At 42.2% G+C, this 288,358-nt stretch overlaps 3 protein-coding genes and 1 long non-coding RNA gene across 20 annotated transcripts; 2 read left to right on the forward strand and 2 right to left on the reverse strand.

Annotated features, from left to right (window-relative positions):
- Positions 1 to 64,710: 64,710 nt before the first annotated feature.
- On the reverse strand, positions 64,711 to 125,819 carry LOC121277896 (serine/threonine-protein kinase ICK-like). 5 transcript variants are annotated; one of them, XM_041187698.1, is made up of 15 exons: positions 125,642 to 125,819; positions 111,818 to 112,001; positions 110,711 to 110,985; positions 109,583 to 109,637; positions 107,000 to 107,121; positions 100,739 to 100,818; positions 94,215 to 94,347; positions 88,782 to 88,953; positions 85,341 to 85,508; positions 81,427 to 81,744; positions 79,415 to 79,602; positions 79,179 to 79,330; positions 78,097 to 78,132; positions 68,330 to 68,440; positions 64,711 to 67,143 (listed from the first exon to the last, which is right to left on the reverse strand). In XM_041187698.1, the coding sequence occupies exons 3-15, from the start codon at positions 110,809 to 110,811 to the stop codon at positions 66,989 to 66,991; spliced, it is 1,791 nt and encodes a 596-aa protein (XP_041043632.1). In that variant the 5' UTR covers positions 110,812 to 110,985; positions 111,818 to 112,001; positions 125,642 to 125,819; the 3' UTR covers positions 64,711 to 66,988. The 5 variants fall into 5 exon arrangements, with proteins under 5 accessions (XP_041043632.1, XP_041043630.1, XP_041043628.1 ...); XM_041187696.1 differs by having other exon boundaries at positions 77,995 to 78,132; positions 111,818 to 111,986; positions 125,642 to 125,818; XM_041187694.1 differs by having other exon boundaries at positions 77,995 to 78,132; positions 125,642 to 125,818.
- A 479-nt stretch (positions 125,820 to 126,298) lies between these two features.
- fbxo9 (F-box protein 9) lies at positions 126,299 to 221,156 on the forward strand. 13 transcript variants are annotated; one of them, XR_005943026.1, is made up of 16 exons: positions 126,299 to 126,526; positions 146,156 to 146,233; positions 151,826 to 151,876; positions 154,710 to 154,817; positions 160,704 to 160,862; positions 161,809 to 161,866; positions 171,088 to 171,187; positions 180,689 to 180,819; positions 197,149 to 197,263; positions 197,870 to 197,988; positions 206,179 to 206,269; positions 212,548 to 212,643; positions 215,624 to 215,720; positions 216,557 to 216,717; positions 219,469 to 219,800; positions 220,479 to 221,156. XR_005943026.1 is itself a non-coding variant. In XM_041187870.1 (16 exons), the coding sequence occupies exons 4-16, from the start codon at positions 151,847 to 151,849 to the stop codon at positions 220,585 to 220,587; spliced, it is 1,374 nt and encodes a 457-aa protein (XP_041043804.1). In that variant the 5' UTR covers positions 126,302 to 126,526; positions 140,550 to 140,710; positions 146,156 to 146,233; positions 151,826 to 151,846; the 3' UTR covers positions 220,588 to 221,156. The 13 variants fall into 13 exon arrangements, 12 of the variants coding, with proteins under 12 accessions (XP_041043803.1, XP_041043811.1, XP_041043801.1 ...); XM_041187870.1 differs by lacking the exon at positions 219,469 to 219,800 and adding an exon at positions 140,550 to 140,710 and having other exon boundaries at positions 126,302 to 126,526; XM_041187871.1 differs by lacking the exon at positions 219,469 to 219,800 and adding an exon at positions 140,555 to 140,710 and having other exon boundaries at positions 126,302 to 126,526.
- A 3,187-nt stretch (positions 221,157 to 224,343) lies between these two features.
- Positions 224,344 to 263,736, reverse strand: LOC121277642 (chorion-specific transcription factor GCMa-like). The gene is made up of 6 exons (XM_041187234.1): positions 263,633 to 263,736; positions 262,694 to 262,899; positions 260,275 to 260,527; positions 234,507 to 234,619; positions 226,646 to 226,768; positions 224,344 to 225,366 (listed from the first exon to the last, which is right to left on the reverse strand). The coding sequence occupies exons 2-6, from the start codon at positions 262,790 to 262,792 to the stop codon at positions 224,773 to 224,775; spliced, it is 1,182 nt and encodes a 393-aa protein (XP_041043168.1). The 5' UTR covers positions 262,793 to 262,899; positions 263,633 to 263,736; the 3' UTR covers positions 224,344 to 224,772.
- Positions 236,504 to 255,921, forward strand: LOC121277643. The gene is made up of 4 exons (XR_005942957.1): positions 236,504 to 236,857; positions 239,880 to 239,971; positions 253,322 to 253,542; positions 254,132 to 255,921. It is a non-coding gene; the product is annotated as an uncharacterized LOC121277643 (long non-coding RNA).
- Positions 263,737 to 288,358: the final 24,622 nt, after the last annotated feature.

Here is a 288,358-nt window from a genome sequence, read left to right on the forward strand (position 1 = left end):
AGCAATATAGCACCAGAAGCAACGTGGCATCATGCTTTCAGTTGGCAGGAGCCAGGACTATGGTGAAGATAGGAGCTGGAGGAGAGGGTAAAAGAGGTGATAGAAAGTGACAGGTAAACAAGGTCAGTCATAGCACTGCAAAGTTGTAGTCTGGATTGCGGATACTTGGACTATCGGATTGGAGCTTACTGATACACTGAATATAAAATACAAAAATATCACTTGGCAATGTGTTGAAAATAAACTTACATAAATTTATAGATCTCGAAACTCTACAGGAGGTTGACATTTCTCCAACTATAACTTCGACAGAAGGCTGGAAATTAGGAATTTGCACACAACAAATTCCAACAAACAGCAGTGTCTTAATGGCCAGATAATCTGTTTTCGTGATGTTGTTCATGGGATAAATGTTGGCCAGTACACTAGGGAAAACTGTCCTGCTTGTCTTCGAAATAGTGCCATTGAATCTTTCGTACCCTTCAAAGATGACAGTCAAGGCCTCAATTTAATGCCTCATCCAAAAAAATGCACCTCTGACAATGCTGCATTTCCTATTGCGCTGGAGTGTCAACTAGAATTTATGCTCAAACTCTGGAATGGGCTTGAACCATAATCTTTGACTCAGAAATAAAAGTGCTACGGCATGACTGAAATGTCATTATTCAGCACAGATAAGTAGTGATTTAGAGCAGATTTATATGGTGAAGGTGTGGGCACTACCTACAATAGTATGAGATCAGACAACCTTTAGGCCCATTTGAGCAGAGCATGCTGCAGCATGTTGATGGTGCATAAATGTTACTTGGCTCCATTGCAATCACTTTGAAAGAAGTGCCCTGCAGCAACACAGTGCATTAAAATCTACCAGTCAGCCTAATTGGCTGCTGTTAAACAAAACTTATCTTTTATGCTGCCTGAAGGACAGAAAGTGACTGTTGTCGCAACAGAAGTGGCATCACCGCTTACAGAGACTGCGTTCATTAACATTTTTACTCACACTACAGGTTTTGAAACCTTAGGCTTCTAACTGCAGTGACTGTGAGGGCCAATCCCAGCTTCTGTAGTCTCTCAACTTAACTGAAGTCCTGCATCCTGCCATTCTAATAAAACTCCTCCGCACAAAACAAAGGGTGCTCTTCCAAGACAGTGAATATTGATGCTGAACTGCTGTTCCACGTGGAAATGTGGTACAGCCTATGGAAAAAGGGCTAACAAGTTATATTTTCCAGTGTCCCTGTGTCCTTAGTGTGTGTCTGCTTGTTATACCACTGAAGGAACAGATGAACAAGCTTCAGTGGAAATGTTGGGGGAAAGGTTCGTACTTGTTAAAATCTGATCATAGAAGCTTGATGCACAATTAAACGGCATTGGAGTTCTCAATTTGAAAAGTGAATATTTAACATCAAAATGAGTTTATGCAAATAGACATATTCAGTTGAACAGAATTAACTTCATAAAAGTAACAATGGGAGATACATCAACATGTTAGTCTTGTAGAGTGTACAAACATAAAAAAACAGCAACAAATAGGGTCAAAAGGGGAAAAAATGGTCAAAAGACAAAATTAATGGCTCTTTACTTAAATGCCCGCAATATTTGAAACAAAATAAATGCATCAATGGCACAAATGGAGGATAATGGATATGATCTTATAGCCATTACGGAGTCATGGTTACAAGATTAAAGCTGGGAACGAAATATTCAGGGGTATGTGACCTTTCAAAAGGGCAGGCGAGAATGGTGGTGAGGTAGCTTTGTTAGTACAAGATGGAATAAGTACGATAGCAAGAAATGATCTTGGGTCAGAAATTACAAGGGGAAGAAGACACTGGTGGGTCTACAGGCTCCGAAACAGTAGTTATGCTGTAGGACAGAGAATAAATCAGGAGATAATGAGGGCATGTAAAAAAGGCAGTACATTAATCTTGGGTGACTTTAATCTTCATGTCGATTGGGAAAATCAAATTGGCAGAGGTGGCCATGAGAAGAACTTACAGAGTATATTCGGGTCAGTTTCCTAGAACAATATGTTGTGACCCAACCAGGGATCAGGCTGTTTTAGATCTGGTAATGTGCAATGAGGCTGGTTTAATAAATGATCTCAGAGTAAAAGATCCCCTAGGAAACAGTGACCAGAACATGATAGAATTTAGCATTCAGTTTGAGAGTGAAAAACTTGGATTGGAAACAACTGTGCTAAACTTCAATAAGGGTAATTACAGAGGAATGAGGGCAGAATTGGTTGGAAGAGAGTGGGAAAGGTGTTTAGCAGAAAAGACGGTTGATGATCAACGGTAGATGTTTAAGAAAATAATTCATGACTCACAACAAAGATATATCCCAGTGACATAGAAGGGTTCTAGGAAGGGGATAAACCAACTACGGTTAACTAAGGGAATTAAAGACAGTATCAAATTGAAAGAAAAAAACATACAATGTGGCAACGGTTAACGTTAAGCCAGAGGATTGGGAAAGTTTTAAAAACCAACAAAAGATGACCAAAAAAAATAAAGAGAGAGGAAATAAGCTTTGAGGGTAAACTAACAAGTAATATAAAAATGGACAGTAAGAGCTTTTTTAAAAAAATAAAAAGGAAGAGAAAGGCCAAAGTGAACATAGGCCCTTTAGAAAATGAGGCTAGGGAAATAATAATTGGGAGCCAAGAAATGGCAGAGGAGTTGAATAAATACTTGCATCAGTCTTCACTGTAGAAGGCACTAATAACATTCCAAAAATACTAAATAATCAAGGGGGGAGGAATAAATACAATAATTATCACTGAAGAAAAAGTGCAAGGGAAACTAATGGGGCTAAAGGCCAATAAGTCCCAGGGCCCTGATGGGTTGCATCCTAGGATATTAAAGGAAGTAGCTGCAAAGAAACTGGATGTACTGGTAGTAATATTCCAAAAATCCTTAGATTCTGGACAAGTCCCAGAGGATTGGAAAACTGACAAAGTAACACCCTTACTCATAAAGGAAGGGAGACAAAAAAACAGGTAACTATAGGCCAATTAGCTTAATTAACATCTGTCATTGGGAAAATATTAGAGTCTAAAATAAAGGATGTAATAGCAGAGAATTTAGAAATTCATAATATAATCAAGCAGAGTCAGCATGGCTTCATGTAGGGGAAATCATGCCTGACAAAGTTATTGGAATTCTTTGAGGAGGTAACAAGCAGGATAGATAAAGAAGAACCAGTAGATGTAATATATTTGGATTTCCAAAAGGTGCTTGATAAGGTACCACACATAAGGCTACTTAATAAGATAAGAGCCCATGGTGTTGGGGGTAGTATATTAGCCTGGATAGAGGATTAGCTAACTAATAAAAGACAGAGAGCAGAATTTTTTGCCTGTCGGGCGGGCGGGCCTGTCCCAATCTCCGGTGGGCAGGGAGACACTCCCTGCCAGAGAAATGGGCCCCGCCGCCATTTTATGTGGGCAGGCCAAAGAAGGCCCGCCCAGCGTGCCGTCCAGTGGGAAGCAATATGTGCTTCATTTGTGTGGGCGGGGAGGATTCCCCAAAAGCGAGAGTGCACTCTTTCACGCATGCGCACGAAAGAGCACATATCTCCCTGAGGCTAAGTGCTGCCTCAGGGAAGGTCGCTTACACTTTTAAAGAGATTAAAAATAGAAAAAAAAATTCCCTAACATGTCCTCCTCATGTGACAATGTCAAATGAGATGGGACATGTTCATAAATTACAGTAAACCTTTATTAAACTTTTTAGAACCTTGCATGAAACTTGATCCCGCCAGTGGATGAGGTTTCATGTTTTTTTCTATTTGCCACCGAGGCTCCTGGCCTGCCCACCAACCTTAAGGTTGGACGGGCAGATCCTTTACTTGTTTAAATGATCCTGTCAATGGCCTCAATTGGCCATTGACAGGTCGGCGGGCCCGCAGCTGATTTTGCTGTACCCCCGCATTCCTGAAAATTTAAATGGGGCGGGATGACATTGGGGGTTCCGCCCAACATCATCCCATGTCATTTTACGCGTCGGTGAGCAAGCCCCAACCCCTGCTCGCCGACAGCAAAATTCTGCCCAGAGAGTTGAGATAAGGGGGCATTTTTAGGATGGCAACCTGTAACTAGTGGAGTGCCAAAGGGATCACTGCTGGGGCCACAATCATTTACAAAATATATTAAAGACTTGGATGAGGGAAGTGAATGTACTATTGCCAAGTTTATGGATGACACAAAAATAGATGGGAAGGCAAGTGGTGATAATGACACAAAGAGTCCACAGAGGGATATAGACAGGTTAAGTGAGTGAGCAAAAACTTGGCAGATGGAATATAATGTGGGAAAATGTGAGGTTACGCACTTTGGCAGGAAGAATAGAGGAGCTGAATATTATTTAAATGGAGAAAGATTGCATAAAGCTGCAGCACAGAGGGATTTGGGATCCTCATGCATGAATCAGAAAAAGCTAACATACAAGTTCAACAGGTAATAGGGAAGGCAAATGGAATGTTGGCCTTTATTTCAAAGGGAATAGAGTATAATAGGTAAGCCTTGCTAAAACTATACAAGGCCACAGCTAGAATACTGTGAACAGTTTTGGTCCCTGAATCTAAGGGAAGATATACTGGCATTGGAAGCAATCCAGGGAAGGTCCATTAGGTTGATCCTGGGGATGGAGGGATTTTCTTATAAGGAGAGGCTGAGTAGGTTGGGCCTGTGCTCATTGGAGTTTGGAAGAATGAGAGGTAGCTTTATTGAAACATATAAGATTCTTAAGGGGCTTGACAGAATAGATGCTGGGAAGTTGTTTCCCCTTGTGGGAGAGTCTAGAAACAGAGGGCATAATCTCAGTGTAAGGTGTCACCCATTTCTGACAGAGATGAGGAGGAATTTCTTCTCTCAGAGGGTAGTGATTCTGTGGAATTCTTTACTGCAGAGGGCTGTAGAGGTTGGATCATTTCGTATATTCAAGGCTGAAATAGACAGATTTTTAATCAGTAAGGGAATCAAGGGTTATAGGGAAAAGGCAGGAAAATGGAGTTGAGGACTATCAGGTCAGCCTGAATCTCATTGAATAGTGGAGCAGGCTCGATGGACCAAATGGGCTACTTCTGCTCCTACGTCTTATGGTCTTATAAGGTCATGCATACTAAGTGGAAGGTAACACATTAAACGGAAGGTAATCTGTTTTGCATGCTTTGGAATTACTTAATTTAATAATTATGTCATGGTTTATTATTATTTGTGAAATATTACACATTATGATTGCAAGCATTGTCTTTTGGGGCAATCTGGAAAAAAAATACCTAGCAGAATAGATCCAAAACATTAGGCAAATTGTAAAACTTCTAAACAGAAGTCAAAGAAATTGAATGCTCCCTCCCCCCACACTCCCCCACTCTTCAAACTCTCAAATGCCACACATCTGCCTTCAGCTGACCCTGGCATCTGCTAGCCTTTATAAAATTGCAGTCTAATTTATGTAGCATGTAATGGCAATACATTGTTTTTTTGCTATATTCCTTCATGGGATGTGGGCATCACTGACAAGACCAGCATTTGTTGTCCATCCCTAATTGCCTATGAAATGAGTGGTTTGCTTGGTTATTTCAGAGAGCAGTTAAGAGTAAACCACCTTACTGTGGGGCTGGAGATCAGGTAACGATGGTAGATTTCCATCCCTAAAGGACATTAGTGAACCATATGGGTTTTTACAATAATTGATGATAGTTCCATGGTCACTATTACTGAGACTAGCTTTATATTCCAGATTCATTAATTTAATTCAATTTCCACAAGCTGCCATAGTGGGATTTGAACCCATGTCCCCATAGCATTAGCCTGGGCCTCTGGGTTACTAATTCAGTGACATTACCACAACGCCACCATCTCCCCATAAACCCATGAAATGCAGAGGTGACACAGTAATAACTGGCACACTGACATATGTTAATGAGGCTCCCTCAACAAGGCAGGTTAATTATGCAAAGGACCAAATAGGGCGAAAAACCTTGTTTCAAAGGCTTCAGATGCAGCAGAAATGGTTTCCACCCGAACTTACTTACTTAAAAAAAATTGTGCATCATTCCTGCACTGAAAACCATAAGGAAATCTACCCTCATTAGCTCTTCGAAGATTACATTCTAACTGTGCCTGAGAAATTTTCAAATTATCCCTAATTAATTAAGGAAACCTCCATTAATCAAATCACCCATGCCTTACACAACTGTAAAATGTGATATAAAATTCATTTTGAACAATTAAACTATCTTGGCCAAGCAGAGGAGATTTTACATTTTTTGGTAGTGTGATGAGGAAATGGAAAACTATGCAAACGCCACTGCATGCACTATTGCATTAGAACTCGCTCTACCATGGATACATCCCCATGGCTACAGATCCAATCTCTTCTTCACAATTGTTAGCATCTCAGCCACTGAAGAAGTTAATCAAACTGGGGCAGATACTACTGCAATAATAGTAATTCCATGTAGAATTTCCTTCTCAAGCTCTGAATCATTAAAGTAGGGATGATTGTGTAATAGTTGAGGACCATCATTTTGACAATTTCACATTCTTGTTCCAACAGATCAGTCTCAGCTCTGCTCTGGAGCAGTATCCAGTAACTATTCTATCTCAGGTCCTTTAAACACCTTTTCAATACCTACCTATTTAACCATACCAAGCTCCCCAATTTCTGTTCATTATCTTAACACCTCATTGAAGTGCCTTTGGACATTTGTCTATATTAAAGGTTCTGCATTACTTAAAACCCACTGTTACACTATATCTCGTTCTTGTCCCTCTCTACCTTGAAAGCCACTGCAGCTCTGAAGCTGCATGCACTTCTTAAACTTTAGTCTGTTGCAAAAATACATTGTACAATGCAGAACAAATGAAACTATTTGAAACCACAACCTGTGAACAATGAGAAAAAAACACTTTGGCACTTCACAAAATGTTTGCTGGAGCAACATATTAACACAGCACAACTTTAGATTGACCCTGATGTCAATGTAGTTTCAATTAGTGCTGCAAATTGGGTATGTTTGCACAAATTTAGCCCTGTTATTTCAGCTCATCAAGCCATTACTATCCTGCACTAACTCCCATTGCCCCATTACCACTGGCCTTGCCCCTCCCTGTCTCTAAAACCTCCTTCAGCTCCAGAACCTCCTTTCCCCTGCACCCCAAACTCTCTATTTCTTTAGCTCTGACCTCTTGTGCAACTTCCTCTTGCCTCATTATTGGTGGCCATTACTCTTCTGTGAAGCATCTAGCTTGTTTTTTTACACATTGAAGATGCTTTTAAATGCAAATTGTTGGTTTTGTTAAAGCTGTGATGAGAAATTATTTTCATCCTATAAGTTTGTGTAGGATTTAGATAAAGCTAACAGAAATTAAATATTACAACCCCTTATTGTTTCATAATTTTAGTCCACACATAAGTAAGAGATCCTTGCTTTTAATCAAAATTAAGGTTTGGTGGGAACTATAACAAGCGGTTGATGCACTCTATCAGTTTACTGCCCAAGGGAGAATCTACCTCCAAAAGTCTTTCATGGACAAAGTCAGACTGTTCCAGATTTGTACCTTACATATTTGATAAGTTTCAAATATATCTATTTTACTATATCACAGCTAGGACAGTCATATGTCCCTAGAAAATTAATATAAAACAAAGACATGACATTGCTATTTGTAGCTATAAAGCTATTTTTGGTCAAGATATTTGTCTAAATTTGTTCCTTGAACATTTTAACCACCAAAATCGTTTATATCTTTCAAGCATGTACTTCAGTAAATAAACTCAGCAGCTATGGAACTTGAATTTAATTGCTCTCTGGAGAAATAGTCCTATTATTTCCACAGAGTCCACATGTTGTACTTTGATCTGCAGTACACACTATAAGGTTATCCAGGTTACAGGGTTACACTTATGCATGTATTTATTATTAACACAGAACAGAGAGGACTGCCTCTTCTAGACAGAAAGGAGCTAGACTCAAGCAAGCTTGTCAGCATCAGTGGAACATCTGAGTCATTAAAATTCACATCTTCATCTGGAGCGCTAGAAAAATACACAGTGGATATCAAACCAAAAGGAAGTTCTCCAAAGGTCAATCTTTGGACAAGCATAAAACAAAAAACTCAAAAGAAAAAGTTGTTCAAAGCTGTCTGAAACATTCAGAAAGGACAAATCCAGTCAAGCTTATGATACAGCCTGCTTTGCCTGAGTGAACCTGGCAGAATCCGGGGTCAGATCTATTGACTGGAAAGGCAAGACTTATCATTTGACTGTAAAATACTTCAAGGAACTGTAAATATCTGAAGGAACACAACTCAGTGTGAGGGCTGAGATGGAATTTGGTGTAATACAGAGTTGGATCTTGGTGCGAGATCGGGATGGATCTCTGTGCAAGACCGGGAGCAAGGCCAAATTGGATCTCAGCACGCAACCGAAATGGGTCTCAGGGTAAGACAGAGTTTTATCAAGCACGAGACTGAGATGGATCATGAACCTCGGCATGAGACGGAGATGGATATCAGCGCAAGACCCAGGTGGATTTCAGCATGTCACTGAGATAGATCTCAGCGTGAGACTGAGTTGAATCCCAACGTAAGACCAAATTGGATCTCGGCTTGCAACAGAGATGGATCTCGGCTTGAGACTGAAATGGATCTTGACATGGGACTAAATTGGATCTCAGTGCAAGACTAAGATAGATCTCAGTGCGAGACTGAAATGGATCTCGGTGTAAGACTAAGTTGGATCTCAGCATAAAGCCAAATTGGATCTCACTCCGAGATTGAGATGGAATCCGGCGTGAGAAGGAGAACTCAGCACGAGACCCAGATGGATCTCAGTGCAAGACCGAGATGGATCTGGGCGAGAAACAGAGATAGATATCAATGCAAGACCCAGATGGATCTCAGCATGAGGTCAAGATGGATCTCAGCACGAGACTGGGGTGGATCTCAGTGCAAGGACGAAATGAACCTCGGCACGAGACTGAAATGGATCCTGGCATGAGACCAAGATGGATCTGGGTGAGAGACCGAGATGGATCTCAGCGCAAGACCAAATTGGACCTCAGCGCAAGACCAAGATGAATCTGGGTGAGAGACAGAGATGAAATCAGTACAAGGCCCAGATGGATCTCAGCACGAGACCAAGATGTATCTGGGTGAGAAACAGAGATGGATATCAGTGCAAAACTCAGATGGATCTCAGCATGAGGCCAAGATGGATCTCAACACGAGATTGGGGTGGATCTCAGCGCAAGGCCGAGATGGACCTCAGCAGGGGATGAAGTTGGATCTCAGCATGGAGATCCGGAGACCGAGCTGGATTTCAGCATGAGACCGAGATGGACCTTGGCACAAGATCCAGATGGATCTTAGTACAAGACCGAGATCAATCTCAGCGCAAAACTGAGATCAATCTCAGCGCAAGGCTGAGGTGGATCTTGGTGTGAGACCAAGATGGGTCTCAGTGCAAGACCAAATTGGACCTCAGCGCAAGACCAAGGTGCATCCTGGCACAAGACCAAATTGGATCTTGGCATGAGATTGAGATGGGCTTCGGCGCAAGACCAAGAAGGATCTCAATGTGAGGCTGAGATGGATCTCAGTGCAAAAGCAAACACGCACCTCACCATGAGACCAAGATGGACCTTGGCATGAGACTCAGATGGATCTTGGTGCAAGGCCACAATGGATCTTGACGTGAGGCCGAAATGGACCTCAGCGTGAAATTGGAATGGAGCTTGAGTGAGACTGAGATGGATCTCGGTGTTAGACTGAGATTGATTAAGGAGAAAGGCCAAATTGGATCCCGGCGCAAAATGGAGTTGGATCTCAGCACAAGACCAAACTGTAACTCGGCACAAGATTGAGATGGATCTTAGCATGAGACTAAGATGGATCTCAACGCGAAACCAGAATGGGTCTCAGTGTGAGAGTGAAATGGGTCCTGGCATGAGACAGAGATGGATTTGTATGCAAGACCGAATTGGATCTCGGTGGGGGATGGAGTTGGATCTCAGCTTGAGACTGGGATGGATTTTGGCGTGAAACTGAGATGGATCTTGGCACAAGATCCAGGTGAATCTTAGCGCAAGACCGAGATCAATCTCAGTGCAAAACTGAGATCGATCTCAGCGCGAGGCTGAGATAGATCATAGCATGAGATTGAGATGGATCTCAGTGCAAGACCAAATTGGATCTCGACATGAGACCGAGAGGGATATTGGTACAATATCCAGGTGGATCTTAGCATGAGAGTGAGATTGATCATGGCGCGAAACCAAGATGGATCACAGTGTGAGGCCAAGATGGATCATGGCGCAATGCAAAATTGGATCTCTGAGCGAGAACGTGATGGATCTCGGCGCAAGACCAAATTGGATCTCGGTGTGAGAATGAGATGGATCTCGGCATGAGGCTGAGATGGATCATGGCGCAATGCCAAATTGGATCTTGGTGTGTGACTGAGATGGATTATGGCACGAGACCGAGGTGGATCGTAGCAGAAGACCAAATTGGATCTCGGAGTGAGACTGAAATTGATCTCGATGTTAGAACAAGATGGATCTCAGCAGGAGACCGAGATGGATCTCGGCACGTGATTGAGATCAGCCTCAGTGCGAGAATGAGATGGATCTCGACATGATAATTAGATGGATCTCAGCGCGAGAATAAGGAGGATTCTGGCGTGAGAATGAGATGGATCTCAGCACAAGAATGAGATGGATCTTGCTGCGAGACTGAGATGGATCTTGGTGTGAGAATGAGATGGATCTCGGTGTGAGTTTGAGATGGATCTCGGTGTGGGAATGAGATGGATCTCTGCGCAAGAATAAGATGTAACTCGGCGCGAGAATGAGATGGATCTCAGTGTAAAACCAAGATAGATCTCAGCGCGAGAATGAGATGGGTCTCGGTCCAAGAAGAGTTGGCGTGAAACCAAGATGGATCTCAGTGCAAGAATAAGATGCATCTCAGTGCAATAATGAAATGGATCTCGGCGTGAGAATGAGATGGATCTCTGGGTGAAAACGAGATGGATCTTGGCGCGAGAATGAGATGGATTTCGGCATGAGACTGAGACAGATCTTGGGGCGAGACTGAGATGGTTATTGATGCGAGGATGAGATGGATCTCGATGCGAGAGTGAGATGGATCTCGGCGTGAAACCGAGATGGATCTCGGCACAAGAATGAGATGGTTCTCAGCGCAAGACTGAGTTGGATCTCGGCGCAAGAATAAGATGGATCTCGGTGTGAGAAGAAATTGGATCTCGGAGTGAGATCAAAACTGAGTAGGACCTTGGTGTGATATTGAGGTGGATCTCTGTGAGAGACTGAGATTCATCTTAGCACGTGACTGAGACGGATCTCGATGTGAGACCGAGATGGACCTTGGTGCGGGACTGTGATGATCTTGGTGAAAGATCAAATTGGATCAAAATGAAAATTTTTTTTATCACACTGAATTTAAATATTTTTCTTCATGTTTTGGAATCATTTTTTACAATTGAATTTATTTTTTCAGCGGGAACTGAAACCCAATGGCCCCATATATGATATATTAAAGTAAGTAGCTGCAATGCAAATACAGTGACTTGAAATTGTCATGATTTAACTCACAGCAATATCATACTTCCTTAGTGATATTCTAGAAAAATCATGCAACTTTGTTAAGAGAGATTGGAGGAACCCCCAGAGAAATAACAGAAACAGTCTGTTTTAGACTTTGACACTTTTTTCCCCAGGGTTTCACCAGTCTTCTACCAAAGTTATAGCAGCAAATTGTGCAAACCCCCAAGGAAATAAAGACTGTGGCATTAATTGATCAGTTATTTCACTAACCTAATTCCCTCCCATAAATATTTTGCAGGTCAGTAAGAATAGTTGGGAACTTCCGCTACTTGACTATGGACCCAAAGTTACATTAGTGTCGATAGACTAATCACTATTGTAGTGCTTAAGGGTATATTTTGTTATTTATATATGTATTTGGAAGAGAGAGTCTAGACCTGGATGTAACAGTTTAATTCATTATGTACATCCCTAGAAGTTTGATTATTTTCAAGTCTGAACATGTTACAAGAGTGATCTGCTCATGAATCTAGATACACAACAATTTTCTAACAGAGTTACGTCCTCTTCAATTTTATTCAAACCTGATTTGACACACACGCTGACAATAAGGAGCAAGAAAAGCAACTACATATGTGAATGAGAGAAAAACGATATAGAATATAAGTGGTCTGCAAGTTATTCATTGACATTGATGGTGTTTGGAATATTTATACTGTCTACGTTTGATTAAAATTTCGATATGTACTTAGTTCCAATTCATCGACCGAAGAGATATCTGAAATGGTCAGTGATTGGATTTCACATAACTGTAAAGAGTTGCTCCTCCATTATGCCAAAAAAATGTTTTGACACTCTTGACAAATACAAGAAAAGTATGGTTATGACATTTCATGACATTGCAGAAAGAACACGAGCAATGATTTCATGTCCAAGTAAAGAACAACGCTCATGGGCAAAAGCACAAAACAGACACCAGCCCATTAGCAGCCCCTCTTACAGCCCCATCAGACTTCCTTTTCCATTAAAATCAAGGGAAGAATCTTCTGTTTGACATGCGGGGGCAGGCCCTGCATGCCGACAGGTAAAATGATGCACAGTGATGTCGGGCGTGCACCCTGATGTCACTGCGCGTCATTCTGATCTTCCGTTCGGTGGATGTGCAGTGGAGTCGGCTTCACACACGCCGAACTGTCAAAGTTCTGTTAAGGCCATTAATGAGCTAATTAAGCCTATTGGGAAAGCTGCCTGTCCAACCTTAAGGTTGGGGGGGCAGGCAAAGTGCCCAGGCGGCCTTCACATTTTTCCATGAAACCTCATCCACGGGTGGGATGAGGTTTCATGAAGGTTTCATTAATTAAATATAAAATTTTATGAAAATTCTTATTTTTTTTCTCCAGTTTTTTTCTCCTATTTTTCTCCAGTTTAAAAGAGATTAAGCAAAGGAAAAGTAAAAGTTCTAGTTTTGATTTAAAATACATAAATAATTGAATGTTTTTTTTACTGTATTTAACCTAAAGTAAAGGGGTTTTTTTCAACTAGAGGCATGGCAGGGCAGCTCAGCCCTGTGTTATGTACTGCCTGCAACATGTGGGATGTCCTAGATATTCCTCATGCTCTGACCAACCACATGTGCAGGAAGTGCCACCAGCTGCAGTTCTTGAGCTCTGGGTTTCGAAGCTTGAGCGGCAGCTGGAGGCACTGAAGTGCATCCACGAGGCTAAGAGTTTCATGGATAGCACGTTTTCAGACGTGGTCACCCCACAGCTTATAGAAGTGCAGACAGAGAGGGAATGGGTGACCATCAGTCAGAAGAAAGGTGTCAGGCAGGTAGTCAGGAAATCCTCAGGGTGCATCTCGCTTGAGGACCGTTTTTCTGTGTCAGAAAGTGGTGAGAGTGATGGTTCCTCTGGGGACTGCAGCCATGTTCATGGCACAGGGAGTGGCTCAGCTGCACAGGGGGAAGGAAAAAGACGGGAAGAGCAATAATGATAGGAGACTCGATAGTAAGGGGAACAGACAGGCATTTCTGTGGCTGTAGACATGACTCCATGATGATGTGTTGCCTCCCTGGAGCCAGGGTCAAGGATGTCATTTAACTGCTGCAGGGCATTCTAAAGGAGGGGGGTGCAAACAGACAGAGATCGTGGCACATATTGGTACCAATGACATAGGTAGAAAGAGAGGTGAGGCCCTGCAAGCAGGATTTAGGGAGTTAGGAAACAGATTAAAAAACAGGACCTCAAAAGTAGTAATCTCTGGATTACTTCTGGTGCCACGCACTAGTGAGTATAGAAATAGGAGGTTAGTGCAAATGGATGTGTGGCCGGAGAGATAATGCAGGTGGGAGGTCTTTAGATTTATGGGACATTGGGGCTGTTTCTGGGGGTGGTGGGGCTTGTACAAGGCGGATGGGTTGCACCTGAACCAGAATGGGACCAATATCCTTGCAGGGAGCTTTGCTAGTGCTGTTGTGGAGGGTTTAAACGAACTTGGCAAGGGGATGGGATCCTTTGAGGAGGTTCAGCAGGGAGAGATGCACAGCCAAAACTAGAAGAGAGAGAAAGTGAGCCTGGAAGACATAGAAATGATAGGCCAATTAAGGCACAAGGGAGCTTGGCAAGGTTGGATGGTATTTATTTTAATGCAAGGAGCCTGAATTATAAGGCAGAATGAGTTGAGGGCCCAAATTAACACATGGAAGTATGATGTCATTGCGGTCACAGAGACATGGTTGAGAGAGGGGCAGGATTGGCAGCTCAATATTCCAGAATACAGACTATTCAGGTGAGTCAGGGAAGGAAGTAAAAGAAGAGGAGGTATCGCAATATTGGTCAAGGAATCAATTACAGCAGTAAGAAGAGATGACATCTTGGAAGGCTCCTCAAATGAAGCCATATGAGTAGGACTGAAAAACAAAAAAGGAGCGATCACATTGCTGGGAGTGTACTGTAGGCCCCCAAAAGTCAGAGAGAAATAGAAGAACAGATGTGTAGACAATTTCAGAGAAATGTAAAAATAACAGGGTAGTAATAGTGGGGGATTTCAACATCCCCAACATTAACTGGTTTAGTCATAGTGTGATAGGTTTAGAGGGAACGGAATTCTTAAACTGCATCCAGGAGAGCTTTTTAAGCCAGTACAAAGAAGGTCTTACAGGAGACGGAGCAGCTCTGGACTTAATTTTAGGAAATGAAGCCGGGCAAGTGGTAGAGGTATTAGTGGGGGACCATTTTGTAGATAGTAATCATAACTCTGTTAGATTCAAGGTTGTTATGGAAGAGGACAAGGATGGGCTAGAAATCAGAGTTCTAAATTGGGGGAAGGCCGATTTTAATAAGACCAGATATGATTTGGCCAGAGTGGATTGGGAGCAGCTACTTTTAGGTAAATCTGCGTCAGAGCAGTAGGACTCAATCAAGAAGGGTTTAGGGAGAGTACAGGACCAACATATTCCAGTAAAGACAAAGGGTAGGACCAACAAATCCAGGGAACCCTGGATGTCAAGGGAGATACAAGTTTGGATAAAGAGAAAAAGGGAGGCTTATGGCACGGACCGTGGGCTCAAAACAGCGAAAGCCCTAGAGGAGTATAGAATGTGTATGGAGGAACTTAAAAAGGAAATTAGGAGAGCAAAGAGGGGGCATGAAAAAACATTGGCAGGTAAAATAAAGGAAAATCCAAAGTTATTTTACAAGTGCATTAAGAATAAGAGGATAACTAGGGAAAGTGTAGGGCCCATTAAGGACCATAGTGGTAATTTGTGTGTGGAGCTGGAAGATGTAGGTAGAGTTCTAAATGAATACTTCATTTCAGTGTTCACAAGTGAGATGAATGACATGGGTTTGGAAATCAGGTAGAAGGACTGTGATATAATTAAATAAATTAGCATAGAAAGAGAGAGAATTCCAAGTGGTCTGGCAGGCATAAAAGTAGATAAATCTCCAGGTCCAGATGAAATGTATCCCAGGCTGTTAAGTGAGGCAAGGGAGGAGATAGCAGGGGCACTGGCAATAATTTTCAATACCTCTCTGGCCACAGGAGAGGTGCCAGGGGACTGGAGGACAGACAATGTGGTATTGTTATTCAAGATAGGAGGAACAGATAAACCAGGGAACTACAGGCCAGTCAGTCTAACCTCAGTGGTAGGGAAACTATTGGAAGCAATTCTGAGGGACAGAATTAATCTACACTTGGAGAGGCAGGGAATAATTAGCACGACTAGTCAGCATGGTTTTGGAAGGGGAGGTCATGTCTGACCAATTTGATTGAATTTTTCAAAGAGTTGTGTAGATGAGGGCAATGCATTTGATGTAGTCTACTTGGACTTCAGCAAGGCTTTTGATAAGGTCCCGCATGGGAGACTGATAATGAAGGTAAGAGCCCATCGGATCCAAGGCAATTTGGCAAAATGGATCCAGAATTGGCTGAGTGGCAGGAAGCAGAGGGTGATGGTCAAGGGGTGTTATTATGACTGGATGCCTGTGTCCAGTGGGGTTCCACAGGGATCGGTTTTGGGTCGCTTGCTGTTTGTGGTATATATAAACGATTTAGACTTGAATGTAGGAGGGTTAATCAGTAAGTTCGCAGATGACACGAAAATTGTTGGGGTGGTAAATAGCGAGGAGGATAGCCTTAGATTACAGGAGGATATAGGCGCGCTGGTCAGATGGGTTGATCAGTGGCAAATGGAGTTTAATCCAGATAAGCGTGAGATGATGCACTTGGACAGGACAAAAAAGGCACAGGAATACACATTGAATGGTAGGACCCTGGGAAGTACCGAGGATCAGAGAGAACTTGGTGTGCATGCCCACCAATCCCTTAAGTAGGGGGATAGGTAGATAAGGTGGTTAAGAAGGCTTATGGGATACTTGCCTTTATTAGCCGAGGCATAGAATATAAGAGCAGGGAGGTTATGCTGGAACTGTACAAAACGCTGGTTAGGCCAGAGCTAGAGTATTGCGTGCAGTTCTGGAATCCGCATTATAGGAAGGATGTGATTACACTAGTCAGAGTGCAGAGGATTTTACCAGGATGTTGCCTGGGCTGGAGAGTTTTAGTTATGAGGAGAGATTGGATAGACTGGGGTTATTTTCCCTGGAGCAGAGGAGATTGAGGGGGGACATGATTGAGGTGTATAAAATTATGAGGGGCATAGATAGGGTATACAGGAAGGAACTTTTCCCCTTGTTGGAGGGATCAATAACCAGGGGGCATAGATTTAAGGTAAGGGGCAGAAGGTTTAGAGGGGATGTGAGGAAGAATTTTTTCACCCAGAGGGTGGTGGGAATCTGGAACTCACTGCCTGAAAGTTTGGTAGAGGCAGAAATGCTCATACCATTTAAGAAGCATTTGGATGTGCACTTGCAACACCATGACATACAAGGCTATGGGCCTAGTGCTGGAAAATGGGATTAGAATAGTTAGGTATTTGTTTGACCAGCGCAGACTCGATGGGCCAAGGGGCCATTTTCTGTGCAGCGTACCTCTGTGACCCTATGACTCTATAATCATGTCCCAGCTCATGTGACACTGTCACACAAGGGGGCATGTCTGAATAATTTTATTTTTTTATTTTTTCCACGTTGAAAACTTAAATTAATCTCCCTCAGGGAGATTGCTGCACTCTTTCACCTGCATGTGCAAAAGAGCGCAGGCCCCAACTCTCCCTCCGACCCCCCACCCGCACAGGTAGCGCTGAGTGCTTCCGGATGTACATCATGTTGGGTGGGCCTTAATTGGCCCACCCATATAAAATGGTGGTGCACAGCTGGTCACGGGCAGCGATCAGCTCCTTGCCCACCCACGCCCACTCAAGCCCAACTTACATGACGGGAAGAAAATTCTCCCCCAAGGGTAGATAGTCAAGTGGAGTGTACAACAGGCTTGTCTATGTCTGCCTTCCTTAAGATTAAGATCAAAGGTGAGATCCTGGAAAATATGAGCCATTTTCCATGGCCTGAATTTTACGTCCCGAGGTTGGGCGCGTGCCCGGGCCTAATGCATGTGAAATTGTGCGAGATGATGTTGAGCATGTGTACCGACGTCATCATGCACATGTGTAATATCGAGGTCAGCAGAAGTGCGTGGGAGTCAGAGCCACGCCCACCATCAATTAAAGGGACAATTAAGGCCATTAAACATCCATTGTCTATGATTTTACATTGCCCATGCCATTTCACACTCTTTGTACAGGCAAAATGGTCAGGCAGGCAACCTGTTTTTGACAAAACCTCATCCAAGGGCAGGATAAAAAGGGTCAGCAGCATTGCCACTGTGAGCAGTGCAGAGTTTAGGAGATAGTTTGCTGCTGGTTGCTTAGTGAAACTTGACAGCCTTATCCCCGTTTTGAGCTTCAGTCTTTGCATTGCTAGCCTTCATTTCAGGACTCACTGGTGTCTCCAAGGCCCCTGGAGGATTTATACCATGTGGATCCTTCCAGTAGCCAGACAGCCTTCTGTTTCTCTGGTGATGGGACTTGTCTACTCCACTGGTGGCATCTCCTCTGAGGAGGAAGAAAGGGGCAGAAGGGAGAGGAGGCGAGGTGTCCGTATTCAGCCTCCAAGGGAGTGACCTGTGGGAGGAGAGGCACAGGCACAAAGGGCGCAGGGCCAACAGGGAGTCCAAGGCGTTAGGGGCCATAGAAGATGCCACTACCATACTACCAGTATTTACAGGCAGCGATGCAGCTACCTCAATATGTCTGAGGTGCAATGCCAAAGGAGGCTCCACCTCTCCAGGGAGACTGTGACCTCCATTTGTTATATGATTGGGCCAGAGATCACCTCCGACTGTGTGGATGGACACCCCATGCCAGTGGCTCTGAAGGTCACAGTGGCACTCAACTTCTTTACCTTTCCAGGGCTCCATGGGGTATCTTTGTAGAGTGTTCCAATCAGCTGTCCACAGTTGCATCAAGCTGGTGACAGAAGCTCTGTTCAGGTGGGTAATGATATTTATTAATTTCCGGATGGACAAGGCCAGCCAACCTGAGCGAGTCAAAGGCTTCGCTGTGATTGTTGCGTTCTCCAGCATCCAGGGTGCCATCAAGGCACTAGTGGGTGAGCCAGGTGTCTTTGTGAAGAGGAAGGGAGTCCACTCCATGAACGTGCAGATAGCATATGATCACAGGATGAAGATTCTGCAAGTTGGTGCATGGTACCCTGGCAAATCCAATGCTGCATACATCGTCCGACACTCACAGGCACCAAGGCTGTTCAGTGCCACAGCTCGACTGGATGGATGGCTGCTGAGTGATAAGGACTATCCATTGAAAAGGTGGCTTATGACACCCAAGGATAGAAGCAGAGCAGAGGCATTATAGAAGTAATGTCTCCACAAGGGCAGTGACAGAGAGGATCGTAGGTCTGCTGAAGATGAGACTCAGAAGCCTGGACCGTTCAGGGGAGCACTTCAACATCTTCCAGAGTAGGTGTCACTGATAGTGGTTGCATTCTGCGCTCTGTGCAACTGGTTCTAGAAAGGGGGGACCTACTGGAGGAAGAGGATCTTGAGGCAGCACCACAGGCCACAGATGATGACTCCAGGGGTGCATCAGAAGAGGAGCACAGTGAGGAGAATGCTGAGGGCCTGGAGGCTGACCTCTGGAACCTTCAGGGAGGCAGGGACACCAGGGAGGCTTTGATTCAACACCCCTTCAGCTCGGCTGCCAAGGCTCTGCTTTCACCTCATGCCAGGGGTGCCGCCTCCTTACTGAATGTTTGAAATGACCTGTTCAATTGAACCCAAAGTCCACTCAGTGCCTGTGCAATAATGTTTACAGCCATTCATGTCCAGCATGAGATACTGGAGTACCCTGCAGCTACTAAACAAGTGAAGCATATTCAGACCATTAACACTAAAGCAAAATTTATATAATGTCGGCAATCACAGAAAATGAACATAACAATGTAAGGTGTTAACAGTCACACCAGTAAACAAATAAACAAAACATGGCAGAACAGAAGATCACCCGTGAACAGTCCCTCTTGTGCTCACTGTGCCTTAAACTTCTGCTTGCGAGTGCTACGTCTTGGTGACCCCCCATCCCCTACTGGCAGCGACATTGGAGACAGCCTGACAACTGTGCTGTCCGTTTGGCCTTGATGACCTTGGTGGTCATGCACTGGCCAGTTGGGCCTTTGCTGGCCCCGCCTGGGAGGGAGCATCCAACACCATGGCTGGGCACTCCTCAGTCATCACAGCCTCATCAGGTGCCATGGTCACTGGCAGAGGGGCGGAGGAGCTGCTGCTGTCATCCAGAGCGACCTGGGCCCACTGAGACGACAAGCAGTTCGTCTGCCAATGTGAGGTCGATCTGGACCTCCCTGCCTGCCATTGATGTACAGGCACCTAGAAGAGATACTAGGTGCCTCACACTGGCAGTTGCCTGTGTGTGGGCTTGCAGGTCCGAGTGCAAACCCAGGAACCCCTGATTCTGTTCCTGGAGCTGCCTCTCTATGAAAGTTGCCACTCTCTCAATGGAGGAGGCAGGGTGCTCAATGCTGGGGATCAATGCAGTATTCATGTTATGCATGAACTCCTCCATGACAGAGACCATGGCACTCATAGACTCAGGAATCTCTGCAAGATCCCCCCCATATATTTCACTGGGCATCCAGCATCTGCCACCTAATAGATGACTCCAGAGGCTCATCATCAGCCTCGGACTCAGCATGGTCCTGGTCTCCAGCAGTCCTCTGACTGCCAGTGCCCTGGGCACCCTCTGCCTCTGCCCTGAGCACCCTCTGCCTCTGCCTGCTCCTCATGCGAGTGTGTCTTGCCCTCGCCACTGTGCACCGACATTGTAGGGGATAATCTGAGGTGCTGGTATCTGCACTGGTGCCTGGCGCAGAGATGAGGTCCATCTAACAGGCACTTGTCCTTCGATGTCAAGGATGGCTCCTTGGGGTCCTGCAATCGTTTGTTGGATGGTAATTCTAGGGGAGGAAAATGACATGTCAGTAGTATCAGTCATCATACTGTCACTGTGCATGCTAGGCAGGCTGGTGAGACCATGGACATCTGCATCATGGTGTCATCATCTTTCAATGAACAATTGAACTCCACGTTGAAGGTCTCCATTACAGATGAGACAACACAACAACGTTTACACACTCCAACACTCTTGCTCTTATGTACTGCACTTTTACCTTCATCAGAGACCCCTGCCTCTTCATGACTGGTGAAGCGAGTTGGGCACCGGCACTCCATCTCTAAGGCATCCATCTTGTTCCTCATCAATATGAGCAGTCTGGGGGGCTTCTGCCTGTCTTTGACCTCTCGATGTTGTTATGGCTTCTTTTCTCTTGAAAGGGCAGAGGAGCATTGATTGGTCCACTCTCTACCTGCAGCCCATTGCTGCCTGGCCAACCCCACCTGAGGATCGCCTGGCAGGACAGACACATCCAAGTTGTGGCCCTCAACCCGCAAAGCAATCAGGCCAAGCAACTAGAGCTCACCACCTTGGCTGGTGCCAATATCAGTGACAGTTGGCACTCAGTCTCTTACACCCCTGAGCACCACGGGGGTTGGCCAGCCATTAACACTTCTCCACACAGAACCATGCCAACTCGGTACTCACCCTTGCTGAGCACAGCAGATCATTGAACATTTAGCGGCACTGTACCTATGTGCGCCACACATCATCATGACTGTTGACCCGGGCTGCCACTTCTGCCCATGCTTTCTTGGTCAGGTCCAGTGGCCTTCTCTTGCCATTGCTGGGGAGAAGGATGTCCTGCCTGGCACTGACCTCCTCTATGAGGATTCCCATGCACTCATCCTAGAACCAGGGGGCGGGGGGGACCGAGACTTGCCCACCAGACTTGCCCTCCTGCTTGGCATGCCCAGAAGGCGCAGATGCCATTGCTGTTTAAACAAAACATTTCCTCAAACTATCCAAAGCTCAAAAGTGTCCCCTGGCAGCCTTCAGGGAGCTGCCTCTGCTGCTTTTAAATCCACCTCCAGTCCCCATTGGACCCGGTGTCTGACAGGCTCCTGCCCCCTTCCAGCCCTGCAGACCATTAAAAAGACACATTTCACAATGGGAGGCACTTAATTGGCCACCCAGCATGAAATCGTGTTGAAAGCGCATTCTCACCCAGGAGTGGATTCTACATCCACTCCCGGGCCCGCCGACTTGATGCACATGCCAAGCGTGAAATTCAGGTCCGTATCTTGGGAGCCTCCTCTCCACAAATGCAGACATTGGCACCGAAATTCATCATCCCTTCCAATGTGTCAGCTTAGCCTTTGGCCAACTGAGGAAAAGAGTATTTGAGAACCAAGATCTCAAGCCCAAGACTAAGGTCATTGTTGTGCAGCAGTCATCCCCAAGCTCCCCAAGCTTCAGAGACTTGGATAACCTACAGCAGACACCTCAAGGCACTGGAGATGTGTCACCAGCGAGGTTTTCACAAGATCCTCCAAATCCAGTGGTAAGAAAGGTGGCCCAATAGAGCGTCCTCTCCCAAGCCAAGCAATTAGGTCAATATCAGTTAATCGCTCAATATCAGCTGTGCTGGGCAGGACATGTTCTTAGGTCTGACACCAGACTGCCAAAGCAACTGCTCTACTTGGAACGCAGTCATGGTTGGAGACTCCAGGAGGACAGCGGAAACGTGTTAGGGATGTCCTCAAAGCATCCCCATACCTGCCAACTCATAGGTGTCCCTGGCCTCATTTGGGAAGCCACCAAACACACCGGGAGCCTTTGTCGGGGAATGTGCAGGTGTGAAATTGAGGCATTGCAGGGAGCACACAAAAGGTGGTGAATTGGGGAGGCAATGGTGTAGTGGCATTGTTGCTGGACTAGTAATCCAGAGACCCAGCGTAATGCTCTGGGGACCTGGGTTCAAATCCTGTCATGGCAGATAGTGGAATTTGAATTCAATAAAATAAATCTGAAATCAAAAGTCTGATGATGACCATGAAACCATTGCTGATTGTCATAAAAACCCATCTGGTTTTACTAATGCTCTTTAGGGAAGGAAATCTGCCATCGTTACCTGGTCTGGCTTACATGTGACTCCAGACCCAAAGCAATGTGGCTGACTTTTAACTGCCCTCTGAACAAGGGCATTTAGGCTTGGGCAGTGCTGGACCAGCTGGTGATGCCTACATCCCATGAATGAATTTAAAAAAACTTCCAAACAACATATCTACCAACAAGCACTACCTGTTCTGCATATTGCAGAGTCTGCATTGGACTTATCAGCCATCTCAGAACCTATCAAGCCGGAGTGAAAACAAATAATCCTCGATCCCAAGGGACTGCCTAAGAAGAACACAGCAGGCCGCTGATCTGTTATCACTTCATTTGAGCTACTGTGACAGGCCTATCTATTAAACAACCCTCTTCATTACATTTACAAAATGTAGCAGAGCCAGTGAATCAGTATTTTATGGCAATGAAGAGTGAAGCACAAGTGAATTGCACGATGAAGATTATGAGTTCCAAACTCAAATGATCAAAGATTGCATTTCATGGTTGTGTTGCTGTGTATTGGAGACAGCACCTGTCCTAAAAGAAGCATTGGAGTTGCTATGGTTAAGTAAGCTACTGACAAGCGAAGCAGAAGGTGCAGAAAATGAGCGGAAAATCAGTCAAGTTAAATATTGAATGGAAAACAAAACAAGATGACACAATAGCTTAAGGCAAGGAATCTTTGTTCTATTATGTTTCCATGAGCATGAGCAACTGGCAAACAGCCAATTCTATCCTTTGGGAAAATGAATTATTTCTCATGTTCCTGTTGCTTGCAAACAACCCGAGTGGCAAAGAGGCAGATCCGAGATGAAAGGATTGTAGTTCAGAATCAAGAAATATCGGTATCATTGTGAAAAAGCAAACTGGAGAAATGGTGAACTGTGTCAAGTAGAGACGTAACAACTATATTATAGTTTGAAGATGTAACAATGAAAATAATGATGCATTTTGGTTGAGCGAGAAACCTGGCTTGTACCAAAATGGACGCAAATTCAGCAGAGGGACAGCTCTGTGCACCAGTCCAATCCATCCTGGTCAGCTACAAATGCCAAGTGGGCACTTCGCTGCAGCACATTGCTTGGGAAAGTTGGTATATTGGCTCACTCTCACACAGAGCCAACCAGAAGTTGGGGTGTAGGCAACCAGACCATTCCACAAATGAGCACAAATGAAACATATATTGCATCTTTATTTAGTTGGGAGATCATGTTAGTAGAGAAAGTGCTGGTGAAAAACTATAAACAAGGAAAGCTGCCCTCCCCATACAAACCACAAACAAACCCTGCCATTAAAGGTCATAGAATCACATGAAATAGGCCTTATTACTAGAAAATTTATTCTAAAGTGGCACAAGGATAATGGAAATGAATTTGAGCCAGTTGAAAATGAGAAGCCAATGTGTATAGCCCCAACAGAATAGAAAGAATCTTTCAAGTCACCAGAATCTACTGGCGAATGGAAAACATGCCACACATCATAAGGATTATTGATTCATTAAATTAGGAAATTGGACTATACAATATAATGCTTTGATGCTTGACATTGTGACTGGTAGAGAAAGGGAGATGTTCTGCCTTAGAAATCTCATTTCCACTCAAATTAGTGATCAGAAAATCTCAGAGTTCAGGATGCAAAATTTCCTCATGTGCATTCCTGGCATAAGGCAAAGGAGCAAATCTCTGCAATGATTCCCAAGTCAATGGGATAAATATTTTGTCTTCAACATTCCTGGCACAAAAGTAAGTGTATTAGGAACACATAGTGGGATTTTAGACATACTTGCTCATGCTTTGCCATTATTGATTTTACTCTACTGTGTTTGGCATTTAAGTGCCTGGCAATGGAAGACAAATTGAATTTGTTCATTAACCAGGGAACAAGCAGAAAGCGTTTACTTTGCCTTTGTACAAAGACCATGGGGGAACAATATTATACATAACTTAAAACTTTGAACATTGTGTCTATGCTGAGAGTTCAAACAGTTTCCACTTCATAGAATGCAGAACATTCAGGGTAAGGATCTGTTCGAATCTTTTTTATAGGTGGCATTAAACTGATGTTTAGAGAGTGGAAATTTTCCTCATTATTCCAACTAGAAATTCCAGCAAGTATAAATACAGGATGTTTGGCTTATGAACAAAGTAAGTAGCATGAAGTCCAGATTGACAGAGTGCTGCTGGACAGAGTAATTGCTTAACTCGAGGAATTTGGTGACTGAGGGGATTGGGCACAGTGAGAGAAGAGATGCTGTTCTGGACTTGTACAGAACAAGGAGTGCTTTGACAGAGGAAGCAAGAGCCAGCAATACCTGAAAGCTGAAGTCCAGAGGGATTAATTATGCAAATAGATAGTGGATTCATTGCTGAGTTTTAAGGCTTTTTTCTCTAAACTGGAGCTGTAGTTTAAACTAGGACCAGTAAGTATAAGTACTCTATTAAATTAAATTTCTGTATTAATAAACTACTTGATATAACTACCAAAACTCATTAAATAAAGACTTTAATTAAATAAAGTAAGGCTATTCTAAGATAGAGCAGAGCACCTTGTGTATTGAGAATGCAGGCTGTGAGAGTTTTTGGACAGTGAGATTGTCTTGAGCAAATACATCTGCAGGTGATGTCACCATCTCAAATTTCTCCTGCTCAGAGTCAATGAGTTGGGATGTGAGTTAGACAGATTCGGACACATGAAGGGAGGGGGAGGAGTTTCTGTACAAGTTTATCCAGAATATAGTCACACCCCACGGGAAAACACAGGTTCAGGAACAGGAGGGGTTTGAGTGATAAGGAGCCAAGCAGTGGGGATTTAGGAGAGGTAGAGAGGGAGGTCCAGGAGACACTGGTCCTGTCCAAAAGGTTCAAATTACAGGCTACCTGTGAGAACGGCCGGGGGGGGGGGGGGTGGGGGGGGGGGAAGACTTCAGGGACAACATCATAACACAGACCAAAGCACTGTGACTCAGAAAACAGTCCACGGGAGGGTGGGGGACAGGTGGGTGAGGAAGAATAGAACAGAAATGTGGTAGTAATAGGGAACTCTATGATTGGGGTGGGGTGGGGGTGTAGTGGTAGATAACTTCCTCTACAGCCAAGAATGGGAAGGCTGAAGGGTTTTATAGCTCTGAAGAAGAGTCGTACAAACTCAAAACGTTGACTCTGTTTTTCTCTCCACAAATGCTGTTAGACCTGCTGAGTTTTTCCAGCACTTTCTGTTTTTATTTGAGGCTGAAGGGTGTGTTGCCTACCTGGTGCCAGGGTAAGGGATATCTCATGGCGACTGGCAATGAACTTGGAAAAGGAGGGGGTGACTCCAGTTGTTTTGGTCCATGTTGGAAGAAAACATCAGTAGGAACAGGAAAGAGGTCCTGCTGAAAGAGCATCAGGAGTAAGATTCTAAATTAAAAAGCAGGACTTTTGAGAGTAATAATCCCTGGGCTATTACCCGAGCCACGTGCATATTGGCATAGAAGTAGCAGAACAGGAGAATAACACATGGCGAAAAAGTGAGAAAGAGAGTTTCCTTCTCATGGGACATTAGCACCAGTTCTGGGACAGGAAGGAACTGTCTCAACAGGATGGACTCCACCTGAAATGGGAAGGGTAAATCGGGAGGTGGCAAAGGCTTTAAATTAGTAAGAGTGGGGGAGGAAGGTACAAGAAATATAAGCAGCTTAACTGTAAACAGAAAAGGGAAGAATGGGCAAATAATTGGCTAATGAATTTCAATGCAGATAAATATGAGGTGGTATATTTTGATAGGAAAAATAGGAAGGTCAATTATTCCTCAGAAGGTGCAGAAAGAGGAACAAAGGGATCTCAGAGTACAAATACGCCAATCACTAAAAGTTGTGCTCTCCCCACCCCCACTAGAGCTATACCTTGAGTGCCCTACCATCCATTCTTAATTAGCACATTCGTTTAGATAATATCACCAACTTTAACACCTATGTGTTCTTTTGTTCTATTGTTGGTGACATCTTTTGATGATCTGCTTCTATCACTGCTTGTTTGTCCCTACAACCACACCAACCCCCTCCACTTCTCTCTCTCTCTCTCCGCCCCCTACCCCCCCCTCCCCCCCACCCCCCGCCCCACACACCTTAAACCAGCTTATATTTCAACTCTTTCTTGGACTCGAACTCAAGTTCTGTCGAAGGTCATGAGGAATCGAAACGTCAAATCTTTTCTTCTCCGCCGTTGCTGCCAGACCTGCTGAGTTTTTCCAGGTAATTCTGTTTTTGTTTTGGATTTCCAACATCCGCAGTTTTTTTGTTTTTATCTCTGTGTTTAATTGACTGCCACTCCTCTTCAAGAAATGCCTACCTCCTTGAAGAAGTTCTGTTCTTCTCTGCGACAAGATTTCCGTACCTCTCTTTTGCCTCGCTCACCTTCATTGCTTTCCATTTCCCTCCTGGTGTTTGACAAGGTGTTTACTAAAAACTGCTTTCACAGCCATATCTCCTTTCTCAGTGACTGTCTCCGTCTCCGACTTACCCCACGTGGATTTCAACTGAAATTCCACCCCTCGTGTTTCGAACCCACCCAGGATTACAGGTATCTCCGGGACATAAAACGTTTCTCAGACTGCTGTTCCTGTCACATTCTGAAATCCACACTCAGTGCCAAGCGCCGCTATATGAACACACTCAACCTCTCCCTCCAGCAGCACCGCCGTACCCTTTTTCAAAGCTGCGCGTGTCCCCAGTTTCATTTTATTCTTCGTCTCATCCGACGCCTCAACAAGAAACTTTTTCTCTTTCTCTCAAGTGCTAAGGAACACAAGCTCCAACAACTCATCGACACCAACACCCATCTAGGACCCTGCACCCCTGCCTGTCCCTCCGTCCCCACCCCATCTTCCAATCCCAGCCCCAGCCGTGTATTCACTATACCCCCTGACCTTCCCCTCTCCGATGCTGAACGTTCAGTGCTCAGCAAAGGACTTAGTTTCATACCCTTACGCCCTCACCTCAATGAATTTCGGGCTCGGCATGATGCTGAACTCTTCTTCCGCCGTCTTCGTCTCCGGGCTCACTTCTTTGGGCAGGAGTCCTCTCCCCATTCAACGGATCCTTTCACCCACCTCCAATATTCTCCCTCCACCTGGACCCCTCCCTCTGGATTCTTACCTTCTCTTGATCTTTTCATTGAGAACTGTCGGCGCGACATTAGTCGACTCAATTTCGCTGCTCCTCTCACCCATTCTAACCTGTCTCGCTCTGAACTTAATGCACTCCATTCTCTCAGGTCCAACCCCAACATTGTCATCAAACCCACTGACAAGGGTGGTGCTGTTGTTGTCTGGCGCACTGACCTCTACCTCGTGGAGGCTGAGCGTCAACTCTCAGACACTTCCTCCTACCTCTCCCTGGACCATGACCCCACCACTGAACATCAAGCCATTGTTTCCAGGACTGTCACTGACCTCATCTCCTCTGGGGATCTTCCTCCCACAGCTTCCAACCTGATAGTCGCCCAACCTCGGATGGCCCGCTTCTATCTCCTACCCAAAATCCACAAACAGAACTGCCCCGGTAGACCAATCGTCTCAGCTTGCTCCTGCCCCACAGAACTTATTTCTCATTATCTTGACTCCCTTCTCTCTCCCCTTGTCCAGTCCCTTCCCACCTACATCCGTGATTCCTCTGACACCTTACGTCACATCAACAATTTCCAGTTCCCTGGCCCCAACCGCTTCCTCTTCACCATGGACGCCCAATCCCTCTACACCTCCATCCCCCACCAGGATGGTCTGAGGGCCCTTAGCTTCTTCCTCGAACAGAGGCCCGAACAATCCCCATCAACCACTACTCTCCTCCGTCTGGCTGAACTTGTTCTCACACTGAACAATTTCTCCTTCAACTCCTCTCACTTCCTCCAAATAAAAGGTGTGGCTATGGGTACCCGCATGGGCCCCAGCTATGTCTGTCTCTTTATGGGGTATGTGGAACATTCCTTGTTCCAGTCCTACTCCGGCCCCCTTCCACAACTCTTTCTCTGGTACATCGATGATTACTTGGGTGCTGCTTCATGCTCTCGTCGGGACTTGGAAAAATTTATTAATTTTGCTTCCAATCTCCACCCCTCCATCATTTTCACGTGGTCCATCTCTGACACTTCCCTTCCCTTCCTTCTCCTCTCTGTCTCAATCTCTGGTGATAGACTGTCCACCAATATCCATTACAAACCCACCGACTCCCACAGCTACCTCGACTACAGCTCCTCACACCCCGCTTCCTGTAAGAACTCCATCACATTCTCTCAGTTCCTTCGCCTCCGTCGCATCTGTTCCGATGATGCTACCATCAAAAACAATTCCTCTGACATGTCCTACTTCTTCCCTAACCGAGGTTTTCCACCCACGGTCGTTGACAGGGCACTCAACCGTGTCCGGCCCATCTCCCACGCATCCGCCCTCACGCCTTCTCCTCCCTCCCAGAAACATGATAGGGTCCCCCTTGTCCTCACTTATCACCCCACCAGCCTCCGCATTCAAAGGATCATCCTCCGCCATTTCCGCCAATTCCAGCATGATGCCACCACCAAACACATCTTCCCTTCACCCCCCCCTATCGGCATTCCGTAGGGATCACTCCCTCCGGGACACCCTGGTCCACTCCTCCATCACCCCCTACTCCTCAACCCCCTCCAATGGCACCACCCCATGCCCACGCAAAAGATGCAACACCTGCCCCTTCACTTCCTCTCCTCACCGTCCAAGGGCCCAAACAATCCTTTCAAGTGAAGCAGCATTTCACTTGCATTTCCCCCAACTTAGTCTACTGCATTCGTTGCTCCTAATGCAGTCTCCTCTACATTGGAGAGACCAAACGTAAACTGGGCGACTGCTTTGCAGAACACCTGCGGTCTGTCTGCAAGAATGACCCAAACCTCCCTGTCGCTTGCAATTTTAACACTCCACCCTGCTCTCTTGCCCACATGTCTGTCCTTGGCTTGCTGCATTGTTCCAGTGAAGCCCAACGCAAACTGGAGGAACAACACCTCATCTTCCGACTAGGCACTTTACAGCCTTCCAGACTGAATATTGAATTCAACAACTTTAGGGTCTTGAGCTCCCTCCCCCATCCCCACCCCTTTTCTGCTTCCCCCATCCTTTTGTTTTTTTCCAATAAATTATATAGATTTTTCTTTTCCCACCTATTTCCATTATTTTTAAATATCTTAAAATCTTTTATGCTCTCCCCACCCCCACTAGAGCTATACCTTGAGTGCCCTACCATCCATTCTTAATTAGCACATTCGTTTAGATAATATCACCAACTTTAACACCTATGTGTTCTTTTGTTCTATTGTTGGTGACATCTTTTGATGACCTGCTTCTATCACTGCTTGTTTGTCCCTACAACCACACCAACCCCCTCCATTTCTCTCTCTCTCTCTCTCCGCCCCACCCCCCACCCCCCCCCCCCCCCCCCCCCCCCCCCCCCCCCCCCCCCCCCCCCCCACCCCAAACACACCTTAAACCAGCTTATGTTTCAACTCTTTCTTGGACTCGAACTCAAGTTCTGTCGAAGGGTCATGAGGACTCGAAACGTCAACTCTTTTCTTCTCCGCCGTTGCTGCCAGACCTGCTGAGTTTTTCCAGGTAATTCTGTTTTTGTTTTGGATTTCCAGCTTCCGCAGTTTTCTTGTTTTTAACTAAAAGTTGTGCCATAGGTTAGCAAGGCCATAAAAAGAGCAAACTAAGCAATGTGCTTTATTTCTAGAAAGATGGAATTGAAAAGTCAGGAAGTTATGCTAAACCTATGTCAAACCTTGATTTCACCATAGAGAACAGCATGCAGTTCTGGTCACTATATTATAAAAATGATATGGAGACACTGGAGAGGGTGCAGAGAAGATTTAGAAGGATGATACCAGATGTGTGGGTATACATATCAGGAAAGGACTGACAGGCTGGATCTCTTCTCTTTTGATAAAAGACACCTAAGGGTTGACGTAATAGAGGTCTTTAAAATTATGAAAGGTTTTGATAGAGTAGATACAGAGAGAATGCTTCCTCTTGTAGCCATCAACATAAGCCATCAACATAAGATAGTCACCAAGAAATCCAATAAGAAATTCAGAAGAAACTTCTGAGTGGTGACAATGTGGAATTCATGGCCAGAGGGAGCGGTTGAAGCGAATAGTATAAATGCACTTAAAGGGAAACTAGACAAGCATGATAGAGAAGGGAACAGAGAGTTGCAATTTAGATGAGAAAAAATGCGAGGAAGCACAAGTGGAACAAGAACACTCACATTTACTCGTTAGGCCACAAGGCCTCTTTCTGTGCCTGTAAACAACATATCTTTTTATTTCTGTTGGACTGTGGATTAAAATTACAATGGCTGCCGTTTTAAAGACATGTCTACTAGAACAGTGTGAGGGATATATGCAATGTTGCTGTCCTGGAACAGACTGTGCCATGAAAGACAGGATGGTGCCAAGAAGGAATCCAGTCTAATGGGGAACTGCCTGGCAGCAACATTTTAATCGGCTCCTAACCAGGGTTTGTGTGAGAGCAGTGCAGCAGAGAAAAGCTCCTAGCCTGAAAAGAGAAAAGACCCAAAACTGCTTTCTCCTGTGTGCGTAAGATTCCAGTAATTCTATAATAATAGCTATCTGTTTTGTTTCCTCATATCTCTATAACCTGCTCTCTCTCTGAAAAGCACCTGTCAAGAAGAAAAGGAGAAAATCACTGTTAGAGACATTGAAAAGCAAGTGCTCAACCAGTGAACTAAAGACTGAAAGTGCTGGGAAGACCACCTTGTGTCATCAACAAAGAACTGAAAGCAATTTGGAAGATAGCAATGAAAATCAACCCATCGAATCCTGCACTTTGGGATTGGTGCTACTGAATTACTTTATCCAACACTTAAAATCCATGTTTTTGTGTGTCTTATGTGTTTTGTATGTGTGTGTATAGGGGTTTAAGAAGGGATAGAGTTTACGTTATAGAGTTAGACATTAGCAGTTCATATTTCTTTCTTTTGTCACTGGTTAAAGACAATTTGTTCAATAAACAGTTATTTATTTGTTAAGTTTACAAACCGGGTGCTCGTATTCTGTTAACTTAAATTAAACAATTAGGTGGGTTGGTCAAACTTTTCACACTTGTCGTGGCTCGGGGAGCAGTGGGGCTTGATATTGCAGTGCACTATCCCCAGTGAGCTGTGACAGTGCCATATCTCCTATTTAATCCATTACTATCTAAACATTTACTCCTGAATTTCCAAGGAGGTTCTTCCAATCTGCCATGGAAATTCAATCCCTTAAACAATCCAGGTAAATTCTGAACTAGGCCTATAAATAGACAACGGGGAATTGCAACGTGCGGGTCCACCACACCAATTCACACACAGCAGAGACACGTAACCTTGAACTGAAATGGAAATAAGGGACACCCACTGAAATTAGACATTCCTATCCACCATACAATGTTGCCCATTCATCTGCCCCTATTGCCCACCCATCTCACCATCAACCCCTGGTCCTGCTTCATTCCCATTTCTGTATTAGTTAAAAGGTGGATATATGGACACTAATTGGACAGACTGGAATGAGGGTTGACTATATGAAGAGAAGCCAGCAGCAACAGGATTAAAAGCCCAGTCTGTGCAGAGGAGAGACAATGGATGCTTTGCTCAAAAATGTGACCTGAACAACTTTATTTGGATTCTTTGAAAATTTTGAGAGAAGAATGCTGTCATCCTGCTCCAACAGAGTACCAATCTCGCTAAGTCTGATGCTGAGGGAAGCCAATGTGTCATTAATTTCTAAAGCCTCCTCTTCTGCTGGGTAAAGTTCCAAGGTCTGCAGGCATCTGCATCTGGTTATCACATCTCCCTGGTATTCTGTGCAAGTTCTTCTTCGCCCGCAAGTGTGGTATACAAACAGGAGCAGCTGAAAGGTATGTCTGTATCCAATGGATGCAGTGTATTTTGTGGGAGTGGCAATGTAGGCAGATATAGCACAACTAGTACTAACATGCATTTGAGGAATGTTTTCATTTCAGAACATGTGCTTGAGAACCAGGGAAGCTAAACAAGGTGGTATCACATTGGCTGAGGATAGGGTGACTGGCAGTGGCAGGGAGAGGAACAGGGAGGTAAGGATGCGTGGGGAGTGATGATGTAAACAGAACAATAGATATTGCTGAAACTTAAGTGAGTGAGTGGAGTCATGTGAATAGAGCTTAATTGGCCAGTCAGAGTTAAGGAGGATGCACTTGTTGCTGCATCTGGACTGACCTGGTCAGATATTACCAGGTCCATGACCTCATGCTAACAGCAGATGACAAAGATACCAAGTTTGCATGAGAACAAGCACAAATAGTTTTCTTTGCATTTGTACAAATGTCATGAAAGGACAATATTAAACGTAACTTAAAACTTTGAACAGTATTTTTATACTGAGGGTTGAGAGAGTTTCTGCTTCATAGAATGCAAAATATTGATATCGCAGGCTTGTTTCTCTCTCCAAGAAAGTTTGTCACTTAACTTCAACACTATAGCAAAACTGATCACTTTAATCATTTAAATTTCGACACTTGTAGAATGTAGAAGCCTATGCCTGAAGATGACAAGAACTCCTCAGAGGAGCTCATTCTGCTGAGGGTTCACTGTCACAACGCATATGTATTCCAAGTACCAGCATATGTACTTTGATGGTTCTTTTTAGAGAGTTAGGTTGGGGGGTCACCTGGCAGATCACTGGTGAGCACAAATGGGGAGCGGCGGTAGGGACAATGGAGACATGTCAGAGAACACCGGAGGATGGAGATGAAGAACTGGAGTGGTGGGAGAGTAGAGTTGTAGCAACAGTAAAGGAAAAGGAGAATGAGAGAGGGTCAGTTTCAATTCTATGAGGAACCAGCAGTCATACCAGGCACGCTCTCTGCAATGTCACTGAGAATGAAAGAGTCCTGCTCAAACATTTATGGAATGATGTCGCAGGCACATGCGAGGATAGAAGGATAGGAGTTAAGCTAGGTAGTTGAGTGTTCCAGGTCCCTTAAGTTTGCAAAATGGCATCTGCAGCATGTGCGCACCCTTCTTACACTAAGGGCAGAATTTTTCACTGAGCAGGCGGGTGCGCACCCGAACCGCTCGAGCATAAAATAGTGCATGATGATGATATTTGGTCGGCAGGTGCACGCTAAACTCAGAAGCTTGCCCACTGACAATTAAGCCCATTAACGGCGCAATTAACAGAGAGTTTTCGTTGCCCGACCAACATTGCAATTGGCGGGCAGGTGAATTGGCCAGGCAGCCTTTTCATTTTTCATGAAGTCTCATCCACAGAGGGGATGAGGTTTCCTTGATAAAGTAAAATTAAAATAAATTTCTGTGGACAACATTTTCATTACCTACATTTTCAGGTGACTGATTATGAAGCTTGGGTACTTTTTTCCAGTTTCTGTTACATTTATTTTAGGTTGTTCAGGTCTTCAACTCCCTGAGGAAGTTCTCTGCCTTCAGAATGCTTTCTGTGACCCCTTGCCCACACCCATGCTGACTTCAGCGCTCGCCCTCCTCCCACCCCAGCCTGGCAGCGCTGAGCATTTCAGCGCATGCTTCACACTGGCCAGCCGACATGAATTCGCGGTCAGGAGCCGTTCGCGGCTGGTGGTCCGTTCCCTGGCCGATCCCAGACCTGCTGATAAATTCCTGCCCTAAGTGTACTGGACGCTATGTTAGTAAAGGGGTTAGTGCACCCACCTAATGTCTGATAGAAGTATGCAGAACTGACAGGTCATGGCACCAATCAGTGTGCAAAGCTGATTTGTGGCTATGCTGCTATTTTGGAGCTCAATGTTCCAGCCTATGCTCTCTCTTCATCCACTACAGCTGATCATGCGCTTAATGGCGTGAAGGACCCCCAACCCTCACCAACTTCTACTAGCACTTTTTAAAGAGTTTATCAACAGGTTAGTTGCTGGATTATTTCTTCTGCTGCATTTCCATGTTAAAGTTTCAGGGAGGGTGCAGGCTGCTGTTGGAGTACTTTTTTTATTGGTGACTTAAAGGCCTGTATGCAAATCAGTGGTTGCTAGACAGAGCTTTGAGCAATGGGCAGAGATCATGCAGTACCAGACAGTCTGCTAGAAGGGGGAGTAGACCGGGGGGAAGTAATGCTCATTAGAGAGGGTCAGTAGGGAGTAGATCTGTTGGAGAACTGAATGCTTCTGAATGTTTGGAGGGCTTTAGACTAACTCAGCAGGGGTGTGGGAACCAAGAAAAAATATTAGAGAGGAATATCAGGGTGTACAAAAAACTAGGAGGGACAGATAGCATTAATATAGAAAATAGTAAGCTAATAGGTAAAGTCAGGGTAAGGGACAAAGTAACACAATCTAAATCAAGGTTACTGTGCATGTATGTGAATGCACGGAGTGTAGTAAATAAGATTGGGGAGTTACAGGTACAGGTTGCCATGTGGAATTATGATGTTGTGGCAATAACAGAGACCTGGCTCAAGGAAAGGCAGGACTGGTTGTTAAATATTCCTGGGTACAAGGTGTTCAGAAGAGATAGGAAAGGGTGAGGGGTGGCAGTATTAGTTAAGAAGAGCATTGTAGTGCTGGAGAAAGAGGATGTCCCAGAGGGTTCAAGGACAGAGTCAATTTGGATAGAGCTAAGGAACAAAAAAGATGTAATGACATTGCTCGGTATAGCCTGTAGATCGCCAACTAGTGAGAAGGATGTAGAGGAACAAATCTACAGGGAAATTACAGAGAGATGCAGACATTATAGAGTAGTTACAATGGGGGGCTTTAATTACCCGAATATAGATTGGGACAGTGGTAGTGTAAAGGGCGGAGAGGGACAGAGGTTCCTAGATTGTGTCCAGGAGAATTTTCTCCAGCAGTATGTGACCAATCCAGCAAGAAAAGACACACGGTTGGACTGGGTTCTTGGAAATGAGGTGGGCCAGGTAGATCAAGTGTCAGTGGGGGAACATTTAGGAGACAGTGATCGTTGTAATGTACATTTTAGGATGATGATAGAAAAGAACGATAGGCAATCCAGAGTAAAAATAATTAAGTGGACAAGAGACAACTTCGATGAGCAAGAACAGAGCTGGGCCAGATAAACTGGAATGAAAGATTGGCAGGAAAGACTGTAGCTAAACAATGGGCTACCTTCAAAAATATAATTAGTTCGGGCACAGTCAAGGTATATTCCATCGAAAGGGAAATGTAGGGCGAAGAAATCCAGAGCTCCCTGGGTGACAAAGGAGATTGAACCTAAGGTAAAGAAGAAAAAGTCATAAAGTCATAGAGTAATAGATGTCTACCAGCACAGAAGAAGGCCCTTCGGCCCATCGAGTCTGTGCCAGTCAAACAAGTACCTAACTATTCTAATCCCATTTTCCAGCACTAAGCCCATAGCCTTGTATGTCATGGCATTGCAAGTGCACACCCAAATGCTCCTTAAATGTTATAAGGGTTTCTGCCTCTACCACCCTTTCAGGCAGTGAGTTCCAGATTCCCACCACCTTCTGCGTGAAAAGATTCTACCTCACATCCCCTCTAAACCTCCTGCCCCTTACCTTAAATCTATGCCACCTGGTTATTGATCCCTCCACCAAGGGGCTCTGTTTCTTTCTGACTATCCTATCTATGCCCCTCATAATGTTATACACCTCAATCATGTCCCCCCTCAATCTCCTCTGCTCCAAGGAAAATAACCCCAATCTATCTAATCTCTCTTCATAACTAAAACTTTCCAGCCCAGGCAACATCCTGGTAAATCTCCTCTGCACTCTGTCTACAGTGGAATCACATCCATTTTATAATGCGGATTCCAGAACTGCGCGTAATAATCTAGCTGTGGCCTAACCAGCATTTTATACAGTTCCAGCAAACCAGCTTATATTTCACCCTTCTCCTTATATTCACTCAGATCTGTGGAAGGGTCATGAGGAATTGAAACGTCAACTCTTTTCTTCTCCACCGATGCTGCCAGACCTGCTGAGTTTTTCCAGGTAATCCTGTTTTTGTTTTGGATTTCCAGCATCCGCAGTTTTTTGTTTTTATCTCTGTGTTTAATTTACTGCCACTCCTCTTCAAGAAATGCCTACCTTGAAGAAGTTTTGCTCCTCTCTGCAACAAGATTTCCGTATCTCTCTTTTGCCTTCTTCACCTTCATTGCTTTCCATTTCTCTCCTGGTGTTTGACAAGGTGTTTACTAAAACCTGCTTTTACAGCCATATCTCCTTTCTCAGTGACTGTCTCCGTCTCCGACTTACCCTACGTGGATTTCAACTGAAATTCCATCCCTCTTGTTTCGAACCCACCCGGGATTACAGGTATCTCCGGGACATAAAACATTTCTCGGACTGCTGTTCCCGTCACATTCTGAGATCCACACTTAGTGCCATGCGCCACCATATGAACACAGTGGACCTATCCCTCCAGCAGCACCGCCGCACCCTTTTTCAAAGCTGCGCGTGCCCCCAGTTTCATTTTATTCTTCGTCCCATCCGACGCCTCAACAAGGAACTTTTTCTCTTTCTCTCAAGTGCTAAGGAACGCAAGCTCCAACAATTCATCGACACCAACACCCATCTAGGACCTCCACCCCTGCCTGTCCCTCCGTCCCCACCCCATCTTCCAATCCCAGCCCTGGCCGTGTATTCACTATACCCCCTGACCTTCCCCTTTCCGATGCTGAACATTCAGTGCTCAGCAAAGGACTTGGTTTCATATCCTTACGCCGTCATCTCATTGAATTTCGGGCTCGGCACGATGCTGAACTCTTCTTCCACCGTCTTGGTCTCCATGCTCACTTCTTTGGGCAGGAGTCCTCTCCCCATTCAACGGATCCTTTTACCCATCTCCAATATTCTCCCTCAACCTGGACCCCTCCCTCTGGCTTCTTACCTTCTCTTGATCTTTTCATTGAGAACTGTTAGCGTGACATTAGTCGTCTCAATTTCCCTGCTCCTCTCACCCATTCCAATCTGTCTCTCTCTGAAATTACTGCACTCCGTTCTCTCAGGTCCAACCCCAACATTGTCATCAAACCCGCTGACAAGGGTGGTGCTGTTGTTGTCTGGCGCACTGACCTCTACCTCGCGGAGGCTGAGCGTCAACTCGCAGACACTTCCTCCTACCTCTCCCTGGACCATGACCCCACCACTGAACATCAAGCCATTGTTTCCAGGACTGTCACTGACCTCATCTCCTCTGGGGATCTTCCTCCCACAGCTTCCAACCTGATAGTCGCCCAACCTCGGACGGCCCGCTTCTACCTCCTACCCAAAATCCACAAACAGAACTGCCCCGGTAGACTGATTGTGTCAGCCTGCTCCTGCCCCACAGAACTCATTTCTCATTATCTTGACTCCCTTCTCTCTCCCCTTGTCCAGTCCCTTCCCACCTACATCCGTGATTCCTCTGACACCTTACGTCACATCAACAATTTCCAGTTCACTGGCCCCAACCGCTTCCTCTTCACCATGGACGTTCAATCCCTCTACACCTCCATCCCCCACCAGGATGGTCTGAGGGCCCTTAGCTTCTTCCTCGAACAGAGGCCCGAATAACCCCATCCACCACTACTCTCCTCCATCTGGCTGAACTTGTTCTCACACTGAACAATTTCTCATTTAACTCCTCTCACTTCCTCCAAATAAAAGGTGTGGCTATGGGTACCCACACGGGCCCCAGCTTTGCCTGTCTCTTTATGGGGTATGTGGAACATTCCTTGTATCAGTCCTACTCCGGCCTCTTCCACAACTCTTTCTCTGGTACATCGATGATTACTGCTTCATGCTCTCGTCGGGACTTGGAAAAATTTATTAATTTTGCTTCCAATCTCCACCCCTCCATCATTTTCACATGGTCCATCTCTGACACTTCCCTTCCCTTCCTTGACCTCTCTGTCTCAATCTCTGGTGATAGGCTGTCCACCAACATCCATTACAAGCCTACCAACTCCCACAGCTACCTCGACTACAGCTCCTCACACCCCGCTTCCTGTAAGGACTCCATCCTATACTCTCAGTTCCTTCGCCTCCATCGCATCTGTTCTGATGACGCTACCTTCAAAAACAGTTCCTCTGACATGTCCTCCTTCTTCCTTAACCGAGGTTTTCCACCCACGGTCGTTGACAGGGCCCTCAACTGTGTCCGGCCCATCTCCCGCGCATCTGCCCTCATGCCTTCTCCTCCCTCCCAGAAACATGATAGGTTCCCCCTTGTCCTCACCTATCACCCCACCAGCCTCCGCATTCAAAGGATTATCCTCCGCCATTTCCGCCAACTCTAGCATGATGCCACCACCAAACATATCTTCCCTTCACTCCCCCGGTGGCATTCCGTAGGGATCGTTCCCTCCGGGACACCCTGGTTCACTCCTCCATCAACCCCTACTCCTCAACCCCCACCTATGGCACCTCCCCATGCCCATGTAAAAGATGCAACACCTGCCCCTTCACTTCCTCTCTCCTCACCGTCCAAGGGCCCAAACACTCCTTTCAAGTGAAGCAGCATTTCACTTGCATTTCCCCCAACTTAGTCTACTGCATTTGTTGCTCCCAATGCGGTTTCCTCTACATTGAAGAGACCAAACGTAAACTGGGCGACCGCTTTGCAGAACACCTGCGGTCTGTCCGCAAGAATGACCCAAACATCCCTGTCGCTTGCCATTTTAACACTCCACCCTGCTCTCTTGCCCACATGTCTGTCCTTGGCTTTCTGCATGGTTCCAGTGAAGCCCAACGCAAACTGGAGGAACACCTCATCTTCCGACTAGGCACTTTACAGCCTTCCGGACTGAATATTGAATTCAACAACTTTAGATCTTGAACTCCCTCCTCCATCCCCACTCTCTTTCTGTTTCTTCCCCCTTCCTTTTTTTTCCCAATAATTTATATAGATTTTTCTTTTCCCACCTATTTCCATTATTTTTAAATCTTTCATGCCCTGCTAGTCTTTCCACCCCACCCCAACTCGAGCTGTAACTTGATTGCCCTACCATCCATTCTTAATTAGCACATTCATTTAGATAATATCACCACCTTCAACACATCTGTATTCTTTTGTTCTTTTGTCTGTGACATCTTTCGATTATCTGCTCCTATCACTGCTAGCTTGTCCCTAAAACCACACCATCACCCCGCCCCCCCACCCCACACACCCCCCACCCCCCCATCTTAAACCAGCTTATATTTCACCCCTCTCCTTATATTCACTCAGTTCTGTGGAAGGGTCATGAGGACTCAAAACATCAACTCTTTCCTTCTCCGCCGATGCTGCCAGACCTGCTGAGTTTTTCCAGGTAATTCTGTTTTTGTTTTGGATTTCCAGCATCCGCAGTTTTTTGTTTTTATCTCTGTGTTTAATTTACTGCCACTCCTCTTCAAGAAATGCCTACCTTGAAGAAGTTTTGCTCCTCTCCGCGACAAGATTTCCGTATCTCTCTTTTGCCTTCTTCACCTTCATTGCTTTCCATTTCTCTCCTGGTGTTTGACAAGGTGTTTACTAAAACCTGCTTTTACAGCCATATCTCCTTTCTCAGTGACTGTCTCCATCTCCGACTTACCCCACGTGGATTCCAACTGAAATTCCATCCTCTTGTTTCTAGCAAAACCTCCCTGTTCTTATATTCTATGCCTCAGCTAATAAAGGCAAGTATCCCATATGCCTTCTTAAACACCTTATCTAGCTGTCTCGCTACCTTAAGGGACTGGGGGACATCCACAACAAAGTCCTCCTGATCCTTGGTGCTTCCCAGAGTCCAACCATTCATCGTGTATTTGCATGCCTTGTTTGTCCTGCCCAAGTGCATCACCTCACACTTATCCAGATTAAGTTCCATTCACCACTGATCAGCCCATCTGACCAGCCCATTTATATCCTCCTGTAATCTAAGGCTATCCTCCTCACTATTTACCACCCCAACAATTTTCGTGTCATCTGCAAACTTACTGATCAACCCTCCTATATTCAAGTCTAAATCGTTTATATATACCACAAACAGCAAGCGACCCAATACCAATCCCTGTGGAACCCCACTGGACTCAGGCATCCAGTCACAAAAACACCCCTCAGCCATCACCCTCTGCTTCCTGCCACTCAGCCAATTCTGGATCCAATTTGCCAAATTGCCTTGGATCCCATGGGCTCTTACCTTCGCTATCAGTCTCCCATGCGGGACCTTATCAAAAGCTTCACTGAAGTCCAAGGAGACTACATCAAATGCATTGCCCTCATCTACACACCTGGTCACCTCTTCAAAAAATTCAATCAAATTGGTCAGACCACCCCTTAACAAAGCCATGCTGACTGGCCTTGATTAATCCCTGCCTCTCCAAGTGTAGATTAATTCTGTCCCTCAGCATTGCTTCCAATAGTTTCCCTACCACTGAAGTTAGATTGACTGGCATGTAGTTCCCTGGTTTATCCCTTCCTCCCTTCTTGAATAACGGTATCAATTTGGCTGTCCTCCAGTCCTCTGGCACTTCTTCGGTGGCTAGAGAGGTGCTGAAAATTATTGCCAGTGCCCCTGCTATCTCCTCCCTTGCCTCACTCAACAGCCTGGAATACATTTCATCTGGGCCTGAAGATTTATCTACTTTTAAGCCTGACAGACCACTTAGAACCTCCTCCCTCTCTATGCTAATTTATTTAATTATACCACAGTCCTGCCTGAGTTCCATACCCACGTCATCCCTCTTGTGAACACCAACACAAAGTATTCATTTAGAACTCTACCTGCATCTTCTGGCTCCACACGCAAATTACCACTATGGTCCTTAATGGGCCCTACTCTTTCCCTAGTTATCCTCTTACTCTTAAAGTACTTGTGAAGTAAATATGTATTTTCCTTTATTTTACCAGCCAATGTTTTTTCATGCCCCCCTTTTGCTCTCCTAATTTCCTTTTTAAGTTCCCCCCTACACATTCTATACTCCTCTAGGGCTTCCACTGTTTTGAGCTCTTGGTATCTACCATAAGCCTCCCTTTTTCTTTTTATCCAATCCTGTATATCATTCAACATCCAGGGTTCCCTGGATTTGTTGGTCCCACACTTTATCTTTACTGGAATATGTTGGCCTTGTACTCTCCTTATTTCCTTCTTGAATGAGTCCCACTGCTCTGACGCAGATTTACCTAAATGTAGCTGCTCCCAGTCCACTCTGGGCAAATCGTATCTGATCTTATTAAAATCACCTTCCCCCAATTTAGAACTCTGATTTCTGGCCCATCCTTGTCCTTTTCCATGACAACCTTGAATCTAATGGAGTTATGATCACTATCTGCAAAATGCTCCCCCACTGATACCTCTACCACTTGCCCAGGTTCATTCCCTAAAATTAAATCCAGAACCGCCCCCTTTCTTGTAGGACCTTCTATGTACTGGCTTAAAAAGCTCTGCTGGATGTATTTTAAGAATTCTGCTCCCTCTAAACCTATCACACTATGACTAACCCAGTTAATGTTGGGGAAGTTGAAATTCCCCATTATTACCACCCTATTACTTTTACACTTCTCTGAAATGTGCCTACACACCTGCTGTTCTATTTCTCTCTGACTGTTTGGGGACGTATAGTATACCTCCAGCAATATGATTGCTCCTTTTTTGTTTTTATGTTCTATCCAAATGGCTTCACTTGAGGAGCCTTCTAAAATGTCATCCCCATTACTACTGTAATTGACTCCATGATCAATATTGCAATACACTCTCCTCTGTTACCTCCTTCCCTGTCTTGCCTGAATACCCTATATCCTGGAATATTGAGCGGCCAGTCCTGCCTCTCTCTCAATCATGCCTCTGTGACAGCAATGATATCATAGTTCCATGTGTTAATTCGTGCCCTCAATTCATCTGCTTTATATGTCAGACTCCTTGCATTAAAATAAATACCATCCAATCTTGCCAAACTCCCTTGTGCCTTAACTGGCCTATAACTTCTATGCCTTCCAGGCTCACTTGCTCTCTCTTCCGATTTTGGCTGTGCATTCCCCCTGCTAAACTCCTCTCAGGATCCCACCCCCCTGCCAAGTTAGTTTAAACCCTCCCCAACAGCACTAACAAACCTCCCCGTAAGGATGTTGATCCCATTCCAGTTCAGGTGCTTCCCGTCTGCCTTGTACAGGCTCCACCGCCCCCAGAAATGGTCTCAATGTCCCACACATCTAAAGCCCTCCCTCCAGCACCATCTTTCCAACCATGTATTCATCTGGACTAACCTCCTTCTATACCCTTCTTCTATACTCCTTCTATACTCACTCGTGCATGACACCAAAAGTAATCCAGAGATTACTACTTTTGAGGTCTTGTTTTTTAATCTGCTTCCTAGCTCCTTAAATTCTGCTTGCAGGACCTCATCCCTCTTTCTACCTATGTCATTGATACCAATAACTACCATGATCTCTGTATGTTTGCACTCCCCATTTAGAATGCCCTGCAGCTGTTCAGTGACACCCTTGGCCCTGGCACCAAGAAGGCATCATGTTATCCTGGAGTCACGTCGATGGCCACAGAAACGCCTGTCTGTTCCCCTTACTGTCAAGTCTCCTACCACCATTGCTGTTCCCCTCTTTTTCCTACCCCCCTGTGCAGCTGAGCTACTCACAGTGCCATGAACATGGCTGCACTCCCCAGAGGAGCCGTCATTCTCACCACTTTCCAACACAGAAAAACGGTTCTCAAGTGAGTTGCATACTGGGGATTTCCTGACTACCTGCTTGACACCTTTCTTCTGACTGATGTTCACCCATTCCCTCTCTGCCTGCACTTCCGTAAACTGTGGGGTGACCAAATCTAAAAGCATGCTATCCACAAAGCTCTCGGCCTCGCGGATGCACCTCAGTGCCTCCAGCTGCCGCTTAAGCTCTGAAACCCGGAGCTCAAGTAGCTGCAGCTGGTGGCACTTACTGCACACGTGGTCGGTCAGAGCGCAAGGAGCATCTAGGACTTCCCACATGTTGCAGGCAGTACATAACACAAGACTGAGCTGCCCTGTCATGCCTCTAGTTGAAAAAAACACTTATTTTAAGTTTAATACAGTAAAAAAAAATTAAATTATTCATGTACTTTAAATAAAATCTAGAACTCTTACTTTTCCTTTGCTTGAATCTATTTTAAACTGGAGAAAAACTGGAGAAAAAACTGGAGAAAAACAATTAGCTTTCACCTTTGTGCTGACATCACTTTTTGAAGCTTCCCTGTGCTCACGCTAGTTCTGATCTCTCCGCCACTCTCTCGCACTGTCTTGTGATGTCATTCTTGTTATTTTCAACAAGAACTGACTTCAGGACTTCCCAGTGTGCTTATGGCAGGTGTCAGGTAGAAAATACAATTGAGACCCAAGAGGAATACAGAGGTTTCAGAAGGGAGGTGAAAAAGCACATTAGAGAAGCGAAGAGGGATTATGAGAATAGACTGACAGCCAACATAAAGGGGAATTCCAAAGTCTTCCATTGGCATATAAATAGTAAAAGGGTGGTAAAAGGAGGAATAAGGCTGATTAGGGACCTAAAAGGGAATTTACACATGGGAGAAGGGCCCTGGCTGAGTCAGTAAATGAATACTTTGCATCCGTCTTAACCAAAGAGGTAAATGCTACCCAAGCCATGTTGACAGATGAGGAAACTCTCTCAGTAGAAGGGTTCAAAATTGATAAGAAGGAAATGTTGAATAGACTGTTGGTACTTAAAGTTGACAAAGCACTGGGGCCAGATGAGATGCATCCAAGTATATTGAAAGAAGCGAGAATAGAAATTTCAGGGGCATTGGCCATAATCTTCCAGTCTTCCCTAGACTCAGGAGTGGTGCCAGAGAACTGGAGAATTGCAAATATTACGTCCTTGTTCAAAAAAAGGATAAGGTTGTAAGGATAAGCCCAGCGATTACAGACCAGTCAGTTTGACTTCATTGGTGGGCAAGATTCTAGAAACAATTATTTGGGATAGAATTAGTAGCCACATGGAAAAATATGGATTGATAAGGAAGAACTAGCATGGATTTCTAAAAGGGACTTCGAAAAGGAACTTGCTGGAGTTTTTTGAAGAGGTAACAGAAAAGGTCGATAAGGGTGATACTGTTGATAAGGTGTACATGGACTTTCAAAAAGCATTTGATACAATGCCACAGAACAGACTTGTGAGAAGTTATTGCCCATGGAATAAAAGGGGCAGTAGCAACATGGATAAAAAAATTCGCTGAAAAATAGGAAGCAGAGAATATGGTCAATGGATGTTTTTCAGGCTGGAGGAAGATTTGTAGTGGAGTTCCCCAGGGGCCAGTATTAGGACCCTTGCTTTTCCTGATATATATTAATAATCTAGATCTTGGTGTGTAGGGGACAATTTCAAAGTTTGCAGATGATACAAAGATTGGGAGCATTATGAAATGTGGGGAAGACGGTGTGGAACTTCAAGTGGACATAGACAAGTTGGTGGAGGGGGCAGATACGTGGCAGGTGAAGTTCAATGCGGAGAAGTGTGAGGTGATGCATTTTGGTAGGAAGAACATGGAGAGAGACAATATAAAATAAGGAATGGAATTTTGAAGGGGTTGCAGGAGCAGAAAGACTTGGGTGTATATGTGCATTGAAGGTGGCAGGACAGGTGGAAAGCAGTTAATAAAGCATATAATATCCAGGGCTTTATTAATAGGGGCATAGAGTACGAGAGCAAGGAGGTTATGCTGAATTTATATAAGACCTTCATTAGACCTCAGCTGGAATATTGTGTACAGTTCTGGGTGCCACATTATAGGAAGGATGTGAACACATTGGAGAGAGTGTAGAAGAGGTTTACTAGTATAGTTCCAGGGATGAGAAAGTTCAGCTATGAGGATAGATTGGAGAGGTTGTGGCTGTTCTCCTTGGAGAGGAGAAGACTTAGAGGAGATTTGGATGAGATGTTCAAAATCATGAGGGGGCTGGACAGAGTAGATAGGAAGAAGCTGTTTCTGCTCGTCAACGGATCCAGAACGAGAGGGCATGGATATAAAGTGTTTAAAGAAAATGTGACGTGAGAAAAAACTTGTTCAGGTCTGGAATGCACTGCCTCGATGTGTGCAGGAGGCAGGCTCAATCGAGGCATTCAAGAGGATATTAGATGATTATTTGAATAGAAACAATGCACGGGGGACGGGGAAAAGGCAGGGCAATGACACCAGGTCATAATGCTCTTTTGGAGAGCCAGAGCAGACACGATGAGCCAAATGGCCTCCTTCTGTGCCGTTAAGATTCTGTGATTCTGCCTCGATGCCCTGGACACTAGCAACCAGAGTCATGAGGCTAGCAGTCTGAGCTTCCACTACAGCACTGAGATGTTGGTTGGACACTACTTGTGTTACTCTTGATGCTCCAATGGAAACTAAGATAGCAGGTATCAGCTACTGCTTCATAGTTGACCGCATGTGTTTTGATGGAGGCGGCCACCCACTCCATTTCTGAAAAGATGGGCTCCATGCAAATCCCTGTGCCAAGTTCTCCTTGACATTGAACGCATACTTTCTGCCAGGCTTTGCAGTGGACCAAGCATTTGGGTGTCTACACTCATCAGCATATTCTGTTGCCCAGCCCAATGAATTCCTCACTGAATCCTTTTGCAACAGAGTTTGTGGCCTCGTCCTCTGGTGAGCTGACCACTGCCCTAAAGTTTTTCCCACCTTTGGCTGCAGCGCCCTGGCAGCTGATGCCTCACCATGTGAAGATCCCACCTCTATACCTTCCTCTAAATTAGGTGCAATGACAGTGTCTGAACTGATGGCTGTGACTGAGTATCGAATGAAGATGTTCATTCATCTCACTGTCTTCTTGCTCTGCCTTCACTTCCTGGGCAGGTTGCAGCTCTTGGGTATCTGCATGGAGAAAGGGTCAACAGTAAAGTTGTGGTGAAGGGAGAGGAGGAAGTAATTTTTTTTAATTCATTCACAGGATGTAGGCTTCACTGGCTGGGCCTGCATTTGTTGCCCATCCCTAGTTGCCCTTGAACTGCCTTCTTGAACCACTGCAATCCAAGTGGTGTAGGTACACCCACAATGCTGTTAGGAAGGAAATTCCAGGATTTTGACCCAGTGACAGTGAAGGATGGTGAGTGGCTTGGAAGGAAACACCCAGATGGTGGTGTTTCCATCTATCTGCTGCCCTTGTTCTTCTAGATGGTAGTGGTCGTGGGTTTGGAAGGTGCTGTCTAAGAAGCCTTGGTGAATTCCTTGGTGAATAGTGTGTCTTACAGCACCTGCAGCTTCCCTGTGGGAAGACACTGTGGGATAGCGGAGGAATAAGATGAGGGAAAGAAGATTCAGTATCAGGGTTCACTCATCTTCAATAGCTTCATTCCCGTTGATGACCATGGCTTCAGCAATGGCCCTTCCTGTAATGACCAGCACCATCTACTCCTTGGTTAGAACACGCAGTCATGCCTCCCCACCTCCAGTTAGTTCCTGCCACCTCCATTTGTGTGCCACCTTCTCCTGCAAGAGAGGGAAAAATGTGTCAGTGGGTGTGGTGTGATGTGTTTTGGTGGTGTGACTGCCATATTTGAATAGCTCCCAGTCTGTGCAAGCTTTGAGATATAGGTGTGAGGCTTACAACAATGTTAAATAAGTGAGGGTGAGGTGAGGCTATGAATGTTAATTATAGTTTCTGATTGACAGGGTGTGATGAATTCAGCAGTGGCTGATACTAGTGGTGTAGTTGGTGGTATAAAGCATTTGAAGATGCACTCGCTGGCCTTGACCACTCATGTGAGATCATTAAACTTCAACCAGCGCTGCATCTTGATCCTTGGGTCTATATTCCTCACATTGACTTCTGTAGTGGCTATCTGTTCCCACTGCCTTCGCTACCACATCCACCTCCACACACCCCCACCCTGCTCCCCGAACACCCACTACACCACCTTCTCCAGTGAGGTTACAGGACAACTCTCCCCCTTTCTGTTATCTCTTCCAAGATCCCAGTGCAGCACCTGAAAACCAAGGAGCTGCTCTCTCCCAATGGTCAGTCATTGATTTCCCTTTCTCAGTCAGATTCACTTGCACAGCCACTCCCAGCACCTGCTGTCATATTGGGAAGAGATAAAGCCACCAATATTTATGGGAAGGGTACAGAGCAGGCTGAAAACCTGATGAGGTCAGAACATGGAGGTCCTGATGGATTGCTATATGTGTGCAGTCAATGTCACCTGCAGCTGTAGAAAGCCAGCAGGGATGTGAGTCCCAGTGCACACTCATTTTTACTACTGGCATCACAGAGGATTAAATACCTCCCAACCCTGGAAAAGCATCAGTCCATCACCTCCCTTATCCATTTATGTGCAGCGGATGGTGACACACTCACCATGTCTCCAGTAGTACCCTGGAAGGGGTCAAAGTCGAAGAGATCGTGGGCAGTGGATAGTTTCACAGCCATTGCTCACCACCTGACCCAGCAGGAAGCAGGTTTCCTTCCAGGAGGCTGCAGTTGTCAGGAATTACCTGATTTCAAGATATCCACCTTCAGAAATGCTTCTCTTCCAACAGATCAAGGAGGCTGAGCCTCTGAACCAAACACTATTAGTTATGGGCCCCCTGCAAGCTTAAACCCTCTGTTGTCCCCTCTCTGCTGGCCACCTGCGGCTCTCTCCATGGCATGGCCTGGCTGCTGCTGATCCTCATTCTCTTCCTCTTCCTCAGTCCAATCAAAAGCAGCCATGGCGCCACTCACCATGAGCTAATCTCCCTGGACAACTCAACCTCTCTAGATCATTCTCTCACGCGAAATAGTCTCACTAAACTGTATCCCACAAGCAATTGAGGAAGGACCTGTGAGCATTAAACTTTTACTCACATCAGGCCTACTGATCTTTGACCTTCACAATAAAGTGATGAGCAATCTCACCTTCGTTTCACTAGCATCTTTCCAGACCCTTGGGAAACCTGGGCTGCAGCAGCTAAATTTAATTTGGTGCATGATTAGGACCCCCAACTTAAACACATGAACAAATCTTCTGCATCTCCACAATGGAACACTCAGCCACCCTGATTATTGCTGCAGCCAATATGGCAGTCGGCGTATATGCGGCGGGTTAGGGGTCAAGTTGCATGAATTTCACACTTTAACTCCCTTTGACCCTTTCCTACCTGAGGTGTGAGGTTAATATCATGGTCATTGTTTCACAGTTGTTTCCTTGCATGCAAACATCAGCATGGGAGTTGTGGCGCAATGGTAGTGTATCTGGCTCTAAATCAGAAAGTTGTGCGCTCAAATGACATCAAGCTCACTGAGTGTATATCTGGAAAAAGTTCATTGTGTAGGTATTTTCACGATATGGTGAATTTCAATAGATTTAAACATCAACATGGGCATTCTCTGGAAAGTTCAGCCACAGAGAGGATAAAGTTGCTAATTCTCATGAAGAAGACCTAAGCTGAATAAAATTAAATTATAGGTGAATAGTTCAATGTTATTCATTCTGCTTTACAGAATCTTTAGATTAGAATTGAAGATTCTAAAATTCAGGCTGCACTTTCTTGGTAATAACTGAATGAAGTTATTATACTTGGCACATGCTCAGATCCATCCTTTAGGCAAACAGTTGTTCAATTGCAGTAGAGAGTTTTTGAAAAATCTTTTTCTATATGCGTTCATGGGATGTGGGTGTCACTGGATAAGCCAGCATTTATTGTCCATCCCTAATTGCCCTTGAGAAGGTGGTAGTGAGCTGCCTTCTTGAAGCACTGCAATCCATATGGTGTAGGTACACCCACAGTGCTGTTAGGAATGGAGTTTTAGGATTTTGACCCAACAACAGTGAAGGGACAATGATATATTTCCAAGTCAGGATGGCGAGTGACTCGGAGGGGAACTTGCAGGTGGTGGTGTTCCCATGAGTCTGCTGCCCTTGTCCTTCTAGGTGTTAGTGGTCACGGGTTTGAAAGGTGCTGTTAAAGGAGCCTTGGTGATTTGCTGTAGTGCATTATATTGATGGTAGACACTGCTGCCACTGTGCATTGATGGTGGAGGGACTGAATGTTTAAGGTAGTGGATGGGGTGCCAGTCAAACAGGCTGTTTTGTCCTGGATGGTGTCGAGCTGCTTGAGCATTGTTGGCACTGCACTCATCCAGGCAAGTGGAGTGAATCCTATCACACTCCTGACTTGTGCCTTGTAGATGGTGGACAGACTTTCGGGAGTCAGGAGGTGAGTTACTCGTCGCACGATTCCTAGCTTCTGACCTCCTCTTGTGGCTATAGTATTTATATGGCTAGTCCAGTTCAGGTCCTGGTTAATGGTACCTCCCCGGATGTTGATAGTGGGTAATTCAGCAATGGTAATGCCATTGAATATCAAGGGGAGATGATTAGATTCTCTTTTGTTGGAGATGGTCATTGCCTGGCACTTGTGTGGCATGAATTTACTTGCCACTTATCAGCCCAAGTCTAAACAATGTCCAGGTTTTGCTACATATGGAGATGGATTGCTCCAGTATCTGAGGAGTTGCAAATGGTGCTGAACATTGTGCAATCATCAGTGAACATCCCCACTTCTGACTTTATGATGGAAGAAAGGTTGTTGATGAAGCAGCTGAGGAAATCCCACTGCAATGCCCCGGGACTGAGGTGATTTTATCTCCAACAACCACAACCATCTTCCTTTGTGCTAGGTATGATTCTAACCAGTGGAGAGTTTTTGCCCGATTCCCATTGACTTCAGTTTCACCAGGGCTCCTTAATGTCACACTTGGTCAACTTCTGCCTTGATGTCATTTTCACCTCTCCTCTTGAGATTAGCTCTCTTGTCTGTGATTGAGCCAAGGATGTAATAAGGTTAGGAGCTGAGTGGCCCTGGTGGGACCTGAACTGAGCAGCAGTAAGCTGGTTATTGCTAAGTGCCATTCAATAGCACTGCTGACAAAACCTTCCGTCACTTTGCTGATCATCAAGAGTAGACCAATGGAGAGGTAATTATTCAGGTTGTATCTGTCCTGCTTTTTGTGAACAGGTGTCATGACCATGGATCCTATCCCTGAATAACTGATGGACATATTGAACTTTTAAGTAAGACATGTTTTTTTAAAAATGGGCTGAGACTCGAAGGTAACCACTTACTGGAAAATTCCTACATGGATTACTAGTTAAGAGAGAATGGAATGTCGCACCTAAAAGGTGTGACATGGCCTAGTTCAGCCAGAGGCACTTCAAAGGAAAATATGTAATGCAAACAGAACTGTAATCTCCTGTGGTTACAGAGATAATGGGAAATGATTACCATCTCAGCCAAAGCCAACTCCTGTTGAGTTATATCCCAGACTGTGAACATGAACTGAGTTGAAAAGAAAACAGATCTGGGCAAAAGACATGTTTCTTTTTCTCTTCCAGGAATGCACAGGAAAGGGGTATAAAAAAAGTCAACTACAACCCTACTTCTCTGTGCTCATCTGGTCACAGAATCTCAGAATCACAAAATTGTTACAGTGTAGAAGGAAGTCATTCAGCCCATCATATCTGCACCGGCTCTCTGAGCATTTTAACATAGCACCAATCTCCTGCCTTTTCCTCGTAACCCTGCATATTGTTTCTATTTAGATAATCATCCAATGCCCCCTTGATTGCTTCAATTGAACCTTCTTCCACCATACTTCCAGGCAGTGCATTCCAAACCCTAACTACTCGCTGGGTGAAAAAGATTTTTCTCACCCCATATTTGCTTCTTTTGCAAAACACTTTAAAACTGTGCCCTCTGGTTCTCGATCCAATTATGAACAGGAACAATTTCTCCCTATCTACTCTGTCCAGGCCCCTCATTATTTTGAAAACTTCTATCAAGTCTCCTCTTAGCCTTCTCCTCTCCAAGGAAAACAGTCCCAACTTCTCCAATCTTTCCTCATAACTGAAGTATCTCATCCCTGGGATGATTCTCGTAAACCTCTTCTGCACTCTCTCTAATGTGTTCACATCCTTTCTATAGTGTGGCTTCCAGAAATGTACACAATACTCCAACTGAGGTCTAACCAGTGTCTTATATAAGTTCATCATAACCTCCCTGCTCTTGTACTCTATGCCCTTATTAATGAAGACTAGAATACTGTATGTTTTCGAAACAACTCTCTCTACCTGCCCTGCCACCTTTAATGACTTATGTACATATACACCCAGATCTTTCTACTCCTGCACACCCCTTAGAATAGCATCCTTTATTTTATACTGTCTCTCCATGTTCTTTGTACCAAAGTGTATCACCTCACACTTCTCTGCATTGAACTTCATCTGCCACCTATCTTCCCACTCCACCAATGTTGCCGAAGTTCTTTTGAAGTTCTGCACTGTCCTCTTCACGGTTTACAATTCTCCCAAGTTTTGTGTTATCTGCGAACTTTAAAATTGTCCCCTGTATACCAAGATCTAGGTAATTTATATGTATCAGGAAGAGCAAGAATCCCAATGCTGACCCCTGGGAAACTCCATTACAAATCTTCTTCCAGCCCAAAACATACCCATTAACCATTACTCTCTGTTTCCTATACCTCAGCCAATTTTGTATCCATGTTGCTACTGCCACTTTTATTCCAAGACCTATAACTTTCCTCACAAGTCTGTTGTGTGACATTGTATCAGACACCTTTTAGAAGTCCATATATACCACATCAACAGCCTTGCCCTCATCAACCATCTCTGATACCTCTTCAAAAAACTCCAGCAAATTAGTTAGACAAGATTTTCCTTCAACAAATCCATGCTGACTCTTCCAAATCAATCCACATTTTTCCATGTGACTATTAATTCTATACTGAATAATTGTCTCTAGAAGTTTCCCCACCACTGAAGTTAAATTGACTGGTCTGTAGTTGCAGGTAATGTTTGCAATTCTCCAGTCCTCCAGCATCTTCCCCGAATCCAGGGAACATTGAAAGATTATTGTCAGTATCTCTCTAACTTCCAACCTCACTTCCTTCAATATTCTTGGATAAATCTCATCCGGTCCTGGTGCCTTATCAACTTTAAGTACCAACTGCTTATCCAAGACCTCCTTCTTATCGATTTTAAACCCTTCTAGTGACTGAGTTTCATCCTCTGGCACCATGGCCTGGGCAGCATCTACCTCGTAGGTAAAGACAGATGCAAAGTATTGGTTTAACACCTCAGCCATGCCTTACCCCATGTGTAAATCCCTTTTTTAGTCCCTAATCGGCCCTACTCCTCCTTCTACTGCCTTTTTACCACTGAACTACTGATGTGCTTATAGAATACTTTGTGATTTCCTTTTGTTAGCTGCCAGTCATTTTTCATAATCCCTCTTTGCTTCTTGTATTTGCTTTTTCAAATCCCTTCTGAGCCTTCTATATTCAGCTTGGTTTTCAATTGGATTTGCTACCTGACACCTGTTGTAAACACAATTTTTCTTCTTTAGCTTAATTTCTATCTCCTTTGTCATCCAGGGAGCTCTTATTTGTTTGTCCTACCTTCCCTTTTGAGGGAACATACCCAAACCATCTCCTATTTGAAGGTAGCCCATTGTTCAGCTACTGTTTTTCCCACCAACCTTTGGTTCCAGTCTATCTAGCCCAGCTCTGTTCTTGTCCCATTGAAGTTCACTCCCCACCAGTTGATTATTCCTACTCTGGTTTGACCAATATCCTTTTCCACCATACCCCTAAGCCTTATGATATAATGATCCCTGTCCCCTAAAAGTTCCCCTACTGTCACTTGATCTACTTGGCCCATCTCATTCCCAAGAACCAGGTCTAGCAGTGTCTCCTTTCTTGTTGGACTGGACACATACTGCTGTAGGAAATTCTCCTGAATGCAATCTAGGAACTCTTGACCCTCTCTGCCCCTTACACTACCACTGTCCAAGTCTATATATGGGTAATTAAAGTCCCCCATTATAACTACTCTACAATGTTTACACCTCTCTTTAATTTCCTTGCAGATTTGTTCCTCTATGGCCTTCCCACTAGCTGGTGGTCTATATGTTTCTTTCGAACAATGTAATTGCACCCTTTTTATTCCTTAGCTCTAGCCAAATCGATTCTGTCATTGAATCCTCTGACACATCCTCTTTCTCCAGTACTGCAACGCTCTCCTTAACCAAAAATGCCACCCCTCCTCCTTTTTTCCTTTTCCTGTCTTTTCTGAACATTTTGTAACCAGGGATATTTAGCACCCAGATCTGCCTTTCCTTAAGCCAGGTCTCCGTTATCGCCACAACATTATAATCTCACAAGGCAATCTGTGCCTGTAACTCCCCAGTTTTATTTATACTCTATGCATTCACATACTTGCAGTGTAATCCTGATTTAGACTTTATTACTTGCCTCTCCCATCATTGAGGATGGGAATACTTGTGTAGCCTCCTCCTCCAGTGAGTTGTTTAATTGTCCACCACCATTCATGACTGGATGTGGCAGGACTGCAGAGATTAGATCTGATCAAATGGGTCATGCGATCAGTTGGTTCTGCCTATCGTATGCTGCTTCCATCATTTGGCATGCAGGTAGTCCTGTGTTGTCAGTTTACCAGGTTGACACCTCATTCTTAGGTGTGCCTGGTGCTGCTTCTGGCATGCCCTCCTGCACTCTTCATTGAACCAGGGTTGATACCCTGCTTGATGGTAATGGTAGAGTGAGGGATATGCTGGGACATGAGTTTACAAATTGTGGTTGAGTACAATTCTGCTGCTGCTGATGGGCCCCAGCACCTCATGGATGCCCAATTTTAAGTTGCTAGATCTGTTCAAAATCTATTCCATTTAGCACAGTGGTCGTACCACACAACATGATGGAGGGTATCCTAAATGTGAAAGTGGGACTTCACTTCCACAAGGACTTTGCAGCAGTCACTCCTACCAATACTGTCATGGACAGATGCATCTATGATTGGCAGCTTGGTGAGCTTGAGGTCAAGTAGATTTTTCCCTCTTATTGATTCCCTCACCCCCCACCACGGACCCAGTCTGGCAGCTATGTCCTTTAGGACTCAGCCAACTCGGTCAGTAGTGGTGCTACTGAGCCATTCTTGATGATGGACATTGAAGTCCCCCCACCAGGAGCATATTCTGTGCCCTTGCCACCCTCAGCACTTTCTCCAAGTGGTGTTCAACATGGAGGAGCACTGATTCATCAGCTGAGGAGGCGAGGGGTTGTGGGTACGTGGTAATCAGCAGGAGGTTTCCTTGCCTGTGTTTAACCTGATGCCATGAGACTTCATGGAGTCTGAAGTCAATGTTGAGGACTCCTAGGGCAACTCCTTCCCGGCTGTATACCATTGTGCTGCCACCTTTGTTGGGTCTGTCCTGCCCACAGGACAGGACATACCCAGGTATGGTGATGCTGGTGTCTGGAACATTATCTGTAAGATATGATTCCAGGAGGATGACTATGTCAGGCTGTGGCTTGACTAGTCTGTGGAACAGCTCTCCCAATTTTGGCAGAAACCCACAGATCCTAAGGAGGACTTTTCAGGGTCAACAGCTTGCCTTTGCCGGTGACTACGTCGATTCCAGGTGGTCTGTTTGGTTTTATTGCTTTTACACTTTGTAGCAGTTTGATACACTGTGCAATTTCAGAGGGCACTTAAGAACCATTCACCTCCCCACAGGAAAGAAAATGTATTCCAGTGCATTGGTTTCTCACTTGACGTATTGTTTCTCATGTGACGTAGTGAATTAGTACATCAACCCAAAACATAGAGCTTAGCTGCTGTTCCAATTGTTAAATGTCAGGGAATTATTATTCTAGTTTTGTCATGGTCACTCCTCACCCTTCAAAGACCAATGCAGCCTCATTTTCTGTTCAAAAATTCCTGATGTCCTTTTCTATGAGCAGATTTAATAATCTTCTGTTAACTTATTACAATCTTGTCAAATTTTCTCGACTTGAACCATGTGCTAATTGTTATGCAATGATTTATATGCGTTTAGAATAAGGGGTCCATCATTTAAGATGGAAAATCTTTTATTGATGTTTTGTTTGCACTTCAGCCCCATGCTCCTGATCTATGGGCACCCGGTGCGGAAGGGGGTCGGGAAGGAGGAGGCCCTCCTCATGAACCTGCTCCTGGGCCTGGCCAAGTTGGCCATTAACAGGTCCAGGCAGCGGGCGATCGACGGGGGAGTCCCGCCCGATTGTTTGTCCCTCTTCCGCGGCTACGTTCGCTGCCGGATGTCCCTGGAGAGGGAGCACGCAGTGTCTGCTGACACTCTCGAGGCCTTCCGTGCTCGGTGGGCACCGCGGGGACTGGGGTGTTTTGTTGACCCCTTTAATCACATTTTGATTTAAAGTTTGTAAGGTTCCTTTAAACTTTGTCCTTGGTTTTACAGCTGACCTGAATTAGGGGCTGTGCCTGATTTATCCCAATTTTGTTGATTTGGTTTTCAGTTAAAAGATTATCATTTAAGACGGAGGTGCTTCTCTCGGAGGGTTGTTAGCCTTTGAATTATCTTCCACAAAGAGCAGTAGAATCCGAGACATTGAATATTTTCAAGGCTGAGTTATACAGATTTTTTGATCGACAAGAGAGTCCGGGCAGGTGAGCGGGCACATGGAATGTCTGACTGCCGGGCGGGTGGGAGGACGAACTGCCTGACTGCTTGAATGCCAGCTGGGTGGCAGACTGTCTGCCTGGCTGCTGGAGGGACAGACTGTCTCACTGCCCAGCTACCCGGCAGGCGGACTGTCTCACTGCCCGTCTACCCGGCAGGAGGACTGTCTCACTGCCCGGCTACCCTGCAGGGGGACTGTCTCACTGCCTGGCTGCCCAACTGCTGGACAGGCAGACTGTCTGATTGCTGGGCAGACTGCCTGACTGACTGGTGGGCAGCAGGCCAACAGGGTGCATTGGCAGGCGGCTGGCCAAAGGTGCAGTGGCAGGTGGCAGACTAACGGGCTATCTTGGTTCAGGCTGCAATGTTGACATTGCCAAGCTGTTAGGATGGCACCTTGTGCACCCCCTTAACTTTGCAATTGTTTAGAAAGGACCAGAATATGACCCTCAGCAGAATGTAAACTAAAAGTCTGACCTGGAGCAGGATAACAAACGGGAGGTTGTAACCACCTTGACAGTTTGTGTACCTGCCCTGTGTCCATTGGTCAGAATGGTTAAATAGATGATTGACACTGGATAAGCCACCAGCCCCCCAAATAAAGGGTATATAGATTGGTGTCATACTGGTGGTGCTGAGGTGGCAGTGCTCATTGTGCAGCTGCATTCTTCAGATGGAAGATGGACCAGAGGAGGAGGAGGAAGATCGAGAGAGCAAGGGAAGAGTTTCCTAACACTTCGACTAGAGAGTGGAAGCCTGTTATCACAAGCTGTTATGGGTCATATACTTTCTCTGTTTAATTAGTTAATGCATTATATCTAAATCAACTTAAGGAACAATCTTAAGATTACTGGTGACTAGTTGACTGCTTAGTTAGCCATCTGTGGGCCTGATACTGACCAACGGGGCTGGTGGGCTGGGCGACTAACCACCTAAAGTGTTTATTTAGAGATTAAAGAGACTAGCACTCCATGCACCACTGATGAATAGTGACAGTGTATACCACTTACAAGATGCACTGCAGCAACTCACCAAGGTTCCTTCAACAGCACCCTTCCAAACCCATGGCCTCCACCATGTTGAATGACAAGGACAACAGATGCATGGGAACCTACAAGTTCTCTTCCAAGCCACACACCATCCTGACTTGGAAATATATCATTCGCTGTTCATTCAATGTAGCTGGGCAAAATCCTGGAATTCTCTCCCAAACAGCACTATACCACATGGTAGTGCAGTGGTTCAAGATGGCTCACCACCACCTTCTCAAGGCTAATCAGGGATAGGCAATAAATGCTGGCCAAGTTAGTGTTGCTAGTTGATTGGTTTTAATCATTTAATTCCTGCGTTAAATCCATCTTTGAAAATGTATTAACATAACCCCCAAATATCCATAAGTCTTAGACAAATACTACCCGCAACAAGTATTTTAACTTCTAATGCAGAACATCTTGATTTGTTTGACAAATAGTCATACCTTTGAAATTTATGTTCTCAATAAATCACTGAATGAGTTGGGTTTACGTAAATTTTTGGCCCTGAAACGCGTATTCAAGGTCACTTGGACATTTGTTCTTCAGTAAATCACTGAGTCCCATTCTGTAGCTTGCAATTAGTTGATGTAGTCAGGGCCTACTATACATCTTATGTGAAAACATGTTTATATGAAGTGCAAGCCTTTTGGCTCTGACAGGAATGATCAATATTAACATGTTTCCTAGAGGCTGTGCCTTAAAATGAATATCAGGCTATACTTACTAGTTCTGGAGAGGCATTGGATTTCCAGGCAGCACCAATGGACCAAATAAATACACTAAAAAAAACTGAAGTGCAATTTTGAATTTTTAAGTATGTTGTAACTAATTATCTATGAATTGCATATATTTTAGGATTTAGAAGTACAAATACATAAACTCTTGGTAGGAATATAAACTGAAAATGATTCTAATCGTTAAGAAGGGAATCTCTTCCTCCTCAATGTTCTGTGCTAGTTTCAAAATCAAGGCTCAGAGGTTTAAAAAAAAAGTAATTTCCATGATCTGGCACTCTCAGTGTGGAGCTATGCTCATAGGGAGTGTGGGGGTGTGCATCAAGGCACCGTCCCACACACATCAGACAGAATTTAATACCCCTCCTTCACCTTGCAAGTTTGCTGGCCTCCTGCCTTTGCCCCATTAAGTCCAGGACAGAAAAGAAATTAATGCCCAGTTAAGGGCCTCATTCCATCTTCATATTTAACCAACAGCAGGCAGGGTTGTTGCCACACGGGGAAACCAGAATGTTTAACCCTGTCATGTTTGCTCATGGACTTCCAGGGGCGAGGCTTCTTTATTATTGAAGATATGTGTTATGCATTAGGCACTCTACACTCACTTCCAGACTCAACATTAAGTTTAACAAGTTCAAGCCGTAATCTCTGTCCTCATTTTGTTTCCTTTGCTTTCCACATTTCAGATTTACCCTTCTTGTTCTCTTCTTTTTGCTTTCAGACAGCAGCTGCTCTTCATTCTGCCATCCATACCACTGGCACCTCTCTAGTTGTGTTACTTTTTCTTTTCTAATGTAAACACTTAACAGTAGCAAGCAACATGACTTTTCTTAGTCAAACCAAGCAAGTCATTCTCTCACTGAGAACAAAGGACTGTTAACACTCCTTAAAATCACCACCCATCTTAGTTTTACATAAATCAAACCCCAGAAGAGATTGTTATATTTTACATAATTTACTTGCCTCTGATTTTACTCTCTTGCTCGCAAAATGATTCCCTGAAGCGTGAGAGACATTTTGTAAATACGGAAAGTGCATCACTTCACTATTAAACAGAATTTGTTTCTGGAAAACAGCACAAATTTATAGTCATTTTTGTCATTATGGATTGGAAGGATTTTATAGCCCACTATATGTGCTTCCATTTTATATGACAAAAGGTTAATTGTTTAATATTAAACTCTGGAAACATTCGGTAAATCAAATTATAGTCATACAAGGATTTTCTGTGAACAGTAATCTTTTTATAATTGTTTTTAATATCTTTTTATTATTTTAAGTTATAGAAAATGCAATAACTTGAGAAAGATGAACATTTTAACTGTATACTCTGGCTCAATAAGTTTTATTCAAGTTCATCCAAATACTGTTGGAGTCAGTGACGATCTCAAATACCCAGTGCACTAACTCTCAGTTGCAGATAATCAATACTCAGAGAAACAACAAAGAAATCATTTCACTAATTTAGGTGTTCCTAACAATTGGGAAGCTAGAAATTTCCATGGGCTTGCTCTACAACTGAAATGTGTGGTGGGTCAGTCTGGCTATGTCAAAACTTTGGAACACTATCCTTCGTCTGCAAATCGGTGCTCAGCGCCTGCGGTTGAGAGAACACCCAGCACCCATTGGTGGCCAATGATATTGCAAGCAACAAGAGAATCTGGATAGGAACACTGCATCGATCCAGTTGAAGGGGGGCAGCACCAAAGGCTAAGGATTCATTAGGAGGAAGCAATGATGGTGAACAAGTGGTGCCTGACATATTTCTCATTCAGCTGAAATGTTGGGCTAATAAGGGTGAGCAACAACACACTAATAAGGGAGGTGGTAGTGGCTGTCAATGACAGTTCCCTGGCTCCCAGGATGATATTGCAATGAAGCTCTGGTCTGTGCTGTTCGCAAACTTCATATTTACTAAATAGAATGTTTTTTGGTTAAGGTAACAGGGTTATTTTAGGTGATGCCTCAATGGCCATATGAATCCCATCTACTATCCATTGTGCCCTGGGGAAATAAACAATACATGGAAAATTATATTGCCTTCACACGTTGCTGTCAGAGGGGCAACACAACAATAATATACTGGATTGGCTTGCTGAAAAATCCATCATTGGCCTACGAATACTGATATGCACAGAAAACTAGCTTGCATAAAGCAAGTCTGTGCTGCACCCTGAAAAGAGCATACAATGAACAGAAGGCAACAATGGTTACTTTCACAATGACTGTAATTATGGTCCAAATGGTGGAGTTGGATTGGAGCTCTGCCTATAGCAGGGACATAATTATTCTAATGCTTCTTTGGATAAGTATGACCTCATGCCACAGATTGTTGGCTCCAGTCATGGCAGGGATACTGGAATCTGAATGCTCATAACACTGGGTGCCCAAGGCAAGTTATCATCCTTTTCTAATTTTTTTTCTAATCACTGTCTATTCTTTTTTTCCCTCAATGAGGTGATGGTGTAGTGGTATTGTCACTGGACCAGAGACCCAGGGTAATTCTCTGGGGACCTGGGTTTGAATCCCACGACGACAGATAGTGAAACTTTTTATTCAATAAAAAAAAATCTGGAATTAAAAGTCTAATGATGACCATGAAACTATTGCCAATTATCATAAAAACCCACCTAGTTCGCTAATGTCCTTTAGGAAAGGAAATTTTCCATCCTTACCTTGTCTGGCCTACATGATTCCAGACCCACAGCAATGTGGTTGACTCTTATACGCCCTCTGAACAAGGACTATTACGGATGGCCTAGCCTGAATGAAGAAAATAGGGTATAAAGGAATACTGATTATGCAACCCAATAGAACTGGGTGCAAGTAACGTTGAAGAGCCCTGAAGCACTGTAGATGATTTTTTAAAAAATGGACCTAAATATGAGTAAGTAGGTTCTCCACTTTGTGGTTCTGCTTAATCTCTTTTCTAGCTCCATAAAATCTGCCTGGAAGCCCTCAGCTCTCTTTCCACCTATGTTGTTGGTATTGATATGAACCTTGATAGCTGGTATTCACCCTCCCCACCCACTCAAGAGCATTCTGCAGACACTCAGTTCCATCTTTGATGCTGTCATCAGGGAGGCAACATACCATCCTAGATTCATACCTACAGCCATAGAAATGCCTGTCTGTACTCCTAACCATAGAATTTCCCATCCTCCTCCGGTGCTCTACCCGTTAAGCCATCCTGCACATGTGGTTGTCCAAGACCAAGAAATGCCTTGGAGTTCATACATAGCACAGGATGTAAATTAACAAATCCTCTTTTGGTTTATTTGCTTGAAATTAAATCTTTATGTGTGCTTGACTAATTTGTAAAATAAATACAGTATTTATATATCTTTTCAATTCCCAGCACTGTACTTTCAGAATAAAAATTCCAATATCTTGGCAGATCTGGAGGCTATCCTTCAGTATAGCATAACCAAAGCTTCCTGGATTCTCGTACCCTGCTATGCTCTCCATAACCTCACTATTAAAAGCAGCAGCTATAATCAAGCAGTTGGAGCAGGCACCAATTAATGCTGAAGTCATATTGCTGGCTCAGATTCCACTGGTTTGAGCTTTCAATGTAACTAATTAGCTTAAACAATTAATACTGACATTGCACTTTTTAAACAGTTGTGATATCTGCATTGTCCACACGAGGGCAGCTGTGGGCACAAACGACAGCTCATCAGATACCAGGTGGAAGGCACCACCTGTAAAAGAATCTCAGAATTTTAATGGCACAGAAGGCGGCCATTTGGCCCATCATGTCTGTACCAGCTCTCCAAGTGAGCATTATTGACCTAGTGCCATCGTCCTGCCTTACCCCTGTACCCTTGCACATCGTTTCTATTCAAATAATCATCTAATGCCCTCTTGAATGCCTTGATTGAACCTGCCTCCACCATACTTCTAGGCAATTTCATTTCAGGCAATTATCCTTCATTAGGACCAGAAAACATTACAGATGGACAGCTTGTAAGAAGGAACAGAGTGAGGTAAGAGGAAGGGGAAAAACACATGTACACAAGAAATATAAATCTCCTTTGTTGACATCTCTCGGGCTGATCTCCAGCGTTTGCCGCTCCAACTTTGACAGCACTGAGGTTAGCTGATCCTGCTGATGTGTATTGCACTAATACTAACCACATGCTCAACTGCAAGCAGTCCATTATTGAATGTTATTTACGCTTCCTCGACAGAAAGGGCAGGATAACAAATACACAGCTATTACATTAGCCTGGCCACCTAGAAGCAGCAAAGAGAGGCCTGGGGTTCTGGATTTATAGTACACTAACATTACCACTATGCCAGTGCCCTGGGGAAATGAAGAGCTGTACTCAACCTTGCTGTTTCCAACACTACATCCAGGTCCTGGTCTTCTAGCAGACTGGCAAATCGGGTGGGAGCCTCAAATTCTAAAGAGGCACGAAGTTAAAATACACTGAGTTTTCCAGGGCAATGCGGGTGGATTGCTCGATGGGAAACCACATACATATCACATGTATTAAAGTGGCAACGTGACACATACAGGTAACCAAATCCATTTGTGGTGTCCTACCTTCATACTAATATAAAAGCCCCAGGCGAGTGTTCCCCCTCTCCCTGAGGCTGGAATATTTCCACTTGGCATATCCAGTGACACTTGTGCATGCAATTTTCAAGACAAGCTAAGTGGCTCCACAGACAGAACACCAAAGCATATGTTGCCACTGGTAAAGTTGTTGCAAATGCTGAATGTGCTCATCCTACATTTCATGAGCATCAACAAAACTGTGTCATAGGGGAGGAGATATTCATGACATGTAGGGGCTGCAGAAAGAAAGGACAAGAGGTGTGATAAGGGAGACAAATAGGCAGAAAGGAAATAGGCAGATGAGCACATCTAGAAAAATTAGCACATTATACAGGTTGCAAAAACATCAAAAGCGGCCTCAGTATGTGTTTCCCCCATTGTTGAACATGATATATCCACAAAACTGGGGTATCCTGGTCTTTCACTGACAATCAAATTTGTTTGCAATCATGCACAGCCTATGCTGGACAGGTTAAGCAACATCCTTTAATGAAAAGGCAAAGGCCAGAAAGTAAAAATCATAATCATAGTCATTATGACACAAAGGGAGGCCATTCAGCCCATTGATACCATGCCAGCTCTCTTTAATCATTCCAATCAGCCTTAGTCCCCAACTGTACCCCCATTCCTCTACACATTTATTTCTCTCCAGTGCTTGTTCAATTTCCTTTGGACATCATCCATCAGCTGTGCTTTCACCACCCCCATGGGTAGCAAATTCCAACTCTCTACCAATCACTTCATAAGTTCTTCCTCACATTCTCCCTGCTTTTCTTGCACAAAACCTTAAATCTGTGTCCCTTAGTCCTTGTACCATTAGCCAATTGGAACAGCTTTTTTTGTCTAGCTTATCTAAATCTGTCATGATCTTGTACATCTCTATCAAATCTCCCCTCAATCTCCTTTGCTCCAAGGAGAATAATCCCAACTTCTACAGCTTAATTTTGTAGTTAAAATCCCCCATCCCTGGAACCATTCTGGTAAATCTCATCTGTACCCTTTCAAAGAACCTCATATCCTTCCTAAAGTGTGGTATCCAGGACGTAATGCAATTCTCAAATTGTGACCTAACCAGAGTTTTTACAGGTCCAGCATTACCTCTCCACTTTTGTGCTCAATACCCCTATTTATGAAGTCCAAAATCCCATATACTTTGCTGGCTGGTCTATTAATATGTCCTACCCCAGTACACTTCTTAAAACTCTGCCATTTAGTCTATATTACCTCTCCCAATTCCTTCATTCAAAGTGCAACAGCTCACACTTCTCTGTATTAGATTCTGCCACTTGTCAGTCCATTCCGCTAGCCAACCTACTCATGTCCTGCTACAGCCAAGTGGTATCACCTCCAAATTTACAATCACTGGCAAATTTTGAAACTTTACTTTGCATTCCAATGTCCAAGCCAAAAAAAGTAGTGGTCCTAGCACTGAACCTTGGGGAACACCACAGCCTACCATTCTCCAGTATGAAAAACATCCATTTATCATAACTCACTGTTTTCTGTCCTTAAGCCAATTTTTTTTATCCAAGCTGACACTGACGGTCCTATTGCATGAGCCTCAATTTGGTTAACAAGTCTTTGTGGTGCTTTATCAAATGCTTTCTTAAAATCCATATAGCCAATATCTATTGCTTTCCCTTCAACCTTTTCTGTTACTTCAAAAAAAAAATTCCACTAAATTCATCAAGCACAAACTGCCTTTTGCAATCATAAGCTCTATATCGCTCGTCAGCCAAGGAACCCTACCTTTGGTTCCCTTGCTCTTCTCCATTGTTAGTCTAAACCTTATGATACAATGATCACTTTTACCCAAGTATTACCCCACAGACACCTGGTCCACTTGTTTCATTTCACTCCCCAGCACCAGATCCAGCAATGCTTCCTTCCTAGTTGACAGAACATACTGCTCAAGGAAGTTCTCCTGGACTCATTCAATAAATTCCTCCCCCCTCCTTAGCCTTTACTCTAACATTACCCCAATTGATATTTGGGTAATCAAAGCCTCCCAGCATCACCATTCAGTTCTTGCATATGTGATTTCCCAGTAGATTTACTCTAACTCTCTCTCACTACTTGGGAGGTTAGTAGAATATCCACAGTAGCATGATCATCCTCTTTTTGCTTCTCAACTCTAACTAAATGCGTTCTTCCTTTGCGCCCTCATGGACAGCCCCACCTTCCATACTACAATGTCTTTCCTAATTAGTACTGCTAATCCACCTCCCTTTCTTCCTTCCCTATCTTTTCTGAACACTTTATATCCTCAATTCTAACAGATGTTTAGGTCTCAGAGAAGAAAACTGGAGATGAGCAGTTAAATCTAAATTTTAATGTTGTGCAAATATGGTATGTGGGTAGATCGAAGGAACAATTTTATTATAAGAGAAAATCTTTGAAATTAGCAGTACAGTATTATAGAAAATTTGATTAATTTTGAACTATATTAAAGCTATAAAAATTGACAATATTGAGCACAATTAAAACTCATTTAACATATATGCAATTTCCTGCATTGCTTTAATGCATTTTGATTGCACTACTATAGCACAATTCATCAGATGTTACAGGTTAAAATGGATTTGAAAAGATTGATGGAACACATATGAGTATGCTTCAGAAGCATCACTTTTTTCTTAAATTAGTGGAAGGACTTCCCAAAAACTGCAAAAAAAAAAGAGGATTCCAAACACAGACAAACAGATAACTGGAAGTTAAACAAAAATTGTGTAATGGAAGAGCTCGGGAAAAATGCAGTCTCAAAACTCTCCACAAATAAAATGCAGTGGAGGCCATCCAATAATACTTTATTTGAACACTGGAACTGATGTTACACTACAGGCCAGAAAACACAAGCTCTAGTCCCAATGTTGACTGGCCTTTGCACTTAATTTTTACCCAAATCTATGGAAAGGCCATTTTTTTTCCAGCATTAAATAGGCAGAAGATGCAAGTTATTTAAGTGGAAAAGGGGAAGTAAAGAAATTGTGGCTAGTCACAACATTGAAAATGGTCATCTTTAAGTCAAGTGTGAGCACATTCCAGGAGCCTCCAAGGAAGAAAATGTGAACAAAATATATTGGAGTTTTATAGAAAGTGCAACTAAAATCTTAAGAGTGCAGTTTATGAGTTTGTCTGTCTTGCTAGGTAAATACAAACAGAATACTGATGCACTTGCTGTTTGCTTCGGTCCTTTAGTTGCACAACCTAAAAAAATTTAGTCCAGACAGTATGTCTGCATATCCATTATTGCTCAACACAAACATGGCATTGCCTTTGAACATCATATGTACCACAGATCGTGGCATGCAAGAAAACCTGAAATATAAGACAATCCCATTTTTTCAGCACTAAAATGCATGCGAAGGCCTAAACTTGGCCTAAAAGTAGAACCCAATTTTTCCACTAATAAATGTTTAGGGCTATAATTGCATTAGGAGCTAGCTTCAATTTTTCAGTTCAGAAATACATGTTTAGGGTTATACTCGCCTTATAAGGCAGCATATGGGAGCAAGCAGGTGGCACAGGCCACATTGCCAAGAAGATACATGGAAGTTTTATTCATGCTCACACAGATCAGACTGCACGTGACGACTGAAAATTACAAATGGAACCACCTGTTCAAATTTATACTCAGCATCTTTGTTGACCCCTGTTTTTGGAAGTATTTTTGAAGTTTCAATGGCCGACTTGTACATCACAATCCAAGGCTAATACTTCTTAAAGTAATTCTCTATAATGTATGCTCAATGCTAGGTGAAAATTACTTGGGGAAGGAACGAACAGCAATGGAAAGTGGTATAGAACACTGGAATGCCAATATGCTTGTGTCATTTAGTGGCAGATACACATTTGTGGTCAGAAGTTTCCAAGTGACAGATTTGCTGTATCTCTTGTAGCACAAGAGAAAGACGCCACTGGGCAATTTCTTTATAGCCAGTTTATAAGGAGTATCGAAAGGATCCTGGGAGCCGAACTACAGTCTATTCCCAAGTGAGTGATGTGATAAAACACAAAGGAAATGAATATTTTTCTCTGCTCATTCCTTAAATGAAGGCTACTTAATGAGTCTGCTACAAAAATAAGTATTCTTCACACTTGGTAATAAATTTTCATCCCTGCCCAGAAAAAAAATTTACAAAAATAAATGCCTCCCTACTCAAATGCCATAGGCAAATTTCAATGACTCACTTTTAGTGCGCCTACATGTCAGAGTATATTCTTTAAATGCTAGTTTTCATATGCAAAAAGATCTGCACAGGTCTACTTGTCCTTTAACAAAATACTTAATACATTATTTACACACACACACATATAAAAAACCCTGATAACTTGTTATATACATTGCACAATATATACAGAAGTAGAAAAAAGTGTAAAAAAATTAAATTACTACTAACTGGCAAATTTTCAGAAAAGCTCTTGCAAAAATATTTTTCTCCAGAGGTGAGGAAAAGCACCAACTGTTAATGAAAACTAAGCTAACCAACCCCAACAGCAACTTTCAATCAGAAAAATTGCGATATTCAAATTATATTAAGAAACCAATACCACTGAGCTGCAGCTGAATGTTATTTACATCTATTTTTTTTATCTGTGTCCTCCATATTTGGAAGACCAGTCAATTCGCCCATGTATTGGATGGACTGCAGGCGGACGGGGCATTAACCCACTGATGCTCTTGCTTGAAGAATTATATGGCTGACATCCCAACTGTGATCGGCTGGATTTCCAAGTTGCATAATCTGTAGAAGAATAATGTGCAAATAGCTATTCTGTTAATTTTCTTCCCCAACAGTTCCCTTATGATACCTTTAATGAACTAATCAGCCTCAGATGTAATGCTGTATCTCCAACTCTATAGAACAGGTACCTAAATTATGCATAATTTTGCTACTGCCAATGAACTATTTTATCTTGAGATGCATTAAGATAAAAGCAAAAAACTTCCAATTAGTCAGAACTTAATGTTGCATTTCTATTTAATTTAAAGGCAGCAAGTGAAAGCCATGAGTCACCAAAGTCATCAGTTCAATGCCTGATCTAGGTAAGTTAGCTGATCTCAGCCAAAGTTCTTTTGACAGCACCTTCCAAGCCCGTGACCTCTATCACCCAGAAGGACAAGGGCAGCAGATGCATGGGAACACCACCACTGGCAAGTTCCCTTCCAAGTCGCACACCATCCTGACTTGGAACTATATAGTCGTTCCTTTACTGTCACTGGGTCAAAATCTTGAAACTCCCTTCCAAGCAGCACTGTGGGTGCACCTACAACACGAACTACAGCGGCTCAAAGCAGCAACTCACCACTACGTTCTCCAGGGCAATTAGGGATGGGCAACAAATGCTGGCCTTGCCAGCAATGCCCACATCCTGCAAAAGAATTTTTAAAAAATGCAGGCCATACTGCAATGAGAAAGCAAGAGCATCCCTACTCCTAATTGCTATCTGGTAACTCCTGCTAAAAGCACATGCAGATATCAGGCAAGAACAGGATCAGATAAAAGCAAAAAACTGCAGATGCTGAAAATCCAAAACAAAAATAAAAATACATGGAAAACTCAGCAGGTCTGGCAGCATCTGCAGACAGGAACACAGTTAATGTTTTGAGTCCGTATGACTCTTCAACAGAACTAAGTAAAAATAGAAAAGAAATGAAATATAAGCTGGTTTAAGGTGTGGGTGGGGGGGGGGGGGGGGGGGGGGGGACTCAGGTTTGGCTTTGGTACTAGTATCAAATAACTTGGTGACCCAGTGTCATGTGACACATGAAATCACTTGGATGAAGTATGGGAGAAGCTACCAGCAACTGTAAAACAATATCCCAAAGAGGGGATGGAGAAAGTGTGTAGAATATTCTTTGCAACGTTTTCTACGAAGGTTAACTGAAAAGGTGCATGTAATCCAATTGAGCAAGTCTTTTATACTCACTAGAATCAGTTTCCACTACTGGTGCCAACTGTACTCTTTGGCCAGCAGATCCAACTTCTTTCTTAAGAAACGATGTGTATCCCCCAGAGGTATCAGTGCCAGTTGCATAAACTGAAAAAAGATCATAAAATGTTATAATTCATTAAGACAGAAAAAAATTTCATTTTTTACTTTAGTGTCAAGAAAACAAGAAATTGTAATATTTCCCTTCTGGTAATAACCCTGACATATTTTCTTCAGGGTGTTAGGGTTGTAGATATAGTAATTGGGTTAAGAGCTGGAGTGACTGCCAGAGAAGTGAGGTAAAGATAGACTTGTAAAAATAAACTTAGTAGTCGGGCAAATTGTTTCCTGATTTCAGAAACGCTCCTCATACCATACAAATTGCAAAAAACGTTTTGGCAGCTGCTTCAAGTTTCCCTCTGGGATTTGAGCAGCTCAGCATTTACCATCTGCCATATTATAACAGTAGAAACAAGCAGCCTAATTTTCCACCATAGTTTTTTTTAAAACACTAACCCTATAAGTAAGTACTTTTCAGTGTTGTGTGCACTGAAGTGAATGACATTGATTTGGGATCACTGTTGGAATTGAGCGCCTGAGATGAAAGTCTACTCTTAATTCACACAATAGAAAGTTATAGCATAGGAGGCAGCTATTTGGCCCATGGCTGGCTGTTTGAAACAGCAGCTGCGCTTAATCCAATACTTCTTGCTTTTTGTCTGTAATCCTGAAGTTCCTTACCCTCAAGTAACTGTACAATTCTTAAAATTACTTACGGAATTAGCTTCCATGATTTTTTCAAGTAAAGCATTCCAGATCCCAACAACTGAATGAAAAAACTCTTTCATCTTCCCTCGCGATCTTTTGCTGGTGATCTTAAATTTTGCCTCATTTGCCATAGAGAAGAACCACCTTTTCCTCTATCAAATTGTATCCTCTTGCAAACCTCTACTAGCTCACATCTTAACTTTCTCTCCTAGTTTTTCCAACCTCTCATAAATGAAGTTCCTCAAACCTGGTAGCATCCTGTATCCTTCTTGTGGCCTTCTGTACATCTTTGCTGAATTGTGATGCCAGAATTGCCCAAAGTTTATTTTATAGAATTCTGACCATGATGCCTGCTTCCACATTCTGTGCCTCTATTTATAAACCCAAATAACCAACATGCTTTTTAACCACCTTTTAAACTTGTCCTACTATCTTTAAGGATGTATGTACACAGACACCAAGTTCTCTCTGCACAAATACACCTTTCAGAACTATGCAATTTATACTACATTATCTTCCCATGAGTGTCTTTGTAAAGTTCAGCACTTTACACTTTGCTGCATTGAACTACACATGCCATGCTTCTGCCCATTTCACCATCCTATTTATGCCATACTGAAATCTACAACTTATCAAATGCCTTGTGAAAATCCATACATACATCTAATGCACTATCCTGATCAACCTGTTACCTCAAAGAATTCAGTCAAGTTAGTCAGACACAATTTGCTGTGCAATGCAATTTTTTTTGAAGCATTAAATGTGCATTTTATTGTGTTATTTTAGTTCATTCGAATGATTGAATAATCTTAGTGCAAAAAAAAGCTTTGAATATGTACACTTGACATTATACCAGTAAAGCTCCATCTTGTCTGGCTCAATATCATAAGAACACCGTTACAGTACAGATAATTTCCCAAATTTACCAAAATCAGCCATTCTTATGACTTAAGCGTGGCAGCCAATTATGGGCCTTTTTATGTTAGACCATAAGACATAGGAGCAGAAATTAGGCCGTTCGGCCCATCGAGTCTGCTCTGCCATTCAATCATTGCTGATAAGTTTCTCAACCCCCTTCTCCTGCCTTCTCCCCGTAACCTTTGATCCCCTTACCAATCAAGAACCTATCTATCTCGGTCTTAAATACACTCAATGACCTGGCCTCCACAGCCTTCTGTGGCAATGAATTCCATAGATTCACCACTCTCTGGCTAAAGAAGTTTCTCCTCATTTCTGTTCTAAAAGGTCTTCCCTTTACTCTGAAGCTGTGCCCTCAGGTCCTAGTCACTCCAACTAATGGAAACATCTTCCCCACGTCCTCTCTATCCAGGCCTTCCAGTATTCTGTAAGTTTCAATCAGATCCCCCCCTCATCCTTCTAAAGTCCATCGAGTATAGACCCAGAGTCCTCAAACGTTCCTCATTCAAACGTTCATTCCTGGGACCATTCTCGTGAACCTCCTCTGGACCCTCTCCAGGGCCAGCACACCCTCCCTGAGATACGGGGCCCAAAATTGCTCACGATATTCTAAATGTGGTCTGACCAGAGCCTTATAAAGCCTCAGCAGCACATCCCTGCTTTTATATTCTAGTCCTCTCGAAATAAATGCCAACATTGCATTTGCCTTCCTAACTCCTGACTCAACCTGCAAGTTAACCTTAAGAGAATCCTGGACTAGGACTTTCAAGTCCCTTTGCACTCCAGATTTCCGAATTCTCTCCCCATTTAGAAAATAGTCTATGCCTCTACTCTTCCTACCAAAGCGCATGACCTCACACTTGCCCACATTGTATTCCATCTGCCACTTCTTTGCCCATTCTCCTAAGCTGTCCAAATCCTTCTGCAGCCTCCCTGCCTCCTCAACACTACCTGTCCCTCCACCTATCTTTGTATCATCTGCAAACAGGATGCCCTCAGTTCTTTCATCTAGATCATTAATGTATAAAGTGAAAAGTTGTGGTCCCAACACTGACCCCTGCAGAACTCCACTAGTCACTGGCCGCCATCCTGAGGAGGACCCCCTTATCCCTACTCTCTGCCTCCTGTCAAACAGCCAATCTTCTATCCATGCTAGTACCTTGCCTCTAACACCATGGGCTCTTATCTTACTGAGTAGCCTCCTGTGCGGCATCTTGTCAAAGGCCTTCTGGAAGTTCAATAGATAACATCCATTTGCTCTCCTTTGTCTAACCTACTCGTTATCTCCTCAAAGAATTCTAACAGATTTGTCAGGCATGACCTCCCCTTGATGAAACCATGCTGACTTTGTGAGTTCCATTACCAGGAACTGGAATGAGATGGACACATCACACTCATTCACATGGCATGCCATATGTAAGTGTCCTGTCATTTTGAATTTAAATCAGCGACAGGTCATGGGACATTGCAATAATCCACTTTCATGCCTTTAAGATTCTAGGTTTTAATAAAATTTAGTAAAGCATGTTTGTTTATCAACTCAGGAGTATGGAGATATTTTGAGATCAACGGTGGGATACAGCCTCCTGAGAGAAGGCTAAAGAGGATATGTTAAAACATTTACCACACCAAATTCCAAGGCCTGATGGATCCAATTTATATACAATCTAAAAATACTTCAGCCACTCACATGGTGGGTTGGGGGGAGGTTTGGAAGAAAGAGAAGGGGAAAGAGATGGGCAAGAAGGTAATGCTCCTATCCAATGCTATCCTCTGTTTCCTAATCAAGAACCACACTATGTTGTATATTTACCCCGCAAGATGAAGGTATATAGCAACCAGAATAGAAGGCATTCAAGTCATTACTGTACCAGTAGACTTGCAATCTGAATTACTGCATTATTTTCATTACCTGCTCCAAAAAACAGAAAGCACAAAGTGTTTTTGCGCATACACAAGCCTTCTATCGGTACAAGTATGGATGTCCAATTACAAGCAAAAGTTTTAGAAGCAATAATTCTGAGCTTGTTCACTTGTAGAAGATTACTAAATCCTGCCACAAAACAATAATCCTCCACCAAGGCTCAACACACCCGTAACTTTTTGGAGATGGAAAATGGGTTGAAAACAAAGCTCAAATTCAAGTGTTTTGAAAAGCAACATCTGTACTATTAAAAATCTTGAGTGGTTTCATGATTCTAATTGAATTGCACCTGTGGATATGATGTAATGAGTTATATGACCAGTTCATTACAACAGGGGTTAAATCCACATGCCCTGTGGGTGGCAATGTGGCTTTGGAGCATCAGGAGGTGAGTAACTCATTGCAGAGTGCGCAGCATCTGAATTGCTCTAGCAGCCACAATATTTATCAACCTGGACCAGTTTAATTTCTGGTCACTGATGAGACAGATTGATGGCAATGCTATTCAGTGTCAATGCAAGGTGATTGGAGATAGTAATTTTCACTTGCCACTTTATCAGCCCAAGCCTGAATGCTGCCCAGGTCTTGCTGCATGCAGGCATTGGCTTCTTTATTGTCTGAGGATTGCAAATGGAATTGAACGCTGCAATCATCTGTGAACAGCCCCAATTCTGACCTGGTGGAGGGAAGGTCATTCGTGAAGCAGCTGAAGATAATTTGGCCAAGGACACTATCCTGACGAGCTCTTGCAGCAATGCCCTGGAGCTGAGATGATTGGCCTGAATCTTCTTTTATACATTGGATTGGTCATTCTTAGCATTAGATAAAACTGTCAATAATTAAAGTAATTTCCATTATATCTTTCAATTAAGCAGTTGCTGCCATCTGTGTGCAAAGGTTAAGTTGGTAAATTATAGTGAAAGTAGTGACTGCTGTGCTTCCAATCTTATTTACACTTCTTTGAGCAATGAAGCCAGAATTTAATCAATCATGGCAGATGCATCATCAGCAGTGACAAACCAGATTGTCCAAGTCCATCTTAAACTTTTTGATGTCAAGTTTAGCAGCACCCAAAAATGTCAAAACCATGCGCCTCACAGCTTATTGCTCAGTTCAACATTTTGCTCAACAAATCTCTCTCAAAATTTGACTAATGCAAGTGATGAAAATTCATCCAGTGCAAGTTAAAATGCAAGAGAATATTCAGGTCAGTTTTCAGCTGAGATTGAAGTGTACCAGACAGATCCAATAAACTATAACAGACTTGATGATTCATCTGCAAAATCTAAAATTTTCTAGAGAACAAGCTTTTTGATAAGTTCTGAACTATCTATATCATCATAAACAAATTTTCGAAGTGGCTAAAGCTATTATTTCAGAGGACTAGAGAAAATGTTTCTGAACTATTTGCTGCTGATTGAGTTGATATCAGTAAAGAAATTTCATGCACTTTTTCTCCAAAATGTTTGGAAATTATCTTACAAGTTCAGTATGCATATGCTCAAAATGTTTCTACAAATTAACCACCCTATCGTCAACGAACTTCTAAGTGCACAATGGATGAAACTGAATTTCCCACTTCGTGAAATTTTCATCTAATTTTCACCCAAACTTCACCCTTTAAACTGGAGGCTCCACTGGCACATTAGTCAGCTTTCCAAAAAAACTATTCACAGAAACAGTTACTGTTCCTCATTTTCATGTGACAAACCCAGCTATCTTCAGAAGTTATGACAGACCCACCACTGCTTGCCATCCAAAACACGGTCAGATGCTGCTTTCCTTTTGCCATGATGCGCCGTGCTGGAGCTGCTCATTATCAGCTAGGTTTGTTCTACTGATTAGGAGCAGCTATTTTGATTGATTGAGCTGTCCACAATAACAGCTTCACTTTTCATACAATGGTTTTACTCCTGCGACACATCATTTTAGCAGATAACCAATAAGCAGTAACCAAGGAACTTGTGCATGCAGAACAATCAAAAGCGCTTGCCCACTCTGCCACCATTTTGTCAAAGGCAAATTAAAATATATTTGCATACATCGTGGGAATGAATATTGAAATGACATATCCAATAGTAAATAAAAACTAATGCATACCAAACAAAAATGCAATTCATTACAAGTGGCTAGCAGCCAATTCTACCTTACCCCAGCTATTCCTACTCCAATTTTCCTCATCCTCCTTTTTCCTATTCTCCCACATTAGTTCAATTATTATTTCCCATGCTTGACCTGAGGATTTCAAACAGTGTAAAACAATGAGAAAGTCACTACCTGGTTTTAAAAAGCCATTAAGACTCAAAATCAGTACCCTTTGAATCTAAAATACAAAAGACAACATAAAGGACACAAGTTTTCCTGTAACTATGACAACAGATATCCTTCCAAGAGGGAAAGAAATACAATTCCACAGGATGTCAGTTCCTTTGAGACCCCTCACTGAGTTTCTGATTTTCTGTGCCAGACAAATACAGAGTGGATGCAATAATCGTTCTATGGAGAAGGACAGCCTCTCATCCAGGTTCCAATGATCAGCTCAAAAGTGGTACTGTCAGGCAGTAGTAAGGCAACTATGGATAGGGCAATTGCCCAGAAGTGTTGGAAACGTCAAGGCATAGGTTGTTTGGTTTACTCACAATGATAGTTATCTGGGCATGTCTTAAAATTATATTAGTAATTTAGCTAATTGGGATGATTGATGGTCTCTTAAATAGCATGTCCTTGGAAAAGTGTGTTACTTTGTATAGGGAAAATTTGAGAAAGGTGCTTACTCCAATTTTAGCAACTGGAAAGATTAACCAGCCCCATCAAAACTAAATCCTAATTGAAAATATCTATACAATATGACTAAGACATTGTCAGGAAGATGTAATCTTTTTCACAATGTTATTGGAATTTATCATAAAATAGAGTAATAGTGGGGTCTATGTCCAAGAATGTGTGAGCACGCTCAAATTGAATTACAGGCAGCTGGTCTGAGTGCTTTAATGTATCACATGGGCAATTTTGAAATGCTAAATATGTAAACATAGTGGAAGCTTTAGAGCATTGAGTGTAAGGGAACGCTTGCATTTTTAAATGAACCAGACTAGCTTGAATTCAAAAGAAATGTTTCACCTAGCCAAGTTAAGAAACAACGTTTTTATTTTTCCCCAAAGATTACTGGTAAAATTGGTACTATGATAGATTTTTATTATTAGTAAAGGTAAAGTCCAAAGGCATAGTGAAACAATAGGAATTTACATTCAACTGGGAAATATGTAAAAAGGAGAGAAGGAAGAAGACATTCCAAGATCTAACAAGTGTGAAAAGCCACCAGCCTCTAAGCCTCAAACTGCTGTCTGCAGGAACTGAAGTTAAGAAAACTCACTTTGAATTGGACTATTCAGGGTACTGTTGCACTTCAAAAACAGAATTACCTGGAAAAACTCAGCAGGTCTGGCAGCATCGGCGGAGAAGAAAAGAGTTGACGTTTTGAGTCCTCATGACCCTTCAACAGAATTAGGTGAATCCAAGGAAGGGGTGAAATATAAGCTGATTTAAGGTGTGTGTGTGTGTGTGTGTGTGTGTGTGTGTGGGGGGGGGGTGCGGGGGGGGGGTGGGTTTGGGTCGGGGGAGAGAAGTGGAAGGGGGTGGTGTGGTTGTAGGGACAAACAAGCAGTGATAGAAGCAGATCATCAAAAGATGTCACAGACAACAGAACAAAAGAACACATAGGTGTTGAAGTTGGTGATATTATCTAAACGAATGTGCTAATTAAGAATGGATGGTAGGGTACTCAAGGTATAGCTCTAGTGGGGGTGGGGGAGCATAAAAGATTTAAAAATATTTAAAAATAATGGAAATAGGTGGGAAAAGAAAAATCTGTATAATTTCTTGGAAAAAACAAAAGGAAGGGGGAAGAAACAGAAAGGGAGTGGGGATGGAGGAGGGAGCTCAAGACCTAAAGTTGTTGAATTCAATATTTAGTCCGGAAGGCTGTAAAGTGCCTAGTCAGAAGATGAGGTGTTGTTCCACCAGTTTGCGTTGGGCTTCACTGGAACAATGCAGCAAGCCAAGGACAGACATGTGGGCAAGAGAGCAGGTTGGAGTGTTAAAATGTAAGGACTCCATCCCATTCTCTCAGTTCCTTCGCCTCCTTCGCATCTGTTCCGATGATGCTACCTTCAAAAACAGTTCCTCTGACATGTCCTCCTTCTTCCTTAACCGAGGTTTTCCACCCACGGTCGTTGGCAGGGCCCTAAACCGTGTCCGGCCCATCTCCCGCGCATCCACCCTCACGCCTTCTCCTCCCTCCCAGAAACATGATAGGGTCCCCCTTGTCCTCACTTATCACCCCACCAGCCTCCGCATTCAAAGGATTATCCTCCGCCATTTCCGCCAACTCCAGCATGATGCCACCACCAAACACATCTTCCCTTCACCCCCCCTGTCGGCATTCCATAGGGATCGTTCCCTCCGGGACACCCTAGTCCACTCCTCCATCACACCCTACTCCTCAACCCCCTTCTATGGCACCATCCCATGCCCACACAAAAGATGTAACACCTGCCCCTTCAATTCCTTTCTCCTCACCGTCCAAGGGCCCAAACACTCCTTTCAAGTGAAGCAGCATTTCACTTGCATTTCCCCCAACTTAGTCTACTGCATTCGTTGCTCCCAATGTGGTCTCCTCTACATTGAAGAGACCAAACGTAAACTGGGCGACCGCTTTGCAGAACACCTGTGGTCTGTCCACAAGAATGACCCAAACCTCCCTGTCGCTTGCCATTTTAACACTCCACCCTGCTCTCTTGCCCACATGTCTGTCCTTGGCTTGCTGCATTGTTCCAGTGAAGCCCAACGCAAACTGGAGGAACAACACCTCATCTTCCGACTAGGCACTTTATAGCCTTCCGGACTGAATATTGAATTCAACAACTTTAGGTCTTGAGCTCCCTCCTCCATCCCCACTCTCTTTCTGTTCCTTCCCCCTTCCTTTTGTTTTTTCCAATAAATTATATAGATTTTTCTTTTCCCACCTATTTCCATTATTTTTAAATACTTTTAAATCTTTTATGCTCCCCCCACCCCCACTAGAGCTATACCTTGAGTACCCTACCATCCATTCTTAATTAGCACATTCATTTAGATAATATCACCAACTTCAACACCTATGTGTTCTTTTGTTCTGTTGTCTGTGACATCTTTTGATGATCTGCTTCTATCACTGCTTGTTTGTCCCTACAACCACACCACCCCCCTCCACTTCTCTCCCCCACCCAAACAGCACCCCCCGCCCCCCCACACACACACCTTAAATCAGCTTATATTTCACCCCTTCCTTGGATTCATCTAGTTTTGTTGAAGGGTCATGAGGACGCAAAACGTCAACTCTTTTCTCTGCCGATGCTGCCAGACCTGCTGAGTTTTTCCAGGTAATTCTGTTTCTGTTTTGGATTTCCAGCATCCGCAGTTTTTTTGTTTTTATCTCTATTGTTGCACTTCACTGGGTCTTTTAAAATGTGTCTCTCTCACTACTGCCTCAACAGAGGTGTAACTAGGAGTTAGGTTAACTAGGAGAGCCAGGAGTTAACATAGTAATTTGTAAATCTATGTATATGCTTAAAATTATGTTTTTTATTAATAAAGTTTAATTTACTTTTGTAAGAAACCTATAAGACTCTGGTCTTATTACTACTGAATTCAAAGCCCACATCTCAAAATAGATACAAATTGCAAATAGTTGTGGCAGCTGCTTCAAGTTTCCTTCTGGGGTTTGAGCAGCTTGGCACTTACCATCCACCTGCCATAACATGCACCATCTCACCTTAACTTACAAAAACCTTAATTCTCCCAATGCTTATGCACCACAAAGTGCAATAACATAACCCAAAGCTACTAGGAATCAGTCTCCAATCTTCATGCCACTTTATAAAGCTTACCGTCCAAATGAAGTATTTATGCTGTGCGCAACTGTATTTTATGAAATTGCAAAATGGTTCAATGCATAAAAATTAATTTTACCAAAAAGCATTATCCATAATCAAACAAAATGTAACTACAGTACCTGCATTGGTACAGCTAATGGGAAGAGTTCCTCCAACCACTCCTAAAGGTTTACTGGAAAGATTAGAATTGGCCCAGGGACTATGTGCACTGAAATCTTTACCTGCATTGGCAAGTGGGGTGCTCTTGGCATTTATTCCTGTGGAATCAAAAATACTTTGACTGTTACAATTATTAAAAGTAGATACAAGAATTGTATTTCTAAAACTGCTGGGCAAAGTGGGTTTAAAAAAGCAAAAAGGTGAAATAAGTTTGTTTTAAATCTATTTTGAGGATTTTTTTTTTAAAAAAGCCCTTCAGCTCTATCTAGTTGACTTCTTACAATTCAAGTTTTACTTTTTCCACGCTGTGTTCTCCTTCTTTCAACAATAGCTTTAATGTTCCACGGAAAATGTGCACTATTAGTTTCTGTTAATCAAGTATCAATACCACCTTAAAGATGAACTTGTAATGATTAAACTCCACCAACATATATATTATGCATCTGCCACATTCAACACTTTTGCCAGTGTTGACCAATATACAGGAGCCCTTCTACCATCCACCACTCAACATCCACCACATTCCCCTCACCCCACCCCACCAAAAAGACATGGAATATCTTCATCCCCTATGATATACGGTAAATTACCTCATCATTTATGCTGTTAACAATGGATAATAATTGAAATCAGAATTCAATTTTTAGCTCATTGTAGTGAATTCTGTATTCCCAATTTGCTCCAAGTTCCAAAAACCACATCTCTGTGGGAGGCTTCATCCTATGTTCTAATCCTGCAGAATCACTTAAATTGACACTTCTTTCTATTTTTGTTTAGCAACCCAGGCTCATAACAAAGGACAGGATACCACTGAGGTTAAAAGGAATATCAAAAAGATAGTCAGAAAATAGTGATTAAATGATGCGAAGCTTGGGGTTTAAGCCGGGAGACAGTAGCAAAAAGGGTAAATTGTGAATTAGGATACTAATAGTAAACAGAAACCAGGGAGTAGGTGCAGATAGTGAGACACAAACACAAATGATTAACTCTGTTAGGTGTCAAGTAACATACAAGCAACAACTACAGTAGGTGCAAGTTAACTCAGTCTAATTTTGCCGCAAGTGCAAAACTTACATTCTACTTTACTCTCAACAGTTAATTGCTCTTTCCCTATTTTAATAAACTTATATTTTTTGTTACGAACCTGGTAGATACCTGGATTGTTTCAGATAGTGAAACTTGGCTGAAGAAGCTCTAGATGCAGTTGTATCTGCTTGAGGCATTATAATGGCTGTAGGCATATTGTTGCCATTTGATTTACTATTTGAAGAAGAGAAATCTAAAAGGCTTCCCATTCTGTAACACAAGTGCAAATTGTTTACAAGTTCAAAAATAAAAAGCACAAAATGGCACATTTAGCCATAATAATTGTCTGCTTACTTAAACTGTGATTCTTGACTTTGTCTTTTTTGATCATTTAAATTTGTGTTTTTAGTTGAAGAACTAAATCCCAAATCTCCTGAATCATTCCAGCTGTTGAAATCTTTCAAAACAGCATGACTCCATCGTTGAGCACTGCCTTTTGTCCTGGTGCTGCTGCATACATTTTCCTCTGTCCTGATCACTTTCTGAGAACAAACAAAAAAAATTGCATCAGGTATTAAAACAAATGCTGAAAGTCAAATTGTAATATTCAACATCTTTCACTGGAATCCTCAACAACTCAATTATATAGAACTCTTAACATAGCAAATTATACTGAGGAACTTCAGAGATATGATCAATTAAAATAAAAATGGAAGTCAAAGATGACAGAACACAGGACTAAAAGCCTGGTCAGAGCTGAGATTTGAGGAGGGGGGCACTTAGGAAGGAAATTTCAGAGCATGGTACAGTACCTTATATAGCTGAGCAAGCAGCAGCTGTACTGGGGCAAAAGGAACATGCAATGCGTAAGAGGCCAAAATTGAACATTTTAAATTGAAGTCATTCTGAGGTCAGGAGTCAAAGTTAATTAGCCAGGGCATGAATATACAGAACAAGGAAGATTGGAGGAGAGCACCGAATAATTGAATCTGGGAATAAAGTTTCATCAGGAAACATACTGAGGATGGGATGAAGGCAGGCATCATTACAGATACAGATGTAGGCAGTTTTTGTGATGGAGGATATGCGGCTGGACACAGAGGTCAGAGCTGTATAGAATTCCAAGGCTGTTAACAATCTAGTACAACCTGAGACACTGAGCAGAAAGGGGAATGTAATGTAACATGCGTATGAAAATTGTGGAGCAGGTTAAAAACTATGGCTTTCGGGGAAATAGGGGCTCATCCAAAAAGGAGGAAGCATGCATTCTCAGTCAGAGATAATGGAGCATCAAAACAGATGGTAGAGAGTTAGAGCTGGGCGCTGTCAGCATACATATAGAAGCTGACACAGTGGCTGGATGATATTAGCAAGGGATAGCAGACAGTTGAGGAACAAAGGGACCAAAGGTAGATCCTTGGGGTACTGCAATGATAATGGTATTGAGATGGGAAGGGAAGCCATCACTGGAAATTCTCTGGTTATGGTTGAACAGGCAAGAGTGGAACCAAACAACAGCTGTCCAATTGAGCCGGATAAAGATGATAGCCACTGGAGCAAGTGATGTGGCTGAGCATGTCAAAGATAGGACAAGGAGGAAAAATGCATTCTCAGTCAGAGAAACATAATTTGAGGCTTAATTAGAGCTGCAATGTTTACAAATTCAGAATGTATTGCTCTCAAAGCTGCAAAGAGGGCTTGCTTATTTAACTCTGGTCTCTTAATTTATGCTATAATAAAGCACATAGGTAGCTTATTTAACAAGCGCAGTATCCTGCAGATATCTATCTAAAAGGATGATATTAAAGAACAACCCAACAGCAAGGCTGAAAAAATATTGAGCAGTTTCACTGTGACCAAAGAAATAACCTCATTTTACTCCTGTAAAAAGATTGATTCTTAAATAAAATTGAAAATTTGATTACATTTTCATTCTAATTGGTTGTCAAATCCAAGGCCAATATATATTTTATTTCTAATTATCACCACACCATATGCTGAACAATTCAATTGTGGCAATAATAAATGTGCAAAATTCCCAACTGCCAAAAATAATCTGCAGTTATAAGTGGCAATTCCACAATCCCATGTTCCCAATGAGGAACAGCACTTGCAGTTAATGCAGATTAACGGAATTACCTTAGAATGAAGACATCAAGTATCATACTTTGGATCAGGAGTCTCATATATTGTATACAAGTACAATACAAGAGTGATAAAATCACATTGTTAAAAGCTAATTCTAAAATAATGGATGATTTTATCAGCTTAGCCTCTTGCACACAAATGGATAAAGATAAATTTATGATGCTAACCAGTATGTTCACTATCACACAATATTGTTATTCTTAAATACACAATCTTACTTGACACATTTTTGTACTTAGTGAAGGTAGAATATTTTGATGGGGTTTCTCTTGTTCACTTTGGTTTCCTCTTTCAAGTGAACCAGGTGCTAGATCTGTTTGCCGCGCACACATTTGGTGTTGAGAAGGTGTAATTTGTTGAAATGGTCTTGAAGGTGGATGAGGATAATGCAGAGGTGGGGGCTGAAGCGGAGGTACAGGCTTCATCGGATGAACTGGATGTTTACATTGCATTTCTCTTTGCTGCTTTCCTTGTTCTTGCACTTGCTGAGGAGTTCCCAGAACTTGGCCAACATGAAAATAGGGATACCGCAGTGCCTACAAATACAAAGGATTGCAGAAGATCATTCTGAAGCATTCTGAATACTTCCCCTAGATGACTCAATGGGTGAAATATGCACTATATCACATAAAGCAGAATGGTAGCATATTAAATATCTAGTATATACTGAGTTAACTGATCTGAGCAGAGTGTGACATTCAAGTGTGCCCAAGAGGTTCACTGTTCCTAGGTAAGCTATGCTCCATTCTCAATTTGGGACAGATCAGATGAAGAAAGGATTTGGCTATGATGGACCCCCTTCTTGAACAGCCTAGTGATGCCCAGTTTCTAAGCTTGCAAAGAATGGGGCACAGTGAAGTTTAGAAGAGATGTACCTTTCTATGGAACTATGACCAGTACATCTCTCTCAGAACTTCATTCAGACTAGTCAAGCTCCTGCAACATTTCACATGGGGAGCTGGGTAAGTTAAGTTGTCTTATTTCAATACTCCTAAATAACAGTGAAATAAATTCTTAAATCAGATGAGAAAACCCCCTACTAAAAGATGTAGGCAACAAAAAGAAACCAAGCAACAGAGACTTTATTTATGTGAAATGCCTGTTTTTTGGTGGCTATAAAATCTTAACATGAAAACTAAAGCAGGAAAATGCATTAAATGCATTGCCATTTATCATTTTCCCCAAACCAGTATGAGCATTTCACACCATCCACACTGAGCAGCATCAGTAATCAACTCAAATCATATGCAAAAATGCAGAGTAAAAAAAATATATATTATACATACTCGCCCACTATTAAGCCAGCCGCAGTGAAAACATTGATTTTTAAAGTGGGACACAGACAACAATTAGATTGGATTGGTGGTATAAATATTTGGTATGTCAGTATAACAGGCTCCACCAATTAATCTTCTAGCAAGGGTGTAAAATATTTATTTTTAGCATCAGAACAATGGAAGGGCAACAGATTTTGAGTGACTAGAAGTTGTAATGGGCATATGCTCTCATTTGTCCATAGTGCACAGTGGAGGCGACTGGGACAAGGAGGCACCCTATTAACTGCCATCAGAGGAAAGACAATAAAATTGACCTACAGACTCAATGTTTCTGTTTTTTTTTATAAAGGGTAGCATGTTCCAATAGTTTTCTCCTGTGAAAACAAATGCAGAATAAAATGGAGCAACAAAAATAAAAGTTACCTCAAATGATTATCATGACGCTGATTCATACATTTTGGTAGGGAGGAGGAAAGGAGGAAACAGAACTTAAAGAGGGAGAAGCAGCCATTCAAAAAGGCAGACTGAATTTCTGGTAATGTATCTAGGGGCATAGAAACAAAAGCAAAGATGAGATTTGGAGCTTGAACACTGCCTCAATTAGGCTAGTTTGAGTCATGCAGGTGGCTTTGTGCATGTGTTGTGGGAACACTGTAAAGCAATAGGAAAATGGTGAGGCTTAGATTCAGTAGAATGTTACCAGAGTTACAAGCTTCCAGTTATGAGTGACCTGAGTAGATCAGACTTTGTCCATTAGAGTTGAAAAGATTAAGGAGAAATCAGATGAGGTCTTCAAGAACATGGGAGGGTTAAAGGTAAACAGCAATGTTTCGCTTTAATTAATTAGCACTATGGTAATGCAAAAATACATACTTATGAAAGTTGACCAGAAAGCAAACTATCACTTGGTAATACAGGACTTGAGTATTGCTGAAAAGAGACATGCTGTTGAAGCTTTAACTCTCGCATTTATCCCGATGAATGCCAAATTTCAAAATTTCATCCTACATGAGAAAAGTGATGCTGATTGGTCTAGATGTTGCCATGGTGAATGCACCAGGTAGCTACATCCCAACAACAGGTGGAACATAGCAAAAAGCGCACCCCTTCGACTGTTCGCAATATGCAGAGGATTGACTGCACTCAACCAACCCGTGCTTGAAAAACTCAGAACATAATGTCTAACAGTAGATATGATTCAGTGACTGGGCAGCACTTGCTAAACATTCCTGAATGTGTAAAGAATTGTACTAACAGCCAATTTACGATTATCTGTCCAGCTCATAATTTAGGTCACTTAAGCTACACATAATCACATGCAGGGGCCTGTTCTCTGCAGGCTAAAGGAATATGTCCAGTCATTACACCTTTTCTGAAAGGCAAAAGCATGGGGGTCAATAGCACCCTGGTGCATTCACCATGGCAATGCTTCAACCAATCTGAACACGCTTCCCAACCAATCAGCACCCCTTTTCTCATGGAGTACAAATTGTTGTTCCCTTTAAAATCTGGCATTCTTGCTTCCGCCCTGATGATGCAAGAGGCAAAGCTTTGACAGCATATCTGTTTTTTCAACAATACTCAAGAAAGCAATTAGGGTAGGTTAGAAAAAAATCCTTTATGCAAAACATTATTATTCTCTGCCACAAACTGTTGATGAGTAGTCTATAAGTTCCTTAATTATGGCAGGAACTTACTTGCAAAAGGGAAATATTAAAGACTAAAAAGGAGCAAACAGGACAGAATAGGGTTAAACTACAGAGCTTAAGAAAAACGTAATATGAGCTGTAAATTTTCATTTTTTTTCTACCTGGCCACGAAGCCCAGAATTACATTGCACAGACCTAACTGGATACATGTCAGTGTTTATGCAACAGATGAACCCTCCTGTCCGACTTCATCTAACCCCAGCAGCAAAACTCATTACTCCTTGTTCCGCACACTTACCAGTCTCTGTAAGGAAGTTTCTCCTGAATTGCTATTGGATTTATTAGCGACTATCCATATTTATAGCCCCTAGTTTCACTCAGGCCCATGCGGAAACATTATTTCTATCTACTTTATCAAGGCCCTTCATAATTTTAAAGACCTCCATTAGGTCCATCAACATTCTCTACACAAGGAAAAGAGCTCCAGCCTGCTCAGCCTTTCATAATACATACATCCTCTCAGTTCTTGTAAATCTTTTCTGAACCTGCTCTAGTGCCTCTGTGCCCTTTTAATAATATGAAAGCCAAAACTGTACACAATTCTCCAAGTGTGGTAGAAACAAGGTTTGAGACAAGCTTATCTTAACTTCTGTGTTTTTTTAATTCTATGTCTCTAGAAATGAACCACAGTGCTTTTTTTTTTAAAAAAAAGATGCCCTATTACCCAGTGCCGCTACCTTAAGTGATTTGTATGTCTATACCATTAGACATCTTGGCTCCTCTGCTTGATTTAGTCTCATTTTCCAAGCAGTATTGGCCTCTATAATTTTGGTAGAAAAATGTGACATCTTATGGGTCTACACTGAAGTTCATCTAACAATCACTGAAGAAAATCTGCTAAGGGGATCATATGTATATTTCAGAAGTTGTTTGATTTTTCTTCCATTAATTTACTAGCATACAAATCTTCACACCCAGCCAGAACTGATGAAGACCTACTACAATTTTACCATGAACTGGACAAATTAGAAGCTCTTTGAAGGAGTCAGCACAATGAACTGAAAGACCTCCTTCAGTGCTGCAAGGTTCTATGATTTTACCCTTCCGACAAAGCAACTGTAGGTTATAACAATTTAATACTAGCACTAGTAGTGTACATTAAAACTGATCACTTGTGCTCCCTCTAGTTATTGCTTAAAAACTCACCTGGCTTGGAGTAGGTCGCTTCTTTGGGTCCCACTGGAGCATATCCCTCATGAGTTGAATAGCTTCACTACTTGCATTGGGAATCAGAGTCTTGAGATTATTGGGGACACACTGAGGCCAACGGAAGTTCATGGCTGCTGCAAGCTGATAGCCTTCTGACCAATTATTCTAAGAGATGGCAATTATAAAGTTGTCTGATACAAGTAAAAGTAGGATAATTCACACATTGTTAGAGCAAAAAAAAGTTATATGGACAACCAAAGTTGTCATTTATTTCTTGAATCTAGTTTTCTGAATTCAGAAAAATAAGAGTACTTTAAAAATGTAATTTGAATCTAGTGCATAGAAATTTGGACTGTTCTGGGCAAAGCATTATCTAAGATGAGCATTTTCTGGGAGGCTTTTGATAGCTGAAGGGATTGGGGATGCGAAGATGAACAGCCTTAAGCACTGAGATGCAGAGGACAGAGGCATTAGTGACCGAACAATTATTCACTGATGGTAAAACAGTGGACCCATACAAGAGCAAAATACTGTGGATCAGAAATAATTATAGATAAATCTGAAATCCAAAAACAAAAACAGAAAATGCTGGAAATAAGTATTCCAACACCTGTGGAGAGAGAAAGTTAAACGTTTCTGGTCAATAACCTTTCATCAGACCAGGTGTGTAGATGAGGATGGTGCAGTTGATGTAGTTTATATGGATTTCAGCAAAGCCTTTGACTAGGTCCCACATGGGAGACTTATAAAGAAGACAAACGCACATGGGATACAGGGCAATTTGATAAGGTGGATTCAAAATTGGCTTAGTTGTAGGAGACAGAGGGTGATGACGAAAGGATGCTTTAGTGACTAGAAGCCTGTGTCCAGTGGTGTACCACAGGGATCTGTGCTGGGTCCCCTATTATTCGTCATTTATATAAACGACATATATGACTATGTGGGGGGTAGGATTAGTAAGTTTGTGGATGACACAAAAATTGGCCAGGTGGTTAACAGTGAGGTCGAGTGTCTTGGTCTGCAGGGAGATATAGATAGGATGATCAAATGGGCAGATAAGTGGCAGGTGGAATTTAACCATGAAAAGTGTGAGGTGATATACTTTGGAAGGAGTAATTTGACAAGGAAGTATTCAATGAACAGCATGGCACTAGGAAGTTCTGAGGAACAAAGGGACCTTGGCATGTGTGTCCATAGATCTCTGAAGGCGGAGGGGCATTTTAGTGGGGTGGTGAAAAAGGCATATGGGACACTTGCCTTTATCAATCGAGGCATAGATTACAAAAGTAGGGAGATCATGTTGGAGTTGTATAGAACCTTGGTGAGGCCACAGCTGGAGTACTGTGTGCAGTTCTGGTCACCACATTATAGGAAGGATGTGATTGCACTGGAGGGGGTGCAGAGGAGATTCACCAGGATGTTGCCTGGGATGAAACATTAAAGTTATGAAGAGTGGTTGGATAGACTTGGGTTGTTTTCGTTGGAGCAGAGAAGACTGAGGGGTAACCTGATTGAGGTGTACAAGATTATGAGGGGCATGGGCAGGGTGGATAGGGAGCAGCTGTTCCCCTTAGTTGAAGGGTCAGTCACGAGGGGACATAAGTTCAAGGTGAGGGGCAGGAGGTTTAGGGGGGGATGTGAGGAAAAACTTTTTTACCCAGAGGGTGGTGACAGTCTGGAATGCGCTGCCTGGGAGGGTGGTGGAGGCGAGTTGCCTCACATCCTTTAAAAAGTACCTGGATGAGCACTTGGCATGTCATAGCATTCAAGGCTATGGGCCATGTGCTGGTAAATGGGATTAGGTAGGTAGATCAGGTAATTCTCATGTGTCAGTGAAGACTCGAAGGGCCAAAGGGCCTCTTCTGCACTGAGAGATTCTGTGAAATGTTATAGATAAAATAGGTTTTAAGCAAGTCCAGAGACAGGGGTGTGGAGATTGCGGGGGTTGGTGGAAAGAAAAATAGGGAAAGTCTGTGATCAGGTGGATGGGAAGAAAAATTAAATGACAAAAGAGCTGGTTGTGCAAAACAAAAGGAAATGGTAATGGGCCAAGCAAAGAAACAAAATGTTGTGTCTAGGGAAGGAGTGAATAGCAGAATGAACAGCTGTGGTTCAAAAACAGGAAAAAACAAAACCAGCAAAAGGAGGAAACAGAAGGGGGCAGGCAACACCCTTTTACCACTTCCCTTCTCAGCATCCAAGGCCCCAAAAACTCCTTCCAGATGACATTATTTTCAATTTAATATACTGCAATCACTGGAGTTGCTGCTGTCTCCTCTACGCTGGAGACACCAAACCCAGACTTGTGACTGCTTTGCAGAACACTTGCATTCAGTCCACAAGCATGAACCCAAGCTTCCAGTTGCCTGTCACTTTAATTCTCCACCTTGTTCCCACTCAGTATTCGGCCTCCCTTGATGTCCCACTGAAGCTCAACATAAGCTCAAGGTACAGCACAGCATCTTTGAATTAAGCATTTTACATTCTAGATTTAGCATGGAGTTCAACAAATTCAGATCATAACCTCTGCTCCCATTTTGTTTCTTTTTACTTTGTTGTTTTGGTTTGTTTTCAGTTTGTCATTTAATCGCCTTCGCCTTGCACCCAAACACAGACCTTCCCCTTTATTCTTTTTCCCACCCTTCCCTTTTACTGACTCTGTGCTGCCTTAAAACCAATTGCATCATTTGAGAACATGCAACTGCATTTGCTGAGGTAAGATGGGGTGAAGTTAAGGACAGATATGAAAGTGAGCAACTTCTTAAAGCTGAATAGGTGAGGCAAAAAGGAGCAAATGGGGTAAAATATGATGAGAGTAGGAGCCTCTGTGTGGGCAACGATACAGGCTGTGGGCTTCTGAATAAGCCTGATAACTAAAGCAGAGGAGAAATCCTACACTTAGGAAATAAGAGAGTGGGTTAGAGTTTTGGCTATGGTGAGGGGACACTGGAGTGAGTCCAGGAGGTGTGACTGAGGTGGAAGAGCAAGTAGTCTTGGTAATGGAATCGTTGTGAGGGCAGACGCTTAGTTAAGGGTTGAGCAGCATGCTAATTTAGTTAGCCCTCCAGTCCAGAAAAGCATAATTGTTGCAGAACAACACTTAGAATACATATAAAAAAGCTGTTTGCAATAAACGCAGACTCACTGTTTTCCTTTTCTTTATTGCACAAAATAAAAGATGTTAGAACTAAGTAAAAATCACAAATAATACCAAAAAACTGCAAGACTGTTTTCTCATTAAAAATGCAATGGAATTCCACACCTCTCCAAGTCTTCCCTCACCCCCAATATACAAGCTTCATATCAGCTGAGTACTATTTATGAGTCTTCTATCGTGCCCTTTACATCAATGGTGATGGTCTGTGCTATGGGTATCAACAATCACCCTACACTTTTCAATTTTAAAGTAACTTCAAGCACTTTGATAAGGTCTCATACCTTTTTAGGTGTCCCTAAGACTTGGCAAATTTTGAAAATCTCATCTATTTCACTAGAGCCAGGAAAAAGAGGTCTTAATGTGTAGAGTTCTGCCATAATACAACCAACAGCCCACATGTCAATAGGAGAGCTATAATTTGTTGATCGCAGAAGAACTTCAGGTGCTCTGTACCTGTAAACAAAAAAGGATAAAAATTTGTGCACGATGATATGAACGTTGCAATGATCAATACAATTTGCCCCTTCTTCAAAGGAAATCAAATTCACTGGACTTTTTGGCTTCACCTGACAGTCCATACTAACTCCACCTACTGGTTAAACTGAGGCAATTATTCATGCACTTTTCTGAACTTCCTGATATTATTCTTTTCAGTTAGCTTCAGAGAAGCATTTAGACGCTATCAGATTCAAGATGCACAATATAAACAGCAACTCCAATGCGAAGAAACCTTTTAAAACGTAGAAAACTTGCCAGCATTCTTAAAGTTGTTTCAAAAAAAAATACATAAGTCCTTCCAACTGGGGATTCAGCCTGGAGGATCTTTATCTTTCTCGCTTGTGACTTTAATGCAAGTCTCCATAGTTTAAAAGCTAAATAAAAGCAGGAAGTCAAGCAAGGTTACATCATTTACTTTTTGATACTATTTCAGCAACTCTCCAATTTCCTCTTTCTCAGATCAATAAAAATGTAAGTTTCAGACTAGAAAGTCCAACATAATTATTGTAGCCCAGCAAGAATGAATTTGCATATATATAGCACCTTTCTCATCCTCAGGTCATGCCAAAAGACTTCACCGCCACGAAATTTATTTCTCAAACACAATTAGTGTTTTGCAGAGAAAAGATCTCCAGTGAATTCCATTATTTTTTTTTCTCTCCATGGTGAGAGCATGGCAACTATTTTAACTTTTTTCTTCCCACAATTATTCACGTAACTGGAGGCAGAGCAGAGTAATCATAAAATTGAAGAACAAAATGGTTACAGGGCAGGAGGCTGCAATTCAGAGGTTGTGTTCATGCTGGCTCTCCAGAAGAGAGACTATTGAACTCTTCTCCCCACTCACATACCTTTTACCCCAAGCCCTGCAATTTTCTTTTTGCTTCAGATAATTATCCAATTCTCTTTTGATGGCAATGATTGAATCTGCCTTCACCAGACTCTCAGGCAGACCATTCCAGATCCTAACCACACTGTATTAAAAAAATGTTTTTCCTCCTGGTACTGTTGTTCCTTTGGGCTAACCACCTTTAATCAATGTCCTCTGGTTCTCAATCCTTTCACCAACAGAAACAATTTCTCCCTATCTACTCAAACCAAATCCCTCATGATTTTTTGCCCCAGCTCCTCTAATTGATCCATATAGCTGAAGTTCCTCATCCCTGAAATCATTCTCGCGTAGCTTTTCTGCACCTTCTCTGTCTTCACATTGTGCCTAAATGCAGTGCCCAGAATTGGACACAAATTCCAGCTGAGACTGAACCAGTACTTTATACAAGTTCAAGTTCATGACTTATCTACCTTTCTACTCTTTACCCAGACTTACAAAGCACTAGATCTCATATGCATTTCTCAACCTGTCCTTCCAGCCTCAATGGTTTGTGCCCACATAGCCTCAAGTCCCTCTGCTCCTACACCCCCTTTAGGATTGTACCTTTTATTTTATATTGCCTCTCCTTGTCCTTCCTGCCAAAATGAATTATTTCACATTTTGGGGGCAGGTGAGAGGTTACAATCCGATCAGCAAGATCTTATTGAATGGCAGAGCAGGCTCGAGGGGCCAAGTGGCTGGCTCCTAATTCGTATGTTGGTATGTATGTTGTCCAGGCATTATCGCCACTGTAGAGGAGTGTGCTGAGGACATAGGCTTGGTAGATTTGCAGTTTGGTGTTCTCAGTTAGGTTGCAGCTGTTCCATGCTCTCTTACTCAGCCTGGATATAACCTCTACTGCTTTTGCAACAATTGTGCTGATTTCGGCATCAAGTGACAGATTGCTGATTGTACAGTCTAGATATGTGAAGCTAACAAATAATATCCAGCATCACATTGTCAATGCTGATTGATGGCAGTATGGCAACATCCTGGACGATGACATTTGTCTTTCTGATGTGTTATGATCCCAGCTGATATTACTACTAGACAAGTCAAATCCCAGAGTGAAGCCTGGCTTGATAGATCCTAACTTTTTTAAAGAAAACATGGAAAGCTACTGAACAAATTCATAGGAGTCTGCTGATGGACTTTTAATACAAAGAATAAAATATTAAAACAAGTAACAAACAAAATTACTCCAAGCAAAAAGGTTGAAACTCTCTCAGTACAAACACAAGAGGATGCTTCAATCTCCCAATATTCCTTTACCCAGCAATATCTTTACAGACATCAGCAAGTGGAAGTTACCACCAGCTTGACCCAAAGGCACATTTGCTTGGGACTGGTACAGGTGTAGTTTTCTTCCAGTGAATTCTTGAACATTCACTTGCTGTTTCTCACACAAATCTCGCCTCGCCCCAGGACACCAAAAATAACCACACTTTAAACTCACTGTTTCAGAAGCAACATTGCTAAACTGATCACATTACAACTACTATCCCACTAGTCTTGTACTTTTCTCAGAGCTGAAAATACCCATCTGTGTCTCTATCTCTTGACCACTGTTGCTAAGCAACAGTTCAGTTTTTTCCTAGTTCATTTTTTTCCCCAAGAAACACTAAACTTCTCACCCCTTTTTAACCCATACCCCAAAGCCTGACCTTTCAGCCACAGGTCCATCCAGACTTTAAGGCACCAAGGCTCATAAAAAACCCAAATGAAATTGGAACCACTCTACCTTCCTTTTCAACTTATAAATTATACATCGCTCAACACAGATGCTGATCGCCTTTACAGATATATGAGAGTCTGCTGATTTGCTGCTCAGGCAATCTTCAGTATGCCTGAGTTGCCCTAGACAAACTGCAGGTCTTAGCTAAATACATCCATCCCAAATCCCAGTGTGGTTGCAGAATTAGAATGTCTACAATTGACATGATCTTCTCAGTCCAGCAGCTTCAAGAGGAATGATGTGAACAAAGGAGGTCAATATATATTGCCTTTAACGATCTCACCCAAGGCATTCAACAATGTGAGCAGAAGTGGTCTTTTTAAGCTGCTGGTGAAAATTGATTGCCTCCCGAAGCTGCTCAATGCAATCTCCTCTTTCTATGACAAGATGATGGGTAAAGTCAGCTATGAGAAGGCAACATAGGATCTGAAATCCACAGTGGGGTCAAACAGGGTTGTGTTCTGGCACCAATGCTCTTAGGCGCATTATTCTCTTTACTGCTGTTGTATGCCTCAGGTCATCTACAGAATGTGTCTACTTGCATACCAGAACTGACGGAGAACCGGTCAGCCTTGTTCGCCTGAGATCCAAGACAGGTGTGCACCAAGCCCTCACCATGCTCTACACTGATAATGCTGCACTAACATTCCATACTGAGGAACTAGTTTCTACGCTAGTACTATCTATCCCTCCCAATTCTTTGTGCACTCTGATTTTCCTTGTTAATATTTCCCAGTTCCAACAAGTTAGTTTAAATCCTCCCCAATAGGTTTCGACTATGTTCAGGGAAAACCCAGCCCTCCCAGAACCAGTCTTACTATTGCAGGCATCTGTAACCCTCTATCCTGCATCAATTCTCAGCCACCTTCAATAATTTGTGCACATATACTGCAAGGCCCCTCTGCTCCTGCAGCCCATATCCTTTATTTTATATTGCCTCTCATTTTGGCTAGAAGGACAGGAAGTCACATCACACTTCTCTAAATTAAATTTTGTTTGCCACTTGCCCGCTCAGTCCATTAGCTTGAGCATGCTCTCTTGGAAGTCCATCATAATCCTCTTCAGTTCATAATATTTCCAAGTTTTGTCTCATCTGAAAACTTTAAAATTGTCCCCCATACAAAGTTTAATACATATCAAGAATAGTCCTAGTACAAAACACTGGAGAACCCCACTTTATACCTTCCTCCAATCTGAAAAAAACATTCACAGCTACCTCTCCATTTCCTGTCACTCAGTTTTGTATCCATTTTGCCACTGTCTCTTTTAATAGATAGGTTTCAAATGTGCTGACAAGTCTATTGTGTGGCACTTCAAACTTCTTTTGGAAGTCCACATACACCATTCCAATTGCATTACCCTCATGTACCTCATTGCCCCAAAAAAACTTTAGCTATAAACACTATTTTAGTTCTCAAAAGGATTGTAACATGGTTGCCTGTATTAACAGGATGAGAATGGCCAATTCTTCCTGGAGTAGATGTTTTGTAAGTCACCATGACTACAGATGCATATACCATAAATAACGTGCCAGTTTTCCTTTGGACCATGCATCATCGTTCCCAGGCAAAATTTCACAAGAAGTTTCAAACCTTGCATTCAAGATCATGAGAAATCAATGTGAAATTATAGAATCTGTTCCAATAAGTTTGCCAAATAAAATATAAAATATTCATGGATTAACATGGTAATTATCTGTTATCCTTTCTGGTTTGCCAAATTTTACCACTAAAAACTTAGCCAATTATGGTCGTTGCTGAAAGTGTCAAAGATCAAGTAAATCTGAAGTATTTGGACTTCCGACATACAGCTTTTAGCAACATTACAGGTGTTTTGCTGACAAATAAAGAGACAAGCTGTTGAAACTTTTCATCTTGCACTCATCAGGACAGATGCAAGACTGCCAAATTTCAAAGGGAATAATTTCTACTGCATGAGAAAGGGAATGCTGATTGGTTGGCAAGTTAGTTCCGAATGGTTGAGACATTACTATGGTGAATGCACCAGGGAGCTATTGACTCCCATGCTTTTGTTTATTCAAAAAAAGTGCAATGTAAACTCACCCCACAAATACATGCTTTATTTAATGGTACCTTATAACTGGGCACAAGGGGTCAAAAATCAGGCAATAAGGGCTGTGTTGTGAAGATGCATGGGAGTTTAAGACATGCTCACTTTGCGTCAGATGCTGATGACATTTCAAGGTGGTGACCATCAGCTGTTTGCTTTTATACTTGGTATGTAAGTCGACCTCAATTTTTGGAGGGGTTCTGAGGCTTCAATGGTCAACTTATATACCAACATCTACGGTATGGTTGAAGCAAAGGAAACACTGAAAATTTAGCACTAACTTAACTTCTGTGCTTAAACACTATCAGCTACCTTTGGAAAGACGATCAGTTTATAAGACATCCATATCCATAAAAGTAAAATTACAAAAAGCTAACTGTTGGATGTCACATCCAGCTGTGAAATACAATTTTTATTCGCTAGTTATGCAGACTTTCACAGCTGCCCTTGACATGCATTCAACTAGTGTAAAGCCACTTGGCAATTGTCAAACTGAATTAGAAATTGTTAAGTGCTTGTTATTAGAAAAGACATTCTTACCATCTTGTAGACACATAATCAGTGTAGGGTGGACGAGATCGAATTTCACGAGCTAGACCAAAATCAGCTATTTTTACAAGTTCCGGTCCCATACAAAGCAGATTTTCTGGTTTCATGTCACGATGAAAAAATCCTGGAATACAACACACACATAAATAAAAACAGAATCAAAGGATAAAATTATTTCCTGCAGCAATAAAAGGGTTTGCCCCTAACAGAGTCATTTTTCTCCTACTGCAACAACGCATCCATTTCCTAAGATTGTTTTTTTTTTTGTTCATTCATGGTTGTGAATATCTCTGGCAAGGTCAGGATTTATTGCTCATCCATAATTGCCCTTGAAGACGGGAGTGAGCCACCTTCTTGAACCTCTGCAGGCTATGTGGTGAAGATACTCCCACAGCTCTGTTCAGTATTTTGGGCCGGGGGGGGGGGGGGGGGGGGGGGGGGGGTGCCAGGATTTTGACCCAGTGACAAAGGGGCAGCAATACACTTCCAAGTCAGGATGGCCAGTTCCGTTGAAGGGTCATGAGGACTCGAAACGTCAACTCTTCTTCTCTGCCGATGCTGCCAGACCTGCTGAGTTTTTCCAGGTAATTCTGTTTTTGTTTTGGTCCTTGATGATGTCAAGCTTAAGTGTTGTTGGAGCTGTGCTCATCTGGGAAAGTGGAGAGTATTCCATCTCCATTCCTGTGTCTTGTCAATGGTGGAAAGGCTGCAGGCAGTCAGCAGGCGAGTCACTCATCACAAAATGCCCAGCCTTTGAACGGCAGAGTATTTATGCTGCTTGATTTCGTGACCTTGTGTATATCAGTACAAATAAAATATAAAGAGAAAACGGAAACCCATCAATCAGGCAACTTTCAAAAATCTAAATCGACAAGTTTATAGAAGAAATTCTTAAGTTCAACAAACAAATTTTGTAGCATACAAGAATTTGGACAATGGCACCTTTCTCCTACATTGGCTATAACTTCACTTACAACTCTACTTCAATGTATGGCAGCTCTCTGCAGGCTTGACAAACTAGAAATACAGAAGTGCAATGCATTTAATTTAAAAATCACTTTAAGCATAGAAACCAGGCAGACATTTCAGCAAGAAGTGTCAGCTTTTGGATGAGATATCAAATTAAGGACCATTCTGCCCCTCAGATGTGCATTAAAAAATCCCACAGCACTATTTTGAAGAGCAACAGAGGAGCTCCCCAGGCGGCTAATATTTATCCCTCAACTATCACTAAAACAGTTCCCACAAAATGCAGTGCATTTCCTGCATTACAATAGCAATCGAACATCCCAAAGTGAATGTGTAGAAGTTTTAAATGGCACCATCTAAAATTCTCTAGATTCAGGGAAGGTTCCATCAGATTGGAAAATAGCAAATGTAGCTCCTTTATTCAAAAAGGGTGAGAGACAGAAAGCAGGAAACTACAGGCCAGTTAGCTTATCATCTGTTATAGGGAAAATGTTAGAAGCTATTATTAAAGATGCTACAGCTCGGAACTTAAAAAAAATCAAGGCAATCAGGCAGAGTCAACATGGTTGTGTGAAAGGAAAATCATGTTTAACCAATTTACTGGAGTTCTTTGAAGGATTCACATGTGCTGTGGATCAAGGGGAACCAGTGGACATACTGTGCTTAGATTTCCAAAAGGCATTTGATAAGGTGCCACATCAAAGAATATTGCAGAAAATAAAAGCTCATGGTATAGTGGGTAACATATTGGCACGGATAGAAAATTGGCTAGCGAACAGGAAACAGTAGGCACAAACAGGTCTTTTTCTGGTTGGCAGGATGAGACGAGTGGTGTGCCACAGGGATCAGTGCTGGGGCCTCAACTTTTTACAATTTATATAAATGACTTGGCTGAAGGGACCGAAGGAAAGGTTGCTAGGTATGCCGACAGCACAAAGGAAAGTAAATTGTGAAGAGGCCGTAAGGAGGCTACCAAGTGAAATAGACAGGTTAAGTGAGTGGGCAAAGATCTGGCAAATAATGCATAATGCAGGCAAACGTGACATTGTTCACTTTGGCAGGAAGAATGAAAAAAGCTCATTTTCTGAATGGTGAGAGACTGCAGAGATCTGAGATTCAGGGGGATCTGGGTGTCCTAGTGCATGAATCACAAAAGGAGACTATGCAGGTAGAGCAAGTAATTAGGAAAGCTAATAGAATGTTATCATTCATTGTGAGGGGAATTGATTACAAAAGTAGGGAGGTTATGATTCAGTTGTACAGGACACTGGTGAGACCACATCTGGAGTATTGTGTACAGTACTGGTCTCCTTATTTAAGGAAAGATGTAAATGCATTAGCAGTTCAGAGAAGGTTTACTAGACTGCTACCAGGAATGGACAGGTTGTCTTATGAGGACAAGATGGACAGTCTAGGCTTGTATCCACTGGAATTTAGAAGAGTAAGAGACAACTTAATTGAAACCTTTAAGGTCCTGAGGGGCCTTGACAGGGTGGATGCGGAGAGGATAATTTCTCTTGTGGGTGAATCTAGAACTAGGGTCACTGTTTAAAACTAAAGGGTTGCTCATTTAAGGCAGAGATGAGGAGAAATTGTTTCTGAGTGTTGAGTCTTTGGAACTCTCTTCCTCAAAAGGTGATGGAAGCAGAGTCTTTAAATATTTTTAAAGTAGAGCTAGATCGATTCTTGATTAACAAGAGGACGACAGGTTATCGGAGGTAGGCAGGAATATGGGGCTGAGGTTACAATCAGATCAGACATGATCTTACTGAATGGCAGGAATAGGCTAAAGGGGCCTACTGCTGCTCCTAATTTGCATGTTTGTATGTATCATCACAAGTTCTTTCTCTCTTTCAAAAGAAAAGCCACACTAGGGAAGTCTCAAGATATCTGCTGGGATCTTTTATATTTATTGTTGTCGCCACTTTTCTCCTTCCTCAGCGAAACTGGTGTACAATGTGCTCAGATAAAGGAGGCATCAATCTCCTAAAGCCCAAACAATCCATTCTCTTTAGAAGGGTTGAATATGAAAACCTGCCAAGGAGGTTAGGATAACACCAGCTTAATCAGTTTGCCCACAAACACCATACCCATGTTAATTCCATTCACATCCTGACCATGATCTTAGTCTGTACCAGACAGTTCCCAAGTTTGGATTTGATCCTGTGTTGGCCATCCAATTCACATCCTCTCCACTGTGAAGTCTGCTCACCTCCATCTTTGTAACATCATCTGCCTCCAGCCACCCTCATCCATGTCTTGAGCACCTATTCTCTTCCACCCAGCATCCGTCCAACATCTTTCCCATAAACCCCAGTTCATCAAAAACCCATTTCTTGCACCCAGACCACACATTTATCACCTATGTTTACTCATTTTTAAATCTCCTCAAAGCCTCATCCATGCTTATTTCTGTTACCTCCTCCAGTCCTGCAACTTCCCTACTCTGTTCATCAGACAATGCGTTTTTGCATGCTTCCCTCCCTTCAACTCAGTACACGTGGCTTTGTCAAAGCCCTATGTTCTGGAATTCCATGCCTCTTTCCTTTCTTAAAACCTAGCTTGGGCAAAGCCTTTCGTCACTCCACCCAATACTTAAGTTGTTGACAATACACCTATTTGCCAATAACACCTCTACAGTTCTTTGTGACAATCTTTTCTACATTAAAAAAGGTACAATTTAAACATTGCTAGGATTCATTTTGTACTTAAAAGTGAATGGCTACACAATCCTTTACCTTTCAACACTAAGTGCCCAGATCACCTCAAAAATAAGGTGTATAATAATAAAAAAATAAGAACATAGACAAAAGAAAAATGGCGTTTTGGGATACATCTTAGTTCCTGCCTTGCGTCTAAAGTGTAGACTCATTCAAGAATGGCAGTAGTTCTTTAGTACCCTGCTCAGGTAATTATTCCTGTGTAAACCTAGTCAGTGAGTGTCAGCAGGTTTTTTGATATGCATCATGACCAAATCTTAGCATGTTCTTAGCAAAGCTTTGAGTATTCAATTTCTATTAGGGAATAGCAAAACAGTCAGGAACCTTTCCCCTCTCCACTTCCAAGGCAGAGGTCAACTAGTTCAGCACAAACCATCCTGGCATACATGCCTTAACTTTTATACCAGTTAATAGTTAATTTACAAACAAAGTTAATTATAGGACAGCTCTAAGTCAGCTTCTGTGCAATTAAACTATTATTCAAGCTGCAATGAGGTCAACTGGTTAATGTGTTTTTCATGGTTTTGCTTGAAGGAGAAGTTGGGAGAATTTAATATGGTTGTCTTTTTTCCAGTCGTAGAATCATAGAATGGTTACAGTACAGGAGGAGGCCATTCAGCTCGCTGTGTCTATGGTGGCTCTCCGATGGAGCAATTCACTTGGTGGTACTCCCCTAAAGCCTTGTAAATTTTTATTTTTCAAACAATGATCTCTTTTGATAGCCTCAACTGGCCCAGCCTCCACCACATATTCAGGCAGTGCATTCCAGATCCTAACCACTTGTTGCGTGAAAGTGTTTTTCCTCATGTCACTATTGCCTCTCCGCTAGTTACCTTAAACCTGTGCCCTCTGGTTCTCTATTCTTCCACGAGTGGGAACAATTTCTCCCCATCTACTCTGTCCAGACTCCCCATAATTTTGAGTACCTCTATCAAATCTCCACACAACCTTCTCTTCTCCAAGGGGATACAGTCCCAACTCCAATCTATCTACATAACTGAAGCTCCTCATCCCTGGAGCTATTTACCTGAATCTTTTCTGCACACTCTCCAAGGTAGTCATATCCTTCCTAAAGTGTGACACCCAGAAACAGATGCAATACTACATTTGAGTCCAAGTAATTGTTCTCTACAAGTTTAACATAACTTCCTTGCTTTTGTACTTTATGTCGCTATTAATAAAGCCGAAGATGCTGTATGCTTTATTAACCACATTCACAATCTACCCTGCCACCAATGATTTATGCACATTTACACTGAGGTCCCTCTGCTCCTGCATCCCTTTTAGAATTGCATCCCTTATTTCATTGTCTCTCTCTGCATTCCTATTAAAATAAATCACTTCAAACTTTTTTTGCATTAAATTTCATCTGCCGCTTGACCACCCTTTCTACCAACCCATGTCCTTCTGAAATATCCTCCTAATGGTTCAAGATATCTCCAAGTTTCCTATCATCTGCAAATTTTGAAATTGTGCCCTGGATACCAACATCTAGGTTGTTAATATATACATCACAACAGGCAAGGGTCCTAACACCCATCCCTAGGAAACTCCACTATAAACCTTCCTCCAGTCCAAAAAAACCATCATCAATACTCTGTTTCCTGTCACTCAGCCAATTTCTGTTGCGACTGTCCTTTTTATTCTATGAACTCGAATTTGCCCATGTCTGCTGTGCGACACTGTATCAAATGCCTTTTGGAAATCCATACACACCACATAAACAGCATTACCCTCACTAATCCTCCATTACCTCACCAAAAAACTCCAGCAAGTTAGTTAAACACAATTTTCCTTAATTAACCAGCGCTTGCCCAAGTGACTATTAATTTTGCCTTGAATTATAGTTTCTAAAAAGCTTCCCCACCAAAGGATAAACTGATTGTTCTGTAGTAGCCTTTTTTGAACAAGAGTGTAACATTTGCAATTCTCCAGTCCTCTGGCACCATCCGAGTTAAAGGAAGATTGGAAAATTATGGCCAGTACCTCCACAATTTCCACTCTTACTTCCTCCAGTACCCCTTGGGTGTATCTCATCTGGTCCTGTTACCTTATCAACTGCAAGTACAGGCTGCTTATCCAATACCACCTCCTTATCAATTTTAAATGCTTTAAGTATCTGAGCTACCTCCCCTTCCACCATGACCTGGGCAGAATCTTCTTCCTTGGTAAAGACAGATTCAAAATATTCATTTAATACCTCAGCCATTCCCCCTGCCTCCATGCATATGTGATGGGATCTTTAACGTCCACTTACATCATTGGAACAGGCAGAGGGGGCCAAATCCTCATATTGTGCCATACAGTGCTATCAGTTTAGATGGCATACACAAGTCATGGTAGGGTTTGAACCACTAACAACTAAAGAAAGCCGAATATTATGAATGATATGAATATCTAATTAATATTGAATGATTAGCATGTTTTACAGCAGGTAGAAAAGAATTGTAAATATCTTAAAATGTCAACTGCTCGTATTGCTTTCAATGATGTGACGTAACCTTCAACAGCCTCACCACACAACTTTATTTTTTGTTTCAAGTGCAAAATAGTAAAAACATGCACACATGTAGGTTGGAAGAACAATGTATCAGCAGAGCTCAAAGCAGATACAGGAAGAAATGGCTCAAGATCAAAGAGTGGGACCAACAAGAGGAAGCAGGTAATTTTATTTTTCCCCAAATCAGATCCAACAAACTGGGCTTCAGTGTTTCAATTTTTAAGATACAGTTTTTTTTACATTAAACATATGTTTTGTTTTTAAGGTCTAACTATATTCTTGAACTGCTTGCACACCTTTCTCCTCAAGTAGTATTGAACACCTACCATGCTTGTGGATAAAAGCTAATCCTTGAAGTATCTGGTACATGATATTCCTAATGGACGATTCAGGAAACAGTCGGTTTCTGTAAATAAGAATCAGTTATTAATTTCAACATGTACAGGATTATCATTTGATGGCAATGTGCTTTCAAGTGTTCCTCTATCGACAGATTTTATTGGCTAGGAACAGGGTAAACCCGTTAATCCAACAGTACTGGGATATCTCTGAATTCAGTATGAATGTATGGATGCAGTTTTAAACATGTTGCATATTCAAGAGATGCAAGCTAATGGTAGTATTTTAAAAGATAAATTCACTGCAACAAGGTTAACGTATGTTACAATAATTAAATACTGTTTATAACGTTTTCAAGGCTGTTTCTAATGTTTGTAGTTTTCAGTAAAGCCTTTGACAAGGTCCCACATGGGAGACTTAGAAAGAAGGCAAACGCACATGGGATACAGGGCAATTTGATAAGGTGGATTCAAAATTGGCTTAGTTGTAGGAGACAGAGGGTGATGATAGAAGGATGCTTTAGTGACTAGAAGCCAGTGTCCAGTGGTGTACGACAAGGATCTGTGCTGGGTCCCCTATTATTCGTCATTTATATAACCAACATAGATGACTATGTGGGGTGTGGGGTTAGTAAGTTTGCGGATGACACAAAGATTGGCCAGGTGGTTAACACTGAGGTTGAGTGTCTTGGGCTACAGGAAGATATAGACGGGATGGTCAAATGGGCGGATAAGTGGCAGATGGAATTTAACCCTGAAAAGTGTGAGGTCATACACTTTGGAAGGAGTAATTTGACAAGGAAGTATTCAATGAACGGCATGGCACTAGGAAGTTCTGAGGGACAAAGGGACCTTGGCATGTGTGTCCATAGATCTCTGAAGGCGGAGGGGCATGTTAGTGGGGTGGTGAAAAAGGCACATGGGACACTTGCCTTTATCAATCGAGGCATAGATTACAAAAGTAGGGAGATCATGTTGGTGTCGTATACAACCTTGGTGAGGCCACAGCTGGAGTACTGCGTGTAGTTCTGGTCGCCACATTATAGGAAGGATGTGATTGCACTGGAGGGGGTGCAGAGGAGATTCACCAGGATGTTGCCTGGGATGAAACATTTAAGTTATGAAGAGAGATTGGATAGACTTGGGCTTGGGTTGTTTTCGTTGGAACAGAGAAGACTGAGGGGCGACCTGATCGAGGTGTACAAGATTATGAGGGGCATGGACAGGGTGGATAGGGAGCAGCTGCTCCCCTTAGTTGAAGGGTCAGTCACGAGGGGATATAAGGTGAGGGGCGGGGGGGGGGGGGCGGGGATGAGGGGAAAACCTTTTTTACCCAGAGGGTTGAGACAGTCTGGAATGCGCTGCCTGGGAGGGTGTTGGAGGCAGGTTGCCTCACATCCTTTAAAAAGTACCTGGATAAGCACTTGGCACATCATAGCATTCAAGGCTATGGCCAAGTGCTGGTAAATGGGATCAGATAGGTAGGTCAGGTATTTCTCACGTTGTCAATGCAGACTCGATGGGCCTAAGGGCTTCTGCCGCACTGGGCGATTCTGTGAATACTGCACACTAATTGCCTTTGCAAATATTCAAATTTTCACCCAGATCCATGATACAATTCTCACCTCAGTAGTTTTGCCATATACTTCAACAAAATTAAAATGGTTTTATTGGAAAAGGTGCTAAAACTACTGAATTTCAGCCAAGTCTTTTAAGGCTTGTGCCGTTTCCAGTTGGAGGCCGTCCAGTGGAATAATTTTTAAAAGCATGGCAACCAGAATTTCGGTTGATTTAGTCATTTAGGAATATTCAAGCTCAACATTAAATTCCAAACCATCAAAAATGGCCCAGAAAAAGTTGTCATATCACAATTTTTCCACAAATCTTTTAGAACAACTCCTCTTCCAACATCAATTTTCTTCTCATTTCTCCTGAGCGCACTTAGACCAGTTGGGATCTAGATCCACAAACACTCCCAGCTCTTTGTCTTACCCAATCAACCATTATCACATCTGAGTCTAAACAATAGCATCAAAATGTTATTTTGATCAGAGTGCAGTTATTATTTCAAACTTGCTTGGTGTCCATACGTGTACTTTCCAGCACTCCAACTCGAAAGCGATCAATACAATACTAGTTCCCCAATCACACCCTGGGTGAGATCTTCCAGATCACCACAAGCCAGGCATAGGACCTAGAACTATTTGATCTGAAAGTTCCACTTGAATAATATACTCACCAACAGTTAACTTTTTGGAATTTTACACCAGATATTTCCTCGAGTTTATCATTGAAAATTCCTGTATTAGACGTAATAAAGCATGTCCTGAATATGTCCTCAATCACCTGATATCTAGGTGAATGTAGAGTGACCCAGAGGTCTAAGAACCACTGCTATTTTTCCCAACTTGATGGAATATATCACGCATAGTTACGTGATACTCTTGTCTTTTGTCGGTCTTGAAACAGACCTCTATTGAACTGTGGATCAAGCTATAAATTATAAGACACATTTACTAAAAAATTTAGCAAAAGATTTTCTGCTTTGGACACAATCAGGAAATTACACCCAAAATTTCACCTGTTAGGACACAGTTCAAGTTTCTGATAAAATTCATTTTCATAATGACAAACAAAATCTTCAATGATACAGGGCAATCGGAAAGCATACTTCAGTGTAATTGTTTCTTTTATTCTCATTCCATTAAAATGTACTTCATATATTTAATAATGGTAACTTTGTGCAGTTTATTTATAGTTTTCAAATGGGTTTATCACAAAGATAAACATTTTAACAGGAGCATCCAATCCTCCACTGAAAATGACCTTTAAAAATTATACTGAACCATTTAATAGTTTCAATGGTGTACATGAGTCACCTTAGTAAATTATCGTTGACATGAAAACTTATAAATTTGCCTACTAGTGCCTGCATTTAAGAAAATAAGTACAATTTGAAGAATATTCCTGAACCTGCGCATTCATTGGAATCTTACAATTTAGGCAGAACACAAGACGCAAAATGATCTGGGAAATTGAATCTTAACTCATACTAGATTCAGACAGGCTGCACTCTTTGGTTAAAAGATTACAAAGATTAATTCAAAATTTCTTCTAAAGGATTTTCAGAAGAAAACTGAAAGTTTATTTCTTAATCTCACTTGGGGGGAAAATTCAGCAAAACTCCATAAATACAATTGCTGTAAACGAACTGCTAGCAGGCCCAGACACAGTTTGCAAATGAATGAATTGACTTTACACACTGATCAATTCCAAATTTATCCAGACATGTATCAGAGTTTCTTGAAAACAATAGTGCTGAGGCTCTGCACTTGTTATTAAACTACCTTTTACTCCACATGAACAATCTAAGAAACACATTAATAACTATTAGTAGCCAATGGCCATAAAGTGAACTCTACAGCTTACTCAATCATTAACTACACCTAATTTTAACTTTGTCCATTGACTAGCAAGATAGAATCTAACAGAAAATCCATTACAGCTAAAAATGCTTCATTGGTCATTTTTTTTACTAAAGGTTTTTTTGATTGTGAAAAAAATTCTTTAAAACGTGCATACAGTGCCTTTGCTTCTAAGAAAATGACTTCATTTTTTCTCAACAACTGAACCAATAGAGCTCCATAAATTTGAACTTTTTGGAAGTTTTAATGGCCAACCACGTGTTTCGCAGACACTTACAAATCAAAGTAAATTAGTCCAGCTTTGATCAAAACTTTTAGTAGGGTAAGGGCTGTGTGCATATAAAAAGGGAGTCCAGTTCTGGATTCCATAATTCTTTTAAAACAGATCAAATTATAAACTATATTCTACTCCAACTTCACTACACCCAAGACATCAAAAGGCAGTCAAAAAAGAAAGCGATCTTTCCTAGTTTTAAAAAAAAACAAATTACAAAGACACTACTGTGCAACATTAGTGGTTGCATTTTTTCCTAATGATACAATAAACAATGCCTACTATGGCAGAAGTATTACGTAACTTGTCAGGAATTGCAGGACTCAAAATTCATGTATCAGAGCAGCTGACTGGTCAGTATTCTGTGAATACTAAGAAATTAAAATCGCATTTCTTGTCTTGTGTGAATGCGTGTAGACCAGGTTCAAATACATTAAGAGAAGCTCGTGTGGGAATAAGCACAGGGGTCACTGGCTTGTTATCGAAGGTACTAATCTTGATCTAGCATAACAATATGAATTGAGCTTTGTGATGGCTTAGTACTAAACTTGTTAAAAAATTTACGGCTAATTCTGAATCAATTTTTGTTCCCATCAAGAAAAAATATAACATTGCTGAGGATTGGAATACTGATCCTTATTGATAATGTCCCAAGCATGGTTTCCTGGATTGCAGTTAAGAGAAGCAGCTCGGGCTACTTTTGCCATATGTCAGACTGGGGTGAGGGCCCTTTGTGTTACCCTAACTGATACCAGTTAACTTAGCACAGACTTGGAAATCCAAATTAGAAACTCTGAAACAGTTACTTACTGGATGAGTTCAAGTGTTCATGAGCTATTGTTCACTAGGAGTAGGGTTGAGGCTTCTCGAACTCATTTCACATAGCAGGCTTACAGCAAACCATTTTCATTTGTTCTCCTGCAATGGTTTCTCAATCCATTATCACACAGTTACCTCTGGGGTCCCCCAAGGGTTTATCCTTGGGCCCCTTCTGTTTCTCATCTCAGCCTGACGCTCAGCAACATCAACTGAAAGTGCAACATCAGATTCCACATCTATGCTGACAACACCCAGCCCTACCTCACCACCAACTCTCTTCAACTCCTCCACTGCCTCTGATTTGTCACGCTGTTTGTTTGACATACAGTATTGAATGAGAAGCTTCCTTCAATCCCTGCCACAAATTCCATTCCTTTGCCATTGACTCCAAGGCACTTCCTTGGCCACTGTCTTGATACTGAACCAGAATGCTCGCAATCCCCATCCTATCTGACCACAAGCCAAGTTTCTCACTCCATATCCCCTCAATCATCAAGACCACAAACTTCCATTTTGAAAATTTTGCAGTCTCCAACCTGCCTCAGCCCCATAGCTGCAGAAACCCTCATCCATGTCTTTTTTACTTCAAGGCTCATCTAATCTAATTATCTCTTGGCCAGCCTTCCACCCTACATAAACTTCGGTTCATCCAGAACTCTGCTAACCATAACCTAAATTGTACAATCCAGTTCATCCATTACCCTTGTTTGCTAATCTACACTGGCTTACAGTAATGCCTCAATTTTAAAATTCTCATCCTTATTTTCAAATCCTTCCATGGCCTTGCCTCACCCCTCTTCAGCTTTGAAACCTCATCCAGTCTAACAACTGACATTTGTGCCCAATTCAGCATCCCCAATTTCCATTAAGCAACAGGTGACAGTTGTATTTTCAACCATCTAGGCCCTAAGCTCTTGAACTCTCTTTGTAAGCTTCTCAAACATACGAATTAGGAGCAGGAGTAGAGCATTCAGGCCCTTGAGCCATTTGATAAGATCATGGTTGGTCTGAATGTTTGGCCTCAACTCTACTTTCCTGTCTACCCCCTGTTACCTTTCACATCCTTGTCAATCAAGAATCTATCCAACTCAGCCTCAAAAATATTCAATGCCCCTATCTCTATTGCTCTCAAATAGTCTCTCTTCTCTCAAAGAAGTGCCTTAAAACGCACCTCTTCTGCCAAGCTTTTGACCACCTGCCTTTATATCACCTTATATGGCTGAGTGTCAAATTTTGTTCAAAACACTCATGAAATGCCTTGGGAGGTTTTCCTGCATTAATGGCACTATATAAATGCCACTTGTTACTGTGGTTGAGTGACTTTGAAACTCATGTCTTAGAGGCACAAGGTACACTGACATAATATGTTGTGCATGCCCTCAAAACTTTCTGTAAAGAGCTTTGTACTAATTGTGTTATTCAGCTTAAACTAGCAGTTACTTCTGATGTAGTAGTATGTTGCATTTTTTCACCATTTAAAAACAATGTTTATAATTAAGGGAGTGCTGCACAATGAAATGAATTAAATGTTTTATCAGAGAAACAAATTTAGTTTTGCTGTTTTTTTTCAGTAAACTTCTTTAATAGGAAATATTAACATTTCCTGCTCTCAAGGTATGTGAAGTTTCAGATAACTAGCATTTTCAAGAATATAACTCCCCCATTCATAGTTTTTACAACTTTATTTAATGCGCATTATGACCAAATTTGGTAATAAAGAGATAGTATTACCTGTCTTTCATCAGCTGGTAGAGATTTTCCTTCATATATTCAAACACAAAATAGAGATGATCATTTTCCCTTACAACTTCTTTCAGCTTGATTACGTTCGCATGGTTTAATTTCTTCAGTGACTAAAATGATAAGATTTAAGCTAAATTAATGTTTAAATTCCACTCAAGATGTGATGACAATCTAACATAACATAAATGGAAAAGCAAAGAGAAAGGTGAGTAGTTGAAGATTTAAGCAAGGCTGAAATCATGGAGGCTCTGCTGATCTTAACATCAGGGCCCTAATTTACATAATCTTGTGCAAACTGCAACGCAACAAAATGGCCAAATTGAGTGCCTGGTTAAACAGCATGAGTGGAAATTATCGGCAGGAGACAGTAGCCAAGGATCCATGGAGGTAGTCCATTCAATCAACAGGGGAAGGCGAAAAGGCTCTGATCATGATTGAGAGGAAGGGGAAAAGTGAGCAATAATTGAACTGCAATCAAGAGAAGAAGCAGTATCTTTCAGGGCAAATATCAGGGCTGGAAAGTTCATGGGCTTCCTGGTGAGGCCTTTGGGAACATTCCTGCTCCTAGCGGGCCACGAGCCTCTTAAAAACAGGCCAAGTAGCAAAACTTACCTGGGGCTCTTCTGGCCAACTTGCACCTAATGCCACAGTTCAACTGCCAGGTTTCACACCAAGCAGGCCTCCCTGACTCAAAATGTTAATAGTGTCGTACCAATGGTATCACCGAGTTGCAACTTTTGAAGGTTAAATGGGCCCCATTTAACTCTGCTTTCGCAGAGGCCAGAGATCTTGATTTGGGACTTTAAAAACTTAAATAGCCAGAAAATCTGGATTTCATTTTTAAACCTTAAAAATCTTTTCACAGCTCAACACGCCTAAGCAAAATTTGAATGAAAGATTGCGCATAGTGCTCCTGAACTTTTCCTTGGATATTTCAAACTTGGGATGAAGGGACAGAACAGAGGTATTAAGTAACAATCTGTTCTATTGTGAAGTTGTCCAATTAAGTTTTATTTTCCCACAATTAAATTACAGGTGCACAATGCAGCTACGGTGGGTTGTACCAAAATTGACTAGCATGTGTTGCAATGGAAGTGTTGGGAAGAAGAAAGAACTGCCATTGCCAAGGTGTACTGTTATATGTTCAAACCAGTACCAATGTAAAACCATCATTCATGCTTATATCATGGAAATCAAATTTCAGTCAATCGTCAGCTGAATCCAAAATTCGAAAAACAAGCTCGGTATAAAGCTATTAAAATTTGACTTCTGACTAACAGCACTGGTCCCCAATTTATCATCTTTCAGTGCTACCCAAATTTATTAATTGTCTTTAAATTCCTCCCTTTGTCTTGCCCCTCTTAACCCAAATCCTTGATGATCTGTGTTCACATTATCTAAGTATATCCTCTGCTCCGCGCTACTTTTCCATTTCCTGCTCCCTCTACTAATGGCTGTTGCACTTTAGTTAACATAACCACATCGCTGAAATTCCCTGGTCTAACCACTCCATCTGTTCACCTCTCTGCTGGTTTAAAAAAAGGCCTTGATCTATAACCATTATTAACTGATCCTAATCCATCACTTCTCTTTTTCCTTCACGCTTAGCATCCTTAGCTTATTGCCTATAATCTCAGAGTGCTCATAAGCAAATCTTTCTAAATGAAGAAATGTGAGTTGTTTTGCCACTTCTGTGCAAGGAATGAGAATTCTAGAAGTTTCTGTACTGTAGGATGCCTAAACTACATGCTACAATCTGGATCCAGGGCTCTCCAATCCAGTTACAAGGAATGCTGATGTTCCTCCCCAGAAGTCTTTGTGGCTCCCTGTATTTGAATACCACAGCTAGATTTTATTTTCTGCCATTCCAGTGTCCCTGCGCATGGTCAGAGGTGGGGGGGCATGGGAGAGTTTCTCACTATGTCAGGAATTTCCAAGCAGAATGCGAAGCCATGTTCATAGGTGGTAGTCACTGGCAGTACTGAAGAAGAGTAAACCATTAAGAGAGTGTTTAGGCAGGAGAAGAATACAGCATTAAACTGAAGGGGAGGAGTATAAGAACAGCACTTTGAACTGAAGCTGGGAGGGAGGGACAATGGCCTAATAACATAAAACGCTGTCAACACTCAGCAGGTCAGGCAACTTCTGCGAAGAAAGAAACAAAATCAACGTTTCAGGTCCTTGAGCTAAATGAAGGAAGGTTATAGACCTGAAGCATTAACTCTTTTTCTCCACATATGCTACTTGACCTGCTGAGCGCTTCCAGCATTTTGGTTTTATTTTAGATTTCCAGCATCCCCGGTATTTTACTTTTGGAAAATGTTATAACATTGATCAGAAGAGAAGGGGAGAAAGCCTCAGAAGGAATCGAAAAGGGTTAAAAAAAACTTTTGGTCATCTTAAACAGATCTTTAACATTAGCAGTAGTATTAATACAGCTCTAAGTGAAGCCAATGGGTTCCCTGATAAACAACTAAACTGATCAAAAAAGGCAAAGTGTTTGAGTGCAAAAGTCTCAAACAAAAACCAAGCCTGCAGGTAAAACAAGCATTGGTAAAGAAAGTGGAATACCTTGACTTCTCTGAGATTCATGCATTCGTCCCAAGAATAAAACTTTCTCTTCATTCTATTAAATAAAAAAAGTAAATTGAACAAATGGCAACCATGTTGTACATTTCTCTTAAAAACATATTTGCTTACTTTAATAGGAAGCATTGTTGACATTTATACCAGTAAAAAGGAGGCCCAGTACATAATAGCCTTGTGATTGTTATTAAAAAAAAAAGAACCTGTAATATATAAAGCAAAAATATCTCAACACTTTTCTTGAAGACAGACAAAAATAAATCCCCAAAATCTGGCCTTGGGTTGCTTGAGCGAATGAACTTCCTGGGTTCTCCCACTAGCTGTGCATTCTTGGAGAAACTGCTGCCAGGCAAGTCTAGCCTCAGTTATTTTCACTAAGATCTAATGGATTTGGTAATAGTTAATTGACTGCCAATTGTTTTTTTTTAAATTTCAAACCAATTAGAGGTAGGGCAATGGTCATACTCTTATCAGGGCAGTGTTTTCTACAGTAGAAGGCTAAGGGAACTGGAACCGCATGTTCCAGTTCATTTCTTCAGTCACTGTGCTTGACTGAAAAACAGTAGTGTTTTAGTGTAGTGGGTGGGTATTAGGGAAAGGCTAATTGGAAGAGAGAGAATAACACAACCTGATTTCGGCATGTCATTTTATTTTGAAATTGCCTTTTAATTCAACAATATTAGAAAGCGGCAAGATGGTATCATGCATTGATCGCAAGTTACTATTTGATGACTTAAATAATTTTGATTGTACAGACAAGGGGATGTGTGCAAGTCTGGGCCACAATTGAATAACTCTTATTGGTTGGCTGAAGAACGGTTTAGTTAAGGAGCTAAGAATGTAACTGAACACAATTACAGCATCAATGCAAAACAGCTTTGCTGTAACACTACAGTTATGTGGTGAATAGACTCAGGACCTAACCTTTAAGGAGGAAGTCTCATTCTACTTTATTCTGAAGTCAGACATAGCATACACTAATGTGAACAGGAAACCAGTTTACATGGAAACAGTTTACAGTGCAGCATAATCAATATTCAAAGAGAGGCATGCTCTTCAAAACTAAGTAAGTTAATGACATAAATATTTAAATAATTTTTGTAAATCACTTACTTTTTAATGGCAACTAGCTCTCCAGAATCTATACTTCTTCCCATGAGAACGGAGCCATATGTTCCATCCCCAAGTTGTTTCATAGTGGTGTAACGATTCATGCCAATGCAGAGACTCTACACTTGCAGCAGAGTTTGAAATGTACCCAAAGTTTCTCGCTCAGTGGCAAGAAATTATTTAGACAGAATCTTCTGTTGGTGCAGCAACATATGATGTAGCCATTCGCATCTAGGTCTATACCAGTTACGACAGGCATATTTTGGAGATGATGTTACCTGTACGTGGTTTGAAAAAAAAAAGTTAGAGACAGAGGAGATTTAAACAAAAACTTTCCAGTAGCTATCGCAAACTATACTGAAAATAACGCTGGCTTGCCAGGGGCACTATCCTTTGAACACAACATTAAACCATGATCTTGTCTGCCTATTCAAGCAGGCTTTTAAGATTCTCTGCGCCTAGAAAGTCAAGTGCGCTGGCCAACATTATACCTTCCAGCAATTTCAACTAATTTATCATACATGAAGTGCTTTCATATTTTTGAAACACATGACAAAGACATGACAATTTATGTAGCCACGCTTTTAAAAATTAATTTTAATAGTTAAAAACGAGTGACATTGTTAATTATGAACCTCAACTTTCTGCAGCAAGCATAATGAACAATTACTGTACAATTCCAGCAATTCTTAACAATAAAGGGAAGCTATGGGCAGGATGTCATTTGTGTGAGTGGGCAAATCAACCCAGAACTTCTGGAATTTGCACCTCGTACCTCAACTCTTCTTCCCTGAACGTGCTGCCCTGTTTGTTCATTAACAAAGGCACGTTTTATGAACTTGTCATTATTTTTCCTCCAAGATTTGGCCTATTATTACACCAAAGCTTCGAGTCACCACTCCTAGCCTCTCTTCCTGCCTTGAGGTCCATTTCTTTTCACCCATGCATGAAGCACTTTGGGACATTTCCTAACATTAAAAGATGCTTATATATGATAGTTTATGGATGCCAGCCCTATACGTGGTGTGTGGAGTGGTGCCCCTCAAGCTATGTAACCAATTGCCTGCCTGTCTCTCCCTCTAATAGATAGAGATGCCTTTGGCTATTTACCTATTCAGGGCATCGACATTCACCTCTTCCGCTCCTTCCAATGTTTAAATTTTTATTCATGACCAAGACCAGTGTTGAATTTTGCAGTCATCCATTTCTCTTGTCACATTTTCCAAGTTGAAAACTTCATCTTCAATAGGAGAGCTCTCCCTCTTTACCTCAATGAATTCTGGCAGGAAGGCAACTATTATCATGTTAAATATTACGAACGAAATGCAAGTGGCATTCTCACAAAAATTGTTTAACGAATTATCTATCCAGTCGGAGCTAGTCAATCACCTGCAATGGCCCTGTTCCACTCAATTAGGAATCCACCCTAAGGCCTTGGCCTGCTCCTATTTCTCATCTAAATGCTGCTGCTCTGCAGCATCATCCGTAAACAATTCAGGTTCCATGCATATACTGGCAACACCAAGCTGTAATTCACAATTATAAAAACAAAAAAAACTGTGGATGCTGGAAATCCAAAACAAAAACAGAATTACCTGGAAAAACTCAGCAGGTCTGGCAGCATCAGCGGAGAAGAAAAGAGTTGACGTTTCGAGTCCTCATGACCCTTCGACAGAACTTGAGTTCGAGTCCAGGAAAGAGCTGAAATATAAGCTGGTTTAAGGTGTGTGTGTGGGGGGCGGGGGGCGGAGAGATAGAGAGACAGAGAGGTGGGGGGGGAGTGTGGTTGTAGGGACAAACAAGCAGTGATAGAAGCAGATCATCAAAAGATGGCAACGACAATAGTACAATAGAACACATAGGTGTTAAAGTTAAAGTTGGTGATATTATCTAAACGAATGTGCTAATTAAGAATGGATGGTAGGGCACTCAAGGTATAGTTCTAGTGGGTTTTTTTTTAATTTTTTTTTATAATGGAAATAGGTGGGAAAAGGAAAATCTTTATAATTTATTGGAAAAAAAAGGAAGGGGGAAACAGAAAGGGGGGGTGGGGATGGGGGAGGGAGCTCACGACCTAAAGTTGTTGAATTCAATGTTCAGTCCGGAAGGCTGTAAAGTCCCTAGTCGGAAGATGAGGTGTTGTTCCTCCAGTTTGCGTTGGGCTTCACTGGAACAATGCAGCAAGCCAAGGACAGACATGTGGGCAAGAGAGCAGGGTGGAGTGTTAAAATGGCAAGCGACAGGGAGGTTTGGGTCATTCTTGCGGACAGACCGCAGGTGTTCTGCAAAGCGGTCGCCCAGTTTACGTTTGGTCTCTCCAATGTAGAGGAGACCACATTGGGAGCAACGAATGCAGTAGACTAAGTTGGGGGAAAGGCAAGTGAAATGCTGCTTCACTTGAAAGGAGTGTTTGGGTCCTTGGACGGTGAGGAGAGAGGAAGTGAAGGGGCAGGTGTTGCATCTTTTGTGTGGGCATGGGGTTGTGCCATAGGAGGGGGTTGAGGAGTAGGGGGTGATGGAGGAGTGGACCAGGGTGTTCCGGAGGGAGCGATCCCTACCGGACTGAACATTGAATTCAACAACTTAGGTTGTGAGCTCCCTCCCCCATCCCCACCCCCCCTTTCTGTTTCCCCTTTCCTTTTTTTTCCAATAAATTATAAAGATTTTCCTTTTCCCACCTATTTCCATTATAAAAAAAAAATTTTAAAAAATTAAAAAACCCCACTAGAGCTATACCTTGAGTGCCCTACCATCCATTCTTAATTAGCACATTCGTTTAGATAATATCACCAACTTTAAATTTAACACCTATGTGTTCTATTGTACTATTGTCGTTGACATCTTTTGATGATCTGCTTCTATCACTGCTTGTTTGTCCCTACAACCACACCCCCCCCCACCTCTCTGTCTCTCTGACCCCCACACACACACCTTAAACCAGCTTATATTTCAGCTCTTTCCTGGACTCGAACTCAAGTTCTGTCGAAGGGTCATGAGGACTCGAAACGTCAACTCTTTTCTTCTCCGCCGATGCTGCCAGACCTGCTGAGTTTTTCCAGGTAATTCTGTTTTTGTTTTGTAATTCACAATTGTCTGATTTGTCCCACTACTCATCAGACATCCAGTATTGGATAAGCAGAAATTTTCTCCAGCTAAATATTGGGAAGACCAAAGCCATGGCCTTCAGTCCTCACCATTAACTCTGTCCTCTAACCAACTCCAACCCTCTCCCTGGCAACTGCCTGAGACAGAATCTTGGTGTCACATCAGACACCAAAATGAGCTTCCAACTACATATCCGTTCCATGACCAAGGCTGCCTACTTCCACCTTCCAAACATCATTGTTCCGCTGCTGAGCCCCTCATCCAGGCATCTGTCACTGCTAGATTTGACTTGCTCTCCTGATTGGCTTCCCATCTTCCACCCAACAAACACTTCCAAAATACTGCTGCCCATATCTTAATGCACCATCATTCATGTGTTTGCTGACCAACACTGGCACCAAGCCTGGCAATGTCTCAATTTTATGACTCCCAGCCTTGTTTTCAAGGCCTTCTAGCCCTACAAGCCTTTGAGATCTCGGCCTTCCTCCAATTTAGGCTTGTGCACCTTGGGACATTTGCTATGTTGATTTTTTTTTTCTTATTCATTCACGGGATGTGGACTTCGCTGGCTGGGCCAGTATTTACTGCTCATCCCTAATTGCCCTTGAGAACATTTAAATATATGCATGTTATTAATTTGTGAATAATAGCCCAGGTTTCATGGTCAATGAGGGAATGGCACTCGCCACTCACTATACTCACAGCTGGCCACAGGCTTTTTAAAAAGGCTTTTCAATGGCGATCTGGTGTTGTTATCAGGTGTCTGATCCAGAACACTTCCCCCTACAGGGAATGTGGTTTCAGATCAGGGCAAGCTACAGTACGGCTTTTCAAACAATCAGGTTAAAGAACCTCCACTGAGGTAGTATTAAACCAGGAAGCATAGATTAGAATATTTAATTCATTGTAATGTTTAAGCACAGAAATTAAGATCTCCAATAATTAAATTTTGAAGTACATAACGTCACATCCGTAAAATTTAATTTTCAATGCCAGAGAGGTTGCTTGGCTATAATCAAGCCTGATTACACTTAGTTGCTTGGTAGTACAGAACTGAAAAGTATATCGCTGAAAATACCTTTTCAATTGTTGTCTAATCACAGAATCGCATCTAGTGTGATTAACAGTTTTAATTTTATAAATATTTAAATAAATTAAATTTTGATAGCTTTCAGTCCTGGACGTGCCCAGTCTACCTCAGATTACCCTGGAAGGGAAAGGTATCCCAAAAGATTTGAGCAACAGGTGAAGCCAGCCGTTTCACGCTGCTACTACACATTAGCAACATGAGTGGTATTCTCCAATAGCAGGATGCTGCTGTCAAGCCGAAACGACTTTCTGCCTACAACGTGAATATGAGTAATGTGGTATATGACTTTCAGTGCCGGTAAGATGCCAGGTATATAGGCTGCACATCCCAATGACTGATTGATTGTATGAAACAGATGTCCCTTTGGCTATTTGCAACATGTAAAGTACTGACTGTATTCAACCAGCCCATGCTTGCAAAACTCAGAATAGGGTCCAACATTAGATGTGATTCTGCAATTCAACGCCACTTACTAAACAATCAGGATTGTTTAAGAATTATGCTAACAATCAACTTAAGGTTATCGGTCAGGCTCAAAGTGTGGCTCACTTATATGTGCCAGATGCTGCATATATTTACACTGAGGACTCTGTCTTTCACAAACAAAGAATATATCCAAGCATTGCACCCTTTACAACTAAATAAAATCTTGGGGGACAGCCATTTCCTGGTTCATTCCTCACGGCAATGCCTTGACCAGAGTTGACCTGCCTGGTTTGAATTTAAACAAAAGCTTAGCAGTTAGTGTTCCCTGGTGCATTCTCCATTGCAACAACTTTAGCAGAATCTACTTGTCAACCAATCAGCACCATCTTCTCATGCAGTATTGTGTTCCATTTGAAATTTGGTATTCTTGCGATTCTGCCCTGATGGGTGCAAGACAAAAAGCTCTGACAGCCTCTTTTTTTCAGCAATACTCATCACACTGTTGAAAATTCACTCACACCTGAATCCACCCACCCTAACTTTTTCTGGCGTGGTTAGCGTGTAACCAATCACTAAGTACAACTTCATGATCTTCTATGGATTTCAATGCAGAGTTTAGTCGATGAGGTATCAGTGCAGCCGAGCTTTTGGAGGAACAGGGCAAATCAAACAGCAATTTCTGGATTTCCACATTTACCTACATATGTACTCATGCTAAATTGGTGACAGATTTACTCCATCATAGCACTCTTAGCTTCACCTTAATACAAAACGCCTCACCATTATTCTTAACACAATATACAAGCAATGCACAAAAATGCCAGAGGCCCTTCTCCCTGTGTTCCTCTGCCACTTTCTCTACTATACGCCTTTCCTACTGTTTCAAGAGACTTTGCTTGATTTCAAAACTCAACTTAGTTTCTTTAAAAAAAACTGCTTAATCTGCTTGCCTCTCCCCATCTCTTGCACACAAAGGATGTAAGTAGATGAGATAACTAGTCGCCATCAAAATTTTTGAAAACTGATTAGCATGAGAAAGTTCTATCCTCATTATGCCAAAAGCACATCAGATAGGAATATGATCATTTTACAGAGTTCCATGTTACTGTGGAAAACTAAACATACAAGTTCAGCCAGGACATCTCCTGAATCCCTGTCAAAGCAAACATTTGGATCAACTTGGAGTTCTGGCAATTGGGATTGGGAAGCAAATGCCGCTCCCAAGATTTACGTGCTAGTAACAATATTTCCCTTTTCCATATCACCCACTGCATGGCCAGGAAAGAATTTGTTTTTATGTAGTGTCTTTCACAACTTCTTTAAACAACTTTAAAATCAATTAAGTTTATTGCTGTAGCTATTAATGTTGAAAAACAACCAGGTGCTGGATTATATGTTTTAGTGATGTTAACTGAGAAATAAATATTTCCCACACAATAGTGCACAATATCTTTTACATTGAGAGAGACTGCAGAAGGTATTTTCGTTTAATGTCTCATTCAGTGTAGCACTCACTGAGCACTGTACTGAATATTAGTCTAAACTGTGTGATTAAGCCTATGGAGTGGGCTTTGAATCAATGACTATCTGACTCAGAAGTGAGAGTGCAACCAATATAACTACTGGAAGTGTGAATACTCGCACCACGCAAAATAAGAAACTATTTTTTTAAAAATAACTTCTTCAGCTAGGTTTCTGCAAAAGTATGCAAGAAAGAAAATGTCCAAATACCAACCAGCTGCAAAGTAGAATGACTGAAGGCACAACTGGGCATCAACCTCCCTACCAGCTGGCTTTAAAACTTATGAAACAAAGTTGTTTTCGGAACTACGAAATACTGTCAGATTCATATTCTAAGCAAAGTATGATTTCACATTAGTTTTTCATGCTTCCACGTGCTGCTATCCTCAGTTGGTGCAAATAACAGCTTTGAAGCATTCAGTAATGAACCACAGCTTTTGGGAGAAAGTATAGTGCACAAGGAAAATTGAAGCAAGGCACGAATGAGGCCCATATCATTTTACTCCACATATAAAAGAAGCATACAAATAAGAGTAGGTCATTTGGCACCTTGAGTTGGTATGCCATTCAATTGGATCATGGCTGATTTGTATCTTAACTCTATCCTTGGTTATGTAACTCAAATAGGTTCAAAAATCTCAGTTAAGATTTTCAAAAACCTCTAACTACTAACAAAATAAACCCCGCTATCCTCCTTTTGAGTATTCTCCAACCTTGATCCAACTTAGGGTTATTGTCGTTGCTTGGGCCATTCTCTCCTATACGAGCATAGCTAGATCATGCTTAGCAAGGGTTTCTTTCATGCCCTTCAACAGTTACCTTGGAGTTTGCCAAATATCTACCCTCAACATTTTGCACATCTATGCGCTACTCCTCGTGTTAAAATCTAGCGTCAACTTTCACAGCTCTACCTCGCCACCACTCCTTTCAACACAGGCTACTTTTAATATCCCATTTCAGACAAGTCACAATTTTCCCCAGTTAAGTAATCAGAATGTCAGATACTCGGTCATCAATCCTCATCACAAACTCCATCTTTCTTTACAGCCACAACCTCAGACTGAACCAGATACATTGCAATCTCAGCATCCTATTTAACCCAAGCTGAGTTTCTAGTCAAATTGTCTCCACTACAAGGGCAGCATCCTTCCATCTTCACAATATCACTCATCTCCACCACTGTTTCAGTTCATCTGCTGCTGAAATCCTCATCCATGCCTTTGTCACTTTGACTTGACTACTCCAATGATCCCATGACCAGCTTCCCATCATCTATACACTTCACTTTATCCAAAACACTTTCACATATCCTAACATTCACCAAGTATTGCTCAGCCATCACCATGGTATGTATGGGCACTCATTGCCTCAGAGCTCTAGAACATCTCAGCCTTGCACTTAAAGCCCTCCATGGCTTATTCGCTCTCTTTTAGCCCCTACAAAACCTGTGCCCTTTGAAATTATCCATGGCTCTGACTCCAGCTTTTGTATCCTCTCCTTTTACCACACCATTGGTGGCAGTGCCTTCAGCACCCAGGTTCCACATGCTAAAATTATTTCACAGCCCTCTGCCTCCTTACCCTCCTTCAAGATTTTCTTCACTCTTCAAAGCCAGCCCTCTTGAATGTCTCCTGTTTTGGCTCAGCATCTATTTTTGATGATTATCTCTGTGAAACATATTTTTCTACATTAAAAGCACTACTTGGCATCCGTCCATCTCAGGAGACAATAGACTGCCCCCAGACTGAATGTCACTTCTGTACTGAAGATCGTCCACTGTGGCTGAAGAGGTGAATTAGTGAGTGGCAGCCCCTTCCACAGATGAATGGCATTGGTCTGGAGTTAACTCATGTCTTTTTTTCCATGCAGTGGGCTCTTTTCTACCATCTGGTCATTTTTGCCCTCTGCTTTTCCCACGCCCTTCCTGACTGCTTGGCTCCAGGCACTCCAGTCAGCAGCGACAACTTTTCATGCATCGACTCTGATCCTGGTCAACATGAAGTCTGGCTTGCAGGCATCTTTGTATCGCAGACATGGGTGACCTGTTGGTCTCGTGCTCATAGCAAGCTCACCACAGAGAATGGCTGGGATTTTCAAGTCATGCCCATGGCGGGTGGGCGGAAGATTTGACAGAACATGCAAAGGTCCGTTGACTTTGGGTGGAAATTTCCGCTCTCATGGCAGGCAGGACCAGAAACTCCCAGCTCATGACTTTGGGGGCTCAGCTATCATTCATTCAGCTTACATGACCCAGCCAATAGAGTCACCGCTGACTCAACAGGGCAAACACGCTGGGGGATCGCTGCAAGCTGGTGTACTTCCATATTCAGCACTCTTTCGTGCCAGAAGGTGCCTAATATTCATCTGAGGCAGAGGTGGAAACTGTTCAGCCATTTTTCTTGGCTTGCATAAGTTGCCCATGCCTCACTACTGAAAAGGAGGGTGCCAAGAACACAAGTCTTGCATACAAGCAGCTTTGTATTTTCGGTTAGTTTGCTGTTGGACTGCATTCAATTTCTCAAGTTTGACTTGACAGCTGCGGACTTGGCAATCCTGATGCCGATTTTGGCACCAAGGGACAGGTTACTGGTAACTGTTGATCCAAGGTATGTGAAGCTGTTGACGACCTTCAGGATGGGATTGTTAATGTTCATGGAAAGTGGAGTGTCTACATCCTGGCCCATAACTTGGTCTTCCTGATGCTGATTCAGTCTAGACACCTTAAAGGCCTGGGGGAACCAATCTACAAGCTGTTGCAAGTGAACATCCGTGTGGGATATCAACATGGCGCAATCTGCAAACAGCAACTCGTGAATTTGGACTTTGGTCTTGGCACACAGTCTAAGTTGAACAACCTGCCATTGGCTCTGGCATGCAGGTAGACACCCTCATTTGAGTCACTTAAAGATTACAATAGCAGCACGGAGAAAAATATGCCAAAGAAAGTTGGCACCAAGACACAGCCCTGCTTTACCCCACTCCTGATTTTGAAAGTCTCCAATGATGCTGCATTCCAACTGATGAGACCATGCATATACAGGTGCAAGTTTTGCCCTGGTGTCTATGATTTTCACCACTTGTGGCAGTGAGCTCATCATATCAACTGAAGAAAACAACAGGGGTGCAGCACATGCCTCAATGTGTATATGTACAAAAATGACAAGAGAAACAGTGGTATTGCGCTACCATGTTTCTTCATTCTACCACAGAAGAGGTAAAGTTCTGCCATGTCATTACCTGTGCTTTCACTTACATTGTACTGCCTTTATTGCACTTGGAAAAATTCTGTTGAGCTTCTATCACCAGACTTCCAATATTAAATGAATTTTAGCCAACTGCCAGGCATTTACTATCCCAAGTAAATTTGTAATTTCTGCAATGTAAAAGTATTGCCTTGCACTGTAGCTCCACTGTTCTTCTATTGTGTCACAGAACACAAAATATCCTATTTACATAAGCCATTCAGCTTTGGTCAAGATGACCTAAACCTAATCCTCTAAGGTATAATCAGTTAGCTTAGTCCTTGTGACAGGAGGTATTAACCTACTAGCACTATTTTCTTAAATTTCTTGACATTATACATTACACTAACACGACCAACTGTTGCACTCTAAAACTGCATTGAAGCCTGGAGTTATCGTACAATGTACAATTTGGGTAAGGAACTATTATTTATACATAGCATTTTGAAAATGCCTGTTGCAAATCCTCAGCATATTTGTGCAGTTACTTTACATACAATAAAAGAAAAATTACAGACTGGAGTGTTTTACGTCCAGCAAGATTTACTAGGCAAATCCCCTATTGAACAATTTGTATCATCATGCTTTAGTGTGACTAGAACATTAGACTGCATTCTCTACTTTATTTCAAATGCTCAAATCCTTACCCAAGTCCTCAACACCTTGAAGCTTGACTTCTTATACAATCTTCTTGCTGGATTCCACCCTCTGTAAAGTCCCATTCATCCAGAACTCTACTATCCACATCTTATCTCATCATATCCTGTTCATCTATTACCCACAAAAATAAATTTTGTATAGAAAGTTGTAAAAAGTGCTCATTTCTGTAGGAAATGGTTGTGCTATACAAACATGTATAAATGGTTTTGAAAAGAAAATGGTCACCTGTACATTCCAGCAGCCTTCATTCACCTATTCTAACATCAGTAGTAAAATTACAATTCCAGAACACAGATATAGCTAGAAGTAGTTGCATGTTAAATAATGTGTAAACTACAGAATTGTTCAGATTACATTACTAAATGTAAATTTCACTACTTGAAGGAAGGCAACTGTATAGTTTCCACAGCATTGTTTGAAAGTTGAAAAGTGTTGGCACATCACTTCTGCATATTATAGATAATAAGTGTTTAAAATAAAACTGCGGTAACTGCAATGGTGATCTTTGATGCTTGCTACCACACATGAAACACAACTCACTAGGCAAGATAACAAGCAAAATATTTTGTATATTTTTGGTGCTCTTAAAGCCCTTCTGCAGGTAATTATCGGAGCTACAACTGGCACTTCCCAACCGTAACAATAAGCACACAAGTGTTGGGAATTTTCGGTTGTTGGCAGTGAAGTTGGCACAACTTACATACACATTTGGCATAAAATGTACACATCACCTTTAGATTTGGATATCATCCAAATTCAATTCAATAGAAAGCTATTCAGCCATTCCAGACAATCTATATGGAAAAACATACAGTCTCTCTCCCGTTCAAACAAAGCATTCAATTCTTCCCAAAATGAATGACTCCAGAACTCTTATCCCACCTGAAGATCTACTTCATGTGTTCATCACTTTTTTGTGTGAAGAATCCTAACACCAACCCCAATATGTATTTTGCTCATTTGAACACAAGACTCTTGAGATTCTGGATTTGCAGTTCTGTGTGTCGTTTTATACTTAAACAAAGTCACTTTAACTTGCACCTTTCAAGACTAAAAGTGCCCATGTTTTTCTAGCTGATCTTCACATATGAATCAGCTTTGTGGCTGTTCTTCAAACTCACTTCCGACTAAACATGCGTGTGTCCTGGTGCCAAAATGCGGGACATTGTACTCAATTTCTTCCAAATTACTCGAACTAACAGCAAGGCTATTGGTGCTCACCGTTATCTATATGCAAATGCTACAGCAATGATGAGGGCAGATGCGCAACTAAACAAAATTTTAAAAGCTATCAGAGATGTGCAATTCACCATTAACTTTGTGAAAATAGCATTTCGCCCTCTGGTTTCCCATTCAATTACATTGAGCAGCAAAGTTCCTGCCCTTGGACTGTAAATTATGAAGCAAAGTCACCACAGAAAGTTCGGTCAAATCATTGAGTCTAATGTACCAATGTAATGTGGTAAATGTTAATTACTGCCAGTCAACTTCTCTGGCATTCAAGATTAACTACAAGGGCAGAATTTTTTCTTCAGGTTGCCTGCATCACTTGGAACAAGCGCAGGCTAATGTGGCATGGAGACTGTGGTGCACAATTTTGGGGTTATCCAATCTTGTCCCTTGCATTCTGCTGTGTACTGTGGAGGCCCAGTTAACAAATAGAGATTGGCTTCCTGTGCATACTTCAGAAAATCAGTGCCCTTGATCTGACAGAATATTTACACAGTGATAGATGTATGAGTCTAATATCCTATTGGTTCCCAGAATCTTATCTCCTTTCCACAATGAAGCTGTTAGAGCAGAATTCAGTGTCTGCTTCCAATTGCATTCCTGCATGGTGAAAGCAACTTCAGTACACTAAGTGCAGATATCTCCCAGGGATTTGTTTATTTTGAATCCTTTAAGCTTACCTATGACATCACTAAGATGGAGGTCCAAGGCATTAATTCTACTTGGATTATCCCCAATTATGGTTGGTGTTACTAGTGTACATCCTACTGAATAACTTGGAGAAACTGATTCAAGTATACTAATTATTTTATGCTCATTTTTGATCCTATTGCCAACCTTCAGGATTCTCACCTCTAACATTTTACTGTACTGAAATGTATTGGCGTAGTGTTTGCCATCTGTAATTATCCTCATTTCCAATTTCTTTACTTAAACTATAAATGTAAATCATTACTGAAGGTTTTGGAAAGTTATTTTATGTCTAAAATGTGTATGAATGACTCCAACCTTGAACCACTGGATATTTCCACTGATCCTGGCATACTTCAGAATGTCCTAACAGAGCTTTGTAGTTGGAGAGGATTCTTTACCAAGACAATGTAATAATTACTGACAGCAGGGAGCTAAACAAAAATATTTACTTAACTTGCTAAAATACGGTATACTATTAGAAAACAAGTGGCTAAGTGCGATTGGAGATTCTGTTCATTCACCAAAAACTTTAAATACACTTCCCTTTGAAATCACAATTCCCTTTGAAATCTGTACCAAATAATTGTAATACCTTTGAAATCTGTACCAAATAACTGTAATACAATAGTGAAACTGCACTGATGCAAGGATTTCAAAAAAGCATTATGGCGGCCATGTGAATTTTTTGCACACTGCACTTGGGCTAAAGCATAGTAAATGCACATCATGTCTTTCCAAATTCGCACAGAGTCTAGAAAAAGTATTGAGCTAGTAAAGCTAGCATGTCATACTGTTGTCAATTGAGCTACTCTCAGTGGGTAAAGCCCAACAAAATTAATAACACCACACAAAGATGTAAGCGAGCAATCAAGTTTGTTGGCTTCAGGAATGTTTTCTTTAGCATGGGTACAAGTACGCTAAGTGTGCATGGTGGCAACTTTGTGACTTGTTTTTGAAATTAAACCCTATAACAATTTACATAATACATCATTTTCAAAATCATCTTTATAAGTAATGGAAACACTGGAATATCTCCATTACCATCATAAAGGTAATATGTTCAATATTTCACACTGTATCTATTCAGGCACAGTGAATTCACTTGTTTTCTGATTTATTCAAATAGGCTATTTAAACAATTTAGAAGCTGGCACTGAAAGCTGGCACTGAATTTAACTTACGGGTTCTGTAATGGATAAACTGTACTAACATACAAGAGCATTCAAATAACTGGCTGCTAGGCAACCTTTGGTTTGTTTGAATACTCATGTTTACATTAAGAATCACTGACATAAAATGCCAAACAATGCCAATACATTTTATTTAACAGACTCCATTACTCTTGCATTAAGAACGTAGGCAAGTGAATGAAGCATCGACTTGTCTCCAAGCACAATTACAGTTTTCACACCTGCATTCATTAGCAAATAGTTATTTTTTGAAAAGCATCAGATGACTCAATAGGGATCAATAAATGACGTACACTATTTGAACTCCTGAACCATTGGCTTAAACAACCGGCATAGAAGTAATACAAAATGTTACATACCTCCACAAGAACACATTAAGTATGAAATCTCAATTCATATGCATCTCATGACAATGTTCTGATTTTTCTAGGTCTCCTATACCACTCCACAAACAATTATATCCATAAATTTATTCAACTTGAAGCAAATTCAAATACAAAACCCAGGTGTTTTACTATTCAAAAATACACAGGAGAAACACTCACTGCTGCACAAGAGAATAGGTTGATTTTCAACAACTTGCTTCACATGCAGAAAGACATGTCAAAATATGATGGCATGTGAAAGAAAGATTTCAGCAGATTTTAAAAGTAGTGATGGAGGACAAGGCAGGAAGATGGAGGGTTACAAAGAACGAACAACAAAAATCCAGTTTTGGAGAAGCAGAGAGTCACTACCAGAAAATAAAGAGATCAAGTTAAGATGGGATGAAGCAATTGAGGGATTTTAAAGTGAGAATAAGAGGCTGGCAGTGCTGAAGAGGGCAAGAGGATGGGAATGGAGGACAATATAGATGAGGATAAGGTATGTCGCTTCGAATGAGCTGATAATTGTGGAGGATGAAGGTCTCATTTGTCTTCAGGTGGATGTAAAAGAGAGATCCTATGGCTCTGTTTTAAGAGCAGGGGATTTATCAGTGTCAACATTCATCTTCCAATCCAACTAAATTGGACGTTGCATTGTTGTGTGCGGGACCCGGACGGCCATATTTTGCTACATTACAATGGGGACTACACCTCGAATATGTCTGAATGACGGTAAAGCGCTTTGGGACATCCTGAAGTCATAAATGCAAGTCATTTGAGGTCAGAGAATGGCTGTGACAAGTACCAGAGAAGTCGAGACTTTTGACTCAATGCTTTCCACAACGTAGAAACACACTGCAGGTCAAGAGACATACATCCTAAGGGGTCACCACTTCTTTCACATACCAACATCGTATTTCTTGCAGCTTCTATGTGGATTTCAGATTTCTAATCTCACCCACCCCCACTACCACCACCCCCACCGCCCCCCCCCACCCCCACCTTCCCTAGTTTTGATGGAGTTCAACCCAAATAGGAGCTCGAGACAGTAACAGGGGAAAAGGCGAAAAAATATTACACCCAAATCAGGGATCAAAAAAAATGCTAAATTCGGAGGTATTTTCTCTCACTCAGGCTGTCAAACAGGATCACAACTAGCAGAAGCTCAGCCAGGAATGGAAGCGCCCTGGGTTAACAACTGCAAATTAAAGAAAAATACTTGACAACAGTTCAAAACACTTTCAGAAGTTCCTGACGCGCTGACTTGCCGATTAATTTTCTTTTCCCAGTAAGTTTACGAAAGGTCGCGGAAGTGCAAGTTTGTTCACATGAAGAATGATTTTAAACACACACAACCCGGCAGTAGTTAATGATGGAAAAACAGACAACGAAATTTTAAAAAAGAACCTTACTACTTGCGGGGAGCCCAGGGCCACTTAACTGAAGCAGCGTTTTTTTTAAAAGAAAAAAGTGAGAAAAAATATCTTCAAACGGTAAAGGAAATAAACACATCACAAGCCAAGACCTCCTCCCAGCAGTTCGCCCCGGTCCAACATGGCGGCAGCACAGATGTGTCTTTTCCCGGGAGACGGAGCTCCTCCCCCACCATTAACACACCCTCTCTCTCTCTCTCTCTCCAAAACAACGCCCCCTCGACCAGCAGGGCGCATGCGTGACGCACATTGAATGGGGCTGTGCATGTATTTGATTGGCAGAGGGTGGTGTGGGTAGCGAGATGCGCCCGGGGGCGGGCCGTTTCAGCAGTAAAAACAAAAAACTGCGGATGCTAGAAATCCAGAACAAAAACAGAAATACTTGAAAAAACTCAACAAGTCTGGCAGCATCGGCGGAGAAGAGCAAAGTTGACTTTTCGAGTCCTCATGACATGCTCTTCTCTGCTGAATTTCCAAGTATTTCTGTTTCCGTTTAAGCAGTGTTTGACGGGAGACGCGCATGCACAATACACATCTGACATGAACTGCCCGGCCCGGGGGGGGGGCGGGTACTGCACATGCGGCCGCCCGCGAGACCCCTTTGAATGCGCGCGCAACGGTCTTGGCCTCAGCCCCCGTCCTTCCTCCGGCTTTCCGTAGTGGAGCTGTTTTTTTTGTGTGTTGGTGGGTGAGGGTGACTCACCGATTTCACTCCCTTCCGAGCTCTCGAAATGGCGGCCGTGTGGAGAGCGCGTATTTTCTTGGACTGTGTCGTTCGCTTCTCCGACCGAGAACTGCAATAATCTCCGATCGGTCGTCTTGCCTTGTTTACGCGCTGGAAGCCCGCAGGCACTTTAAAGCATGGTAAACGTTGTTGAAGTGGCGGCGGCGCTGCTTTCTTTGATGTGCTTTGGGTGACAGACGACTCTGCGGAGTCCGGGTTTGCTAACTGGGGGAGGCACGATGATTTCCACCACCCTCCCCCAGCCCCCTGCTCCCAGCTGTTCATCACTGGGCTGCAAAAAAAAGAGGGCTGCAGCAGCGCACCATTTCTGGTGCGGGGTTATTTTTTTTTTAAATTTGGCGACCGAGCATCCAATAAACAAGGGGGAAAGGTTTAAACAAGCATACCTTCAGCCCGAATGGCCTCCTCCTGTGCTGCATCCACTCTAATGATTCTTTATTTTAATTTGATAATCCTGCGGATTCGTCTCTCCCCTTAAACTCTAATGTGTATTCTGGATTTTTTTAAAAGACAAAATAGCGAAGTAAAGGGCAGTTCGAGTGTTTCTGGCCTGTTTCAAGTGATGTGCATTAGTTGCAGTGCCTGTCCCGCTGTTTAACGTGTGCCTACAGGATTGGCAGGTGTGGCCCAAGTTGCGAAACGGGCGCTGGGCGATGCAGGAGAACGGGGGTCTGAAAGATCTCGGGTTTACAGGGCCCTTCCTGCAGATCCTCGTCCTTGAGTTCACCTCTCGATTTTAGGGCTGTCCAGAAACCAGTTTGCGGTTTACATGCCGATTGGGTAAAAGTGAGGAGAAAACTAGAGAATATGTTAAGGGTGTTGATACCTGTCAGTGAGGTTTATACTATTTAGATATTGTAGATCGAAAGTGAATTATTCCCAATGGAGACATTGACCAGCAACTGAATTACTGCTTCCATAAGCTATGATGTCAGTCATAGTTATTCAGCACAGGAACAGGCCCTTCGGCCCATCGTGTCCACGCCGGCCATCAAGGACCTATCTATTCTAATCCCATTTTCCAGCACTTGGCCCGTAGCCCTGTAACTCTTTCGAGTACAAACACATTTCTATCTGTTCCTATTCAGATGAAGTTACATTGTTTCATAGTTTGTCATTGTGAGATTTGAACTCTTGATCTTGGGGTTACAAACCCAGTACCATAACCACTTGGCTATTTAGGCTGGCGTTTCAGGTGCTTATCTAAATACTTCTGTGCATATGGAAATAGTGAAAACTAGACTTCATTCTTTTAAAATAAATTTTTATTTAACTTTTAAATTGTTTAAATTTATTTTATGTTGTAGAAACCTAATCACAACCCAGCCAAAACACTTGGTTACAAAACAAAGCAGCAGTCTGAAAATCAGATATATTTTCTATATAATTTTAAAGACTCCTTTTTACTAAAAAGTAAAGGGGCTTTGCTATAATTGTGCATAGAGGAAAATTATAAGCACCGCTTTTTTGACAAAACAGTTTATTTCTAAAGGTCTGGCTCGCCCAAAGGTGTTTTATTTGGTCATGTGGTATGACCATGTGATAGGCACAGATTTTATCAAGTAGTGTACGTTGTGTGGTGACTTGCAACATGCCAGAAAACCTGGTGATGTATTTGATCACTATCCAAATCTTGTAAGTACTAAATAGTCACCTGAAATCAACTACTGTGACTTCAGCACACCCAACAAAACCAATAATATTTTTAACAACCCCACTATGTGGAGAGTATCTTGCTCCTCAAAACACACTTGAGATATCTCAGACCTCTGTTTAACTAGGTGCTACAAATGTTCCTAGAATGCTGCTCCTTGATTCTTTTTCCAGTCCCAGTGAAACAGAGAAGCAATTAAAATTGTCCTGGAATCAGGATGTGATTAACCTGATGATTGGGCTAATATGATGAAGTTACATTTTTATTGTATCATTTAACTATACGGATCTGTAGATCGAGAGAGATCAATTATGGTCTTGTTCATCAGTAGTTGAATTGCTTTGTTGCTGACTCTGGAAAGGCAGCCACTGTTGATGAAGGAGCCTTTTGGCTGACTCTCATTTGTGGCTGTGACAGTGCAGACATTGTCTAAGTAAGGTGGTCCAGTGAAGAACTCTAGGGGAGATAACTGATCACTACACAAATCACTAAAAGTTAGTGCACAGGTTCATAATACGATCAAAAAGACCATTGGAATATTGACCTTTATTGTAAGGGAGGCATAATTCAAAAGTGAGGAACTGACTTTAGTTGTGCAGAGCCTTGGTCAGACCCATCTGGAGTACTGCATTCAGATTTGAGCACTGAATCTAAGGAATGGTATATTGGCCCTGGAAGAGCCACAAAGTAAATTTGTTTGAATGACTCCAAGGCTTAAAGGGCTCAATTAAAATTGCTTGAGTTTATAAGGTTAATGAATGATCTAACTGAGGTATTTAAAGTTATTAAGAGTTCCATTGGACAGATAGAGAAAAACTATTTCCACTGATGAGGGAATCTAGAAAAGAGGACATAATCTTAATATTAGGGCTGGGCTATTTAGGAGTGAAGTCAGGAAGCACCACATACAAAGGGTAGTGGACAACCAGAAATTGCTCTCCAAAAGGCTGAGTCAATTTGGAATTTTCTGACAGATCGATTAGTTTTCTTTTGTTTGTTTAGGATACCGAGGAATATGAAACAAAAGCGAGTAAATGGAGCTACAGGTTAGCCATAACAAAACTGAATGTACAATCAGGCTTGAGTAGCTAAATGACCGCCTACTGTTCTTGTGTAATAAACCTGCTCTTGAATCGAAACTCAGCTCCCTGAAGAGGTGACTTAGGGTTGTTCTAATTAGTAATCAAAACAGTGATTTCATCATAAAGCTCTTGTGCCTTACTTCTCTATTATTTGTGCCGCTTTCAGAAGAGGACACTTTTAATATGTATTTTTACTTGATAAGTGGCAGAAATGCAGTGTCTCCTTATTAAGGCATATCCTTCCTATAATATACTGTGCAAATCATATGACAGTTGGATCTCTTGTATTTCAATAGTGCAGCATATTAAGAAGTAAAGTTTTAGTCTATACGTAAACTGTAAGGTATTCCATAGCAAAGCAAATACTTGAACAAATACTGCTGAGTTTTTCCAGGTAATTCTGTTTTTGTTTAAGATACTATACTTGTTTGTGTTGTGTGGTAAATGCAGACCCAGTAGAACACACACAAGGCAATGAGAAAAAACATAATGTCCAGAAGTTAGCATGTGATTAAGCTGTTTACAACCAAACAATTTCAGTACAAAAGAACAAGTTTCATGAGAACTGAATTTTCAAGTTACAAAAATGTTTGTTGTTGCTTATGATCCCTAAGCTTTTAAAATTCAGTTTCAGTGGTGTTTATTTTAACAAGTTATTGCATTAGTTCAATGACGCAACACTTTGGATCATTGATGGCCAATTATAAAAATGACGTTCAATTCCTGGGGTTCCCCACATGACGCATCCCTAGTCTTTACAACCCATCTGGGGAAGTCAGAAAGAAAATAATTTGCTGAGTTGAGATATTTTGTTAGAACTTTATCGAATGTTGGTTGCTTAAAATGAAGGTAGCTTTGATAGGAGCAATGCCACCTGTTTTACTCCTTGCTCAGGTTATGGTTTAGGGCAAATCTAATGAGATAGGTGAAGAATAACAATGTTTCTAAGCTATTCAACAGATTTGGGGAGGGCTTTATTTTCAACAAACTGGAATTTAATAACACTGCAGTGTTTGTTGTGAATTAATCTTTTTGTCAATTGTTTTTCTCTTATGTTTGAGTAGTGAAGGAGGTGATGGCATAATGTTATTGTCACTGGACTAGTAATCCAGAGATCCAGGATATGCTCTGGGGACACGGGTTCGAATCCCGCCACGGCAGATGGTGGAATTTGAATTCAGTCATTTGAATTTGAATGAAATCATTGACTATGAACTCATCTGGTTCACTAATGTCCTTTAGGGAAGGAAATCTGCTGTACTTACCTGGCCTGGCCTACATGTGACAGCAATATGGTTGCCCTCTGAACAAGGACAATTAGGGATGGGAAATAAATGCTGCTCACAATGAATAAAAATAAATCATTGGAATGTTTAAGAAAGAAGGAACTTGCAATAATATAGCATCTTTCATAATGAAATTATTTCATAGACAATTGTTGTTAAGAAATGCGGAAACCAAATTGCACACATCAGATACCACAATTTATATTTTAGTGATCTTGTTTGAGGTATAGAGAAATCTTCTCCTCTTCACATTGTACCATGATATCCTTTACATCCACCAGAAAGGACGGATTGAACTTCAGTTTAATGTCACATCAGAGAGACAGTTCATCTGACGATGTGTTTTGACTTTAATTAACAATTTTAGCTGATTAATACCAGAGACTGATTAAACTTGTTTGGTATCTTACTAGAGTGTTGGTTTAAGACAAGGTTAAGTAATGGATTACGAAAGTGGAACAATCAGCTGTTCTGTCCTGCCTTTTCCTGTGGCAGTTAAACGAATGTGAAAATTGAAAGAATACAGGTTTGTAGTGAGAGATTAGACTCGAGCAGCAAGAGATCAATGAACTAAAAGTGACCAGCAGGGTTTGGAATTTAGCCTCAGCAGAACTAATCAGGGCAAGTACTTTTTTTTTATTTAATCTGTGATAATTTGACTCAAGTTGCTTCATTAATGGGGGTTACTTGGTGTCTTACCAATGGTCTGATTTTGATTAAATAATTATATAATGGTGTGATTAGCTGTTGTATGGATTTTTTTTCCTATTAATTTGCCTAATGTAAAAAGAAATGTTAGAAATTGCTTTTTAAAAATAGTGCAGAAACATTGAAAATTTGTTTGAGTAAATTACTAAAATTGTAAAAGTAGCCCCTTTTAATAATTTTAGGAAAGGAAATAATATCAGATATGGCTTCAGCATGTTCAAATGACAGTCCTGTGCTCTGATCACAGCTTTTCTTTTGATCTCTGTATGGTGTAGATTGCTGGAAATTTATAAATAACTTGTTTACATCATTGATCTCAGTAAGCCTTACAATAAGTTCCTGATGAGGGTGTGTCTCTACCATCTGTTCCTCTTCCAATGTTTATACCCTATACAAGTCTATAAAATATAGGTGTACACTTGTAGGTTTTTGGCTATGTAGCAACATAATTCAAGAGATACAGCATGAATGATCGGCTCCTTGTAATTTCTTTTATTCTGCCAGTTCAAACATTGTTATTTTCTGAGCACCTTACTAAATAAACAGGTAAATGTAATTTGGAATTGATTTCTTTCATACAGTTTACTGTGTTTTGCTCTTCATCCAGGTTATTTTCTCCCTCGCAGCAGAGGTGAGAAGGGTGAGAATGAGCCTTCTGCCCTCATTACTCCAGGCCCTGCCATCCTGGCTCCAAGTTTCTTTCTTACTATTGTTATGATCCTTGGCCAGACCCCAAGATGTGGGGGGAGATCCGGTTAGGGACCAACAACATTTTTTTTTTAAGTAAGTGAAGGTTGAGATTTAAGACACCTGCTTTTGGAATAAAGCAACAAGATTCCATGTGCTTTGAACAAACAGAAATAAACTTTACCGTATGAGTTCAGAACGATAAAACAATTTACAAGTTATATCTTATGCTCTAACATTCAGGGTAAGTATGAAGTGCATGTGAATTAACAGACGCGCTGTAGTTGAACACTCCACACTGCAGGGTAAATGACAGACGCAACCAAGATAGAGTCGATGGATTTCTCAAGAACCCACCCAGATATCAGTGAACACCAAGTCAAACAGTCTCATTGAAGCTCTGTCTCAGGGATTCCCAGCTTCACCTTTGAAAATCTTTCTTCTGAATTCTGTCCAAAGGTTGCTCCCACTCAGATGGTTTTAACAATGGCCCACCTCAGGGTTTCAGTCTCGCCTTCTGAGGCTCCTTCTCCCTGGATTCCTGAGTACATTCAAAACACTAGCTTACAAGCACACTTCCAGATCTATGGCCGTGACAGGCAGATCAGCACTGTTCCAAAGGGTTACCTTTGCCCCAACGAACCCCTTTCCTTAAAGTCTACTTCTCATAGCTCTTTCTTTAAGTTGGAGCCTGTTTCTGAGGCACTTGTTGGCTGGCAGACATCCTAAAACTGACTGCCTTAAGAAGACTGCTTACCGACACTTGAACTGATCAGGGGACCTATCAAAGCACTCCCAGAGGGTCCCACCCTTGCTACCAGACAGGCGCCAATGTAATAAGTATTGGAACATCCTGTAGCTTAAATGCTACAGTCTCCACAGATGGCTAATTTAGCACCCAGGGGCACACAGATCAATGGATTTCATGACACTATATGTGTTGCAAAGCCTTCCAAACACTTAAGTACAGCCATGGCCACAGATCGAGCATGATGTCAACAGAAAGGTCAAACTAGGCCTAAGGCATGCTCAAGGGAGAGAGGCAGTTTTTTGTTACCTGTGAGTAATGCCTTGGGAGATTATCTAATTTTTTTTTGGGATGCTCTGGAGACAATGAACTCTTCAATTTATTTACTCTGATAATTGCTCTCACATTGATCATATTTACTCAGCAATGGACTGTTGTTAATATCATTTTGGAAAGGTCTGCTTCTGTAAATTCGTAAATTGATTGCCTTTAACCAGGTTTCCCCGTTTTTTGTAAAAATTTCCACCGGCTTGCGTATAACTAGCAGTTAATTTGAAAAAAAATTGTAGTTACGTATAATTTCCATCTTAAAATTGATGGAGCACTCTGTTCTTTGGTCCCAGTGAAAGCATGTGGATCTGTTTTTGAAATAAGAAACAACCTCTAAGTACAACAGAGCTGAAGAAGAGTCATACAGACTCTCTTCGCAGATGCTGCTAAACCTGAGTTTTTCTAGCATTTTCTGTTTTTATGTCAGATTTCCAGCATCTGTAGTACTTTGCTTTTATTCTGTAAGTAAGTGGCTATTAAGGAAGGAGTTGATATGTTAGACAACTGCAAATGGCACAAACGAGCAGCAGGAAATGAGAATGATGTTAGAAGCAAAAAACTGCAGATGCTGAAAATCCAAAACAAAAACAAAAATACCTGGAAAAACTCAGCAAGTCTGGCAGCATCTGCGGAGAGGAGCACAGTTAATGTTTTGAGTCAGAATGACCCTTCAACAGAACTAAGTTAAAATAGGAGAGAGGTGAAATATAAGCTAATTTAAGGGGGTTGGGACAAGTAAAGCTGGATTGAGGGTCAGTGATAGGTGGAGATAACCAAAAGATGTCACAGACAAAAAGACAAAGAGGTGTTGAAGGTGGTGATATTATCTAAGGAATGTGCTACTTAAGGGTAGAAAGCAGGACAAGCAAGGTACAGATATCCCTAGTGGGGGTGGGGTGGGATGAAGGAATCAAAAAAAGCCAAAAGGTAGAGATAAAACAATGGATGGAAATACATTTAAAAATAATGGAAGTAAGTGGGAAAAGAAAAATCTATATGAATTGTTGGGGGGAAAAGGGGGGGTGGGAATTGGAAAGGGTGGGGATGGAGGAGAGAGTTAATGATCTAAAATTGTTGAACACAATATTCAGTCCGGAAGGCTGTAAAGTGCCTAGTCGGAAGATGAGGTGCTGTTGCTCCAGTTTGCGTTGAGCTTCACTGGAACAATGCAGCAAGCCAAGGACGGACATGTGGGCATGAGAGCAGTGTGGAGTGTTGAAATGGCAAGCGACAGGGAGGTCTGGGTAATGCTTGCAGACAGACCGCAGGTGTTCTGCAAAGTGCTCACCCAGACTGCGTTTAGTCTCCAATGTAGAGGAAACCGCATTGGGAGCAACAAATGCAGTAGACTAAATTGAGGGAAGTGCAGGTGAAATGCTGCTTCATTTGAGAGGAGTGTTTGGGCCCTTGGACGGTGAGGAGAGGGGAAGTAAAGGGGCAGGTATTGCACCTTCTGCGGTTGCATGGGAAGGTTCCATGGGAGAGAGTTGAGGTGTAGGGGGTGATGGAGGAGTGGAACAGGGTGTCCCGGAGGGAACGATCCCTTTGCAATGCTGCTGTGGGGGGGTGAAGGGAAGATGTGTTTGGTAGTGGCATCATGCTGGGGTTGGCAGAAATGGCGGAGGATGATCCTTTGAATGCGGAGGCTGATGGGGTGATAAGTGAGTTTTTTCAGGTATTTTTGTTTTTGTGATGAGAATGATGTATCTGGTTACTTTGACTTCAGGTTGGTTTTTTTTTGCTATTTTAGATTTTCTATTTAATCAAGGGAAACTACTACATTTCTTGAGATGGAGATGACTTTAAGTCTTCTGAAATTGAATAATATACGTGAAATTCATATTTTCTAGTTTGAATGCCAGACTGAAGAATATATTAAAAATAAACTACATTTATCAGCTCGGAAGAAAAATCAACAAAACAAAGTTTTGAAACTAAAATCATTGGGAACTTTCTTTGGGAATTTTAATATTTCTTGTGTCAAGTTACAAAGTTGCAAGGGTGGTGTACTATAAGGGCCTGGCAAGTCTAGGGTTAATGTGGGGTGGGACTGAGTTTAGGAGTGCCCACACATTGATGTACAAGAGCACATGACCCACACCTAGGGGTCAGTGTGGTGTTGAACAGAGCCGCGTGTAGACCTAAGCATGGAGACAGCTCCGAGATTGTACCTTTTGCTTGATGTTTGTAAATAGTTCTAGTAGTTAATCTACTTCAGACTATGAAGGCTTCATTAAAACCCACCGAGATGTAACCAACACCCCACAACAGGTGGTGTAATCAGATATTGAAGGGTTCACATCTTCACCGAAGAATTTGGGATGAAATTCATAATGATCCCCAGAGGCTATGGTTTTTGATTAGGTTCTGGAAAATAGACAAACATTACCGTTTTTGCCCAGTGCAGATAGATAAATACCAAACTTGCATGCTTACATATGTAATATGGCGAGCAGCTCTTTACTCCAATGGTCTAATTATTAAGAATATGGATATTTGTAATGAAGACCAAAACTTGAGATAAGATGGAACTTATGCGCATATTTCATTATTTGCCTTACATGTCTGGAACAATACTTGGTGTTACCATAAAATGCCTATTTAAATCAGGACCTTTATTCAGAACCACCTCCCAAACTTTACTAACCTTTAAGCAAAATACTGCAAATATTGGAAATTTGAAATAAAAACACACAACTCAGCAGGTCTCATAGCACCTCTGGAGAGGAAAACAGTTAATGTTTCAAGACCATGACCTTTATTCAGAGCTAGTAAAGGTTATTGACCTGAAACATCTCTCTTTACAGATGCTGGCTGAGCATTTCCAGCATTTTCTGTTCTTCCTTTAATAATCCTCCTTCACCATGTATATGAATCCTGCTTATTTTTGGGTTCTTTGGTAAATAAAATAAATGAAGCTGTTCTCGTCATTTGGAATATAATATATAAAAGTCGTCTTTCTCCGCATCATTCCTTTTCAAATTTCCCACTATTTGCTAGTCATCAGTTGTAATCAAGTTTGGTTCACGGTCACTTGCTAATTGCAGTTGCAAGTCAAACTTTCATCAAAAAATTGTGTTTCCTTTTCATGGTATTTCAGTTTACATGCAAACAAATATTAAACTAACCAAAACTGCTTCTAATAGTGGCTTCATGGGGTTTTTCATCTCCATTTCTTTTTGTTGATACACAGGAGTGCATGAGCTAGTGAGGGCTCACAATCAAGAGATCCTGGAATGCTCTATGAATTGATAGTTTTGCTGTCAGTATTAGCTACTGATGCATGCTAAATCTTTAGCCTGAAAATTGATTACCCTCATCTGCAAGCGGTAGTTCTGGGCACCCCTATGAATGCCAGACTGAGTTATCTTGCTTGGGTGCAGTCCTTCAATTGGAAAACATTGATACGAGTGTTTTAAACATAAAAAATTGCTACCATGTACTTACTATGTAAGTCCAATCATTTTCTTATAATTATTGCAATTTTTAATAATATTTACATAAACCATATTTTCAATAAATAATGCTCATCTTCATGGACTAAATTATGCAAAAGTAGTGAAGGGGTCGAGCAAAGGTAACAAAAGAAAGGTATCCTCCAAGGGCTATGTTTTCTCAAGCAGAAAAGGCAGTCTATGGCACCTCATTCACTTTCACACCATACTATCCATTGCATTCCCCTTCCCCCACTCAAGGCAAAAAAAAAGGAAAGGCACCCTACTGCCTACCATGCTCGTGGTTCCATCGATAGCCCTATGCCTTCCCCATTGAAGTATCTGTTCTATCTCTGTTGTTCTCCCCCTCACCATTCTGCTGTCACTCATGTTGCTCATAATCTCGTTTTACTCCCCCACCCAGCATCCAACTCATTTCCTGCAACAAGACTTTGTTTACTTTCAAAATTTGACTTAAAAAAGCAAAAGTGGCATGTGGACCTAGAAGTGATGTAGGAGGCACAATTTCTTCAGATGACACAACTTGGAAATGTCAATAACGGTGAGAAGATGGTCGCAGACTTGAGGAGAGCATAGACAAATTGGTGAAACGCGCAGACACATTTCATGCAGATGAAATTTCATGCACAAGATTAAGAAATAATACATTTTGCAGGAAGAATAAGGAGAGACAATATAAACAAAACAAGTGAAGAGAACACTCAGACAGGCGCTTACCTCTGCCATGCTTTGTTAACTCAATGTTATTACAATAATGCAGCTCTTCCTTGACGCTTTTCCCTTCCTGGTTTATGCTCTAACTACAAAGCTGAAAATTGAGAGGCTAGTCCATCTCACTGAGGAGGCTTCAGGCCAATCCACATCCAATAACCTGCTCTGAAAACTCTGCTCACATTTTGACAGCTGTGACAAATTCCAGAAGCTAAAACAATATACAACATTTCTAAATCAACCAACAACACCTTGAATAAAACTACCCACAGCATTCTTTTTAAAAAAACTCAGTTCGCCCTATCTCCCAATGTTAACAGATCCTTTAAAATTTACAGGATCCGGATCCACACCTTCACCAAAAACTAGTCTGTTCATCCTTGGGCATACCCTACCCATGTACCAAGTTTCATTGAAATCCATCCATTAGCTCTTGAAATATATTGGGCCGTAACCTCCAACTAGCATCAAAAGGTGCTGGTCCGCAGAAATTCGAAGAAATAAACACCCACTTAACTGATCTTGAAAATTACGTTGACACTTCCGTTCACCAGAGCTGCATGGAAGACGCCTCGCAGGCCCCAATAGACTCCAGATCCAGCATATTCAAGGTAGCCATGGGCCCTTTTGTACAGCACTGGCTGCCATAAAGCAGATAAGTTTAATGGGCCAGGGAAATTGACATGCCAGGGGAAGCCAAGTGTCTGAAGTTTGTGATTTAAATCGCATTTTTGGATGGTTCCCAGCACAGCGCAATTGTCCAGAAGAAGTATATACTTCTGGCCAACTGCCATGCAAACCCTTACCTGGGAACTTGTCAGAGAGATTCCCCAGTGCATCTTTGGGGCACCCCCCCCTCCAAATCCAACGCTGGGGAGCGCGGAAGTTACGGGCCATTGCTTATAGGGCAACAGACTACAGGGATGAAAACATTACCTCCATCCACAAGTCATGGTGAAAATGATACCATTTTAAAAGCAGTGCAGGAATGGAAAAACCTTGGGTTTCACCTACATAAACCCTTGAAGGTGGCAGGGCAAATTGATAAAGCTGCTAAAAAGCATACAGATCCTTAGTGTTCTAACTAGAGGCATAGAATACAAAAGCAACAAAGTTATGTTAAACCTTTAGAAATCATTAGCCAGCTGGAATATTATGTCCAGTTCTGGGCACCACGGTTTAGGAAGGACGTGAAGACCTTGCAGGGAGTGCGGATGAGATTTACTGGTATTATACCATTGGTGAGGGATTTTGGTTATGTAAATAGGTTTGAGAAACAGGTTTTGGAGTGCTTAGAGAAGAGAAGGTTAGAGGAGATTTAATACAGTTGATCAAAATTGAGGGATTTCAATAGAGTAAATAAGGAAAATCTGTTTCCATTGGCAAGCGTGTCAGTAACCAGAGGACACCGTGTGAAGGTGGATGTTATTTTTAAAATATTTTTGTGAATATATAGGCATCCTGTAAAGAAGGCGCTATGTGTTTGTCCATGCTTAATTAAACTTGGGGAAGCCTGTGGGAACTGAGAGATAAAAGGGTAAACAAGCTAGATGCATGCATTTGTAATGAGAGGCTATGGTGAAATTAGAATTGCAAGTAAATAGGTTGGGTAAAATTTGTATTATGCAATAAGTAGGAACTTTACTTTTCAGCTGTTGAATTTCAAAGGGGAGTTTAGGAGTGACAAGGGACTTTTACAAAGTTTTCATAAGTAAGTATGGAAGGTTATTAAATTTTATTTGACCCGAAAGTGGAGGAAATAAGAAAACATGAAAGATTTTTATATTTTGGAAATGTTAAGCTCAAAGAAGTGCTGAGAACAATGGGCCTGAGATGAAAGGGGGAAAGGATATTTAAGGAAAGAAGTTTGGCTGAGTTGTGGTGGCTGTGTGCAGGAGATATCCTGAGACCAGATCTGTGCTGGGAGAAGGTATGAAAGTTATGAATTCCAAGCAGCCATTGAGTTTTCAAGCCAAGGAAGTCTTTGTTTTCAGAAACAGATTGCTTTCTGAACCTTTCTTTTGGATTTCCACAGCAGGGTAGAAGATAGAAGCCGTGCGGTATACCTTCACTAAAGCGATAGCAGTTTTTGCCTTGTGTAATCTTACTGGATTTTTATGGTTAAAATCTATAAGGGAGCTGTTACCAAGTGGGTTTTTATTTGGGAATGTTTTGTAAGACTATTTCAAATGTATATCTTTAACCTTATGTGCTTATGTTTTTTCTTAAATCTTTTAACATTTTAAAATATTAAAGGAGTTTTATGCATCTGGGGTCAGTAGCTTTTTCTAATTTTCAAAATACAAAATAAAGGTTATAATCAGTGAGACAGGTTTCCCTCTGGGATCTGGCTTGTTCGGCAAATAACATCAGCTGTGGTCATAACAACAGATTTAAGATAATTGACATAATAACCAGAGGGGGGAGGGGAGGGGAGGGGGGTGGTGGCGGTGGGGGAGAGATGAAAAAAATAATGCAGCAAGTAATGATCTGGAGGAATGTGCTGCCTGAAAAGGAAATACTGCATAAACAGATTTAATAAGAACTTTCTTCATCTTCCTACCACCCTACTGCCTATGATATTCTTGGTTCCATCAATAGCCCTACATCTTCCCTATTGAAATACCTGCTCTATCTCTGTTGTCCTTCCCCCTTCCCATTCCTCCTCCACTCACATCACCCATAATCTTCTTCCCCCTCCTCCCCTACGTCACCCTGTCGGCTGACTCATTTTCCGTAAGATGATTTTTGTTTACTCCCAAATTTCAACTTTATGTTTTTCAGGGAGGAAATTTTGGGATTGCGTTGTGTTTTTGAAATGTGATATCACACCAGTCTCTTTTTTTAGGCCAAAACTTTTGAAATGTTTTCTGAAGTCATACATGTCATTTTCAGGATGCAAAAGTAGTTAAGGTGTTGGGAAAAAGGAGTCATGAAAGGTAGCCTCCAAGGGCCATGGTTACCCCACCGGAAAAGGTAGCCTATGACAATTCATGGCACTTCATTCACTTTCAAAAGCAAATTGTATCTGAACTTAAAAAGGAAAAAAATTACAGCGATATGGGGAAAATGTTGGGCACCGGGACTAATTGGATGAATAGCTCTTTTAAAGAGCTGGCACAATGGCCAAATTTTCCAAAACAACCAAATAAATGTTGTTAGAGCACTTCTTCAGTTTCTATCATTTGGTTAGCTTAACTACCACTTATGCATCCTAACAAAGACATACGGCATATGCACAGACTACCTTATTATCATCGTACCAGACAGAAATATCAAAGCTTCTTTTATGTTTTTTCATAGAAGGAATTTTGGGACTGAGTCGTGTTTTTGAAATGTGATATCACACCAGTCTCTTTTTGAAACTTTAATTTTCAAAATGTTTACTGATGTCATATAAATCAGCTTTTGACATTTAACTGCTCACTTTTGATTTCAAGCTGATACATTGAGGGTCAATTCTCATCTCATTCATTCTTAGAACAGTAGGAGATGTGACCTTAAACCAACACCTCAAAGAAGGAAGAGGACAGGAGCTGGTTTCAGATCTCATGGTGAATCCTTAACTGGTGGAAGTCAGTGTCACAACCCCTCCCTGCCCAAGGGCAGAATGAAAAACATGACAGGAGGGCAGCCAGCAAGGTTTGAAAACAAGATACCTAAATGAAGACCTTAGACCAAGACCTAAAATGTAGATCGGTTTTTGCAATTAGATGTAGTCCAAAAGAAAGATACTATTGGAATCAAGTTAGGCCAAGAAAGGGCTGGATGAGTGTTTTATTATTTGTCTCCCTATTGTTCAAACAGATAATTAGGGTTGAGCTAAATATATGACTGAGTGGTTACAGCACAGAAGGAGGCCATTGTGTGATGTGAGCAACTTGGACACGTTCCCAAATGTAAGATCCCCATCATTTATGGGAGTGACCCGCATTGCAAAACCCAAGAGAATATTTCTTACACCCAGGCTTTTAGAAGAGGCTTTTGACATTTTCAAGTGAAAACTTTAACAGTGAACTCAAAACTAATCAGTGGACATAATATTTCAGTGAGCGAGTAGTCAGCCTATGGAACAGGCTCCCAAGGGGCATGATGGAATTTATTCAAATACAAATGAAATTGATTTAAGGATGTCAATGGTCATGAGAGATGACCTTGGCTCAAAAGACCAAGATGTAAAATCAGTTTGGGTAGAGATAAGAAATAGTTAAGGTAGGAGGTCATTTGTGGAAGTAGTTTACAGGAGCAGGCTATTGTGGACCTGGTAATGAGTAATGTGACAGGATTAATCAATAACCTCGTAGTAAAAGAGTCTAGACGACAGCAATCATAACATGATAGAATTTCATGTCCCGTTTGAAGGGAAGTAGTGTAAGTCTAAGACTAGTGTTTTAAATCTGAATAAAGGTAATTATAAAACTAAAGTAAATTGGAAACTAGGTTAATAGGTAGGAAAGTAGAGATGCAGTGGCAGGTTTCTGAGGAGATATTTAATAACTCAGCAAGGGTTTATCCCAGTGAGAAAGAAAGGTTCTCTGAGAAGGATGCATCATCCGTAGCTGAATAAGGTGTTAAGAATAGTATCAAACTGAAGGAAACACTGTACAAATCTGCAAAGATTACTGTTAGGTCACAAGATTGGTCAAATTTTAAGAACCAGCAAAGAATGACTTAGAAAAAAAGAGGGCAAAAGAAGAGTATGAGAGAAAGCTAGCTAGTAATATAAAAGGTAGATAGAGTCAAGAAAAGAGTAACTAAAGCTAAAGTTGGTCCTTTAGGGAGAGAGTCTGTGGAATTGATAATGCAAAACAAAGAAATTCAGAGGTGTTAAACAGATACTTTGTGCATGTCTTCACCATAGAAGACTTAGAAAACTTCCCAAAGATACTTGAAAATCAAGAGGCAAGATGAAGGGAGAAGCTTAAAACAGTCACCATCACTAGGGAAGAGGTGCTGGGAAAACTTCTCGACTTCAAGGCCTGGACCAGATGGCCTGCATCCTTGAGTGTTAAAAGAAATAGCAGCAGAGATAGTAGATGCATTAGTTACAATCTTCCAAAATTCCTTAGATTCTGGAAGGGTCCAGGTGGATTGGAAAATAGCTAATGTAACATCTTAATTCAAGAAAGGAGAGAGACAGAAAGCAGGAAACTACAGGCTAGTTAGTCTAACATCTGCTTTGGGAAATTGCTAGAATCTATTATTAAGGAAGTAGTAGCAGGATACTTGGAAAGTCATACTTTGATCAGGCAACGTGGATTTGTGAAAGGGAAATTGTGTTTGACGAATATATCAGAGTTTTTTGAGGAAGTAACAAGCAAGGTGGATAAAAGGAAACCTGTAGATTTGGTGTACTTGGATTTCCAGAAGACATTTGACAAGATGCCACATTCATGGGGAGGTGATGGCATAGTGGTATTGTCACTGGACTAGTAATTCAGAGACCCAGGGTAATGCTCTAGGGACCCAGATTCGAACCCCAGATGGTGGAATTTGAATTCAATAAAAATCTGCAATTAAAAGTCTAATGATCACCATGAAACCATTGTCAATTGTTGTAAAAACCCATTTGGTTCACTAATGTCCTTTAGGGAAGGAAATCTGCTGGTCTCCAGACCCACAGCAATGTGGTTGACTCTTAAATGTCTCTGAACAAGGGCAATTCAGGATGGGCAATAAATGCTGGCCCAGTTAGTGACGCCATCCCATGAAGATTACATTGTGTAGGGGGTAACATATTAAATAAGTAGAGTGTCACAGAGATCAGTGCTGGGGCCTCAACTATTTACAATCTACATCAATGATTTGGATGAAGCAACTGAATGTATGGGAGCTAAATTTGCTGATGACACCAAGATAGTTAGGAAAGTAAGTGGGCAAGAAGAGGTAAAGAGTTTGCAAAGGGATATAGACAGATTAGGTTAGTGGGCAAAAATTTGGCAGGTGGAGTAAAATGTAGGAAAATGTGAACTTCGCCACTTTGTAGGCTGAGTAGAAAAGCAGTGTAGTGTTTAAATGGAGAAAAGGATTGCGGCACTCAGTGATACAGAGGGATCTGGGTGTCCTGGTACATCAATCACAAAAAGTTAGTATGCAGGTACAGCAAGTGACTAGGAAGGCAAATTGAATGTTGGCATTTAATGCAAAGGGATTGGAATATAAAAGGGAAGTTTTACTGCAGCTGCACATGGCCTCGTGAGACCACATCTGAAAAACTGTGTACAGTTTTGGTATCCTTATTTGAAAATAGAAACAAGAGAGAATTTTCTCCGCAGCAAGTGGGGGGGGTGTGGTGTTGGGCGAGAGGAGACACGGGTGGGCACACAGCTGATCGCCATCCGCAATCAGCTGTATGCCGCAATTTTACATGGGCGGGCCAATTAAGGCCCACCCGGCATGACACGCACCAGGAAGCGCTGAGCACTCTATGTGGGCAGGGGAAATAGGCTGAGTCGGGGCATGTGCTCAAAAGAGTTCAGAAATCTCCCTGAGCCACAGAGCTACCTCAGAGCGATGAGTTTGAGTTTCCAAAATTTTAATAAAGAAAAAAAAATTTAGGGCATGTCCCCTCATGTGAAAGTTTCACATGAGCTGGGACATGCCTATGAATTTTAATGAAAATCTTTATTTCACTTATAAATCATTCATGAAACCTCATCCTTCCCGTGGAGCCCAGTCGTGTCAGCCTGTTTCTGACCCATGGAACTCATTTCTTGCTATCTTGACTCCATTCTCCCCTTGTCCGGTCTTTTCCAACCTACATCCATAATTCCTCTGATGCCCTACATCATATCAACAATTTCCAGTTCCCTGGCCCCAACCGCCTCCTCTTCACCATGGACATTAAAATCCCTCTACACCTCTATCCCCCGCCGGGATGGCCCGAGGGCTCTCTGTTTCTTCCTTGAACAGATGCCCGGACAATCCCCATCCACCACCACCCTCCTCCGTCTGGCTGAACTTGTTCTCTCACTGAACAATTTCTCCTTAAACTCGTCTCACTTCCTCCAAATAAAAGGTGTGGCCATGGGTACCCACATGGGCCCCAGTTATGGCTGTCTCTTTACGGGGTATGTGGAACATTCCTTGTTCCAGTCCTACTCAGGCCCCCTCCCACAACTCTTTTTCTGGTACATCGCTGACTGCGTCGGTGCGGCTTCATGTTCTCGTCTGGACCTGGAATAATTTATTAACTTTGCTTCCAATTTCCACCCCTCCATCATTTTCACATGGTCCATCACTGACACTTCCCTTCCCTCCCCTAACCTCTCTCTCTCAATTTCCGGTGATGGACTATCCACCAATATGCGCTACAAGCCCACCAACTCCCACAGCTACCTCGACTACAGCTCCTCACACCCTGCTTCCTGTAAAGACTCCATCCCATTCTCTCAGTTCCTTCGCCTCCATCACATCTGTTCCGATGAAGCCATTTTCCAAAACAGTTCTTCTGACATGTCTTCCTTAACCGAGGTATTCCACCCACGGTGGTTGACAGTGCCTTCAACCATGTCTGGCCCATCTCCTGCGCATCCGCCCTCACATCTTCCTTTCCCTCCCAGAACCATAATAGGGTTCCCCTTGTCCTCACTTATCACTCCACAAGCCTCCGCATTCAAAGGATCATCCTCCGCCATTTCCACCAACTCCAGCACGATGCTACCACCAAACATATCTTCCCTTCAACCCCCGTCGGCATTCCATAGGGACCGTTCCCTCCGGACCACCCTGGTCCACTCCTCCATTACCCCCTACATCTCAACCTCCTCCCACAGCACCTACCCATGCAACCACAGAAGGTGTAACACCTGCCCCTTTACTTCCCCACTCCTCACTGTCCAAGGGCCCAAACACTTCTTTCAAGTGAAGCAGCATTTCACTTGCACTTCCCACAATTTAGTCTACTGCAATCGTTGCTCCCAATGCTGTCTCCTCTACATTGGAGAGACTGGGTGACTGCTTTGCGGAACACCTTCGATCTGTCTGCAAGCATGACCCAGACCTTTCTGTCGCTTGCCATTTCAACACACCACCCTGCTCTCATGCCCACATGTCCGTCCTTGGCCTGCTGCAGTGTTCCAGTGAAGCTCAACGCACACTGGAGGAACAGCACCTCATCTTCCGGCTAGGCACTTTACAGCCTTCTGGACTCAACGTTGAGTTCAACAACTTCAGATCATGAACTCTCTTCTCCATCCCCATTTCCTTTCCGATTTTCCCCCCCCCCCCCACCTTTTTTTCCAATAATTTATATAGATTTTTCTTTTCCCACCTACTTCCATTATTTTTAAATGTATTTCCATCCATTGTTTTATCTCTACCTTTTAGCCTTTTTTGATTCCTTCACCCCACCCCACCCCCACTAGGGCTATCTGTACCTTGCTTGTCCTGCTTTCTACCCTTAATTAGCACATTCCTCAGATAATATCACCACCTTTAGCACCTCTTTGTCCTTTTGTCTGTGACATCTTTTGGTTATCTCCACCTGTCACTGGCCCTCTATCCAGCTCTACTTGTCCCACCCCCCATTAAACTAACTTATATTTCACATCTCTTCTATTTTTACGTAGTTCTGTTAAAGGGTCATTTGGACTCGAAATGTTAACTGTGCTCCTCTCCGCAGATGCTGCCAGACCTGCTGAGTTTTTCCAGGTATTTTTGTTTTTGTTTTGGATTTCCAGCATCTGCAGTTTTTTGCTTTTATCTTATGGTTTTATGGACACTTTCTGTCCTGCAGAATCTCAACAAAGAAGTAATTCTTCACTCCTTTGTTTGGACAGTGAGTGTTTGCAAGCTTTTCAATCAAGCACTAAAGCTGAGTTGGCTAGCCACCAATTCCACCCCATTTCCTGGCCGCTGTCTGAGCCTGAACCATACTGTTCGCAATCTTGGTGTCCTGTTTGGCCCTAAGCTGTGCTTTTGACCCTATTTTCTCTCCATCACCCAAGATTGCTTACTTCTACTTCTATAACATCACCCATTTCAGTCTCTACTTCAGGTTATCTGCTGCTGAAAACCTTCAGAATTTTGATACCTCTAGGCTTGCTACATATAACTAATAAGAACAATTTGTTCTTATATTAACAGGTAGACAGTGAAAAAGATAACTATACTGGTGTCATTGATGCTGAAGAAAGTGAACGACCTGAAGAAGCAAACCTTCAGGTAGTAATTTTACTTTATTTTTAAAATCAGTAAAACCAGTTTTCCTATTGCTGCAGTCTGCCAGAGCTGTAGCGCACACATGCATTTACCAAGGAATTCTATTTAACAATCTGTAACAATCCATCATTTTGTTGGACTTTGATTATTAACAGTTTATGCAGTGATATTATAAATAAATCTGTATGTAATACAAAGAAAGACATGTATTTCTATAGAGCTTTTCACAACTTCAGGATGCTCCAAAGTGCTTCACAGCCATTGAAGTGCCTTTGATGTGTAGTCTTTGCCATATTGTAGGAAACACAGCAGCCAGTTTGCAAACAGCAATTTGACAAAGTCCACATATTTGTTTTCGTGATGTTGTTTGAGGGATACATATTGACCAGGGCATTGAGGAAATCCTTCCAGCTCTTTTTGAGGATAGTGCCACGAGGTTTATTATGTCCAAGTGAGCACCTGGCCTCAGTTTCACATCTCAGCTGGCACTTCTAACAGTGCAGCGCTCATTCATACTGTATTAAAATGTCAGCCTAGTTGTTGTGCTCAAGAATAAGGAGTTGGAAACTGAAGTGTTAACATTGAACCACAACTGATTCACCATGTACCGTAATAAATTACTGTAGGTGCAATCTTTTGATTGGCTATAACACCAGTATTCGCCTCTTTGAAAGAATTAGGCCAGGATTTCCCAGTCGGTGAGCAGGGGTGGGGCCCGCTCGCTGACGCGGGATGATGTCGGGCGGAACTCCCAACAGCACCCTGCCTCATTTCAATTTTCAGGTCAGCGGGGGCTCAGCAGAATCAGCTGTGCGCCCGTCGACCTGACACTGGCCAATTGAGGCCATTGAAAAAGTAGTTAAAGTGATTAATGGACCTGCCCGTCCAACCTTAAGGTTGGCGGGCAGGCCAGGAGCTCTGGCGGGCTTAAGACAAAGCATAAAACCTCATCCATGGGCATGATGAGGTTTCATGTAGGTTTTAAAATTTTTAATAAAAGTGTCAATGAAAGTGATGGACATATCCCAACTGTGTGACAGTGTCACAAGAAGGGACATGCGAGGGGAATTTATCTGTTCTGTTTTAAAAAAAAGTTTCACACAGGAGCCGATCTCCCTGAGGCAGCACTCAGCCTCAGGGAGATGAGTGCACTCTTTTGCACACATGCGCGAAAGAGCACACTCCCAGCTCAGGGAATCCCTCCCACCCCACCCCCCCCACCGCTCACACAGGGAGCACATAGCGCTCCCTTGTGGACGCCACGCTGGGTGGACCTTAATTGGCCCGCCCACGTAAATTGGGGGCGTCGATCGGATGGGCGCCTCCATGCACCTGCTCCTAAACTACCCACCCCCACTTTGGGAGGAAAGTTCTGCCCATAGGCTAATACTGATGTTAAGGTAATGTTCAAAAAATCATCAATTTGTGCGAATCGTTCTGTGACCTTGAGTAGTGTTTTACATTTATACAAAAGTTTACATTTCAGTTGTTACAACTGTCTATCTGGTTGCATGAATCTCAACATGATTGGTCGAGCCGCTGCCATGGAGCATGCACCAGTAAGCTATTGTCCCCGTGCTTTAGTTTAATTCAAAAATTCAAGTCCCTACAAGTGACTATATGTAGCTTCCAGCAAACGTAAGTGAGCTACATTGCGAGCCTAACTGATAATCTTAAATGGTTGTTCGTGTAATTCTTAGAACACTGCAGATTGTTCAGCAACTACAGCTTGTTGAGTAGTGTTATTTTTCACTAACGGGGCTGTTGCCAGAAAGATGTTCTGCCCACCACACAAATCAGTACTGTATATAAATTTCACTGCTGGTGCGAAGCCAGGTACGTGGGCCGTACATCCCAAAAAATTGGCAGATTGCTTCAAACAGCATGCTCCTTTGGTTGTTCGCAATAGGCAGAATACTGACTGTAGTGAACCATCCTGTCGTTGCAAAATTGAGAGCATGATATCTAACGTTAAATGTGACTCCGTGACTGGGCAGCACTTGCTGAACAAGCCCAAGTATTTCATACTCTTGGTACATTCTCCATGGTAACGCCTCAACCAATCAGAGCTGACTTGCCAATCAATCAGCATCCTTTTTTCAAGCCATATTAATTTTTGCTCCCTTTCAAATTCGGCATTCTTTCATCTGCCCTGATGAGCACATGACAAACAGCATGTCTCTATTTTTCAGCAATCCTCAAGATCTGTTTTACCAAGCAATTAATTCAAAACAATTTCCTTGAGATGTCTAACCTCTTGCATAAAAAAACTAATGACGAGTAAATTGCAGATGACACAAAGATTGGCCAAGTAGTGGATAGTGTAGAGGATAGCCATAATCTCCAAAACGATATAGATGGGTTGGTGGAGTGGGCGGTAAAGTGGCAGATGGATTTTAACATAGAGAAGCATGAGGTCATACATTTAGGGAGGTCAAACAGTTACAGGGATTACACAATAAATGGGAATATACTAAGTGGGGTAGATGAAGTGAGAGATCTTGGCGTACAAGTACACAGGTCCCTGAAGGCAGCAGTTCAAGTAGACAAGGTTGTAAAGAAGGCAAATGGAATGCCTTCCTTCATTGGCAGAGGTATAGAATATAAAAGTAAGGATATAATGTTGGAATTGTATAAAACACTGGTAAGGCCACAACGGGAGTATTGTGTGCAGTTCTGGTTGTCACATTACAGGAAGGACGTAATAGCTTTGGAGAGAGTGCAGAGGAGGTTTACAAGAATATTGCCAGGGTTAGAAAAGTGTAGCTACGAGGAGAGATTGGATAGGTTGGGGTTATTTTCCTTAGAACAAAGAAGGCTGAGAGGTGACTTGATTGAGGTGTACAAAATTATGAGAGGAATAGATAGAGCAAACAGGATAAAATTGTTTCCCTTGGTGGGCAATACTAGAACCATGGGACATAGATTCAAGATAGTTGGCAGAAGGTGTAGGGGGGACATAAGGAAGAACTTTTTTACGCAGAGGGTAGTGGGCGTCTGGAATTCGCTGCCCAAGTTGGTGGTAGAGCCAGAAACTCTAAAGTATTTTAAAAAGTACCTGGATCTGCACCTTAAGTGCTGTAAGCTGCAGGGTTATGGGCCGGATGCAGGAAGGTGGGACTAAAAAGGGCACCTGGGTGTCCTTGGGCTGGCATGGACAAGATGGGCCAAATGACCTCCTTCTGTGCTGTAACTTTTCTATGGTTCTAATTACCATTCCTTATTTTCATTGATACCAGTTTTTAAGGGGCTCCTGACCACACTTTTTTCCCAAATGTATGTATAATTTTTGTGTTGGTTCTGATATCATTTGCTTTTTGTATCTCTCACTACCTGTTTTATCGTCCTTTGCTGTTTTTTTTATTTGTTTCCCATTTGCCAGAAGCTGTGCTACTTTTTGTATGCTTTTACTTTTAGTTTTATGTTGTTTCTTTCCTCTTTAGTTGTCCATGGCTGTTAGTTTTTTTGGCATCCAAGAGCTCATCTTCCACAATATAATAGCAAATTTGGTTTGCAGTTTATACAAAAATTAAAGTTAATTAAAGCCCAAATTTTGGAAGACTCTGTTCTTCCCCCATGCCTTCAGACACGTTGCCCCAAATTCCACATTTTCCTAATTGATGTCTACCTCTTCCTGTTATTTCTGCCATGAGGAACTTCATGTAACTTCAAGTTTTGTTAAGATGTCTTGTAATCAGTCAATAGCATATTTTTACATACAGAAATCCTATATTTCAGAATTATTTAAATGTTTTAATTATTATACATTATTTGTTTACTTAATCCCTGTGCTGTGCACCCTATTCAACCAATTTCCTTCAAGATGCTTTGTAACTGGATGGCATTGGCAATCTAAGAGCCAAGACCAATTTTCCATGTATGCTTGTCTGTCATCTCCTTTCCGTCCTTAGTAAATAGTTCAAAATAAATACTTCATCTCTGCTTAACACACTGACCAATTTATTACATAACAAATCTCCAATAAAGTCAAAGTACCACTATACTTTTCTCACCATTTTCAGCTCACTCATCTGGTGAATGAAGTCATTGTAGGACTTTTGACTGAGAATTTACATTACTCACTGAGTTAAAAGTTAATTTTGGTTTTCTAATTAATTCTTTATATTGACATTGTGATTTCTTCTTTAATTGTTGGTCGCCTATACGTTACACAAGTTCTGCGTCTACAGACTAAAGGGAGAGAAATGTTCCAGGGCATATGAATGTATTAGGCCTGCCTGTAGGGCAGAAAGCAGTTTGCCCCAAGTCTCAACTTCAGATAAGATTCAGATTAAGATTCAGCCCCATTGATCTTTTCTTTCTAGAGTACCAAATTTATCTTTCTTCCTTACATTATGATAGCCAACATTTTCTTTTTAAACAAGTCAATATTTTGGCGATACCCATCCTTCCTAATAACTTTTACCAGCTGTTGACCTGTCTTTGTGAAAAAATGCTTCCTTCTGTCTTTCCTAAATTTTTCTTCACAGTTCTAAGTTTCTGCCCTCTTGCCACTCCTCACTCCACGCCCTGATTTTTTTATTTTATCTTATTTATCTTGTTTTTTTATAAGCCAATTTGAAATAAAATTGGGCTCACTTGTGGGAATGCCATTTGTTTGTAAAGTGGCTCAGCCAGAAAGAAAGCTATTCATCAGTACTGTCAGATGATGTCTTGCATTTTTCAACATCAAAAATGTTCCAAGATCCTTCTCAGGAACAAGAGGAACATGAATGTCAAGCCAAAGAACCAAGCCAAAGGGTAGCTAAAGATTTGGACTAAGAGGTATGTTTGAGGAGGAACAGGTGGTGAAGTAGCTGAAGGTTAAGGGAAGGAATTCCAGTGAGTAGAATCAGGAGAGCTGCAGGCACGACCACCATTTTCTGAGAGTGTGGAGCTAAAGAAGCTCACATGTTTGGGGTGGTGGAGGGTGAAGCAATGATGGGCTTAAACACAGGATGAAGGATTTAAAACTTGAAACCCAAGGAAGTTAGCAGCTCTGTTAATATTACAGTTCAATGTGAATCAAGAGGATGGCTTCACTGATCAGAATCTTTGCTGAGAACATTTTAAGTTGAATTAGCAGACAAATCAAATTAAGAGGTGTGAATTAACAACAAATTTTCATTTAGCCTTTTTTGCTTGATTTCGATTCAAATCAAGGGACAGCTAGAATGAAGCAATTTTTAATTCATCGTAATTTTAACCATTAGTGGATATTTTTGTATTTCATTGACTATCTTTTCAGGAATGATTTTAAAATATTATAAATGTTTATTCAGAGTAGTAGGATTCAATTAATAGTGCACTGCGAATTGTTAGTTTTTTTAAAACTTTTAAATTGAGAACATTTCACAATTAACTACAATTGTGAAAGTATCACCACTATCTTATTGCCTTAGTGGCTGACTGGTCAACTTATTCTCCTTTGCCCCTCAAAGTGGCTCTTGTAGCCTATATATTGTTGCTATCCCTTGCCTGACACAACTGAAATAAGACTTAGTTGGATGAATATGTGTGATGTTGTATTGCAGAATCTCTTTGACCAATCAGATGAGTTAATTGTAATATAATTATTTGTTGCTGTTACTGTAGGAACTAGCACCATTCTTAGCTATGTCACATCATGCTAATAAAGAAAGGAAGGTAAGGATCCCAAACTCAGGTTTCACTGTTCTTAAAGGTAAAACTTTTCTCTTTTTGGTACTGGTATTATTAGGAAATATGTTTCTTAACAATTCTGTGCTCATTATTATACGTTAGTTAAAGTTAAATGCAATATTTTGAATGGCAACATTAACATATTTAAAATAGATGGCACAATTAAAAGGCCTATTAAGACCATTAAAAAGTTAATTTAAAAATAAATTTCAAATTTTTTTTTAAAGTTACAGTTGGCGGGCAGGTGAAAAGGCACTTTTTTGGAAACCTCATCCACAGGCAGGATGAGGATTCCAAAAGCAAATAAAAATCAAATAAAAACTTTATTCTTTCATGAATAACATGTCCTTGCTCGTGTGAGAGTGTCACATGAAGGGACATGTTCCATAACATTTATAAAATCTTTAATTTTTTTTTAAAATCAGTTCTCTGAAGCAGATCTCTGCGTCAGGGAGACTACGTTGCACTCACGCACGAAGGTCACGCTCACCTGGTTCGCACACCTCCCCCTGCCCACACAGGCAGCGCTGAGCACTGCCGCTTACGTTTCACGCTGGGCGGACCTTAATTGGCGCACCAGAATGAAATTGCCCAATGAGCCCGCATGCCAAGGGCAAAATTTTACCCCTGGAGTAATTTCCAGACTCTGTATGTTCAGTCCTTGTTGTGATATCCCTTTGAGAATATGCAAATGGTGTACACGTGTCATCACTGAAGCAAGTGATGTAAAACACTATTTGACTATCGGGCTGTGGTGTGTTGAACCCCTAGGTTAGATGTGTTTGTTGAGCTCCCCTGTAATTTGTATATATTAGTACTACTTCAAATAAAAGAACCTATGTTATTGTTCACCAATCCTGTGTGTGTAATTGGTGAATTTGCATGAAGAAAACAAGTGACACAATAGTCCTCACATTGAGAAGTTTCAGATGCCTAAAGGGAGGCTACTGATTGAAGTGTGTTTAGGAGTGGCTGGAGAGAAACTGGAGTAATAGGAGTTCTGAAAGACAGTGTAACTAAAACATACATTCAGTCAGATAAAAGCAAAATACTGCGGATGCTGGAAATCGGAAATAAAAACAAAAATTGCTGGAAAAACTAAAGTTCTGATGAGTAAAAGATGCTCTTTGGTCTGCCTGTAACTTGTTGGTCTTCCAGAGCAAAGAGTTGTCCCCGACCAAGTGTTGCAGACTGGCACATTCCAAGGTCCAGGACTACGTGCTGAGGGACACACTAAAGCTTGGGGCAGCCGCCGCAAAGGCGCATTGGGGAAGGGTCGCTGCCTAAGACCTTTCTGCCGTAATGCACTGAGGGGCTGGGAACTGTAAAGAGCCCCTCGGGATGTACAGCTCAAAATGAATGTCTACCAGTGATTGTAATATTCATTGTTTGTACTGATACAACTTGTGATTCATGTTGTAAAAGTTGAACCTGATTGTATTTTTGTGATGGCGATTTTGAAATGGTTTGAAATGTTGTTGAAGATTTATGAATAAAGTATATTTTTGCAAACAAAAAGTTCTGATGAAGAGTCACACGGACTCAAAACATTAACTCTGCCTTCCTCTCCACAGATGCTGTCAGAACTGCTGAGTTTTTCCAGCAATTTTTGTTTTTGTTACATATGTTCAGTCTGTCTTTTGGCATATTGGATGCATCTTAAAGATGAAATTTTCTAATCAAATGTCTATTCTCATGATCAGTAGAAAGCGAGGGGAAGGTGTCATAACTGCAATTAAATAGATATTTCACAACTTCAGGTTGTACCAGCCAATGATTTACAGCTAAAGATTTGTTTTGAAGTGTTGTCACAGTTGTTATGTGAAGAAATACAGCAGCCAATCAGTGTGCAACTAAGTCCCACAAATGGCAATGAGCTGAATGACTAGTTAATCTATTTTTAGTAGCAGTGGTTAAGATATGAATGTAGGCCAGGACATCAAGCGAACTCCCTGTCTTCAAAAAATGTGCTATGCAATCCTTTATGTCCATCTGAGGAAGCAGATAGGCAATGGTTTCATGTCTCCTCTGAAATCTGGCAACTGTAATTCTGAAGCATCCCATGAGTACTGCACTGTAGTGTCAGTCTGCATTGTGCAGTCACTTTATGCAATGGGGCTTGAGCTCATGACCTTCTGATTCAGGTGAACATACAGTCAGATGGGTTGTAACTGTAGTCAAATTTGAGATATTCATATTGCCTAAATCGACAAATTGGCACAGATCATGGATTGACATCAGACAAAGAATTAAAAAGCGTCTATTATGACAAATATAAATATTTTCTGCTACTGATGCCTGCAGTAAGAAAGAAGCTATAGGGTGTTTTCTGGATAGAGGTGCTGCTTGGTGTTGTGAGGGGGAATGAAAGAACATGATTCAGATTTCAGGCAATTATTTCAGCACAAGGCATGTCAACACTGTTGGGCTAGACTCAAATTTCTTAGTCAATTTTTCCATACATTCATGTACATTAAGAATGTCAATGAGTAATCCAGGGTGCAATCAAATGCTAGTTTGTGAGCTAATCCATTTCTCCTATGGCTAAATAACTTAACTACAATTGACCACAAACATCCAAGCTACGTGTAATTAGCTGAAAACTATGCAGCCATTGTTGTCAAAAGCTCAGATGTTCATTGTAGTGCTGTATGCAAATTTGTTTAGAAAATTATTCATTTTGCTACACGATGCTTGATGGACAGAAAAAGACATTTAATCCTACCTATCTGCTGGAAGGAACCGGTCAGGGTGGTTATAATTGCTTTTGTGTACATACAACTCAGTTCCTGAACCATTTGTATGTATCTCCATTTAGTGTTGGGAATTTTATAATCAGGATAGACATCCATCACAAGCAAGCGAAGACTTCGAGTACAGTTTGATGAATAAAGAAATAAAGGCAAAGTTGAAACTGAAGAAAGAGGTATGCACTTAATACACAAACAACAAAGGAGGGGATGACAAAAGGGAATTCAAAAAGATTAGGAAAGAAGTTCAAAAATAATTGAAAGGCAGGAGCAGAGGGACTTGGGTGTTTGTGCGTAAACCATTAGAGGTGGCAGGGCAGATTGAGAGAGCAGTTAATAAAGCATACAGTATCATTTTTATGACCCAGCAGTTGGTAAAGATGAGTTATTTAAAAATCCCAGAGAGACACTTTTTAAATAACTGTCATAGCCTATATATTTAATTTTGTATCTTTGAGATGCAGCTTTAAATTAAGGAATCAGACCACAGTTCTTGAGAGGTTTTATATCAATATACATTAGACATTTATTAATTTACACATGTTTAGTAAATACCCATGGCTACAAATTACTACTATCATAACTTTCAACAAATTCCCAAACTAATCTCCATTAAGGCAACAGCAACCCGTAGACTTTGAGCAGACACCAGGCAAAGCATTTTCACCTTACAAATTCAAAATGAGGTTCCTTTCACTTTGGTTCCTGTGGAGACAGTTGTAGGCTTACAGCTGCTTTGATCTCACATTGCCTGTGCCCTGCACAAACAAACTACTATGGGTTATATCCAGCACATCTCATTGAATGTAAATTCTCATTGTATCACCAGCCCCTTTGAACTCCACCTCTTCTAATAATAAAACCCATTTCATAGTACCAGTTTTATTAGTAATGTAAACATATTGCTTGGTCTCTGCTAGCTAGGTGCCAGATTTCACTCGGCTTCTTGAATGCTCTATTCAACAAAATGCAAATGCACTCCACCTCTCTTACATCTCAAAACTAGTACACATTAAAGCACCCAGACTAGCTGGTTTTAATCCAATTAAGACACACCCACAGACTAAACCTATTTTTAAAAGAAAAAATAATTTCCAATAATATTAATAGCTTCATGACAATCCTAAGTTTTATTAATAGGGGCATAGAGTACAAGAGCAAGAAGGTTATGTTGAATTAGAATAAGACGCTAGTTAGACCCCAACTGCAGTATTGCTTACAATTCTGCGTGCCACATTTCAGGAATGATGTGAAGGCATTGGAGAGAGAGTGCAGATTTACCAGAATGGCTCCAGGAATAAGGAACTTGATTTATGAAGTAAGATTGGAGAAGTTGGGACTCTTTTCCTTGGAGCGAAGAAGGCTGAGTGGAGATTTGACAGAGGTATTCAAAATCATGAGGACAGAGTAGATAGGGAGAAACTGTTCTCGATTGTGAAAGGATCGAGAATGAGAAGGGGCAGATTTCAAGTAATTGACAAAAGAAGCAAAAGCAATATGAGAAAAAACTTTCACACAATGAGTGGTAAGGGTCTGAAATGCACTGCCTGAGAGTGTGGTGAAGGCAGGTTCAATCAAGGCATTCAAGAGGTAATTAGATCATTATTTGAAAAGAAACAATCTACAAGGTTATGGGGAGAAGGCAGGAGACTGGTACTAGGTGAATTGCTCATTTGGAGAGCTGGAGCAGACATGATAGTTTAAATGGCCTCCTACGCTGTAACTGTTCTGTGATTCTATTCTACGAGTGCGTGTGTGCACACAACTCAAGAAAAATCAGGATTGTAACAGCCATTAAGGTATACACATGATAAGCTTAGGTAATGACAGCAAATGGCAGAAATATTAAATAATTACTTTGCCTTGAGATTTACTATGGAGACTGTCACAGGGGATGTGACATTAATGAAAGAGATTTTAAAAGATATGGACATTTAATATAGAAAGTAGGGAGATAATTGCTAAACTAATTGAGTTTAGGATCTGAAACCTGATCCAAATGGATTGCATCCTCGCATGTTAAAAGAAGTTGGAGAAGAGACAGCAGAGGCACTATTACATGTATATAAAAATTCAATACAAAAGGGAATAGTGCCTGAGGACTAGCAAAAAGCTAATTTGATTGCTTTATTTAGAAGGGGAAGATAAATCCTGTCCAGGGGTCTATAGTTCAGTTAGCTTCACGTCGGTGATAGGAAAGGTAATGGAATCTTCACCCATAGGTATAATTAAAACACCCAGAAACTGAAATTACAATAAAGAATAGTAATCACAGATTTCAAAAGCAAAAATCATGGTCGACCAACCTCACTGAATTCTTTGAAGAAAGAACAGAAAGAGGAGATAAGCTTAATACAGTAGGTGTAATATAATTGGATTTCTAAAAGACCTTTGATAAGACATGGACTCATGACTAAGGTTATACCTTTGAAGTCAGAGGAGACGTAACAGAATGGATAGCAAGCTGGCTGTAAAGCAGAAAACAGGGTATGGTTTAAAGGTAATTCCTCAGGCAGGCAAAAGGTGTTGATCCAGAGGGATCCTTGTGGGACTACTGTTCTCCACTTAAGCAAACAATTTTAACCGTGAATTGGAAGTGCAATTAAAAAAGTTTGCAGATGACACTAAATTGGGAAATGTTTTTTATACAGAGGAGGGCTGCAACAAAATATAGTAAGACAAGAATAAACTTGCAGAATGGACGTAAGTGAACTTCAATATTGATATGTGAAAGGCGGTATTTTGGCAGGAAGAATAAGGAGGTCACATATTATTTGGAAAAGAAGTGCCTCAGTGGTATAGAGGAGAAGAGGGACCTGGGGTACAGGTACACAAATCACTAAAAGTAGCAATTTAGCAATTCAGGTGACTGAGAAATTTTTTTTTAAAGCAAACAATGCACGAGTTCATTTCTAGAGGGATTGAGTTTGAAAACAGAAGTTATATTAAACTAGTAGAAAACCATAGTTAGACAACACTTGGAGTACTACAAAAATCCTGGTCTCCATATTACAAAAAGGATGCAGAGGCACTGGAGAAAGCGCAAAAAAATTTACTAGAATAATAACATAACTGAGACTGTACCCACAAGAAAGATTGAACAGGCTGAGGGTAATTTCTCTAGAAAAGAGAAAATTGAGGGATAATCTCATACAAGCCTCTATGATAGGGTGGACATAGAAAACATATCAGATGCTGGTTGCTTGTTAGAGGCCATGCCCAGTATGTACAGTCAAAAAGTCACTCTTAGATTTGTTTGAGGAGTAGGCCTTCGAGTACCTCATTAAGCTACCTTGTGTGATGTCAGAAGGTTTCTTTTCATTGCCTGTTCCATCAAGTGCCGATCTCTCTGGTTCTTGATCTAACCCATGCAGAATGTTAATTTCTAAACTGGTGCTTAGGTGGGATGGAGAATGTTGCAGTGTATCTTGAACAGCATAGTCTTTCAAGGTGGCTTGCTTTGGCAGGAGCTTCTTGCTGCTAAGAGAAACCTAGAAAAGTGAGAAAAGGAACACGAGTTAAAATGGTAGATAGAAACTAGACATTTTCAGATGATAATCTTGTGAATGCAGCTAGAAGTTGTGAAGCCTGCTGCCTATTTTCTAAGCTGAATAAATGGCTCTAAGTCATATGCAGGCACCTGCTGGGATAAAGCATCACTCTCTCCTCCTCTTATTCATAACTCTGGGCCAGTGATCTCCAACACTTCTTGCATTGCTTTGGTGGGGGCAATTATGTCGCATCCTCCTACCCCAGTTTGATCCTCTCCCTAGTATTATGCATTATCTTGTCCTGCAGAAAGAAAATGAAGAAGAACATACTTTTTTCACGGACCCAATTTTTTTCTTCCCTGGCTTGCTCGCAACAGTATTCAGGAGATTAATCTTAATTCTTGAATGCTCAACGACAATCCTGAATGGTTGACAAACCATAAGGCAAGATAATAAGTTGACACAGCTTCTCAAAAGCTCTGGTGGGAACTTTCCGTTGTGAAAGCTGCAATTTTCCCTGTTCAAGAACAGTAGTTTCTGACAGCTAGTTTGTGGCATCTTCCAAACACCATGTGACTATCATGTACCAAATAAAACTTGGTGGATGGCCTCTCACCTTAATTAGTTTGTCTTCTCCTCTTATTCTCTCCTGAATTTTTAAATTTGTCTGAGCACTTATTTACAGCATAAGAAATTTTAGTTAGTCACACAAAAATATTGTCAGAATATCTTTTGAACAATCTATGGGAACCCAATGGCCAGATCGTTTAACCCAGGTGTTATGCTCTCAATATAAAATAGCATTACCATGTCCTGCACATCATGGTACCTTTAACATTGAAATTGCTATTGATTCACAGGAGTAAAATATACTAATGAGTTTTCCATGAAATGCAATCCCATGTACTTTTATGGTTTGTGCTGATAATTGCAAAAAAGGACAAAGCAGAATTCACACTATTATCAAAAACATCTGTTGGAGTGAGATATTGGAAAAGAAAGGAAAGAACTTATATTTTTACAGTGCCTTTCACAACTTTAAAATCCCAAAATGTTTTACAGTCAATGAAGTACTTTTGAAGTGTAGTCAATGTTGTAATGTAAAGAAATTTAGATACTAATTTGCATCTAGCACATTTCTATGCACAGCATATGATTAGAATATCTGTTCTAGTGATGTCAGTTAAGTAGCCAGGAGATTTCATCTCTTCGTCTTCAAGTAATGTCATAGGATATTTTACATCTATCTGAAAAGGAAGACAGGGCCTCAGCTTAACATCTTAACCAAAAAACAACACCTCCAATGTTACAGCACTCATTCAGTACTGCTCGTTATGGGGGCTGTAACTTCAAGTCCATGGGCTTACATATTTCAGTCTTGGAGATGACCCCCACTCTTATTTCACCAACAGTTATGTAAGATTTAATCAGGGATCATAGATATCCAAAAGGATCAAGGAGTCATGGCGATTTTATTGAAGAGTGATAGTTCAAAATACAACACATCAGGATAGATACATGACCGGTAACAGGTGAGAAAGTTTAATGGTCCCAGATCAGGCGAATGGATGATGAGGCAAAATATTTGACCTTTAGTTGTTTAGTAGTACAGAATTCGAGTATTGCTGAAAAAAAGAGACAAAATATATTTTTTTTAGCAATACTCAAGTTTGATCTTTGTTTGATCTGTGGTGAAGTTCAGGCTTACTTCATAGCTGAGGTGTTAGGTGAAAGCTAGCATGAGTCCACCTCAAGGTTGAGCTTACAAAGTTTTAATCCAGAACTGGCCTGGACCCACCTTCAGAAGACCGCTCTCCCTCATCTGCTTGAATTTCCTCTTATTGACTGCCCTTTTATGTATCTTATGTTAGGGGCCAGTAGATACCTTGTGCCAATCATTTGTTTAATTACTTTTACCCATTCAGTTGTCCACAGAAAAGTACTTGAGACAGACCTCTCCTACCCTAGTCTCTAGCCCCATGAGATCATCCCTTTGCTTATCTCTTGAAGAAACATCCTTTTATCTTCTTTCAGACAATTTGTTTTGATATGTGGATCATGAGGCTCCCTCTTAGCAGGCCTAACTATGCCTACATAATAGTCTGTTTCTATGTTATGTCCTTGGTAAGATAATAGGCCCTTGAATAAAAAGTGTCATCCATCATGACTGTTCTGTTAGCTCTGGCAGACTGCTGTGGTATTTTTCTGTAGAGACTTATTTATAAAACACCATTTTTTCTCACAATTTCTTAAATATTATTTCTCACAATTGGACACATTATTTATGACATAAGGAGGGTATATTATCTAGTTAACACAGAAGCATTGTGAAAACTCCCAACTTAACTCTTTTTTAAGGTAGTAGAGGTGATGGGATGCTGATTGTTCATGTTGCCTCTTAATTTTTTTTTGTTTTCCTTTAGATTGTCTGGGTTGCGGCATTACTCACACAAATAGAACACAATGGTTGATCATTTCTGGTACTTTTTAAGTTTGGGAGTGCAGTTTTAGTTATGTCGCGGGTGAACCACATTTAAACATTCATATGGAAGTGTCATTTTTATTTTCAAGGAGGAACTCGATGTGTTTCGAGCTCAATGGATGTCTGAACTGAATCCAATTGGAAGCTCCATTGGATCAGATATGGAGCCTGGTGAAGTCTCTAGCAAGAAACCGTTTTTCAAATCTTCAGGAATCAAAGGGAAACAGGAGCTTGCTCGTGAAGAAAAGGTATTTTTTGTAATGCTTATGATGCTTTATGAATTATATTATGCCTAATTACTTGAGACTGGAAACTTTAACTTCTAAGAATATATGAAACGTCAAAGATGAGAAAAGATGATTTAACCATTCCCCTTGTGCATTGTGCCACTTGAATGACATATTATGGATGACATATATATCTTTATCTTTGGGAGAAATGGGCAGGGCTGAATGGCAGCAATTTGATCAAAGACTTCAGAGAGGAGAGGACATTCAGAAATTGGATACTTAAAGTGGGTGGGAAAATAAAGATGGACATTTTAAGGCGATTGTAATGAAGGACACTTTGAAAGAACCAGTGCCTGTATAAAGGAAATCGTTGTTAATGTCGGCAGAGCCTTATGCCTGTATGCATGTTGGTCAGATAGATAATCAAGTGCTTAGGAGTTAGCTGTGTTTGGGAGTTCAGTGTTGATAGAGTCAAGTGACCAGGAGAGGAATCTGAAAGAAGTGGTGAGCTTTCAGAAATCAGATGGGGAACTAAAGAAGAACTGTACAATCCAGAATTTGGAGCTTGGGGAGTGGTCAGAAGTGGGAGGTGATGATGGCAGAGGCATCTGCACAGCTGATTTCAGTGTTAGAGATGAAAACATCATGAGCGCTTTGCATTTAATATTGCAGGCGATCAATGGAAGTGGCAGACAACATTTAAAACTGGTTACTTCTCAGACATCATAAAATGCATTTTTCATTCTGAGCTCGTTCTTGGATGAAGCACTAGCATTAATGATAATCTGCTTCAACAGTTGCCATTTCTAAATATCTGTTGCTTGAAAACCAGGAAATGAACTGGACGTGAAATGCAAGGGGAATTTGGGTTGTCACAGCTGCTATTTCTTGCCAAGTAACATTGTAAAGCTTTTAAACCCCATTCGCAAGTATAATAGCTGACAACTATATATTTATTTTACAGGCCAAAGAACTGTTCCTGAAAGCTGTTGAACAAGAACAGAATGGAGCAGTTTATGAAGGTATTGTATATTTGTGGGAGCTGTGTTTTAAATCATAAAGGGATCACTACGTTTTGTGTTCTTCAGGTTATGAAGAACCAAAAAGTTCAGATTGCTGCATAGATTTGAAAGAATATTTGCAAACTATTTCTAGGCAATATTTTGATCTTTACCTGTATTGGTACCTGGAAGAAAGACAACCCCTTTGCATGTTCATACAAACAAGAATTAACACTTCAGCTTTAAGACTCAAGTTTGAATCCAGCTAAAACTTGATAGGATAAGAGTCTATTCCATTTGTCACCTGTAATATTCCTTTCCAATGTAATGAGTTTGGACAGTCTCATTTCAGTTCCTAAAGGACATGGGCTCACAATGCAAGCCTGCCCTCACTTAACACAATGAGAAAATCTTACTGAGTCATAGAGTAAAATATAATTAAGAATAGGAGTATGCCAATCAGCCCTTGAGGCAGTTTCATCATTCCATTAGATAATTATTGATCTCTATATTAACTCCATCTACCTACCTTGGATCTGTACCCCTTAATACCCTTCCCTTTTAGTCATTCTCTGCTGTTCTTTATATTCTGACCAATCATCTGACCTGCCACTCATCTTTGCATAAGTATATGCTTTTTCCTTAAGTTTGGTACTTACCTTAATTACTTTAGTTAACCAAGGATGGTGGGTCCTCCCCTTAGAATATTTCCTTATAGTAGGAATATACTTATTCTGAAATATCCCCTTAAATATCTCCCTTTGTCTTCCCTTGATCTATGCTCAAGCCTAGTACCCTAGCTCACTTCAGCTAGCTCAGCTCTCATGTGCACATAGTGGCCCTTATTTAAGTTTAAAATACTAGTCTTAGACACACTCTTCTCTTTCAAACTGAACGTAAAATTCAATCATATTGTGGTTGCTGCTACCTAGGGGTACCTCTACTCTGAGGTCATTCATTAATCCTGTCACATTACACAATACCAAGTCTAATATAACCTGCCGTCTGATTGGCTCCAGAATGTGACACTTTAAGAAACTATCTCAAAAACATTCCACGAGCTCCTCATTCAGGCTACCACTGACGGATTTTTCAGTTTATATGTGGATTAAAATCACCCATGTTTATTGCTGTCCTTTTATCACAAGCATCCAATATTTCTTCTTGTACACTTTGTCCTGCATTGTGATTACTGTTAGGGGGTCTGTAGACCACTCCCATTAGTGACTTCTTTCCCCTACTATTCCTCATCTCCACCCAAACTCATTCTATACCCTGATCTCCTGAACCAAGGTCATCTCTAACTATTGCACCAATGCCATCTTTGATTAACAGTGCTATCCTTCTATATCTACTTAGCTTCCTGTTCTTCGTGAATGTCATATACCCCTCTCACCCAGTAGAAAGGAAGGTGGCTGTGGTTGTTGGAGGTCAATCATCTCAGTTCCAGGACATCACTGTGGGGGTTCTTCAAGTTAGTGTCCTAGGCCCAACCATCTTCAGCTGCTTGATCAATGACCTTCCTTCCATCATAAGTCAGGAATGTTTGCTGACATTTATGATGCCTCAGATACTGAAGCAGTTCATGTCCAAATGCAGCAAGGCCTGGACAACATGCAGGCTTGGGCTGACAAGTGGCAAGTAACATTTGCACCACACATGCCAGGCAATGACCATCTCCAATAAGAGAGAATCTAACTATCGCCCCTTGACATTCAATGGCATTACCATTTCTGAATCCCCCAATATCAACATCCTGGGGGTTACCATGACCAGAAACTCAACTGGACTAGCCATATAAATACTGTAGCTGCAAGAGCAGGTCAGAGGCTAGGAATCCTGCGACAAGTAACTCCCATCCTGACTCCCCAAAGCCTGTCTACCATCAACAAGGCTCGTCAGGAGTGTGATGGAATACTCTCCACTTGCCTGGATGAGTGCAGCTCCAACAACACTCAAGCAGCTTGAAACCATCCAGGACATTGCAGCCCGCTTGATTGGCATCCCTTCCACAAACATTCACTCCCTCCATCACCAATGAACAGTGGAAGCAGTGTGTACCATCTACAAGATGCACTGCAGAAACTCACCAAGGCTCCTTAGGCAGTAACTTCCAAACCCATGACCACTACCTTGAGCTTGATCCTTCAGTGTCTTAGATAGTGATCAGAAATAAGAACTGTAACTGGTTGCTACCCCTCTAGAAGGAAAAGAGTATCAGATAGATGGGAACAGCACCAGCTGGAAGACAAGTGACTTGAGACTTTTTAATCATCTCTAATTCAGTACCACACTATATGACGCATAGATCCACTGAATCATTGGAGCCCTCTCTGCCAGGTATCCTCCTATTTACGTTTTCTTAAAATCTAACATGAGTGGAACATAACTCTGTTAAGTTAATTCTTGACTTTTTGGGAACTTTCTCTTCCAATTTTCTCCCTGACTTCTGAAGGCAGATTCATGCTGGCATATGCTGCCACAGGCACAGTACATAAAGGAGATTATTTGGCCACCCCATGTGGGGAATATAGTTGAATGAGATTCTCTTCTCATCTGTCTGTCATCTATGTAAGAAATTTTTACAGATATCTTATTAAAATTTCAAATTGGTGGTCATTCCCCATGTTACATACTCTTCTGTTCTACTCTGCTCCTGTGCATTCACTCTTAAGTATTTAATTGAAGAGAGACGCAGATGCAATTTTTAAAAATTAGTTTTTATCCATGGGATGTGAGCTTCGCTGTCTAGGCCAGCATTTATAGTCCATCCCTAATTGCCCTCGAGAAGGTGGTGGTGAACTGCCTTCTTGAACTGCAGCAGTCCCTGTGGTGTAGGTACACCCGCAGTGTTGTTAAGGACGGAGTACCAGGATATTGACAAAGCGACAGTGAACGAACAGCAATATATTTCCAAGTGAGGATGATGAGTGGCTTTGGGGAGAACTTGCTGGTAGTGGTTTTCCCTGCTGCCCTTGGCCTTCTAGATAGTAGCAGTCGTGGGTTTGGAAGGTGCTATCTTAGATGAATTTCTGCAGTGCATCTTGTAGATGGCACACATTGCTGCCAATGTGTGTCAGTGGTGGAGGGAGTGAATGGCACCCAATCCATAAACAATCAAGTGGGCCACTTTGTCCTGGATGGTGTCAAACTGCTTGAGAGTTGTGGGAGCTGCACTCATCCAAGCAAGTGAAGAGTATTCCATCACGTTCCTGACCTGTGTGTAGATGGTGGACAGGCTTTGGGGAGTCAGGAGGTGAATTACTGGCCGCAAATAACTACAAGATGTTGGCAATACAAACTTTATCTAGCTTTACGAAAGCCAAATACTGCAGATACTGGAAATCTGAAATAAAAGCAAAGAATGTTGAAATACTCAGCAGATCAAGCAGCATCTGTGGAGAGAGAAACATTGACATTTCGGTTCAGTGACCTTTCGTCAGTTCTGATGAAAGGTCATAGACCTGAAACGTTAACCCAATGCTCCATCGACAGATGCTGCCGAACGTGCTGAGAATTTACAGCATTTTCTTTTTTTATTTCCTCCTCAGGTTTTCTCAGTCCTAAAACAAAACACAAGAAAGGCAGTATTGGTTTTATTTAGCCAGTAATTCCTGATAGTGCCACACAACATGATGGAAGGTATCCCCAATGTGAAGCCGAGACTTCGTCTCCACAACGACTGTGCAGTGGTCGCTTCTACCAGGACTGTCATGGACAGATGCATCTGCGGCAGTTAGGTTGGTGAGGATGAGGTCAAGTATGTTTTTCCCTTTTGTTGATTCCCTCGCCACCTGCCACAGATCCAGTGTAGCAGCAATGTCCTGTAGGACATGGCCAGCTCGATCAGGAGAGGTGCTACCGAGCCACTCTTGGTGGTAGACATGGAAATCCCCCACCCAGAGCACGTTCTGCACCCTTGCCACCCTCAGTACTTCCTCCAAGTGGTGTTCAACTTGGAGGAGCACTGATTCAGTGGCGGTATGTGCTGATCAGCAGGAGGTTTCTTGCCCATGTTTGACCTGATGCCATGAGACTTCATGGGGTCCGGAGTCGATGTTGAGGACTCCCAGGGCAACTCCCTCCCGACTGTATATCACTGTGTTGCCACCTCTGCTTGACCTGTCCTGCCGTTGGGATAGGACATACCTAGGGATGGTGATGGTGGTGTCTGGGACATTATCTGTAAGGTATGATTCCGTGAGGATGACTATGTCAGGCTGTTGCTTGACTAGTCTGTGAGATAGCTCCCCCAATTTTGACTGGCCCCCAGATGTTAGTAAGGAGAACGTTGATAGGGCTGAGATTGCCGTTGTCGTTTCCGGTGCCTGGGACAACGCCGGGTGGTCTGTCCGGTCTCATTCCTAGGATGTTGATAGTGGGGGTTTTATTGATGGTAATGCCATTGAACATGGAAGATGACATTTATGGTTGGATTCTCTCTTGTTAGAGTTGGTCATTGCCTGGCACTTGTGTGGTGTGAATGTTACTTGCTATTTGTCAGCCCAGGCCTAGGTATTGTCCAGGTCTTGCTGCATTTGGACATGGACTGCATCAGTATCTGAGCAGTCGTGAATGGTGCTGAACATTGTGCAATCATCAGCGAACATCCCCGCTTCTGACCTTATGATGGAAGGAAGGTCATTGATGAAGCAGCTGAAGATGGTTGAGCTGCGGATGCTACCCTGAGGAACTCTTGCAGTGATGTCCTGGAGCTGAGATGACTGACCTGCAACAACCACAACCATCTTCCTTTGTGCTAGGTATGACTCCAACCAGCGGAGAGTTTCCACCTGATTCCCATTGACTCCAGTTTTGCTAGGGCTCCTTGATGCCACACTCGGTCTAATGCTGCCTTGATGTCAAGGGCAGTCACTCTCAACTCACCCCGAGAATTCAGCTCTTTTGTCCATGTTTGAACCAAGGCTATCATGAGGTCAGGAACTTAGTGGCCCTGGCGGAACCCAAATTGGGCGTAGTGAGTAGGTTATTGCTAAGCAAGTGCTGTTTGACAGCATTCTTGATGACCCCTTCCATTATTTTACTGATGATTGAGAGTAGACCAATGGAGCGATAATTGGCCAGGTTGGATTTGTCCTGCTTTTTGTGTGCAGGACATACCTGGGCAATTTTCCACATCACCAGATAGAATGCCAGTGTTGCAGCTGTATTGGAACAGCTTGGCTAGGAGCGTGATAAGCTCTGGAGCACAAGCCTTCAGTACTATTGCCAGAATGTTGTCAAGGCCCATAGCCTTTGCAGTATGCAGTGCCTTCAACCGTTTCTTGATATCACGTGGAGTGAATCGAATTGGCTGAAGACTGGCATCTGTGATGCTGGGGACCTCCGGAGCAGGCGGAGATGGATCATCCACTCGGCATTCCTGGCTGAAGATTGTAGCAAATGCTTCAGCCTTATCTTTTGCACTGATGTGTTGGGCTCCTACATCATTGAGGATGAGGATATTTGTGGAGCTGCCTCCTCCTCTAGTGAGTTGTTTAATTGTCCACCGCCTTTCATGACTGGATGTGGCAGGACTGCAGCGCTTAGATCTGACCCATTGGTTGTGGGATTGCTTAGCTGCTTGCTGCTAATGCTGTTCGGTACATAAGTAGTCCTGTGTTATAGCTGCACCAGGATGACACCTCACTTTTAGGGATGCTTGGTGCTGCTCCTGGCATGCCCTCCTGCACTCTTCATTGAACCAGGGTTGATCCCCTGGCTTGATGGTAATGTTAGAGTGGGGGATATGCCGGGCCATGAGGTTACAGATGTCTTCAAGTACAATTCTGCTGCTACTGATGGTGCACAGTGTCTCATGGATGCCCAGTCTTGAGTCGCTAGATCTGTTCAAAATCTATCCCATTTAGCACAGTGGCAGTGCCACACAATGCAGTGGAGGGTATCCTCAATGTGGAGGCAGGACTTCGCCTCCACAACGACTGTGCGGTCCTGGACAGACGCATCTGTGGCAGGCAGGTTGGTGAGGATGAGGTCAATTATGTTTTTCCCTCTTGTTGGTTCGCTCACCACCTGCTGCAGATCCAGCCTGGCAGCTATGTCATTTAGGATTCGGCCAGCTCGGTCAGCAGTGGCGCTATCGAACCACTCTTGTTGATGGACGTTGAAGTCCCCACCCAGAGTACATTCTGCACCCTTGCCACCCTCAGTGCTTCCTCCAAGTGGTGTTCAACATGGCGGAGTACTGATTCATCAGCTTGTAATCAGCAGGAGGTTTCCTTGCCCATGTTTGACCTGATGCCATGAGACTTCATGGGGTCCAGAGTCAATGTTGAGGACTCCCAGGGCAACTATCTCCCGACTGTGTACCATTGTGTCGCCACCTCCACCTCTGCTGGGCCTGTCCTGCCGGCAGGTGTCTGGGACATTACCCAGATATTGATAAGGAGGAATTTGCAGTGTTGACAGGGCTGAGATTGCCATTGTCGTTTCTGCTCCCTAGGTCAATGCCAGATAGTCCATCTGGTTTCGTTCCTTTTTTGCGACTATTTTAGCAGTTTGTTACAACTGAGTTTCAGAGGACATTTAGTCAATCACATTGCTGTGTAGGCCAAACAAGGTAAGAACGACAGATTTCCTTCCCATATAGGGCATTAGTGAACCAGAAGGGTTTTTACAACAATCGATAATAGTTTCATGGTCATTATTAGACTTTTAATTCCAGATTTTTATTGAATTCAGATTCCACTACCTGCCTTGGCAGGACTCGAACCCCAGCCCCCAGAGCATTACACTGGGTCTCTGGATTACTAGTCCGGCGACAATACCTCTACGTCGCTGCCTCCCCATTCCTTCAATAATTTTTCAGGCTGGGAAGCATCTAATAACTAATGTGAGCAAACAAGTCAATCTAAATTTTTGAATTGCATTGTAGTCAGTCAGAGGAGTCTTTGATTCCAAGATACATTCTTTAGAGTGTTCTGTATTGATTTTTGAGAGAAAATTCAGAAGATGATACAGTTGCGTTTGTACACTGCATTTTATATATCTAGTGAATGCCTTAAAGTGCTTCCCCTACAACAACCTACTTTTGAAGTGTGATGATTGTTGTTAAACAGGCAAATGTGAAAGCTATTTGTGCACATCACTGGAGACTCAACCTAGATTATTTGTGTCAAATGTAGGAGTAGCACTGGAGCTTATATCCACTTCTAACTCAAGCAAAAATGGCACCAATTTAACTATAGTGATATTTGTCCCATGTCTCAAATTACATGAAATGTGTTGGTCATTTATCTTCAGACTAGTGACTGGGATAAACATTTCAAGATTCATGACATCAGAGGCAATTTGACCCACCTTAATTGATCCTAACATTGCCCATTGTAGATTCCATGCTTCCTGGAAATCTATTCTACCCATTGATCACTGTGAAGAAGTATTTCCTGATATTGTTTTTAAAGTTACCTTTCACTAGTTTGAATCTGTCATGTTGTTTTCCTACTGGAGTTTAATTTACCGTAATATTCTGGTTGGACTTCTTCCATGCAATCTTATACACCTCTAAGTACATATCTTGGATGCCTACTTCAATTGTTAAAAAGTGCAAGTTTCTCCAGTCCTTATTCGTAACACATGCCCTTGATTCAAAGCATTAACCTCACGAGTCTTTGCAATATCTCTGGTATGTAAAGATATTTGATTTCTTAGTGATCAGAACTGGGTCCAGTATTCGAGCAAAAATTTGATAAAAGTCCTTTTAACTTTTATTCTTGCATTTCAGCTATTTGTATAACATCCAGTTGATATTGTTGATTGCTGCTCTGCTTTGTTTACCCATGTTTAATGTTGAGTTGACTAAGACTCCTAGCTCCCTTTCAGTTTCATCTTCAGGGCATCCATTATATCAATGATTCTTCCTTCCTTGTCTGCATTAAGCTTAATGTGACATTCCCCTGCCCACTTAGTCATGCTGCCCAAAATCTTTCAGTTAATTTTCAAGCTGTCTCTTCAGATTTCACTGCCCCGCCTATTTTGGCGTCATCAGAAAAGTTGACCACTTCACTGAGTTTCTAAATCTAGATCATATATGTAAATTAGAAACAATGTTAAGCTGTAGTACCAAACCCTGAGGCTTACAGTTCCCTCCACACAACTGTCCCTATCATAACTCCTCTAACAAGCCACTATTGTTTTCTGCTCTGTAGCTAATTTCTCAATCATCTTCAGGATTTACCCTGAATTCCCAGATTTTTGAGTTTAATGAATGTGGAACTTTGTCAAAAGCCTTTTGGAAGTCAAGGTGCAGCACGTCATAGGGCTTTTCGCAGTATACTTGGGGTGCCAGTTCCTCAGGACAACAGGGCACTTGATCAGATATTATCTACCAGTGCTGAGTCCACGTTGATTTGTTAGTACTCTGTTTAATGTCAATGTTGATACCGGTATACCAAGAAACATTGTTTCAGCTAATGTTTTCACAGAAAGGATTATATCACTTTTCAGATTTTGAGAACATTTTGTTTTTTTTTAACCTATTGCTTTTTTAAAAAAATGTTTAATTGTTGCTTTTCAAAATGGTTATGCTTTTGATGGAGCAGGCACTTATTGAAGCAGTGGAAATTACTTCACACCAATTTGTATAAGATCATACACTAAAGGTAAAAGATCACTGCAGCACAACAAAATCAACTGTACAAAGCAATTTCAATTTCAGTCATTTTTAAAGTAAAGGTAATTCCGCTGGTCACCACGAAACTGACTTTTACATACTAGAAAATTGATGCAGAAATACATTACATTTGAGTTAAGTCAGCAGTCAAGAAAACTGCTCAGTAATTATTGGAGAGAAAATAAGTTGATCACTAAGAGACCCTAATATTTTCTGATTCAATAAGTTGATAGCATGGTGTATCAGATATTGTGGATGGCTGGAGTATAATGTAGTATAAAAAATACCCCTTTCACTTGCAAAATAATACTTAAATGATAAAAATTTATGGCAGTTGCCTTATTTTATTTAAATTGAGTGTAATTTTTAGCTGCTCATGCAACCAGTTTTTTTTAAATGTATGCATCCTTTAGTATATCCCCATAATAACTGTTGTCCATCAATATTAGGGAAGGGGTAGAATTTGTCATTCAGCGACTTCTTCTGATTCTGTTAGCTGTGATGTTTGCTGCAAAGAAGAAAATTATGACTGGTTTGCATTGTATCAATATCAATTTACTGGATATTATGATTATGATCTAGATGCTGATTTTATCCCTTTTGATTTCAGCCATCAAATACTATCGGAGGGCCATGCAACTTGTACCTGACATTGAATTCAGGATCACCTATGTCCATTCCCCGGAAAGTGATGGAAATGGCAAAGCTTAGTACGTGAAAAATTACTGCTCAGTCTTTATTCTTCTGATTCAGGAAGAAAAATAGAGATTCTTTTCTTTAGTAACTAAATTTGACTACTTGGACATATGATGAAAGAATTTGGTTCAAAGAAATGCATGTAACATTTGCTTTGTGGGATAAATTTGCTGTGCATTAAATTCATCACTGAATGAAAATTTACCAGGTATTCAAAAAGGCTAGAGAAAAATAAAGCCAGAGAATAAATTAGTACTGCAAGGAGTTAGTATGCACTTACTTTTCATGAGATGAATAGTGTTTAAAGGCATTACATTCTAAATTCTCTTGCAGTACTTATTTTACAATTACCATATCAACTTACATACAGCCTACACTTACATGAAAACAATTTAAGTTGAATACTGTCAGCACCCCCACCGTAACGTGGGGGTTGAAGTTTGGGTGGCTTACATGCAGCTTGCGATGACACAGCAACATTTTATAAATTACTGAACAGTGCAGTATTTCTGTCTGTCATTTAATAACCTATGATGGGGAAGTTCAACATTCACTTAACTTACAAATTAGTTCCTTGGATTTTTTTTTTGCTTCTTTGTAAAAAAAACACTATAGTAAACTAAATGGATATTTGGTCAGCTTTTGTTACTTAAGGAGCTTCAACCAACTCTTGCTGAGAGGCTTAGATGACACTAAGTTAGGAGGCACCATAAGTTGCGTAGATGAGAGCAGGAAGATACAAAGGGTCATAAACGGATGAAAACTGTGACAGCTGGCGTTCAATATGGGGAAGTGCAAGTTAATCCACATTGGATCAAAGAAAGACAAATCGGAATTTTCTTTGATTCCTGGAGCCTAAAAACTGGAGCAGAATAGGGATTTGTGTTTATCGGTTTACAAATCACTAAAAGCTAGTGCACAGCTGTACAATGTAATCAAAGGGGAGGATCTTCTGGCCGGCGAGCGGGGACGGGGCCCGCTCGCCGACGCAGGATGACATCAAGCGAAGCTCCTGACGTCACCCCACGTCATTTCCATTTTCAGGTCAGCGGGAGCACAGCCGAGTCAGCTGTGTGCCCGCTGACCTGTCAATGGCCTATTAAGGCCATTAATAAACCAATTTAGGTAATTGACAGGGCTGCCTGTACAGCTTTAAGGTGGTGGGCAGGCCAGGAGCCCTGGCAGGCTTCAGAAAAAGTATGAAAGCTCATCCTCAGGCGGGATAAGGTTTCATGAGGGTTTTTAACTGTTTAATAAAGGTTTGAGTAAAAGTGATGGACATGTCCCAACTCATGTGACAGTGTTACATGAGGGGAAATGTCAGGGAAATTTTTTAAATATTTGTCTTAAAAGTTTTAATTCGGAGCTGATCTGCCTGAGGCAGCACTTAGCCTTAGGGAGATCAATGCACTCTTCCGCACATATGCATGAAAGAGCGTACTCCCGGCTGAGGGAATCCCACCCGCCCATGCAGGGAGCGCATTGTGCTTCCTGGCGGATGTCACACTGGGCGGACCTTAATTGGCCCACCCATGTAAAATGGCGGCGCAACCCCCAATTGGGGGCGCCGATCGGAGGCGAGCCTGCCCACACCCATTCCTGCACCTCTTCTCTCCCACCCCCACCCCCCCCCACAATGGAGGCAAATTTTTCCCAAAAAGTCTAATGGGATATTGGTCTTTATCTCAAGCGTTGAAACACAAAAGAGCTGAAGCTAAGATCCATTCGCGCAAAGCCTTGGTCAGACTCCACCTGGAGTATCAAGTTCAGATCTTGGCACTTCCTCAGGAAGCATACATTGGCCTTGGTTGGGGGTAGGGGTTGCAGCACAATTTTATCAAAATTACACTGGGGCTCAATAGGTTAAATCATATGGGCAGATTACATAACCCTTGGCTGTAATTATGGTGCATAGAAAGATATGTGGTTTTTTAAATGATCCAATGGAGTTGGTGCAGGGTAACTATTTCTTTCATGAGGAAATTCAGAACAAGGGGATGAAATCTTGTGGGTGAGTCCAGAACTAGGGGGCACTGTTTTAAAATTAGGGGTCGCCCTTTTAGGACAGAGAAGAGAATTTTTTTTCTCTCAGAAGGTTGTGCGACTTTGGAATTCTCTGCCTTAGAAGTGGAGAAGGTGGGGTCATTGAATATTTTTAAGGCAGAGGTAGATAGGTTCTTGTTAGGTAAGGAAATCGAAGGGTTAGATGGGAATGTGGAACTCGAACCACAAGAAGATCAGCCATGATCTTGTTGAATGACGGAGTAGGCTCAAGGGGCCAAATGGTCTACTCTGTTCCTAATTCTTATATTCTTATGTTCTTATTTTTTGAAGATATTACTGATATAGTGGAGAGAAAATACAGTCAAAGCATACTTGAATTTTGCAAAAGGTTTTTGGCAAGTTTCAAGATTAATGGCCCTGGAAAAAATCAGAAATGGGAAACAAAGTTTGGTATTGGGTTAAATACAGGAAACAGAAGATAGGCATAAGCTGGAACATCTTGGGTTGAAAATTGATTGGGCGTAAGGTACTATGGGAGTAAATCTTGTAACCGTTTTTTTAAAAATATATTTTATTTCTTTAGGGGAGGCTAAGGGAGAGTTGATAATCCTAAGGAAAATCTTCCAAATTTGCAATTGATATAATAAGTGAAGGCAACACATAATAAGGAATAAAAATATAAAGTGCTCGAAATACTCAAGCAGCGTCTATGGAAAAAGAAGCACAGCATCAATGTCTCATGGTGATGGCTTTTCATCAGATCATCAGTCTGAAACATTAACTTTCTTTCTCTTTTGATGGATACTGCCTGACTTAACTGCTTTTATTTCAGATTTCCAGTATCTGCAGTTTTTTTTCTTCTGTATGAACACATAATGAGGAACAGTGCAAGCAGATTCAGAATAACTTGGTCAAGTGGTGGGAGTTTAAACTTAATGTGGATAAGTAAACATAACATAAATACCAATAGGAGTAGGCTATTTGACCCCTCAAGCCTTCGCTGCCGCCAATCAATTAGATCTGATATGGCTTTAACTCCATTTTCCTGATGGAGGAGCTCTCCTATGTAAAGTAATACGTACAGGAACAAGGAACCAAGAGAACATGTATGCCAAACAAACTATACAGTGTGCTGATCAGAAAAGAAAGGAGTTACAAATCTGCATTGGTAGTAGTGTTCAGCTGCGGCAAAAAATTAAAGAGAGATTGCATTAACAGAAGAATAAATTAGGAAATTGAAAGCGAGAGGCTGGGTGTAACTTTTTCACCAAATAATAAATAAATAAAAAGTTAGGTAAGTTAATCTCCGAAGAATTGTTGGATCTAATGACCTTTTCATGGCCCTAAAATGTATTATGAATTTTTTTTAAAGCACGTTGACTCGATCTTGTGGCCATTTTGTAGAGTACTTTAATTTCCTGTATGGTGTGTACTGTTTAAGGACATCCTAAAAACATTGTGTTGGAAATGATCCACTGTGTGCTCCCTATATCTGAAGTATAAAATCACCTATCCAAGACCTATTGTGTAGGCCTCTGTCAAACTGAAACCTAAGGTTATTTTCAATTGCAGATAGAGTACCTCAAATCTGACAACCTCAGGACCAAACCCATGCCAAAGTTTGGAACTTGCCTGTTTTCGGTGGGGGGGGGGGGGGGGCGGAAAATCAGAACCCCTTAGTGGGATGAATAGGTGACACAATATAAACTCTTCTGTCTGGGTCGGGTGGGGACAAGGATCACAAAGTCACTTGAAGTGCAGAAAAAAATGTCCAGTTTTTGGACACTGCTAGATTTTCGGTAGCCGGATTTGAGGTACTCTACCTGTACAGTGATGACCTCTCCCAGGAAAGTGAAATCGCTCCACATAGAAGTCACTAATAGATTCAGTATACTGATCCTTATTCTCCTTCTGTCAACATTCCGAACTTCTCTACTTTCAAAAACTTTACTATCATAATAGTAAAGAGCGCACTGTGTAACTGATGATGGCAAACAACTCATAATGTGGTTTTGAGATTAGGCTTGATGTCAACAATAACATTATTTTTATTCTATCACAAGGTCAAATATAAAAAAGCAATGATGGAAGTCTTATGAAAATAAAAAATGCTAGCAATAACATAGGTTGTTTACAGGCTCTTATCCCATCAGCGATCTTTTTGTAATTGTTAGCATATCAGTGTTTTTGAAATATTCTTGATGCCACCGACACTGCTTGTTTTGCTTAGTCTTAGAAAGTAGCTCCTTTGTCTTGCTGTCATAGTTCCTACAAAGAACTAATGTCAAAAGTTAACTCATCGTTTGACTTTTGGGCTACTGACGGAGCTGCTGTATGCTTTTGGCATTGTTTGGCATTGTCTTCTATCATGATCTGTTTGCGGAGTTGATGCCTAGCTGTCAAGCTGGTTGCTTCTGAAAAAAACTTGTATTTATGCAGCATCTTTTATGACCTCAGTGTATCTGAAAGTTTTACAGCCAATGAAGGACTTTCAGAGTATTGTCCTGGTGTAAAAATGCAGCAGCAATTTTTATACAGCAAGCTCCCTGAAACAGCAATGTGACAATGAACAATTAATTTGTTTATATCAGGATGCTAATTTAGGGATAAATATTGGCCAAGACACTAGGGATAAAACCCTACTCAACATTGTTGTGGGATCTTTTGCATCTACATGAGAGGGCAGAGGGGGCATTTAACATCTCATCTAGCAGATGCCACCTTCACTGGTACTGTACTCAGTATTGCACTTGAGTGTCAGCTTTGATTTTTGCGCTTGGGTCCTAGAGTGGGACTTGAACCCAGAGCCTTCTGACTCAGAGGTGAAAAAGCTGCCAACTGAGCCACAGCTGACATATTTGCAGTCACTCAATTGTCCATTTGAAGCATAGTAAAAATTAATGTATATAAATCCTATTTCCATTTTATATTTAAAAACGGAAATATCTCAACATCAAATGGCATTGCATCCATAGGTGATGCTATGGTTTTCACCTTCTGCCTCCTTTATGATGTTACATGCCTGTCAATCAACTGAACTGAAATATGTTGAAAACTGCAGTAATTAATGTTGGTCAATAGGTGGGGATGTAACAGTACATTTTCTGCAGAAGGGTGAATATCTTGCCTTGCATATCCTATTTCCCTCTCCAACCTCCCTACCTTCTTTCCTTTCTCCATGGCCTCTCCTTCGCTGCCTGTTCTTCCCCCCTACCCCAAGAATCCCAGCTTCTCATTTCCTCCTGTCCCTCCTCGATTCTCCTCCTAGCCTTCAACCTCACTTACCCCCATCACCCTCTGCCATTTTTCTTTCCCTCCCCCACCCTGCTGCCTCTTAGCTCCCTGCACTGTCCCTGGCCTCTATTACTCCAGCACCCCCACCACCACCAGTCTCTGTTCCCTTTATCCCTTATCTGCAGCCTTTACAGTCTTTGTCCAATGATTTGCTTCTCTGTAACCCTCTTTGACTTGCATGCTGTAGCCTTCACCCACATACCAAGTCACAGGAGATTGACTAGTTAAATGGTAAAATCCATGTACAGGGTGAACCTGATAAGATTGTGTTGTTGGGACAAGATTAAATTATGATCTAAAGTCTTCTGTGATCTTATCAGCACTTACCTCTTACTGTACATAGGATGTTGTAGGATGAAACAACGCTTTGAAATTTTTGATGCTTCAAAAAGTTGTGATATTATCTAGGGTAATTTGTGTCTGATTTCAACAGTAAATACACATTTGGTACAAACACAATGTCATTCATTCCTATCCATTCTAATTTAGCGGACCTTGATATATTTATACCTGCTTTTTTGGAATTCTAGTTAGAGGCATCCTTTTTTGGTTTTGTATTTCCTCGCCCAATTGCATAATGTGTCGTATAATATTTTAAGGAGAGTAGATTTATGGGGAGCTGCTACTTATGATCCATTTTGGAGCACATCAGCCCCAAAATATTAGAGACAGGTTTTTTTTATTTGTTCATGGGATGTGGGCGTTGCTGGCAGGGCAGCATTTATTGTCTATTCCTTATTACTCTGGAGTCACATGATATTAGTGAACCAGATGGTTTTTACAACAATCATCAGATTTGGAATTCCAGACCTTTATTGAATTCAAACTTCACCATCTGCCATAGTAGGATTGGAACCCGGGTACCCGGAGCATCTGGAATTCTAGTCAATGACAATATCACTGGACAATACCACCAGAAAATGCCAGAGGACTGGCGGAATAGGGGGAGTGGCGGATGGGGGCGCAAACCAAGGCGTGATATTGGTTGATGAGAACTATACTGCCACTGCATCAACCTGGTTGGGGCAAGTGGTAGAAGATTTAGCCAGGTGGGGAGGCTTCACTTAGGGGGGAAAGGTGTCATCACCTCTCAGCTAAGTTTTGTTAAGGTGATGGAGTCAATGCAGTCATCCAAAATAAGCTTCCAGGTGGCAAGGGCCTTGTTCACAAGTGAAAGAACATTCAGGAGGGAGATGAACATTCGGTGGGTGGTGGGGGGGGGCGCGGATTTCCTCAGCCGGGAGTGCGTGCAAAAGAGCGCACAGATCCCCCTGAGGCTAAGTGCTGCCTCAGGGAGATCAGCTTCGATTTAAAACTTTTAATAAACATGTTTAAAAATTTCCCTGCCATGTCCATAAGTTTTATTGAAACCTTTTTTAAAAATTTAAACACCCTCATGAAACCTCATCCCGCCTGTGGATGAGGTTTCATGTTTTTCCCGAAGCCCAGCAAGGCTCCCGGCATGCCCGCCAATCTTAAGGTTGGACGGGCAGGTCCATTAACAACCTTAATTAGTTTTTCAATGGCATCAATAGCTGTTGATAGGTTAGATGACTCGGCTGCGCCCCTGCCGACCTGAAAATGGAAATGACGCAGAGTAACGTCAGAAGTTCCACCCAACATCATCACTCGTCATTTTACGTGTCGGCAAGTGGGCCCTGCCCCTGCTCGCCAACCGGAAGATCCTGCCCCGTGTGCCAAGGTTCTGCCCATGCCCCTTTGTTACATTCTGCTCTGACCCTTTTGACTCACTGCACCTCCTAATTTGGTGTCGTCTTCAAACTTGGAAATGGACACTCTTCTTTCATCCAAGCCATTGATATATGTAGTAATGTGCTAAGGCCCCAGTACCAAATACAACCCATATCACCAGATAGGTATTTTGAACCCCATAGAATAATCTTGAATGTTTTGAAACACAAAATATTTTATCATTCAAGGTAGAGGCAAATGTAAGAGTAATTCTCTCTCCAAATCCTGCTCCACTGTAGTACACTTTTTCTCTCTCAATGGTACCTAGCAGGAGTTACCTTGTCTGATCATATCTGTTCTTTTTCCTATTTTTGTTGGATTTCACCTTAACAATGCATTGGGTCCAATAACTCTGCAAACTTAGTGTTGGTGTAAGTCTGAACACTACACCAGCAATAAATTGTCAGCATAAATCAAAGGTGAGTGCCTGATCTGATTCTAAAGCAAAGCTGGGTGAGATTCCCTGGCAAAGTGGCCTCATGCTGTTTGGTTGCACACAATAAATCCAGCACAAATCCATTTGTGTCAAGCCTACTTTTCAAAGTGCTCAGCAAGTGCTTTAGATCTCTTGAACACTTGTAAACTTTAAAGCAAAGGAAAAATATTTCAGGTTTTCAGAATCCACATTAAAAGCAAAATTTTGTCAACATTTACATGTAAGGCAACGTCGAGGAGCGAGAAAGAGTTAACATTTCAGGACCATGGGGTTTCATAAGAACTTGCCTGACTTTAATTTATAGGTTTAAAGAGCAGGATTCTGCATCCCACCCCACCTTTTTTTAATTCCTTCTCATGATATGGGGGTCTCTGACATTTATTGTTCATGCCTAGTTGTCCTGAAGTTGTAGTGGTAGACCTTCTTGAAGTGAATTGATGCAACTGAATGGTTTACAAAGCTATTTCACAAGGGTCAACCACATTGGTGTGGGATAAACAGACCAGACCAGGTAGGGAAGGCTGGTTTCCTTCCCTAAAGGGTATCCCCTCACTAGTCATTTAAATGTCTAACATTGGGAAATGGCTCTGCTGATTTAGACATGTGAACAGGAGTTAAAGTTCCAGCCAGGCAGGAGCCATGCAGTGTAAACAAAGTCTGATTGGCTGGTAGCTGAACTGCAGATACTAGTCTCACACAAACTAGTAATGGTAAATATTACAAATACCAAAGAGATGTATATGGAATCATACTTGTCCAGTAATAATTCTAAGGACAGGGGAGGAGAGAGACCTGTGTCTTTAGATATTCAACGACGTCTACAATAAAAAAGAAAATTAATGTGTAAAATGTTAAGGAGTGATTTTTTTGCTACTGCATCTGATTTTATGCCAAATATATATAGCTCTGAAACTGCAAAGTATGTGTTTTAATATTCCTATACTTAGCTGATATTTTAATGTTGCAAATTGTACATTTGGAATTTTAATGTTTTAATGCTCTTGAATTACAATGCTTTTCCAGAATGAAAATCAGTTCTCCTTTGTGTGTAAAATCAGTGTTTTTTTTATAATTAACATACAAAAGAAGCGAAAATATATTACTCTTTATATTTAAATAAAGAGAAAAATTATAATACAGATATTCAGATCCCTCTTGTTATCTGAATCTTTACAGCTTAAAGCTAAGGTGCCCTACAGTTGCATATTAACTAATTCTTTTGATGACATTTAAAGCTAAAGAAGCTGACTTCTATCTTCTCTTTTAGGAAGTTTAACAACTTTGCTTATCTTTACTGTGGATTTTTAACATTAATGATCCACATTTTTAGTAGTCATTGGTATGTACATTTCACCATACCCCTAAAGGCATAATTGACTCTAGCCCAGCGGCCCAGCAGCAAGTGAAAACTACTGTAGTTGATTGGCAAAAGGTTGGGTGAGGGCATAGCAGTTTTTTTTTATTGCCTTTCAGTGTCATGAGGGGAAATTCCCCCTTTTTTTTGTGTTTTGGTCTGGTGAATAATTGCAGGACACTAACTGAAGTTTCGCTTACAATAAGCAATTAAGCTGTTGTTGTCTGGTACCTGTAAGACATATTTTTGAATTTGTTTTTAAATAGTTTAGCGCAAAGTTAGAGGCCTCTGAAGGCTTAACCTGAAATTGATGCAATCCAATTCCGGAGATTTATGGGAACCTTCAAAGTTAAATAATCTTTCAAGCAGATGAAAGCTATTTTGGAAAAAATTGTTCAACTTCCCATCCATCCCAACATATTCTCAATTAGACTACTGTACCTTTATATAGTGTGTGTCTTGAATGTTCATAATGAGAAATGGTAATGGAAAGTAATACCAGCAGCAATAATTGTAGTTGGATTTATGCCGGTTATTGATATATGGGAATTTACAATTCGGTAGCTTTCTGTGCAGTAAAATTGTATGCATCATTAAATTTTTTCATAGTACAAATGAATTTGCATTATAATTATTTACAGATAGTAATTCCTGTGTTGCTTACTTCTTTTGCAGCAAAGAAGATATGGGGAAAACCAAGGAAATAACTGATCTGTTGCCATACTTTCAACAGCAGCTCACCTTACAGGACTCTTTACACAAAATATGTCAACCTGAGTTTGGGGTGAATCAGACGCACATATCAGGTACACTGTTCATTGGGATTGCGATGAAACAACACTGCAAGCGCATCTCTCGTGAATTAGTATTAGAAAATTGTAATATTTTTACAGTATAACTTGATTCCATCACAGGGGTATCGAAGCCACATTTGTTACTCAGAAGTGGTATGTTTGAAGTATTACATAATTTTAAATTTGTATACCACAGAATCAGAATCACAGTGCAGATGAGGCCCTTCGGCCCATCGAGTCTGCACCGACATGTGAGAAACACCTGACCTACTTACCTAATCCCATTTACCAGCACTTGGCCCATAGCCTTGAATGTTATGACGTGCCAAGTGCTTATCCAGGTACTTTTTAAAGGATGTGAGGCAACCTGCCTCCACCATCCTCCCAGGCAGTGCATTCCAGACTGTCACCACCCTCTGGGTAAAAAAGTTGTTCCTCACATCTCCCCTAAACCTTCTGCTCATCACCTTGAATTTACTCCCTCTTGTGACTGACCCTTCAACTAGGGGAACAGCTGCTCCCTATCCACCCTGTCCATGCCCTTCATAATCTTGAACACCTCAATCAGGTCACCCCTCAGTCTTCTCTGCACCAATGAAAACAACCCAACTCTATCCAACCTCTCTTCATAACTTAAATGTTTCATCCCAGGCAACATCCTGTTGAATCTCCTCTGCACCCCCTCCAGTGCAATCACATCCTTCCTATAATGTGGCGACCAGAACTGCACACACTACTCCAGCTGTGGCCTCACCAAGGTGCTATATAACTCCAACATGACCTCCCTACTTTTGTAATCTATGCCTCGATTGATAAAGGCAAGTGCCCCATATGCCTTTTTCACTACCCACCAACATACCCCTCCGCCTTCAGAGATCTATGGACACACACGCCAAGGTCCCTTTGTTCCTCAGAACTTCCTAGTGTCATGCCGTTCATTGAATACTTCCTTGTCAAATTACTCCTTCCAAAGTGTATGTCCTCACACTTTTCAGGGTTAAATTCCATCTGCCACTTATCTGCCCATTTGACCATCCCATCTATATCTCCCTGTAGCCCAAGACACTCAACCTCACTGTTAACCACCCAGCCAATCTTTGTGTCATCCGTAAACTTACTAATCCTACCCCCCACATTGTCATCTATGTCATTTATATAAATGACAAATAATAGGGGACCGAGCGCAGATCCCTGTGGTACGTCACTGGACACTGGCTTCCAGTCACTAAAGCATCCTTCTGTCATCACTCTCTGCCTCCTACAACTAAGCCAATTTTGAATCCACCTTATCAAATTACCCTGTATCCCATGTGCGTTTGCCTTCTTTATAAGACTCCCATGTGGGACCTTGTCAAGGGCTTTGCCGAAATCCATATAAACTACATCAACTGCACCATCCTCATCTACACACCTGGTCACCTCCTCAAAAAATTCAATCAGATTTGTTAGGCATGACCTCTCTCTGACATGCTGACTATCCCTGATCAAACCTTGTCTCTCCAAGTGGAGATAGATCCTCTCCTTCAGAATTTTCTCCAATAGTTTCCCTACCACTGATGTGAGACTCATTAGCCTGTAGTTCCCTGGCTTATCTCTACAATCCTTCTTAAATAGCGGAACCACATTAGCTGTTCTCCAGTCCCCTGGCACCTCCCCCATGGCCAGAGAGGAATTAAAAATTTGGGTCAGAGCCCCTGCAATCTCCTCCCTTGCCTCCCTCAGCAGTCTGGGACACAAATCATCCAGACCTGGAGATTTGTCCACCTTTAAGCCTGCCAACACCTCTAATACCTTGTCACTCCCAATATCAATTTGCTTAAGAACCTCGCAGTCTCTCTCCCCGAGTGCGATACCTTCATCCTCATTCTCTTGGGTGAAGACAGACGTGAAGCATTCATTCAACACTCTAGCGATGTCCTCTGGCTCCACCCATAGATTGCCCCCTTGGTCCCTTATGGGCCCTACTTTTTCCCTGGTTATTCTCATCCCATTGATATACTTATAGAATAGCTTGGGATTGTCCCTAATTTTACCAGCCAGAGCTTTCTCATATCCCCTCTTTGCTTTCCTAATTGTTTTCTTGCTTTCTTAAGCTCCACCCTGCACTGTCTATACTCCACTAATGACTCTGCTGACTTGCCTTCCTTGTACCTGCTAAAAGCCTCTCTTTTCCTTCTCATCGTAACCTGAATATCTCTGGTCATCCATGGTTCTCTGGGCTTGTTACTCCTTCCTATCACCCTAGAGGGAACATGTTGAGCCTGTACCCTCCCCATTTCCTTTTTGAACACCCCCCACTGTTCCTCTGTAGATTTCCCCACAAGTAACTGTTCCCAGTCTACCTTGGCCAGATCCTGCCTTATTTTACTAAAATCCACTCTCCCCCAATCCAAAACATTTTTTTGCAACTTGTCGATTTCTTTCTCCATAACAAACTTAAACTGTACCATGTTGTGGTCGCTGTCACTAAAATGCTCGCCCACCTCAGCCACCTGTCCGGCTTCATTCCCCAGAATTAGGTCCAGCAATGCACCGTCCCTTGTTGGACTCTCTACCTATTGACCTAAAAAGTTCTCCTGTACACATTTCAAGAAATCCACTCCATCTAAGCCCTTAGCACTATGCCTATCCCAATTAATTTTGGGAAAGTTGAAATCACCTAATATAATTACCCTATTGTTATTGTTTTTACACACCTCCACAAGTTGTGCACATATTTGCTTCTCAATTTCCCACTGACTATCTGGGGGTCTATAATAAACACCTAATAATGTGGTTTCCCCTTTTTTATTCCTAAGCTCTACCCACAAAGCTTCATTCAATGCCCCCTCCAAGATATCATCTCTTCTTACTGCAGTAACGGACTCCTTAACTAATACTGCAACGCCTTCTCCTCTTTTACCCCCTCCCCTGTCTTGGCTGAAGATTCTATATCCTGAAATGTTAAGCTGCCAATCCTGCCCTTCCCTCAACCATGTCTCAGTGATGGCTACTATATCACAATTCCACATGTCAATCCTCACCCTTAATGCATCCGTTTTACCTGTAATACTCCTGGCATTAAAGTAGATGTCATCCACCCTTGCCTTACTCCCTTGAAGCCTATTGCAGCTGTATTCCCTCTGACTTGATTGTTTTACTGTATTATGACGTGTCCCTATTCTGCTAACATTCTGTGTCCCCTCCCCCTGCCAAATTGGTTTAAACTCCTCCCAACAACACTAGCAAACCCGCCCGCAAGGATGTTAGTCCCCCTCTGGTTCAGATGTAGACTGTCCCGCTTGTACAAGTCCCACCTTCCCCAGAAACGGTCCCAGTGATCCAGGAATCTAAAACCCTTCCTCCTGCACCAACCCTTAAGCCACGTATTCATCTGTGCTATGCTCCTATTCTGAGCTCGCTAGCACGTGGCACTGGGAGTAATCCAGAGATTACAACCCGAGAGATCTTGCTTTTTAGTCTACTGCCTAACTCCCTGAATTCTTGATGCAAGACCTCATCCCTCTTTCTACCTACATCATCTGTACCATGACCTCTGCCTTATCACCCTCCTCCTTCAGGATGCCCTGCAGCCGTTCAGTGACATCCCAGACTCTGGTACCAAGGAGGCAACATAACATCCTGGAGTCACGTTGACGGCCACAGTAGCGCCTATTTGTTGCCTTGACAATAGAATCCCCTATTACTATTGCTCTTCCTCCCTTCCTCCTCTCCTGTCCAGACAGGCTGCTTATGGTGCCAGAGGTTTGGCTCTGTCCGCACTCCCTGGAGGAACCAGCGTCCTAATCAGCCTCCAAAATGGAATACCAATTTGCGAGCAGGACCCCAGGGGACTTCTGAACTACCTGCCTGTTTCTCTTGGACTGCCTGGTGATCACCCATTCCCTTCCTTCCTCAAGTCCCTTCATCTGCAGTGTGACCACCTCCTACGGTATACATTAGAATTTGCTTAAATATATTTCTGAAGCATATTTTGTGTATCAAAAGTGTTCTGCGTTTTTAGTCACTTATGGCAGAAAATATATTTAACAATAGAAAAGTCCCCAGAGGATAATTTTTTCTTGCAGCATCAAATAATTCTGAGAGCATAATCATTTCATGTTGAACCTTCAGTCTGACTGATCTGTACCATGTTTTTTTTCTGAACTTAGAAGTAATGTAATATTTGTCCTAGCATACAAGCTAATTAATGGCTACTTGATTTCCTTGCACAGCATTTTTGAATTCTGGCTTGTCTGTACATTGAACAGCAACGTTCCTTTTTTATCCATTTATTATTTCAAAAATGCTGTAACAACTATTGCAGAAATTAATGCAAGTAAAGATTATAGGATGGACTTATAGTTAATTATACATTTGATTATTTTACAAGTTAATACATGTAAGTGGGAGTTGTTTTCTTTTTCATTGAAGGATCTGTGCATGAACCAGGCAAGTCGATGAATTAAAACTCTTGTTTACTATCTATAGAATTACTTTAGGCAGTTTCAACCCAGCTTGCAATGGATGTGGGTTCACTATACAAAACCTCTTGGAAACCTTAAAATTGATGTCAAGTGTTGAAGAAGTTATTCCAGTGCAATCATGTCAGGTCTTCTGAGGATTGGCAATGAGCACGTTGTTGAGATGCCATAAAAGGACAATTGATCAGCATCTGACCATGCAATACCTCACCTGTTAGTGTTTTGGTGCTTTGTTTGATAACTGCAACATTTTCTGATAAATCGAGGCTTTTTTAAATGGTTCAAGCAGATTTCCATTTAAGTTGCATTTTTGTAACATTTCGGTGTTTGGAGCTTCACTGACACCTCTCCCTCTTGTAATTTAACACTAGCACATATTATGTCATGGTAATGCAAATACAGACATTGCGTATCTTGTATTGTTAAAGAAATGCTTAAATTAAGTTTTCATATGGCCATCTAGTATATGTTTCACAAAATAACTTTTCAAACTCTACCAGTGGAAAATGTTAGATAATGCAGATTTAAGCTCAGGTTCTTGCCATGAAAGTGCAAGAAATGCTGAGGTGACTTCACTCACTCCTTGTTTTTTTCAAAGATAACTGATGGTACGTAAATTCTGTCACTTTAGGCTTGGTCTGTCATTCTTCATTTTTAAATTTCCACACCCATGACTGACACCAGTACCTTAATATCCATGGGGAAAGTCATGAACGAGGCAGTCAACCTTTGTGATGACAATCTTACGTCTATGATGTCTTTCACACGATTCTGCAACAATCATGTTATATGTAAGCTGGACTATTCAATAGGTGTGTGCATCAAAACCAGTTAAACGTTCATCAGTCCTGCTCTCTGCTACATGTTTAGCTTTAGCAAAGTTTGGCAATTTTGTTTGTTTGATAATAAGTAATCACTTTGTCCATGTTATTGATCATTTTTAAAAATTTGTAACTTTAAAATGCCACATTTGTCTAGGTTTTTAGTCCACAATAGATATGACTGTCTTCAATCCTTATGAGAGGCTTTAGAAACAAAGATACTATTACAAGATCTCTAGCTAAACCTGCTTCATCAGTGATCTCTTGTGTAGTCTGATCGAGCACATTAGACAAAACCTCTGCTTTAGATCTGTGCTGGTGTTCCCAGGAACAAATGTTTTTTTCTTCTGAGCTGCAGCCATCCCCCTGAACTAACAGTGATGATAGCTCTCTTGGCATGTCAAAAGGCTTGCGTTTCGAATTACAGAGTTGACTCTGATCCCTTTTAAAGTTTGGTCCTGAGCAAGTCACTACATCATTGGACAGACAAGATCGTCGTATTCTGGTGTGTAAACAGCCAAGGCAGGAATCAGCTTGATTGCACGTAAACTTTTCATCAACAGGATGGAAATTCTGAAACACATATGTGATGATGGTCAGTTCATCTGAGTTGAACCACAGTATGCCCTCAAGAGTGAATGGACCGTTCATAGGCAGTCCAGGACATTTTTGTGAGACTCATCAATAGATCTTTTCACATCACCGATCACTGTGTCAGCTGAATTTCATTGCTAGCAGTCTCTAATTTGAGTCAGAAGGTGTGATTCCAAGTCCTACTCTAGGAATCGAGGACATATTCCGACACATCTCGGTTGTATTATGGTGAGGCAACATCATAGCCTTTGTCTACCAGTTGAGATGTTAGACCACGACCATGCCTGCTTGCGCAGTAGATATTCAAAGTCCTAAAGTTGTGCACAAAGAAGTTCCCCCAACAAATAACACTAATTAAATTCACTGGTCAACTAACCATTGATGGGACCTTTCTATCTGCAAAACAGCATCAATATTCACCAATAGAGGAACAGTCACAACATTTCCAAACTTACAATGAATTGTGAAGCATTTGTGAATACTTCTGAGATGTGTCAAAGCACTATAAATGAAAACTCGCTCTTCCTTTCTTAGCTCTTCCTTCTGATGAAGGATTTTGGATAAATCTTACTTTGAAAGGAGATCTTCCTTGTTGCACTCCTTCCCTGCCTTTGGTCTCCATAATACACAGAAAATCAGAGCAAAGCAGACAGTGGTGATTCCAGTAGCACCATACTGGACTTGGAAACGATGGTTCTCTGCCATGCTGAAGTTGAACACTGCCTGCCTGATATTACTGCCACTCGGGAGAGAACTCCCCCCCACAACTACTTGGTTAGGTTATATATTCAGAAATCAGATAGCTACTTGAAGTTTTTAGAGTAAGATCTTCCTTTGATTGTTATAGACATCCCACACGTCTCTGCAGCCAAAAGTTGCCATAGTGCTTATTGGAGTATATCGCTGACTGCTACCAATTTCTGACAGGAAGTAACTCAAGTTAAAGGTCCATAAATTTAATTCATCATTACTTCATAATTATTCTTCAGACAAATATCCATCAAAACTAGCCTTATGCTTTCAAGATGTATTACCATTTTTGCTTTGCTATTGTGGATGATGCAAACTTTAATAGGTCCATCTTAGCCACTGAACTTTTTGCTCCTCTACATGGAGAGCCACATGCCAATGGCAGGTGGTAAGAGCGGAAGAGTTTCCTGGTGGAAAGAACTTTGGAGCCTCAATCATCATTATCCATATCTCCAAACTACAACATGCATGTAAAAGTGCAAGCTGCCACAGCAACATGGGCTCCCTGATGTGTAACACGCCACCACCACCACCACATGGGGATCACGTCTTTCTCTGGATGTCACTACCTACTTAGTCTGCAACAATGCATGGAGAATACATAGGGCTGAATTTTCTGGCTGGCACGGTGCAGAGCGGGCACAGGTGGACATGGACCTGCCCATGACCGGGTCAGCACTGCCATTTTACGGGGGCAACTTAAGGCCCGCCCAGCATATTTCACAACTCCTGTGAATAGCAAGAGTGGGCGGCACGCTCAGCCCGCCAGGTCCAATGGAGACCCTGAATAAAGGAAGGCCTGGCAGCCTTGGAAAGGCTGCTTGCAATGGCTGGGCAAAGGGTTCTGCAGAGGGGCAATGGAGGTGACGCAAGTCCAGAGGGTAGGCCATCAGGGCAGGCCAAGCCAGAGGGTAGGGCAGGGGCGCCAGTGTGCCCCTCATTTTTCCGATGACTGCCTTGCTGCCCTCCTCGAGGAGCTGCAGCACGATGGGAGGTGCTGGCTCCTCAGGATGGGAGGAGGAGGCCCCCGCAACGTGATGCAACGCACCTGGATCCAGTGTCACAAGCACTTCAACGACTTGTTGGGCTCTGGAAGGGTGAGGACAATGTTGGCATTGGTCACTTAACCCAGCAGGTCAGCTTTCCCCGCTGCTGCACAACCCACCCACCACCACCACCACCCCCCCCCCCCCCCCCCCCCCCCCCCCCCAGCCGCCCCGCCCAAGTCTGAGTGTAGTGACTGCATTGAATCATTGACAGCTTGTGTCCTTTGCTGGGTGGGCCAGCAAATATTACCCATGCCAAGGTCAGCCTGAGAGAGTGGTGAAGAGATGGGCCCTGTGCCTGCAGCATGTGGTACACTGAGACCCACATGACTGTTTTGGGGGCAACCTGGAGGAGCTGCACCTAGGTGCTGTGCTTGAACTGCAGAACACGTCCAAGACAGGGTGACATGCTGGGAGGGGAGCTTCAAGGTCAGGGTGACAAGCTGGGAGGGGAGCTTCAAGATGGCGTGGCAACGAACCATCTGCCCTCTGCGCTCCACGTGCTTGCACCTCCTTGCTATGGAAGGATATACCGTGTGGTGCCTAATGTGATGTAGGCAGCATGTGGCCAAGGGGGAGGTGGGGGTGGGGGGAACAGGCCTAGCACCTTTGTGTGAGTGTTTGGCAGCAGCTGGGTGAGGAGGCACTGGAGCCCTGATATGTCCCATTCTGGTTGGGGTGGGCAGTGCGTGAAGAGATTCCATGTACAATTTGCACAAACCAATGCTCGTCTCTCATTTTCAAGAGAAGAATGTTCATAATGCTCCAGAGCGTGTGAGAACTGGCAGTGGCTAGGCACAGTTAGCCATTCTCAGCTGGTTTGAGCAGGGGGCCCTGGATTTGAAGACGCCATGCGCCCAAGCCCACTGGGGTCAGTGAGGCTGGGGTACCATGGCCAGGTATGTATGGCTAGCAGTGAGGTCAGCATTGTTCTCCCAACAGCCAAAGCAGTGCTGAATGTTAAGTGATTTAGTTTTGCAACATGGCTTGACCATTGCTTATGGAAAGATGAGCGCGTAATGATCTGGGGGACAGGGGGTGCACTTTGTCATTGTCCCAATGTTAACTGATCCAATGTTCTTGTTCTTCCTTTCAGCATTAGTGGAGCAGGGCCAGGAGGAGGAGCAGCAGAGGCCCCCTCTTACACCTGAGGACCCTGAAGTCTCACCAGCGTCACACCATCTGTGCCAGGCAGGCACCAGCGCAGATACCTGTACCCCGGTGGGAGTTAGAACATCGGCTAGTGTCCCGGGGCACAGCGGTGAGGGCACTTCACAGTCGTTGGAGGAGCTGGCAGAGACAGTGTGTCCATGGCGCCAGCAGTCGGAGGACTGCAGGGGACCAGGCACATGCTCAGTCGGTGCCTGATAATGTGCCTCTGGAGTCGCACGTGACACAGCAGGGGCAGGAAATGCAGCTGGGTGTGCAGGAGCATCTGGGGAAGATACATGAGGCTACACTTGGCTTGGTCTCCATGGTGGAGGAGCCTACATGGACGTTCGCCAAAGCAATGAGCCACATGTCCGAGTGCCATGCGCCCTCCATGGAGACAGTGGCAACTCTCATGGAGAGGCTCCTCCAGGAGATCCATCAGGGATGTGCTCTCACCAGCAAGCCCTCACATTGGCATTGACCTCAGCTGGTCAGTGCCAGTGTGGGAGATGGTCTGGGCACCGTTTCCCAGCTTGGTGCCCGTCCATCCACGGTGAGCAGGGAGGTCCGAACCAACCTCACATCGGCGCAGCAGCTGCCTGTCATCTCTGCGGGCATCTCCCAGGGCACTCCAGATGAGGGCAGCAGCTCCTCTGCCCCCTCCCAGTGACCGTAGCATCCAGTGAGGCTGCGACGACTGGGGAGATGCCAGTTGTGGAACTGGCAGATCCCTCCCAGGCGGGGCCAGCACAGCCTCCACGGGCCAGAGGATGACCGCCAAGGCCATCAGGACAGCAGAGTCAGCAGGCTGTCTCAGATGCCACTCCCAGTGATGGGGCAGGACCAAGGCGTAGCACCCGGAAACATAAACATAAGGCACCTTAGGCACACCATGGGTTTATCACTGGTGCTTTTGTGTTGGCCTGAGATGAGGTCTTTATGATTTGCTTTGAATTGGAACACCATTGTAATTTTTTTGGCTTAAGTTTCTTTACTTGTGATATTAAATTCAGACATGTGACCATGGCTGAGGGTGCCTCTTTTCTTCTGCACATGCATGGTTTCCAAAAATGTTATGAGTGCTTTGTGGATGTTCAGCTTTATTAACAAGGCCCTTAGTTACTGTTCCTAACTTGGCAGATTTGGCACTTGGGTATTGATCATGGAGCCTCCTGCCCAGGCTTGTCCTGGAGATTCATCTATGGTATGCTAGCTGAAGGATCACTGGATTAAAGCCTCCCTGGTGTCCCTGTCTCCCTGCAGTATGCCCTGTCAGCGTCTACTTCCTCAGCATTTCCCTGTGCATGCTCATCCTCGGACTCACTGCTGGGCTCGTTGTGTGCAGATGCAGCCACTGCGCCGACGTCTTCATTGTCCATTGCATTCCCCCTTTCCAGCGCAAAATTGTGGAGAGCGTAACATACAACCACTATCAGCAACACACGATCTGGGGGGTACTGGAGTGCGCCACCTGAGCAGTCCAGGCATCTGAAGCACATTTTGAGAAAACCAATGGTTCTCTCCACCACAGCCCTTGTGGAGGTGTGGCTCCTATTGTACTGCTGCTCAGCCTCTGTTCTTGGATGGCAGAGAGGCGTCATGAGCCACCTTTTGAGTGGATAGCCCTTGTCACCCAGCAGCTATTCATCAAGCCAGGCTGGAGCACTGAAGAGCCCCGGCACCTGGGAGTGTCTGAGGATGTAGGCATCATGGGAGCTGCCTGAGAACCTTGCACAGACTTGTAGAATCAGCGTCCTGTGATCACACACTATCTGCACGTTCATGGAGTAGAAGCCCTTCCTGTTGACGAAGGCACCGGGCTCACCTGCTGGCCCTTGATGTCCACATGTGTGCAGTCTATTGCACCCTGGACACGGGGGAAGAGAGCAATGGCCGTGAAGCCTCTGGCTCGCTGTGCCTGGCTTGCCAGGTCCCAACGAAAGTGGATGAAGGTCAATGCATGCCTAAACAGAGCGTCTGTAACCTGCTTGACACAAGTGTGGACAGCTGTTTGGGAGACACCGCAAAGATCACCCACCGACCCCTGAAAGGAGCCAGAGGCGTAGAAGGTGAGGGCAGCTGTGACTTTCAGAGCCACTGGCATGGGGTGTCCACCCACACAGTTAGCGGAGATCTCAGGCCCTAACATCTGACAGATATGGTTGACTGTCTCCCTTGAGAGACAGAGCCTCCTTTGACACTGCACTTAAGACATATTGAGGTTGCTGCTTCACCACCTGTATACCCTGGCAGCAGGATAGTGGCATCTTCTGTGGCCCCTTCTACCTTGGACTGCCTCTTGGCCCTGCATCTCTTGTGTCTGCGCCTGTCCTCCCAAAGGTGGCTCCCCTGGAGGCTGAATGTGCACTCCTGCCCTCCTCCCCCTTCTAGCCTTCTCTTCCTCCTCAGAGGAGGTGCCTCCAGTGGAAAGTTCCGCTTCCATTCCTAGGCTAAGGGAAGGCTTCCTGAAACTTGCAGGCCCAAAAAAGATTCTTCACTTTTGAGTGCTGACCTGAAGGTTAAGAGTCCAGACAAAGCAGCTGGTATGCATTTTGAAGTATTGCAGATCACACAGTCAAGTTTCAATAACTTTGAAAAATCAATACTTGAGAGAACACACCCACAACCCCAGTGAACCCTCATATCCCACCCGTGGATGAGGTTCATACAAATGTGTCCTACCTGCCAGCCCATTGTGCCTGTGCACCGACCCGAAGATTGCGCAGGCACCAAAAAATCGGCGTCGATTGGTGAGTTGAGTTAAGTGGCCCGTTAATTAATGGCGGACGCACAGCGGATATCATCGAGCACCCACCCAAAGAAATATCGCGATGGTGCAGGGTGACGTCGGAAGCTCGCCTGACATCACCATGCGTAATTTTACGTGTGGACATGCGGGGCCCGTCCCCACACGCCAACAGGAAAACCCTGCCCATAGAATTGCAACAAAAGATAATTATTACCTTCGTCCTTCCAAGTGAAAAATATATGTCACTCAGTGTTTCCATTCATCCATCCCCACTAAGGATCCTTTCCATTTCACGAAGGACATATTTTTCTGAGTCCAATCTGATGCTTATTTTTTTTTTAATATTCATTCATGGGATGCAGGTATCGCTGATTAGGCCAGCATTTATTGCCCATCCCTAATTGCCCTTGAGAAGGTGGTGGTGAGCTGCCGCCTTGAACCACTGCAGTCCCTGTGGTGTTGGTATACCCAGTGTTGTTAGGGAGGGAGTTCCAGGATTTTGACCCAGTGACAGTGAAGGAATGACAAAATATTTCCAAATCAGGATGGTGAGTGACTTGGAGGGGAACTTCCAGCTGGTGGTGTTCCCATGTATCTGCTGCTCTTGCCCTTCTAGATGGTAGTGGTCATGGGTTTGGAAGGTGCCGTCTAAGGAGGCTTGGTGAGTTCCTGTATTGCGTCTTGTAAATGAAACACACTGCTGCCATTGTGTGCCAGTGGTGAAGGGAGTGAATGTTTGTGGATGGGATATTAATCAAACAGGCTGCTTTGGCCTGGATGGTGTCAAGCTTCTTGAGTGTTGTTGGAGCTGCACTCATCCAGGCAAGTGGAGAGTTTTCCAATTCACTCCTGGACTTGTGTCTTGTAGTTGGTGGACAGGCTTTGGGGAGTTAGGCGGTGAGTTATATGTTGGGAGAGGACAAAAGATTTGTGCAATATTCCCAGTGTCATAGCATTAAAAGTTGTAAAGGGTTCTGGGGGTAGGGTGCAGGGGATGGGGAGGGTGATCTCTTCCTTGATTCTCCCCAGTGAACAATGCTGGTGCCAGCTTGCTGTAATAGATACCTTTTAATTTAACGAATAAAGTCTACTTCAAAGATAGATCTTCCTTTTATAGCTCAGTAATTCATAATGAAGCTAAATAGTTTTAGTGTAAAAATGAAGCATTTAAGAACTGGCTTTCACTATAAAATTTGCATATTTCCCCTAAGCTGGTCTTAACCTTTCTTGTCCTTAATATGTTGCAACATCATTGTTTAGTGTTTTTGACATAATTCAAACATAACTTTCCAGATAGAAACCTGATATATTTAGAGTAATAAGAGATTTAGAGGTACCAACTGCTTGCATTAATATGATAACATCATTGTTTATTTTATCAACATTGAACTAGGAATTATTTCAAAAGCTAGACTAACCTGAATTTCATGACGACATTTAGATCTTTGACAAGATTAATTTGACAGGTTCAATCAAGCATGTGGTGTGACTGACTATATAGACTAACAGCTGGTGCCATCTTCTGCTATAGTTTTGGCTAGATTACATTTTTGAGAAAGCACAGAGTATGAGCAAATTACTTAACTAAAAGAGGCAGTGTAGTTCCCTTATTACATTTTGTAAGAGCATGTTCAAACCACAGGAAATGTACTTCTGGAATCCTTTAGCATAGGTTTTGATTTGGCTCTTGACTCCAAAGAGAAGCCGCATCTTGTTTCTGTTTCGCCATGTCATCAGTACACAGAGGGTTCTTACGGGATCCGTGTCAGAATTAAAAAATTGTGCACTGACTGGGGCAAGGAGGTTTTACAACTTGTAGATATTGCTGCCATGAATAACGTTATGTTGGTGTATTGAGCAATTAATGAGTAGTGCACGTTTTCTTCTCATTTCCTCTGATTTTTAAGAAATGTGCTTGGATATGGTTGAAGGTAAGAAAGACTTTTGGCCCATCAGATGTGGAGTTATAGAACCCTTCCTGCCTCTTCCTAGCAACGAGTCGTATTTTGAATGTGCCTTCACTTTATTACTTTGCCTGGCATAAGAACACAAGAAATAGGATCAAGAGTAGATTATATGGCCCATTGAACCTGCCCCACCTTTAGTTACGATAATGGCTGATCTTGGGCTTCAACTCCATTTTCCCATCCACTCCCCATATCCCTTAAATTCCCTGACAGACCAAAACTCTGTTTATCCCAGCCTTAAATATATTCAACAATGGAGCATCAACAACCCTCTGTGGTAGGGAATTCCAGAGATTCGCAACCCTTTGAGTAAAGTAATTTCTCCTTATCTCAGTCCTAAATGATCGGCCCCTTATCCTGACATTGTGCCTCCATGTTTTAGGCTCCGCCACCAGTGGAAAAACCTTCTCAGCATCTATCCTATCCAAACCCCTTCAGAATTTTAGAACAAAAACAAAAATACCTGGAAAAATTCAGCATGTCTGACAGCATCTGCAGAGAGGAACACAGATAACGTTTTGAGTCTGAATGACTCTTCATCAGAATTAAGGAAAAATAGAAAAGAGGTGAAATATAAGCCATAAGGTTGGTGGGGGGGGGGTTAGGACAGGTAGAGCTGGATAGAGGGCCGGTGATAGGTGGAGATTGCCAAAAGATGTCATAGACAAAAGAACAAAGAGGTGTTGATGGTGGTGATATTATCTAAGGAATGTGCTAAAGGGAACATTAAGGGTAGAAAGCAGGACGAGCAAGGTACAGATAGCCCCAGTGGGGGTGGGGTGGGGGGAATCGAAATAGGCTAAAAGGTAGAGATAAAACAATGGATGGAAATAAATTTAAAAATAATGGAAATAGGTGGGAAAAGAAAAATATATAAAAATTATTGGAAAAGGGGGGCTCGGAAAGGGGGTGGGGATGGAGGAGAGAGTTCATGACCTAAAGTTGTTGAACTCAGTATTCAGTCCGGAAGGCTGTAAAGTGCCTAGTTGGAAGATGAGGTGCTGTTCCTCCAGTTTGTGTTGAGCTTCACTGGAACATTGCACCAGACCAAGGACGGACATGTGGGCATGAGAGCAGGGTGGTGTGTTGAAATGGCAAGCGACAGGGAGGTCTGGGTCATGCTTGCAGAAAGACCAAATGTGTTCCGCAAAGCGGTCACCCAGTCTGCGTTTGGTCTCTCCAATGTAGAGGAAACCGCATTGGGAGCAGCGGATGCAGTAGACATTTTGTAGGTTTAATTGAGATCGCCTCTCATTCTTCTAAACTCCAGAGAATATAAGCCTAATTTACTTAGCCCCACATCAAGGGACAACTCCCTCATCCCAGGGACCAATTTAGTGGACCTTCATGCACTGCCTCCAATGAAAGTATACCTTCTTAAATGTAGAGACCAAAACTGCACACAGTATTCCAGATGTGGCCTCGCCAAAACCCTGTACAATGCAGCAAGATTTCTTTACTCTTGTTCTCCAGTACCCTTGCAGTAAAGGCCAATATGCCATTTGCCTTCCGAATTGCTTGCTGCACCTGCATGCTAACTTTCTGCTTTCTTTGTACAAGCACACCCAAATCTCTTTGACCATCAATGCTTACAAGTTTCACACCTTTTTAAAAAAAAAATTCTGCTTTTCTATTCATGCAACCAAAGTGAATAACTTCACACTTCCCTAGATCATATTCCATCTGCCATCTTGTTGCCCACTCCCTTAACCTGTCTAGATCTCTTTGCAGCCCCTCTTTGTCCTCCCCACAGCTTACCTTCCCACCTAGCTTGGTATCATTAGCAAACTTTGATGCATTAGTGTCTCACAGATAATTTCAAATTTTACAACCTTTAAATAAAAAGAAACCTATTTTAAATGTGTTACTCACTGAAATGTCTTCTATTTCTACAAGCTTAATTTATTCATGTGATATTCTATGTTTACTTTATCCACAATATTTGATATTTCGTACACCCTGATTTTACATGTTTATATACCGCTACTGTAGACTGTAGAGCTTAAAACTTCCCAATTCTTTCTGCACAGCTGGAATCAAGCTTGCTGCTCATCACTGCATGCTTGTCAGTGTATATCCCTTTTACGATTCTTTCATTGTCACTGGGCAATAAATCTGGAATTTCCTATCTAATTTCATCATATGGACCACTGCAAAACTGCAGCATTTCAAGAAGGCCTTCTTGGGTAGGCAATCAATGTGGTCTTGCCAATGTTGCCCACATCATAAATAAAGTACTTGAAGTGTTGCATGAGCAGTGAATCATAATGCCTTAGAATAACATCTATTTTCTTGAAATTTAATGTTCTAATTATGCATTGTATTAGCTTGATATTCGCTTCATCACATTGCCTCGACAGTGAAATAAATAAATCTACTCTTACTACATGGCCTCTTTACTGTGCCCTTGTGCTCATTATATTTCATTCTGTATTAATGTCTCACATATTTTTCAACTATTCATTATTTACTTTTGTCTACATTTTCTTACTGGTTGTTAATTGCATTCTAATGAAATAGGACCACCATCTTAAATCATTGGTGTAAAGCAATAAAGCAACCTTGAAATAAAGATCCAGTTATTACAGCAGTTTGTAGAGTATTTTGCTCACTATCCATTCCCACATTTCAAAATAGCAGACTTAATGCATTCTATATTTAATCCTGCCTTTGGAATAAGGAAATATGTAGTCTTGGTCCATTTTTTCAAATTGATTAGTTATAATCTAAGCCGAAAATAGTGACTACATTGGGTATGTTTCCTTCTCATTTTTAATATATTGGTTTATTGTTTTACAGAGCTCCCTTTTGAAGTCCTCATGTATATTTTTCGATGGGTTGTGTCAAGTGATTTGGACTTACGATCTTTAGAACAATTGTCCATGGTCTGCCGTGCATTTTACATTTGTGCAAGGTATCATTTATGAATGAGTAACACACATCAAAGGTTCATTCTTTCTCCATTCAATCAGAAAAGTGATAATATTTCAAATTTTTCTTGTACAATTCTTCAAGGAAATTAATAGGTAAGCTTGGTATCTAATCATGCTGTATGATGTGGCAACCATGCAGATTACAAAGGTTTTGGGTTAAATTCTTGATCTGTGTTGAGTTGGCTAATCTCACCCAAGTTGCACGGGTGTCACTGCATTTAGTATCAGCTACCGTGGGCTAAGTTCCCTTTCGTAATCTTTATCTATGTTTTCAGATCAGATATTTTCAAATTGCCTAGCGTAAGTATGTGATACTGCTCATGAGGGTTGGTTGGAGCAGCACAGGTACCGGTTGTATAGTGGGAAGGGGAATTAAATTGGAGATCTAAATAGTTACCGTGGTTACAGGCATTTCAGATGCTTGATAAACTGCCAAATTAGATTGACAGAAGTACAAGTAAATCAAATGGAAAATGTGTTTGGAGCCTTTGCTACTGAGGGAAGTAGTGAGTGGACAAATGTGTGCGTATTTAGTGACTCAGCATTTTTTTCTCATCAGTTTCATTTTACTCATTTCTCTTTGTCAGAGATCCTGAAATCTGGCGCTTGGCCTGCCTGAAGGTATGGGGTAGAGCATGCAGTAGCTTGGTCCTCTACACTTCCTGGAGACAGATGTTTCTAGAAAGACCTCGTGTCCGTTTCGATGGTGAGTTGATAATGAGCAACCTAAATTTTAACATTGTGTTGTGTAAATTATATAACCAAACTACCTGTGGAAGAATCTTTCACTTGCTTTGGTGGTACTGATTTATTTGGTATTGTGTCTGACCATGTAACTGTGAAATTTGCAACAGTTGAGCTTTTTGAAACCCATTCAGTTACTTATAAAATATGGCACATGGAACATCTCAAGATTATTTGCAAATTTTGTTAACATGTTAATTTTTGTAGAATTTTTGGTACGTATTTGCTCTAGATTGTCATAGAATCATTGCTAGTGCCATACATTTCACAAAGGACGATATTAAAATTAATTTCCATAAGAGTGTATGTAGAAATATATTGTCATTTAGAGGAATCATGAAAAGTTTTCTAACAGTATATTTCACTAGCTTCACCTTCCTTTTTTCTATATTCTGATTTTTTTTGGCGTTCAAAGTTACTGTTTCTCGACTACATATTTACTGCATCCAGTTCATGATCTCAAAAATCCGTTTGGTATATAATTATATGAAACTTATCAAAAGTACTACAAACACTATTATGAAATAATTTGCATGGTTTCAAGAATTTAGTTTGCATTAATAACCTAAAATATTGCAACCCCAGTTTGTTTTAAAATTGTAAATATTGAAAATATAAAATTTCTGCTGTTCATTCCTCACACATTCTCCAATGATCAACAATGATATTAAATCACCAAACCTTGCTTCACTCCTCCCACTACCAACGCACAGTGGCAGCCATGTGTACCATCTACAAATGCACTTCAGCAATTCACCAAGGCTCCTTCGACTGCACCTTCCAAACACGTGGCCTGTATCACCTAGAAGGACAAGGACATCAGCTGCATGGGAACACCACAACCGTCAACTTCCCCTCCAAGCCACATACCATCCTGACTTGGAACTATATCATCATTGCTTCACTGTTGCGAGGTCAAAATCCTGGAACTCCCTTCCTAACATCATTGTGGGTGTGTATATGTCATAGGCAGATTTGTTGTCTCTTGCAGACTGGCTCATTCTCCCCACAACTGACTCTCAGTCATTGCTTTCATTTTCGCCGAAAAGCAAAGTGGAGCCCAGTAAGTGGGAGATAAAATATGATAACATCGAGTTAATGATTTTGTCAAAGACCTTGGTATAGATTGCTAACCTGTTCCTTTGTCAGTCTGTGGTGGAGGGAAACCAAAAGTAAGGGAAGAGAAAAAAATAAGTGTGTTACGAAAAACATTCCAGAATGTGAAGTACAATCCCATTAATAGTTTCCACGTTCTAATTTCAGAAATGTCAGTGCCAACTTGTGACATGTACAACAATAGGAAGCTCCAGGTGTGCTGTATGCCTGACATCTCTTTTCAATGTGTCAAAAATGGTGTTACATACCTTAATGTAAACGTTCCAGTGTTTAACAAAGGTATAACTGAAAGAATCCACAAATACAATACCCACATCAGAAAATATAGAATGTTAATTCTGATCTGTACTGAATTTACTAAAAATGTGAATGTCAGGTTTGAAAAAGAATTTTTATAAATCAGGTCTTTCATTTTATTTAAATGTTCAAAAAGATGTCTTTCCTCTTTCTCCCCTCCCACTCAATTCCCTTAAAGGTGTTGACACCCTGTGGTCTGATCGGTCGTCATGGAGGGGCGCAACAGCCGAGCCACATGATATAATGTTCTGATGTACAATTCCAGCTACAGTTGTTGAATAAAATTTGGGGGCTCCCATCCCGACTGATTTTTCCATTCCTAATCCAAGGTCACTGAGGGAAACTTCAGTTCCTGTACCACCTCTCCACTGAATTGGCTAATTCAGCGCGGATTGAATCTGGATTTTATAGACATCTACCTGAGCTATCTGCAACCTTAATCAGCTGAACCATAGGAGAAGCTGAGTTATCCTTATTCACTTTAATTCAAATTGGCATGAATGCTGTTTGATGTAGAAAAGATCTGATTAGGTGAAGCATAAATAACTATATAGGGTATGGGAAGCTGAAGTCTTCTCATGGCATGATGCAGTGCACCTGTAAAGGTGCTGATTAAAAGACAAATGTTTTTTGTTTTGATTTTTTTGAAATTTATTCATTCATGGAATGTGTATGCACTGGCAAGACCAGCATATACTTCCTATCCCTTGAGAAGGTGGTGGTGAGCCACCTTCTCAAACTGCTCCAGACCATGTGGTGAGAGTACACCCACAGCGTTGTTAGAAATGCCATGATTTTGACCTAGCAACAATGAAGGAATGACAATATATTTCCAAGTCAGGATGTTTTATTTCGAGGTACTGGCAGTGTCTCTATGCATCAGCTGCCCTTGTCCTTCTATGTGATAGAGGCCATGGGTGTGGTGTTATGATATGGGAGGTGATATTTGCCAGCCTGACCAAATCCACAAGGGAAATTTGGCCATGCTATCACAATGCTTTAGCGGTTTGTATTTATTACGAGAAGGTTTGTGCCTTGAACTCAGAAGTTATGAGTCCACTAACACCTTTAGAGATTTTAAAAATTAAATTAAGACATTTATTAACAAAAGAAAGGAATGAAACACACACAAAATTATAGTTACACTGTTACTTAATATTGTAACAAATCCCAAAATTCCTAATTAACTTGACACCCAACTACACACCCCCTTTAAGGCAACATCCAAAATAGATTTTAAATGTAGAGGCAATCCAACAAGGTTACCACAGCACCCACTTAACAGTGGAGTTCCAAAGACTTTTTAACACAACTTTGGTTACTGGAACAGCAGACTTTTGCAACGCAACTCGAGGCTGTTTCCTCAAGGGCAGAATCTTCTGGCCTCCCCCCCGCCCCCCAACACCGATGCATAAAATGATGCGTGGTTACATTGAGCGTGCATCCCGGAGTCGGCTGCTTGCCCATGAAACTGTCAAGGATTTATTAATGAAATAAAAAATTTTATCAAAATTCATAAACATGTCCCAGCTCATGTGACACTGTCACATGAGGGGACATGTCTGGATAATTTTATTTTCTCTTTTTTCAATGCTTCATAATTAAATTAATTTCTCTGAGGCAGCTCCATGCCTCAGAGTGATTCCTGCCCTCTTTCGTGCGTATGTGCGAAAGAGCGCAGGCCCTGACTCTCCCCCCCCACTCACACAGGTAATGCTGAGCACTTCTGGGTGTGCATTACACTGGGTGGGCCTATTAAGGCCCGCCCGTGCAAAATGGTGGCGCGCATGCCCGCACCCACTCTCAGCCGGCCTGCCCGACGGGGAGAAAATCTCCCCCAAGTCTGTTTCACAAGGTGTATCTTTTAGCTCTTATACGGCCACCCTGATACAAACTTCCATCCTTCCTTAAATATATTCCTTCCTCTTTAATCTGTAGATCCCATTGTTTCCATATGCCTTTGGAATTTACTTTTCCTATAACATAAAAATCTTTCATGTTGTCAATGTGGCCTTTTCCTTTTGGAGAAAAATAAACGTAATAGCCTTGCCCTCTTTATCCTGTCAGTTGTAAAACTTTGTCATGTTTCTTTGAAAACCAGGCACCTCCCACTTATCTTAAAATACAAATTTCATTCACATCCTTTCTACTAATTTTACCTTAGTTCACTCATTAGCATTTCAAATACCCATTTTACACCTAACTCTTTTTTTGATAATTTCGACCTTGCAGTCTATCCAACTCTAATTCAATTAAATCAGCCACACAGACAGAACCATCCACACACACACTCACAAACATAAGCCTATTTTACATACCCAACAATAATAATATGACAAATCTGGTAGTTTCGTGACAGTAGGAGTTGCTGTCATTGAAGTCTGGGTGAGTTGCTGCAGTGCACCTTATAGATAATATACACTGCAGTCACATTGCACTGGTGGTGGAGGGAGTAAATATTTAAGCAATTGGATGCAGTGCCAATCAAGCAGTCTGCTTCTTCCTCGCTGTTGTTGAACCTAATGATTGTTGTTGGATTTGCATTCACCAAATAGGCAAGTGGAGAGTATTCCATTCAACACTCCTGACTTCTGTCTTCCAGATGGTGGAAAGGATTTGGGGAGTCAGAAGATCAGTCACTCACCAGAGAATTGCTGGTCTCTGACTTGTTTTTATTGCCACAATATTTGAGTGGCTCATCCTGTGGGGGATTCAGATGGTAATGCAGTTGAATGTCAAGGGTGGGTGGTTAGAACCTCTTATTAGAGATGGTCAGTGCCTGGCAGTTGTGTGAGGTGAATGTTACTTGCCACTTATGCCCAAGCCTAGATGTTGTCCAGGTCTTGCTGCATATGCGCACCGATTGCTTCATAACCTGAGTTGCATACGTGACTGAATGCTGCAGTCATCAGTGAACATCATCACTCTGATCTTGTGGTGGAGGGTATATTGAAGAAGATGGTTGGGCCTAAGACACTGACCTGAGGAACTCCTGCTGAGATGATTGGCCTTCAACAACAACAACCATCTTTCTTAGACATGGTTGTGCCCCCAGTCATTGGAGAGTTTTTCTCCTGATTCCATTGACTTCAGTTTTACTAGGACTCTTTGATGCCGCACACTCAGTCAAATGCTGCCTTGATGCCAAGGTCAGTCACTCTAACTTCACATATGAAATCAGCTCTTCTGACCATGTTTGAACCAAGGCTGTAATGAGGTCTGGAACCGAGTGGTCCTTATTTTTAATTCATGGGATGCGGGCATTGCTAGCAAGTCCAGCATTTATTATCCATCCTTATTTACACAGCTGAGTGGTTTGCTAGGCCATTTTAGAGGACAGCCAAGACTCATCATGTTATTGTGAGTCTGTCGTCACATATAGGGCTAGGCTAGGCTAGGTAAGGATGGGAGCTTTCCTTTCCTAAAGGACCTTATTATACCAGATGGGTTTTTAATGACAATTTAGTAGTTTCATTGTCACCGTTGCTGATACTATTTAATTAATTCAGTGCAGTCAAATTCTCCATCTGCTGTGATGTAATTTGAACTCTCGTCATCTGATTATTAGTCCAGGCCTCTGTAATACTAGTCCTGTAGCAAAATCATCGTGGTACTGTACCCCTAAAGTCCTGGTGGAACCCAAACAGCCATTAGTGTGTTGAGCAGGTTATTGGTGAGGAGCTTGATAGCACCATTGACAACACCTCCCATCACTTTTCGGATAATTGATAGTAGGTTTACGGAGCTGTAATTGGCTAGATTGGATTTGCCCTGCATTTCATGAACAGGACACGCCATGTACAATTTTTAATTTTGTTGGGTAGATGCCAGTGTTGCAGCTGTACTGGAACTAGAGGCTAGAGACACAGCTAGTTCTGTAGCACTAGAGCCCGAATATTGTTGGTGTCCATTGTCTTTGCTGTATCCAGATAGCGTTCCTATTATGTGGAGTGAATTGGCTGAAGACTGGCATCTGTAATGGTAGAGATCTCAGGATGGAGGCCAAGATGGGTCATCCACTTGGCACTTCAGGCTGAAAATGGTTGTGAACCCTTCAGTCTTGTCTTTTATACTCATGCTGGGCTCAGCAATTACTGCATTACCATCACTGAAACTCCCACTGGATCAGCCATTCAAGTACTGTGGCAATGAGAGCAAGTCAGAGGCTGGGAATTCTGCGGTGAGTGATTCACCTTCTGACTCCTTTCCACCTTTTCCAAAGCCTTTCCACCATCTACAAGGCACAGGTGCTAAATGGAATAATCTCTTTTTGCCTAGAAGAATGTGGCTGCAACAGTACTCAAGAAGTTCAACAACATCCAGGATGAAATATTTTACAAAGTTACTCTACAATTTTCTCCAGGACAATAAATTGAGACATTTAAGGTTGTTGGCATGGCTGTTCACACATTGGGAACTGCATATTGTTTGTAATTTAGGATAATATGATCATCCCTAAGGTTTGGCTGAGATGGGGAATCACATAGCCTGCCTACCTAGAAGGTAGAACTAGAGCCATTTGTGGGCTGCTTTAATAGGGTTGTTAGTCTGTAGTCCCATTCTGATCTTGGGAGGTTGTCATTTAGAATGGCAGAGAAGAACTCCAGACCACTGAAATTCCAAATGGAGTTTGTATATTATCCACCCTATTATACTAATGTTTCACCCACCCACTCTGCCAGAGTGGAAGAATACATCTTGTAGTGAAAGTTGCATTCACCTGTGCATTGCAGGAGGGATTCACTCTTCAGGAATTTTGCCTAGCAGAACCATGGCCCTTGGTCTACAGAGGTTGAATGCATTGTGCTCTGCCCATGAGAAAAATCTCTATTGTGATGTTTCCTTCTGGCCATCATTCCTATCAAATCTATTGTTATGAATTCAAGGTTTTATAAGAGGATTATTTTGGGACTATCTATTTAATTCAATGTAAAATAGGGTAGTGAAGAAAGTCATATAATCTGTTATGAGTTATGAAGGTGGCAGGGAGACAAGTCAAGAGTTATTGAAAGCAAGGTGAAAATGTTCACACCTGAAACAAAGGCAAAAGCAGAAGAGTAGCTGGGGCTAACTGTGGACAGACTTTCTGTCTCTCAGATTTTGAACAGAAAGAGTGAGATGGAGGGAGGTTGCACAGAGAGACAAAGAGATGCAGCTCGCATGGTCAGCAGAGAGGAGGGTGAATGTCTTTCTGTAGACTAGCAGGCAGAATGCTGGAGGGAAGGCAATATCTGATTAAAGAGACACATCCTGTGGATTTGTGAGGAATCTGGAAGATCTGTCCTAGCACGGCCAAAGGGGAAAGAGCTGTTGAGTGGGCCTTACTGCTGGCATTCGGTTCAGGGCTTTTCTGGAAACTGGGAGAAGCACCTTTTGGCGGTCACTCAGGTCTACGACTTGATGAAGCTGACGGAAGCAAACAGTGGGAGCTGGGAGTGATGTTGGATTGGTTCCTGTAAAAACTGCAGTCCTACAGATAACAGGTAGTGAAGTATATCTGTGCATGGGGCTTTCAGTTATGTTAGAAGTTCAAGGGGGGATATATTTTCTGTGGTTTTGAGTGCTAATTGCCCAACTGAGTAGTATTTAGCAAATGTTGCTTTTAGTTTGTTATAAGTCTTAAAATTTGAAATCTTGTGCAATTCCTTTAAGGCGGTCACTGTGAGTTCAAATATCTTTTTAAAAATCATTGGTCTCAGTGGGGATTGTAACACAGAAGTATTTGTAGCGCACTATATGCCAGTACATTCTCTTGAGCTGGTCCTCATGCTTTCTGCTGTAGGTGCCAGTCGTGAGCTTCTATTCTCGTACCATTATTCTTTTCATTATCTGGCACTTCAGCCCCTTGTACCAAGCTGTTCTTAAGCTTCCTGGGCCTTTTTCTGAATGGAAGACATATATCATGCAAAGTATGTTAAAAAAAAAATCTGCAGACGTGTCTGGGTTTGAAAGTATAGTTCGGAAACAAAGGTGGGGCAGGAAAGTGGAGTTGAGGTAGAATGTCGCCCGTGATCACCTTGAACAGTGGAGCCATCTCGAGGAGTTGCATGGCCCACTCCTACTTCTATTTCTTATGTTTGAGGAGGAACTTCTGTTCAATATTTTATAACTGTTTAATTTTTACTGAGCATTGCCACAGTTCAACTTGTTATGTGTAGATAGATACCTTTTACTTCCCTACCATTAGTTTTTGCACTGCACATTGCACCTTTTGCTTTCTTTTCAGTGCTGTTTTTCAGTGTTTCTTCCAGCAGTTAAAGATAGTGTTGTTGTCCTGGTTACTGTATCAAAGCTTTTTCCAATTTTTTTCAATGGTCCGTAAGCTTGTGGTTTTCTTGCCTTTTGTACAATCCTTTGTCCTGTACTCAGGATTATAATAACAATTTAGCAATTGCAGGTTTGACTGGAGAAATTTTATGTAGAAAATTGCTTAGGAGTTTTGTCATCCACTAATTGTGAAGGGTTAGGATCAAAATAACTAGGGAATTTGTAAGTTTTAATGATGATCTCATTCTTTGTTTCAAAAAAATGCAATTCTAATTGGAAGAAAAAATTCAGTTAAATTCATTTAAAGCAAACTATTTTCACTTGGCTAATTTCAAAGTAAATTCCTAAAGCATGTAAAAAAAAGTAGATATTTTAAAATTAAAAAATCAGAGTAATGGCAATAATTCAAATGTTTTGAGATTTATGATGGACTGATACTTGATACCTGCTAACAATGTTGATATTTTTGTAGGTGTTTATATCAACAAGACAACCTATATACGTCAAGGAGAGGAGTCTCTGGATGGTTTTTACAGGGCATGGCATCAGGTGGAATATTACAGGTACATTATCTCTCTTTTAAAAGTAAAGATCATTAGCAGAAAATGACATACATAGGTAATCAAAACCCTAAATATACAGGTGTTTTATTATCATGGACATGTTCCCTCCTGGGTTGGTTTGATTGAAGTCAATCTCATAACAGTAGCAAAGTTTATAACGTACTAGTTAAATATAACTAGTAGAGTTGAGCAAATAAGATAAAGGTGATACTTTTAAATGAAAAATTTCCATTTAGGTGTTTCATGGGTTTTTAATCAGTTGGCGAGAACTTCAATTTTTAAAATTATATTCCTACATCTACATAAAGACCTAACATTTAAAGTTAGCGTAGTTCAGCTATCAACATCAGTGGGTCCAGTCAGCTAGTGGCTCCATTGACCTAGCAAGCCTTTGCATCCTAAATGCTCACCTCAAGATTTTGACCATTTTGTGCCCACCATGAACTGATGTTTACTTTTGGCATTCTCCCAATTATAATATTCGCCTTTTAACTGATACTTTTTCTGATATAATTGTTTAATAAAAACAGAAAATGCTGGAAATGGTCCAGTTTTTATTTCAAATTTCCATCATCCAGTGTATTTTGCTTTAGTATCAGAAAAGTAATTTGGGTCATCAAAAGTACTTCACCAAAATATTAGGTAATTATGAGTGCAAAGGGACTTGGGAGTCCTAGTCCAGGTTTCTCTTAAGGTTAACTTGCAGGTTGAGTCTGTAGTTAGGAAGGCAAATGCAATGTTAACATTTATTTCAAGAGGACTAGAACATAAAAGCAGGGATGTGCTGCTGAGGCTTTATAAGGCTCTAGTCAGACCACATTTAGAATATTGTGAGCAATTTTGGGCCCCGTATCTCAGGAAGGATGTGCTGGCCCTGAAGAGGGTCCAGAAGAGGTTCACGAGAACGATCCCAGGAATGAAAGGCTTAACATATGAGGAACGTGTGAGGACTCTGGGTCTATACTCGATGGAGTTTAGAAGGATGAGGGGGGATCTGATTGAAACTTACAGAATACTGAAAGGCCTGGATAGAGTGGACGTGGGGGAAATGTTTCTATTCGTAGGAGAGATTAGGACCCGAGGTAACAGCCTCAAAGTAAGGGGAAGACCTTTTAGAACAGAGATGAGGAGAAACTTCTTTAGCCAGAGAGTGGTAAATTTATGGAATTCATTGCCACAGAAGGCTGTGGAGGCCAGGTCATTGAGTGTATTTAAGACCGAAAATAGGTTCTTGATTGGTAAGGGGATCAAAGGTTACGGGGAGAAGGCGGGAGATTGGGGTTGAGAAACTTATCAGCCATTATTGAATGGCGGAGCAGACTCAATGGGCCGAATGGCCTAATTTCTGCTCCTATGTCTTATGGTCTTAAATACTAATTTCTGAGAACCACATAATAGATTTTCTCAAAGTAGCTAAATTTCTACTGGCATTTTTGGTAGAATCTTTATTTTCCGCAACAGAACCTCTCTGTGGTTCAGTGGGTACATGCAACACTTAGTGTCGTACTGAAACCTGCAAGCAAGAAAGGATTTCTAGTTAAATCTGCAATTGAACTGAATTATCTGGGAGAGGCAATGTAGAACCCTATAATTCATATTATCATTTGTTTTATGTCCTTCACCTAGGAAGGAGAAAGTTAGCCAAGACTCCTAATTCTGATTACCAGACATTGATCCTTGCAAGCAAGTCTGTTTTATTTAGATATTGGGCAAGGACTGACTCTGGTTTGGTTCTAGTGACCTATGATCAAGCAACAATCAAGCACCTTTAACATAGTAAAACATGTCAAGGTGCTTCATAGGAGCATTGCCAAACAAAATTGATACCGAACCATGTGAGATATTAGGACAAAGGTCACAGAAATAGGTTTTAAGCAGTGCCTTTAAGGAGGTGAGATGGGCAGAAAGGTTGAGGGAGGAATTCTAGAACTTTGGGTATAGACAGCTGAAGGCACAATTGCCAATGATGAAGTAATAAGGGATTCATTGAAGGCTCAAATTGAAGGAGCACCCAATGCTTGAAGGTTTGTGGGGCTGGAAGAGGTTGCAGAAATGGAGAGGATCAAGGCCATGGAGGAAATTGAAGACAAGAATGAGAAGTTTAAAATTAAGGTGTTGGTGGGCTGGGAGACAAGGTAGGTCAGTGAACACGAAGGTTATGGGGGAACTGGACTTGTTGCGAGTTAAGAAACTGGCAGCAGCGTTTTTAATTAATGCAAGTTTACGGAGGGCGGGAGATCAGCCAAGAGAGCATTGGAGCATTTGAGTCTAGAGATAACTAAGGCATGAATGAAGGTTTTAGCAGCAGATGAGCTGAGGCAAGGGCAGAGTCAGGTGATGATACAGAGGTGTAAGTAGGTGTGTTGTGCTGGAGAGGATATGGGGTCAGAAACTGAGATCATGGCCAGGTAGTTTAAATCTGGGGGCAGGGGATTGGGAGATTCATGATATGATCATTTGGATCTGATGGCCCTTTGTGATTATAATTTTTTTAAGGAGATATACTGAAATGTCACAATTAGGTGCCAATACTTAACTCAATGATAGCACTCTCATCTCTTGATCAAGAAGGTTGTGTAAGAGACTTAATCACAGATAGCACTTCAGTATAGCACTGAGGGACTGATGCACTGTCAGATGTGTCATCTTTCAGATTGAGTTAAGCCACATTTCCTCTGCCCTTTCAGGTGGATGTAAAATCATTCCATGACACAACTTGAAGAATAGGGAGCACTCCTGGCATCCTGTTCTTCAACAAACACCTTTTCTTGAAAAGACCTGAACTGTTTTGTTTGTGGGATCATTCTGTATACAGATTTGCTGCTGTAGAGTGCTTTGAGATGTCCCATGATTGGGAAAGGTGCTATATAAATGTAAGTTTTTCTTTACACGAATGGTAATGAATGTAACTTCATATATAAGAATAGTTAGAAGCCTACAGGTATAGTGGTATTGGAAGATATTTGAATTATTTAGGATATGGTGAATGATGTGGCTGGCTCAAGAGGAGAAAAATTTAAGTGATTTGCACAACATTTTGTTTTTCTTTTACTAAATGTTCATTGATGTACATAAAAACCAAACTTGCAATATTCACTAAGCTTAGCTAGGAACCTGTATGCATAACCAAATGTGTAGTGTACATCAATCTATATAACAGTTCAATTTCGTTTTTTTGTTACCCAAATGTAATTTTCTTCTTTCTAATTAACTTCTCTATTTCTTTGTTATTTAACAAATTATATTGAATTTTTTTTTAGTCCTTTCAAAAATACCTTTTAAATCACTTTGGGAAGAAACAAAATCCATTTGCATTTCAATCAAAAATATTTAGTTCCAAGTTATATCTGCATAGCATTTCTCCAAGAATTACGCCAAGGATGCCTGAAAATAACATTTAGAACATGAATCATACACAGTCGTTTGGTAGTATAGAACTTGAGTATTGTTGAAAAAAGCTTTTCGTCTTGCACTCATCAGGACACTTGGCAAGAATGCCAATATAAGGGGAAAACAAAAATTTATACTGTATGTGAAGAGAGTGCTGATTGATTGGCAAGTGGCGTTGCCATGGAGAATGCACCAGTGATGGTGACTGACAGTTAAGTGCCGAGCATTGTTTGAAATTTAAACCAGGCAGCTTGACCCTGATTGGTCAAGGCATTGCCCTGGGCTATGGGTCAGTGAATAGCAATCACTTATTTTGTTTAGCTGAAACGGGCACAATGTGTGTATGTGTTCTTTCTGTCTGCAAAGAACAGGGCGCTATGTATTAATATATCTATATTCCAGTACACAGCTGTTTCACGCTGCTACTATGTAGTAGCGGCACGAGTGGTATTCGCCACTAGTAAGATGCTGCCATCAAGCCAAAAAACGTTCTGCCTATCACACAAATGAATAATGTGGTATATGAATTTCAGTGCCAGTGTGATGTTAGGTATGTAGGCCGTATGTCCCAAAGACTGGCAGATTGTATCAAATAGCATGTCCCAGCTGCTGTTCGCAACGGGCAGGGTACAGACCATACCCAATCAATTCAATTCAAAACACAGTGTCCAACATTAGATGTGAATTCACGCTTGGACAACACTTGCTAAATAATCCTCAGTGTGCTAAGAATTGTGCTGACAGCCAATTTAAGATTATTGGTCAGGCTTGCAGTGTGCTGCATTTGCGTGTACTAGAAGCTACATATATTAATACACAGGGCAACTTGTTCTTTGCAGACAGAAAGAACATGTATACACATTATGCCTCTTCCAGCTAAACAAAATAAGTGACAGCCATTCGCTGACTCATTCCTCAGGGCAATGCCTTGACCAATCAGGGTCAAGCTGGTGCATTCTCCCTGGCAACGCCACTTGCCAACCAACAGCACTCTCTTCACGTACAGTATAAATTGTTGTTTTCCCCTTATATTGGTATTCTTGCCAAGTGTCCTGATGAATGCAAGACGACAAGCTTAGGCATGTCTCTTTTTCCAACAATAAATCACACAATAAAATTCAATAGTTCCCCCCCAAAAAATGACTATTTATCCCATCGTCCACAATTGCTCCAAAAACTGCACCCTGCTGATACCATTTTGAAAGTTACGATTGAACCTGTTTCCATCACCTTTTCAGGCAGTGTATTCCACAAAGTAACAATTTGCAGTATAAAATATTTCTCATCTCCCACCTAATTCTTTTGTCGATTATCTTAACTCTGAGTTCACTGGTTATTGATCTTTCTTTCAATGGAAACGGTTCTTCCTATCTACTCTTAACAAAACTCTTTGTAATTTTGAACTGTTCTATTAAATCTCCCCATATCCTTCCCTGCTGTAAAATGAACTATCTAAGCTTCTTCACTCTCCATGTAAGTGAAGTCCCTTACCCTGGACCATTATAGTAAATTTCTGCACCCTGTTCAAGGCATTTGCATCTATTTAGTTTATTTTGCCTCACTTCATCCTTCTGACCAAAATGCATCACTGGTCAGTTCCAAATTGAATGAATTGTGTGAATCTGGGGGAAGGAAGAAAAAAGCATTTATATAGCACCAATCATATGCTTCGGATTTTCCAAAGCATTTCACAGTCAAATACTTACTTTTGAAGTGTAATCAGTGTTGCTTCATGGGTGGGGAAAAAATAGTTATAAGAATGTATTGAGGTATGAAAGACAAATGAGATATTAGAATAGAAAATGAAAATAGTGGCACTGATAGGGATGTCTTTATACATAGTTTATAGATTTTGTTGGGGGGGTGATAAAAGTAGTGGGAGTCATTTTATATTTTCTTATTTGTGAAACCAGCATTTATTGCGCATCCCTAATTGTTCATAAGGCAGTGGTGAGCTGATTTCTTGAACTGTTGCAGTCCATGTGGTATATACTCCTGCTGTGATGTTAGATAAGAATTTCCAGCGGAATAATAAAATAAAAGAAAGAAGGCAGAACAGTTGTGCTTTAAACTTCAACTTGAATTTAATTAGCTTTCGTTATCGTAGCACTGATTGGTTGATTTTTTTCTTCCATGTGTGAGGTGAAAATTTGTGAAATTAGCCAAGACAGAGTCATTTCACTGGATCTGCTAGAGGTTGCAAGTGTGGCAGGTTTTAAATGCATTTATGTCTCATTTTTGACAATAACTGGTTTCAGGTTTTCAATTCCTTTACGACTTTAGTACCAGTTTACAACTGAGAATTACAGAAACAGCAATTTAGTTGGAGGGAGCCGTGAGAGAAGAAAATATTGAGTAAAGTATTAAAATTACTTGAAACAGTATCTTACAGAGAAAATTATTTAAGGACAGTAGTTTTATTCGTTTTTACTGCTTTTTGTTTTGACTGGTTTTCTCCAACACAATCCCATTATTTACCTCTTTTGCTCTTGTGACTCAAAGAATCTTTGAATAGATTTTGGATTCATGAATTTTCAGTTTGTAGTTCAGTGTGTTCACAGTCATGTTTTCAAATTTATTTGAACAAATGTCTCAATATTTTTGCATAGGCATTTTTGATGAGTTTTGCTTATGTTATATTGGTGTTTTGATCCATGTGTTAAATTTCATATCTAATGCCACATGACATTGTTATTGTTGTGAGGCTAATGAAGGATCCCATTTAAAACTTCTTCCTATTATGAAAATGGAAGTTGTAATGGAAAATTCAAAGAAATTGTTTTTCAATTAAAGAATGGACCTAACTTTGGTTTACAATGTACCCATGCCTGTCAGGAGTGCAGGAGTTACAGTTATTGATCCTTGTTTGATATTTTTCATGTTACCAGATATCTGCGATTCTTCCCAGACAGTCAGGTAATAATGCTGACCACGCCAGAGGATCCTCAATCCATAGTCCCCCGCTTATCCGTCAGGTCTCCAAGGTAATAATCAAGTGCTTTCAGAAGTTCAGCGATCAACCATGCCATGTGATTCTAAAATGATGCTAATATTTGCAGTCTGCACTGTAAGACAACAGATGTTCATGTTGCATTGTTGGTTCTGTGCATGCTTCAGAGGGAATTTTAAACTCAAAAAGCAAGAAGGTTTTTGTCTGTTAGGGGGATTAAAGTGTTATAAGCCTGCATCCTGGCCCCAACCCCTCCCCTCCAGTCCACCCACTTTCATTTTTAACAAGGACAGGCGACCAAGCCACTTCAAGGAAACAGGCTGACGTTTTAAATATTGGAATGCGGCTGCGTGCCTCATTTGTATTCACCATTTGAAAGTTCATGGTGGATGGCTGGGGTTCACAGTCCTCTGTAAACCCACAAGCTAAACTGAGGAGTGGGGATGCTGGATTAGCAGGTAAGTGCTTTTCCACTTACCTGCTGGATCCAGCGTGCCTTCCTGGACAACCCCTTGATCAGACAATGTCCCATTTCTCCACCCCGCAGCCCCTCCTCCAAGTCCACCAACCTCCTCCCCACCCCACTAAACTAGTTGGGGTGTAGGCTGCAGGACAAGATAGGCCTTCTCCAGACTTGTCCCTGCCTAACTGCAAGCCAAGGCTCTCAATCTTCTTGGTCTCTGCACTCCATTAGCCTCCATCACACCCTCATCCCCGCTCTAGGTGGGACATTCACCCCTATGTATCAGATCTATCAAATATCCCATGGTATTGCTCATGGTGAATAAAAAGCTGCATTATTATAAGAACAGGGGTGTTATGTTGTGTAATACATGATGTCAGACCAAATATCTGTTTTGTCAAATCAAGGATAATAGGAAAAGTGTGAGACTTGTAGGAGGTACGTGCTATTTATAACATTTTTATGTACTACTCAATTTTCTATGGGTTGTACGCAGGCTGGCAAAACCTAATCCAGAGCTCAGCTGAAGCAGGATTAGCGGGTGGAGGAAGGCAATGAAAGAGGGTGTGGTGAGGAGAGGAGAAAGATGGGAAGAAGGAGAATAAGAGTGGAGGCATGATCTGATTAGGAGGGAGGGCAAAATAAGGAGAGGAAAGGAAGAGGTTATACCATACAGGATGTGAAATGAGACAGCGGTTGGAGTGGCAGGTTGGCCATGGAAGTTCTGACAACTATGAAAAGGATTTAACTGTAAAAAGAACACCTTCGGGGCAAGGTTGGTTACTGGATCTAGAGACAGACTTCAGGAAAAATATAAAGGATAAAGTCTGGGCAGGGTAAGGTGGTGCTTAACCAAGAATAGCATCAATGAGGGCTGAAACTAGATTATCTATGAAAAAGAGTCATACTAAGAAATATTCTACAGGGTTACCAATTTGATTATATGTTCAAGTGGGTAGAATCAGATTGCTGTCACCAAAATACTGTCGGGGAGAGGGTGGAGAGGCATACAGACCCAAAATCTCAAGAATGGGCGGGGTGAGATTTGTGCTACTACCAAGAGGCTTAATGGCCGATTCCTTTTCTTATGTACATGAACTTTCAAAAGTCATTTGATAAAGTACCGCATATAGACTAGTTAGTAAAATTGAGGCCTGTAGGATTACAGTGGCTCTGTGGATTCAAATTTAACAAAGGGACAGATAGGAGAGCGTATTAGTGAGCAGTTGTTTTAAAGGTTGAAAGGAAGTATTACAGTGGTGTTCCCCAAGGGTTGATCTAACGACCACTGCTCTTTTTGATATATATTAATGACCTTGGGATACAAGGAATAATGTCCAAGTATACAGTTCATACAAAACTTGGAAATCTGAGGAGGATCTTAGCTGAGGAAAACAGGTTGGCGAAATGAGCAGACACATATCAGATACAATTTAATGCAGAGAGACGTGAAGTGGCTGATTTTGGCAGGACGAATGCTGAGAGACATTATGAACTAAATTATACAATTTTAAAGATGCAGAGACAGAGAGATCTTGTGTAAACGTATGCAAGCCCTTGAAAGTGACAGGACAAGTTAAGATGGCTGTTAAATAAGAATATGGGATTCTTGGCTTTATTAATAAATGCAGAAGATACAAAATCAAGGAGGTTCTGCCAGTGCTTTCTAAATCGTGGGTTCAGCTCCAGCGAGAACATATGTCTAATTCTGAGCACCACAATTCAGGAAGGATGTGAAATCCTTGGAGAGGATGCAGAGGAGATTTATTAGAATGGCACCAGGAATGCAGGACTTCAGTTATGTGGAGAACTGGATAAGTTGGGACTGTTGTCCTTCGAGCAGAGAAGGTTATGGGTATACTTAATAGAAGTGTTCAAAATAATGAAGGATTTTAATGGAGTAAATAATGTGAAATTTTCGTTGGCAGAAGGGTCAGTAACTCAAACACATAGATTTAGGGTAATTGGCAGAAGAACCAAAAGCAACATAAGGAAGCATTTTTTTTCTCTCACAGTGAGCTGTGATTATCTGGAAAGCACTATCTAAGAGGATGGTGGAGGCAGATTCAATAAAACTTCAAAGTAGTAATTGATAAATGCTTGTAGGGGAAACATTTGTAGGACTGAGGGAAAAGGGCAGGGGAATGAAATTGTTTGATCACTCAAAGAGCTGGCACAGTCAGGATGTGTCAAATAGCTGCCTTCTGTGCCACATCTATTAAGTGAAGGAATTCTGGGCGAACTCCAGAAGTATAATAACCTGACTCTTCCTTTTGTGCATTTCGAACATGTTATATTTTAATTTTCTTTCTATTTTACTGATGGAGTATGATACAAATTAGTTTTAGAAATTTGAAACTAAAGTATTTGCGGCCCATCAAGATGTTTGACCAATAGTTGGAAAGTAGACAGACCAATTAACTGAACAAAAGTGGTTTTTAAAGCCAAGTCACATGCATTAGTTTCATTTGTGCTAATATGATTTGTGAATTAGTCTCATGGAAGTTTTGGGGGTAGCTCATTCCTGAGCATTCTTTCTACTTCACCTTAGAATGGATGCTGTCCTCTTTGGTCATTATCGGCTCTCGCAAGAAACAGATAACCAAACCAAAGTATTTGCTGTCCTGGCTAAGAAGAAGAAGGAGGAGGTAGGTAGTGGATGACTGAGTGACTGGAGTTGTATCATTCTACACATAAGAAACAGAAAATGGTCTTTAGAAATCAATGGATGTGGCATAAATTTTCGTTTTTTTCAAAAAGTAATTACATTACTTCACGATTTGAGAAACAATAATTAAGAAATATTCAAAGAAAAGGAGAAATTAACTGTTTGTTTAGAAATTTTAAGACATAGTTAACACAATAGATCAGTGGCACTCATTAAAGAGCAAGAAGGCCTCAAATTCAGTCCCTTTCTGTGTTATTGGAGCTAGTAACTGATGGAACAGCCGGACTGCCTTTATTCTCATTGTCAGGTTAGGAAAGTCAACGTTGATATTCCAGATCTTGAACTTTCTGTGCCGAGAAGTGTCTTCGATGGTTATATGATGATAATAGGGAATCAAACCATTGGATGGAATTCCTTCAGGCTGAGTAGCCTGACTATGACTGCTAGTTGGGTATTATTTCTGAAAATGATAGTAGCTAGAAAAGTAGAGAGGTTAAGATTAGGAATTTCCTCTGAGCATTTCATGATCTGCTGCTGTTAATTCCTCAGTGACCAAGCTGAAGCAGCTTCAAGAAAACTTCCAGCCCAGGAAGAGACGAAAATAACTTGTGTGTTATATTGTATTCCTTTAACTTTTTCATCATTGCAAATGTTAATAGTCTTTTTTTAACATTTACCTTGTTATAATTATTGTAAACATAGTTTCAGGAATTCTTGTAGTTAAAGAATGGCAAATATAAATCAGCATTTCTGTCCTTGTTTGAAGGAAATGTTAATTTTTTTTAAATGTGATTTGTTCTCTCCTTTGTGAAACAGAAGGTTGCAGAGTATCAGAAATACAGATATCATCGGCGCACTCTTGCTTCTGCTCCTGAGACAGAGCATAGTTTTCACGTGGGATTACAACTATGTTCCAGTGGTCGACAGCGATTTAACAAACTCGTTTGGCTTCACCACTCATGCCTGATTACCTATAAGTGAGTATTAGTGTGCTGCTGCAATAATTGATATAATTTTATAATAATCCTTAAAGTGGATATTTTCAGCAGTTTGCCTCTGAGAAGCTATCACTTGAAAGCACTGAATCTTCCTGGGGTGTGATTCCATGCAGTCTGCTGCCTACCAGTAAGTGTCTGTTCCTCATGATTGCATCAAGACAGTTAGTAAGCCATTCGCCAGAGACTGGGGAGATAAAGGCATGTTTCAGTACTTAGCTGACATCCAGTAATGGACACTTCATAGCAGAAGTCACTGGACAAAGACAGTATGAGAATCCAGCATTGTAAAATGCTTAGTTTTCCAGAAGATGGCCTATATCCTAAATAAAACTCACTTAACTTTACGTTAAATAGTTTGTAATGTCTTCCACCCACAACTAGAGTGAACCAACTTTGCCCAGAATTAAAATGCCTGTTGAAAAAGCCCCCATGATACCAGAAGGTGACTGCCACATGATGGGACTGTTGCCATGCGGTGTAGAAGGACTAGCTCTTCCATAACATCAGTAGTTTGAATTTTGGAGCAAGAAGAGAAGCTAGCACGTTCAAAAATCCATGTGTATGAACTCTCCTCCCCCCACCACCACCACCACCCTGGTCCCTCTGTTCCTGCACACTCTTTAGATTTGTGCCGTTGAGTCTTTATTCCCTTTCCCTATCCCTTCTGCTAAGATGCATTACTTCATACTTCTGTTTATTAAATTCCATCTGCCACTTGCCTGCCCATTTTGCTAATCCAACTATGGCCTGTTGCAGCCAGTGGCATCATCCTCACTTTTTGCTACATCTCCAAGTTTAGTATCATCTTCAAATTTTATTCTATTTTAATATCCAAGCCATTTATAAAAGCAATGGTCCTAGCACTGAATCTTAGAGAACACCACTGAACTTGAGCCAGTTGTTTTATCCAAGCTAACACTGACCCTTCTGTTCCACGAGCTTCAATTTTGTACTTTTATGTAGCACTGTGTCACTTTCTTAAAATCCATATAGACAACATCAATTGCATTCCCTTCATCTAGTCTCTCTGTTACTTCATCAAAAACTTCAATTAGATTGGGCAAACATAATCTGCCTTTTATAAATCAGTGCTGGCTCTCCTTAACCAACTCAAACTTCTCCAAGTACCAATTGATTGCTTTTTGCCTGATTGTTGTTTCTAAAACCTTACCCACCCTGATGTTAAACTGACTCATCTAGAAAGTTGTCCTGCATGTACTTTCCACTTTGACCACAGGCATTACTTATGTTCCAGATCACCATGAAATTCTTTAAATCAACAAACATTGTTGCCCTGTTTTTGTTATATATCTCCCTTAAGTAACTGGAGATTATCCCCTCTTCTTTTGACTCCACTGTTTGATGGTTTAATGTACACCAAGGGAGGCACCATTTCTCTCCTTATTTCTTAAATGGATCCATTTGGATTCTTAATACACCCCCCTGCACATGATTAAGTTAGATAGAATCCAGTAACACCACCACCATACACTTTTTTTTCCCTCACCTTTTCTCTCTCGTGCTGTCTCCCTCTTGAAAATGTTGTGGCCAAGAATGCTAAATTCCTAGTCTTGTTCAAATTTCAGCCATTTCTCTATTATAGCTACTACTTATTAATGATTTCAACTCTCCAACTATGTTTTGAATGTTTGTGCATTCATATAAATACCACTCAATCTGACTTTAGCTTTTGCTTAGAGCATTGACCCCATTCTGATTTCTAGTTTCTCATTTAAGTTTTTGATATAACTTGTCCTCCTGCAACAAGTTTTCTTTTATCTCACTAGCTCATGTACGCTCCCTTTTACTTCTATCTGCTAAGCCTTTCATTTCTGTTGCAATAGCTTAATTAATCTTACTCCCTACCAGCAGTTTCATACCTAGACTTCCCCCAAGATTCTGCCATACTATGTTTAAACCTATCCCCCACTGCTTTTATTTAATCTCTGAAAAAGGAGTTTGATGCTCTTTCAATTCAGGTAAATGGTATACCATTCCATTGGTATAGCTTTCTCCTGTACCAGAAATTGCTCCAATGCAACATTTACAATCCTTAAGGTTTGACAGCACAGCAGGTCCGTTATTTTACAGAATCGGCCCGTAATTTAGCCGATTGTCACACATCCCATACTGTTTCTCCCTCCGTCACCATTTGCCCCATATTTCTGAGGTAGTGACAGGGAACTGCTGGGGAGTCTCCTCTTGTAGTTGCCCTTGTACCTTTGGTGCTTGTGCATGCCGTGGCATCAGCCCACTTGCCACGACTCAGGATTGGAGCCAAGGAGCCTGGGAGAGGAGCAGAGGACCCACTGAAAACTGAGTTAAGGAGAGGGGGTCCGGCAGCCCAAAGCAGGGGTGGGGGGGACAGGTGTTGTCACTCAGTCCCAAGTTTCGTGCAGGAGGGACATTCAGCCCCGAGCCTTGGGCAGTTGGGGGTCAATTAGGCCCGAGTCTAAGGCGGGAGGTAGGCTGTAAGTAAAAGTATATGTGGAATGTTGCAAAGAACCTAATCCCTGCCACTCTACACTCTGTGGTTTCCCCCACGCCAACTCCCTCCCTTCTCCCACCACCACTCCCCACCCCCCTCCAGGCAGCCCCTATCGTCGAAGTTTTCTCTTTTCCTTTTTTTATTTCCTCAGAGTTGGTTTCCCTGCAGTGCAATGTTAAATTTGTGGTTGACAGAAGTTATCAGCATGCATGTAGAAGCTGACTTTGCAAATGACACTACAGGAAAAAGCTGGATGAAGGATGGGGCGCACGAGAATCAATCATTCGGGAACTCCAGTGACTGTTTGGAGCAGGAAGAGAAGCCATTTCTGAATGTGAGCTGGATGCATGGGGCCAGTTAAAAGAGGAGCCATTGAAGACCAGTTTCATGGAGTTGTGAAACAAAGGGGGATGGCATAGGTGGCTTTGTCAAACACAGCAAATATGTCAGGAATTGGAAATGCCACATTTTCACACTCAGGGATACCATTTACGACTTTGATCAAAGGACTTTGGGTGTGAGCAGGGCTTTCGTGTCAGAAGTGCAGCGCACTACAAGTTGAGTCAATGCAAAGGTGATCAGTTTTGCTTGAACACTAAACTTGTACATCTTACAAATACAAGCTGAGTGTCAGTCTTGCTCCTCTTCATTCTGGTGTCAGGTCAGGTCCTTAATCCAGGTTCAGGCTGTCTTTGCTCTGTAACTGCAGATTACACCCAGAGATTGAAACGTACAAGTATGTTTACAAATTCTGATGCAGGAGTGTACAGATTGTAGATTAATTTTCAAGAAAGCTGGCTCGAGATTTTATGCAATACAGTATGGACTTCAAAAGATTTTGGATGCCCTTGTTGGAATGTACCTAGCCTATACCTGAAGCATCCCCTCCTTAAAGAACAACTTTTGTTCTATGATAATTTTTTCTGTCAGCCTTTGACTCCATTTTACCCTGGCTAGATCCCCTTTCATCGTGTTGAAGTTAGCTAGTCCTCTACCAATTTAGAAGTTTTACTTTGATTGTTCCTTGCTCTTCTCCATTATTAATCTAAATCTTATGATACCATGCTAACTCTTGGTTTAAATACAGGAATTAATGTTTTATGAAAGAAGTTCCATTGAAATATTTCAAAGTTTTAATAGTTACTAATATTTACTAACCTAACACTTGTATTCATACTTATCTTTCAGGATAATGAGGATAATAATAACATAATTTGCAAAGTATGTCTAATTTTTAAATTTCATTTTTTAGGTCAACTGGTGAGACTGCTGTTACCACATTTGACATCGATAAAATGTACACACCTTTGTTCTTTGCTCGTGTGAAGAGCTTTACAGCATTTGCTGAAACCCCTCTTTAATTTGATCCAATCTGTCAGTTTAGGGTTTAGATTCATGGCAGAGCACTTTTATCTTCTACCTTTTGCATGAGTGGAATGGCATTAACTCTACAAGAGGAAGCTGCTTTCTGAGTTTGTATAGGATATTGCTGAATCAGTGCATTATTTTTAAAGTGCTGGGAGTATTGCAAAAATAAGATCTTGAAATCTCAATCAAAGTTTCAATGTGTTGTGTCATAGATCGATTTCTTTAAGTGATATGCATAAAGAAATTTCAAACATCGTAATTAGGCTTGGGATTTAAATATAAATCTTGAGGCTGTTATCATTGGTGGCATTATTTCAATTTTACTGGCAATATCTTGGAGAATTTTTACACCTGGTCACAGAAATGTAACTGTCCATGAACTGTCTCATTTTTACTACAAATGGAATTATTCATGTTATCTGAGACTCTGCAGGAAAGCAGTCATTGTCTCTTCATGTCTTCTGACTTCAAAGCTTTAATGGATTTAGAGATTTTTTTTATTATTTACTTAAACTGAAATTATGTTTGGATAACAAGAAAATAAATGTTTTCTTCCAATTGACTTTGCTGTTTCTTTATTGAATGTTTTCTCTACACTACTAGGCTTGTGGCATTTTAAACATCGTGCAAAAAGCTGGACAATCAGCATCTCCGTGTTTTCTTTTATTTGCTGAATCCCCACACATTTAAAAGCTTGGATAGGCTAAGTCAATCTAATGAGACAATTCAAATGACAACAAGCACCCCCTAAGAATTTTATATTATGGTTGACTACATGATTCCCATTTACGCACTCAAAATATCACAAATGCCTCTTTGTGGGGTAAGGGTTTATGGGATTTATTCCCATTTAAAATTTAATTTTTATTCTGTTTTACTTTTATAGCAATACAAGTTTTGATTAAAGATTTTTTCAATAATACTGGTGCAGACTTCTATTATCAACTGCAGTTCTGTGCCTTTCCTTAAATTATTATTCAAGTGTTGTCACTTGGGGAGGCAGTGGCATAACAGTATTGTCACTAGACTAGTATTCCAGGGACCTGGGTTCAAATTCCACTTCAGTAAATGGTGAAAATCTGGAATTAATAATGACCACAACCACTTGGCATGTCATAATATTCAAGGCTATGGGCCAAATGCTGGTAAATGGGATCAGGTAGGTAGGTCCGGTGTTTCTCATGTGTTGGTGCAGACTCGATGGGCCGAAGGGCCTCTTCTGTTCTGTAATTCTGAATCTGTGATTCTGACCAGGAAAAACCCATCTGGTTCACTAATGCCCTTTAGGTAAGGAAATCTGGCGCCCTAACCTGTTCTGGCCTACATGTGACTCCAGACCCACAACAATGTGGTTGACTCTTAAGTGCCCCCTGAACAAGGGCAATAAATGCTGGCCTAGCCGGCGAAGCCCACATCCCATGGATGAATAAAAAAAACTGGTGTAAACCAGGCCAAAACTTCAGTGAACTCAATTAATGGCGGACATGAAATGCTCCTCTATTACCTTTTACTTGACCTCTCCAACAGAGCTACTGTCTCATCCCTTCATGTCCTGAAAGGAAGTGTCTGAAGCAGAGTTTCATGCACAATCCTGAAAGCCTAGATATCACATGTCTGAAAAGCTCATAAAGCTTTTGTGATAAAACAAATAAGGAACTGCATTCAGAAGGGATGCTACTCTTATAGACATTCACTTTGACAAAATCTTATCCACCAAAATTGAGGCACCTGGGTATCATGAAAACCTTTTCTCCCCATTATAATATAGGAGCAGCATCAGCCTTTCAAGGTCTAGGGCCTGAATTTTGTAGGTCCATTGGAGATGGGCTGGGAGGCAGGGGGCCTGGCCTGGCAATATGGTGGGGGAAGGCTTCAGGAGGGGAGCTTGAAATCTCCCTGCTGCCATATCACCAGCAGTGAGAACCTTAGCATTGTGGCCCACAGCCAGGTGGCTAATTGAGCCACTTAAACTGCTTGATTAAAGGTCACTTCCCAACCCACTGGCATTTTCCCACATCGGGAAATTCCACTGCTACTTGGGTGGGTGGGTGGGGGAGATGCCAGGTAAACCCTGGTGGCCTCCCAGTGGGTTTCTGGGAAGGAGGCCTCTTCTAAGGGTGCTCCATGGCCCCCAAACAGATCCCTGTGGCAGTGGCCCCCAAGCTCAAGGTGGCACAGGTACCCAATGAGCCACCTCATTGCCAGGTCCTGAGTGACCCCAGCTGTTCAAAAAAAACCCACCTGCTCTTTGAGGGTGCCCCGGCTTTGAGGCGCTCTCACCCTGGTGATGCAACCTCAGTAATGGCCGCTGCTCGTGGATGGTGATGCTGAGCTGCCAGCCCTCAGTTAAATGCTGCCCCAGAGTCCTGCCGTGCTCCCCCACCCCGCACCCTCGGAGCGGGGTCACACTCCTGCTTTCACCCCTGACCGCGGGACTTCACCTCCAATAGCAAAATTCAGTCCTGGGCTACCAGCACTGACCAGCTCACCTTAAAAGATGAGTTCTGACCACTTCTGCAATTTAATGTTTTTCAGAGGAAGATTTCAAATTAATGCCAAATTGTCACATTTTCCCTGTAAGTATATGTTCCCAAAAATTTAGATTGACATTGCCAATACTTTTGGCCTTTTGAGGTTGACTGAACAGAAATATTCATCTGATCAGTTTGAATCCAGAACAGTATGCCATTCACTGCTCTCCAGAATTAATGATACTGCACTTCTGATGAATAATGAGGCATTAGCTTAATAAATGGTGAAAACTGCAACAGAAGAACTTGTTATTGCTATTGTTATGCCATTTAATGAGCATCCAAAAACAGCTCTTTAGGACATACAGATTTGATTAAATGCAAACAAACCACCTTCATTTATTTAGAACAAGTGGTAATGTGTTGCAACAAATTAAATATAAGAGCAAGCTAATATGAACCCTGGTCCTAACTAAAATTGAGCTCATCAAGATCTTCAGGATATATTCTTAAATTGTTTTACTTGATTGTATTCAAATAGCAATACAACATGTAGCTTTATCCATGTAGATAATTTTAATGGCATCACAACTGTATGAACACAATCTTCAGGCTGATGCTGACATTTGATAACATTTTTGTAATATACATTGTTAATTTCAAAATGAAGCATTGTAATAAAACGACACAAAGCAAAGTACTTGTAATCAAAAAAGAGGCACAGAGGCAAATATTTTTTAAAAGATGATAAATGTCCCTCTTATTAGGGTGGAAAGTTTAGAAGAATGTGCTGTCTGTTTTTGCAGTCTGTGGTGATCAAAAATGATCCCTGTATGACACACGACATAGGTCAAATGTAATAAGAGCACTTGAGACCCTAGTAAAGAAATCCCCAAAGGGACATCCTTTCATATGTAGTTTGAGAATACAGTTTTCCTAATGTAATTGTTTCTGAACATTCAGAAAGGGATCGTTATGTACTCTTGAATCTTTGTTTTCTTTCACTATCAACCATGCAAAGGCTTGGTCTAGTGCTTTACTTCTGCACAAGATAACCTGCTAGTATATTATAATTAATCCTAAGGTAATCCTAAGGTAAAAGCAGGAAACTTTTTACAACCATTAATTCATTGCACCATACATCCTATGTCAGTGACAAATGTGTCAGCCACTTATTTTCACATGTGGATGAATGTCATCTGAATTTATGTACATTAATGAACTGAAGGAGTGTTACATTTTATAGAAATTTGATCATAACACGGTTGTCAACGTTAATGTGTTTCTGTGCTGCAGAATGTCATACAGGGTACCAGCAAGAATCATGATCTTAATCGTTGTTGATACACTGCAAACATGCTACCATATTCCTCAAACTTCTGAGTTACTATTTTTGATGATTTTTCATGTAAAGCTGATGCAATTTCACCCAATATTTACCATAAAATCTAGAGCAGAAATTTCAGCATGATTTGAACCAATATATGATCTTGTGTTTTTCTTTTGTTTTTCATTAATGTTTAAGTGCATTTAATGTTTGAGTTGATGTTAAAAACTTCCAGTAGGAATGTTAAGTATCTTTCAGTTCATAGATGTTTTAGTTAAGAATCAACAGGTTAAAAAGAAGTCTTATTATTGGTAGAATTGGTATGTTTCTGCCCTCCACATTTTCTATAGCAGTTAATGGTGATTGTACCTGGAGAGACCCTAAAGTGGATAAATAGCAGCAGGAACATAGGTGCTGTTCTGATTTTGCAGGAACATAGCATCGTATAGATAATCACTATATTCATCCAGATTGGGCTTAGAGGTCTGGTACATGGTTTTGTTCATGTTGTTTATTGCAGTTTGTGCATTCTGTGTTGGGTCTCTGAGGTTCTTGGGACTGGCATTTTCATTGCAAGGATCTGAAGAACCTTGAGAGTATCTAATAAAAGAGTTGCTGTAAGCATTCTTTCCCAATGTAATTTTATTCCAGTTGGGATACTCTCCACACTCAAAATTTGTACTGCAGTTTGTTCCTGGGCCACCATAATTCCCAGGATTATGGCACCCTGCACTAAATTGTGTACATCTACCATAGAATCTGCTGATATCCATTTCGCAATGCGGATCATAAAGGTAGGTGGGCTTTCCGAAGTCATGCCCATTCGGATATGATAAACATGGACTAGCAGAGATGTTCTCAACTGCCACACAATCTTCGAGATTTCCATTTACATAGAGATTGGACAAAATACTTTTTGGATTAGAGGTAAATGTTGGCAGAGATCCTTCATTTTCAATTGCCCCTGTTAACAGCTAAACAAACAAAATATATATAAGTAATAATTTGGCATACAATTTATAACAATGACAATTACATTTATATAGCATTTTTTGCATAAAAGAATTTAGTAGACTGATTCGATGAGCGAAAGATATCAGCAGAGGAGATGGAAAAACCTTGCTTAAAAAGGTAGATTTTAAGACGGGCCTTAAAGAAGGAGAATAGGCAGAGAGGATTCAGGAGGAATTTCCAGAGCATGTGTTCTGGAAGCCGAAGTGGCAGGGGAATGGGCAGGGGGTGCATAAAATGTCAGAGTCCAAAGTATGGAGACTTTGGTGAGAATGTTGTTATGCTGGAGAAGGTTACTAAGAACGAGAGAGAGAGAGAGGCCATGAAGGGATTCCAGCATGAGGTTTGAGGTATTGCGAAACTAGAAACTGATAGGAACTGGGAAATGAGCAAGTGGGGGCTTGCTGTGTGATAGAATATAGACTGCAAAGTTTTGGTTGAGTTAAAATTTATGAAGGATAGGATGAGAGGCTATCCAGAAATCATTGTGATGGAAAGGGCATAGGGCAGTCCAAATAGTGTGCATAAGATCAACCAACACATATTTGCTTGATTCCATAACTTGTGTAACATTAAGATCTCAATATTGCTTTGCCTGGTTTTTGATGTCTTAGAAATTAACCACCTCTTTTCACCCATTTTCCCTGTCAATTGTATTTTCGAAGTAATGCAATAGATCTACTAAAACCTTAACTAATTATATGCCATGCAATATATTCAATCTTAAGGGGAAAAGCTCAGTAGTAGTTGCCCAGAATATAAAATAGGTATCACATCTTAAATCCTAGCTGCTCATTCAAGTTAAACCTTTGATGTGCAATTTTAGTGTTGTTCAAGCATCGCTGGTTCAGTGTTCCTTTATTAGCTGTAAAATGAATGCCCTGTGCTATTTTATAAGCCTTTGATATAGGTTGCATTTTAATGTGATAAATGTTGCTGTGATAATGTTTAGGATTGGATTAGTGCTTTTCTTCCTGTCCATTGAATGTTCTGACTGACTTAGTTGTTAAACATTTTGGCAGGCTACCAAGTTGATGGCAAGAGACTGCTCATTGAAAGCAAGCCATTTTAAACCACTGCCTCAAGTGAGATATTGACTCGATGACAGCATCTTCACTTGTGAAACAAAGCTGGCTATATTTATCTTGCCCATTGTTGGCATCAAGATATCCTAATTATACTGTTTCCAAATTGGTTTCCCCACCACTTGTGCTGAACAGTTAACAGCAATGCACACGGTACCTGCAGTTCCCTTTTGTCTTTATAACAACAATTTTCAGCATATGGTCTTTTTTTGTTGATTGATCTCCTTGCTTCAGCTTCTGTCTTTGTTTCTGGCCTGGGGTGATCATGTACACCTTTTGCCTGCCAAGAAATGAAATTGAGTGCATAAAATATGTAATGGCATTTTAGATGTTATTCCAATGAATTTATTTTCAAGTGCCAGGCACTTCCAGATGAAAAATCTGCTGGGCTATATTACATACAACTGTTTTGGCTTGATGATCAGTTCTATATTATCACTTGATGAAGTTCAAATGATTATGTCATGATTATTAACTTTTTAATGTGAATACTGTCAGGCATAAACTAGATTTGGGTCCCAATATTCCCCATGACAAATTACAAAATATATACCCAAAGTTGAATAAAACCATGAAGACCCTACCTGCCCCAGAATTCTTGGAGTTTTCAACCTATCACTGGATGGTTTCTGCAATTAAACTAACTGAAGAATAAAAAAACTTTTATTGGCAGGGATCTGGTTTCAAAAGTTGCCCAAAAATAGGCATCTTATCAATTTCATTAACTTTCAGCTTTCTCAAAATTGAAAGTAGAAGCACAGAAACAGAACTCAATGGACCATTGACTTATGATGTCTCTCAGCAAGTTACTCTGAAGGACCAATGACCTAAATACTAATGCTAGAATAAGGACTACAATGTATTTTGGAAATGTATGGAGAGAGAAAACCTGAGTTAAAGGGATCACCTTGAATTGGCATTTAACCTTAGCAACTTACATTTTCCATGTGGAACTGAAAGCATCTTTAAAACTAGGTCAATTGTCTAAATATGAGGAATTAATGGATATCTTTTACTTCCATTTTTTGAGCTATGTTCTAGGATATCCCAATGTTCTGATGATTATGAAATCCTAGGAATGTAACCTATAGTTTAAAGGGTTAACAAAGTGGATATGCTAATATATGTCATAGATGATGATGTATCACAAACATCAGTCAGCCAAGTGTTAGACTCGGGAGAGAGAGATTGGAGCACCATGCTCAGGAGCAAAATGTCTGCTCTATTTAGATATAGTAGTAATAAACAAGTGTTAAGCAAAGTACCAGAGTCTGACTACATTCTGTGCAGTAACCAAGAACCACGCCTAGGAACCAGCAGTGGAGATATCAATGTAAAAAATAAATTGGTGCTATCAATGGAATGGCAGTGTGAAGAAAAACTTGAGAGCAGCTCATACTTATAACCTGATAGAAGGAGGAGGCAAACTGGAGAGAGGTAACAATGACCGTATCCAGTAAGCATTCCCTGTCCTTATCCCACCCATTTGACTGCCTCAAAAGCCCACAGAGAGGCCAGAAATGGGGGCTGTGGAAACACCATTTCCTTCAGTATCAAACAACATTGGGCCTTCACGCAAAAAAAGCAAAATCAAGTCAGTTCCTTTCTTTATGCTATAGGTTCAGTAGCAGACGATGTTCTCCTGAGGCAGAGAGTAGAAGAGTCCAGCATGGACTTTGACACTGTTTTCAAAGCCTTTGACACATATCGTAGCCTGAAGTGAAACTTAATAATAGAGCAAGCACATTTTAACCAAAGATCCCAGTAACCTGGGGAATCAATTGAATTACTTCTGACGACCTATATCGCCTAGCTGTTACTTGAGAACACAGAGTGCTGAAGGAAAAGCTAATCCACAATCGTATAGTCATGGACGTCCAAGATGAAAAACTCTGACTTACTGCAGACCAAAAAATGACCTTACTTTAGATCATGTAGTCCGGTATGCAAGACAGGCCAGGCTATAATTTGGTGCAACTCTGAAGCTTCTTGTGACTCCATTGACTAGGTAAGCCCACGGGCAGTGGCCCCATTCACATGAAAGCCTGCCAAGCTATGAAAAAGGACAAGAAACTCCATGGAAGCAGCCATTTGAGATGCTTATGTTAAGGTGCAAAGAATCAACACCAATGCCAAGACTGCCCAACAGGGGGCATGGAATACTTCCAGCGCAGGATAACTGGACATTTCAAGTGATTCTGCAAATCCAACAACTTTAATCGAGGTAGATGACCAGTAAGTATTTATGAAACATTCTGCATCTAAAAAATTGGAAATCAAGACAATGACAAAATTACAGTTTCTAAGGGAAGTTAATGGCCTTAATCCAGCAAATTAAAGGCTTCGATGTCACCTTAAAATGGATACTGAAGCTGGCAATAATCTAGACTGGCTTCAGACAATACCTCTTCACCCATCAGATATCAAATTGCAAGGCCCAGATGGCACAAGCCTTCCAATCAAAGGCAAGAGAATTCCTCCTCTCGTTACAAGGGGCAACAGATTGTTGATTCTCTCTACATTGTCCACAATCAACGTTATTGAGTGGAGATATTGGTGTACTTCTAGGAATTCTGAAAAAATCCCCAGATGATGTCCAGCATTTGAGCAATCTTCAACCTTTTTTTCAGAACCAGTGGAACTGCAGCCTTCTTGAATAAGGAGGCTTATTCAATCAGCAGTGAGACATCAACAACTACACCCCAGGTGGAGAATGCAGATATGAATTTCTCAGTTCTTTGTGAAGTTAGGCCAGTGGTGGTGATACAGAAGGTACTGGTGACTGTCTGCATGAGGACCTGCTGGACCTAAGTTGGATCTTTGCAGAAAAAAGTGATGAAGAAGAAGCCATTGCAGTCTGTTGAGGATGAAGTCCTAGAGGTTGGTCAGTCTTTCCAATTGATACATGAAGTCTTTGATGCCTTTTTTGAGAAGCCAGCTGTGTTTCTAACAGCTGAGCAGCATTCAGATCTTTATTCTACTGAACTTACCAATGTAATACCTAATCTATCACTGGTTGTCCATTAAGTGTCTTCCAGGGAGAATGTCTTGTCTGATTCCATGTTAGAGTTCATGGGGGATGCTTCCAGAAGTAAAAGTCAATTGAAGCCCATACATCAGTCCCAGCTAAAAATCACCCTCCCTCTAGTGCTATATATCAGCACAAGCTGTGGCCGAACCTTTAGCCCTTCTAAAGCTTTACAATCCTGTACAACAAACTTGTCTCTGAGTTATTCATCTACAGAAAATTTGTCTTCATTTTGTTGTTAAAATTTGTTCCATTGCAGGAGATGGTGCTGTCCTGTCTCTATATCCTCAGTAATTTTTCCTATTGCCCAGGTGGTGCAGGCTCACACAGAGAAAGATTTGGCTGTCTTACAGTGCCTACTGAAAATGGATAGTCCTTCTGGAAATCACCTCTCCCTCTATTCCTGAAAGGCTTTCTAGAATCTTGTTGTTTTCTTTCTCCCTTTGTCCTAGAGATTCATTGGAATCTCAAATCTTCAATAGCTTTTCCAGCTTCGATGCAGCAGTGAATAATACAGCTGTGAGAGTCTTCACTGGAGTTGAAGATCATCCATCTTCTGAAGGTGCTCTGTGTTCTTCAAGGGAACGGGAATCCTGACTTCTCTTCTAAGTCCCAGGGCATCCAAAGGTTGATGCCTTTCACTGTCTCTTGGATCCATCTTTCATTACAAATGACTCACTATCCTTGCAGTTCAGTAGTCCTGAAACCTACACTCTGCTTACCAGCCATGCTGTTAAATTGCTGCGCCATTCTGCTGATGATGATGTCCTCCAAGACAAAGAAAAAACCCACATGTCTCCAAGGCGTCTTCCCTAAGGGCTGAGAATACTGTGGGAGACTGAATCCCACAGGACTGTGACTTGGGGAGGAGGAAGAGTAAGTGTTGGATTTGGGTAGAATCTGTAGTTGTAAAAAGGGAGTTACAGAAATGCAGTGCAAATAGTTAGACATGGAATTGTCCCAAATTTGCACTAAGTGCAGAATCAGGTGTGAAAAGTGATGTTTAATCGGTCGCAATGGCAGGTTTTGCACCATATCATCCGCTTCCCACCTCATTCATTATGCAGCCACAGGAAACATGCCATCTTGCTGGTGGGCAGCCTCTGAATTGCTCATCTTGCCATTATCTCGCCGTTTACCTCACTCCAGGTGCCATATCTAAAGTGCAGCCACAAACACACTGCTCAATGCTTGCAGCCCAGGACTGCTCCAGTGAAGACATGGCCCTGAAAGCCAAGAAGAATTCAATGACCCATGCTTTTTGGAGGCCCACTGTGATGTCCTCCGCCCCCGCTCTGGGCGCAATAGGTCCACCAATCTTACCTCTGCAGCATGGGAAGTAGTGGCAGTGGTGATCAGTGCCAACACTGCACAGAAAAGGTTGACCATCCAGTGCAGAAAGAGGATGAATGATTTCACCTGAGCCGCCATTGTAAAGCAACCATCTCAGCACTCTAAACTCTCATACTCACAAGGCCATCACACTTTCACAGGCATCTCACTCCTGCCAGCTCAAGGGACATCACCACTCTCTCACACCCTCACATCTTGATCTGGCCTCATCTCCTCTGGAGACTGCTTCCTCAGTGCTCACCATCTTGAGGCCACTAACACAGGTCAACATGTGCCCCCACACACACCTTGGGACACCTCCTTCCCCAGTACAGCCCTTCCCTATTGAAAAGCCATTCCCATTTTATGGCTGATCGGGTAGGTAGAGATCTGCCCATGAGCCCCCCTAAAAGTGATGTACTGCCTGCAAAGCCTGGCACTGATGACTGCGAGTACTGCCCGAAGCAAGACAGGCAAACATATCTCGAAGTCCCAAGCAAAGTGTAGCTCAACAGGTGCAAGCCGCTTATGTGCATTTGTGAAACACATATGCATGGGTGCCTGGTTGATCCACGGAATGATACTGGCAAGCAGGGCTTGTAATAAAATGATAAAGTAATGAAATTACGTTCCCAATGTGCAGCGGTGGGAAACGTGGCCCGCCATTGACGGGCAGAGCAGATGATCAAAAACTGGTTCAATGACAGCGTAAAACTGATTTTTGGCTTTCTCGCCATATTATCTTCTCACGCCCGCCATGACACCCACCGCCAATGGGAGCAAAAAATTCTGGCCTATAGTTTCACATTGTTGTCAAAAAGTAGATAGTATACTTTGGGGGGAGGTGGAATATAAAGGCTTAACAGAATAGATATGCTAATGTAAGACATAGATGATGTATCACTGACATTAGTCAGTCATGTGTTAGATTCTTGAGAAAGTGGGAGGTTGGAACACCATGCCCAGGAGCAACATTCCTACACTAACCTGTTTAGATGTAGAACTAATAAATAAGTGTTAAGCATGTACCAAAGTGTGACTGCAGTCTCTCCAGTAGCCAAAAACCATGCCTAGTCCACAGATCAGAGGGACCATCCAAAACATAAACTTTTATTCCTGACCAGCCAGGATGTCCTGAAAGATTTCAAGGACCTTTGTTGTGCAAAGGCTGAAATGACACCAAATTTGGCCTACACCATTGAAGACCCCCCAGCCTGTCTGTTTCTCCCAACCAACAAACGTTGTGTATTACACCGGATTAATTGGCAAACCATGACCAATGCTACAGTTTGTCAAACTTGACTTAACAGGTTACATCAGTCATACTGCATAAATCAGGTATGTACAGATAAGTCCACTATAACCATCTAAGGCTATATTAGCAACTCTATCACAAACAGTAGAAATTAAGTAACTGAAAGGTGAAATCAAATTCTTATTAAAAGGACTTTATCTCCTCACATCTCAGAAAATTTTAAAGAACTTAATTTATAATTAATCACTGTGACTTAGTGTTCAGTGACTTACATATGCAAATATGGCAATCCATTTTGAACATAGCAAGATCTTACGAACAGTAGAAAGATGGCCAATTGATTATTTTGATAGAGTTGATTAAGAGAAGAAAGTTGTCCAGGCCATTGGGAAACATACCTACTTATTGAGTTTGTGCCCTTGACTCTTTACCATCCAATTGTAACAGGCAAATGATGCCTCGGTTTAATGTCACATCCAAAGGATGACGCCTCCAAGATTGCAAAACTTTCTCAGAACAATCCTGGATTATGTACTCAAATCCCAGAGTGAGGCTCAAGTCTACTACTTTCTGTCTAATGGCCTACACTGACTAAATATGTTGCATCCTGTCATGAATAAAATTTTAAACCATGGCTGGGAATTTTTGCAAGTGTTCCTGCTCCATCCTTGTAACTTCAGAAGTGTGGAGAAAACCTCTTTCACATGTGCAAACTATGACAGCAGCTCTGAGGGAACTAAGCTATTTACTTATTTGGCAATTTTGTAATCGATATTTAGGGTTTATTCACACTGAATTTATTTTGACTTATGCTATAAATTTATTCGTACAGTCCTCACCTCTTAGTGTCCATGCTTATCACAAACAGCTGCCTCCATCTGGTCTAGAGCTATGGTGCTGTTTACAATATTAAGGGCACCAGCTATTTCAGACAGTTCAATACATTCCTCACAACAGCCTTTACGGGTTTAAAAAACTTTGCTGATTTCAGGTAAAGGTGGGGCTTTGAGCTTCAGCTGTTTGCCCATTACCTTAGTGATGAGATCCTTAGAATGACGACTGATTTGTTGACAACTGCTATTGAATAGTGAATAGCTCAGCAAGGCTGCAAACATAGCTCTCTTTTTTAGAAAAGTAAGGATGTGAATTATTTTTCACTACAGAAAAATGTCCCTATATCCAGATGTGGATGTGCTGTTGGTTCTATTCAATCAAGCCATGCTGTTTCATTGCTACAACCTACTATGGTTTTACCATTCACCTTATATAGTGGACAGAGCGGTGGGAACTTTAAGAACACTTGTGCTTCAAGTGACTTGTTCCTTTAAGGTGACCTAGTTTATGCTAAATACCTAGATTATAATGGTGAGCAAAAGTTGCAAATTAGTAAATTTTATAAAAATTTTGTCTCCAAGTGAGGAGAAACCAGTAGGAAAAAATTGGCTTTCTCAACTTTGTTATGGTCTTCGCACTTTGATCTGTACATGCCAGCTTGCAGGATTTGTGTTTATATTGCTGTATATGAAGTAATCAACACTGAAATTTACAACTATGTTCTAGATGGTAATTTTCTCAATGACTGGTGATAAACAAAGGAAATCAGGCACTGATTTAAAACTTGCTGGAGGTATACAAACTTGTTAGTGGATCTTTCTATTGTTTATTCTCATAAACTAAACTAAAACAATCACAGGGTGCCAGTGCATTTAGCCAGCAGTGCGATAAAATGTAATGCCCTAATGGGATATTTTAAAAAGAGTTGGCCTAGAAAGTAAATTAGACTCTTTTATGAATGGTGATAAATGTAGAATATGCCTTTTTAAAATCAAGGGTAAATGTCATTTTATGGAAACAAAATTGAAAGAACATTCCTGCTTTGCAAAAATACTTCTTTAAAACATTTTTTAAACTTTTTTTTAGAAAGTTCTTTATTTTTCATGCTGCCTTTGCACTGAAAATTATTCACCCCCCTCTCTCCCAACTTTCCCCCACCCACACAACTGGTTTAATGATTGCAAATTGTACCTGTGGAAACATTTTTTTTATTGAATTGAAAGAGTGTTTTAAAAAAACAGATTAATGCTGTCCGTAAAATGTCTGGCATTCACTTCAGTATTTTTAACCATTTTGACTTTAAACAAAATTATTAAAAACCATATTCAAATGAACAACCTCACTCCCAACAGCCCCTCCTCCCACCCCAACCCCATGCCCACCACCGTGTTCAGTTGTTGTTATCTTCTTTGCCTGTAATTACACATGCCATTGAAATCCTTCCTATTGCTTTCTAACCAAAATTTCAAAAAAGCAACAATTCAAATTTCCCTTCAGGAAAGATGTGTATATTGTAGCACCTGATGATGCATGCAGGTCAACGTGTTTTAAAAAGGAAGAAAAACCAACCTGAAAAAATATGCATTTTCCTTCATGCCTCCAAAAGTTGGTAACAGGATATCCCCCATGACCTCGGCAAGGCATGAGATTCAAGGGTGCACCACAGTTTGGACAACATTTCTCTGTAATGGAAAAGAGGTGCTTGAAAACTTTTTTCTTTTGCTTTACTTACAGCACATTATATAATTATCCACAATATGACATTCCAATAAAATGAAAAAATGTTACATTTATATAGTGTCATTCACGCACCTGGGTCATCCTAAAGTGCTTTACAGCCAAGTTAAGCCAAGTAGTCACGGTTGTAATGTAGAAAATGCAGCAGCCAATTTCCGACCAATAAGGTCCCACTTGGAAACACTAAACTGAAGGCAGAGCTCAAAGGGCATGCCATCAGTTCAATATAACAAAGGAAGCATGTTTTCGCTTCAACCAGCAACACCCCACCCCACCAGGCCTCCCTACTCAGTCCAATGATTGATCCACACTACAGCCAGGAAAGGAAGTTTCCACTGCAGCTGATGGAAAAAGGTAAAAAAATAGTCATTTGAAATGTTGACAGGCAGCGGCATAAGCCACAGCTCTGCTGCTGACAGGAAGATCAGAGCCGCCCACTAGTGAGTTTTCAATTTTGTCTGGGCCACTATGAGACCTGTGAAGCAAGAGACACATCTACTGACAGAGGGAATGAAAATGAGAGACTCTGGCAGAGAACAAGGGATAAGGCATCATCCACCTAAGCTTGAAGTGGGGAAAAGCACAAATTCTGGGATGGGAGAGATTTTTAAAAATATACAAAATACACAGAGAACTAAATGCATCTGGTGAAGCCTTTCAAGCCTCAAACCGCTTGCATGTTTTCCAACAAGAATGTGTACAGTTGGGAAAAGAATCACAGGCCTGTATTTACACAGCACTTATCACAACCAATGGATGTCTCAAAGTGCTTTACAACCAATGAAATACTTTTAAAGTGTAATCATTGGAGTAAGTGCAGCAGCCAATTTGAACAAAGCAAACTCCCACAAACAGCAACGTGATACAAAAACAGAAAATGCTGGAAAGACTCAGCAGGTCTGACAGCATCTACGGAGAGAAAGACAGAGTTAACGTTCCGAGTCCATATGATTCTTTTTCAGAGCAATGTGATAATGACCAGATTATCTGGGTCTTTTGTAATATTGATTGAGGGATAAATATTGGCCAAGATAACTCCCCTGCTGTTCTTCAAAATAGCGCCATAGGATCTTTTACATCCACCCGAGCAGGCAGATGGGACCTCGGTTTAATGTCCCACTTAATGTCCAAAAAATGGCACCTCCAATAGTGCAGCACTCCGTTCAGTACAGCACTGGAGTATACCAGGCTATCGCCTAATTATTCCATCTTATACATAAAAATGAGCAAGACCATATAAAGCTTTCCTGGGAACTGAATCGATTGCCAGTTTGTTGTCAGTGATTGAGATATAACATAATTGAGCATATTCCAATCTGTTGTAGAGCACCTCCCAAAGGGTAAAAGAGAAATTGAACTGTCATGGGGCTGCAGGTAAATCTTTCTTGATTGATTAGATCATACAACATGGAAATTGCAAGCATAGTTTCTTGATAATTAATGCGAACTCCTGAAAACCTGTTCATGCTTTTTGCTTTTCCTTTTATTTATTCATGTCAGTATGTGAGGATATTGGCTCATGCCAACTTTAGTGTTTGAGTATGGATTTTAATTTTTCCAGTTATGCTGTGTGTCCAGCAAATGGAAACAATGCAGGAGCACATTTTATGATGAGTTGTGCAGCTCATCATCCCATTCTTGAATTCCTGTTCCAACTATTCACCAAGTGAGAACTCAAATCTACACTTGTCAGCCATGCAGCGATTGACTTAATAACTATCCTAGGGGTGTTACAACAACGCCTGGTGATGAAAGATTAGAACTGGGTCAGTCCCCCGTGAATATATAGAGAAAGTATTCGTTCTATGTCAGGCAAGTAGAAGATCTCTCTGTGGATTTCCCATTAATATGATTTGGATGCCCCTAAAGGGGTGACAGGTTTGAAAAAAAAAACCACTTCAGATACTTGGTTGACAGACTTAATGTCTGCTTACTTCAAGTAGCCTTTTGAAAGGCTGATGGAAAATTTCTCTGATATGATCTACATATTTTCAAACGGCTATGACCATGACCCCTTGTGGCTTATTGCATGATTTTATGAACTTGAAAATTTGGAAGTATGTGGCAATAGAGCTACGCTGCCACTGAATACAAAAATGAAGAACCCCTTCCGTTCAATTTTCTGGACTCAATATCATTCATTCTATCTTTAAAGTGGTATCTTGAAGAGAGCGTAGCATGAGGTATGAGGTTTTTTTAAAATCTGCTTAACATTGACATTAATTTATTTTGGGTTTTTTGTGAGTTTTGTTTACTGGGGGTGCTAATGGTGTCAAGGGTACAGGTAAGGAAGTGTTGCTGCCCACAATATGTGAGGGAGCCAGCACTTACCGCTCATGCTGAATCACTCTTCTATCTCCAACAGTTTCAATTCATATCAGTTTAAGGCCATTCTCAGCGAAAATGAGAGTAACTGCCCTTGACATCAAGGCAGCATTTGACCAAGTGTGGCATCAGGAGGCCCAAGTAAAATTGAATTTAATGGGGATCAGGGGGAAATCTCTCCTCTGGCTTGAGTCATACCTAGCAAAGAAAAATGGTTGTGGTTGTTGGTGGTTAATCATCTCAGCTCCAGGACATCACTACAGGAGTTCCTCATTGTAGTGTCCCAGGCCCAACCACTTGCAGCTGCTTCATCAAATGACCTTCGCTCCATCATAAGGTTAGAACTATGGGTGTTTGCTGATGGTTATATAGTGTTCAGTGCCATTCCCAACTCCTCAGATACTGCCACATGCAGCAAGACCTGAACAATGGGCTGATAAGTGGCAAGTAACATTTGTGACACAAAAGTGCCAGTTAAGACATCCCCAGCAAGAGAGAATCTAACCCCTTTTCCTTGACATTCAACAACATTACAGTTGCTGAATCCTCCACCATCAATATCTTGGGGATCGTCATTAAAAGTTAAATGAACTGAACCAGCCCCATAAATACTGTGGCTACTAAAGCAAGTCAGAGGTTGGAAATTCTGCAATGAGTAACTTACCTCCTGATTCCCCAGAGAGTTTTCACCATCTACAAGGAACAAGTCAGGAGTTTGGTGAAATACTCTCCACTTGTGTGAATGAGTGCAGCTCCAATAACACTGAAGAAGCACAAAACCATCCACGAAAAGCTATCACTGTGGTTGCAATGTGCACCATCCACAAGGTGCACTGCAGCAACTCACCAAGGCTTTTTCAAAAGCACCCTCCAAATCCCAACCTCTACTGGCTGAAAGGAGAAAATGCAACAGACACCTGGGAACACCACAACTGCAAGTTCCCCACCATGTTGCACAACTTTCTGTCTTGAAAATGTATTTTTGTTCCATCATCATTGGTGGGTCGACATCCTACAACTTCCTACCTAACAGCGGTGTGGGCGTACCTACATCATGTAGCCTGAAGCAGTTTATGAAGGTGGCTCACCACCACCATCTCAAGGCCAATTGCAGGTGGGCAATAAATGCTTGCATTGCCATTAACACTCACATCCTATGAATGAACAAAACAATTTGTTCAAGTCGATTTCTATTGATGTAATGAATACTCAGCGTAAATAAGTACTCAGTGAAAATAAAAAACATCAAAAAAGTAAAAAGGACAAATTGGAACAGGAATGAGAATGAAACATGTTTAAAATTGCACAATAAATCCTGGCATATGAAAAAAATCCTCCACCATTATTTCAGGCAACTGAGGAGATTTTCTGAAGCCCACAAGACCATGTGGGTTGACTGAATTAGGCGAGATGGAAATTTTGATTTTGCGATGGCGGGTTGAGATACAGAAATTAAGTCAGTAGCTTGTTTGCAGCATGTCAGGCCTCAAGCTGTCCTGTGGCGGGTTCGCACTTTTAATACCATGCATACCATGCATAGTATGCATACCATGAATACTCATTAGTGTAAAACATTTTAAAATTAAATCCGACCTTCAAGGTAAAGTCAGGCCGCACGAGAATCTCGTAGCACTCAGTTCATGTTTGTTTAAAGGTGGCGTGCACCAGGTGGCTTTGTACAATTGTGTCTGAGGTCAACAATTTTCCTTGTTGAACTGTGTGGCACATGGGAAGGGAGCAGGAGGAGAATGGCAGCTCCCACTGAGGCTCAGGACCAGAAGGGCGAGCCATGGCTGGGGGAGGGTGGGGCGATGTGGGGTTGGGGGTTGAAAAGCTGGGGTTTGGGTGCATGGAGAAGTCAAAGAGAGATTCAAGGGAGGACGGAGTATGGAGCCTGGGACATGATGCTGTGAAATGGGAAGAGCCTGGTATCCTGGGTGTGGTGCAGGGCTGGTGGAGACAGTCAGTCATGGTAAGAAAATGAGAGGCCTAAAGGGTGATGTCATACTGAGCAAATGTGGGTCCATCTCAGTGATTTGGCTGTCAGAGTCCTTACAGGACTTTGCGTTCACCTGCAACATTTCAATAATCCCTGCTGAGGGTGATCTCGCACTGTGTCCTTTACAATTCACTGAAGCGAGGGCCAGCTGAGCCTACAAGTTCAGCCATGTCCCACATGTGGTGAATATAACACTGGACACTAATGAGCATTCAATAAAGAGTGAAAAAAAAGACAACATCGTTTCTTCCAAAATAAAGGATATGTACCCAAGTCCCCTGTGACCATCAACTTGTGCCAACGATGAGATGTGCCAGTACATTTAGCTCTCTGACTAAGTTAGTTTCAACAAATAAGATGGTGTAAACATGAATAAAATAAAACCAATGTAATGTGAAATATTTACAAGTGAAATTTAAATTTGAAAAGACTGTGCCACCTTTGTGCTCTCAATAAATCTTATTTTAATGGCAATGGACTTGGGCAAGAAAGCTTTGGCCATGATTCAGAGCCTCCCTGTTTGACCTGGAGACTCTTTTGTAGCCCACCTGTAGCAGGAGCACTGTCAGCTGATGGCAAGGTTCCACCAATGAATCGCATGTGCCTCCTGTGCACACCGCCAGCTCTTTAAATTTTAATTGTAATTGCGTGGGAGCCAGATAAGGCAAAAACAGTTTGCCAGTGTAAAATCCTGCCCAATATTTACACCAAAAATTCCACGCAATGTCTGCCTAGCAAGATAACCTTAGCTGAATATATTGTAAGACATTTCACTGATGTACTGGGGTATATTGTAAAACGCTTCATTGATGTACTAGAATACATTGGAAGACTTTGCTGTTTGGCCTGACTGAGATCTGCTTTCTTTTCCAATTATACAGTGACTTGGGAGCTTGGCTTTCTTTTCCATTGCTGGTGGATGGGCCACCGTCAAAGGAATAAGACTTTGAATAATAAGTGAACTGAAATGCAGGTAAAGATTCATAAACAGCACAGCCGTATGTCAGTGCTACACCAACCCTTCCTTGTATTGCATTTATTCATTTTTTGGCTGTGGGTTTCAAATGTGCCTCTGTGCTTATTTCAGAACCTTTAATTCAGTCTCTTTTGTCTGTGAAATTTCTGCCATTCTATTCTTGTGCATTTTAAATGCCTAGATGTGTTTTATAGGGCAGGATTTTCTGGGCGCGGGTGGGCATGGCGACAATCTGCTCTGCGCCGCCATTTTACGCAGGCAGACCAATTAAGGCCCACCCAGCGTGAATCGCGGCCCCCAAAGACAGTGGGGGTGGGTGGACGGCGATGGGTCTGCAATGACCACTGGATCCGTTGGCGACCCGGCAGCCTGTTTTAAAAAGCCCCTGCAGTCTTTCAAAGGCTGTGAATCATGGCTAGTGGAAGGGTTCCCCAGAGCGCTGCTGGTGAGCAGGCCAGGCAGGAGGGTAGGGCAGGGATGCACTGTGCCCCTCGTTTTTCAGATGATTGGCTTGCTGCCCTCCTCTAGGAGGTGGCAGCACGGCGGGAGGTGCTTGTACACCAAGTCTGGAGGAGGAGGCCCCCCCACATGACCAAAAGTGCCTGGGAGGAGGCAGCAGAGATCGTGAGCTCTCGTGACATGGTGCAACACACCTGGATCCAGTGTCACAAGCGCTTCAATGACCTCTTGCGCTCGGGAAGGGTGAGTACCATGTTGGCATTGGTCACTTAACCCAGCAGGTAGGCTTTCCCCCCTTGCCGCACACCCCCCCCACCCCCCCACCCCGCAACCAACTCTAAGTGCAGTTACTGCACTGAATCATTGACGGCCTGTGTCGTCCGCTGGGTGGGCCAGCAGATATTGCCCATGCCTAGGTCACCCTGAGAGGGTGGTGATGAGATGGGTTCTGCACCCGCAGTATGTGGTACACTGAGACACACATTACTGTTTTGGTGGAGCTACACCTAGGTGCAGTGCTGGAACTCCAGGACATGTCAAAGTCAGGGTGCTGACATGCTGGGAGGGGAGCTTCCAGGTGGCGGGGCACCAATCCATCTGCTGTCCTTTGCGCTCCACCAGCTTGCGCCTCCTTGCTATGGAAGGTTAGGCCATGTGGTGCCAAATGTGACGTAGGCAGCATTTGGTCAAGGGGGTGGGGGGAAACAGGCCTGGCATCTTTGTGAGAGTGTTCGGCAGCTGCAGGGTGAGGAGGCACTGGAGCCCTGCAATGTCCCACTCTGGTTGGGGTGGGACGGCAGCGAAGAGAATCCAGGTACAAGTTGCACTAATCAATGCTCTTCTCTCCTTTTCAGGAGAAGAATGCACATAATGCTGCTGAGCGGGTGAGGACTGGCGGAGGTGACGATGCTTATCTGGTTCAAGCTGGAGGACCTAGATCTGGAGAGGCACCATGCGCCCAGTGAGGCTGGGGTGCCACGGGCAGGTATGTTAGCCCAGCACTGAGGTCACCATTAGAGTCCCAGCAGCCATGGCACTGCTGAATGTTCAGTGATTGAAGTTTGCAACATGGCTTGACCATTGCTTATGGAAGGATGAGCGCATAATGATCCAGGGGACCGGGATGCACATTGACATTGTCTCCATGTTAACTAATCAAATTTTTTTGTTCTTTCTTTCAGTATCAGTGGACAGGGCTGGGAGGAGAAGCAGCAGAGGCCCCCCGTCACACCTGACGGCCCTGAAATCTCGGACTCACCAGCGTCACAACATCTCTGCCAGGCAGGCACCAGTACAGATACTAGCACCTCGGTGAAAATTAGATCATCGGCTAGTGTCCCAGGGCACAGCGGTGAGGGCACTTCACAGTTGCTGGAGGAACTGGTGGAGACAGAGAGTGCCCATGGCAACAGCAGTCGGAGAACTACAGGGGACCGGGTGCATGCTCAGTCGGTAGCTGATGATGTGCCTCTGGAATCATTCGTGATGCAGCAAATGCAGGAAGTGCGGCCAGGTGTACGGGGACATCTGGTGGAGATACATGAGGCTATGCTTGGCTTGGTCTCTGTGGTGGAAGAGTCCACGCGGACTATCACCAATGCAATGAGCCTCATGGCCGAGCGCCATGCTTCCTCCATGGAGACAGTGGTGACTCTCATGGAGAGGCTCCACCAGGAGAACAATCAAGGCTTCCTGGGGGTGTGCTCTGACCAGCAAGGGCACTCCGGATAAGGGCAGCTGCTCCTCTGCCCCTCTGCCAGTGACCATTGCATTCAATGAGGCTGCGACAACTGGGGAGATGCCAGCTGTGGAACTGGCAGCTCCCCCCACCCCCCCACCCAGGCAGGGCCAGCACAGGCTCCACAGGCCAGAGGATGGCCACCAAGGTCATCAAGGCCAACAGGACAGCACAGTGAGCAAGTGTCTCAAATGCCGGTGCCAGCGACGGGGAAGCACCTAGACCTAGCATCCGAAAGCATGAACATAAGGCACCTTAGGTACACCACAGGTTTATCACTGGTGCTTTTGTGTTGGCTCGAGATGAAGTCTTTGAGTTGGTGTGATGTTGAGCACCTTTGTCATTCTGTTCTTTTAAGTTCCTTTTGTTATACCATTAAATTCAGACATATCACCATGGCTGAGGATGCCTCTTTTCTTCTGCAGGTGGATGTTATGAGTGACTTGTGTCACATTGAGCTTTATTGACAAGGCCCTTAGTTAATGTTCCTATCCAGGCAGATTTAGCACTCAGGTATCGAGTATGGAGCCTGCAGCACAGGTTTGTCCTGGAGGTCCATCTGTGGTGTGCTAGCTGAAGGTTCATTGGGTTAAAGCCCCCCGAGTGCCCCTGCCTCCCTGGAGTATGTCCGGCTCAGCGTCTACCCCCTCAGCTTTTCCCTGTGCATGCTCATCCTCGGACTCACTGCTGGACTCATCGTGTGCAACCGCAGCCACTGCGTCTACATCTTCATCGTCCAATGCGTCCCCCCTTTCCAGTGTCAGATTGTGGAGAGCGTAGCATGAAAGCACTACCACTGAGACACAATCTGGGGGGTACTGGGGTGCGCCCCCTGAATGGTCCAGGCATCAGAAGCACATCTTGAGAAGACCAATGGTTCTTTCCACCACAGCCCTTGTGGAGGCATGGCTTCTATTGTACTGTTGCTCAGCTTCTGTTCTTGGATGGCGGAGAGGCATCATGAGCCACCTTCTGAAGGGATAGCCCTTGTCACCCAGCAGCCGTCCATCCAGCCGAGCCAAAGCACTGAAGACCCCAGCACCTGGGAGTGCCTGAGTATGGAGGCATCCTGGGAGCTGCCTTGCACAAACTTGCAGAATCTGCATCCTGTGGTCACACACTATCTGCATGTTCATGGAGTGGAAGCCCTTCCTGTTGACGAAGGCACCAGGCTCACCTGCTGGCGCCTTGATGACCATAAGTGTGCAGTCTATAGCACCCTGGACGCGGGGGAAGAGAGTAATGGCTGCAAAGCCTCTGGCTTACTGTGTCTGGTTTGCCTGGTCTCAATGGTAGATGATGAAGGTCAATGCACGCCTGAACAGAGCATCTGTAACCTGCTTGACACAAGTGTGGACAGCTGATTGGGAGACACTGCAAAAATCTCCCACAAACCCCTGGAAGGAGCCAGAGGCATAGAAGTTGAGAGCAGCTGTGAGCTTCGGAGCCGCTGGCATGGGGTGTCCACCCACACAGTTAGCGGAGATCTCAGACCCATTCATCTGACAGATATAGTTGACTGTCTCCCTTGAGAAACGGAGCCTCCTTCGGCACTGCACCTCAGACATATTGAGGTAGCTGCTTCGCCGCCTGTGTACCCTGGCAGCAGGATAGTGGCATCTTCTGCAGTCCTTTCTGCACCCCACCTTGGACTACCTCTTGGCCCTGCATCCTTGTGGCTGCGCCTCTCCTCCCTAAGGCGGCTCGCTGGAGGCTGAATGTGCACTCCTGGCCTCCTCCCCCTTCTAGCCCTCCCTTCCTCCTCAAAGGAGGTGCCTCCAGTGGAGAGTTCAACTCCCATTCCCAGGTTAAGGGAAGACTTCCTCAAACCTGCATACCCAGAAATGATTCTTTGCTGACCTGAAGGTTGTGAGTCCAGTTCAAGCAACAGGTATGCATTTTGAAGTATTGCAGCTCACGCAGACAAGTATCAGTAACTTTGCAAATTAAATATTTGACAGAGCACACTCGTGACCCCACTGAGCCCTCTTATCCCGCCTGTGGATGAGGTTTATACAAATGCCTCCTACCCGCCTGCTCGTTGCGCTCATGTGACATCCTGAAGATCGCACAGGCACCGAAAAATCACCCTCAGTTGGTGCCTGAAGGGCCTTAAGTGACCCGTTAATTAATGGCAGGCGTGCATCGGATATTATCGTGCACCCGCCCTACGAAATATCGCGATGGTGCACCATGATGTCAGGATACTTGACTGACGTCACCGCGTGTCATTTTACGCATCGGCGTGCGAGTCCTGCCCCCGCTCGACAACAGGAAAATTCTGCCCATAGAGTTTGTAAGTCTCCTGCCAGAGCAATATGAAAATTTTTAATCAGTCACTATTTTAAAGTGTATGTGTTTTTATCCCTGAAGGGTTGTGTAACAGATGGTTGCATCTCTGCAGTCCATTTGATGTGCTCCCTTGCCGATTTTACTATCAGGTTAAATACAGGCCAAACAGGTTTTATAAATGTTACAGGAAAATTATACTTAAAATAAAAATGTAGGCAAATGAATTAACTGACAAGTTATAAGACTTTACTTATAGTGCCGTATAGTCATATGGGCCTCTTTCCTATTTTAGTGAGGAACATAGGTGAAAGGCCAAAGACCATGATGAGGACAACAGGAGAGAAATTAAATAGTCTTTGAGTGATATAAAACCTATGGTTTAAAAGCCTAAAGATTACAGGAAGCGCAGAACCCTAAGAAACATTCAGAACACTGATTAGTTCAGAAAGAATGAGATAGAGTGGGAGGGAATGCGACAAGATAAAAACAGAAATGCTGGAAATACTCTGAAGGTCTGGCAGGTGGCATCTGTGGAGGGAGAAACAGTTAAAGATTCAAGTCTGCGACCTTTCATCAGAACTGGGAAAGGTTTGAAATGCAATAGGTTTTGAGCAAGCGAAAGGGGATGCGTGGGGGCTCGGGGTGGAGGTGGGGGAACAGAAGGGAAGGTCCGTGATAGGGTGGAAGACAGGAGAGATTGAATGGCAAAAGGTTTCATGTTTCAAGGCCAAAGGGAATGATAATGGTACAAGTAAAGAAACAAAGGAAAACAGAATTACCTGGAAAAACTCAGCAGGTCTGGCAGCATCGGCGGAGAAGAAAAGAGTTGACGTTTCGAGTCCTCATGACCCTTCGACAGAAACAAAGGATTTGGCTTGAGGAGGCAAGATGCTGAATAGCTGCTAATCAAAAGTGAAAAAAGGGAATGAAAGAGAGAAAAAAACAAAACAGCAAAGAGAAACAAAACAAAATAGGGGCAGAGGTTCCTGTCTAAAATTATTGAACTCAAAGTTGAGTCTAGAAGGTTGTAAAGTGTCCAGTGAAAAGAGAAGTGCCATTCCTTGAGTTGCATTGAGCCTCATTGCAACATTTCAAAAGGGAAAGGAGAGAAAGGTCAGAGTGGGAGCCAGGTGGAGAATTAAAATCTCAGGCCTGGCAGGGGAGAGACCATGATCATGGTTGCTTCTGCATGTGTGTAAGTGTTGTTTTTTGCGGGTATCATTTCTTTTACTGGGGGGTTTCAGCAAAGGCTTTGGCCATTTTGCCCTTTGGTATTGGAGGCTCCTCTGTGGTTGTTTGTTCTCCTTTGAAGGGGCTTCAGTGCCTAACATCGGGAACTTAAACAGGTGATGGCTGCAACCGGTCGAGGTCTGAACCAAGGGGTACGTAACACTGTTAGGGTGGCGGTGAAAGACAGTGAAGGAGGTTCACCCATTGACTATGCCTCCTTCATTAAGAGGATCCTTTTAGAATCCTGTGGATTTGGAGCAATGGAGATTTACTGCCTGCAAGACTTCCCCAGCACTGGATACTTTGATGTGACTTTTAAGAATGTTGCTGTCTGCGTCAAGTTCCTGAAGGTGTTCAAGGAGAAGAGAGACCAGCCGCAGATGAGAATCCTCACGATGACGTCACTCCTTACTTTGCCGTCGCAACAGGACTGTGTAGTGACTCTGCATCTCTACAACCCCCACGTCCCCGTTGCCATTGTGCTCACCAGGTACGTCGACAAGGTTGGGAACTGCACCAAGGTCAAAAACACCTTCTGGATTTGGACAAGCAAACACTAGGTCAAGGTCATGCTCAAGGCAGATGGTAAGGGAGCCATCCTCCACCCTCCTCCCAGCTTCGCTATCTGGGGAAGCCATGACTACCTTGTCTACGCGGGGCAGCCCAAACTTTGTCGCTCATGTGGCAAACCTGGTCATGTGACAGCCAACTGCAGCGCCATCCTCTGCAAGAAGTACAAGCAGGAAGGGCACCAGACAAAGGACTGCAAACTGACCAAGTGCTGCAATCTAACTGGCGAGGCAGGCCACCTCTACAGGACCTGCCCCAAACGCTGCCTCACTTATGCACAGGCGGCCAAAACCAATGAGGGGCAAGCAGATGAAATGGCCAGTGTCACTAATGCCAAAGACACTTGCAAACCTCCAACTACCAAGACCTCTAGTGAGCACAATGGGACAAAGGAGGAGAGAGAGAGAGAGGCAAGACGAAGGGAAACATTGAGGCAGCAGATGGCCAAACAACTGCACCACCCCCTGAACCTCCCATTCCTCAGCAGATCCAATCAGTGGAGGAGGAACGAGCAGACAATCAACCAGGGGAGTGGCAGCTGGTGAAGAGGACTCAAAAGAAGAAGGGGCTAGGAAGGGACCAAGCCATTTCCCAGACGAGTGGCAAAAGGCGTCTCCCATCCGACACGGATGACAAGGGCTGCTGCTCTTTGGACAAAGAAGGGCAAGTGCAGCACCAACAGAAGAAGCAGCAAAGCTCTAGGGACTTGGTGGAGGAGACAACCAAGCTCCAGAACATTGGAGACAATGAGGAGACCAGCGCACCCCAATTTTGCCCTCAACTTGAAGAGGCCAGCACACTCCAGCCCCAGGAACCTGGGACCAGTGAAGCACTCAGTGCACCCCAGCTCCGGGAAGGTGGGAGCAGCAACGCCCTGGGGGGGAATGGATCGGAGAGACTTCTCCAGCAGAGAACAATTCAAACCTCACTCCTTATATGAACCCCCCCCAATGCCATCTCCAATGGGGAGGTTCAGGACAGTTTCCTCAGCCCATCCAAAGTGAGACAATTTGCACACACTATGGGTATACAGGAGTTGACCAAAGGTCTGGAACTCTCAAAGACAACCAGTTTGGTAAACAACAAAATGCTTTAAAAATGGGGATAAAAATTGTATCCATTAATGAGTGTAGCATTAAACCTACTACACAATGTGTTGTGACCTTGGATTACCTTGCCAAGGTCAAAGCTGACCTGCTGTTTCTGCAGGAGTGTGCGATACTGCACCTCAGCTCCTATAGGCAATGGTCACGATGGTGGTTCCATGGGCCATCGATCTGGTTAGGAGGAAATGACTCATGTTCCTCTGGCCTGGATATTCTGCTGCAGGGAGGCAACTTCACCATCTTCAAGGTTAAGGAGGTGGTGGGTGGGTGCCTCCTTGTAACAGATATATTATACAAGAATGTTCCACTCCAGTTAATTCACGTATATGCCCCAGCTCAAAACAGTGAGTGGCTAGCGGTCCGTCAGCTCCCACTGCTGCTGGTGACTTCCAGGCCGGTCATTCTGGGCAGTGACTTCAACTGCATCATCGATGTGGCTGGATGATCTGGCAGGGCCAACAGCAGACTGGACACCATGTCCAGACTACTGATGGAACCAGTAAAGGACGCCAAGCTGCACGACGTCTTCAGCAACCCTGCAGATGGAGCGCAGCATAGATATACCTGGTCACAGCCAGATGGGTCCATCCGTTCCAGGATAGGCTTCCTGTTTATGTCCTGTACATTCATCAAATTGAAATGTTTTGTAATATTCTTCCAGATATTTTATGAGTAAAGTGCATTTTTCCAAAAACAAAAAGAATTAAAATCTCAGGTAACTGGAAGTTTGGGGTCATGCTTGCAGACGGAAAGGAGATCTTCCGCAAAGCGGTCACCCAGTCTGCACTTGGTCTGCCGAATGTAGAAGAGAATGCAACAAGTGTTGATTCCAACAGAGTGAGGATGCAGAGAGAAGGAAGAGCAAATATCATGGAAAACTTGGACCTTGGGTGAAATGAGAGAGCATAAATAGTTACAAAATTGTAGACAAAATAGAGGCAAGAAAGCATGTGAACAATTGAGGTTGGAGTCTAGAGGCAAGAGAAGGATCATCTATCAAGTGACAAAGTGTCAGGTTCAAAGTGAGAGCAATTTTCATACATTGATGATTTACATTTTTTAATTTAGTATCTAATGTAGTGTATGGGAAAAGAAATTGAAGCAAACTTCTTTTTCCTTCCAAATAATTGTTAGTGCTAGTATCAACTGGATCTGTAAATATATAGACTATCCTTTTACATATGATGAACAATGAATACATTGCAAACTGTGTTCTCCCCTAAAACTGCTAAAATAAGCTGTTGTAGGCCCATAACTTCACTAAAGTACCTTAGCTCATTAAAACTGTACACATTGGATTAATTCAGAGGTGCAAAATGTTGTAAAAGAACTGGTCTTTTGACTCTCCATCACCGCTTGAATTGCAGAATGTAAACAAAGATGGTTTATTTCCTTCTCTCACATTCTGATGGCTATTAAGAATCCCAATAAACTGCTGGACAACTTCGCTTGTCACTTGGAAAGACACTTTTTTTTAAAAAGAATTAAAATAGATTAAATTTATTTGCATTTTATCAGATCTCATACTGGTAACATAACACCACAGAACTTGTTGAAGACTACCCAATGCCTCTGTAACATATACTCCAATTTTATGAAAAATTGAAAATGAGTGCAGGAAGTAATCAAATTAGAATACAGTAATAGTGAAACAGTAACTATTTTCGTCTCCTGTACGGTAGGATCATTTTCGCATATTTATATTTACAAGTCTCCAGCTGTTATGTGTTAACAAGTTGTGGCTTTTGCGAAGCACAATTATCCATCCCTAATTACATAATTTGTTACATAATGATTATAATATTGTTCACAATAATGCGATTTAACTGTAGTTTTCTTTTGCATTAAACTATATATAGTTGACTGACAGCTGTATGAAAAGTCCTAAAAAATTGTGTTTGATAAATAAATCTTCCTCTTCCTGCAGGTGCCATGCCCTAAGAAGGCATTGCCGCCAATGAACTTGATTGGTCCATGATTATGCTTGGCAAAGTACTACAGTGATTTGCCATTGCCTTCGGCAGTCTAGCTGACCAGGAAACTCTCCTAATCTTACTGCCTGGCCATCACGGGTATCAGAAGGATTTATAGGCTGATAATCAACCTGTTTGGCTACATTATTAATGCATTTTCATGTCCTGGAGTGGGACTTGAGCCCAGAGGCAGGGACACTACAAGAGCACGACAAGAACACCAATAAATAGATCAGGAAATTAATTCTAATATTAAATTTTTTAACCATGACTGCATTGCTTTGTACATAGCTTCACCACCCTCTACCAAAATATTCACTCCTGGCATTGACAGTGATTGTAAATTCCCATTGTCCTCTCCTTTTCAATGTACATGTGCAACAATAAGAAAAAACCTGTATGTTTTAGAGAAATTGCCTGTAATTGTGTTTTTATAAATAAGATGATATTAAATTGGATCTGATTTTAAACTATTCAAATCCCATCCATTTCCACAGAATTAAATTTGTACATATCCATTAGTGTACCAGTTGAGTCACAGGATCACAGAATTTTAATGGCACAGAAGGACACCATTCAGCCCATCGTGTCTACACCAGCTCTCCAAATGAACATTATGATCTAGTGCCATTTCCCTGCCTTTTCCCCGTAGCTTTGCACATGTTTCTATTCAAATAATTATCTAATACCCTCTTGAATGCCTTGATTGAACCTACCTCCACCATACTTCCAGGCAGTGCATTCCAGACCCGAACTAGTCATTGTGTGAAAAAGATTTTTCTGACGTCGCGTTTGCTTCTTTTGCAAGTCACTTTAAATCAATGCCCTCTCATTCTTGATCCTTTTACAAGCAGGAACAGCTTCGCCCTATTTACTCTGTCCAGCCCCCTCATGATTTTGAACATCTCTATTAAATCTCCTCTAAGCCTTCTCCCCTCCAAGGAGAACAATCCCAACCTCTCCAGTCTATCTTCGTAACTGAAGTTTCTCATCCCTGGAACCATTCTTGTAAACCTCTTCTGTAGTGTTTTCAATGTGTTAACATCCTCCCTATAATGCGGCGCCCAGGACTGTACTCAATACTCCAGCTAAGGTCTAACGAGTGTCTTATGTAAATTCAGCATAACCTCCTTGCTCTTGTACTCTATGCTCTATTAATAAAGCCCAGGATACTATATGCTTTATTAACAGCTCTCTCCAACTGTTCTGCCACCTTAAATAATCTATATACACCCAGGTCTTTCTGCTCCTGCATCCCCTTCAAAATTTCATCCCTTACTTTATATTGTCTGTCCATGTTCTTCCTACCAAAATGCATCACCTCCCACTTCTCCACATTGAATTTCATTTGCCACCTATCTGCCCACTCCACCAACTTGTCTATGTCCTTGTGAAGTTCTACACTGTTCTCCTCACAGTTTACAACAGTCCCAAGCTTTGTATCATCCACAAACTTTGAAATTATCCCCTGCACACCCAGATCTAGATCATTAATATTTTTCAGGAAAAGCAAGGGTCCCAATACCTATCCCTGGGAAACTCCACTACAAACTTTCCTCCAGCCTGAAAAACACCCATTGACCATATTTTCTGCTCCCTATTTTTCAGCCAATTTTTTATCCACGTTGCTACTGTCCCTTTTACTCCATGAGCAATAACTTTTCTCTCAAGTCAGTTGTGTGGCATTGTACCAAGCGCCTTTTGAAAGTCCATGTACATCACATCAACAACATTACTCTCATCCACCTTTCCTGTTACCTCTACAAAAAACTTCAGCAAGTTAGCTAAACATGATTTCCCTTTTAGAAATCCATGCTGGCTCTTCGTTGTCAACCCATATCTTTCCATGTGACTACTAATTCTATCCCGAATAATTGTTTCTGGAATCTTGCCCAGCACTGAAGTTAAACTGACTGGTCTGTAATCACTGGGCTTATCCTTACGACCTTTTTTTGAACAATGGCTTAAAGTTTGTAATTCTCCAGTCCTCTGGCACCACTCCTGAGTCTAGGGAAGACTGAAAGATTATGGCCAGTGCCCCTGCAATTTCTAGTCTCACTTACTTCAATATCCTTGGATGCATCTTGTCCAGTCCCGGTGCTTTGTCAACTTTAAGTACCACAAGCCTATTCAATACTTCCTCCTTATCAATTTTGAACCCTTCTAGTGACAGAGTTTCCTCATCTGTCACAATGGTCTGGGTAGCATCTGCCTCCTTGGTAAAGATAGATGCAACATACTTAGTTAATACCTCAGTCATGGCCCCTTTGTCCATGTGTAAATTCCCTTTTAGGTCCCTAATCTCCCCTACTCCTCCTTTTACCACCTTTTTACTAGAAGACTTTGGGACTCCCTTTATGTTGGCTGCCAGTCTTTTCTCATAATCCCTCTTTGCATCTCTAATATGCTTCCTCATCTCCCTCTTGAACCTTCTGTATTCCATTTGATTCTCAATTGTATCTTCTAACTGACAACTGTCATAAGCACACCTTTTCTTTTTAATCTTAATTTCCAACTCCTTTTTCATCCAGGGAGCACTGGATTTGTTTGTGCTACCTTTCTCTTTTGATGGAATATATCTTGACTGGGCCCCAACCAATTCTTTTTTCAGGAAAGCCCATTGTTCAGCTACAGCTTTTCCTGCCAATCTTCTCGCCCCATCAAAGTTGGCTCTTGTCCAGTTAATTATTCTTATTCAGGATTGCCTATCGTCCTTTTCTATCATCATCCTAAAATGTACAATACAATGATCACTGTCTCCTAAATGTTCCCCCACTGACACTTAAGTCACTTTGTAGGGCTGTTTTATAAGACATGTACAACAGTAAGAGTGGCTGATGGCTTATTAATATGGCATGCTTTTAACCAATGCCCCTGATGCACATTCTTGTCCATTATTTTGACCATATTCAGCACATAGATAAGAAAAGCATATTTCAGGTGGAGAACAGGCTTTAACAATTGAATTATTTTTAAATAAAACAATATTTTTCCACATGACTTGAATAACAGGATATTGGCATTACCTGCTTATAAAATGGTATTGCTAATTGCTAATTCAACCATTCCTGAAACCCAGCGGGCACTTTATTTTTTTCTTTGAGGAGTATATTTCTACTTCTGTTTATTTGTATAGTAAAACAATTGGAAGTCAGAAGCATCTGAAACAGGGCGGAAACTGAATTTTGTCCTTACATATCATAGAATTTAATGTTGTGCAAGTTAAATGATGATAAATGCTTGGTTTACAAGTTACATGAAGTTGTTCTAGTGTCCTTTTTGGCAAGATGAGCATAATTTTTATTTGAAATACTGTAATTTAGCTAATCAAAATCAGAATTTATCTTCCTAGATTATAAAGAAGTTAGTTTCTGTAATCTCTGATTTGTGTTAAAATAAACCATTTTTTATTAATCTCCCTATCATAAAACGCAAAGACGATGAATTGACAGCTTCACTGGATGCAGTGAAGCGAAAACAAACTCCGTATTGTGCAAAATCTCTGTTAAAATAAATCAAACATTTTATGGCCAAGAAGTGTCTATGATTCAGCATTAATATATATTACTGCTACTGCCATGAATTCTAATGGTTGATAAGTTATTGTATGCCAATTCAATACTATTGCTTAGGCTGTTCAGACATGGAATGTAGTGCCAAATTCATAAGTATAATATTTCCAAAGAGGTTGCTCCTTATGTTTAAATGATGCACTAAATAACGGCACACATCACAAGGCAACTGCAGTTAAGCTTATTAACTAATGGCTGTTCGGTAGTGTTAACCAAAATTCCTTAGTTTAATGTTTCACCTGACATTCCAGAGATCTCCCTTAATTAAAGCTGTGATTATAGTGGTACTCAGGCTGACTGAGTTCTTGAAGGACGCATATTGTATTGCTGTCTACTGGATACATTTTAAAACGTTATTGTTTTGTTTCTGTTCATTGATTCCTCCCCACCTTTTCTTTTCTGTCCAGGTTTTTATTCAAAATACTTAGGGGTAATGTTATTGTCATCAGTATGGAGATGAAAAGAGAAGAGAGGTGCATAGCCAACCATTCTTCCTAGCTGCAGAAACCTCAGATGGTCCATCCAGACTTGACATTACTGGATCCACTGGGTGGATAGCTAACATATGAACTGCCTCTACATGTCTGAGGTGCAAAACCATCCTTGAGCTGAGACATTATCCTGTCAGGTGGGTATTAAATATCCTATCAAATTACCACTCAAAGAGTAGGAAGTTCTTCCAATGTTCTTGTCAGAATATCTTCCTTAACAATTATCACCACTGCTTGTGTCACTTTGGTTTCATTGGTAGTGCACTCACAGTTGAGTCAAAGGGTTCTGGGTTTTGTGTTTTAACCCCACTTTAGAAATGAAACACATAATCTAGGCTGACATTGCAATGCCATCTTTTGGATATAATTAGACAATGCTCTAGTCTGCCGATTCTCACAGTTGAACTTGACACCAAAGACTCTGTCACTATTTGAAGAACAGAATATCTCCTTTAGAGCTGGCTAGCACTTCCCTTCAATTGACACCATCAAAAGAAATTAACTGGTTGTTCAATTTATGAGATCTTCCTGTGCATAAAATGGATGCCATGTTTGCCGGCAGAGGACAGGGTGGTTCATTAAATGCATATAATGTTTCTGGTATTTTACTGGCACATGATGACTTGCTCCAAAGCCATCACAGCACTCCTAAAGTAAATGATTACAAGAGATATATTGGCAACATGATAAGACATTGCATAAATGCAAGTTGTTTTTTACTTTCAGTGTTTGAGAAGAGAGTAATCAAGCATGACTTCACTGACACCTAGAACAGGAAGATCTCCAGCCTTGTTCCAAACAAGGGAAAACTGACAGCTGCTTTACTGTCTTGCAATCTCCATCAATTTCCCCGAACAGCAGCACCAGCAGTACAAGAAGGTGCTTTCTTTTATTTTTGGCTTTCACAAGTTGCAAGAAGCAGCCAATTGTACTTACACAGACATTTGGGGTCAACACCTAAAGTGCAGTGGCTAATATAATAACTTTTGACCATTGGCCACAGGTAGGCACAGGTAAATGAACTGGTATAGAATCAAATTTAGATCCAGATTGCCAGATTTATGTGGTAGCATTCTCCTGTCAAGGGTCTTAGAAGCTTGACTTAAGTATTGGTGGTGATGCTTCTGATAATCAACATAAGGTTTTGCCAGGCTCCTTTCAAATATTAGCACAGAAAATAATCTTCCAAAAACTTTTAGCAAATTAAGGTGAAGGAACGACTGATGTGTGGAGCTTGGTTTTTAATTAAATCCCCTTCCAATTTTGGAATATCCATATCATATAGACCTTTGATGAAAGCCATCCTAAAGATCATCTGCTTATGATGCAAGCATGTTTCTCCAAGAACTATAACTATTCACTAGCCAAGCCTTTCTTCACTGTGGGAAAGTGATTGGCTCAGTGTATGTTTAATCGCATGAAGAATTTTGATTTCCTTAGCTAGTCAGGGATTTTGCTGCAATCTCCGTTTCTAATTTTCTCTTGGACTCCAAGCAAATGGGTTAAATTCAGAAAATAATCAAGTGCTCCAAGAGAATGATAGACAGCTGTGATACTGGACACTTTAATCTCTCTAGATGCCACAAACTAATGGGAATTTTTGACTGAGATGATGGGTGGAAACTTAATGCCTTGACCTCTGAAGGAACAGTGGGACAATTTTTGGGTCGCATACCTGACTTCCCGATTAGTGGGCCTTCCGGTTGCTCTTTACCTGTCAAGGGCCTTAGACAGGCAAACCAATTGAAATCACGCCTCTGGGCTCCCTGACCAATTAGAGAGGGTGGGCAGGAGGATGCAACCATTCTGCCAGAGGAAAGATTTCTATTTAAAGGAACAACAACATGTTTCAGCAAAGCCCAGCAGCACTTGGATTTTTCAGGCAGCAACACTCACAGGAATGAAGAAGAGATCTGGGAAGGCTGCCCCATGGGTGTCTCATTCCTACCTGGAGGTTCTGTTGCAGAACATAAGGGGGTTGCAGTGAGGTGAGAATGGAAGGATGAGAACAGTCTCTGCAATCAAGCAGGCATGGATGGAAGTGACCAAGGAAGTTGACAGCAGTTAGTGTGTCCCTCCAACCTGGAGACAGTGCATAAAAAGGAAACAGGACCTCAGGATGGCATAACAGGTGGATGACATAACACCTTCAGGTGCCAAGACTCACACTCTGACTTGCCCAGGATTCTCCACAGCCAGCCATTTCAGAGCAACACATCTTGCAGCCCCGCTCATGCCTCTCTCTCCAGGCCGCTCCTCACATCCCCAACTGAACAACCGACGCTCACACTCACTCACTCTCACCTTCCTGCCATCTCACACCCATGCCTCCATAATCCTCCTCTATAAATGATATCCTTCCCTCCTCTCCGCACAAGCCATTACAATTGCTCACAGCTTCCTGCTTTCTCTCCCCTGCAGGAGAAGGGATCACACAATTTGGCGAGAGGCAGATTTATCGGGTGGGGGAGGTAGGGGGGGGGCCAGGCTTCCACTGAAAGTCAGCCACCTGTTAAGCAGTGAAAACATTGAGAAGGAATGCTGTGAACAGCAGCCTCACACCTGACCATGCCTAGAGCTCTTTGCTGTAACTGATCAAAACCTGCACAGCTGATCAGTTTCACTGAAAAAGCTCTTCCCATTGTGGACTTGCCTTGGTGACCCTAGTGGGTTGTTACCAGATAGGAAAACAGCCTGCAGAGCAGGGAAATCCAGGATTCAGTGCTAAGTGAGCTCATAAGTGGTTTCTCAAACTTTTAATCAACAACTTTTAAATTACACACAGAACCCAAGGGAGTTCCCCACTCTAGTTCATTCCTGCCCATGAGAAAGCTGGCAAAGTTTAGGATGATTTTGTAATCCTAACCTAACATCACTTTCTTCAAATTTCCCACTCCCCCAATCACAAACTTGTCTCAAGAGCCTAGAAAAATCCTGCCCCCCACCCCCACCCAACACCGCTCTACTCTGGTGAATCCCATTATTGGAAAAGGTGATTCAAAGGCTGTAACCGTGTATATGTGTTTGCTCTTTCATAATGTTGTTAAGTGGTTCTATAACTGAAATGGAAAGAGCCATTGCAGAAGATGAAAATACTGCATTTGCTCATGGGGTCTAACTGGATTGCCATTCAAAAGAGCAGGTTTGATGGGCTGATGGGCTGAATGGCTGTGCACCGTCCATTACTGTTGCAGACTAGATCTTGAAAGTACTGAAGAACCAACTGCTCTGTGGGTGAATGCACAGTTCTAATTGGGAAGCAGCCTTCCAGATTAGAAATGTCTAAAACAATTGCCTTTTTTCTTCATTGATGATCAGACACTTAAATCCAAAATGTGTGATATTAATAAGCACTTGAACAAATATCAAGATGACAGAATTAAGCTGGATCAGTATAACTGTTGGTATAGGGGGATAGCTGAGCTTTATCTGGAATACAATGACACCAAACAGATAATAATTACATTAAATGAGCCAAAATAACTAATATTGTTATTATGAAGTTATTTCATCTTTCCTGAAGTGGTCTTCAGGAATTTCAGTTTGGGATCTGTGATTCCCTTGTCAGCTCATCTTCTGTGTTCAGGAAGGAAATTCCCAGAGTGCTTTTTAACCCCTAAGCTAGAATACATTCTTTTCCCTCTAGTTTTTATTTGACTTGTGGAGAAAAGAGCATTGGTTTTCTTAAGTTGCACCATGAAAGAATTTGACAGCTTGTCAGAGAACCATAGGTTCATAGAAGAATACAGAACAGGAGGCCATTCAGTCCGTCAAATCTGCACCTGCTCTTTCGAATGCCAATCCAGTTAGTCCCCTTGCCCGTTCATTTCCCATGTCCCTGCAGTTTTTTCCCTCTTGGTATTTATAAAATTTCCCTTGGAAAACTACTGCTGAATCTGTATCCACCACCCTATCAAGTAGTGCAAACCAAATATTAACCAGCCGTGACATAAAAACATTTTCCTCATGTCATCACTCTTTCTTATGCCAAGCAATCTAAACCTGTACTTTCTGGTCATTGACCCTTCAGCCATTGGAAACCGCTTCTCTTTCCTTACTCGATCTAAACTCTACATGATTTTGAACACCCCTATCAAATCTCCTCTGTTACAAGGAGAACAATCCAAGCTTCTCCAATCTCTCCATGTATCTGCAATCTCTCATCCCTGGAACCATTGTAATAAATCTCTTCAGTGCTGTCTCCAAAGCCGTTCATTTTCATACATTTCTTATCAAGTGAACAGTGTAGACGTAACCAATTCCATAAAATGTAGTCGCCATAGTTTCTACTTCATTTATGTTCTATTTAATACGGACCAATTGTACTAATTTTCTAGATCTGAGAGAAAGTATAGAATAATGTATTAATTTATTTCAAGAAATAAATAAGAGTCTATTCATCTGGCAACAAGCAAATGCTCAAAATGTTGTGAACTTCTCAGCAAACCTTTTGTTTATTTGACATTTCAATTCTAGAATATAACCTAACTTAAATCCTAAAAGAAAAATCTAAAAAGAAATTGCTAGATGCTCTTGCATATAAACAGAATATGTATTTGCATTCTATTGGTGATGCAGATGAATTGTGGAATTAAAATGTCATATATTTTGCCATGCAATGCCTTCTATTTGAAAACAAATATTGAGTGACTTATTATATAGTGAAACATAGTCATCTGCTTATTGTATTACAATTTGGGTCATTCATTTCACTTATGTTCAGAATCACAGATATGTACAGCACATGAAAGAAACTATTGGACCGCGCTAACTATTGTTACCAGCTTTTTACTACAGCAGTTCAAACTAAACCCTATTGCCCTGATCTCACCCCATAGTAATGTGTCTTCCTCTGCTTCAAATATTTATTCAGTATTCCCTGAAAATGTACACTAATCTTTCCATCAGCCACTTCTATAGCAAATAATTTTCTGCATATGTTAATTTCTTCTAAACTCTCACCTCCAAACATTAAAATAATCTTTCCTGAGCCACTTCAACAAAATTCATCATAATCTGTTCAATTTAACTGTGGAAGAATTACTTTGTGCTCCAATGAGCCGTTTTGAAATCTCTGGAAATGTCTGATTCAAGCATGGTACTTATACTCAGTTCAAACAAAATTCCAAAAATTCTGTATTCACAACTGAATAAAATACCAGCTTCCGAACCCTGCCATCTTCTTGATGAATCTATGCTGCACACTGTCTATAGTTTTAATGTTCATTCTAGAATAGAGATTGCAAAAATATACACAATATTTTATAACTATGACCTTCCCAATGTTTTGTGGAAATGTATCTTAACTCCTGTACTCCATGCTAATATTTATAAAACCTAAACTGTTCTTTTATAATAGCTTTATCTATCTGCTTTTGCACATCAAAATATCTTTTCTGTATATTTTAGAACATCATAAATTTCACACAAGACTTGCCTTCTACCAAACGTTGTAATGATCTTGGGATCTAAAAAATGGTTCCTGCACCTCGTGTGCCTGAAATATGATTGACAGGATCAGTCTTTCTTTCCTTTCCCCATCACCGCCCCCAATTTCCCACCTGCTCCGTGCATTCACTCTAATCCATTCTATTGAAACACAGGGATGGATTGGGTGAGAAAGGGAATTGGGACAGATGCATGAGGTTAAGAAAAGGGGGTAAGTTGACAGACATGCAACAACAGGAGAAGACATATGTATGTTTTTTCCAGTGATTGAATCCCAGTGTTCAAATTCGAATTATTTTCACAGTATCACATTGGAGTAAATGTACCACAGCCCTGGATTAAAATCTGATGTCAAATATAAGAATCTAGATGGTCATGTTTTATAGGGTTGCATTTGCATCAATGTGACCATGATGGGAGGCTGCTTTGGAACTCTCAAAACTATTATCAGTTACAATAGCTCAGATAGGTAATCAGACACACAAAATGTATCTAGGGTTTGCCCAGAATAAAAACAAACATGAGTTTTGTGCATCATAAATTTTGTTGGTTCAAGTGCCTCAGCTGGCTTTCACCAACATGAATTTAACACAAACATAAGTAATTTCAGATATTTTCCCATGTTTTAATAAGTCAGCTGTTGATCTGATGAATACAAACTCAATTATATAGAAATACATAGAACAAACAGCCCAGAAACAGGACATTCAACCTGATGAGTTCATGTCAGCATTTATGTTCCATTCCAGCCTCTTCCCATCCTTCCTCATCTAACTCTATCAGCATAACCTTCTAATTTCCTTCTCCCTCATATCCTTAAAAACATCTGTTTTATTCACCTCACAACCACTCCTTGTGGTAGCGAGTTCCACATTCTCACAAGTCTATGGACCAAGTGGTTCCTGATTAATTCCTTACTTGATTTCTTGCTGACTATCTTATATTGATGGCCTTTGGTTTTTCTCTTGCCCATAAGTGGAAACAACCACTGTGTCTACTCTATCAAAAACCTTTTGTAATTTTAAAGACCAGTAATAGGTCACCCTTCAGCCTTCTCTTTTCAGGAGAAAAATGGTCCAACTTATTGATCCCTTCCTGATAATTCTGATATCATTTGATCCATTGTTTTGTGTGTTTCTGTAAGTTTCATGCAGTTTAAAGGTGTATTTACAAAATATCAAATATTTGGAGCATTCTCCTGTATTCTCCTGACCCAAATAGAGCAGGGGAAAAAATGGGAACTTCAATTTTGAATATGTCTGGAGTACTTGTGAACTCCAGGAATAATATTGTAATTGAGTTTTACAAATTTCCCTTTGCTCTGTTCAACAACAATGACAAAAATTAAAAAGGAGGAAAAAAACAATTTCATCTGTGAAGTAACGGCAAAGTTGATGAAAATTTGATAAGATTCTACTTACTTTGTTGTTTCTGCCGTGCTTTATCACATATGGCAGGTCTCTGATAGATCTTTTTCCCATCAGGCAAGGAGCAATCATTGCTACAAACTACTACTCCTAGACAGGATTTCTTTAGAATGTGGCAGTTGTGGTTGTTGGTATTCCTCATGGCCCATCCGCTCTGATGTCTTTGTGCATTTTTATCATCAGCACTATAAATAAATTTTATGTAGGAATCTGTCCACTCCTGGAAACTATCCAATTGATGCACATCCTTTAAAGAGAAATTAAACAATAAATCGAATGTAGTTTTCTTTAAGTTGTACATGTGCCTTCAATCACAATCAACAGTGAAAACAAAAGTGTCAGCAACACCTGTAATGTCATGCGTTGTTGATGATTGTGGCTTTAATTTTGACAAAATCATTCAGATAATTAGATCCATTGGGTTTTGTGAGGTGATTTCAATGCAGAGCTCAGCTTTCATGATCGTTATTAATTAATACATCTGTAGCTAAACGCTAGTAGCAAAGAACTTGCCTTGAGAATCATGCTATTGAAAGATACATCAATACAGTTTACATCATATATCAGAGAACATTCAAAGAAATATTAAAACAATCTGCATAGACACATATATGTGTATTATAATAAATGGGCAATATAATGTTTTGTTATTGGGCCTGTATCTTAATATCTTTTAACAGGAAATCTCTTGCCCATTTTTATCTGCAATGGCTCTTGTGCTATTTGTAAAAGAAATGGTGTAATTCATGTTAGTTCTTTTTTAATAAATACAGAAATAACTGATTAGCATCTTTTGTGGGGTTTTTTTAACATTTCTTATTGAAGCATAATGTTAAGCAATCAATGGGAAATGTTTCAGAGAAGTACTTTGCCTGAGACAGAGCAACTGAATTAATGTCTACAATGTTAAAGCATTCTATAATAATCGAGAAGGAATTTGTGCCTGTCACATATAGAATCGTTACAGCGCAGACTGGGGCCATTCGGGCCACTGATGGCAATTTTTTTGAAGTGTTACAAAGGCAGATAGAGTCGCCACATGCTATGATATGAAATTCCCTGCTCCTCTTCAAATATTGTCGTGGAATCTAATATACCCAATCTTTATATTTAAAGCCAACACTTTCATTATTGCAGAACCGCTGCATTCTTGCATTGAAGATTACATCGCTCAGATGATGTCTTCAAATCCTGAGGGGGTCCAGCACCTTCTGTCCAAAGGCCAGGGTACTACCAACTGAACCAAACTAACAACAATCATTCATTTCGGCTCTCATACAGCTGGCAGGTCGGCTCCCTTAATGATGTGTCACCTCGTGGGAAATGCAAATTGAGATGTGTACAAACATAAACGGACCACAACGCTTCTTGCTTAATTTTCAGGCGAGGCGAATAATAGTCGATCTGTATTAAGACTGCATTATAATACAATCACTTGCCCATTTAAACTGCAGGGTTTATAAAGCAGCCAGCAACCAAAACATACAGATTATGCATTTTGGAATTTTCTCTGTAGGTAAGTTTCTCGTGCGATCACTTCAGAGTCAGAAAATAAATCTGAATATTCTTTGACGAAATATTGACAAACGAAACTACTAAGGCGGTAAGGGGGAAAACAGAGCCCATAACTAAATGTGAGAAAGGGGTGCAGGAATGCGCTTTATATTGGACAGATAATGTTGATCTATTACACTTAACTGAGTAATTCACAAGTTATGTGCAAACATTTCTGGTGATTCTATACTCCGCTCTCACATGGTACTGAGCAATACCACCCCAGGAAATGTAGAACGGACACGCTTTTTAAGAGCGAAAAACTGTTCGGTGCGGTAAAATTAATAACGACATAAGTCAAACACTGTGGCTGCTGGAAGTCTGAAATAATGACAGAAAATGCTGGAAATACTCAGCAGGTCTGGCAGCCTCTATGGAGAGAGAAATATCATTGAGTTCTGTTGTAAGGTCACATCACGTTAATATAAAAGCAAAAAAACTGCGGATGCTGGAAATCCAAAACAAAAATAAAAATACCTGGAAAAACTCAGCAGGTCTGACAGCATCTGCGGAGAGGAATATAGTTAACGTTTCGAGCCCGTATGACTCTTCACGTTAACTCTTGTTCCTCTCTCCACAGAGGCTACCAGACCCCGAATTAATATAGGGATCGCGCCATCTATTCGCATTGAAGTTGTGACGAAGATTTCATGCCTGGGATTAAAGTAAATTTCCGCTGGTGCATTGACATGCTGCACAACCTGACAGCGCCTGTATGGGAGAAGGTAGAACACAAGGTGCGGTTACAGGTCACACACGCGCCTCGATAACCAGGCAGCCAGATGTTGCTCAATGAAGGAGCGGGATGTTGTCAGGGGTCCCCGGTTCTGTTTGAGCGCCCTGTGCAGCTTACACTCACCTGGGGCAGCTTGGGGTCGTTTATGTCCCAGGATAGCGGCGATTCGAGTGAAGAGATGTAGTCGGAGTTTGGGAAACAATGTTCTCCGTTTTTCAACATCCTCCTGAGCTGGTCTTTTTTTTTGATTGAGCAAGCACGAACGAAAAAGCCGACCACAGCCTCTCAAAAATTCAGAACCGGTTTAGCTGAGAGATTTGAATTCCCCTCTGAATAGCAGATAAAAGATAAGCATCAATTCTACATTGCTGACAAAACTTGTTCAATGGAATAGTTTATGTTATAGAAGGTAACAGGTCACAACTCGAGCAAATGATTTATATGCGTAAAGGAAAATAAAATAAATCATTCTTTAAAAAAAAACACCAGCATCTTCCTAACAGATATGCGTGTCATCTGGTAAATAAAATCCAGGTTAAGGCTAGACGTTCAAACGCTACTTATAAAATAAACTCAGTTACTGGTTTGACAAGAGATGTGGTCCTGTATATCTAGATCAAGGATTGTGTAAGATTGGACAGTATTGAGTTTCACTCATTGCCAACTGGACTAAAGTCAATCAAAACGCCCCAGCTTTGGAGAAATGAGTGCCAATTCGAGAGGGGGCAGGTAGGGTAGTGTCTGCCCGGATGCCAATAATTTTTATCTCACCTCACAAATATTTCGCTCGAAAATGTTCTAACAGACAAAAACAATAAATAAAACTTGCCGAGGAAAGGCAAGTGAGATAGTAAACTTTATGGCGTGCAGGTAAGTCAAAGTTTCCGCGAGCTGAAGTCGAAAGCCTCTTCACCTCGGCACAAACTTAAGAGATGAGGGCAAAGTTTCTCTGAAAATGAATCCAGACAGGTACACCTGAGCTCTCAGGATAGAATCAATCCAACACAAATAGATGAACGAGGTTACCCATGCACCGACACTCCAGCGGCAAAAGGTGTTTACCTGGCCGAAGACGGGAGGGAGAGGCAATTCAAACCCGGCTGTGTGGTGCTGGAGAGCGGCGACCGCCAAGTGTCCTGTACGCCACTGTGGAGTTTAAGTGAGGATCCGAGCACTCCGGTGAGTCACACCATCCAGGAAAGGAGCAGCAAGCTTCATCGGAACATCAACTCTGGTATGTCATGCAAATAAGTTCTGCTCTCTGTCCAATGAGCGACTCACATGGGCCTGAATCAAGGTTTGGCTCAAGTTAGAAAAAAACTCCCATCATTTAAGCCACAATGGAATTGAAGAGGTACACAACAAAATCCTGCCACTTTCTACAGGTAAAGGCAGAAAGCAGTATTGATTTATTTTTGATCAACCGGATGGCATGTACCGAAATTCACCCTCACTCTTGATAGTCCCCAAAGAATTTTTTTTAATTCATTCATGGTATGTGGGCATCACTGGCTAGGCCAGCATTTACTGCCCATCCCTAATTGCCCATGTTCAGATGGCATTTTAGGAATCACCCACATTGCTGTGGGCCTGGAGTCGCACGCGGACCAGGTCAGGTAAGGACAGCAGATTTATTTTCCTAAAGGGCATTAGTGAACCAAAACAAAAATAAAAATACCCGGAAAAACTCAGCAGGTCTGGCAGCATCTGCAGAGAGGAACACAGTTAATGTTTTGAGTCCATATGACTCTTCAACAGAACAGATGGGTTTTTACAACAATCAACAATGTTTTTGTGGTCATCATCAGACTTTTAATTCCAGATTTTTATTGAATTCAAATTCTACCATCTGCTGTGGTGGGATTCAAACCGTTGGTCTCTGGAATACTGGTCCAGTGACAATACAACTATGCCACCACCCACCCCTGTTGAGAATTCGTTTGCCTGATGTGTGTAGACCTATTTGGTAGGCTTAACCCACTTAATCCGGTTGTTTCCAGCAGACAGCCAGATTTTAACCTGCTAAAACAGTACAATTTGCCTGTGCAGAGCACCCCTATGCTTTCTATTGCTAGTTCAGATAGAGCTACCATCAAAAGTGTAGAGTCTTGCCTTAGATATTCTGTCAGTTATGGTGGTGCTCATCACTTAAGGAGGTGGCAATGGAAATAGTGGATGCATTGGTTGTCATCTTCCAAAATTATGTAGATTCTGTAATACACCGGGCAAGATTGGAGGGTGGTAAATGTAACCCCACTATTTAAAAAAGGAGGGAGGGGAAAAAACAGGGAATTACAGACTGATTAGCCTAACATCAGTGGTAGGGAAAATGTTAAAGTCTATTATAAAGGATGTGATAACAGGGCACTTCGAAAATATCAATGGGATTAGACAAAGTCATCATGGGTTTATGAAAGGGAAATCATGTTTGACAAACCTAATGGCATTTTTTTGAGGACGTAACTAGCAGAATAGATAAGGGAGAACCAGTGGATGTGTGTATTTGGATTTTCAGAAAGTTTTTGATAAAGTCCCACATAAGAGGTTAGTGTACAAAATTAAAGCACATGGGATGGGGAGTAATATATTGGCATGGTTTGAGAATTGGTAAGCAGACAGGAAACAGAGAGTAAGAATAAATGGGTCTTTTTTTGGCAGGCGGTGGCTGGATCAAAATCCTGGAACTCCCTCCCTAAGAGCACTCTGGATGTTCCTACAACACATGGACTTCAGCCATTTAGAAGGCTTCGCAAGGGCAATTAGGGTTGGGCAACAAATGCTGGCCTAGCCTGTGACACACACATCCCATGAACAAATAAACTAAAAATATCTTTTATGCGGTTAAAGATCCTAAGCTGTCTCAAAGGGACATAATCAGAAATATATTATCAAGACAAAAATAGGATACATTAGGAAAGGTGACCAAACATTTAGTCAAAGGGGGAGCAATTGAAAAGAGGGAGCATGGTAGAAAAGTAAATGGGTTTGGGAAGGGAATTCCATAGCTTAAGGCCTGGACAGCTGAAGGAACAGCTATCGTGGAATAAAAGGGACAGTAGCAACATGGAATCAAAACTGGCTGAGTAATAAGAAACAGAAGGTAATGGTTAATGGATATTTTTCAGGCTGGAGGAAGGTTTGTAGTGGAGTTCCCCAGGTGTTAGCATTGGGACCCTTACTTTTCCTGGTGTATATTAAAGATCAAGATCTTGGTGTACAGGGGACAATTTCAAACTTTGGGGATGATACGAAACTTGGAAGCATTGTAAACTGTGATGAGGACCGTATAGAACTTCAGAAGGACATAGAAAAGTTGGTGGAGTGGGCAGATATGTGGCAGATGAAGTTTGATGAGGAGAAGTGTGAGGTGATGCATTTTGGTAGGAAGAACATGGAGAGGCAATATAAAGTAATGGGTACAATTCTTAAGGGGTTGCAGGAGCAGAGGGACCTGGGTGTATATGTTTACAGACCATTGAAGGTGCCAGGACAGGTGGAGAGAGCAGTTAATAAAGCATACAGGATCCTGGGATTTATTAATAGGGGCACAGAGTACAAGAGCAGGGAGGTTTTGATGAACTTATATAAGACACTCGTTAGACCTCAGCTGAAGTATTGTGTACAGTTCTGAGCGACACATTATAGGAAGGATGTGCACACATTGGAGAGAGTGCAGAAGAGGTTTACAAGAATGGTTCCAAGGATGAGAAACTTGAGTTATGAAGATAGATTGGAGAGGTTGGGACTGTTCTTCTTGGAGAAGAGAAGGCTAAGAGGAGATTTGATAGAGGTGTTCAAAATCATGAAGGGGCTGGATAGAGTAGATAGGGAGAAACTGTTCCTGCTTGTAAAAAAAAAGAATGAGAGGGCACAGGTTTAAAATGATTTGCAAAAGAAGCAAAGTGATGTGAGAAAAAATTCTTTCATACAATGAGTGGTTCAGATTTTGAATGAAGTGCCTGGAAGTGTGGTGGAGGCAGGTTCAATCGAAGCATTCAAGAGGGCATTAGATGATTATTTGAATAGAAACAATGTGCAAGGGTTACAGGGAAAAGGCAGGAGAATATCATAATGCTTATCTGGAGAGTCGGTGCATACACAATGGGCCAAATGGCTTACTTCTACATTGTAATAATTCTATGTTTTTGGCATTGTGTGTGGAAAAGGAAGTGGGGGATGCACATGAGCTAGAGTTCGAGGAAGCAGAGCTCCCAGAGATTTAAGCAGCTGGAGGCTGTTACAGAGGTAGAAAGGGACAAGGCCAAGGAAGGATTTGAACTAGAAGATGAAAATTTGAAAATCAAGGTGTTGCTGGGCCAGGTGTCAAAGTAAATCAGAGAGAACATGGGTGATGAACCATTCCTAGCTGATTCCTGGGAAGAACGTGTTGTCTTATAAAGAAAGATCAAGTCAGAAGGCCTATACTCATTGGCATTTAGAAGAATGAGAGGTGATCTTATTGAAAAATATAAGTTGCTGAGAAGATGTTTTCCCTTGTGAGGGAGTCTAACACTAGGGGCCAAAGTTTAAAAATAAAGGGTCCCCTTTTAAGAACAGAGGTGAGGAGGAGCTTTTCCTATAAGAGGGCCATTAGCCTTTGGAATTCTCTTCCACAAAGAGCATTGGAGGCTGGGTCATTGAATATATTCAAGGCTGAGTTAGATTTTTGAATTGAATATATTCAAGGCTGAGTTAGATTTTTGATAGACAAGTGAGTGAAGGGTTGTGGGGTCAGTCAGGAAAGTGGAGTTAAGGCCACAATCAGATCAGCCATGATCTTATTGAAGGTAGAGCAAGCTTGAGGGGCTGAATGGCCTATACCTGCTATGTCTTATGATGGGTGAAAAAGGTCTTGGAGCAAGTTATAATATGTCCAGCAGAATTTAGCTTAGCTCAGGTTTATGAAGGGTGAAGACAAAAGGCTAACCAGGAGAACATTGGAATCATTGAGAGTGGAGGTAACAAAAGCATGGATAATGGTTTCCGCAGTTAAGCTGAAGCAGGGGTGAAGATGGGCAATAAATGTGAGGTGGAAGTGTTTTTGTGATGGAGAGGATATGGGGTCAGAATCTCAGGTCAGTGTCAAACAGAGAGCCAAGACTGTGAACAACCTTGTCCAGCCTGAGGCAGTTGAAATTGTTGATCAAGGAATGTACATTGTGGCAGGATCCAAAGACAATGTCTTCAGTCTTCCCGAAATTTAATTGGAGGAAATTTCAGCTCGTATATCTAGTTATGTTATTGGGTAATCCAGAATGTAGCATGATTATTCCCTTGTGATCTGAACTGGATATTTGTATCTTTTTAATAATGTACCTCTTTAACTCTTTAAGTAACTCTTTTTCAAATCCATTCCTTGGCAAAAATACTCAAAAAAGTCCTGACATGTAACAACCATTTTACCTGTTAGAGAATTTATTTTCCCATTCATCTGGACTTCAGGGCAAACAATCTGAGCTCCCAGTAATGGATTTGCTTTTTCAGACTGATGGATGTGTCAACATTAACACTCTGGAATACCATTGGCTTGCCTGCTCCAGGTAAGTGGATGTTAATTCCAACAAAAGGATTGGATTTTTTCCTTTGTTCTGTTGAAGAATCATAAAGACTCAAAACGTTAACCATGTTCCTCTCTGCAGATGCTGTCAGACCTGCTGAGTTTTTCCAAGTATTTTTATTTTTGTTTCAAAAAGGATTGGCGTAGTTCAGGGTTTCAATTGCCAGCTAACAATGGAATAATTCCTTCTGAGGTGGCTGAAAATTCCACATTATCTAGATGAATGTTGAAGACAAAAGCTAAATCACTTACTGAAGTCAGATGATTTCATTCAAACCTTTATGGCTTTTGTGCATGAAGTGTGGTAAACATGATTAGTGAATTCCAGGCACAGATTGCTATGTGGAAATATGAGGTTGTGGCTCTAACAGAGACCTGGCTCAAAGAAGGGCAGGAGTGGGTGTTAAATATTCCTGGATACAAGGTGTTCAGGAAAGTTAAGAAAGGAAGAAAAAGGGGAGGGGTGGCTTCAGTTTTAGAGGGCATTGGTGAGACCACATCTCTATGTGCAGTTTTGGTCTCCTTATTTAACGAAGGGTGTTAATGCATTGGAGGCAGTTCAGAGGAGGTTTACTAGATTGATAGCTGGAATGAATGGGTTGTCTTATGAGGAAATGTCAGACAGACTGGGCTTGTTTCTGCTGGAGTTTAGAAAAATGAGGGGTGAGTTGATTGACATATATAAGATCCTGAACGGTCTTGACAAGCTGGATGCGGAAATGAGGTTTCCTCTTCTGGAGAAGTAGGGGGAACTGTTTTAAAATTAGGTGACGCCCTTTTAGGACAGAGATGAGAAGAATTTTTTTCTCTGAGGGTTGTGTGACTTTGGAACTCTGCCTCAGAAGGCAATGGATGCAGGGTCATTGAATATTTTTAAGGCAGAGGTATAGATTCTTGTTAGGCAAGGGAATCAAAGATTATCGGGGGTAGATGGGAATGCAGAATTAGTAATACAGACATATCAGCCATGATTTTATTGAATGGCAGAGCAGGCTCGAAGGGTCGAATGGTCTACCTCTGCTCCTATTTCATATGTTCATATTGATTAAGGAGAGAATTGCAGTGCTGCAGAAAGAGGATGTCCCAGAGGAGTCAAGGACAGAATCTATTAGGCTAGAGCTAAGGAACAAAAAAGGTGTGGTAACATCGCTCAGTGCAGACTATAGCTGAGATCCATTCTTACCCCATTGAAGTTGGATGCCCAGGTAATTATTCTTACTCTGGATTGTTCTTTGTCTTTGTCCTTTTCCATAGCCTGCCTAAATTTTATGAGACATTGATCACTAAATACTCTCCTACTGATACTTGATCCACTTGGCCCACCTCAGTCCTAACACCCAGGTCTTCTTTCTCATTGGACTGGAAAAATATTGGCTGTAGAAAGTTTTCCTAAACACACACTAGGAACAACTGTCCCTTTTTACAATTAATTTCACAGTCTATAAATGGTTAATTAAAGTCCTCCCTTATAGTGCAGTCTATAGGCCACCAACTAGTGGGAAGGATGTAGAGGAACAAATTTACATGGAAATTACAGAGAGGTGCAAAAATTATGAAGTAGCTATAAGGGAGGACTTTAATTATCCATTTATAGACTGTGAAATTAGTTGTGCAAAGGGACAGTTGTTCCTAGTGTATGTTCAGGAAAACTTTCTACAGCCAGTATTTTTCCAGTCCAATGAGAAAGGAGACACTTCTAGACCTGGTTGTTAGGACTGAGGTGGGCCAAGTGGATCAAGTATCAGTAGGAGAGTATTTAGAGGACAGTGATCAATGTCTCATAAAATTTAGGCAGGCTAGGGAAAAGGACAAAGACAAAGAACAATCCAGAGTAAGAATAATTACCTGGGAATCCAACTTCAGTGGGGTAAGAACGGATCTCAGCTAACTAAATAGGAGTGAAAGGTTGGCAGGAAAAACAATGGGCTACCTTCAAAGAAGAGATAGTTCAGGCGCAGTCAAGGTATATTATCTCAAAAGGGAAAGGTAGGGCAAACACATTCAGAGCTCCCTGGATGACAAAAAAGATAGAAATTAAGATAAGGAAGCAAAAGTGCACTTATGACAAATAAAATGTAAAAAATACGATTGAGAACCAGGCTGAACATAAAAGGTTCAGAGGGTGATGAAAAAGCAAATATGGGAAGCAAAGAAGGAGTATGAAAAGAGACTGACAGCCAACATAAAAGGGAATCCCAAAGTTCTCTATTAGTAAAAGGGTTGTAAAAGGAGTAGGGCTGATTAGGGACTAAACAGGAGTTTTACACATGGAGGCAGAAGGCATAGCTAAGGTATTAAATGAATATTTTGAAGCTAGATAGGTTGCTTGTACTTAAAATTGATAAGGCACCAGGACCAGATGAGATGCATCAAAGGAAACTGAGGGAAGTGAGACTGGAGATTGCAGAGGCACTGACCATAATGTTTCAGTTGCCTTTGAACTCAGGGGTGGTGCCTGATGACTGGAGAATTGAAAATATTACACCCTTGTTCAAAAAAAGGTGTAACAATGAGCCCAGCAGCTGCAGGTTAGTAAGATTAACTTCAGTGATGAGGAACCTTCTAGAAACAATAATTCAGGACAAAATTAATAATCACATGGACAAATGTGGGTTAATTAAGGACAGCCAGCCTGTGTTTCTTAAGGGAAAATTGTGTTTTACTAACTTTCTGGAGTTTTTTGAATGGGTAACAGAGAGGGTTGATGAGGGCAATACTGTTGATGTGGTGTGCATGGACTTCCAAAAGGCATTTGATGCAGTGTCGCACAACAGACTTGTGTGCAAGGTTGTAGCTCATGGAATAAAATGGACAGTAGCAACATGGATATGAAATTGGCTGAGTGACAGGAAATAGAGAGTAGTGGTAAATGGATGTTTTTCAGGCTAGAGGAAGGTTGGTAGTGGAGGTCCCCAGGGCTTAGTGTTGGGACTAAAGTTTGCAGATGATACAAAAATTGGAAGCATTGTGAACTGTGAGGAGGGTAGTGTAGAACTTCAAAAGGATATGGACAAGTTGGTGGAAAGGGTGAACAGGTGGCAGATGAAGTTCAATGCTGAGAAATGTGAAGTGATTTATTTTGGTAGAAAGAACATGGAGGGATAGTATAAAACAGGGGGTACAGCTCTGAAGTGGGTGCAGGAGCAGAGGAACATGGCTATATATGTGCATAAGTTATTGAAGGTGACAGGACAAATTGAGGGAGCAATTAACAAAGCATGCAGCATTTTATTAATTTATTAATAGGACCATAGCGTACAAAAACAAGGACATTGTGTTGAACATGGATAAGACACTAGTTCAGCCTAAGCTGGGGTATTGTGTCCATTTCTGGGTGCCACACTTTAGGATGGATGTGAAGGCATTGGACAGATTGCAAAAAAGATTCGCAAGAGTAGTCCCAGGGATGAGGAACTTCAGTTGTGAAGATAGATTGGAGAAGTTGGGAGTATTTTCCTTAAAAAAAGACTGGGAGGAGATTTGATAGAGGTATTCAAAATCAGGAGTGGTCTGGACAGAGTGGACAAGGAGAAACCGTTTTCAATAATGAAAGGATCGAGAACAAGGGGGCACAGATTTTGGTGCTCAAGATTAAATGCCGCCATCCAGGTGTGATATAATCAAGGCTCTGTTGGACTGAAGCATCTTTTCCTCATTTTTGTATTTGAATCCCCTTGGGATAAAGAACAACATTTCATTAGTCTTTATGACTAGATTTTGTATCTGTCCATTAGCTTTCCTATACATGAACACCTAAATCCCTTTGTTCCTACACAGTTCCTCACCTCTCACCATTAAGAAAATATTCTGATTGGTCTTTCCTGGATCCAAAGTGGATGACCTCACATTTCCCCACCTTAAACCCTATGTCTCATAGTTTTTCCCACTCATGTAAGCCATGTCCCTTTTAAGTCCTTCTCTCATCCACACAGCTCACTGTGCTTCAAATTAATGCCATCTGCAAAATTTGGACATACCACTTTCTATTCCTGCATTCCAGTTATTAACATGTATGATCCCCAAGGAACATTACTTGTCATAGCCAACCAATCAAAAAGTGAGCCCCTTAACCCTACATTCTAATTTTGGAACATTATGACGAAGACACCTGTCATTTCCTCACATTTCTTTCAATAGCATAGGTTAGAAACCATCAGGTTCTGCAGATTTATTTATCCAATATTTTTTCCAGTAGCATTTTTAAACTGATATTAAAACCACTAAGTCCCTCCACTTGATTTATTTTTAGTTTCTGTTGTACCATTGATACTTTGTCAGGTGTAGACATGGATGAAAAGTATTAATTTAACAGGCTTATCATTTGTTTATTGTCCATTATACTCTCACCTGCGTAAGTTTTTAATAGGCCCACATTTTCTCTTATTAATTTATTTTCTTCAGAGATTCATTGAAGCTTTTTCTGATAGTTTTGAGACTGAATTTTACGGGCTCGTCAGTACGTCTGCAGGCAGTGGTGGGGGCAGGGTGGGTGGTGGACAGAAAATTCCCTAGATACATCCTCGTTGCCCTCTCTCGTGCCCCTGACCAGTCCGCAGTTTTATAGGTGACGGGTGAGGCTTAGGGTGGCTGGCCCATCCTCACCCTAATTGAAGCCCGTAAGTTGCCAACCAATGCCCACTAAGGGCCACTTCCCACCCGGCTTCAATTTTGAGGCCTCCCAGGAGAAGGTCAGGGGCTAGTGAGGCAACACCCAGCAGGTTACCCTGTACAAGCCTCCAGTAAGGAGGCGGAGGCACCTCCCTCATGGTCCATCTTTCCCGATCGAGGGCCCTCAATGTCTGCAACCCACACACTCCCACTCCCCCACAAATGGGGATTCCTATAGAAACATGGAAAATAGGAGCCAGGGTAGGTCATTCAGCCCTTGGAGCCTGCTCAGCCATTCAGTATGATCATAGCTGATTCCTCTACCTCAAATCCCGTGCTCTCCCCATATCTTTGGAGTCCTGAAATCTATTTCCTTCTTAAATATATCCAGTAACTTGGCTTCCAAAGCCTTCTGCAGTAGAGAATTCCACAGGTTCACCATGCTCTGAGTGAAGAAGTTTCTCCACATCCCAGTCCTAAATAGTTTACCCCATATCCTGAGACTGTGACCTCTTGTTCTAGACCCACCAGCCAGAGGAAATATCATGCTTGCATCCAGTCTGTCCACCCCTGTCAGAATTTTATATGTTTCAATGAGATCCCCCTCATTCTTCTAAACTTCAGTGAACACAGGCCTAGTCAGCCCAATCTCTCCTCATACGACAATCCTGCCATCCCAGGAATCAGCCTGGTGAATCTTCGCTGCACTCCCTAACCCCCAGCCTTTGACTTAAGATGGCCTTCCCCCTTCCCACCCCCGCAATTCCTGCCCCATCTCAGCCAAAAGACCTCCAGAAGTTACCTTTCTTCAGATCCTGGCTCCTCTTCACTGGGATTGGATGTAGTCCCAGCAGTTTCCACTGCTCCCAGGGGCACTGCTCGGATTACAGAGCTCTCTGAGATGGGACTTCCTTCTAACTGAGGGGCAAATGTCCCACCTTCAGCCAATTAACAGTCCTCAGAGCATTAAATGCCTGCAGAGCAGTTGACACCGGCAAGGATGTGAACCCCACCAACCCTTCAGCAGCAAGAGGGAAACTCCACCAGCCATTAAACTCGCCTTTGATGTCCCATATAAGCTTTCTTTTCATATTCCCTTTTTACATCATTTATTACATCCCTTGTCTCCCACTGTTGTGTTTTATAGCTCTCTTGTATTATGGTTACTATTAATAAGCTGTTCCCTTATCACTAGATTGTTAAATAATTCTGTTTTGTTCCAATTTCATTAGGGCCTGTTTCCTTTGTCAGTTCTAAAACATTGCCAGTAAAATATCCTAAATATAATCTAGAAATGTTTTGCCTTTAATACTTAAGTCGTTCTACTTCTCCCAAGCTATGTGAAAATTAAACGCTCTCAGCAATTAAATTGTTTTAGTGCATGCTTCCCTGATCTCCATATTTACACATTCACCACTATGTCACCACTTTGAGGGAATCTATAGACAGCCCCTACCAGTATTGCATCATTTGATATTTTGTAATTCTACTGATACTGTTTCCACTGCTTGATTACCTTTAGGGAAACCTCTTCCAGTCCTCTCCAGTTATCCTTGGAAGCAAGGCTAATTCCACATATGAGCAAGTCCCAGGCACTATAGAATTCCAAAAGCAGAATAATGCACAGGCTAGTCTGAAATAAAAACAGAAAATGCTGGAAAACACTCAGCCCATCAGGCTGCATTTGCAGGGAGAGAAACAGAGTTAATAGGGCAAGTTTTAAGCTAACAGAGCGAGTGGGTTTGATATGGGTGGGTGGTTAAAAGCACAGAAAATGACTGCGTTCAATCTGCCAATTTCTGTTTTTAACCGTAGCATATTTGGGCTGCCTGCAAGAAACCCTCTTGGGAGAGACAAGTTGCCAATTTAAATATGTCAGAAGGTCAGTAACAGCAATCTTAACTGGGGCTTTCATGGGTATGCTCTTATAGCCATTACGGAGATGTGGTTACAAGGAGATCAAAGCTGGGAACTAAATATTCAGGGGTATATGACGTTTCAAAAAGACAGGCAGGAAGGAAAAGGTGATGGGGTAGTTTTGATAGTACGAGATGGAATAAGTACGATAGCAAGAAATGATCTTGGATCAGAAGATGTGAATTCCATATGGGTGGAGGTAAGAAATAACAAGGGAAAGAAGACACTGGAGGGAATAATCTGTAGGCCCCCAAACAGTAATGTGCCAGTGGCTCCTTTCAGGGGTCCACAGGTGATCTCTGTGGGATTTCACAATCCGCCACCCACAAATGCATCCATGAGGTCATGGATGCCATCTTCTCCATGGCACACAACTTTGTGCATTTTGCCTGGGACCAGGACAGCCAGGATGCAAGGGCCATTGGATTCGCCCTCATCTCAGGATTCCCACAGGTGCAGGGTGCACTTGACTGCATTTATGTGACGCTCAGGTCTCTATCGCTACACCTAGTGGACTTCATCACCGCAAGGACTTCCACTCACTGAATGTGCAGCTAGTATGCGACCACCAGAAATGCATCTTGCAGGTGTGCACATGGTTTCTGGGGAGTGTGCACGACGCCTACATCCTGAGTTGCTCACAGATCCCTGGAGTCTTCCAGGGTCCACAGAGGCTGCAAGGTTGGCTCCTTGGGGACAAGGGCTACTCGCAGAGGCCGTGGCTGATGACACCCATGCAACGGTCTCAGACTGCAGCAGAGCGACGCTATAATGAGGCTCATGCAGCAGTTCAGAACTTGGTGCAACAGACCATCGGGAGGCTGAAGATGAGGGTCCGGTGCCTGGACTGGTCTGGTGGAGCCCTGCAATACAGTCCACAGAGGGTGAAATGCATTGTCGTCGACTGCTGCGCCCTTTACAACCTGGCACTCCAACGGGGAGATGATTTGGCTGAGGAAGAGATGGACGAGCTGGAGGTCTCCTCGGATGAGGAGGACGCCAATGGGGATCAGGATGAGAGGGTCCTTGGTAATGACGATGACAGCAATGATGCCCTCACACTGGCTAGACAAGGCAGGGGCACTCGGGAGGCCCTCATAGCTGCCAGATTTGTGGAGGATGATTACAACATACGGTGAGGTGCCCCCATAGATCCTCACATCGCAGTTCTGAACATTTGACTCCAGTCTGGCTTATCGCAGCGCCAATACTTTCTGTGAGAATGCTCCTATCATGGAGATGCAGTGGAGACCCTAACAGTCACTCGATCACAGGAGAATGATGACAACACGCAGGGAGGGCCGAGATTTGGTGGGCCCTGGCCTGCTTTCGGGGCCCTGCTGTGTGGCAGTGGCACCCTCCTCGGCCTGTGAAGATGGAGCTGCGGAGGTCACAGGAAGAGGGGATTTGGATGGGCTGGTCATTCCTAGAGTTACCTGGGTGGATGGCCCCGGAGTGTGCACCATGCTCTGCTGTGTGGGTGCCCGAGGGCCCCTGGCTGATTCCGTGAGCGGAAACAATAGCTGGAGTGAGATCAAGCTGCCCAGCACCCGTCTCACGTACACACTATTGGAGGCCAACTATGGTATCAGCAATGGAGTTGAGCCTGCGCAGCAGTGCAGGAGCGACATCCTGGGCCAAGGTCTTCATGGTGGCCGCCATTCTGCCAGTGATGAACTTGGTGTGTTACAATGCCAGCGCTATCACCTCAGTCTGAAGACAGACAATCTGAGGAGTACAGCAGACATTCCTGATGTTCCCAAGCTTGTCTTTGCAGCTCCAGCAACTGTGACATGACTGAGTCCAGAGGCTCGTCATCTGACTCGGACTCAGCAACGTTTTGGCCTCCAGCAGTTCTCCGAGTACCGAGGTCCTGGGAAGTCCCTGCCTCCGCCTGCTGTAGATCAGGCAGTGCGATGTGCTCATCAGATTGTGATCCTGAGGCTACTGTAAAGCTAGGCCCCACCAAGGTATGTGTCTCTGCGCTGGTGGAGGGTGTGGGTGAGCGCTGTGATGGGACATCAGGGAAGTTGCCTGCAGATTCCTCTTCACAAGTTTTCTCGGGGCTTGTTTGGAGGCCCTGGGTCATGGACTCTGTCGGCTGTTTGGCAGAAGTGCCTGCGAAAGCAAAGAGAGATAATTAGCGCATGGCAGTGGCCTGTTTGGCAGAGCAGCGCCGACCTCACCGTCAGCACAGGACTGGTCCAGATCCTCGCCTGCCAGCTGGATGGCTCTGTTTTCGAATTCTGTCAGAACTTTGATCTCTGGCATCCCTCCACCTGTCTGCAACCTTTCCCTCCTGTTGTGAGCCAGCTTGTCCTGCACGGATAGAGATGGGGAGAGGGTGAGTGCCGGGCCAGATGATAATTATGCCTGTTCTGTGTGGGTAGTGAGTAGTCCCATGGACGGGATGAGGACAATGAAGGTGAGTGTGAAAGAGTGAATGATGATGTCCCTTGCACTAGCACTGAGTGAGGGCTGTGTGTATGTGTGATGGGTTTGTGAGTGTGTGAGTTGGGAGTGATGAAAAAAATGACTTACCCTGGTGGAACGGAGGAGATCTTTCATCCTTTTGTGGCACTGGACAGCGGTCCTCCTCTGCAGGGCATTGGCACTGCTTCCCAAGCCAGGTTGGTGACTTTGCTGCCCATTCAGCGGCCAGAGCGGCAGTAGAGCACATCCTGGTGGCCTCCACGGCATCCAGCAGTCGCTCGAGGGACCCGTTGTGAAGCTGAGGGGCTGAAGACATTTTTTCTTTGCTGGCCATGTCTCCCAGGCAGTGGCGGTGAGCTGGCAGCGATAAGCACTTTGCTGGCTGCTGCCTTTTAAAGATGGCAGCCGGCATGATGCAACAGCGGGGTGATGGTGAGTGGTCAGGCAAATGAGAGCCCACCCACCATGGAAATGGCGGAGTGAATAAATAATGAGGCAGGCTCGGTATGATACGGTGTGAAAACCCACCATTTTCATTGGCGGGTAAGACTCCATTTTACCCACCCACTACCGCACTTAGTGCAAATCCGGGAAAATTACGCCCATTAATTTTGCCTTTTTACCATTTTTTTCCCCCTTTGACCCTATTTGCCGATTTTTTTATGTTTGTACACTCTGTCACTTCCTGTCACACTCTGGGTATCATAACCTAAGTAGCTGCCCTGCAAGGCTGCCACATCCTTTTGCTTTGTAAATTTACGTATTCCCTTTCCAGGACCCTCCCCCACCCACCCACCCCCCTCCCCCCACCCCACCCCTATTTAGTTTGAAGCCCACTCTAAAGCCCTAGCTATTTGATTCACCGGGACACTGGTCCCAGCACAGTTCAAGTGATGCCCATCCCACCAGAACAGCTCCCTTCTACCCCAGTACTGGTGCCAGTGCCCCATGAGCTATAACCCATTTCTCCCACACCAATCTCTGAGCAACGCGTTTAACCCCTTGTCTTTATTTACCCTATGCCAGATTGCCTGTGGCTCAGGTAGCAATCCAGAGAGTATTACCTTGGAGGTTCTGCTTTTTAATTTAGCTCCCAACTGTTCAAATTCTTTCAGCTGAACCTCTTTTCTAGTCCTATCAATGTCATTGGTACCAACATGGATGATGATAACTAGATCCCTCCCCTCCCACTCCAAGATCCTCTCTAGCCCTAAGAAGATGTCTCTAACCCTGGCACCAGGCAGGCAACACAGCCTTTGGGACTCATACTCATGGCTGCAGAGAACATTATCTTTCCCCCTAATTATCTTCTCTCTTACCACTACTACATTGCTATTTCCTCCCCCCACTTGAATGGTTCCCTGTACCACAGTGCCGTGGTCAGTTCGCACATCCTCCATGCAGTCCCTACTCTCGTTCACACAGCTTTCAAGAACCTCATAACTGTTGGACAGTTACAAGGGCCGAGGCTCCTTGAATGCCACCTCCTGGGTCCCCATACCTGCCTAACCTGCAGTCACACCCTCCTGTCCCTGATCACAGACCAAATCTGAATGACCTAATCCAAGGGATGTGACCATCTCCTGGAGCAAAGTGTCCAGGTAGCTTTCACCTTCCCTGATGTGGCGCCATGTCTGCAGCTCAGACTCCAGCTCCTCAACTCGGATCCGAAGTTCCTTGAGCTGCAAATGTGTTCGCCCTGGATCACCTTGGTGTCTAGCAGCTCCCATCTGCTGCAGCAAGAACACATCACCTGTCCTGCCATTGCTACCTTATTTTATTCAATTACTTAATTAATTACTCTAGTATCATTGCCCTCTACACTTGAAACATCTCCCACTCTTTACACTTAGGGCAGAATCTTCCCCCCGTCTGGGGGAAGTTCAAGAGTGGGTGTATGGAGGCGTGCCTCTGATCAGCGCCCCCAATCGGATGGGCACTGCCATTTTACGTGGCCAGGCCAATTAAAGCCTGCCCAGTATGATGTCCACAAGGAAGTGCTATGCACTCCCTATGTGGGCGGGGCTTGAAGAGATTGCTAAAGATAAAGGCTGGGCTTTCATTAATCCGATTTAAGGGGCATTGAGAGTTTACAAGCTGTCGGTGAAGGCAAGCATGAACTCGTGTGATTTCTGTGTTTGATGCACCATGCAAGTGCCCACACTTTTCTTGGAAGCATCTTTGTAAAGACCTGTGATACCATGACACTCATACTTGAGACAGACTCCGCCAATCTCTCTGGAAGCTTGTACAGTGAAGCTGGAAGGGCTGTCAGACATCTCATACTTTTTGCTGCTGCTCCAGAATTATCCTTTTCATCGATGGCCTCCAAGGCTCAGCACCTAAGCCCAGCTGACTAAAGTTTAGAGTGTCCTATGCTCTGCGATGTTCTGTGCTCTCCTGTGCTGCCCCTGTCTCCAACACCTGCTCTCAATGACTTTTATTGGATTGATGACATGAGAACCCAACTACCGATCTTGCTGGTCACACCGAGCTGTGTGTCTCTGAGCTGGTGAATGGTTTGGATGAATCCTGTGATGGTACATCTTCAGAGTGAGTGACCCCTCCTGAGGAGTCTTCATCCTCCTCCTCCTTCACCAGCTGGAGAGACATTTGATGGGTCTGTAGGAAATGAAGGACATGAAATAGAACTGTCAAGCTAACAAGGAATTAAGCCAATCATCATATTTTACTGGCCGCCAACACTGCCATGTTGCTGACTGACATTTAATCCTGTTACTGGGCGGCCCATCTGCACAGCTCCAAATGACCAGGCATTTTAAGACTCGGCTTACCTCCAGAACCTCCTCCTCTGAAGCTGATACCGTATCATTCCCTGTTGTTTTGTGCTCTCTTCTCCTGCAAGGGTGGAGGGAGGGAAGAAGAGACCTATGAGTCAGAGCGACAGAATGTGTTCAGTAGATAGATGGATAACATTTGTTGAAGGTTACTGTGAGTGATAGAAGTGAAATTGCATTAAGATGAGGGTATCAGTGGTGAATGGTCAGATGGGGATGTGAGGAGGTGCAAAGACAGAGAAGGATGAGTGTACCTGCAAGCTAAGGTGTTCCTGAGGAATGATGTATAGTAGGCTTGAAAGGTAGATTGGGAGGTGTTGGGGATTAGACTCACATGAGGATTTATTTGAATGTGCCAATGCACTCACCTTTCCTGACCTGATTTGGTTATTAAACCCTTCTGACACAATATTTAGGAGCATGGGACCACAGTCCTGCTACTAACCTCCTGCGCAAACTCCAGCCACATCTTCTTGTTCTCTGAGGAAGGCTTCTTCCTCCTGTGAGCAGCGAAGAGAATATCCCTTACACATTGTAGCATCAGCACTGGAGAGACATCTGTGAAGTCAGGTGCAACTTTGCTCAATGTTCTCTTTAAAATTTAGTTGTTTGCGAACAGTTTTTTTCCGTGCTTGTTGCCTTCTAGCTCCACACATGCAACTTAGCATGAACATTGTCCTTGCTACTTTGGGAATCTGTTTTTTTTTTTAAAATATACTTTATTCATAAAATATCTGGAAGAACATTCCAAAACATTTCAAAATCACCATCACAAAAGTACAATGAGATTCAACTTTTACACATGTATCACAAGGTGCATCAATACAATCAATGAATATTACAATCATTTCAATATGGTCAATGCAGACAATCAGACAATGGTATTGGAGTTATCAACATACATCATGTTGCATTCTGAGATGCTTCAATACTATTATAATACAATCGGTATTCACTGCATACATTCATTTTGAGCTGTACAGCCCGAGGGGCTCTCAACAGTTCCTAGCCCCGCGGTGTACTGTGGCAGAAAGATCTTAGACAGCGACCTTTCCCCATTGCGCCTTTGCGGCAGCTGCCCCAAGCTTTAGTGCGTCTCTCAGCACGTAGTCCTGGACCTTGGAATGTGCCAGTCTGCAACATTCGGTCGTGGACAACTCTTTGCAGTGGAAGACCAACAAGTTTCAGGCAGGCCAAAGAGTGTCTTTCACCGAGTTGATGATCCTCCAGCTGCAGTTGATGTTTGTCTCGGTGTGTGTCCCTGGGAACAGCCTGTAGAGCACAGAGTTCTGTGTCACAGAACTGCTCGGGATGAACCTCGACAGAAACCATTGCATTTCTCTCCAGACCTTCTTTGCAAAGGCACAATCCACAAGGAGGTGAACAACGGTCTCATCCCCACCACAGCCACCTTGAGGGCAACATGCAGAGAGGGTGAGACTCCTGGCGCGTAGGAAGGATCTGACGGGGAGGGCCTTTCTCATCACCAGCCAAGCTACGACTTGGTGCTTGTTGGAAAGTTCTGGCGATGAGGCATTCTGCCAAATGACAATCTGCTCGGGGAACCATCCCACAGGATCCACCCTCTCCTTTTCCCGTGGGGCCTCTAAGATGTTGTATGTCGGCCACTGCCTGATGGACTTGTGGTCAAAGGTGTTTCTCTGCATAAATTTTTCCACGAGAGACAGGTGGTACGACACGGTCCAAATACTTGGACATTCTGCAGCAGTGTGGCCAGACCCATCCTTCGCAACACCGGGGACAGGTAGAACCTCAGCATGTAGTGACACCTGGTGTTTACATACCGAGGGCCTACGCACAGCTTGATGCAGCCGCACACAAAGGTGGCCATCAGTATGAGGGCAATGTTGGGCACATTTTCCCCCTTTATCTAGAGGCTTGTACATCGTGTCCCCGTGGACACAATCCGTTTTCGACCTCCAGATAAAGCGGAAGATGGCTCGGGTGATCGCCACCATGCAGGAGTGTGGAATGGGCCAGACCTGCACCACATACAGCAACAGCTAGATGCCTCACACCTGATGACCAGGTTCTTATCCGCAATGGAGAAGGGAGCATCGCTCCCACATATCCAGTTTTCTTTTCACCATAGACACTCACTCCTTCCAGTTTCTAACACATGCCCTGGTCCCTCCGAACCATATCCCCAGCACCTTCAGACCATCAATCCTGACTGTGAAGGGGACAAAGAATCAGTCAGCCCAGTTCCCAAAGAACATGGCCTCATGCTTCCCACGATTTACCTTGGTTCCCAAGGCCAGTTCGAACCGGTCGCAGATGTGGATCAGTCTGTGCACCGACAGCGGATCCAAGCAGAAGATGGCCACATCGTCCATATACAGGGAGGTTTTGACCTGAGTGCCTTCACTGCCTAGGATTATCACTCCTCTTATGCCCAGATCCTTCCTGATGGACTCAGCAAAGGGTTCTATGCAACACACAAAAAGAACAGGCGAGAGAGGGCAGCCCTGCCTGACTCCAGATTTAATAGGAAAGCTACCTGATTCCCACCCATTGATTGAGACTGCACTACTGACGTTAGTGTAGAGCAGTTGGATCCAATTGCGAGTTCCCTCCCCAAACCCCATTTTGGAGAGCACATCCACCATATAGGTGTGTGATATTCTGTCAAAGGCCTTCTCCTAATCCAGGCTGTTGAGGCAGGTGTCCACACCCCTGTCCTGCACATAGGCAGTCGTATCCCTGAGCAGCACGAGGCTGTCAGAGATCTTCCTGCCCGGCACAGTGCAGGTCTGGTTAGAGTGGATCACCAATTCCAGAGCGGACTTGACCCGATTGGCGATGACCTTGGACAGAATCTTATAGTCCACATTCAACAGTGAAATGGGTGGCCAATTTCTAATTTCCTCCTTTTCCCCCTTGTGCTTGCAGATGAGAGTGTTGATGCCTTTCCTCATGGATTCTGACATACTGCTGGCCAGGAGCATACTCTCGTACACTTCTAGCAGGTTCGGGCCGATCCAGTCCCACAGAGCCGAAAACAACTCCGCTGGCAAGCTGTCGCTTCCGGGAGTTTTACTCTTCTCGAAGGACTCAAGGGCCTTAGTCAGTTCGTCAGGAGTTAGCAGTTTGTCGAGGCTCTCCCATATACTGTCATCTAAGACCTCCGTGATAGAGGACAGAAAGGACTGGGAGGCCATATTGTCTGTGGGCTTTACGTCATACAATCCGGTATAAAAGGATTTGTTGATCCTCAAAAGGTCGGACTGCGATGACTTTACTGAGCCATCTTCTTCCTTCAGGCTGCTGATCACAGAGCTCTCTCTGTGTACTTTTTGGAAGAAGAAACGTGAGCATGTCTCATCCTGCTCCACGGAGCGCACTCTGGACCGGAAAATGATCTTGGAGGCCTCCGAGGCAAAGAGCGAGGCTTGCTGGCTCTTCAACTCTTGAGTTCCTCCTTGACATCGACCTCCATCGGCTGCAGCCGGAGCAGATTCTGCATGTTTTTCTGGAGTCGGGACATTTCCCTCTGTTCCTTTCTAGCTTTCTGGATGCCTTTGAGGATGAAAAACCTCTTGATGTTTCCCTTGACCGCTTCCCACCAGTGTGTCAGGGACTCAAAGAGGGGTTTCACGGTTCTCCAACCTTTGTAATCCCTCTTGAGCTCCTCAATGTTCTCTGAGATCAGTGGTTGTACGTTTAGCTTCCATGCCCCCCTGCCCACTCTCTGGTCTTCCTCTAAGTAACAGTCAGCCAGTAGGAGGCAGTGGTCAGAGAAGAACACTGGCCTGACGTCGGTGGATCTGACTGCGAACGCATGGGACACAAACAGGAAGTCTATCCTGGAATGGATGGACCCATCTGGCTGCAACCAGGTGTATCTACGCTGCGCTCCATCTGCAGGGTTGCCGAAGACATCGTGCAGCTTGGCATCCCCATCAGGGATCTGGACATAGCATCCAATCTGCTGTCTGCCTTGCTGGATCGTCCAGCCACATCGATGATGCAGTTGAAGTCACCGCCCAGAATGAGCGGCCTAGAGGTCGCCAGCAGCAGTGGGAGCTGCTGAAAAACCGCCAGCCGCTCAGCCTTTTGTACTGGGGCGTACATGTTAATTAACTGGAGTGGAGCATTCTTGTACATTACGTCTGCCACGAGGAGGCGCCCGCCCACCACCTCCTTAACCTCGGAGACGGTGAAGCTGCCTCCCCACAGCAGAATACCCAGGCTGGAGGAACGAGTGTCGTTTCCTCCCGACCAGATCAATGGCCAATGGGACCACCATCGTGACCATTGCCTGTAGGAGCTGAGGTGCAGTACCACACATTCCTGCAGAAACAACAGGTCAGCTATGACCTTGGCAAGATAGTCCAAGGTCGCAACACATCGCATAGTAGATTTAATGCTACGCACATTTATGGATACAATCTTTACACCCATTTTAAAGCATTTAGTCTCTTACCAAACCTGTTGTCTCTGGGAATCCCAGACCTTTGGTCTGCTCCTGCATACCCATAGTGTTCACAAATTGCCTCACTTTGGATGGGCTGAGGAAACTGTCCTGAACCTCCCCATTGGCAATGTTCTGCTCAGGTGGCATCAGGGGGTTTGTGCAGAAAACGGGATTTGAAATGTCCTCTGTTGGAGAAGCTTCTCCAATCCTCTCCCCCTCTGGGGCATTGCTGCTCCCGGCTTCCTGGAGCTGGGGTGAGCTGAGCGCTTCACTGCTCCCAGATTCCTGGGGTTGGGGTATGCTGGCCTCTTCAGGTTGTGGGCAAAGTTGGGGTGCGCTGGTCTCCTCATTGTCTCCAATGTTCTGGAGCTCGGGTGTCTCGTCCTCCAACTCCCTAGAGCTTTGCTGCTTTTTCTGTAGGTGCCGACCTTGCACTTCTTTGTCCGAAGAGCAGCTGCCCTTGTCATCCATGTCGGATGGAAGACGCCTCTTGCCACTTGTCTGGGAAGTGGCTTGGTCCCTTCTTAGCCCCTTCTTCCTTTTGGCTCTCTTCACCAGCTGCCACTCCCCCTGCTGATTTTCCGCTGCTTCCTCCTCCTCCATTGATTCGCTCTCCTGGGGAGTGGGAGGTTCAGGGGACAGTGCTGTTGATTGGCTGTCTGCTGCCTCAATCTTTTCCTCCACCTTGTCTCTCTCTGTGTCCTCCTTTGTCCCATTGTTCTCACTGGGGGCCATGGTGGTTGGAGTGTTGCAAGTGTCCTTGGTAGTAGTGGTACAAAGCATTTCTTCTGCTTCCCCCTCGTTGGCTTTGGCTGCCTGTGCATAAGTGAGGCAGAGTTTGGGGCAGGTCCTGTAGAGGTGGCCTGTCTCGCCACACAGGTTGCAGCACTTAGCCTGTTTGCAGTCCTTTGTCTGTTGCCCTTCCTGCTTGCAATTCTTGCAGAGGACGGCACTGCAGTTGGCCGCCACATGACCAGCCTTGCCGCATGAGTGACAAAGTTTGGGCTGCCCAGCATAGACAAGGTAGCCACGGCTTCCCCCGATAGCGAAGCTGGAAGGAGGGTGGAAGACGGTTCCCTTACTATCGGTCTTGAGCGTGACCTTAACCTGGCGTTTGCATGTTCAAATCCCGAAGGCGTCTCTAACCTCGGTGCAGCTCCCAACCTTGTCGACGTACCTGGCGAGGAAGGTGAGCACATCGGCGATAGGGACGTAGGGGTTGTAGAGATGCACCATCACCACACGGTCCCGTTGCAACGGCAGAGCAAAGAGCAGCTCCACCATCAGGATCTTCATCTCCGGCTGGTCTCTCTTCTCCTCAAATACCTTCAAGAACTTGACGTAAGCTGCCACATGCTTGAAAGTCACGTCGAAACATCCAGCGCTGGGGAAATCTTGCAGGGAATAGATCTCCTCCGCTTCAAATCCACACGCCTTCAACAGGATCCGCTTGATGAAGAAGGCCCAATCCATGGGAGCTCCACCTTCGCTGTCCTTCACCGTCACCCAAACGGTGTTACGTACCCCATGGTATGGGGCTTGAGTGGTTATAGCCATCACTTCACGACTACACTTGATCTTACCAAATGGCCGAGAAGCTACTTTGGGAATCTGTTGCTGCAGTTTCACACCCCATTCATACACCAGAGAGTGTGTTGCAGTTCACTTAGAAAGTTCAAGTTGCTGTGGCAACATGCACTTTTATATGCATGTTGTAATCTGGAGCTAAGGGTAGTGATGGTAGAGGCTCCTATGTCCTTTCCATCATATGGCTGACCAGGAACTTCTCCCACTCTTACTGCCTGCCATTGGTGTGCTGTAGGGATTTGTAGGTTGGTACTCAACCTGTTTAGCCGTGCTATGAATGCACATTCCTTGACCATGAGATCCTGGGGTGGGACTTGAACCCGCAGCTTCTGGCTCGGAGGCAAGCTGCACCACAAGACCTCCTCGTTCCACCTGGACAATCCTTCAACTATCCACTTCACAATATACTTTTAAATATTTTAGCTGAAATACATGCATACAATCATTATCACGCCAGCTTGTGCTAATTGGTCAGGAAATCTGGAAACCACATACAAATGGCTGGGTTAAAAAGCCGCTGACAAACATGCTTCAGAAACTTCCAGGTCCCCCACACACTACTGAGCTCATCCGGTCCCAGTGCATTGCCAAGTTAAAATTTCTCCCAATATTTTAGATCAATAATCTTTCTTCAGAACTGAAATGGAATAATTCATTTGATAAATCAATGCTGCAATCTTCCACATTCAAACTACGTAGTTGCGGCAAGGTTGATATAATTGGAGATTGTTATCTCATTGATGTTTGCGTTGAGGCTGACGTGGATATGTGGCATGCTGGTAGCAAAAAAAATACGAAAGCCCTCCCCCCTCCTTCAAGTCACCTTCTAAAATTAAGGCAAAGAGACAGTTTTCGCAACTTACTCAAATTGTTATGTGCACAATCATAGAATCATTGAATGATTACAACACAGAAGGAGGCTATTCACCCCACCCTGATCATGCTGGCTGTCTGAAAGAGCTACCCAGTTAGTCCCATGCCTCTGTCTTTTCCCAGTATCTCTGCAATTTTTTTCCCTTCAAGTCCTTACCCAATTCTTCTTTGAAAGCCATCGTTGAATCTGCCTCCACCACAATCTCACGCAGTGCATTCTAGATCCTGATCATTCACTGTGTGAAAAAGCTTACCCTGATGTCACCTTTGGTTCTTTTGTCAATCATCTTAAAATTGATGTCCTCTGGTCCTTGACCCTTCCTCCAACAGGGACAGTTCTTCCCTACCTGCTCTGTCCAGAATCCTCATGATTTTGAACACATCTATCAAATTTTCTCGCAACCTTCTCTTGTCCAAGGAGAACAGCCCCAGTTCCTCCAATCAGTCCAGGTAGTTGAAGTCCCTTGTCCATGAAGCCATTCTCATAAATCTTTTCTGAGCCCTCTCCAATGCCTTCAAACCCTTCCTAAAGTGTGGTGCCGTGAATTGGACACAATACACCAGTTGAGGCCAAACCAGTGTTTTATGAAGGATTACCATAACTTTCTTGCTTTTGTACTCTCTACCCCTATTTATAAAGCCCAGGATCCCATAAGCTTTATTAATCACTTTCTCAATCTGCCCTGCCACCTTCAACGATTTGTGCACATATACCCCGGATCCCTATACTCCTGCACCCCCTTTAGAATTATATCTTTTATTTTATATTGCCTCTCCTTATTCTTCCTACCAAGATAAATCATTTCACACTTCTATTGCAGTATCTTTACAGTGCAGAAGGAGGCCAGTCAGCCCATCGAGTCTGCACTGGCTTTCTGAAAGAGCATTCCACCTAGTCCCACTCCCCTGCCTTATCCCTGTAACCTTGCACATTCGCTTTTTTCAGATAGCAATACAATTCCCTTTTGAATATCTCGATTCAACCTGCCTCACCACCCTTTCAGGAAGTTTGTTTCAGACTCTCTGCTTTAAAATGTATCTGCCAGGTCCCTGCTCATTCCAGTAGCTTGTCCGTGTCCTGTTGAAATCTATGACTATCCTCCTCACAGTTCACAATACTTCCAAGTTTTGTGTCATAAACAAATTTTGAAACTGTGTTCTGCACAGCAGTCCAGATGATTAATATGACTAAGATAAGCACTGGTAATACTGACCACTGGGGAACCTCACTATATACCTTCCTCCCATCTAAAATACAATCGTTTACCACTACTCTCTCTGTTGCCTGTCACTCAGCTAAATCGTATCTATGCTGCCACTGTCCCTTTTATTCCTGGGCTTCCCTTCTGCTGACAATTAAGTCTGTTATGCAGCACTTTATCAGGTGCCTTTTGGAAGTCTAACTACCCACATCAACCACATTACCCTCATCATTCCTTTCTTTTACTTCATTGAAAGACTCAACAAAATTAGTTAAAAATGATTTGCCCTTAACAAATCCATGTTGGCTTTCCTTAATTAATCTACGTTTGTCCAAGTGACTGTTAATTTTGTCTAGGATTATCATTTCCCACCAT

The sequence above is a fragment of the Carcharodon carcharias genome, chromosome 5 (genome assembly GCF_017639515.1).
Source record: "Carcharodon carcharias isolate sCarCar2 chromosome 5, sCarCar2.pri, whole genome shotgun sequence".
In the NCBI taxonomy this organism is placed as follows: domain Eukaryota; kingdom Metazoa; phylum Chordata; class Chondrichthyes; order Lamniformes; family Lamnidae; genus Carcharodon; species Carcharodon carcharias.

Bases quoted from the DNA above. Each gene is read 5' to 3' on its own strand.
- LOC121277896 (XM_041187697.1), bottom strand. From the start codon at position 110,811: ATGAATCGTTACACCACTATGAAACAACTTGGGGATGGAACATATGGC. The intron at 107,122-109,582 runs GTATTCCACTTT...TTATCATTTTAG, and splicing joins TGAATCTCAGAGAAGTCAAG to TCACTGAAGAAATTAAACCA. The intron at 81,745-85,340 runs GTGAGTTTTTAA...TTGTATTTGTAG, and splicing joins AGCGACCTACTCCAAGCCAG to GCACTGCGGTATCCCTATTT.
- fbxo9 (XM_041187867.1), top strand. The intron at 206,270-212,547 runs GTACATTATCTC...TCATGTTACCAG, and splicing joins CATCAGGTGGAATATTACAG to ATATCTGCGATTCTTCCCAG. The intron at 215,721-216,556 runs GTAGGTAGTGGA...TTTGTGAAACAG, and splicing joins CTAAGAAGAAGAAGGAGGAG to AAGGTTGCAGAGTATCAGAA.
- LOC121277642 (XM_041187234.1), bottom strand. From the start codon at position 262,792: ATGTTGAAAAACGGAGAACATTGTTTCCCAAACTCCGACTACATCTCT. The intron at 260,528-262,693 runs GTGAGTGTAAGC...TTCTCTTTAAAG, and splicing joins ACGACCCCAAGCTGCCCCAG to GATGTGCATCAATTGGATAG. The intron at 234,620-260,274 runs GTAAGTAGAATC...TTTCCATTACAG, and splicing joins AGCACGGCAGAAACAACAAA to AGAAATGTTGTCCAAACTGT.